This window comes from Oncorhynchus masou, chromosome 31, assembly GCF_036934945.1.
Source record: "Oncorhynchus masou masou isolate Uvic2021 chromosome 31, UVic_Omas_1.1, whole genome shotgun sequence".
Lineage (NCBI taxonomy): Eukaryota > Metazoa > Chordata > Actinopteri > Salmoniformes > Salmonidae > Oncorhynchus > Oncorhynchus masou.
This window is the reverse complement of record NC_088242.1, coordinates 68,055,350-68,343,707: the sequence shown is the minus strand read 5'-3', so window position 1 is coordinate 68,343,707 and position 288,358 is coordinate 68,055,350. Positions and strand designations below refer to the sequence as shown.

Sequence of the window (288,358 nt, the reverse complement as noted above, 5' to 3'; positions counted from 1 at the left end):
GATTGTTTTGAAAATTGACAGATAGTCAGGGGCACACTCCAACACTCAGATATAATTTACAAACGATGTATTTGTTTAGTGAGTCCGCCAGATTAGAGGCAGTAGGGATGACCTTGTGTTCTCTTGATAAGTGTGTGAATTGGACCGTTTTCCTATCCTGCTAAGCATTCAAAATGGAACAAGTACTTTTGGGTATCAATGAAAATATATGGAGTAAAAAGTACATTATTTTCTTTAGGAATGTAGTGAAGTAAAAGTAAAAGTAGTCAAAAATATGAATAGGATAGTAAAGTACAGACACCCAAAATAACTACTTAATTAAGTACTTTACACCACTGAGTAAAAATTGTCAAACATAGAAATAGTAAAGTACAGATAAACACAAAAAAACTACTTAAAGAAGTATTTTAACTTAAGTATTTTACACCACTGAGGGTTACTGCTGGGTAAAACACACACTGGGCGCCAAGGCGTGACATTTTACGGGTACTCTCTCATCTGATAAAACACACAGGCTGCCACACACAAACACACTGACATAGATTACTCAATCCCCAGCGATAGGGCTGTTATCCTGATGTGTAGTTAGTTTGACTATGACAACAAAACACTGTATTACAAAAACACTTAACAGGTGTGGTGCTGCTGCCTCATATATTGACTTGACCTAATTTAAAACCATATAATAAGTCATCCACTGGTTTTGAAAATATTCAGATGTAAAGGGTGTGTATTTGGTACACTCTCACAAATATACAGTACACTATCTGCTAGACTGCGTAACAAAAGTTTTGACAAAGAACAGATTAGAATCAAGGTCATGTGGGATCATGTGACAGGCCTATGTCTCCCAGGTAATCTATAACATGCACACGAACACACACACACACACACACACACACACACACACACACACACACACACACACACACACACACACACACACACACACACACACACACACACACACACACACACACACACACACACACACACATATAATCTATCTATATGGGGTCATCCTTTTTTACGTCCATATCCTATCCTTGAACATTCCTGAACCTTGAACCAAACCTTTACCATTTTAAACCTAGTCCCAAGGATTCCCGAAACTACCTGTGCCACTGCTGCGAATTAGATGTGGGCCACGTAACCACACCCCTAAATCTGTCTCGCTGTCTGGGTGCGCAATCTGTTTGTCCGTGTTCTGTGTGCATGTGCAGTGGGTTGGTAGGCATTTTGTTTAATTCGTTCTGCAGCCTTGTCAGACAACACACGTGCCAGTGTCGATTCGGTTAAATCCAAGATAGCACTCGAGTCAGAGCAGCCGAAGCCAGCGCGGTTTTTTTACTGGATGAAATAAAAACTGTTTCGGGACCACCGCTAGGTGGGAGTGTTGGGGGCGCCGCAGGTGTGTCACGAACCGGGTCGCGAGACTGACGAGTGGTCAGTCTGGTCCAACTTTGCCGAACAAAGCCGTTAAATTCACGGTGGCAGAATCAATGACTGACTGAGTACTCTGGAGCAAGTAGCAGGGAGATCAATCAACATGTTCAAATCGGTCTTCCCGCTGAAGAAGCTGAGACGGAGTCGGAAACATCTGCTGTTCTTAGCCCTGCTGATGCTGGGAGCTTTCGCTGTTTACCAGGAGTTTGTAGCTACTAGTGTGTGGAGGATCACCAATAGCCGTGAGTAGGCTATATTGGCCATCTGAACCGTTGCTATGATGATCAGTGTGTGTGTGTGTGTGTGTGTGTGTTCGTGCGCATTCGGAAGTATTGTTTATATATTGAAAAAAAAAAATGTAATGATCAATTTTAGAATAAGGCTCTACCGTAACAAAATGGGGAAAAAGTCAAGCAGTCTGAATACTTTCCGAATGCATTGTGCATGTGTGTGCAGGGCCGGCTCTAGCCTTTTGGGGGCTCTATGCGAGATTTGGTTTGAGAGGCCCCTACCTTGGGGTAAAACATTTTAGTGTTCCCCCCTCTTGTCGTTGGGGAGAAATGTACGTTTTAAAGAAAATTCTCTGCAATTCTACACATTTTGCCATGGCATTGAGAAAACATTGCAATTGTATAACACATTTCATGCACTTCTAGTCATTTTGCCATTGGGCAGGGATAACACTTGCAGTTTTACAGCTACTTTCCTGCAATTCTGCACATTTCGTAATGAAGAATGCATTTTTTATAACCTTTATTTAACTAGGCAAGTCAGTTAAGAACAAATTCTTAACTGAGCCTGAAATGTTAACTGCCTTGTTCAGTGGCAGAATGACAAATTTTTAGCCTGGGGACCTTGCAACCTTCCGAAGTCCACTTCTAACCACGAGGCACTGTATATATATATGACATTTGAATGAGAAGAATAACAAAATCCAATAGGGGCCCCCTGGACATCCTCTGGCATGTTTATGTCCAGCTGTTGGCTATCCATTAAGCCAGAATGATTTTGCAGTGACATAGTGATCAAACAGATTTTCATTCGAGGTGTAGGTGAGGGTGAAGTCTGATACTAACAATTACAATTATACAGATGATTGTTGGTTAACACTTAAAAAGTAAGCATTTCACATGTTGTATTACTGGTAGTTTGTTACAAATAAAATGTGTTTTAATATTAACAAAAAACTGGTGCACAACAGTATTAATATCCTTGGTTTTTTTTAAGATAAATGTGAATGAAAAAACATCACTTTTTAAATTATGGTTTTAATGGACACATATATATTCCTTGTCCATAATGTAGAGGCCTCTTGGATGTTCATTGAAGAGGTTCAAGGGAGGATATAAAATGGAAGAATCAGACTGGGTCCTGTAAGGTTTTAGAGAAACCATTAATAAACATTAACTGTAGATGATACATGTGATCTACATAACATTATGAGGCAAAGCCGATATCAATTTTGCACATCAGTACCTTTATTCCTCCTTGCAAAACAGCTCCTCATCAGTATACTTGCTGACACACAGTTTTCACACACAAATTCTCGAGGATTCAGTCACCTTGACGCCCATTCTAACATCTATATGTTTATTTTTGATATTCTTAATTTTGCTTTATGTTTTGGATATCCATTTGGAAGACAAATGTGTCCATTCTGTTTTTGCAGAAAGGATTTTTCCATAATGGTCCTGATAAGTGGCTCCAACCATCTTCATCCATTTTAACAAATATGAAAAAATAGATGGTATCATCATAAACACCATAAATGTATGTCATACAAGGGATGAAACTGTTACCTTAAATTGAAATCTTTTGCATTCTTCAGTTAACCTCTTACATCTATGGGGGCACCTTTTCATTTTGGTGTGATGAAAAAACGTTTAAACAACACTTTTTATGGATATCAAATGATATTTTGCCACTCTTCCAAAAGATGCCAGATTTGTGCATATAATTGATAGCATTGGAAAGAAAACACTCTGAGCGTGTCCAGAAATACCAAGATATTCCTCTTGGTGCATCTCTGATCAGTCTTCTCCTTGTAGAGCAAAGTTTAGAGGGACCAAGATTTGAGTGGCATCCAGGAAATGACAAGGATTTTTGAGTGCTCTGGGATGTTTCCATTGTCTTTTATAAATCCGCTGTAAATGCTTCAGGAATGATCTCGCCTGCCTGGTGTGTTCTTGTTCTTCATGATGCCTCCGCTTTTAAGGTGTCTGCAGCATTGTGCAGGTATTTGTAGGAGAGATCATTGGAAGATTGACCATATTAGTCATTTACCAACATTTATCATTCAGGTGTCCGCCTTCTGGAGTCCTGCGCACTGAAATTAAAGGGGCTGAATAATTTTGCAGTCACCTTTTTCAGTTTTTTGTTAAAAAGGGATATCAGATAGGAAATTGTGTCCCAGTTGTTGATTCTTCACAAAAATGCATATCAATGAAGCCTGAAATGTGGCAAAAAAAGTTCACCTTGAGGATTGATTGCAAATATATATGAGCAACCCCAAGTCCAATGGGTTCCTCTGGCATGTTTATGTAGTTAATCCATAAAATGTTTATGTTGCATAGTGATGAAACAGATTTTTTCGGTTAGTTTCGGTATGATTGTTGGTTAAGGACCAGACGCAATGTAGAAAACGGATGATTGATTTCTTGTAAAGTAAGCACACATGACGCATGTTACAAAAAAATGTGTTTTTATTAACAAAAGGTGCACAACAGTATTCATACCTTGGTTTTTGAAAACATGTGAATGAAAAAACATCACTTTTAAAAATGGTTTTCAAATTATTTTATTTATTTGGTTCTGGATGTTTTGAAGAGGTAAGGGAAAAAATGGCTGATGAGACTGAGTCCTGTAAGGTTTTAGAGAAACCATTAATAAACATTAACTGCTAGATGATACATGTGATCTACATAACATTATGACAAATTAGTCAACAGTACCTTTATGTGCCTTCATCAGTATATTTTGAAAATCACGAGATGACAGTGTTTTGTATCTATAGCCTTTAGGATATTCTTACCTCTTTGTTGATTGATATCCATTGAATTTTCCATTTGTTTTAGAAAGGATTTTCAAGAAATAAGTGTCAAACAACACATCCATTTTCACAAATATGAAAAAATAGATGCATCATAAACAATTTATGTCATACAAGGGACAAACGGATCCGGGATGGGGAGTCTCAAGAAGTTAATGGATAGGCCCCCTTTTTTCCTTCCAATTTTCGCCTAAATGACATACCCAAATCTAACTGCCTGTAGCTCAGGGCCTGAAGTAAGGATATACATATTCTTGATACCATTTGAAAGGAAACTTTGAAGTTTGTGGAAATGTAGGAGAATATAACACAATAGATCTGGTAGAAGAAAATACAAAGAAAAAAAAATTCTACCACCATCTTTGAAATGCAGCAAAGGTCCCACGTCTAGCCATCACTCTAGTTGTAATTCTGATAGTGTCCACAAGATGGCAGCAGTGGATGTGCAAAGTTTAAGACGGATAACTTGAAGTATATGAGCAAACTACATGACATTTAGTGTGAAGTCACCCAGGTACATTTGGGCAAATTGTGAAGGAGACATTTGCATTAACATTACATTTTTCTGCAAGAATATTGTCAAATCTGTATACTTGGACTTTGATTTAGCTTTTCCAGTATTAGTAGCCATAAGTTCAACATTTGCAAAACAACCAGTTTTCATAACTTTATAACTCTCCATATTCTTATAATTTTTGTCCAAAAGGAAAAGTCTTGCTGTCGCACAAGGTTAGCAGCTACATTCTGCGACAGATACAGGGTGTCTGTCGCAGAATGGGCTTTACTCCCATAAAGCCCAGCTCATTGGCTATCTAGCTAGCTTTGTTTGACCCTGATTGGTGCTTATTTGACAAAGTTACAGTCGATCAAGTGAAGACCGCCCGCGTCATTGGCTTGCAATGAAGGCGTCGCTCTCTGACCACATTTGGTGTCCTATTGGATATACTACACCCCTAATGATATAGTGAGGTCTGGTTACGCTCTAGGATCTCTGAGGAATAAATACGGATGGGATGTGACTGGTTGAAACAACGTTTATGGTTAGATTTTCACAGATTCCGATCTTTGCAATACAAAATCAATCGTGCATGTTATATGGACCTTTTTAGGCTATGAAAAAGGATTTTATCTAACAAAACAACATTTCATGTTATCTCTGGGCCCCTTTGGATGATAAATCAGAGCAAGATTTCAGAATATAAGTACACATTTAACCTTTAGAGGTGAATTTATCAAACCTATTGCAGTGAAAAAAGTGTTTTGTTAGGAGCTCTCAAACAATAGCATGTCATTATTTTGCAGTAATAGATGTATTAACAAGAATTTAAGCATTCAGCCAATATAAGACACTTATATGTACCAACATTTGTTGTTTCTCTAAAATCTGCGATCATGACAGAAGTAGCTGCATGATTTACAACTGTCCCGTTGACGGGATGCCTATCCCTAAGCAGTTTTAAGTACCTGCACCAGCTGTTGTCTCAAATTCAAATCAAAATGTTTATGTTGAGCAGTTAGGTTCCTGCAAGAACCCTCAAGAACTAAAGAGGATCCTCGATGAACCCCAGCTCCTTTGGGGTTCTTGCAACAACTTTTTGGGGGAATTTTTCAGTGCCAACAGACCTAAGGTTCTAGCAAGGCAGAGGGCCTCGGTTCGAGCCTCGATGTGAGCCTAATCAGAAGGAAGTGGTACTTGCTAATCAAGCGGTGTGACTTCCTTTACATGTAGATGTTAGTCTTTGTGGATGGCTTTTCTTTCCCACCGTACTTTTTCTCCTGCTGTCTACACACACACACACACACACACACATTCGTTTGTAGCAGTGGTAGCCTCATACCTGGGGCTTGAGGGAACAGGGCTTTGGAACCCTGCTGTCAATACACGCACACAGGTGTGTGTTTGTGAAGAAGAGAAAATTAATAATACACCTCCCTCTGGACAAACACACACACAGTGCATTCCTGAGCCCCCTCTTCAGATGGGGCTATTCTCAGGAGCGAGGACATCACCCTCTTAACATATGTATGTTTGTGCAGGTTTTTGTGTGCATAGTGTTAGGACAGATGTTGTAGATTTTTTTATGTGCCCACACACTTAACCAGAGGAGAGGAGAGGAGAGGAGAGTGCAGAGAAGTTGGGAGGAACAGGGAGAGGAGAGAAAGACATACAAACATGAGAAGGGAGATAGGAAGGGATAGAATCTCTTATTCCTTGAGTTAAAAGTATCATTCTTTTTCTGTCCTCAACTACCACTCTAAAATTACCCTGTGTGTGTCTCCACCCTGGTGATAATTACAGACTTCCAGACTACCAGTACTTAAAGTTCTTTCTCCCCATTGCAACCCCCCAAATACACACACGCTAACCCTGTAGCACTGCCTCTATAAATACACACAGGGTAGCCTAATTGTATTGTTTGTTTGTGTGCGCACACACCTGGCTAGTGTTTCTGAGTCCAGAAGGCTGTTGTTGTTTACCAGACCCAATGCCTTTAGCTCAGCGGGTTAACATGACCCTGAATCAAGCAGAGGACACTTGTTGGAACATCAGCAGTAGAGGGTTGTACGGGAAGCAAGGAGTGTGTTCAAGTGTGCATGTGTGTGTGTGCAGTATGTTCAGATTCGTATGTGTCATTTCCATTGTTATGACCAGCTGATTGTGTGTTTAGAGTTTGATCTATGATTTAACTTTGAACTAGAACCAAGGAGATAAAGTGTGTGTGTCTGTGTTTGTTTGTTTCTTGTAAATACTCCTTATTTTAGAGTAGCAGTTTGTTTCCCTTTCTTTCTTAACATTTCTCCCTCTCTCTCTGCTACAGGTTTCAGTCCTACCAGTGAGGGCAGTCCCAGGAGAAGTCCTACCCAAGAAAGAGTGGTAAGGATAGGGGGAGAAGAAGAGAGAGAGAGAGAGTTTGGAGTGGAGGGTAAGGGAGAGTGGGAGACAGAATTTGTCACATACCAGTTTTTCCATACACACCTATCACAAAACCCAGAAAAGTAGTTACCTCATCTGTGTGTTCCAGGTTGGAGGTGATGTGGGGGAGGATTATTCAGAAGCCTGGCGTTCCAGCTACACCCCACAGCCCTGGAGGCCAGAGGTACATTATTCACCAACAGGAACCTTCCACAACCTGCCCAGGCTTGCCCAAAAAGTGTGTGTGTTGGTGTGTCAGTGTAGTATGTGTGAGTTTGTGGGTAGAGCCCGGTAAGTGTATAGAGCCATTGGAAGAGAGTCAGTGCAACAACAACAAAAAAGGGGATCAATGCAAATAGTCTGGGTAGCCATTTGATTAAATGTTCAGCAGTCTAATGGCTTGTGGGTAGAAGTAGTTTAGGAACCTTTTGGTCCCAGACTTGGCGCTCCGGTACCTCTTACCATGTGGTAGCAGAGAGAACAGTCTATGATTTAGGTGGCTAGAGTCTGACCCTTTTTAGGACCTTCCTCTGTCACCTCCTGGTATAGAGGTCCTGGAGGGCAGGGAGTTGGGCCCCAGTGATGTACTTGGCTGTACACACTACTAGAGTTCAACCGATTATGACTTTACAACGCCGATACCGATTATTGGAGGACCAAAAAAAGCTGATACTGATTAATCGGATGATTTTTATATATATTTGTAGTAATGACAATTACAACAATGCTCAATGAACACTTATTTTAACTTAATATAATACATAACATCTATTTAGACTCAAATAAATAATGAAACATGTTCAATTTGGTTTAAATAATGCAAAAACACAGTGTTGGAGAAGAAAGTAAAAGTGCAATATGTGCCATGTAAAAAAGCTAATGTTTAAGTTCCTTGCCCAGAACATGAGAACATATGAAAGCTGGTGGTTCAGTATTCCCAGTTCTTCAATATTCCCAGTTAAGAAGTTTTAGGTTGTATTTATTATAGGAATTATGACACGTCGACTATTTCTCTCTATACGGTTTGTATTTCATATACCTTTGACTATTGGCACTTTAGTATTGCCAGCCTATCTCGAGAGCTGATAGGCTTAAAGTCATAAACAGCGCTGTGCTTCAAGCATTGCTAAGAGCTGCTGGCAAATGCAGTAAAGTCCTGTTTGAATGAATGCTTACGAGCCTGCTGCTGCCTACCACCGCTCAGTCAGACTGCTCTATCAAATCATAGACTAAATTATAATATAATAAACACAGAAATACGAGCCTTTGGTCATTAAAACCTGTTTGGGATAGGGGGCAGCATTTTCACGTTTGGATCAAAAGCGTGCCCAGAGTAAACTGCCTGCTACTCAGTCCCAGTTGCTAATATATGCATATTATTAGTAGATTTGGATAGAAAACACTCTGAAGTTTCTAAAACTGTTTGAATGATGTCGGTGAGTAACAGAATAGGCGAAAACCTGAGAAAAATCTAACCAGGAAGTGGGAAATCTAAGGTTTGTAGTTTTTCAAATCTTGGCCTATCGAAAACAGTGTCTATTGGGTCAAATTGCACTTTCTAAGGCTTCCACTAGATGTCAACAGTCTTTAGAACCTTGTTTGATGCTTCTACTGGGAAGTGGGGGCTCATAAAGGCTCTTTGAGTCAGTGTTCTCGAAGAGTGCCACAAGCTCGTGACGCTCGTTCACGTGAGAGTTAGTTCGCGTTCCATTGCATTTCTGAAGACAAAGGAATTCTCCGGTTGGAACATTATTGAAGATTTATGTTAAAAACATCCTAAAGATTGATTCTATACTTCGGTTGACATGTTTCTACGGACTGTAACGGAACTTTTGAACTTTTCGTCTGCTCATGCGTCATGATGTTGGATTACTGGGATGAACGCGCTAACAACAAGGAGGAATTTGGACATAAATTATGAACTTTATCGAACAAATCAAACATTTATTGTGGAACTGGGATTCCTGGGAGTGCATCAAAGGTAAGTGAGTATTTATAATGCTATTTCTTACTTCTGTTGACTCCAACATGGCGGATATCTCTTTGGCTTGTTTTGTCCTCTGAGCGCCGTACTCAGATTATTGCATGGTGTGCTTTTTCCATAAAGTTTTTTAAAAATCCGACACAGTGGTTGCATTAAGAAGAAGTCTATCTTTAATTCTGTGAATAACACTTGTATGTTTTATCAATGTTTATTATGAGTATTTCTGTAAATTGATGTGGCTCTCTGCAAAATCACCAGATGTTTTGGAAGCAAAACATTACTGAACGTAACGCGCCAAAATAAACTGAGATTTTTGGATATAAATATGCACTTTATCGAACAACACGTATTGTGTAACATGATGTCCTATGAGTGTCATCTGATGAAGATCATCAAAGGTTGTGATTCATTTTATCTATATTTCTGCTTTTTGTGACTCCTAACTTTGGCTTGATAAATGGCTGTTTTTGTTGCTTGGCTCTGACCTAACATAATCATATGTTGTGCTTTCACTGTAAAGCCTTTTTGAAAACACAATGGGTAGATTAACAAGAAGTTTATCTTTCATTTGGTGTATTGCACTTGTTAATGTTATATTATTTCTAAAAATAAATTCAAAAAAATATTTTTAAATTTCGCTCGCTGCCTTTTCAGCGGAATGTTGTCGAGTGGCGTAAGAAGGTCATTAATATGGTCAAATCCAGAAACTATACTTTCGAAAACAAAACGTTTATTCTTTCAGTGAAATACGGAACAATTAGGTATTTTAGACTAGGTCAAGGAGAGGTTGAAAATGTCAGTGAAGACACTTGCCAGCTGGTCAGTGCATGCTCTGAGTATGCGTCCTGGTAAATCCGTCTGGAGCTACGGCCTTGTGAATGTTAAGTTGTTTACAGGTCTTACTCACATCGGCTACGGAGAGCGTGATCACACAGTTATCTGGAACAGCTGGTGCTCTCATGTATGGTTATATGTCGAACGAGTGCAAGATGGCGCTCGCGAGCAAGATGAAACATTATTGCGCGAGCAAACGCTTGAGTCAAGAGAGAGAGAATAAATGTGGTCAAACGAGCAGAGGACAGGCCCCGCGAGTGCAGGCCAGCGTGGTGCGCGCAAATGAAGCTTGAGTGCTTGCGAGTGTGACTTTGAGCGAGCAGAACTGCATTTAAATCGAGAGCAGAGACTTTTGTTCGCCTGAAGAAATACTTACTATATGCCAAGACTCAGAAATTAAATACGCCTCCCCCCATGCAACAATGTTGATGACAACAATGCTGTTTTCACTTTGCTTCTTAATATAAATCCATGAGCGTTCTATAATTACACTATTAGTTTGTTTCTTACATCAGCAAACAGCTAGTTTGTCTTTTCTTAGCAAGTTGTCCTAAATCTTGTGAGACGCTAATTGTTAGCCGCTAATACATGTACGGGGTAAGAGCAAACCTAGCTAGCTAATACAGCCTGATTAATACCAGTGATGGTGTAGACCTAAATCAGCATGTTGTTTGTGCAACAGTATCTTCTAAATCAAAGAGGAATATGCAAAGCAAGAATATGTTAGCGACATGAAGTAGTTAAGAGAGAACATGCAATGTAGCCAAAGCTTATAGGGTCCCCTAGGAAACACTTATCAACACTTTAGTTCTTATCCTGTCACAATAACTCCTTCCTGGCATTTTAATTTGTTGTCATCTCAAACAACACTGTGTTCAAAGTTCCCACTATTATACTCTAACTATATAATTAGAATAGTCATCCTATTTCCATGATTCCAACATTTTTGCTCTAATTCGCAAGCCAAATCGCAATTGCAACATTTGGTTAAAAATAAGTCCTAGATTATTTACCCATATCGTGCAGCCCTACGTGGCAGTGTGGAAATGATCTCAATTGAGCAGTGGTGTATTTAAGTAAACATACTTTCAAGTACTACTTACGTCTTTTACTTTTTTATTTTTGCAACTTTTACTTCTACATTCTTAAAGAAGATATTGTACTTTTTACTCCAAACATTTTCCCTGACACATAAAAGTACTCATTACATTTTGAATGCTTAGCAGGTCCAATTCACGCACTTGTCAAGAGAACATCCCTGGTCATCTACTGCCTCTAATCTGGAGGACTCACTAAACACATTCTTTGTTTGTAAATTACAGTGCCTTGTGAAAGTATTCGCCCCCCTTGAACTTTGACCTTTTGCCACATTTCAGGCTTCAAACATAAAGGTATAAAACTGTATTTTTTTGTGAAGAATCAACAACAAGTGGGACACAATCATGAAGTGGAACGACATTTATTGGATATTTCAAACTTTTTTAACAAATCAAAAACTGAAAAATTGGGCGTGCAAAATTATTCAGCCCCCTTAAGTTAATACTTTGTAGCTCCACCTTTTGCTGCGATTACAGCTGTAAGTCACTTGGGGTATGTCTCTATCAGTTTTGCACATCGAGAGACTGAAATTCTTTCCCATTCCTCCTTGCAAAACAGCTCGAGCTCTGAGGTTGGATGGAGAGCATTTGTGAACAGCAGTTTTCAGTTCTTTCCACAGATTCTCGATTGGATTCAGGTCTGGACTTTGACTTGGCCATTCTAACACCGGGATATGTTTTTTTTAACCATTCCATTGTAGATTTTGCTTTATGTTTTGGATCATTGTCTTGTTGGAAGACAAATCTCCGTCCCAGTCTCAGGTCTTTTGCAGACTCCATCAGGTTTTCTTCCAGAATGGTCCTGTATTTGGCTCCATCCATCTCCCCATCAATTTTAACCATCTTCCCTGTCCCTGCTGAAGAAAAGCAGGCCCAAACCATGATGCTGCCACCACCATGTTTGACAGTGGGGATGATGTGGTCAGGGTGATGAGCTGTGTTGCTTTTACGCCAAACATAACGTTTTGCATTGTTGCCAAAAAGTTCAATTTTGGTTTCATCTGACCAGAGCACCTTCTTCCACATGTTTGGTGTGTCTCCCAGGTGGCTTGTGGCAAACTTTAAACAACACATTTTATGGATATCTTTAAGAAATGGCTTTCTTCTTGCCACTCTTCCATAAAGGCCAGATTTGTGCAATATACGACTGATTTGTTGTCCTATGGACAGAGTCTCCCACCTCAGCTGTAGATCTCTGCAGTTCATCCAGAGTGATCATGGGCCTCTTGGCTGCATCTCTGATCAGTCTTCTCCTTGTATGAGCTGAAAGTTTAGAGGGACGGCCAGGTCTTGGTAGATTTGCAGTGGTCTGATACTCCTTCCATTTCAATATTATCACTTGCACAGTGCTCCTTGGGATGTTTAAAGCTTGGGAAATCTTTTTGTATCCAAATCCGGCTTTAAACTTCTTCACAACAGTATCTCGGACCTGCCTGGTGTGTTCCTTGTTCTTCATGATGCTCTCTGCGCTTTTAACGGACCTCTGAGACTATCACAGTGCAGGTGCATTTATACGGAGACTTGATTACACACAGGTGGATTGTATTTATCATCATTAGTCATTTAGGTCAACATTGGATCATTCAGAGATCCTCACTGAACTTCTGGAGAGAGTTTGCTGCACTGAAAGTAAAGGGGCTGAATAATTTTGCACGCCCAATTATTCAATTTTTGATTTGTTAATCTTGAAACTCCCCATCCCGGATCCGGGATCGTGACTAAAGCCTCAGGCTCATTAGGATAACGCAACGTTAACGATTTCTGAAAATCGCAAATAAAATGAAAATAATGCGCCTACTCTCAAGCTTAGCCTTTTCTTAACAACACTGTCATCTCAGATTTTCAAAATATGCTTTTGAACCATAGCAATTCACTAATTTGTGTAAGAGTAAGCTAGCTAGCATTTTGAGTAGCATTTAGCACGCAACATTTTCACAAAAACCAGATAACCAAATAAATAAAATCATTTACCTTTGAAGAGCTTCGGATGTTTTCAATGAGGAGACTCTCAGTTACATAGCAAATGTGCAGTTTTTCCTGAAAGCGTCTTTGTGTAGGAGAAATCGCTCCGTTTTGTACATCACATTTGGCTACCGAAACGAACCGAAAATTCAGTCACCTACAACGTCAAACTTTTTCCGAATTAACTCCATAATATCGACCGAAACATGGCAAACGTTGTTTGGAATCAATCCTCAAGGTGTTTTTTCACATATCTCTTCATTGATATATCGTTCGTGGAAGCCTGCATTCTTCTCTGAATTCCATGGAAAAATACTTGCAGCTGACTTTTGCGCCCCAGTTTCGGCGCAGGACACCGGGCGGACACCTGGTAAATGTGGTCTCTTATGGTCAATCTTCCAATGATATGCCTACAAATACGTCACAATGCTGCAGACACCTTGGGGAAACGACAGAAAGGGCTGACTCACTCCTCTCGCATTCACAGCCATATAAGGAGACAATGGAAAACGGAGCCTCAAAAATCCTGCTCATTTCCTGGATGCCGTGTCATCTTGGTTTTGCCTGTAGCTCACGTTCTAGGGCACGCACAGAGAATATCTTTGCAGTTCTGGACACGTCAGAGTGTTTTCTTTCCAAAGCTACCAATTATATGCATAGTCGAGCATCTTTTTGTGACAAAATATCTTGTTTAAAACGGGAACGTTTTTCATCCAAAAATGAAATAGCGCCCCCAGAGTTTCAAGAGGTTAAAAAGGTTTGAAATATCCAATAAATGTCGTTTCACTTCATGATTGTGTCCCACTTGTTGTTGATTCTTCACAAAAAATACAGTTTTATATCTTTATGTTTGAAGCCTGAAATATGGCAAAAGGTCGCAAAGTTCAAGGGGGCCGAATACTTTCGCAAGGCACTGTATGTGTGAGTGTTGGAGTGTGCCCCTGGCTATCCGTAAATAAATGAAAATTAAAAAAAATGGTGCCCTCTGGTTTTCTTAATTCAAGGAATTTGCCGTTTTACTTTTGATACTTATGTACATTTTATCAATTCCATTTACTTTTGACACTTGAGTAGAAGTATACAATTATTTGGTTTTAAATATACTTAAGTAGTATTTTACTGGGTGACTTTCACTTTTACTTGAGTATGATAATTTGGGACTTTTTCCACCACTGCAATTGAGTGCAGGAAATGCTGAAATTATAAAAGTGCTCATTAAAATCACTTACAATGTGTTGCCACTCTAGGACCACTCACTACTCATTAAGCAAATGTAGAACACTTATTATTCAAAACCCCAAAATACCGTCTTATTTAAAAATTTATAAAAAATATCGTTCTATAATATTTTGGCCATTTCGTCCAGCCCTAGTCTCACACCAAATTTTCAGTTTGTGCTCCAAAATCCATTTTGCTCTCGCAACTGTTTACTATCATTTTATAACCAGTGGAAATTCTAGCCTGTAGCAGTCTACTGAAACGCAATTGATCTGGTTTTTGGACAAATCACGGCTTGACTGCTCTCTAACCAGATGTTTTACCATAGAGATGAAACGAAGGCTGACCATCATGAAAATGTAAGTATGATAGTTTTTCAGTAGAGAATTAGCTTATCAACTAGCTCGCTAATCAACTATGATTTCAAAATTGAAATAGTAAGTAGTTATTTATTCTCTTATAAAAGCAGGCTATTGACGAGGCAAGCTAGGTTAACGTCAGCTAGCTAGGAAGCTAACTAGCCAAAGTTATCAAGCCAGCTAACATAACTAATGCCAATGTGGTTTTGTTTTCTATACCATCTCTGGCTAAGTCAAGGAGGGGTTTAGAAGGGAGGAAGACTTGGAAGACCAGCATGGGTGGCAGAAGAGGGAGGAGAGGCAGGGTGAGAACAGACAGGGACGACCTTCACTGGGGAAGAGGTCAGTGATTGAGGAGAGGGAGCCAAGAGATGTCAGACTTTGAACCAAATAATAGCCAATATTGTAAACCGCTAATTACATACTTTGAGATACAATCTGATTAAAAAAAGATTTAACTTTTACTCTGTCAGTTTTTGCGCAGTTAACCTCAAACTGTTTCTCTCATTGCTCTTTCCATCCATCTGCAACAAGTCAGTTCGGTGGGAAAATGCCCATATTTTTTTATATTCTCATAACTCTTTTGCCAATTGGATGGAAACCAAGCTACTGCTGAACAGTATGAGAAGTGTAGGTAAGGGGTGAATTGAAAACCTATATAGGAGGATAGCTCTCCTCGAGGTGTGTTGGGCATGAAATGACAGCAGGCTGTCATAGGGTCTGACAAGTGGCGTGGATTGGTACAGGGCAATTCCACATTATTAAGAGTGACGCTGAGACTCAGATTAATTACTTTAAAATGTATGTCATACAAACCAATGATTGCAAGTTGTTCAAAATAGTCCTTGTGCATAGAGTTGTGTGGCTTGTTTCACTTTGAAATCATTTGTTTTTGTTTGACATACATTATAAAGTGAGCTGCCCTACAGCTTGGCTCAGCCCCACATCGTGTTTTATCACTTATTTGGCTAAATGATTATCCACAGTTGCCTCTTGTGATTCAGCCACAGCAGTCTTAACAGTCTTAAAATAGACTGTTACCTTGAATGCAATATTAAGATGTCAAAACATTTTAAACTCCAATATAACTTTTTTTACATCTTATTTTCCTCTCTCACTCGTTCTCTGGACACAGGTCGTGTGTGTGTGTGTGTGTGTGTGTGTGTGTGTGTGTGTGTAGAGAGAGAACACATTTGACCAGGTGGAGTCTGGCTTCTACTTCATCGCCCTGGACTACTACACAACTCAGCACATGTGTTGCTCCACCTTCCCCAGTGCCCTACTTTTGTTTACTTTTTAACAATGTCTATGGATCATAACATTTATGTTGGGACTTCAAATCCACACTAAATGTAATTCTATATCCTGTATTGTTCTGCACTCTAAAGATTATGCTAATGCCTCACTGTAAGAACCTGGAGAAACTGGTTCTGAGGGAGGTGACATGGTCACAAAGAGTGCCTGGGGCACTTTCCAGCTCTACGGCTGTCTGGACAACAGCCAGAGGGTGGTCAGCTCTGCTGCACCTGAGAGCTAAAGGTATGTCACCACACTCCTAACAGTGATGTATGCTCATTTGTGTTTCTTAAAGTGGCGATCAGCAGTTGAAACAATAAAACAATGTACTCCCTACCCATTTTGGCAAAAAGCTGAGGAATGGACCTGGAGAAATTTGACCACTCTCAAATTCATAAACAGAGTTATGGATGCAAGGACTGACCATCACGCCTCCTTCTAAAACCCTATTAGAGGAGACAACCCAAGGTTCCTCGCCTCAGATCCCCTCCAATGGGTTTTGACAAGGATGTGAGTAGAGAGGAAGTTGAGCAGAGATGAATTGGGACAGAGCTCGTCATTGTTTTAGGTGGAAACTTATATTGAATGATATGTTTATTCTGTTTGCACTTATCTTTGTTCTACTTGTGCTCTTTGCTCTGGCTCTGGCTTGCTTATAACATCTGATCTGACTCCCTATGCAATTTTTCTCCTGTATTACTGACTGTGTTCAATACAACTGCAAATGTCATATTGAAATAATTTTAGATTCTGTAATTAATAGACAATGGTAGATCCCAATCAGAAAATGACGGTCTGCTGAGAGGGTCATTGGCTGCAACCTCAAGGTCCTGCACGACTCCAGGGAAAGGAAGGCTGGGGTAAAGATCATTTCCAAAGTTTCCCCTCTGGCAAACGGTTCAGGTCAATCACGACCAAAACCTCCTGAACAGTTTCTTCCCCCGTGCTGTGGGCCTCACTAACCGGTCACCTATTTTTTTTTTTTTACCTTTATTTAACCAGGCAAGTCAGTTAACAAGAAATTCTTATTTTCAATGAACAGTGGGAACAGTGGGTTAACTGCCTGTTCAGGGGCAGAACGACAGATTTGTACCTTGTCAGCTCGGGGGGTTGAACTCACAACCTTTCGTTTACGAGTCCAATGCTCTAACCGCTAGGCTACCCTGCCGCCCCTAGTCCATGATGATCTTCTCATCCATGGATGTCTCACTCTGCACTATTCATTCAGTGACTATGCACCCTGCACTATCATTCCAGAACTGCACATTGCTCTTTGTACTCTGCACATTTCTTACATGCATCATTTATAATGTAGCATATAGTGTTCATAGTGTACATACTGTATGTGGATCTTTGGAAATTCTGCATCTATATATATTTTGTTCTGTATATTCTGTTTATTGTTGCATTTTGTTCTGTATATTCTGTTTATTGTTGCAGCACCATTTCACAGTCAAATTCCTCTACATGCAAATGTATTCTGACATGTTAACCTGAGTTTAGTTGGTTTATCATGTCAGTTGGAGTTTACATTATATTATTTGGGACTGGTTATGTACTGTAGCAGGTAACAGATTATACCCTTTGTCTTCATATAATAAAAAAATCCCGTGTGTGTGTGTGTGTGTCCCCGTGTCCCCTTGGGCTTAATACCCTAAATATTGTCTCTTTCCTGCAAGTAGTGGACTCGTTTTATGGTGTCTGCTAGAACTGTCTGCTTTTTGTTTTACATACAAAGGTTGCTGGCTAACAAATAAGCTAGATAACTTTAGCAAGTATACTGAACAAAAATATAAACGCAACATGCCACAAAGATTTTACTTAGTTACAGTTCATATAAGGAAATCAGTCAATTTAAACAAATTCCTTAGGCCCTAATCTATGGATTTCACATGACTGGGCAAGGGTGCAGCCATGGGATGGCATAGGCACACCAAATGCATTTCTCCCCACAAAAGGCTTTAGTCCATGGATTATCTTGGCACCTGCTTGGCAGCAATCAATCAAATGCATTTCTCCCCACAAAAGGGGCTTTATTACCTGTCAAGCGGATGGATTATCTTGGCACCTGCTTGGCAGCCAGGTACAGCCAATCAAATGTATTTTCCCCCACAAAAGGGGCTTTATTACCTGTCAAGTGGATGGATGATCTTGGCACCTGCTTGGCAGCCAGGTACAGCCAATCAAATGCATTTTCCCCCACAAAAGGGGCTTTATTACCTGTCAAGTGGATGGATTATCTTGGCAAAGGAGAAATGCTCACTATTAAGGATATTAACACATTTGTGCCAAAATTTGAGAAAAATTCACTGCGTATGGAAAATGTTTGGGATTTTATTTTTTTTCCCAGCTCTGGAAACATGGGACCAACACTTCATGTTGCGTGTATTTTTTTGTTCAGTGTAAAGTCTACTCAACTCAAGGTATAGTATACATATTAGAATTAATTTCCCAATTAATTTGGTTGTCAAGCTGCTGGGTTTCTGGCTCAAACCGCTAAACAGACGGCTCGCAATAGCCAATCACAACACTGGACTGGCCAATGGCAGGAATTTGTTAGTTCTTCCTTCACTCCAGTGAAATTTACCAATCTAAGGTTTCTAGACACACACCCGCCCCCATCTCCCTGAAATCCAAACCTAAAAAGGTGCCAAGACATGAGCAATTTGAGAAATATAAATATTCACAAATTCATACAAAATGAAGAGCTGAAATGTCTTGAGTCACTAAGTATTCAACCCCATTATTATGGCAAGCCTAAATAAGTTCAGGAGTAAAACTTAGCTTGACAAGTTGCATGGACTCACTGCAATAATAGTGTTTCACATGTATTTAATTTTTTATCGCTACCTCATCTCTGTAAGGTCTCTCATTCGACCAGAAAGACCAGGGAGGTTCGCAAAGAAAAAGCAGACATTGAATATCCCTTTGAGCATTTTTCCAAAACATGCATCCTGTTTGCAACAAGGCACTAATGTAATACTGCAAAAAAATGTATCAAAGCAATTAACTTTTTGGCCTGAATACAAAAATGTTAATAATAAGTAATACAACATATTACTGAGTACCACTCCATATTTTCAAGCATGGTGGTGTCTGTCATGTTATGGGTATGCTTGTAATCGTTAAGGACAGGTTCAGTCTGCTTTCCACTTAACATTAGAAGATTAATTCACCTTTCAGCAGAACAATAATCTAAAACACAAGCCCAAGCTACAGTTTTGATGTAAATCTACTTGAAAATCTAGGGCAAGGCCTGAAAATGGTTATCTAGCAATGATCAACAACCAATTTGACAGAGCTTGAATCATTTTGAAAAGAATAATGGGCAAATGTTGCACAATCCAGGTGTGGAAAGCTCTTAGAGACTTACCTGCAAAGACAGCTGTAATTGCTTCCGAAGGTGCTTCTACAAAGTATTTACTCATTTTTTAATAAATTTGCATACATTTCTAAAAGCTGTTTTTACTTTGTCATTATGGGGTACTGGCTTCGCCAAAAAATTGACAAAGACTTATTTTGCCAATCAGAGTTGAGCTAAACTGACTTGAGCTCAACTGTTAATGGTCCTGGCGCACCAAAAAAAGTGTCAAGGTAAGCCAGCTTGAATTTGGCTTCACTCCCATCACATCGCTTCAAGATAAATAACTAATTGACAGAAACAACTTGAATTGTGGCATCTCGTTTTGTTGTACTCCGCTGGCTAGATAATATTTGGATTTTATTCTCCATACAGGCCAATGATTATAAAGGTGATTCTGATCCAATCATAAATTCATAGATTGTGCTCATGGATTGAGAGGAGGGGAGTTCAATAGCTAGATGTAGAAGGCTAATGTTAACCAGCTAATGTTGCCCATGAAAGGATGTATGTATGTATTTAAATAGCCCTTCGTACATCAGCTGATATCTCAAAGTGCTATACAGAAACCCAGCCGAAAACCCCAAACAGCAAGCAATGCAGGTGTTGAAGCACGTTGGCTAGGAAAAACTCCCTAGAAAGGCCAAAACCTAGGAAGAAACCTAGAGAGGAAAAAGGCTATGAGGGGTGGCCAGTCCTCTTCTGGCTGTGCCGGGTGGAGATTATAAAAGAACATGGCCAAGATGTTCATGAATGACCAGCATGGTCAAATAATAGGTCTGGGACAGGTAGCACGTCCGGTGAACAGGTCAGGATTCCATAGCCACAGGCAGAACAGTTGAAACTGGAGCAGCATCACGGCCAGGTGGACTGGGGACAGCAAGGAGTCATCATGCGAGGTAGTCCTATGGCTCAGGTCCTCCGAGAGAGAGAAAAAGAGAAAGCATACTTAAATTCACACAGGACACCGGATAAGACAGGAGAAATACTCCAGATATAACAGACTGACCCAAGCCCCCCGACAAACTACTGCAACATAAATACTGGAGGCTGAGACAGGAAGGGTCAGGAGACACATAAAGAGAGCATGGTTTATGTTGTCATTGTTTCACTGTCATGTCCTCTCTCTCTCCAGTATAAGGGACAGGTTAATCTCCATATCTTTGAGGACTGGTGTGGCAGCTCTACAGCTCAGCTCCGCAAGAACCTGCACTACCCACTCTACCCACACGTGAGTCACTCACACACACACTACATGCCCATGTGATTCCCCCAGCAACATATACACGACATGCCATACCTCTGTCTCTCTATCTCTCTCTTTAGTCTAGAACCACTGTAAAGAAGCTGGCTGTTTCTCCTAGATGGACCAACTATGGCCTCAGGATCTTTGGCTATCTCCACCCCTATACTGACGGTACCCTTCCATCCATCCTGGAGTACAAGTTGAAATTCATGTAGGGCATCGAGACAGTTCGGTGGGTGGTAACACCAAGGCTTTTAACAACTGTGTTTGGTGCAGTAAGACAGCCATTCAACTTTACATGCCACAAGGCGACTAAACCACAGAGGTCCAAACACTGAACCCAGAGGAACAACTAATTCAATTCAAAGAATGCTCTGACAAATATTTGTCATCTAACTGTGTGTGTGTGCTCCAGGTGAGTTTGTGTTTGCGGTGAGCTCTGATGATAACTCTGAGTTCTGGCTGAGCCGGGATGACTCTCCACTCAACCTGCAGCTACTGACCTGGATCGGCAAGGTGGGCTCTGTGTGTGTGTGTGTTGGTGTGTACCTGAATACCTGAGATAGCTACAGGGACAGGCATGAGTGTGTTTATTTGGGATTATGGCAGCTCTCTTCCTGTCTTTAAGTACGATGAGCTGTCAAGTGTGGTGTGTTTTTCAGACTGGCATGGAGTGGACGGCACCTGGTGAGTTTGGGAAGTACGCCAGTCAGACATCCAGACCGGTTAGGTGAGTCGACTAAACACTGGGTGCTTTTGTATTAGTGAAGGCTATGATTGGCGGGGGGGGGGAATGAATCTATGTCTAAACACAGGGCTGAGAGTTATTTTAAGCACAGGTTGTTTTTTCTTATTTGTTTTGTGGTGTATTGGAGCTATGGCACTGAGCCAGGATGCACACACAGACCTACCTCTGAGGTGAAGTGTGTGTGTACCTGTGTGTGTGTGTGTCTGTGTGTGTGTACGATGATGGATGGTGCAGGGAGATGTGGGTTTGATCCTGACAAAGGACGCTGTCACAAAAACCATAATCAAGCATGGACCGCAGGCTAGAGAGAGGTTAAATGAAAGAGGGAGGGGAACAGGAAGAGAGGTTAAATGAGGTGATAAGAGGGAAGGAGGTGATAGTCATGAGATGGTAGGCATCTACAACCACCTATCAGAAACTAGCAAGTGTGTGTGTGTGTGTGTGTTCTGCAGGCTGTCAGTTCAGAGGATGTACTTCTTTGAGATCGTCCATAAACAGAACGACAGAGGAACAGACCACATGGAGGTGGCGGTGAGTTTCCCTTCTCTACTCTTTATTCTCTGTGTGTGCATGCAGGCGGTAGTATTAAGTGTGTGTGTGTAATTGTTTTGATACAGTGGCAGCTGAACCAGGAGGGTCTAAGCTTTACAGTCATCAGCTCCAAGTACATATCCCTCTATACCAGTGAGTACACACACACACACACACACACGGACACACACTTCTAACTACCTAACCGTTATCTCAGACGTGTGTATGTGTGTGTGTGTGTACAGATGAGTCCGCTCTGCGAATGAGTGACACCACTCACATACCCCAAACGGCCGCCAGTCACACCCGCACGCCTAGCAACCAGCCTGACAACCAGCTGAGCAGCCAGCCTGTGGCCGACATGCAGAGAGTTGACCCACGGGACACCCTCTACCAGAGTAAGACCTCTCACTCACACACTACAGTCGTTAGATAGAAGAAAAAAAACAACTCTGTGTGTGTAGTCCCTGTCCTAGACAGTAGGTACCTCGGTGGTGTGTTACCTGACTGCTCCTATAAACCAAGCTACATCATCAAAGGCTTCCCTCTGCTGCGATACCAGGGTCTGCAGTTTGTAAGTACTGTAACTACTACAATCCCTATAGTTTACAGAAATGAGTTTGTTTAGTGGGTTGATGTGTTGTTAGCTGGCTATGAGCGGGTCTTTACCATGTTGTTTGTGTGTCTCCAGGTCCACATGTCCTACATCTACCCAAATGACTACACACGGCTCACACAGATGGAGACAGAAAACACCTGCTTCTACCACTACAGTCCCCTACACCTGGACAGGTGAGAAGGGGAGGGAGAGGGAAAGGGAGAGTGATTTTTTTTAATGAAGTAGAGCCGACAGTGAAATGTATGACCTCTATGGGAGAATCTCATCTGCATACTCCTTGCGTCCTCTCTTCTCACCTCCTTAAAACCCATTGGAGGAGAAGGTCAGAGGGGTGGGACCTCTGGCTTTCTCATCCAAGGGGTTTTGAGAAGCAGGCGAGGAGAGAGGATGTGAATTGTATGCAATTGAGATTTTCCCTATGGCTCTGAGGACAGTTTCCCAAAAGCATTTTATGGCTAAATTTATCATAAGAACCTTCGTAGGGGCATCTTTAAATCCGTGAGCTGTTTGCCAAAACCACTGTTACTAAAGTTGCACTAGAAAACGCTTGTTATTTACCAACTGCTTCAGACCAGTCTTAGAACAGCTAAGTGTGTCTTTAGATGTGTTTTTTCCCTACCATGTCACTTTATACACAGAAGATCTCTGCTAGACATAGAATCAAGATGTTTATCTGTCTCTCTGTGACCACTGATAGCTTCACAATGAAGTTGACTTACAAATACAACGTTGTCAATGTCTTTGCAATTGTTACAAACAAGTGAAGGATTAAAAGACGCTTCCAATGAAAACAGAGATGACTGCAGAAAAAGATGAATAGCCTACACAGTATTAGGGATTAACACGGGTAACCGAGATCCCTGGACTGTCCAGGGATCACTTCACATTTCCCTAAACATTTCCCCCCAATGTCACACTAATGCAATTCAACAAAATACACAACATGCGGAGCAGCAGATTGGATAATGTGCTATTACATTTTTTGCCAAATAGGTTGTGGCATGAAAACCTTTAGCCTAACAAGTCGCCATAAATTCGAAGCGGACACATAATTGGCACTACTGGACTGCACACGAGACCCGAATGCAGTATAGAGTTCATCAGAAAATTAGACCCAAGGCCGGTGATCTAGAGCCTAGGCCTAGTCCGACATCACAGAAATTAAATGAGCCCAAACCCGCATTTATCTAGAAAGCAGTAAGCTAAATTTATTTAAACGGGTGTTGAGAACAACGCTGTGGATATGGGCAGCAATGGAGTGAGGAGATGAGGAAACAGCCATTCGGCCTAGAAAAAGCCCAGAGAGAGGAAACCTCACCTTAGCTATGATCAACTGAATGTTGAAAATATTGGAATAAAGTAGGCTAATGCAATTAAAGGCATATATCAAATTCTCTCTTTTACTGAAACTCCCAAAGTCATATACAACCTCTATACTAATTTAAAGCAATAGTCGTGTGTTGTCACCTAGATTATCATTTCAACACCGTTATGATTGGGACAGTGCCATCGCACTGATTTGAGACAAGCGTGGGGGACTCGTCTAGATAAAGCAATCAATGTCAGATCTTTGTTTTCACTGAATCTCTGTTAGGATAATTGGTAGCAGGCTGATTAGGCTGATGAAATGTTAACTAAATTGAGATGAGTGATAATGATCATCTTTATTCTAGTTTGCTCATATATTAGCTGATCATTTTGCTAGCATGTTATACTCACGTAGTAGCTTGTCCTACTCCCTACCAAAAGCCTGTGACTTGTCTGAAAGTCAATCAATAGGATTTTGTTCACAGTCCATTTGAAAGTATTCAGACCCCTTGACTTTTTCCACTTTGTTACTTTACAATCTTATTCTAAAGTGGTTTAAAAAATACCCCTCAACAATCTACACACAATACCCCATAATGACAAACCAAAAACAGGTTTTTAGATATTTTAGCAAATGTAAAAATAAACTGAAATATCACATTTAAATAAGTATTCAGACCCTTTGCTCAGTACTTTGTTGAAGCACCTTTGGGAGTGATATCAGCCTCGAATCTTCTTGGGTATGACGCTACAAGCTTGGCACACCTGTTTTAGGTGAGTTTCTCCCATTCTTCTCTGCAGATCCTCTCAAGCTCTGTCAGGTTGTATGGGGAGTGTCACTGCACAGCTATTTTCAGGTCTCTCCAAAGATGTTCGATCGGCTTTAAGTCCGGGCTCTGACTGGGCCACTCAAGGACATTCAGAGACTTGTCCCGAAGCTATTTTTGCATTGTCTTGGCTGTGTGCTTAGCGTCATTGTCCTGTTGAACGGTGAACCTTCACCCCAGTCTGAGGTCCTGAGCGCTCTGGAGCAGGTTTTCATCAATGTTCTCTCTGTACTTTCCTCTGTTCATCTTTCCCTCGATCCTGACTAGTCTCCCAGTCCCTGACACTGAAAAACATCCCCACAGCATGATGCTGCCACCACCATGCTTCATCGTAGGGATGGTGGCAGGTTTCCTCCAGATGTGACACTTGGAAGTCAGGCCAAAGTGTTCAATCTTGGTTTCATCAGACTAGAGAATTGTGTTGTTTTGGCAAACTCGAAGCAGGCTGTCATGTGCCTTTTATTGAAGAGTGACTTCTGTCTGGCCACTACCATAAAGGCTTAATTGGTGGAGTGCTGCAGAGATGGTTGTTCTTCTGGAAGGTTCTCTCATCTCCAAAGAGGTGCTCTGGAGCTCTGTCAGAATGACCATTGGGTTCTTGGTCACCTCTTTGATCAATAACCGTTTTCCCCGATTGCTCAGTTTGGCCGGGCGGCCATCTCTAGGAAGAGTCTGGGTGGTTCCAATCTTCTTCCATTTAAGAATGATGGAAGCCACTGTGTTTTTGGGGCCCTTCAATGCTGTAGACATTTTTGGTATCCTTCCCCACATCTGTGCCTCGACTCAATCCTGTCTCAGAGACCTAAGGACAATTCCTTTGACCTCATGGCTTGGTTTTTCCTCTGACATGCACTGTCAACTGTGAGACCTTATATAGACAGGTGTGTGCCTTTCCAAATCATGTCCAATCAATTGAATTTACCACAGGTGGACTCCAATCAAGTTGTAGAAACATCTCAAGGAGGATCAATGGAAACAGGATGCAGCTTATTTTCGAGTCTCATAGCAAAAGGGTTTGAATACTTTTGTAAATAAGTTATTTCATTTTTTTGTGCTTTTTTTATATGCAAACATTTCTGAAAAGCAGTTTTGTCATATGGGGTATTTTGTGTAGATTGATGTTTAAAAAATATAATTTTTAAATCAATTTTAGAATAAGGCTGTAACATAACTAAATGTGAAAGAAATCAAGGTGGGTCTGAATACTTTCCGAATGCACTGTATACTTAATAAGCAATAAGGCCCGGGTGGGTGTGGTATACGGCAGATATACCATGACTAAAAGGGCTGTTCTTAGCACAACACAATGCGGAGTGCTTGGACACAGCCCTTAGCCGTTTACACAACGGGTGAGTCTAATCCAGAATGCTGATTGGTTGAAAACGCATTCCAGCCGGTGTCTATTCCACAAATTACCACCGGCTAAATCTATGACATTAAAATGCCTATTTTCTCTGCTCCATCTGACTGTGCAATCCACTGTCTCATCAGCCCAGACAGGGAAGTTATAAACTTGATCTCCACTATAAAAAACTTCTCACATTACTTTTTGCTGTCTGTCTATCCGACATTGGCAACATTGTTTCAATATTCAAATTCGATCTCCAACTGTCCCATAGTAATGAACGTGTTGGGGTCGGGAGTCGGAACGAGAGAAAGGCAGCGTTTTCAGCCAGTCGAAGTCATGAATCAGCTGGCATCATTTTTTATGGATATACATACAAAGAAATGTCAATTGAAAAGGGTAAAACGAAACGAAGTGCAGCTAATTTGCAGTCTTTCCAGCTTCAGTTTGAAGTTATTGTGTTAACTGTGCTGTTGGTTAGCTCCTCTGAATAACGTTAGTGTCCTAACAGAGAGTACATTTTCTATGCCATTTGAAATCGCGCCTCGTTAGTTCATTGTTATGGATGTATCCAAATAAATGTCACTAGAAAACAGCTTAAACAAATGGATCTACTGTTGTCTGCACTGTTTGACGTGACTGGAAGTTAGTTGTAGTTGGCTCGCTAGCAAGTAAGGGATAAGAACGCTGTCAGCCAGTTTTGCAATGGAACATTTGGAACGAACAGCTGGGTCGCGTCTCTGGCAACCGAACCAATAGAACGACCGACCAGCCGGCTTGGGTAGCAACCCTAGATTTGTTTCGGGACTATATCTTCTGGAAGGATGAAATAGTATGAATAAAATCATCAAAATAAAGTTTCAACGCCATACAACACTCCTCCCGTGGCCTCCCAACGGCTCTTAAATGCTAGTAAAACGAAATGGATGCTTTTCAACCGATTGCTGCCCGCACCCGCCCGCCTGGAGAAATGTAACCACTCTCAGATGAATAGACAGAGCTATGGATGCAAGGACTGACTATCCATGATATGAAAGTTATTGTTTTAACCATGTTATGAGGCTGTACAGTGTGTGTTTACATTCGCAATGTTCACAAACATTGGAGTAAAACAAGCTTATATTTTGGGTTCCCATGGAGTGTGACAGTTGAACTAAACTCATGAGGAATTTAAGTTATATTCTTCAAGAATCAATATATATATATATATATATACACAGTTGAAGTCGGAAGTTTACATACAACTCATCCAAATACATTTATACTCAGTTTTTCACAATTCCTGACATTTAATCCTCGTAAAAATTCCCTGTCAGATAGGATCACCACTTTATTTTAAGAATGTGAAATGTCAGAATAATAGTGGAGAATTTTTTTTTTTTAAGCTTTTATTTCTTTCATCACATTCTCAGTGAGTCAGAAGTTTAGGAGACAGAACTCCTCTCCTTCCTGAGCGGTATGACGGCTGTGCTGTCCCATGGTGTTTGTAAAAAATTAACGTGGTACATTCAGGTGTTTGGAAATTGCTCCCAAGGATGAACCAGACTTGTGGAGGTCCACAATTTTTTTTATGAGGTCTTTGCTTATTTCTTTTGATTTTCCCATGATGTCAAGCAAAGAGGCACTGAGTTTGAAGGTCGGCCTTGAAATACATCCACCTCCAATTGACTCAAATGATGTCAATTAGCCTATCCGAAGCTTCTAAAGCCATGACATAATTTTCTGGAATTTTCCAAGCTGTTTTAAGGCACAGTCAATTTAGTGTATGTTAACTTCTGTCCATTGGAATTGTGATACAGTGAATTATAAGGGAAATAATCTGTCTCTAAACAATTGTTGGAAAAGTGACTTGTGTCATGCACCAAGTAGATGTCCTAACCGACTTGCCAAAACTATAGTTTGTTAACAAGAAATTTGTGGAGTGGTTGAAAAACAAGTTATGATTCCAACCTAAGTGTATCTAAACTTCCAACTTCAACTGTATATAACTTATTAATCAAAAGATGGTTGTAGCAACTACAGATTGCCCCTTTTGAGTCTATCAAAAGTGTGCGAGCTTGAGCATGTGTCCATTAGGCCTACGGATATATCTTTTTTTATCAGCATGAATCAGATTGAACAATAAAAGCCCCACTTTTATTCCATAGGCTGTAATCCGCACTATGCAGCTGTTGCAAGAGCACGTTTTTCACTGACTCTCCACTGGTTTCAAAACCAATGATTGATAGGCAGCTTAAACTTCTTGAATTCAACCATTATTGGGTCCACAATAAGAAGACCGATATTAAAGCAGCACAGCCTTTCTTTCGATCCTATCAGTATCAACACTATGCCTTAACGACGAATTTAACATTCTCTCTGCGTGGTTATTTGGGAAACTAATGTTACATCTTTGGCCGTTGTAGGAAAGATGCATCTTTAAAATGCTCGTTAGCCTAAATTCCATCGCTATTGGGAAACCGGGCCCTGGTCTGAGCAGAGGCTTATCCTGAGCAAAGGTCATTACCATTACCAACCAGCAGAGGGCAGGGTGTTATCACTGATGTTATGGATAATGGCGTCTGAGAGAGACAGACAAGAGTGCAATGATGAAATTCTCTCCCTTTCTACTCCCTTCCTTATCTCCACTCTCTAGGTATGGCTTTTCCAGGTACATGCGGCTGGATGAGCCAGAGGGGCAGGAGGGAGAGAACAGAGCCAGAGGTAGGGGAGACACACATACATTTTTCTGCTGTTAAAAAGTATATGAAATGTCATCGGTCAGCGTTAGTTTTATATGAACACTCTTCTCCATCTGTGTGTTGACTGGTAGATATTGGCATCTCGATGAGGAGAAAGATGGTCCCAGAGGAGGGGTTAGATGGCGAGGCTCCTCCAAATGTGGGAGGGGCTAGTGAGACAGACCACACCCCTCCTGACTATGGAGACGATTATGACGATTACGCCAAGAGACGACGACGCAAACTCTTCTCCCTGCCACAGGCCGACAGGGCACCTACACATAGAAACATGTCTGATACTCTCACATACAAGAAGAGGAGTAGGAAGAGGAGAGGATCTAATGCAGCAGCTGTAGTCCAGACCAGAGCAACAGAACTGGATGGGTTAGAGATCCCTCATGGTCCTGGGTCACATAAACCTATACAGAATACACCAGAAGAAAAGCTGAGACCAGCAGACAGACCAGCAGATAGACCAGTTGAACAGCTCAGACCAGCACAAAAAAAAAAGTCCCGAACAGGGGAACAGAAACCAGGAGGGAATCCAGCAGACAGAGAAGATCTGGGTCCAGCAGACCAAAATCAACCCAGACCAAGAGAGGGACCAGCAGAACAGAACTCAACCGGGTTACATTTTTTACCTTCACCACAAAAACTAGACCAGAACATGCCAACAGAGAGAGGCAGACCAGCAGACAGAGAAAAGCTAGCAGACAGACCAGCAGATGGACCAGCAGACAGAGACGGACTAGCAGACAGATCAGCAGACAGAGACAGACCACAAGTTCGGCTACCCCAGCTGCAAGGGAGGCGCCGGCACGTTCAACAGCCTGGTCAGAGGGGTGGGACTAAGATTAAATCACCCCTAGTGAAGTTGTACCGCAAAGCAACTGTGACCAGGAAGAGAGTCCAGGACCTAGAGACAGATATCATCCTCCGAGCACAAACACATATAAAGTCACGACCGCAACCTGACTATGACAACACAGTCCACAGGGCTCTGCCCCCTGGCGAGGTCAGAGAAAGGAACCATCTGGTTGAAGTGATTGACAGAGGGGGGGAGGGTGAGAGAAAGGGGGAGGAGATGGGTGTGAGTGAGTCTTTATGGAGTCTGGGGGAGACTCTGAAGAGGAGGAGGGGCTGGCTTATGACTCCACGCCTCCACTGGTGTTTGACCCTGAGGTGAACTGGGCTCAGACATTCCAGGTGACCCCTGTTAACCTCCAGGCGATGCGTTCTGATTGGATAGACCTAAGCTGTAACGTGTCTGGTAACCTGCTGCTCCGCCCTAGTGATGCTCTGCCTGTCGTCAAGGCCTTCATGGACAAACTAAACCACAGACACAACAGGTCAGTGTGTGTGTGCGTGTGTGTACAGTATGTGTGTGTGGAAGTTTGTGTTAACCCTGTCCCTCTGTCCCTCCCTAGGCAGTTCTCCCTGGTGCGTGTGCTGAATGTTGAGAGGAAAGTGGATGGGGTTCAGGGCAGCAGGTACTTCCTGGAGCTGGAGCTAAGGGACATGACTGGCCAACACCTTCGTCTGTCACACTACATATATGCTCTGATTCGCCATAATCGATCTCGCCCCAGGGGAGTCCTTCGCCCTGCCCCTGAGACGTTGCTATGCAAGCCTCTAGGCTTCCACTGGAACCCGACTGCCACTGTACACTTCATAGTACCAGGTACCACACACACACACACTGTTACTCTCCTAATGTTGTATGGTGACATAAGGATGTATTACTGTGTACGTGCTTGTGTGTTTCAGTAAAGAACCAGGCCCGCTGGGTGCAGCAGCTGATAGTTGACATGGAGGGTCTGTACCAGACCACTGGAGACCCCCACTTCAACCTCATCATCACTGACTACAACAGCACTGACATGGATATAGAGGCAGCACTAAAGGCATCCACGCTGCACAGGTATGCAGAGTGTGCCATAAGCACAAGTCATAAAATGTTAATAACATTGTCAAACAAATCACCTCAAAGGCTCCCGTAGACTACCTGGGCACATTCCTCCACTCTAAAATAACTTCAGCATCCAAACAGTGATGGAAAGAAATCTGTTACAAATCACAAAAAAAGTGGAATGACATTTTGGAATTGAGACACATGGAGCCTAGATTGAGTTTAGGTTGATGCATTCCACTGTTGCCTGTGTCTCGGACATTCATCTATGCCTTGGCAAAATGTCACAACATTCTCATCGCAGAGACAAAACCACACCAGATTTTGTAGCATGTACTACCCCGTTTTCAACTCAATTTACACATTTTTCAAGTGGCTGAGATGCGGTAATGGTAGATGATGGTGTTATAGCCTACAGTTTTGTTGGCATCTTTATTTGATTTATTGTGATAGGCTAATGTTTTAATCGTATGGCTTACTTTTACCCCTGATTCGTGCCTCTGTGTACTAGGTACCAGTACGTGAAGCTGAGTGGAAACTTTGAGCGTTCCGCTGGTCTACAGGCTGGCATCGACCTCATCAATGTGAGTATAACATCCTCAGTGACACCATCACTATGTGATAGACTGGGTGTGTCCAGTTTTGTGTCCTTAGTTTCATGAAATGGGCATGAATATTCTCTCTTCCTCCCCAGGATGAGCACAGTATAGCGTTTCTGTGTGACCTTCACATCCACTTCCCCCCCTCCATCATCGACTCAGTCAGGAAACACTGTGTGGAGGGACACATGGCCTTCGCCCCCATCGTCATGAGACTGGACTGTGGGGCTACGCCCAAGGAGCCCAGAGGTATACGCACACACACATACACATCAGAGGAGGCTGGTGGGAGAAGCTATAGGAGCACAGGCTCATTTTAATGGCTGGTATGGAATAAAAGTAATGGTTATCAAACACATCAAACATATGGAAACCACATGATTGACTCCATTCGATATATTCTATTCTAGCCATTGCAATGAGGCCGTCCTCCTATAGATTCTCTCACCAGCCTCCACTGATATATACACACACACACACACACCTCCACCTCTCTTTATTTCTCTCTCGTCTCTCGCTGTGTTCCAGGTTACTGGGAGGTAAATGGGTTTGGTCTGCTGGGGATCTATAAGTCTGACCTGGATGCAGCAGGAGGCATGAACACACACGACTTCACTGACCGCTGGGGCGGAGAGGACTGGGAGCTGCTGGACAGGTGTGTGTGTGTGTTTGTTTGTTTGTCTGTGTTGGGTTGTTTGGTGCATGTCTGTGTGTGTTTTATTGCTCATGCCTGTCCTAACAATCTGATCATTAATAGCATTTTGTTGCTCTCCCCTGCTCTGTGTCAGGATTCTGCAGTCGGGTCTGGAGGTGGAGCGTATCTACCTGAGGAACTTCCTGCATCACTACCATTCTAAACGTGGCATGTGGAACCGGCGCACTCAACGCAGTGGCACGTAACCCACAACCACACAGCCAAATTGTACAATGATGCAGCCATAACCCACTACGACGCAGCTGTAACTCACGACGACACATCCGTGGCCACAAGGAAATCAAGGAAACTGGCGCACTTTAATGTCCCCACTCCTCGCATCAGCCATTTACAGCTGTCAACTGGTTAACGAGAGGGCAGGACAGAGGAGATTCCTGACATACCATTGGGTGATATCTCCTGTCATTCAAACTGTTTGAGGGTGTGGTGATTATGAAATACAGAACATAGTACTAACTGTCCTGGAAGAAGACACTCCTGAACTAGAGCAGAGGTACTTAAATCTTAACATGGAGGTCCACAGTACTACTGGTTAGCCAGAGAGTCCACTCACCCAAGTCTGAATCAGTACACACACACACACACACACACACACACACACACACACACACACACACACACACACACACACACACACACACACACACACACACACACACACACACATCTTGTTAAATATCAGTGATCATACAGTATTTGTATGTAATCAGGACCGTGCTTATTTATTGACAATGACAGGATGCACCAATGTTACACTTTATTCTACCAGTGTAATACTTTATTTCAGTTTAAAACATGGTTTTATTAATATAATGAATTAAGATGGGGAAAAAGGGATGACTTCTGATGGAAGAGACTATTATTGAGGCATGGGGGGGTTTACTGTACTGGATGGGGATATTTCCCTTAAAGCAATGTGCATCACGAAGCCCTGAATTCACCCGAGTGCTTGCTGTATAGCTCTACTACCTCAGAGCTCTACTACTGACTCTTGGATGTGACATTGTGCCTATTGAATGTGTCCTTCAAAGCGCTGTCCATTTCATTTTTTATGGATTATACTTAAGAGGATCCCGCACCCAAAGGCTGTTGGAGATATTTTAAGCAAGTTAACAATTTTTTATGCAACACTGCACCTTCTCTACAGCTCCTCTAAAATGAGAAAACTTTTGGAATTGGGAAGTACAACCTGAACATGTCAGTTAAATGCAAAATGTTGTTTTCTATTTCACAATAAGATTAGGAGTATCACAGGACCTTGTATATACAGTTGAAGTCGGAAGTTTACATGCACTTAGGTTGGAGTCATTAAAACTAGTTTTTCAACCACTCCACAAATTTCTTGTTAACAAACTATAGTTTTAGCAAGTCGGTTAGGACATCTACTTTGTGCATGACACAAGTAATTTTGCCAACAATTGTTAACAGACAGATTATTTCCCTTATAATTCACTGTATCACAATTCCAGTGGGTCAGAAGTTCACATACACTAAGTTGACTGTGCCTTTAAACAGCTTGGAAAATTCCAAAAAAGGATGTCATGGTTTAGAAGCTTCTGATAAGCTAATTGACATCATTTGAGTTAATTGGAGGTGTTCCTGTGGATGTATTTCAAGGCCTACCTTCAAACTCAGTGCCTCTTTGCTTGACATCATGGGAAAATCAAAAGAAATCAGCCAAGACCTCAGAAAAGACCTGTCACGGTGCTGACTTTTGCCCAATACCTGCAGCAAAAGCCTCTACCCCGTCCTCTGGCTGGACAGAGTACTTTGGGACTTGAGTTACTTCGGTGTAACAAGGGCCTAGCCGTGCGGCCCTACCAACCCTTCTATTTATTCGTAATGGCCCTTCGCGTGAGTTGGGTTTGTTCCTTCGTTCACACTGTCACTGTCATTATCCGGTCTAGTATGAGGCCTCGGATAGATATACTCCTATTTAAATATTCTTAAGCATTATGGATTCCTCCTATATTTCCTTACTTTCAAGTTATCTTTACCTATGTATATATCAATACCTAATAACAACTCCTAGTAGTTATTATGCTCGTCAGCTAGTAGTCACTTGGAAACTAGTATTGGTATATGTTTTGACTCTTAAAAAATATATTATTGTCCACACAATGAAATATTCTTTAGTGCAATCACTTTAACCTATAACCAGGGTCACTTTCTGTTCAGTGAGAGTGTAATAATAATAATAATATATCCCATTTAGCAGACGCTTTTGTCCAAAGCGACTTACAAGTCGGCTGGGGCCACTACTTTTACATATGGGTGGTCCCAGCGGGAATCGAACCCACGACGCTTGGCGTTGCAAGCGCCATGCTCTACCGACTGAGCCACACAGGACCCCAAAGGTGTTTGCTCTCCAGATCGTTAATCTGGCTTAGTTGTCAAAGTTTCAAGCTTTTATTAAGTCACTCTGTTTTTTGTCTTATACACATCATTACAATTCAATGGTTATACAGTTTCTCAATACAACAATAATGCTCAATCAATCCTTAATGCTTTAAGCTATGCCGGATAATATTGCAAAACTTTAAATGCGTTAACACTTCTAACAATATTGACTAAATAGCAAAAATAGTTCAATTACCTTAAATGCTCAGCTCCTTGGTCACTTTCCTGTAATTGGTATTCTCACAGCTATGACGCCAGATTCCGAATTCCAATATCTTAATACACTTACAACTCTGTGTATAGACTCAATATATTGTAACTGGTACTTTGCTGTTTCCTTGTATTGCCAATCACATCTGTACCTGATGTCTCACTGAGTGACTGCCACTTCGTCTGTATTCAAGAGGCGTTTAGACCTCTGTGTTTCGTCAACTCAGTCTCGGGGTCACTAAATTCAACCAAGTATATTCAGATAGTGATCCAATAAGTACTTAGGCACAATAATCCAATTCTCTAATATTGTTCTAGTCTAACAAAAAGCGTATAGTGCAATAGTAAATTTACCTGTGATGATTCTCCATATGAAGTCTGTCTCATATGTTAACGAGGATCATACTGTCTTATGATCTCTGTTCTCTTCATATACCTTTTTACAGGGGAAGTTCCCACTGGGGCTGTAGACCTACGTAACCTTAGGCCTGTGTGTTAAACGGAAGCTTCCTATTATTACCATTTAAGGTCTTGCACTACTGACTCTCACATTGCTGCTTCCGTGTTACTGTTGGCTGATTCTACTTAATCATACCAGCTGGTTGTTTCTACCACTGGAGGTGGCTTAGGTGGTTTGTCAATTGTCAGCTGGGAGAAGTCTATGATAGGTATCTCCTCTGCTTCCCCCTGTTGTCCAGTTTCTGCAGGTGCGGTCCATGGTTCCATGAGGTCCCGTGAATGCCCTGTGTTGTTGTCCCCATTGTTTGATGGAGTGGGCAGATTCTTTTCATCTCTTGTCACAGACCTCCACCATTATGGTTCATCCTTGGGAGAAATTTCCAAACACCTGAAGGTACCACGTTCATCTGTACAAACAATAGTACGCAAGTATAAACACCATGGAACCACACAGCCGTCATACCGCTCAGGAAGGAGACGTGTTCTGTCTCCTAGAGATGAACGTACTTTGGTGCGAGAAGAGCAAATTAATCCCAGAACAACAGCAAAGGACCTTGTGAAGATGCTGGAGGAAACAGGTACAAAAGTATCTATATCCATAGTAAAACAAGTCCTGTATCAACATAACCTGAAAGGCCACTCAGCAAGGAAGAAGTCACTGCTCCAAAACCGCCATAAAAAAGCCAGACTACAGTTTGCAACTGCACATGGGGACAAAGATTGTACTTTTTGGAGAAATGTCCACTGGTCTGATGAAATAAAAATAGAACTGTTGGCCATAATGATCATCGTTATGTTTGGAGGGAAAAGGAGGATGCTTGCAAGCTGAAGAACACCATCACAACCGTGAAGCACGGGGGTGGCAGCACCATGTTGTGGGGGTGCTTTGCTGCAGGATGAACTGGTGCACTTCACAAAATAGATGGCATCATGAGGTTGGAAAATTATGTGGATATATTGAAGCAACATCTCAAGACATCAGTCAGGAAGTTAAAGCTTGGTCGCAAATAGGTCTTCCAAATGGACAATGACCAAAAGCATACTTCCAAAGTTGTAGCAAAATGGCTTAAGGACAACAAAGTCAAGGTATTGGAGTGGCCATCACAAAGCCCTTACCTCAATCCTATAGAAAATTTGTGTGCAGGACTACAAAGGCGTGTGCGAGCAAGACTCAGTTATACCAGCTCTGTCAGGAGGAATGGGCCAAAATTCACCCAATTTATTGTGGGAAGCTCGTGGAAGGCTACCTGAAACGTTTGACCCAAGTTAAACAATTGAAGGCAATGCTACCAAATACTAATTGAGTGTATGTAAACTTCTGAACCACTGGGAATGTGATTAAAGAAATAAAAGCTGAAATAAATAATTCTCTATGGTGTTAATGTCTGTCTGATTGCAACAGGGCCTACACAACAGGGCCTACACACACTCGGCAACGTAACAAAGAACACACAGAGAGGGCGGGACTGAGACAGGTAATGGCGGACTGAACGTTGTTATGTCGAGCACCTCAAGACAAAAACGTAATATTCAATATCGGCAAGTTAGACTAAATATTAGCACTACACAATCTGGTGGGTGATATCCTTCAATCTGGATAATAACACAAAACACGTCTGAAGACGAGAGATGTTTATCGACAAATATTACGAAAACAAGCAACACCCAAACATGATGGAGAGTAAAACAGGGGAACCGATTTCAAAACAAAAATGTGACTCTTCTACAGACACAGATGATTTAATATTTTCACCACCGGTAAAGGTGGAATGGTAAAGGTCGAAACGGATCTGTTAAAATCAATAAATGACAAACTGGGTATACTTGAATTAGTCAGTAAGGATATAAAAGAGTTGAAGGCAAGTCTCGAGATGAGTGACGAAATATCTGCGACATTGGAGAAGGAAACAAATAAGCTACAAGGGACAGTCTATACGATTGAACCCGAAGTGAATGAACTTAAAAAGGAGAACATTGTTCTGACAGAAACCTTGCGAAACATACAGACTAGATCCATGAGAGAATCTGGTACTTACAGGTATGCAAGACAAAGAAGGAGAAGTTCCTGAATCTGTAGTTAGAGAGTTCCTCCTTACAGTGCTTCAGATTCCACGCGGAGCTATCGACAAAATCCAACTGGAACATGTACACCGCTTTGGACAGAGAGGGCAAAGGTATGAACGCCCAATCATTGCCAAATTTGCTTCCTTTAAGGATAAAATAATGGTTAAAGACTTGCTGGGACCAAAATTTGCATGAATGACCAGTTCCCAAAGGAAATTGCAGAACGGAGTAAAGTTCTGTATCCAATTTTCAAGGAAAATAGATTAAAAGGGAAACAAGTTGCTCTCATCGTCGATAAACTATATATTGATAACCAGTTGTTCAGAAACACAAAGACTACTCCATGGCTATTTTAAAAAATGACAAAGTTCTTATAGACGAGGAAAATAATGAAACAATTCTAGCCCGGTTATGGATTGTAACAATACAATAAAAAAAATAGCATTTCTATACATCTTCAAATATAAGTAATTGGAACACACAAGCACTAATTCAACATGGTGAAGATACACTCAGTAAACAGAAGACACAGTATGTGTGGATGGTGTGGCATGTGTTTATTTATTATTATTTTTGTTATGTTTGGGAAAGTGTGGTGTTGAGTGAGAAAGGAAATGGTTGCATATCCCAGAGCCAATTTATTGCTGTGAGCAGGGGTGTGAGAGAGCTTTCAATGTTGTTCAGATGATGGATATACTTTTAATAATGAATTATACGTCTTATTTATTGTCCTATCATGGTTGAACTGTTTTAAAATAAATGATACATTTATTATTGATAAAGCCAGTAACTGATGTGGTGTACTCCTCAATGCCATCGGAAGAATCCCGGAACATGTTTCAGTCTGTGATAGCAAAACAGTCCTGTAGTTTAGCATCGAGACTATTATGGTGGGAGGTTTTATTACGGTCTTAAATACCTCTATGGACCGGAAATGAAATCACACTGCAAACTATCTCCCTCAGGCACTTAAGGAAGTCATGAATGTCATGGATATATTGAAATTAGTGGATATATGGAGACTTAAATACCCTGAACTAGTGAGATATACATGGCGGAGGCTTAATCAAGGTTGTCGTCTTGACTACTTTCTTATGTCATTCACTCTGGCACCAAAAGATTTAAAAGTGTTGATAGGGGACAGAATGTGGTCGGATCATCACATAATTGGCATATATATTACTCTTACAGAATTTCCACGTGGGCGAGGATATTGGGAATTTAATCAAAGCCTACTAGATGATAACTTCTTTAGGACTTACAACAGAAGAATTTATAACTGACTTTTTCAGACATAACATAGGTACAGCCGATCCCCTTATTGTATGGGACACTTTTAAATGTGCCTTTAGAGGCCATGCAATTCAGTACTCCTCTATAAAACAAAAGATATTTAGATCAAAAGAGTCCATATTAACAAAGGAAATTGAAGGACTAACAGTACAGTTAGATAGCAATAAAAACGGTACGGGAAAATGCACCAAATTCTTTTTCAATCTTCAACATAGAAATGCCTCCAAAAATGTTTTATTGAAAGTTGCTATAAATGTTTTTGTTACAGTCCATCTCCACTAACTGAAACTAATTGTATGGATTTTTTTTCCTAATAACAATGTCAAATTAACATCTGTACAGAAAGACTCATGTGAAGGACAAATTGCAGAGGAGGAACTTCTTGATGCAATTAAAGCCTTTAAGTCTGGGAAAACTCTAGGGCTGGATGGCATACCTGTGGAAGTATACCATTTTTTTTGTATATACTGAGATGACCTTTATTAGCATGTTTTAACCACTCCTATATAAATGGTAGATTATCAGACACACAACAAGGTCTGATATCAGTATTACTGAAACAGGACCCAAGTGGTATATATAAAGTTAAAATTAAGAGACCTCTTACACTTCAGTGTTGTGATGCACAAATTCTAGCAAATGCTTGGTGCATAGAATTAAAAAAGTATTGTCAGATATGATTCATCCTAATCATACAGGTTTTTTACATGAACGATACATTGGAGATAATATAAGACAAGTACTGTAAACAATAGAACACTATGAAATGTCAGGGACACCAGGCCTGGTTTTCATAGCTGATTTTGAAAAGGCTTTTGATAAATTACACCTGGAGTTTATATAAATGCCTAGAATATTTCAATTTTGTGGAATCTCTTATAAAATGGGTTAACGTTATGTATAGTAACCCTAGGTGTAAAATAGTAAATAATAGCTACATATCAGAACGTTTTAAACTATCTAGAGGAGTAAAACAAGGTTGTCCACTATATTTATTATTGCCATTGAAATGTTAGCTGTTAAAATTAGATCAAACAATAATATTAAGGGATTAATATAAGCCAGACAAAATTAAAAGGGGCTATTTATATAACGAATATGAATTCGGAGGGCAGAAATGATTAAATATTAAAGCATTAGACCTCTCACTAAATGCATTAGTCATACAAAAGTTATATTTAAATTTACTAGAGAACCAGTTTGGATTTAAGTATATCTTTTGTTTAGTGAGAGGTCTAATGAGAGGTCTTGTTTTTTTGTGTGTTTTCTTTTCACCTTTATTTAACCAGGTAGGCTAGTTGAGAACAAGTTCTCATTTGCAACTGTGACCTGGCCAAAGTAAAGCGTAGCAATTCGACACACACAACATCAGAGTATAAACAAAACATACAGTCAATAATACAGTAGAACAAAAGAAAACAAAAAGTCTATATACAGTGAGTGCAAATGAGGTAAGTTAAGGAAATAAATAGGCCATGATGGCAAAGTAATTACAATATAGCAATTAAACACTGGAATGGTAGATCGGCAGAAGATGAATGTGTAGGTAGAGATACTGGGGTGCAAAGGAGCAAATAAAAAAATAAAAAATACCAGGATGAGGTAGATAGATGGGCTGTTTACAGATGGGCTATGTACAAGTGCAGTGATCTGTAAGCTGCTCTGACAGCTGGTGCTTGAAGCTAGTGAGGGAGATGTGAGTCTCCAGCTTCAGAGATTTTTGCAATTCGTTCCAGTCATGGGCAGCAGAGAACTGGAAGGAAAGACGACCAAAGGAGGAATTGGCTTTGGGGGTGACCAGTGAGATATACCTGCTGGAGCGCGTGCTACGAGTGGGTGCTCCTATGGTGACCAGTGAGCTGAGATAAGGTGGGGCTTTACCTAGCAGAGACTTGTAGATAACCTGTAGTCAGTGGATTTGGCGACGAGTATGAAGCGAGGGCCAACCAACGAGAGCGTACAGGTCGCAATGGTGGGTAGTGTATGGGGTTTTGGTGACAAAACGGATGGCACTGTGATAGACTGCATCCAGTTGGTTGAGTAGAGTGTTGGAGGCTATTTCATAGGATCGGTAGGAGGGTAAGTTTTACGAGGGTATGTTTGGCAGCATGAGTGAAGGATGCTTTGTTGCGATATAGGAAGCTGATTCTAGATTTAATTTTGGATTGGAGATGCTTAATGTGAGTCTGGAAGGAGAGTTTACAGTCTAACCAGACACCCAGGTAGATGTCCACGTAGATTGCAAAGCGGAGAAAGTATGGTGGGATTCGAAATGGCCAGTAATCTGTTTGTTAACTTGGCTTTCGAAGACCTTAGAAAGACAGGGTAGGATAGATATAGGTCTGTAGCTGTTTGGGTCTAGAGTGTCACTCCCTTTGAAGAGAGGGATGACTGCGGCAGCTTTCCAATCTTTGGGAATCTCAGACGATACAAAAGAGAGGTTGAACAGGCTAGTAATAGGGGTTGCAACAATTTCAGCAGATAATTTTAGAAAGAGAGGGTCCAGATTGTCTAGTCAGGCTGATTTGTAGGGGTCCAGATTTTGCAGCTCTTTCAGAACATCAGCCATCTGGATTTGGGTAAAGGAGAAATGGTGGGGGCTTTGGCAGGTTGCTGTGGGGGGTGCGGGGCAGTTGACCGGGGTAGGGGTAGCCAAGTGGAAACCATAGCCAGCCGTAGAGAAATGCTTATTGAAAATCTCAATTATAGTGGATTTATCGGTGGTGACAGTGTTTCCTAGTCTCAGAGCAGTGGGCAGCTTGGAGGAGGTGCTCTTATTCTCCATGGACTTTACAGTGTCCCAGAACGTTTTTGAGTTAGTACTATAGCATGTAAATTTCTGTTTGAAAAAGCTAGCCTTAGCTTTCCTAACTGCCTGTGTATATTTGTTCCTAACTTCCCTGAAAAGTTGCATATCACGGGGGCTATTCGATGCTAATGCAGAATGCCACAGGATGTTTTTGTGCTGGTCAAGGGCAGACAGGTCTGGGGTGAACCAAGGACTATTTATATTCCTAGTTCTACATTTTTTGAGAGGGGCATGCTTATTTAAGATGGTGAGGAAGGCACTTTTAAATAATAGCCAGGCATCATCTACTGACGGGATGAGGTCAATGTCATTCCAGGATACCCCGGCCAGGTCGATTAGAAAGGCCTGCTCACAGAAGTGTTTCAGGGAGCGTTTGACAGTGATGAGGGGTGGTCGTTTGGTCGCAGACCCATTACGGATGCAGACGTTGAGGCAGTGATCGCTGAGATCTTAATTGAAAACAACAGAGGTGTATTTGGAGGGTGAATTAGTTAGGATGACATCTATGAAGGGTGCCTGTGTTTACTGATTTGGGGTTGTACCTGGTAGGTTCATTGATAACTTGTGTGAGATTGAGGGCATCAAGCTTAGTTTGTAGGATGGCTTAGTTTCCAGGATCCAGTTGCAGAGGGAGGTATTTAGTCCCAGGGTTCTTAGCTTAGTGATGAGCTTTGAGGGCTCTATGGTGTTGAACGCTGAGCTGTCGTCAATGAATAGCATTCTCACATACTAGGTGTTCCTTTTGTCCAGGTGGGAAAGGGCAGTGTGGAGTGCAATAGAGATTGCATCATCTGTGGATCTGTTAGGACGGTATGCACATTGGAGTGGGTCTTGGGTTTCTGGGATAATGGTGTTGATGTGAGCCATGACCAGCCTTTCAAAGCACTTCATGACATCTATGAAGGGTGCCTGTGTTTACTGATTTGGGGTTGTACCTGGTAGGTTCATTTATCATTTGTGTGAGATTGAGGGCGTCAAGCTTAGTTTGTAGGATGGCCGGGGTGTTAAGTATGTCCCAGTTTATGTCACCGAGTAGCACGAGCTCAGAAGATAGATGGGGGGCAATCAATTCACATATGGTATCGAGGGCACAGCTGGGGGCAGAGGGAGGTCTATAGCAAGAGGCAACAGTGAGAGACTTGTTTCTGGAAAGGTGAATTTTTAGAAGTAGAAGCTCAAATTGTTTGGGTACAAACTTGGATAGTAATACAGAACTCTGCAGGCTATCTTTGCAGTAGATTGCAACACCGCCCCCTTTGGCAGTTCTATCTTGGCGGAAAACGTTATAGTTAGGAATGGAAATTTCAAGGTCTCTGGTGGTTTTCCTAAACCAGGATTCAGACACGGCTAAGACATCTGGGTTGGCAGAGTGTGCTAAAGCAGTTAGTAAAACAAACTTAGGGAGTAGGCTTCTAATGTTAACATGAGAGGTCTAATGTTCAATGAGAGGTCTAATGCTTTAATAGTTAATAATAGGAAAGTCTCATCCTATGTTCAAGAATGGCCTTTTCCCCTTTATTCAGATTACACCTGCTCACTTTCGGTTGTTTGAAAAGGAAATAATCTCCAAAATATCTTTTTTTTACAAGCCTTAGAAAGTTGGTTGGAATTTCAGTTTAATCCACCTGAAAAGACAGAACAAATAATACAACAAATATTGTGGTTAAACTCATTTACATTACATTTACATTTAAGTCATTTGGCAGACGCTCTTATCCAGAGCGACTTACAAATTGGTGAATTCACCTTATGACATCCAGTGGAACAGCCACTTTACAATAGTGCATCTAAATCATTTAAGGGGGGGTGAGAAGCATTACTTTATCCTATCCTAGGTATTCCTTAAAGAGGTGGGGTTTCAGGTGTCTCCGGAAGGTGGTGATTGACTCCGCTGTCCTGGCGTCGTGAGGGAGTTTGTTCCACCATTGGGGGACCAGAGCAGCGAACAGTTTTGACTGGGCTGAGCGGGAACTGTACTTCCTCAGTGGTAGGGAGGCGAGCAGGCCAGAGGTGGATGAACGCAGTGCCCTTGTTTGGGTGTAGGGCCTGATCAGAGCCTGGAGGTACTGCGTTGCCGTTCCCCTCACAGCTCCGTAGGCAAGCACCATGGTCTTGTAGCGGATGCGAGCTTCAACTGGAAGCCAGTGGAGAGAGCGGAGGAGCGGGGTGACGTGAGAGAACTTGGGAAGGTTGAACACCAGACGGGCTGCGGCGTTCTGGATGAGTTGTAGGGGTTTAATGGCACAGGCAGGGAGCCCAGCCAACAGCGAGTTGCAGTAATCCAGACGGGAGATGACAAGTGCCTGGATTAGGACCTGCGCCGCTTCCTGTGTGAGGCAGGGTCGTACTCTGCGGTTGTTGTAGAGCATGAACCTACAGGAATGGGCCACCGCCTTGATGTTAGTTGAGAACGACAGGGTGTTGTCCAGGATCACGCCAAGGTTCTTAGCGCTCTGGGAGGAGGACACAATGGAGTTGTCAACCGTGATTGAGAAAAAAACATGTTTTTCTACAGATTTGCCTGTTTGATGGTTTGTTGGAAGGCATAGCCATTCCGGGATGTTTCTTCAATGCCGTCGGAAGCATCCCGGAACATATTCCAGTCTGTGCTAGCAAAACAGTCCTGTAGCTTAGCATCTGCTTCATCTGACCACTTTTTTATTGACTATACATTTTTCATCCAAATTCCCTAAATTTATCACTTCTATGATAATAATCGTTAACATTTTTATGAGATAGACACTTTGAAATCCTTCATTCTAGGTTATACAATCTAATTAGTATGGTAATACTATCATCATAATACAGGTTATACTTCTATTAACGGGAGTGAATTCATAAAAAATACACAGCATGTTATTAACATAATTATGCAAACTAAGCAAAAAACACACGTTGCAGCCCATTTGGCAATTTGGGATCCCCAACTTCCAAACAGGGATTCCAACCAAGTTACAGGTGCCCACTCTAGTTGTGGGGAATTATTCTTAGCAACAGTGACAATGTATTTGGCAAGATCAGTCATATTAGAAGAGTGATCTGGGACAAAAGTTCAACATTCATCACCAATGATTGCGCGAGTGTCCCCTTGACCTGCCAAAAGATAGTCAAGAGCCTCTCTGTTTTGCAGAACCAATTTACGCAAATCTTTTAATTCCTCATTCAATTGTTTCAGGACATTTCGAGTAACATTTCCAATTTTCTCTGAGTGTCTAGAGATTTGGTCTAGGGCACATGAAACTCCATACCCAGGGAAAAACACACTAAAGAACCTGGAGGCAGTTGCCTGAGTGTGAGTAATGTCAGCTAGAGACAGGAGGTTCGTAGTCTCTTAAACAGAGCCATCAGATCCTTCTGATTGTTTGGAATGGTTCTCATAGCTATCACCACAAACCCAACAGTGCAAGCATTTGATTCATAGAACATTGTTGGTCATAGTCTTAAAAGGCATTTTTTGGGGCCTCCCGGGTGGCGCAGTGGTAAAGGGTGCCGTACCTGTTCACCAGATGTGCTACCTTGTCCCGGATCTGCTGTTTTCGACTCGCTCTCTCTCTACCGCACCTGCTGTCTCTATCTCTGAATGATCGGCCATGAAAAGCCAACTGACATTTACTCCTGAGGTGCTGACCCGTGGCCCCCTCTAGAACCACTGTGATTATTATTATTTGACCCTGCTGGTCATCTATGAACGTTTAAACATCTTGGCCATGTACTGTTATAATCCACCTGGCACAGCCAGAAGAGGACTGGCCACCCCTCAGAGCCTGGTTCCTCTCTAGGTTTCTTCCTAGGTTCCTGCCTTTCTAGGGAGTGTTTCCTAGCCACCATGCTTTTACATCTGCATTGCTTGCTGTTAGCGGTTTTAGGCTGAGCTTCTGTATAGCACTGGGACTTTGGCTGATGTAAAAAGGGCTTTATAAATACATTTGATTGATTGATTGAGGAGTGTATTGTGTGCTATAGGATGAGTGAGTGAGGGACAACGTTTTTGTGTGTGTGTGAGTGAGAATGTAGTCTACTGAGAAGTGCCTGGGGTATGTTTGGTCAACAGCAGATGTTCCACTGTGCTCTATTTATTCAGTAACCTTTCTGCTACTATGTCAGTTCTCAACACAATGCTGTTGCCTGTTCCTCTCCATGTCCGCCCCCCCCAGCCGCTGCTACACCATAGGTCATTCACATGACAGACTCAACACAACCGTGTGCTTTACCTAGCCTCAGTGCTCTCATTTCCTTATACCCCAACCTAACACAGCCCCAGCCTTCTCTCAAAGTCCTGTATCCCAGCCCAAACTAACCCAGTCACATCCCAGCCCCTACTACCAAGCCACAGTCTAACCCTGTCTAATCTCCAGTGCTTAGACTGACATGCAGATCTCTGGAAACAGAGAAGCATATCTCTGGAAACAGTAATTCATTCTCTCAACACAATGTTTTGACTTCTCTGATACTGTCATGATGTAGCCTCCCCGGTGATTTATCCTTTTCCAGCATCCACAGTGTTTACTGTTTACGGTCATAAATAAAGGCAGTCTCCACAAATGGCATGCAATGGCAGTCAAGTCTGTAACCAGAGGGCCAGTTGAAGCAGATGGGTGTTAAAACCTACACCAGTAGGTGATAACACTCATTCCTGACTAGCTGGACCCAGGTTTGAGTTAAAAGTACACTCTCTGAGTCTTGAGACATTAGCACTGGGGCCCCGAAGGGTTGTGTGAGTTCTCCCGTCTTTTTCACACTGTAAACAAATGAATGCACCAGCGGTAATCCTGATAATTACAATGTCAAGCTTTCAGAAGATACCAACGTTTTTGGTCAGATGTATCAAGATGCTGATACTACTGTGTACAGGTCAGAGATCCAAAAGTTTGTCAAGTGTTGTTATGAGCACCATCTCCTCGTTAATGTAGAGAAAATGGAAGAGATGGCGTTTGACCTCAAATCTGTCGGTGACCATGTGCTTGTGGTTGTCCGCAATGCCAACATAGCACAGGTTAGTTCATACAAGTACCTAGGTGTACATACATGTATGGACAATGTATTTAGCTGGAAGGTCCATGTATAGAGTGTCTGCTCCAGGGTCCTACAACACCTCTAATTCCTACATAGAGTTGAACAGAAAAAATGCCCCTGATCTGCCATGCAGTTACAGACTATCCTGAGATACGGCATCACAGTCTGGTTTGGTCATTTCAAATCAAATTTTATTTGTCACGTGCCGAATACAACTGGTGTAGTTTCTAATTAACAATAACAACAAAATAGTAACACAAGAGTAATAAAATGAAATACACAAGAACGGAGATATATACAGGGAGCACCAGTACCAGATCAATATGCAGAAGTACAAGGTTTTTGAGGTAGATATGTAATGTACATGAAGGCAGGATAAAGTGACTAGGTATCAGGATAGCTAAAAATAAGAGTAAAATAAAGAACAGAGTAGCAGCAGCAAATGATGAGTGTAAAAGTCTGTGAGTGTGTGTGCAATGTGTGTTTGTGTTGTGTGTGTGCTATGCATGTCTGTTATGCGTGTGTGTGCGTGTGTATGTGAATGTCTGAGGGTTTTGTGTGGGAGTGTTAATGTAGTGTGTGTGAGTGAGTGAGTGTGTATATATAGTCTAGTGAGTGTGCGTAAGGTCAGTGAGAGAGAGTCAGTGCAGATAGTTTGGTTACTATTAATTGACTATGTAGCAGTCTGGCTATTTAGAGGTCTTATGGCTTGTGGGTAAGAAGCTGTCTCTAAGCCTGGTACCGTTTGCAGGACGGTAGCATTGTGAACAGTCTATGGCTTGGGCGGCTGGAGTCTTTGGCAATTTTTCAGGCCTTCCTCTGACATCGCCTGATATAGAGGTCCTGGATGTACTGGGCTGTCCGCACCACCCTCTGTAGCGATTTGCGGTCAAGGGAGATGCATTTGCCATACCAAGCTGTGAGGCAGCCAGTCAAGATGCTCTCGATGGTGCAGCTGTATAACTTTTTGAGAATCCGAAGGCCCATGCAAACCTTTTCAGTTTCCTGAGGGGGTAGAGGCCCTGTCGTGCCCTTTCCACGACTATGCGGGTGTGTGTGGACCATTTTAATTCCTTAGTGATGTGGATGCCAAGGAACTTGAAGCTCTCGAACAGCTCCACAACATCTCCGTCGATGTGTATGGGCGTACACTCCCCTCTTTCTCCTATAGCCCACAATCAGCTCCTTTGTCTTAATGAGGTTGAGGGAGAGGTTGTTGTCCTTCTCCCTGTAGGCTGTCTCATCACCATCTGTGATCAGACCTACCACCGTTGTGTCGTCAGCAAACTTGATAATGGTGTTGGAGTCGTGAGTGACCACACAGTTGTGGGTGAACAAGGAGTACAGGAGGGGACTAAGCACACACCCCTGAGGGGCCCACATGTTGAGACTCAGCGTGGTGGATGTGTTGTTGCCTACTCTCACCACCTGGGGCCGGCCCATCAGGGAGTCCAGGTTCCAGTTGCAGAGGGGGGGATTCAGTCCCAGGGTCCCCAGTTGGTGATGAGTTTGGAGGGGACTAGGGTGTTAAATGCTGAGCTGCATACTCTGAACATCATTTTCCCATAGTTATTTCCCCTCTTGTCCAGGTGGGAGAGGGCAGTGTGAAGTTCAATTGACACTGTGTCATCTGTGGATCTGTTGGGGAGGTATGTGAATTGGATTGGGTCTAGGGTGTCTGAGATGATGTGGTTGATGTGTGTCATGCCCAGCCTAGGCTATAGTCTTGTAGGCAGGTTACCTTGGAGCTCTTGGGAACAGGAACAATAGTGATCAGCTTTGAACATGTTGAGATTACAGATTGGGACAAGGAGTACCGACAAGGAGTTCCGTCTGGCCCAGAATACCAAGTCCGACTGAAATCTCAAATTGTATGTATTATGTTGAGTGTGTAATGACCAGTGTCTATTTTTGTATACAGCAGTACTATGTGTCCAAGACAATTTTCCCATTGGGGATATTAAAGTTCATCCTACCTGGTTCCTATCCTATCCCAACCGGGGGGTCACCGGTTTGAATCCCAAGTGTTACATGGGGTAATCTAGTGGGATTTTCTGTATCCTAAATGCCTTGGCAGGAATGAGAAAATAGGTTCCTTGGATGCTATGGATATCTGTGTGCTGACAGAATATAATACCAGCCTATCTCATAACATCCCCCTGGAGACAAACTAACCAGGTGACAAGAACAAGGCTTTATGATTATATTCAGACAAATCCACCTAGCAAACAGTAGGGATACAGACACAGACAGATGCACACAAACACACACCCCATTCTGGGTGCGTTTCTTTGTTCAGGCGATGTGACGCAACAACCAATGGGCGAACTCTGTCGGTTCACACTGGGCTTATAGGCAAAAAGAGTGTCACAGCGGTAAAAGCAGAGGGCACCGCTGACGGAGGTAGAGTCACTGCCTGCATTGGTGAAATTGCTGCGAATTGCGCAGCACTGTCGTTGGTCTCCACCACCTAGCTCATAAGGCAACGCTGCTCAATAGACGGGTTGGTTGTTTAGCAACAAAACTGATACGTGCGCAACTATGGGGCAAAACAGATGGTGTTGGTTTAGATTGTTGACAACATGTAAACTATATTTCGTCTCCAATGCAATGTTTATAGAAAACAATATTTTATTGTATGGTGACCATGAGGTAGTCAGGTGAAGGTGCACAGGACAGTATACAGAATTGCCTGTTTAAAGAAATGTAGCCTATTTATTCATTACTACATTTAGCTAACATAATGGAGTTAATCCAGAGATTCTTACCTTTCCAGATTATCATGGCATTTGTAGTTATTTATGGTAGCCACATTAGCATCTAATTATCATTTCATTTTTGGGGGGTAAATACAGGCAAATTCAGTATATTGAGAAAAGTAATCTTGTCCTGGAGAGATATACACTGTTATCAAAACTTCATGCCAGGGTAAACCTACATGAAACACAGCCCTTATTTGAAGTGTTCTAAAGTCCACTATGGGAAAAATGAATGGTGGAAAAACGATTGGAAACATTTCCCTGTTTGACCTCTGTTTGGATTCATACTGTGGTACTATTTTCCCTTTCTTTACAAAAAAGATGCCTCAAATAGGAAACTCGACTCGAAAGTCAAGAAATAACTGAAAGGTTATGTTAGAAACTGCATGTTAAGGCAAATCCTAAATTGAGAAATAGAGACAAACAAACATTCCGAAACAATGTGATCGAGTAGCTGACAACTTGACTAAAGTGAGTTTAGAGACACTATTAACAGAAATGCGCACTGGCAATGAGAAACTGCCTAAGCAGATGAAGAACTGATATAACTGCTATGACTGACCTGTGCAAATGCGTGGAGTCAGAATCCGGCTTAACCCTGGAGAATATCACAGGAAGAGCTTCAGCAAACCATGGATGAACAAAAACCGCGGGGCTTACTGAAAGACTAAACAGGATGGAGGACTTCATCGCCATTTAAATCTTATGTCGTTCAAATCTTTGTATTGGCCATCAAAGCCAAAAAGTCGGGAGTCGGACCTTTGATGTTTGAGGGCCATCGAATCTACATCAACAATGACATGAGCAGAGAACTCTATAAAACGCAGAGAATTCGACCCCAATAAATAAAAAGCAATGTGGAAAAATGAATCCTGTTCACTTTGGGGTACCCCAGCGCACAACTACAGGTCAAATGGACACGGAAGGAAAGAGACATCACACTGAAATCAGCAAAAGAAGCTACGCAAATCCTGGATAACATGGACAAGGAGAATGGTTGAAATAACAATTATTTAAATGCATAGACTACAGGACAGCCTCTTAACAGATGATGTAGGACATGGGGTACGGGACTATTGAACTGTTTAGCCCACTGAAATGAGGTGAACGATGGACTATTACACCCCAACACATCAGACACAATAGAGAAAGGTACGTGTTGTTAATGCCTTCACTCACACGCTTATTGAAAAGACAATCACAGCACCACACAGAATAACACTTTAATGACCATTTCTGGAGCCTAAATGACAACCCATTAATTGATAGGTTATATCCATGATCTATTTGTTTAAATAAGGAACCGACAAGTGAACAAGACAACATGATGATTGCTATGACCAGGACAATTGTTTCTGAATGCTCCATAAGCTATAAAAGTCCTTCTTCTTCATCTTCTTCCTCCTTCTACGAAATCATGACGGTCCTCAAACAAACATTTAAAGTGCATGCCGCCACCTACTGTGCTGGAATGTACTGTACAATCAATCATGATCTGCTCAATTCTGTACTGCCATGAAAATTCAAAACCAAATAAATCCTGAAAAACTTCATGTTCCTCTCCACACTTGGCACATATTTTCTTTTAAAACACTGCAGTGCATATGGGACAGATTCTCTAACATTGATACTAAGAATTCCTATCTGTACTTTTCCCAGCAAAACTTTCTCAAACCTCAGCATCACTTATAAGCTTTCACTTCTTTGATCCTCTTTCCTACTGATGAACCTTTTGGCCTCCCTTCACATGTTCTTCAATATCACTCTGCCTCCCTTCACATGTTCTTCAATATCATCTGTGGACATAGATATTGGGACCCCAGTGATGGCTCCCATCAACCTTGCAAAAAGCACGAGGTATCTTCTTCCCATTAAGCTTTTCCGTTTGCAGAATCTTCCCTTGCTGATCCTGGCTACCACAAAATATGTGCAATCTACCATTTCTAATGACCCGGGCTAGTTTAACTTCACCTGTCTCTTTCTCTACGACATTAGTTAGTTGGATACGCCGTAAATGAGGCCCTGTGGTCTCATCAAACACCATCACAACATTCCACTACCAACACATTGTAACGTTCGTCGTTGGGAGAAAGAGAGGAGGACCAAGGTGCAGTGGTAAGTGTTCATCTTGTTTTAATACGAAATACTGAACAAAACATTCAATAACAAACGAACAGTGAAAGACAAAAAACACTAAACAGGAAATAAGCACCCACAACTCAAAAGTGAAACCAGGCTACCTAAGTATGGTTCTCAATCAGGGACAACGATTGACAGCTGCCTCTGATTGAGAACCATGCCAGGCCAAACACAGAAATCCCAAATCATAGAAAAACTAACATAGACAACCCACCCAACTCACGCCCTGACCATACTACAACAAAGACATTGCAAAAGAACTTAGGTCAGAACGTGACACACATCAATACTCTTGCTTTCTACTTTGACCCTCTTTTTGCTTTCTACACTTGATGCACCACTGCTTTCAGTATCATGATCTCTCTTCTCCCCATGTGTTTCCACTACAGACCATTCAGATCCTTGACCCTCATCCTCCCGCTCCATATCATCAGAACGGTCACCCATATTGATCACACTCCAGTACAGCTGTTGCTTCTCCAACCTTCTCTCCATTTCTTCCACACTACTTGCCGCCATCTTCGCTATTATGGCCTGAATGGGTGGGAAGAATATATATGACCCACATGTGGAAAAAGACTGGGAGAGATCAAATATCAATATGTGTTATCAATGTGGCAAACATGATATCATCACGTGTTGATGATCCTTTTCTTTTTATTCTCCCATAGAAAGTACAATGAATAATGTTAATGAATTGGTTGAATGAATGTTGAATAAACCTGGGCAATTGCCGAGTTTATAAAAAAGAGACAAACAAGCGGGCTATGTGCGCGAAGCTCATAATTATGCACCTTTTAATCATTATTTCCAATTATAATGAAATTAATTGATTAATTGAATCTCAAAGTGGAATGTACACTTCCTGGATGCCTAGATAATCACATTAATTGAATTCTCAATTAACACAGTGATGACAAGTGCTTTTAATGTTGTTTTTCTCTTGTTATTGACCCTGAAAGGGATAACCTATTCCTTTCCTTTGGTTTGAAAGAAAATAGAAGTAGGCCGATCACACTGGCCTTCACATCCCTTGACTTTTTCCACATTTTGTTGTGTTACAGCCTGAATATAAAATTGATTAAATGAAGATTTTGTGTCACTGATCTAAATATAATACCCCATAATGTCAAAGTGGAATCATGTTTTAATTTTTTTTTTTTTTACAAATGGATTAAAAATGAAAAGCTTAAATGTCTTCAGTCAATATGTATTCAATCACTTTGTTATGGCAAGCCTAAATAAGTTCAGGAGTAAACATTTGCTTAACGAATGGTAGACTATTCCATTCTTGTGGGCCGGCTAATAAGTATTGGCATCTCTGATGGGTCTTTGACCTGGTTTGCTAACTACCGCGCTCAAAGAGTGCAAGTCAGAACATCTGCTGTCTCAGCCACTGCCTGTCACCAACGGTGTACCCCAAGGCTCGATCCTAGGCCCCACTCTCTTCTCAATTTACATCAACAAAATAGCTAAGGCAGTAGGAAGCTCTCTCATCCATTTATATGCAGATGATACAGTCTTATACTCAGCTGGTCCCTCCCCGGATTTAGTGTAAAACGCTCTACAACAAAGCTTTCTTAGTGTCCAACAAGCTTTCTCTGCCCTTAACCTTGTCTGAACACCTCCAAAACAAAGGTCATGTGGTTTGGTAAGAAGAATGCCCATCTCCCCACAGGTGTGAATACTACCTCTAAGGGTTTAGAGCTTGAGGTAATCACCTCATACAAGTACTTTGGAGCATGGCTAGATGGTACACTGTCCTTCTCTCAGCACATATCAAAGCTGCAGGCTAAGGTTCAATCTTGACTTGGTTTCCTCTATCGTAATCACTCCTCTTTCACCTCAGCTGCCAAACCAACCCTGATTCAGCCTACTCACGCTAGATTACAGAGACATAATTTATAGTTTGGCAGGTAAGGGTGTTCTCGAGCGGCTAGATGTTCTTTACCATTCGGCCATCAGATTTGCCACCAATGCTACTTATAGGACACATCACTGCACTCTATATCCTCTGTAAACTGGTCATCTCTGCATACCCGTCACAAGACCCACTGGTTGATGCTTATTTATAAAGCCCTCTTAGGCCTCACTCCCCCCTATCTGAGATACCTACTGCAGCCCTCATTCTCCACATACAACACCCATTCTGCCAGTCACCTTCTGTTAAAGGTCCCCAAAGCACACACATCCCTGGGTCGCTCCTCTTTTCAGTTCGCTGCAGCTAGCGACTGGAACGAGCTGCAACAAACACTCAAACTGGACAGTTTTATCTCCATCTCGTCATTCAAAGACTCAATCATGGACACTCTTACTGACAGTTGTGGCTGCTTCACGTGAGGTACTGTTGTCTCTACCTTCTTGCCATTTGTGCTGTTGTCTGAGCCCAATAATGTTTGTACCATGTTTTGTGCTGCTACCATGTTGTGCTGCTGCCATGTTATGTTGCTACCATGTTGTTGTCATGTTGTGTTGCTTCCATGCTGTGTTGTCATGTTTTGCTGCCATGCGTTGTCATGTTGTTGTCGTACGTCTCCCCTTATGTAGTGTTGTGGTGTCTCTCTTGTCGTGATGTGTGTTTTATCCTATATGTTTATAATTTATTTTTAATCCCAGCTCCCGTCCCCGCTGGAGGCCTTTTGCCTTTTGGTAGGCCGTCATTGTAAATAAGAATTTGTTCTTAACTGACTTGCCTAGTTAAATAAAATTTTAATTAAAATAAAATAAATAAACAAGTCACAATAAGTTGCATGTACTCACTCTGTGTGCAAAAATATTTCTGAACAAGAATTTTGAATGACTATCTCATCTCTGTACCCCACTCATACAATTATCTATAAGGTTCCTCAGTCGAGCAGTGAATTTCAAACACAGATTCAATCAGAAAGACAAGGGAGGTTTTCCAATACCTGGCAAAGAAGGGCACCTATTGGTAGATTGGTAAAAATAAAAAAGCGGACATTGAATAATTAATTTGAGCATGGACAATAACCTAAGACACAAGGCCAAATATACACTGGAGTTGCTTACCAAGAAGACATAGAATGTTCCTGAGTGGCCTCGTTACAATTTTGACTTGAATGTGCTTGAAAATCTATGGCAAGACTTAAAAATGGGTGTCAAGCAATGATCAACAAACAACCTTACAGAGCTTGAAGAATTTTCAAAAGAATAATGTGCAAATATTGTACAATAAAGGTGTGAAAAAGTCTTAGATACTTACCCAGAAAGACTCACAGCTGTAATCGCTGCCAAAGGTGATTATAACATGTATTGATTCAGGAGGTTGAATACTTTTGTAATCAATATATATTACGATTTGTTTTCTTTTAAAATTATTATTATTATTATTATTTTTTTTTTACCAATGTCAGAATTGACATGAAAAGTATTTTGTGTAAATTGTTGCGGGGGAAAAGTAGATTAAATCTATTTAAATCCCACCTTGTAACACAACAAAATGTGGAAAAGGTTAAGGGGTGTGAATACTTTCTGAGGGCACGTGGTGTTATTGCATGGGGTACTCTGGCCCATATACCTAGCAACACTTTCTACTACACCTACTTCATTGGTCCCAATGCAGTACACTGTAGGTCTATAAATTACATACTGGCTTATAGAGGAAAAAGCTTCTATATGCCGAAGTAAAAGTGGGGTTGGGATTACTCAGTAGGGTCTGTAGAATCAAAATATGTTGTTTTTTCATGGGTAACTGGGGTCTAAAAATCCAGCAACACTTTATACTCAACCCATTCCATTCACTGCAATGCAATACACTGTAAGCTTGAATTGTAAATTCATGGGTTGGCATATAGAGAAAAAACTATTCTATGTGCATAGGTAAAAGCGTGGTTGGGAATATTCAGTACTGTCTGTAGAAACCACCTTCAAATGACCTGGTATATATATATATATACATACACTAATTATCAAAGACTCAAAAAACAAACATAAAAAGGCAAACCTTTGAGTCTAAACAAAAATATACTTTATTTAAAATTTTAGTAAGTAATCACTATCAACCAGGCTATAGGTACACAGTCACTACAGTCACCGATTTTATCAAACGTGTCAGTTAAAATTAATGGACAAACACTCTAGGATATGTTCATTAATTTCAGTCCCACATTTGATAAAACACAATCTATGATACATTCATTTGTTTCAAATCACCCATTTGAATAAATGTGTCAGTAAAAAATTAATGGTATGACACACTATGATACATTCAGTCATTTAAATCCCTCATCGAATAAATCCATTAAATTAGTGATGGGCACCTACAGTTGAAGTCAGAATTTTACATACACCTTAGCCAAATACATTTAAACTCTGTTTTCACAATTCCTGACATATAATTCCCTGTCTTAGGTCAGATAGGATCAGCACTTTATTTTAAGAATGTGAAATGTCAGAATAATAGTAGAGAGAATTATTTATTTCAGCTTTTATTTCTTTCATCACATTCCCAGTAGGTCAGAAGTGTACATACACTCAATTAGTATTTGGTAGCATTGCCTTTAATTGTTTAACTTTGGTCAAATTTTTCGGGCAGCCTTCCACAAGCTTCCCACAATAAGTTGGAAGAAGTTTGGCCCATTCCTCCTGACAGAGCTGGTGTAACTGAGTCAGGTTTGTAGGCCTCCTTGCTCGCACACGTTTTTTCAGTTCTGCCCACACATTTTCTATAGGGTTGAGGTCAGGGCTTTGTGATGGCCACTCCAATAAGGACTATGTTGTCCTTAAGCCATTTTGCCACAACTTTGGAAGTATGCTTTGGGTCATTGTCCATTTGGAAGACCCATCAGCGACCAAGCTTTAAATTCCTGACTGATGTCTTGATATGTTGCTTCAATATATCCAGATAATTTTCCATCCTCATGTTGCCATCTATTTTGTGAAGTGCACCAGTCCCTCCTGCAGCAAAGCACCCCCACAACATGATTCTGCCACCCCGTGCTTCACGGTTGGGATGGTGTTCTTCGGCTTGCAAGCCTCCCCCTTTTTCCTCCAAACACAACGATGATCATTATGGCCAACAGTTCTATTTTTGTTTCATCAGACCAGAGGACATTTCTCCAAAAAGTATGATCTTTGTCCTAAGGTGCATTTGCAAACCGTAGTCTGGCTTTTTATTGGCGGTTTTGGAGCAGTGACTTCTTCCTTGCTGAGTGGCCTTTCAGATTATGTCAATATAGGACTTGTTTTACTGTGGATATAGATACTTTTGTACCCGTTTCCACCAGCATCTTAACAAGGTCCATTGCTGTGGTTCTGGGATTGATTTGCACTTCTCGCATCAAAGTACGTTCATCTCTAGGAGACAGAACGCGTCTCCTTCCTGACCGGTATGACAGCTATGTGGTCCCATGGTGTTGTACTTGCGTACTATTGTTTGTATAGATGAATGTTTCACCTTGTACCTTGAAATTGCTCCCAATGATGAACAAGTCTTGTGGAGGTCTACAATTTTTTGTCTGAGGTATTGCCAGATTTCTTTGGATTTCAGGCCTTGAAATACATCCACTTGTACACCTCCAATTGACTCAAATGATGTCAATTAGCCTATCAGAAGCTTCTAAAGTCATGACATAATGTTCTGGAATTTTCCAAGCTCTTTAAAGGCACAGTCAACTTAATGTATGTAAACTTCTGACTCACTGGAATTGTGATGCAGTGAAATGATCTGTCTGTAAACAATTGTTGGAAAAATTACTTGTGTTATGCACAAAGTAGATGTCCTAACCGAATTGCCAAAACTATAGTTTGTTAACAAGACATTTGTGGAGTGGTTGAAAAATGAGTTTTAATGACTCCAACCTAAGTGTATGTAATCTTCCAACTTCAACTGTACATGCAAATATTATTACATTATTAGCAGCTATTACATTATTGGCATTTAATTGCATTATCAGTTGCTACAGGGACCAATTGCGTAGGTGAAGTAGAATGTGTTGCAGAACATATAGACCTCAGTTCCTCATGAAATAACACCATTATATACGGTACACTGAACAAAAATATAAACGCAACATGCAAAGTGTTTCTCCCATGTTTCATGAGCTGAAATAAAAGATCCCAGAAATGTTCCATACGCACAAAAAGCTTATTTCTCTCAAATTTTGTGGAAAATGTGTTTACATACCTGTTAGTGAGAATTTCTCCTTTGCCAAGATAATCAATCCACCTGACAGGTGTGGCATATCAAGAAGCAGACTAAACGGCATGATCATTACACAGGTGCACCTTCTGCTGGGAACAATAAAAGGCCACTCTAAAATGTGCAGTTTTATCACACAACACAATTCCACAGATGTCGCAAGTTGAGTGAATGTGCAATAGGCATGCTGAATGCAGGAATGTGCACCAGAATTCATGTTAATTTCTCTACCATAAGTCGCCTCCAAAGTCGTTTTAGAGAATTTGGCAGTACTTCCAACCGGCCTCATAACAGCAGACCGCACGTAACCACGCCAGCCCAGGACCTCCACATCTGGCTTCTTCACCTGCAGGATCATCTGAGGTCAGCCACCAGGACAGCTGATGAAATTGTGGGTTTGCACAACCAAAGGATTTCTGAACAAACTGTCAAAAACCGTCTTAGGGAAACTCATCTGTGTGCTCGTAGTCCTCACCAGGGTCTTGACCTGAGCACAGTTTGGCGTCGTAAAAGACTCGATGGCCACTGGCGTGCTGGAGAAGTGTGATTTTCATAGATGAATCCTGGTTTCAACTGTACCGAGCAGATGGCAGACAGCGCGTATGGCATCGAACACAATTGCATTTGTGATCTATGGCAATTTCAATGCACAGTGATACTGTGACGAGGTCCTGAGGCCCATTATCGGGCCATTTATCCACCACCATCAACTTATGTTTCAGCATGATATTTCAAGACATCGTGTTGCAAGAATCTGTATACAATTCCTGGAAGCTGAAAATGCCCCCGTTCCTCCATGGCCTGCATATTTGGGATGCTCTGGATTGACGTGTACGATAGAGTGTTCCAGTTCTTGCCAATATCCAGAAACTTTGCACAGCCATTGAAGAGGAGTGGGACAACAATCCATAGGCCACAATCAACAGTCTGATCAATTCAATGTGAAGATGTGTCGCGTGGCATGCGGTGGTCACACCAGATAATGACTGCTTTTCTGATCCATGCCCCTACCATTTTTTAAGGGTATCTCTGACCAACAGATACATAGCTGTATTCCCAGTCATGTAAAATCCATAGATGCGGGCTTAATGAATTTATTTCAATTGACTGATTTCCTTATATGAACTGTAACTCAGTAAATTCTTTGAAATTGTTGCATGTTGCATTTATATTTTTGGTAATTGTAGATTTTACAGACTCTAGTGCCCTCAAACTCCACTCTGGTCTTCGAAGCCAGTTCCACTGTGTTTTTACATTGTTCACTTCTAATCAGGGACTGATTTAGATCTGGAACACCAGGCGTGTGCACAATGGCCGATTTACCATTTAGGCAGAAGATAATTTTAGTTTGTTAAATATATGTTAAATATATATATATATGTAAAGTATTCAGACCCCTTGTCTTTGCCCACATTTTTACATTTACATTTAAGTCATTTAGCAGACGCTCTTTGTTACGTTACAGCCTTATTCTGAAATTGATTAAATAGTTTTTTTCCCTCATCAATCTACACACAACACCCCATAATGACAAAGCAAAAACTGAAATATCACATTTACATAAGTATTCAGACCCTTTACTAAGTACTTTGTTGAAGCACCTTTGGCAGCGATTACAGCCTTGAGTTTTCTTAGGTATGACACTACAAGCTGGGCACACCTGTATTTGAGGAGTTTCTTCCATTCTTCTCTGCAGATCCTCTCAAGATTTGTCAGGTTGGATGGGGAGTGTTGCTGCACAGCTATTTTCAGGTCTCTTCAAAGATGTTCAATCGGGTTCAAGTCAGGCTCTGGCTGGGCCACTCAAGGACATTCAGAGACTTGTCCCGAAGCCACTCCTGCATTGTCTTGGCTGTGTGCTTAGGGTCGTTGTCCTGTTGGAAGGTGAACCATCGCCCCAGTCTGAGGTCCTGAGTGCTCTGTATACGGTTTTCATCAACGATCTCTGTGTACTTTGCTCCGTTCATCTTTGTCTCAATCCTATTCTCCCAGTCCCTGCCGCTGAAAAACATCCCTACAGCATGATACTGTGGCAGTAATAAAGCCTCTCTTGAAAAAGCCAAACCTTGACCCAGAAAATATAAAAAACTATCGGCCTATATCGAATCTTCCATTCCTCTCAAAAATCTTAGAAAAGGCTGTTGCTCAGCAACTCACTGCCTTCCTGAAGACAAACAATGTATATGAAATGCTTCAGTCTGGTTTTAGACCCCATCATAGCACTGAGACGGCACTTGTGAAGGTGGTAAATGACATTTTAATGGCATCGGACCGAGGCTCTGCATCTGTCCTCGTGCTCCTAGACCTTAGTGCTGCTTTTGATACCATCGATCACCACATTCTTTTGGAAAGATTGGAAACCCAAATTGGTCTACACGGACAAGTTCTGGCCTGGTTTAGATCTTATCTGTCGGAAAGATATCAGTTTGTCTCTGTGGATGGTTTGTCCTCTGACAAATCAACTGTAAATTTCGGTGTTCCTCAAGGTTCCGTTTTAGGACCGCTGTTGTTTTCACTATATATTTTACCTCTTGGGGATGTTATTCGAAAACATAATGTTAACTTTCACTGCTATGCGGATGATACACAGCTGTACATTTCAATGAAACATGGTGAAGCCCCAAAATTGCCCTCGCTAGAAGCATGTGTTTCAGACATAAGGAAGTGGATGGCAGCAAAATAAAACAGAGATGCTTGTTCTAGGTCCCAAGAAACAAAGAGATCTTCTGTTGAATCTGACAATTAATCTTAATGGTTGTACAGTCATCTCAAATAAAACTGTGAAGGACCTCGGCGTTACTCTGGACCCTGATCTCTCTTTTGAAGAACATATCAAGACCATTTCAAGGACAGCTTTTTTCCATCTACGTAACATTGCAAAAATCAGAAACTTTCTGTCCAAAAATGATGCAGAAAAATTAATCCATGCTTTTGTCACTTCTAGGTTAGACTACTGCAATGCTCTACTTTCCGGCTACCCGGATAAAGCACTAAATAAACTTCAGTTAGTGCTAAATACGGCTGCTAGAATCCTGACTAGAACCAAAAAATTTGATCATATTACTCCAGTGCTAGCCTCCCTACACTGGCTTCCTGTCAAAGCAAGGGCTGATTTCAAGGTTTTACTGCTAACCTACAAAGCATTGCATGGGCTTGCTCCTACCTATCTCTCTGATTTGGTCCTGCCGTACATACCTACACGTACGCTACGGTCACAAGACGCAGGCCTCCTAATTGTCCCTAGAATTTCTAAGCAAACAGCTGGAGGCAGGGCTTTCTCCTATAGAGCTCCATTTTTATGGAACGGTCTGCCTACCCATGTCAGAGACGCAAACTCGGTCTCAACCTTTAAGTCTTTACTGAAGACTCATCTATTCAGTGGGTCATATGATTGAGTGTAGTCTGGCCCAGGAGTGGGAAGGTGAACGGAAAGGCTCTGGAGCAACGAACCACCCTTGCTGTCTCTGCCTGGCCGGTTCCCCTCTTTCCACTGGGATTCTCTGCCTCTAACCCTATTACAGGGGCTGAGTCACTGGCTTGCTGGGGCTCTCTCATGCCGTCCCTGGAGGGGGTGCGTCACCTGAGTGGGTTGATTCACTGATGTGGTCATCCTGTCTGGGTTGGCGCCCCCCTTGGGTTGTGCCGTGGCGGAGATCTTTGCGGGCTATACTCAGCTTTGTCTCAGGATGGTAAGTTGGTGGTTGAAGATATCCCTCCAGTGGTGTGGGGGCTGTGCTTTGGCAAAGTGGGTGGGGTTATATCCTTCCTGTTTGGCCCTGTCCGGGGGTGTCCTCGGGTGGGGCCACAGTGTCTCCTGACCCCTCCTGTCTCAGCCTCCAGTATTTATGCTGCAGTAGTTTATGTGTCGGGGGCTGGGGTTAGTTTGTTATATCTGGAGTACTTCTCCTGTCCAATTCGGTGTCCTGTGTGAATCTAAGTGTGCGTTCTCTAATTCTCTCCTTCTCTCTCTCGGAGGACCTGAGCCCTAGGACCATGCCCCAGGACTACCTGACATGATGACTCCTTGCTGTCCCCAGTCCACCTGGCCGTGCTGCTGCTCCAGTTTCAACTGGCCTGAGCCCTAGGACCATGCCCCAGGACTACTTGACATGATGACTCCTTGCTGTCCCCAGTCCACCTGGCCGTGCTGCTGCTCCAGTTTCAACTGTTCTGCCTTATTATTATTCGACCATGCTGGTCATTTATGAACATTTGAACATCTTGGCCATGTTCTGTTATAATCTCTACCCGGCACAGCCAGAAGAGGACTGGCCACCCCACATAGCCTGGTTCCTCTCTAGGTTTCTTCCTAGGTTTTGGCTTTTCTAGGGAGTTTTTCCTAGCCACCGTGCTTCTACACCTGCATTGCTTGCTGTTTGGGGTTTTAGGCTGGGTTTCTGTACAGCACTTTGAGATATCAGCTGATGTACGAAGGGCTATATAAATAAATTTGATTTGATTTTGATTTGATACTGCCACCATCATGCTTCACCGTAGGGATGGTGCCCGGTTTCCTCCAGATGTGACGCCTGACAATAGGCCAGATTTCAATCTTGGTTTCATCAGACCAGAGAATCTTGTTTCTCCAAGCGGTCATGTACCTTTTACTGAGGAGTGGCTTCCATCTGGCCACTCTACCATAAAGGCCTGATTGGTGGAGTGCTGTAGAGATGGTTTTCTTCTGGAAGGTTCTCCCATATTCACAGAGGAACTCTAGAGCTCTGTCAGAGTGACCATTGCTCAGTTTGGCTGGGCAGCCAGCTCTAGGAAGAGTCTTGGTGGTTCCGTTCTTCTTCCATTTAAGAATGATGGAAGCTACTGTGTTCTTGGGGACCTTAAATGCCACAGACATTTGTTGGTACCCTTCCCAGATCTGTGCTTTGACACAATCCTGTCTCGGAGCTCATGGCTTGGTTTTTGCTCTGACATGCACTGTCAACTGTGGGACCTTATATAGACAGGTGTGTGCCTTTCCAAATCATGTCCAATCAATTGAATTTTAGCACAGGTGGACTCCAATCAAGTTGTCAATGGATGATCAATGGAAACAGGATGCACCTTTGCTCAATTTCAAGTCTCATGGCAAAGGGTCAGAATACTTACGTAAATAAGGTATTTCTGTTTTCTATTTTTAATACATTTGCTAAAATTTCAAAAAACTGTTTTTACTTCGTCGTTATGGGGTGTTATGTGTAGATTGCTGAGGATTTTATTTATTTAATCAATTTTAGAATAAGGCTGTAACCTAACAAAATGTGGAAAAAGGGAAGGGGTCTGAATACTTTCCGAGGACACTGTATACATATAGTACCAGTCAAAAGTTTGGAAACACCTACTCATTCAAGGATTTTTTCCCCCCACATTGTACAATAACAGTGAAGACATCAAAACTATGAAATAACATATATGGAATCGTGTAGTAACCAAAAAAGTGTCAAAAAAATCAAAATATATTTAATATTTTAGATTCTTCAAAGTAGCCGCCCTTTCCCTTGATGACAGCTTTGCACACTCTTGGCATTCTCTCAACCAGCTTCTTGAGGAATGCTTTTCCAACAGTCTTGAAGGAGTTCCCATATACGCTGAGCAAACGGGTGAATGTGGAGGCCAGGTCATCTGATGTAACACTCCATCACTCTCCTTCTTGATCAAATAGCGCTTACACAACCTGGAGGTGTCTTTTGGGTCATTGTCCTGTTGAAAAACATATGATAGTCCCACTAAGCGCATACCAGATGGGGTGGTGTATCACTGCAGAATGCTGTGGTAGCCATGCTGGATAAGTGTGCCTTTAATTCTAAATAAATCACTGACAGTGTCACCAGCAAAGCACCCCTGCACCATCCCACCTCCTCCTCCATGCTGCACGGTGGGAACCACAAATGTGGAGATCATCCATTCACCTACTCTGCATCTCACAAAGACACGGCAAAAATCTCAAATTCGGACTCCACAGATCAAAGGACAGATTTCCACCAGTCTAATGTCCATTGCTCGTGTTTCTTGGCTCAAGCAAGTCTCTTCTCCTAATTGGTGTCCTTTCGTAGTGGTTTCTTTGCAGCAATTCCACCATGAAGGCCTGATTCACACAGTCTCCTCTGAGCAATGGACATTAGATCTGTGGAAATCTGTCCTTTGGTCTGTCTGCCGTGTCTCCAAAGTCACATTGCTTTCACTCCTCTCTTGAATGGCAAAACCGGTTTGAATGGTCCGCTGGCTCCCAGCAGCAAGATTTTGATTGGATGGTGCAGGAGCAGATGCGTCAAAGTAGTGGCATGGGGTAGTGGGTTTTAGATTAGTTGGAAGTTGGAGTGTAAGGTTAGTTGGAAGTTTTTTTCTAATTATTTTTTTTCTCACCTTTTCCTATTTTGTGTCACAAAGTATTATCTATATATATAATAGTCAAATTGGGGGGGGGGTTAAATTCCAAAGAAGAAGAATAATGATGTCTGTTGTTGCTATGTCCATCACTGTTTTCAGACCAGGAAGGACACACTTTACCTTATGCTAGTTTGCAACATTGCAGAAAAAAAACGTAATTCTGTTTTGTCAGAAGTGTGCTCTACAGACAAAATCGATGGGGGTTTAATCTACGAGTTCCCTGCCATCCTCAACATTGATTAAAATAATCCTCAAACACTGTTACAGATTTGCCTCTGATTGGGGCCTCCAAATCACTAAATGCGCCCCTGTGTGTACAATTAATTATCAGGTAGAACAGACAACTAGTAGGCTGGTTGGTAAGAGTTGAATACCCCTGCCCGAGTGAGTAATCCCAACTCCATTTTTACTTTTGCAATATGAATAGTGGACTTTTATTGTGAAAAATTCCGAAACGCCGTGCCCCGGAACTACTTTTTAGTGTTAATGACGAGACGCTAGCATTTTCCATTCGTACAGTCCGGACGCTAACAGCAATGTGTATTTTTTTATTAGCTTAGCTAATTATCATTTTAACAGAAGTAACCCAGTTGTAGCAGTGAATTGTCATATAGCGTCGAATATTGAATATTAGCTACATCTACCCGGTCTTTGAGAGGATAACCTTCCTGTCATGTTTGGGAGAGAGGCGGAGGTCAGGCGCGCGGGCTGTCAACAATGTCCAGCTGAAAAAACGCTACTGGGTCCCCAACTTTCTTGTAAGTCATAGTCCTGGTAACGACACTCTGACGTCTAATGACATAGCTCGCCAACTTGCTTAATATGTTATCTACCTATGCTGTTTTTAACAGATATCAATTTTGTGGGGCGACCCGGTCGCACAGAAATGGCCATCTACGCATGTCACTGTCAACTGCAATGCCGTAACGCTAGCTAACTTGTAGCTAGCTACTGGTGGGCTGGACACATGAATATGTGTGCGATTTTTTTCCCTGATAAAAACTAGTTCATTGCATCCACCATGGAGCCCAGTTTCATAATATTACCATATGTCCCAGCTGCTTGCCATAGTTTGAAGTAATCATTGAAAAATGTGCATTATTTAGGGAATTTTTCACCCTATTTAGGGCATTGAGTTAATAAAGCTGCATACAAACATGGTCTCTTTTTTGCTTTCTTGAGTCAGGCAGGTGATTTCTGTGGGGGAGCCAGCGGAAAATACTTAGCGAAGGGGTTGGTAATTTTCTAGTTTTCTAGTTGCTCCTTGATTGGCTCAGTGTTCTGTCACTCAATGGGGAAACTACTTCACTTCACTGCAGTTGCCATACCAGGCAGTGATGCGGTCAGGATGCTGTTGATGGTGCAGCTGTAGACATTTTCTGAAGATCTGGGGACTCATGCCAAAATTGTGTCACTTTTCTTGCGTTCAGTGCAAGCAGAGTCAGGGTATATGCAGCACTTTGGGCCGCCTGGCTCGTTTCGAACTGTGTGAAGACCATTTCCTCCTAACAAAGACCGTAATTAATTTCCCTGAAGTTTACATAATTATGACATAACATTGAAGGTTGTGCAATGTAACAGCATTATTTAGACTTAGGGTTGCCGTTTGGTTTTCGAAATGATAGTTTCCGGATTTGACCAAATGAATGACATAAGGCTCGTATTTCCGTGTGTTTTATTATATTATAATTAAGTATATGATTTGATATTTGAGAGAGCAGTCTGACTGAGCGGTGATAGCAGGAGCAGGCTCGTAAGCATTCGTTTAAACAGCACTTTCCTGCGTTTGCCAGCAGCTCTTCGCAATGCTTGAAGCACAGCGCTGTTTGACTTCAAGCCTATCAACTCCTGAGATTAGGCTGGCAATGCTATAAGAACATCCAGTAGTCAAAGCTATATGAAATACAAATGGTATAGAGAAATGGTCGGTCATAATTCCTATAGTAACTACTAGAGGTCGACCGATTATGATTTTTTTAAACTGCGATACCGATTATTGGAGGACAAAAAAAGCCGATACCGATTAATCGGACGATTTAAAAAATAAAATTTAAAAAAAAAAAAAGTTGCACGATTGGATCCCCCGAGCTGACAAGGTAAAAATTTGCCTTGTTCCTATGCCATCATTGAAAATAAGAATGTGTTCTTAACTGACTTGCCTAGTTAAATAAAGATTAAATAAAGGTGTAAAAAAAAAAAATCTGATTGTTATGAACTTGAAATCGGCCCTAATTAATCGGCCATTCCGATTAATCCGTCGACCTCTAGTAACTACAACCTAAAACTTCTTAACTGGGAATATTGAAGACTCATGTTAAAAGGAACCACCAGCTTTCATATGTTCTGAGCAAGGAACTTTAAAAAAACGTTAGCTGTTTTACATGGCAGATATTGCACTTTTACTTTCTTCTCCAACACTGTGTTATTGCATTATTTTAACCAAATTGAACAGGTTCTATATGTTTTATTTATGTATTCTATTACCTTAAGTTAAAATAAGTGTTCATTCAGTATTGTTGTAATTGTCATTATAAAAAAAATATATATATGAGTTGCAGGGTCCTTATCCTAGTGATGCACTTCCTGGGCACTATGGTGTTGAACGCTGAGCTGTAGTCAATTAACAGCATTCTCCCATAGGTGTTCCTTTTGTCCAGGTGGGAAAGGGCAGTGTGGAGTGCAATTGAGATTATGTCATCTGTGGGTCTGTTGGGGTGGAATGAGAATTGGTGTGGGTCTAGCCTATCAGAGAGGGTGCTGTTGATGTAATTCATGACCAGCCTTTCAAAGCACTTCATGGCTACCTACGTGAGTGCTACAGGTTGGTAACCATTTAGGCAGATTACCTTCACTTCCTTGGGCACAGGGACTATGGCGGTCTGCTTGAAAGAAGTAGGTATTACAGACTCGGTCAGGGAGAGGTTAAAAATTTCAGTGAAGACACTTGCCAGTTGGCCAGGACATGCTCGGAGTACACGTCCTGGTAATCTGTGGCCACGTGGCTTTGTGAATGTTGACCTGTTTAAAGGTCTTGATCACATCGACTACTGAGTGCGTTATCACACAGTCGTCCAGAACAGCTGGTACTCTCGTGCATGCTTCAGTGTTGCTTGCCTTGAAGCGAGCATAATAGGCATTTAGCTTGTCTTGTAGGCTCGCGTCACTGGGCAGTTCGCGTCTGGCTTTCCCCTTGTAGTCCATAATAGTTTTCAAGCCCTGCCACATCCGACGAACGTCAGAGCTGGTGTAGTAGGATTCAATCTTAATACTGTATTGACACTCTGCTTGTTTTGTGGTTCGTCTGAGGATTTCTTATAAGCTTCCAGATTGGTGTCTCGCTCCTTGAAAGCGGCAGCTCTAGCCTTTAGCTCATTGCAGATGTTGCCTGTAATCCATGGCTTCTGTTTGGGATATGTACATACAGTCACTGAGGGGACGACGTCGTCATTGCACTTATTGTTGAAGCCGATGACTGAGGTGGTATACTCATCAATGCCATTGGATGAATCCCGGGAACATATTCCAGTCTGTGCTAGCAAAACAGTTCTGTAGCATAGCATCCACGTCATCTGACCACTTCCGTATTGTGAGAGTCACTGGTATTTCCTGTTTTAGCTTGTGAACAGGAATCAGGAGGATAGAATTATGGTTAGATTTGCCAAATGGAGAGCGGGAGAGAGCTTTGTATGCATATCTATGTGTGGAGTAAAGGTGGTCTAGAGTTTTTTTTTTTTCCCCTCTGGTTGTACATGTGAAATGCTGGTAAAACAGATTTAAATTTGCCTGCATTTACAGTCCCCGGCCACTAGGAGCACCTTCTGGATGAGCATTTTCTTGTTTGCTTATGGCCTTATAGAGTTGGTTGAGTGTGGTCTTAGTGCCAGCATCGGTCTGTGGTGGTAATTAGACGGCTACGAATAATATACACTGTTCAAAAAAATAAAGGGAACACTTAAACAACACAATGGAACTCCAAGTCAATCACACTTCTGTGAAATCAAACTGTCCACTTAGGAAGCAACACTGATTGACAATAAATTTCACATGTTGTTGTGCAAATGGAATAGACAACAGGTGGAAATTATAGGCAATTAGCAAGACACCCCCAATAAAGGAATGGTTCTGCAGGTGGTGACCAGACCACTTCTCAGTTCCTATGCTTCCTGGCCGATGTTTTGGTCACTTTTGAATGCTGGCGGTGCTTTCATTCTAGTGGTAGAATGAGAGGGAGTCTACAACCCACACAAGTGGCTCAGGTAGTACAGCTCATCCAGGATGGCACATCAATGCGAGCTGTGGCAAGAAGGTTTGCTGTGTCTGTCAGCGTAGTGTCCAGAGCATGGAGGCGCTACCAGGAGACAGGCCAGTACATCAGGAGACGTGGAGGAGGCCGTAGGAGGGCAACAACCCAGCAGCAGGACTGCTACCTCCGCCTTTGTGCAAGGATGAGCACTGCCAGAGCCCTGCAAAACGACCTCCAGCAGGCCACAAATGTGCATGTGTCTGCTCAAACGGTCAGAAACAGACTCCATGAGGGTGGTACGAGGGCCTGACGTCCACAGGTGGGGGTTGTGCTTACAGCTCAACACTGTGCAGGACGTTTTGGAATTTGCCAGAGAACACCAAGATTGGCAAATTCGCCACTGGCGCCCTGTGCTCTTCACAGATGAAAGCAGGTTCACACTGAGCACATGTGACAGACGTGACAGTCTGGAGACGCCGTGGAGAACGTTCCACCACAGACTGTCCAGGAGTTGGCGGGTGCTTTAGTCCAGGTCTGGGAGGAGATCCATCAGGAGACCATCCACCACCTCATCAGGAGCATGCCCAGGCGTTGTAGGGAGGTCATACAGGCACGTGGAGGCCACAGAACCTAGTGAGCCTCATTTGGACTTGTTTTAAGGACATTACACAAGTTGGATCACCCTGTAATGTGGTTTTCCACTTTAATTTTGAGTGTGACTCCAAATCCAGACCTCCATGGGTTGATACATTTGATTTCAATTGATATTTTTGGTGTGATTTTGTTGTCAGCACATTCAACTATGTAAAGAAAAAAGTATTTATTAAGAATATTTCATTCATTCAGATCTAGGATGTGTTATTTTAGTGTTCCCTTTATTTTTTTGAGCAGTGTAGATAGTGTGGTCTACACCTTATTGTAAGGTACTCTACCTCAGGTGTGCAATACCTCGAGACTTCTTTACTCCTTACTTTTCTATTTTTCGAGTTATTCCTACTCTTTAAATGTCAGCAACCTATGTCACCTGACCATGTGCCCATGTCAGGGCCAAACAGAACTGTCAGCATTATTAGCAGCACACCTGCAGTGTGACCTTAGGTTTGTTAGCTCATTAATGTATTCATCTTTTATCATGGTCTGATGAATACAGGTAAACAGTACATGTGTTGGCATTGTAATAATGGAAAAGATGGAGACCCGTGCACTGTCGTATTATTTTTTCGTTTTAAACTGAGGCTTGAATGCAAAATAAAGATGTTTATTAAAACATCTTGGTGCCCATCAAATCATAATGCATAAATGAAAGGATTTAAACATTTCTTCGACAGTGTGCAGGTCTCCATCTCTTCCAGTATTCTTATTTTGACTCCTACGCACCTGGAACAGACACTTCAGTAATAAGGATCTTAAGAGTGCAGGCGACCTCTTATTTAGGCATTATAATATTGAAATGATTTACCTTGTAATTATTGCATTTGCAGGTTAAGACAAACCTGAATCATGCCGGGGAAGCTGAAAGCTAAGATTGTGGCAGGGCGCCACTTACCTGTCATGGACAGAGCCAGCGACCTCACTGATGCCTTTGTAGAGGTGAGCATCCTGAAAAACATCAGGTCAAAGTAATCCTACAACCATTTTAACACGTACAGTATACACTGTGTTCCAGTGCTGCAGTCCTAGCCTTGTGGTGTTCTTCATTGATGTTCTTACAGGTCAAGTTTGGCAACACAACTTTCAAAACGGACGTCTTCCCCAAGTCACTTAACCCACAGTGGAACTCAGAGTGGTTCAAATTTGAGGTAAAATGTCTGGATATGGCTTCTTGACTTATTCTCTGTGAAATTAGTTGCAGGAGGTATTTGTGAATGGCATTGGATTACAGTGTAAATATGCTACAGTCAACATGATAGTCCTGTATCCTTGTTTCCTCAACTTTGTCACCCTTCCTGTAGGTGGATGATGAGGACTTGCAGGATGAGCCGTTACAAATCACAGTGTTGGACCATGACACTTACAGTGCCAACGATGCAATAGGGAAGGTCTACATTGACATCGACCCTCTGCTCTCCTGCGAGGCTGCTACTGTCATTTCTGGATGGTTACCCATCTACGACACTATACACGGTGCGTTTTTTTTATAGGGTCTTTCTATTTGATTTCAATCACTTTTTGATGTATTTTCCATGGTCAGAAAGTGACTTTTCTTTCACCTCATTGCCAAAACATTCAGAAGATGGAGGTGCTCTAAGTTGACCCATTTTGTTTGCACACCCCACCATACCATGAGGCATCCAGTTCTTCATCACTGGAACAGTTTTACAGATGAGTTTGATATCATTTAAAAGCTTATACATAAAAAAAAAAAGCTTGTATGGAAAGTTTCATTTAAGTCAAGAAGTCATCACAGGGAATTCTACAAGATTATTCCATTTGACTATCTACCATGCTATACACGGAGTCTGTTATATAGTACCCCATCTGACACTAATGATGTCAGTCATATACTTCCCCATCAAAAGGTGCATGGCTGCAGTGGGACTTGTTAGATATAGAGCCAGGCCTCTAAAGGAACACACAGTGTTCTCTGTGTAACAGCCTGTAAATGCATGTTGTTGCTCTCTGCTGCCTTACTAAAAGCTGTTCTTTAACTGTGTCTGTTGGGTCATGATGATGTAGTTCCTGTCTTCCTGGTGTCAGAGGAGACAGTAACGAGTTATTGAAGAGTTGGGGTTTCTAGGGTTAGGTGCTGTCTCTGACTGGTAGTAATGTTTCTGTTGATCTCCTCTCTTGCAGGTATCAGAGGGGAGATTAATGTTCTGGTGAAGGTGGACCTCTTCAATGACCTGAACCGCTTCAGACAGTCCTCTTGTGGTGTCAAATTCTTCTGCAGTGAGTCTGGTTCGCTATGTGGCTGTACTATAGTAGAGATGAGGTCTAGTCACAAGAAATTACGATAATGTGTGTGTTTATGCACGTCTCTGTGTGTTAGCAACGTCCATCCCGAGGTGTTACCGCGTGGCGCTGGTCCATGGCTTTGTTGAGGAGCTGGTGGTGAACGAGGACCCAGAGTACCAGTGGATTGACCGCATCAGAACCCCCAGAGCTTCAAACGAGGCCCGGCAGAGACTCATCTCTCTCATGTCTGGTACATAACACCACTATCAAACACTCTATATATACACTCCCCTATGTTTTTATTTGTTCAGTGAAGTGAAAATGTTTAATTGGTCTCTATACTCCAGCATTTTGAAAATTAGATCAAATGTTTTATGAGGTGTCAGTACAGGAGTGTCACCCTTATATTTGAGGATATTTTCGTGTCTTCAGAAGGTTTTCATACACCTTGGCTTATTCCACATTTTGTTGTTACAGCCTGAATTCAAAATAGATTACATTTATATTTTCTCATCCATCTACACATAATACCCCACAATGCCCAAGTGAAAACGTGTTTTTAGAACTTAGCTAATTTATTTAAAATCCTGTTTCTATTGATCATCCTTGATTATCCTACAACTTGGAGTCCACTTGTGGTAAATTCAATTGATTGGACATGATTTGGAAAGGCACACATCTTCCAGAAGGACAACAGCAGCACTCCACCGATCAGGCCTTTGTGGTAGAGTGGCTAGACGGAAGCCACTCCTCAGCAGAATGCACATGACGGCCTGCTTGGAGTTTGCCAAAAGGCACCTAAACGATTCTCTGGTCTGATGAAACAAAGGTTGAACTCTTTGGCCTGAATGCCAAGCGTTACGTCTGGAGGAAACCTGGCACCATCCCTATGGTGATGCATGGTGGTGGAAGCATTATGCTGCACCATTGAGGTGTACCTTGAAAGCAGGCATAAAGAGGTGTACCTTGAGCTGCACCATTGAGAGCATCTTGATTGGCTGGATCACTAATTGTTATGGCAACTGCACCACCCTCGATCGCATCGCTCTACAGAGGGTGTTGCGGACAGCCCAGTACAGCCCAGGGCCGAGTTCCCTGCCATCCATGACCTCTATATCAAGCGGTGTGAAAGTAAGGCCTGGAAAATCTTTAACGACTTCAGCCACCCAAGTCATAGACTGTTACTCTGCCTCCGCAAGGCAAGCGTTACCGGTGGATCAAGTCTGACACCAAACAGGCTCCTGAACAGGCTCCTGAACATCCCCAAGCCATAAGACTGCTAAAAAGTTAACTAAATGTTTACACTGATTATTGGCGTTGACACTTGTGTGTTAGTGTCTCTATGCAAACTCGCATGACTCTACTCACTCACGCACGCATACGCTCCTGATGCTCTCACATAAGATGCTTGCACATTTATACTGACTCTACACACACTCACGTACAATCATCATATACACTGCTGCTACTCTGTTTATCATATGTCCTGATGCATAGTCACCTTACCCCTATACGTATTACATCAAAACCCAGGGAACATTCAAAGGCCGTTATGAAGGCTACAACCTTCCAACTGTTGTAAGGGATATTACAGGTGCACAAGCAGGACACAGTCCCTACACATTGCATTGGAGCAAAAACAATCTGAGTTTTGTGTGATGTAGGCTAATCTTTGAAGTTGCTTCCATATTGTATCCATTAGTCAGAGTTTCTGAAAAAGAACACTACTACTTTGACTGCCTGTCTGCATCCTGCTTAGCCAATGTTTGCAATGTTGATTAAAACATAACTAGACTGCGCGTCTGTCTTCTTGTGTTCAATATGCTGTCTAGATAGCTGCATGTATCTCCCCACTTGAGTTTTGCATTGAGGCAAAAAACAATCAGCGAGTTTGTACGAACATGTTCATATTTTTTGTGTACAACATGTAGCCCAACTCCCGTCTTGAAAAAGGACCATGGAATTGCACATATGCTTAATAGCCTACTGAAGCATGGAAGTTTGACGGGCTACACCAGACAAAGGCGTTCATTGCCGGTCAAGGACAGGGAAGCGGCAGCGGAGCACTGAGCAGCAGCTACGTTAAAAAAATCCTTTGCAAGAACAGAAATCTCTGTATCCTTAGCCACGGCAAATCAGGTTTCCAGAAAATCCAGAACCTCAGCCACTCCGTTAAATTAAACCTTCTCGTCTTCTGTGTTTGTGTGTAGGTGAGCTGCAGAGGAAGATAGGTCTGAAAGTGTTGGAGATGGGTGGTAATGCGGTGGTGGGGTACCTGCAGTGCTTTGATCTGGAGGGAGAGTCAGGTCTGGTGGTCCGAGCCATCGGCACCGCCTGCACTCTGGACAAACTCAGCCCTGGGACTGCTCCCAACACTACCACACACACCAACACACACACACTCCCCAACACCGCCCCCACATCCAATGCCTGCAACTCTCCTTCCAAGGACAGCAAAGAGTGAGTATTGAGTAATCGCATGAACATGGAGCCTGTGTGTGCATGCAAGAGAAGGAGAGAGAGTATCTGTCTCCTGCCATTGTACTGACTCCTGTTTGTGTTTTTGGGGCTCTCAACATTTTTGGTCTATTTTAGGGCTGGGCGGTATACTGCATTTTACTATAATGGTATTTCAATACTTGTGTTGTTAAATGTGATAGGGAAATCTGGGGCTTGTAATGTCAGTTTTTATAGTTTGCTCCGTTTGCTACTTGAGTTGTCTTTCTCCTATCGTCCAGCTGCGTGCCGCTTTCCAAACCAAGCCCTGACCCCTGTCACACAAGGAAAGAGCAGTTGTTTGACCACTGAGTCACAAACACTTTTTTGCTGTTCAGTCTGCATGGTCAGATAGATGCAACAAGATGTTGGTGACATGCTACTTTCCACAAGCGTTCTATAAGTAAACTATTAGTTTGTGTATCTTACTGTCTGCTAGTTTGTAATTTCTTAGGAAGTTTGCCGCTAATGCTAATCACAAGTTAGTTGGCTAGCTACCTTGCTAAATGTACTCAGAGCAAGCATGTTGTTTGTGCAACGGTGTATTCTAAATTAAAGAAGAATAAGCAAAGCATAAATATGTTAGCTAGCTTGCTACATGAGGTAAGAAACCATGTAATGTAACATTACAATTATGGTCATCTGTCAATAATTCCTCCCTGGCTTATTCATTCGTTCAAACAACTATGTACTCATTGTGCTTCCCACTATATTCCAACTATTTAATTAGAATAATAATTATATTTCCATGATTCCAACAGTTCACCAATTAACTAGGCCTAGATTCTTTGCCCGTATCATGCTGCCTTGCATGGCACAGTGTGGAAATGCTGAAATTAATGTTTTTTAGTTTGAAGTTGGATTTAACAGTATAAAACAGAGTGGAGAAAGCCCCATTGAAATCACTTAATTTGTGTTGCCACCCTAATGTCATTAACCACTCATCAAGCATATAAAGTTATTTTGTTATTCAAAAACATAAAATACAGTCATGCCATAAAATAAATTGGAAAAAATATTGTGATATGATATTTTGGCTGTATTGCCCAGCCCTAGTGTTTGTGTATTATAAGCATGTGACATGGCTACATTCCTTATCTGGGACATACACACAGCCCCCCTCCCTGTACAGCCTCCCTCTCTCTCTCTCTCTCTAGTGACTTCTAGATGAGTTATATGTCTGAGGGCTGTGCATGAGCTTGTTACTGCTAGTGCACGGTCAGAGAGGAATGGAAAAGGGGAGGGAGGGAGGGAGGGAGGGATGGATGAAAGGAGGTAGGGTGGGTGTCCGATGCAAGCATTTTCTTTAGCTACAGCATGTAGGTGCATGTTAAAATGCAAAAGGAGGGGGTAGAGAACCTCATATTTTGTCTTGTCTTTTGTTGTACTCTATTTTTCTTTGCTGCAATGTTGTGGTGTGTTATGTTTCTCTTCTTCTCTACCTTTGCTGCACACGGATTGGCTCTTCTCTTGCTGTGTGCGTTTGGATTCGTCCACTCTGTCCGTCTCTGCGTGGTGAATGGTTCAGGTCTCCCCTGGCCCACGGATGTCGCTCCACCCACAACAGCCCTGTCCACTCAACCTGCAGCTCTCAGAGACTGTCCCACTCCCAGAACTTCTCTGTCTCTGTCCCTACTCTGGTCTTCACTGGTACGGACAGAGAAAAAGAGGGAGAGTGAAGGAGGGAGGGAAAGAGGAAGGCTGATCGTTACTGGTTCAGAGTGAGAGAGAGAGAAGGGGATTGATGGAGAGAAATATTGTCCCAGAACTTCTGTGTTCCTACATGGGTCTTCACTGGTACATAGAGAGGGAGGGAGAGATTATTAAAGAGAGGGAGGGAGACAGAGGTGAAGGGGGGTGGAAAGGGAAAGCCAGAGCAAAGGACAGAGAAACGAGAGATAATTACCACCCCCTTCCTAAAAAAAAAAGTAACAAGGAGAACCCCTTCTTCCTTGCCATTAGATGAGAAGATGGTGACATCCACAGCCCCAAACTCTTCCTGTCGCCCTCAGCCAATCATAGAGCCCCTACAGGCAGAGCCACACCCACTGTTGTACATTAGATACCCACCCAAGCAGATCCATCCCTTCCACCTGTCCTCAGCACCTGTCTTAGTCCAGTTTTAGTTTAGTCAACTTTATTTGTCTCCAAGGCGCAGTCACTCAGAAGCCTGTTGTGCTCAATTCCATTTCAATTCAGTCTATTCTGGAGGTGAATTGAAAATTCCACTACAAGAAACTGCTCATTCCTTTGGTGTTGTGTTGGTATGGCCCATGGTGTGTGTGTTTCTGCCGTGCTTTCCTCCTCAGTTGGATATACAGTATCTGTGTATCTGTTTACCAGTGTTTTCCTTAGGATTTTTTTCAGCAGCGGTGGTAAAGTTTTTTTCTGGATCAAAATGGTGCTTAAATTGTGGGTGTTGTGAAAGTGTGTTAGTGGGTGTGACCAATGGTGCGGTCTCCGACCCAAGATTTTAGAAGCCCTCTTGGCCGCAGAGACAAACTGTTGCCGTTTTAAAGCAGATTTCCTGCAATTCTACACATTTTGCAATGGCTTATGCAGTGTTCTTATGCTGAGTCACTTAAACATTATAACTAAATCAATGGGGGCCCCATGCCATGTAAATTTGGAAATTTAGTTTCTCCCTGACTGTTAGTTCTGAAAGATAATCTTATATATAAAAACATATACTGAACAAAAATATCAACAAGGCCTCCCGAGTGGTGCAGTGGTCTAAGGCACTGCATCACAGTGCTAGCTGTGCCACTAGAGATTCTGGGTTCGAATCCAGGCTCTGTCGCAGCCGGACGTGACCGGGAGACCCATGGGCCGGTGCACAATTGACTAGGGGAGGGTTTGGCCTGCAGGGATGTCCTTGTCCCCTCGCGCACTAGCGACTCCTGTGGCGGACCGGGCGCGGACACGGTCGCCAGGTGCACAGTGTTTCCTCCGACACATTGGTGCGGCTGGCTTCCAGGTTAAGTGGGCGTTGTGTCAAGAAGCAGTGTGGTTGGGTTGTGTTTCGGAAGACGCACGGCTCTCGACATTTGCCTCTCCTGAGTCCGTACGGGAGTTGCAGCGATGAGACAAGACTGTAACTACCAATTGGATACCACACAATTGGGGAGAAAAAGGGCAACAAAACAAATGGGGGGAAAAAATATCAACGCTACATGTAAAGTGTTGGTCCCGTGTTTCATCAGCTGAAATAAAAGATCACAGAAATGTTCCATATGCACAAAAAGCTTATCTCTCACATTTTGTGCACCAATTTGTATACATCCCTGTTAGTGAGCAATTCTCCTTTGCCAAGATAATCCATCCACCTGAAAGGTGTGGAATATCAAGAAAGGCATGCTCATTACACAGGTGAACCTTGAGCTGGGGACAATAAAAGGCCACTCTAAAATGTTTAGTTTTGTCACACAACACAATGCCACAAATGTCTAAAGTTTTGAGGGAGCTTATTATGGCATGTTCACTGCAGGAATGTCCACCAGAGCTGTTGCCAGAGAATTGGATGTTCGTTTTAGAGATTTTGGCAGTACATCCAACTGGCCTCCATAGACCAAGTGAAACTAGCCCAGGACCTCTACATCATGCTTCTTCACCTGAGGGATTGTCTGAGACCAGCCACCTGGACAGTTGATGAAATTGTGGATTTGTACAACTAAAGAATTTCTGCACAAACTGTCAAAAACAGTCTCAGGGAAGCTCATCTGCGTGCTTTTCCTCCTCACCATGGTCTTGACCCAACTGCAGTTCGGCATCGTAACAGACTTCAGTGGGCAAATGATTCAATGGCAACTGGCAACTGAATCCCGGTTTCAACTGTATTGTTGTGTGGGTGAGCGGTTTGCTGATGTGAACAGAATGCCCCATGGTGGCGGTGGGGTTATGGTATGGGCAGGCATTGAGCATGTTTGGGATGCTCTGGATCGACTCGAACGATGGCATGTTCCAGTTTCCGTCAATATACAGCAACTTTGCACAGCCATTGAAGAGGAGTGGGACAACATTCCACAGGCCACAATCAACAACCTGATCAACTCTATGTGAAGGAGATGTCGCACTGCATGAGGCAAATGGTGGTCAAACCAGATACTGACTGGTTTTCTGATCCACGCCCCTACGTTTTTAAAATGTATTTTTTCACCAACAGGTTTATCTATATTCCCATCTAGAAGAAAAAGAAACGCAAACCTATGAAGATGAGGTGCTGGCTAGCGGAATAGAAAACTTGAAAATAAAAGAGAGCCGCACACTCTAGGAGCTCAGATGCAAAAATTTAATTACCAATGTTTCGACAGCCAAGCTGTCTTCATCAGGGTATATCTATATTCCCAGCCATCAAATTTGATTGGTTTCATACACATAGGTTAGCAATGTTTTTTTCTTCCTAAGGGGTGGATTAGCTTAATATTGCAGAAAGAATGTTGCTTCCATCAATGTAATTGTCTGCATCATTTCCAATCTCCCATATATTTTTCTGGTAAATATATATATCCATACACACATGCATACATATACACATATATACATACATACTTTTTTAAAGACTATACCTTTATTATTATTATTACCCGCAAACCCTACCACCGATCCCCCAATTGGAGTAAACTAATAAACACTTCTGCTTTTACCTTCAATTTAAACATCTTATACACATTTTACAGACAGTCTACTTTACAATAGTTCTCTCTTGTTTGTTCTTAGTCCTTCCTCTATTTCCATCCAGTTTGATTTCTATTTGTAACCGTGCTATTTCACAAAATTTCCTAACCTATATACATTTTACAGATCCTGTATGTTTTACAATGTTTATCTTGTTATTAGTCCCACACTTTAGCTCCATTCAACCCCTCCCATCTATCTCTCAACATCAGCTATTTCAGGTTTCTATTTGCCTTATCTGGTTTTAGTCATTTAAGTTTACACTGAAAAGTAAACATATATATATATATATATATATATATATATATATATATATATACACACACACACACACAGAGATTCAAAAGTTTGTACACACCTACCCATTCAAGGGTTTTCCTTTATTTTTTAAACTATTTTCCATATTGTAGAATAATAGTGGAGACATCAAAACAGTGAAATAACACCAATGGAGTCATGTAATCACCAAAAAGTGTTATACAAATCAAAATATATTTTAGAATCTTCAAAGTAGCCACCCTTTGCCTTGATCCAGGCTGTATCACCACCGGCCAGGATTGGGAGCCCCATAGGAGGGCATTCTTTCAACCAGCTTCACCTGGAATGCTTTTCCCACAGTCTTGAAGGAGTTCCCACATATGTTTTCCCTTGTCACTCATTCCAAACCATCTCAATTGGGTTGAGATCGGATGATTGTGGAGGCCAGGTCATCTGATGCAGCACTCCATCACTCCCCTTCTTGGTCAAATTTCCCTTACACAGCCTGGAGGTGTGTTGGGTCATTGTATGTTGAAAACAAATGGAAGTCCCACTAAGCACATACCAGATGGGAAGGCAAATCGCTGCAGAATGCTGTGGTAGCCATGCTGGTTAAGTGTGCCTTGAATTCTAAATAAATCACTGACAGTGTCACCAGCAAAGCACCATCACACCTCCTCCCCCCATGCATTACAGTGGATACACGCATGCGGAGATCTTCCGTTCACCTACTCTGTCTCACCAAGACACGGCGGTTGGAACCCGAAGTCCAAATTTGAGATTTTTCGGACCAGAGGACAGATTTCCACTGATCTCATGTCCATATTACTCGTGTTTCTTGGCCCAACCCAGTCTCTTCTTATTATTGGTGTCCCTTTAATAATCTCAGCAAGAAAAGAAACGTCTCTTTTTCAGGACCCTGTCTTTCAAAGATAATTTGTAAAAATCCATGCATTCCAGGTGACTACCTCATGAGGCTGCTTGAGAGAATGCCAAGTGTTCAAAGCTGTCAAGGCAAGGGGTGGCTACTTTGAAGAGTCTCAAATTCCAAATATATTTTGTTTTGAACTCATTTTTGGTACTACATGATTCCATATGTGCTATTTCATGGTTTTGATGTCTTCATTAGTGTTCTACAATGTAGAAATAGTCAAAATTGAGAAAAACCCTTAATTGAGTAGGTGTGTGCAAACTTTGGACTGGTACAAAATATACAGTGCATTTGGGTTACTTAACTATTCAGACCCCTTGACTCTTTCCACATTTTGTTACGTTACAGCCTTATTTTAAAATAGATTAAATAGTTTCCCCCTCATCAATCTACACACAATACTCCATAATGGCTGAGCAAAAACTTTTTTTAAATGTATTTTTTAATTAAAAAAAAAAACGGAAATATCACATTTACATAAGTATTCAGACGAGAGGTCAACCGATTTATGGTTTTTCAATACCGATATTTCGAAGACCAAAAAAAGCTGATACCGGTTAATCGGGCGATTTTTATTTTATTTTTTATTTTATTTTTATTTTTTTATTTTTTTATTTATTTTTTTATTTTATTTCTTTTATTTATTTAAAAAAATTTTTTTTATATATATTTGTAATGACAATTAATTCAGACCCTTTACTAAGTACTTTGTTGAAGCACCTATTTTAGTCAGATGTTTTGGAGTGGTGGCAATGCTTTAGCAGCAGTGCCCCCCCCGCTGCTAAATTAATCTAAGGGAAACGCTGTGCTTACGCTTCATGTGCTTGGCTTTCTGTTCCGCGGCCAAGTAATTTGCACTCCACACACTTCACATACATCTATCAGCAAAGCATCTCTCCACACCACACCCACACTGACTGATGGGTGTGTGTGTTCTCCTGGCAGGCCCGTGTTCAGTGAGGACCCCCCCCATTCCCTCTCCGGCCCCCCCACGCCTCTCAGAACCCTTCCTTCCTCCTCTCCTCCTCCCTTCTCTCCATCCAAGCCATGCAGTCGCCAGTCCTCCTCCTCAGACACAGACCTCAGTCTGACGCCCAGGATTGGTAAGACTTCACCACCCTCCTCACCCTCTCCTCCCCTCTCTGCACCTTTCCTCATCCCCACTCAGAAACTCACTGTGTTGTTTATTTTGCTATCCCAGTTCATTGTTTTATTGATTTATTTCAAGTAATTTTGTTAGAATCACACTGACAGCAGCTGTTGACCATAGTTCTGGTGTTCACCACATAATAACCCACACTTCCCCTAGGACAGGACATGGCTCCCCTTACTGGTGGAAATACACCCTTTGATCCCCCTTACTTTCTCTCTTCCCCAACTCCCTTCTTCCTAAAGGAGTTTTATTTCCCTTTTTTCCCCCTGTCAGATTTCAAATCATGTGACTCTCCTCCACTGTCTTTCTTTTCTGCTTTTCTTGCTGTCTTCTTGTTTTCTCCTTGTTTTCTGTCTCCCTACCTCCTGCCTCTCTTTCTCTCTCTTCACCTCTTTCTCTGCAGAGAGGTTTGTGTCTAGTCCTGGGGTCTTCCTCTGTCCCAGTTCCCCCACCCTCTCCTTCAATTCCCCGTCCCTTCCTTCCTCTGGGCTAATCCTGTGCAGCATTGGGTCTGCCCTCAGAGCCTACACCCCACCCCCTCTCCCCTCTGTCCAATCAGAGGGGTCTGTGTTGAGAAAGACTGTATCATTCAGTGAAGAGCTGATGCTGGCGGCCTCCGGTAGGACGGTCATGAAGGTCTATAACTGTCTAACACTAACACCCTGCAGGAGTCATGAAGCCCAACAACACCCCTTATAACACTTGTTACAGTTAAATAGCCTTTATTATAGTCTCTGGTAGGGCACAGAGTTCAGAAGTCATGAAGCACTAAAACACCTTTTACAAACTGCATCTACAACCTCTAACAGCCATAAATGTGCTCCTCTTGAACTTTACCCCACTTAACCTTGGGTGAAATGTCCATGCTTTCTGGTCTCTGGCCCCGATACTAACTGCCCTGGAGTGACCCCCTGCCCATGTTTTTCTACCCCAATGTGTGGTTTAAGGCATGTCCAGCCCCCCCACAATCACCCCCATTTGCAAGTTTCTATGGTGGTGTAGTATGCAGTAGTGTACAGAAGGGATAATAAAGCAGCTATGTGAATGTTCTCTATCCTCACAGGTAGATTTATGGGAATGTTGTCATTAGCAAAGGTGTGTAATAAATGCTATGTAGATATTAGCTTAGTAGTCTAAGGGACACTATTCATCTGGAATTTGCATGGTTGTCGAGGTGTTCCAGCTCGCACAAGCTAAGGCTCTTGCAAGGCTACTTACATACTTGTGGTTGTCGACGAATGCCAGCTTTCTGTGATGAAGCGATGTGATTGGTGAAGTGTTGTTCTCTCATCCTATCAGGGATGGGGAGTGGGGGCAGCGTTGGAAAAGAGGCTGGGCCTCTGAAGACCCTCCTCAGACAACATACCCAATCAGCTCTGGAGCAGAGGGTAAGCACACACACCGCACTGCATTTTGCTGTGTGAAAGGGTGAATTGTGAAGAGTTTGTGAGGGTGAAGTATGAGTATGTTAGTGAATAATGTTCTGTCTCTCCATCTTCTTGACCACTCCTTCCTCTCAGGGAGCCTCACCCTCTGGTATATTTGTAAACACCAGGGTATGACACACACACAGTATTTATTCTGGATGCTTCTATCAAACCTCTTTTCTGCCTGAGTTCTGCTCAGGGGTTTTAGTCTTTATTTGGGCTGCTTCTCAACAGTTTACAGTGGTTTCCTCTCCTTACAGTGCATTCGGAAACTATTCAAACACCTTGACTTTTTCCACATTTTGTTACGTTACAGCCTGATTCTGAAATGTATTCTTTTTTACTTCATCAATCTACACACATTTACCCCATAATGACGAAGCAAAAACTGTTTTTTAGAAGAAAAAAATTGCAAACGTATTATTTTTTTTATATTTACATAAGTATTCAGAACCTTTACTCAGTACTTTGTTGAATCACCTTTGGCAGTGATTGTAGCCTCAAGTCTTCTTGGGTATGACACTACAAGCTTGGCACACCTGTATTTGGGAGTTTCTCCCATTGAGAGTCCTTTAGATGTCTTTTGGCAAAGTCCAAGCAGGCTGTCGTGCCTTTTACTGAGGAGTGGCTTCCGTCTGGCCGCTCTACCATAAATTCCTGTTTGGTGGAGTGTAGCATCGATCGTTGTCCTTCTGGAAGGTTCTCCCATCTCCACTGAGGAACTCTGGAGCTCTGTCAGAGTGACCATCCGGTTCTTGTTCACCTACCCCCAATAAATTGATTGGACATGATTTATAAAGGCACACATCTGTCTATATAAGGTCCCACAGTTGACAGTGCATGTCAGAGCAAAAACCAAGCCATGAGGACGTAGGAATTGTCTATAGAGCCCCGAGACAGGATTGTGTCTGCACAGATCTGGTGAAGAGTACCAAAACATTTCCGCAGCATTGAAGGTCCCCAAGAACACAGTGGCCACCATAATTCTTAAGTGGAAGAAGCTTGGAACAACGAAGACTCTTCCTAGAGCTGGCCGCCCGGCCAAACAGAGCAATCGGGGGAGGAGGGCCTTGGACAGGGAGGTGACCAAGAATGCGAAAGTCACTCTGAAAGAGTTCTGGCGTTCCTCGAGGGAGATGGAAAAACCTTTCAGGACAACCATCTCTGCAGCACTCTACCAAATCAGGCCATTATGGTAGAGTGGCCAGATGGAAGACACTCCTCAGTAAAAGGCACATGACATCCCACTTGGAGTTTGCCAAAAGGCATCTAAAGAGTCTCAGACCATGAGAAACAAGATTTGCTGGTCTGATGAAACCAAGATTGAATTCTTTGGCCTGAATTCCAAGCGTCACGTCTGGAGGAAACCTGGCATCATCTCTACGGTGGAACATGGTGATGGGAGTATCATGCTGTGGGGATGTCTTTCAGCGGCAGGGACTGGGAGACTAGTCCGGATCGAGGGAAAGATGAACATAGCAAAATACAGAGAGATCCTTGATGAAAACCTGCTCCAGAGCACTCAGGACCTCAGACTGGGGCGACGGTTCACCTTCCAACAGGACAACAACCCTGAGCACACAGCCAAGACAACACAGGAATGACTTCGGGACAAGTCTGAGTGGCCCAGCCAAAACCCGGACTTGAACCCGATCTAACATCTTTGGAAAGACCTGAAAATAGCTGTGCAGCAATGCTACCCATCCAATCTGACAGAACATGAGAAGATCTGCAGAGAAGAATGGGAGAAACTGCCCAAATACAGTTGTGCCAAGCTTGTAGCGTCATACCCAAGAAGACTCAAGGTGGTAATCACTGCCAAAGGTGCTTCAGCCAAGTACTGAGTAAACGGTCTAAAAACCTGTTTTTGCTTTGTCATTTTGGGGTATTGTGTGTAGATTGATTAGTAAAAAAACTAATTCATTTTAGAATAAGGCTGTAACCTAACAAAATGTGAGAAAATCAAGGGGTCAGAATACTTTCCGAAGGCACTGTATATATGTGTGGACAGAGACTATAAGTCAGTATGGGTTTTTCCTCTTATATCTTATGCCCTTACAACCCTGCATGTTATTGTTTTGAAGAAGACAAGGTTGAGCATGCCAACCCTTAATTCTACTGTTTCCCAAGTAAACAGATGTCCTGGAGACAGGTTTGAACCCTGACTCCTGACTTTTACTGGACCTGACCCTATTTGTATCTTTTCAGGAGTTCCCCATCTTCACATTGACCTGTTTCCCCCCTGGCTTCTTGGTTCACGTCGGGGGCGTGGTCAGCACCCGCTCGGTCAAGCTGCTTGACCGCATACACAACCCCGGTGAGTTCCACAAGAATGCACCATCCTGGCTATAGGAAAACACATGTTGTATTACATGTTGCACTGTAGTTTCCAGGCTAGTTCGATCATGTTTATGACATGACCCGCTCACCCAGTGGGTGAGGGGTGTGTCACACATTGTGAGATCAGTGTGTTAGTCAGCTAGAGTTAATTAGGATTGGGAGGTATCCAGGTTTTCATACAGAATTACTATTACTGTACCAAACCGGGTTTTACGGTATTGCTGGCAGTGCACAGAATGTTTTTTTTTTTTTTCAAAATTAAAAATAAATAATAATAGTAACACTAACAAAGTACTAGCGAATTCCCATAGCGGATGCTAGCTAAATGCTAAGGAGCGCAAGCGAACATAAACTAATGTAAGTAGAAAAAGGGCTTAAAGTCCAGGTAGCAAATAATGGACTTCATCTGATATTTACAGTGTCTTCAGAAAGTATTCATTCTCCTTGACTTATTCCACATGTTGTGTGTTAGCCTGAATTCAGAATTGATAAAAAAAAAAATCTCCCCCATACAATACCCCATAATGACAAAGTGAAAACATGTTTTAAGAAATGTTATTACATTTATTGAAAATTAAATAGAAATATCTACTTTATATAAATATTTGCACCCCTGAAAGTGACAGTGAATTCTCTCTCTCCCCAGTTTCAGCTTGCGTCTAACTCGCGAGATTTAGGATATTTACTAGCCCATACCAGTGTCAAACTTAGCTATGTTATCAACATATGGCAGTACACAAACAAAATCTAGCTCGCTTATTTTGCCAGCTAGAAAAAAATATCCATGAATGTATTCAGAGATGGTGGAGGATAGCTAGCTATAGCAAGCGAAAGTTATCTGCTGCCTTTTCAACAAGAAGCAACTGTGGCCACATTGATCGTAAGATTCAAAAATACACTTTTCCACAGACCAAAATCCACAATTCACCCCGCCAAAGAAAGCATGGCTCTGTGGCTTCTCCGAAATGCCACCCGATCCGCAAACGGATTCATGGCCGAAGAGTCACATTTCAGTTTTGCCCACACTTGGCAGGCTATATAAAAAAAACTGCCACAGAACGACCGAATTACCGCATCTTGCAGCCCCCAGAAACACTTTGAAAACTACTCTTTCCCATAGGCTTGTACTATCTATGGGGCGGCAGGTAGCCTAGTGGTTAGAGCGTTGGGCCAGTAACCGAAAGGTTGCTGGATCGAATCCATGAGCCGGCAAGGTTAAAATTTGTCGTTCCGCCCTTGAAAAAGGCAGTTAACCCACTGTCCCCTGTAAATAAGAATTTGTTCTTAACCTCTTGAAACTCTAGGGGCGCTATATCATTTTTGGATAAAAAGACGTGCCCGTTTTAAGCGCAATATTTTGTCACAAAAAGATGCTCGACTATGCATATAATTGGTAGCTTTGGAAAGAAAACACTGACGTTTCCAGAACTGCAAAGATATTTTCTGTGCGTGCCCTAGAACGTGAGCTACAGGCAAAACCAAGATGAAACGGCATCCAGGAAATGAGCAGGATTTGAGGCTCCGTTTTCCATTGTCTCCTTATGACTGTGAATGCGAGAGGAATGAGTCTGCCCTTTCTGTCGTTTCCCCAAGGTGTCTGCAGCATTGTGACGTATTTGTAGGCATATCATTGGAAGATTGACCATAAGAGACCACATTTACCAGGTGTCCGCCCGGTGTCCTGCGCCGAAATTGGTGCGCAAACCTCAGCTGCAAGTATTTTTCCATGGAATTCAGAGAAGAAAGCAGGCTTCCACGAACGATATATCAATGAAGAGATATGTGAAAAAACACCTTGAGGATTGATTCCAAACAACGTTTGCCATGTTTCGGTCGATATTATGGAGTTAATTCGGAAAAAGTTTGACGTTGTTGGTGACTGAATTTTCGGTTAGTTTCGGTAGCCAAATGTGATGTACAAAACGGAGCGATTTCTCCTACACAAAGATGCTTTCAGGAAAAACTGAACATTTGCTATGTAACTGAGAGTCTCCTCATTGAAAACTTCCGAAGCTCTTCAAAGGTAAATGATTTTATTTATTTGGTTATCTGGTTTTTGTGAAAATGTTGCGTGCTAAATGCTACTCAAAATGCTAAGCTAGCTTAGCATACTCTTACACAAATTAGTGAATAGCGATGGTTCAAAAGCATATTTTGAAAATCTGAGATGAGTGTTGTTAAGAAAAGGCTAAGCTTTAGAGCAGGTGCATTATTTTCATTTTATTTGCGATTTTCAGAAATCGTTAACGTTGCGTTAAGCTAATGAGCCTGAGGCTTTATTCACGATCCCGGATCCGGGATGGGGAGTTTCAAGAGGTTTTAACGGACTTACCAAGTCAGTTCTTAACTGACTTCTAAAGGTTAGAATAAAAATATATGACAGCATCAGCAGTTGGCTACCAACAGCTGGCAGACATTTACATTTGGTTTGTTTTATAAGTGTTATTTAGATGGAAGACATGAGCTAAATGCAGTAGCTCTATAACTAGCTAACGTTGGCATAGAGGTAGCAAGCTATCTAGCTTTTTCATTTACCTGGTTCACTTCCATGCCAGTGATAATGCTTGCAGTCTCTGCTGGCTGTTTGAGATGCGTTAGAAGTCACGTTAATTGTCGGGACAGCATCCACTTTGAGAAGCAACTTCTTTCTGAAGTCCTCTTTCCATTGTTGATAGCAGTGGAAGTTCTCAGGGAAGAAATGTGCCCCACAGATTGATGAGTAGACTCCCAATGCGCCCACCTCATTTTCACAAATTTATCCCACTTTTAAGAAGTTTTTCATTCACCGTATAATGCTGACCGCAGGGCATTGTGGGATTGTTTCCGAAGTTAGAGCTGATTTGGAGAGAACCTTAAACCCAACTTTTAGAATAACGTTAAAATATTCTAATTGATTTAAGAGTTTGAAATTTGGGGATGTTTTCTTGGGGTGCTCTAAGTTACTATTATATGTGTTCCTGGCATTGAGAAATAGGTGCTACACTGCGTTTAATTTTCAAAATCGTACACTATCTTTTTAAGGGTGTGTCTGTCTGTCATACAGGGGAAACACTGCTAGATATGTGGTTAGAGAGGACTTAAACCGGGAGCTGAGCTGTCTGAGTGCAGCTGTATTGACACTCTGGGAAGAATACATTTCGTTAAGCTTTCAGTGTCCGTTGAGTTTTTAGATGGAACGGAAAATATGGCGCTATACAACGTGACGGTCGGGAGTAGCCTACAGTACTAAGAGCATAACATTTCCACACCCTAATTGTATAATTATAGTCTAACCAATACCTAAACAGATTCAGTGAAAATAAAAATCGAATGGATTTTTCAAGACCAGTCCCCATGCTTGCTAAAATAGTTGACCACAGTGACTATTGCGTCAAATCCTATTGCTTCAATATGCTCTTTAAATAAATAAGACCTACACCGCTTTTAACAGCACATTACTCAACACTAGTGAGACTCATGTTGCCGCCAATAATTACATATGGGTCCATCCACAAAGTATCAAAATAGAGGTGTTGGTTAACCTTTTGTGTGTAGGGGCAGTATTTTAGTTTTTTTGGTCAAATGTACCCATTTGAAACGGACTATTTCTCAGCCCCAGAAACTATAATATGCATATAATTGTCATATTAGGATAGAAAACACTAAAGTTTTCAAAACTGTCAAAATATTGTCTGAGTATAACAGAACTGATATTGCAGGCAAAAATCTGAGGAAAATCCAATCAGGAAGTGCCTCTTATTTTGAAACCTCTCTGTTCCTATGCATGCCTATCCTCCATTTTAAAGGGATATCAACCAGATTCCTTTTTCTATGTCTTCCCTAAGGTGTCAACAGTCCTTACAAATATTTTCAGGCTTTAATTTTGAAAAATGAGCGTGAAAGATCACATTGCATAAGTGGGTAGGTGGGGGCTCTGAGTGAGTTTTGCGCTACAGAGTAAGGCGGCCATTGTTTCTCCCAGTCTTTTTGAAAAACCTACACACCCGTTTGATATATTATAGAATATATAATTTAAAAACAACCTCAGGATTGATTATAAAAAAAACGTTTGACATGTTTCTGTGGACATTATGGATATTATTTGGAATATACGTCTGCGTTGTCATGACCGCTCTTTCCTGTGGATTTCTGAACATAACGCGACAAACAGAGGTATTTTGGGTATGAAAATAATCTTTATGGAACAAAAGGAACATTTGTTGTGTAACTTGGAGTCTCGTGAGTGAAAAATCCAAAGATCATCAAAGGTAAACGATTAATTTGATTGCTTTTCTGATTTTCTTGAACTCGCTACTTAAATGCTTAGTGTACAGAATGTTATGTTATTGATAAACTTACACAAACACTTGGATTGCTTTCGCTGTAAAGCATAATTTCAAAATCTGAGACGACTGGTGTATTAACAAAAGGCTCAACTGTGTTTTGCAATATTGCACTTGTGATTTCATGAATATGAATATTTTTTTGTAATATTATTTGACTGTTGCGCTATGCTATTCAGCGGTTGCTGACACAAATGATCCCGCAAAAGGGATGGGTAGCGTCAAGAAGTTAAGGTATGTTGTCCTGCTAACAGCCCATAATGGGCTATTATAATACTGAACATGGTGTCCAGGCCATGATAACCAAAACATTTCTTTATTAAAGACTAAGAATGTTGGTACTTATTTATTTTGATCCAAAGCAGTGGATGAGTGAGTGACTCAGCTTTATGTAGGTGCCGGGCTATAGGACTGTGCCATCAACTTGATTATATATATAACGATATTTTGGAGATTTTGTTTTCAAAAAAACAAAAGCGAGCGATTTGTTATCTGAATAAGGCCATAATAGTATTTGTAAAGGCCAAAACATGTATTTCTGTTTTTAGAGGGAGAGAAACGCTGGGCCAATTGTGTCGCCGCCCTATGGGACTCCCAATCACAGTTGGATGTGATTAATAATTAATAATACTTTTTGTTGTATTTTTTTTGTCTTTACTGGTCGATTAAACTGAAATTGTAACCTATCACGGCCGGATGTGATATAGCCAACCTAACTTAAGTTTTACATTTGACGATAGAATTTTCTCCCTACCCACCTCCTAGGCAAGTCTATTGTCCTGCTACCTGCTAATAGCCATAATGGTGATGCACAACGTGAGCGTGTGTGTTTGAAAGAGTATTCTCCAGTAAGCAACCATTTGTTTACCTTCATTAGCCCACTTTGTTCTAATATTTCTGTCATTCAGTGATATTTATTCCCATAGTAATTCGTTATGGATCCATAAAGAAATAAACATCTGCATTTTGAAAGTATTTATATCGTTATTTTATTAACGAAAGCATAAAGATGCTGAAGAAATACAGTTCTGTACAGTATATGCTTTATCCAACATTTTGCGGTTGCATGAGGTCACCCACACGCAGATTTATGTAGGTGCCAAGGCTATATGACTGTGCCATCAACTTGATTATTTAGCAGACATCACTTGCATATATTCAGTCAACACATATATCTTAAGAATATCATGGAATATAATTGAACATGTTAGTTTCTCCATGCTCGACTCAGAGCAGCGTGAAACGGTGCTGAAATAGTCGTCCACAGCGGGTAGGCTAAAAATAACGATATTTTGGAGATTATTTCATTTTAAAAGAAATTACCTATAGCAGTAGCCATTGCACGGATTGAGGGAGACAATGCCACCCTGACTGATGCTCTGACTCTGCTTGCAGATGTAAGAGAAGAAATCTGTACTGCCCTGCCCACTTCAATATACTGAAATGCATCAAAAAGCTTAGACTTCTGCCTGAAGCCCATACATGCCACAGCTGCCTCCCGGGTGGCGCAGTGGTTAAGGGAGCTGTACTGCAGCGCCAGCTGTGCCACCAGAGACCCTGGGTTCGTCGTAACCAGGCTTGTTATTCAGTGAAATCGGGGCGGCAGGTAGTCTAGTGGTTAGAGCGTTGGGCCAGTAACCGAAAGGTTGCTGGATCGAATCCATGAGCCGGCAAGGTTCAAATTTGTCGTTCTGCCCCTGAACAAGGCAGTTAACCCACTGTTACTAGGCCGTCATTGAAAGTAAGAATTTTTTCTTAACGGACTTGCCTATTTAAAGGTAAAATATATATATATATATATATATTTTAAATAAAATCATCCCATGTGAAGAGTCAAATCATTTAATTGAAGTTCAATTCGTAACTAAATTGTTTTTTAAGATTTCTATTGGAAGGATTTAATCATTTGCAATTATGTCTACTTATGATAAGGTGAAAGGTTCATGTCTCCATATGATATGGTAAATATATCCAATGCAAAAAAACATCTTAAATGGTATTAATATTCATTCCCATTAATTCCCATATATTCCTGTTAATTCCCACGGTAAGTTTTGACCTCTGAATATTACCTAAAATATGCAACTCTAGTTGCAACACTCACTAGCGAGTTCCAAACTGCCTCTGGGAGCAACGTCGGCACAAGAACTGTTCGTCAGGAGCTTCGTGAAATGGGTTACCATGGCCACACGCATGCACACACACACAAGCCTAAGATCACCATCCGCAATGCCAAACTTCGATTGGAGTGGTGTAAAACTCGCCGCCATTGGACTCTGAAGCAGTGGAAATGCCTTCTCTGGAGTGATGAATCATGCTTCACCATCTGACGGACATATCTGGGTTTGGCGGATGCCAGGAGAACGCTACCTGCCCCTATGCATAGTGCCAACTGTAATGTTTGGTGGAGGAGGAATAATACTCTGGGGCTGTTTTTCATGGTACTGGCTAGGCCCCTTAGTTTCGAACTTAGCTTCGAACTTTGTGGCCACAGTTTGCGCATACATAGTAGTATCATCTGCGTATGTGAGTGACCGCCTCGATTCGGTCTTATGTTGTAAAATTTGAAAATGTGTTTTTCACATTGGATTAAAGTAGAGACTCAGCTAGAAAATGGTATTTCATACACTGCAGTTGAAAAACAATGGAAAAGTAACTCTGCTTTGAAAGTTGATAAACTTGAAACCCCATTTTTGCGGAAAAAAAAATATTTGTCTACATTCAGCATTGTTCACACCCTCTTAAGTCTTAGGCCCTCTGATCTCTTAAAAGATTTACATGTGAGGCCATTTGCTAAACATAGTGTTTAGTTTAGTAAACAACCAAAGATTTCAAAACTAAAAGCGGTGAAAGTAGTAACCAACAATAAGGAAAAACTCCTGGTAAAAATACAGTATATAGTCCTTGGCCTATATCCTTATTTGACTTTGGTGCAGGTCATGTTGTTCTTCAAATTAGTCTCTGGTAAACACACACTATATCAAATAAAGAGTTGATTTGCCACATGCACAGGAAACAGAAGGTGTAAACAGTACATTGAAATGGTTACTTACATAGTAGCAATGTCAAAAATAGTGTCCAGATAAAACTATTTTATAATTTTTACATGACGGTTACCTGACCCGCTTGTCTAAATTGATGGGTCATGTGAAGGAAATGTTGTGGCTGGGGTTGGTTACATCTAGTTAAGTGGATGGGTCACTACTGTCTAGACTTGTACACGTTCATGAAATACAATAATGGCCTTAATCACCCCCAGATACACCTGGCTAACTTGATGGGCCATGTAATCATCTGGCTAAGTGTTTTGTTTAGACATGTACTGTAGCTAGCTAGCTAACAATGAACCGGCATAATCCCAACTCATACTACCACCATCCAATACAAACATTGGCATAGCTGTATTATGAATCTGCAGGTTGCTGAAGCTGACCCACAGGTAGGGTTTCTGAGAATGCAAATGGGTTACATCTGTAACGTTCGCTAGCTAGCTAACCATGAACAGGCGTCAGAGCTCAGGCCTATTGAGGACAACAATGAAATAGCAGTATCAAAAGCTTTTGACAGGTCCACAAACAAAGCAGCACATTTAATTTTAGTGTCAAAAGCATGGACAAGATCATTAATACCTAAAATGGTAACAGTAATAGTGCTATACCCAGGCCTAAAGCCTGATTTTATTTACATTCACAATACATTTGTCAGATTAAAAAAAGATCAAATTTGTACATTTTACCAATGATTCAAGAATTGTAGCTAGACAAGGATGCCTTGAAATGGGGTGATAATTATTACAATCACTACTATCCCTGCCCTTATGGAATGGCAGCACGAGCTGATTTCCATGCTTTTGGAATATTTCCTGATACCAGTGTTAAATAAAAAATGGTGTTTATTAAGCCAACAATGATGGGTGCTGCACACTTAAGCAGACCGGGATCCTGTTAGTCAGGCCCTGTGGATTTCTTCTCTATTGCTAGCAAAGCTTCCAGGACATATTTTTCGGTAAATAGCCTAAAAGAAAAGCTTTGACTAATTTCTCTGATCATTCAGCACGTTTCCCCTATCAACATCCAGGCCAATATAATTATGACTAGTTCTTTCCAAAAGCGAGCCCGCTGAAATAAAATGACAGCATTTAAAAAAAAAGTAAATTAATTTGTTGTGGCAGAGAGGAGGAAGTGGAACCCTTCAGGGATTTGACAGTTTTCCACAATTTAGCTGTGTTCCCATTACAATCCGAAAGGGCTGTTGCATAATAATAATGTTTAGCCTTTCTGATTTGTCTTACAAAAGGATTCCTCAGTTTAATAACTTGCCAGTCCAGGCCTAAAGCCTGTGTTCCAGGCATCATTTATTTTATGAATGACTTCTGATATTTCCAGAGTGTACCAGGCATTCGCTCTACTCTTTAAGGGAACATTATTAAGGGACATCAGTAAGGATCATAGCCTTCACCTGGATTTATGTCATGAAAAGAGCAGGTGTTCTTAATTTTTTGTTTACTCCAATGTGTGTGTATTAATGTTTTATTACTCAAACTACCGACGGGCCGGATTGGTCCCCCTCCGTATGTTTGATACCCCTGCCTTAGACTGTAGAGAGATCTGCTAGTGAATGCCTCTTCTCTTTCTCTCCTCTCTTTAGCCTTTACCTCTCTCCCTGCTTATCTAATTCCACAGCATATCTTTGATCATTCTTCTCACAATATCTGCTTTTCTCTCTACCTTGTTCTCGCTTCTTTCTCTCTCTCTCTCTGCTAGACTCTGGTATTGACTCAGTGGTCTGTGTCTTTGCAATTACTGTGGTGCTGTTGTGTTGTAGTTTGTATCTTCTCTTTTTCCTCTCTTTCTGTACTAATGGTGTGTGTTGTTCTGGCCCAGTGTTGGGTAACACGCGCTCTTACAAACTGCTAGACTGGAATAGTGTCGCTGCAGGTACCTCCCTCCTCCTACTGGTCTCACACACTGGAGACATGGCAGCTCACTGAAACACACCCAGCCACCCACCCAGGCACAGAAATATGGGTGTCTGCAAGCATCTAGTTACAGCTCTAAACTAAAGCTCTGTTTCTTTCACTGAGCTGCCATCCTCCTCTCTCCTAGTCTGTGTATGTGTGTGTGCTGAGCATGCGCTAAGCCCCCCCCCCCCCCAGTCCTTCCCCCTTGGTTAGCCCACCATCCCAAGCTGCTACAGCAGTGTGTGACACATTGCATCCCTAAAGTTCTCCCTGCGCTTCAGTAATGCTCCTCTAAGAAACCTGTCCAGGTTAAAACTGAGACAGACTGGGTATGTGCATCATCCCTGGATTCACTGGGCCGTATTCATGCTGGGAGGGGGAAAGAGACAAGAGGATGGAGGGGGGTACAGGAATGGAGGGAGTGTGAGACACAGGGTAGTGTAGTTAGAGACGGGGCTGTGTTGGTTCAAGATCTGTGATGAATGAATATGGCCCTCCTCTGCCCATGCGTGTGGATGTGAGCGTACCTGTGAGACATGCTGCTTCTTTTAGAGAGGACCCTGCTCTGCTCTGGGTCTGTTATGCCTGAGCCATTTATCCATCCATCTCACATCCTTCCTTCCTCCCCGTGTCTCCATTTTCCTCTTTCTCTCTCCCTTCTTCCCTCTATCGTCTATCTCTCTTTGAGCATGTGGCCTCTCCCAGGAGGTACAGAGTGGACCCATGGTTATTATTAAGGACCATGGTTCAGCCTCCACCAGGTGTCCCTCATTTGAGTATGATGAAGGCTCTGAGAAGGGCCTCTTCTCCTCCTTGCCTGGCCTTATGTGAGGCCAGGGTCTTGATCGGGAGCCTCAAAAACTGTAGATAATGTTTTGAAACAGGAAGGCACTTGTCCAATAAGAATACTCCTATTAATTTTTTTTTTTTTACATATATATTGTTTTAGCTTTGGTGTGAACTACTGAACACAATACTTTATGGGAATGAAGTTAAGGAGATGTAGGGGGTTGGGACGCCACCCTACATTCCTGTCTTCCTGTGATTGGCTGGCCTGGAGATGATGCTATGAGATGAGAACAGCCCAGACACTAACTAAACACCTTCATTATGTTCATCATCGTCATCAACATCATGTTCACTGTGTTACGAACTGACAGATGGTTAAGTGGTACCTGCTTGCGATGATGCACTATTTTAACACAATCAGCAAAAAAAGTGTCAGTTGATTCTCTGTTGCTGCTTATGTAATGGTATTCGCTAGTTTCGATACTTCTAGTTTCTGATGGTCAGTAAGTTTCTAAATGTAGCTAGTTTCTAATAGGTTTTAGTTTCTGATAGTCAGCTAATTTCTGGTTGTCGCTAGTTTCTGGTAGACAATCAGTCAGGTATCCAGCCAGTGTGTGTCTGTGTTGCTATGTATGTGTGTCTGTGTATGACATTATGTATGTTTGTGTTGCAGACGAGCCGGAGACGAGGGACGCGTGGTGGGAGGAGATTCGTCAGGAGATCAAGTCTCATGCAAAAGCCCTGGGTTGCCACGCTGTGGTGGGATACAGCGAGAGCACCAGCATCTGGTACACTGCACACACACACAATACAAAGACCAAAGTTGTATTTCAAAGTCTGTTAGTGCATTATAGGCACAGAAAGTTATGTGGATCTAAAGTTATCCACCATCTCTCTCTCTCTCTCCACCCTCTCTTCTCCCTCTCCCCTCCCTCCTGTTCCCACAGTGAGGAGGTGTGTATCCTGTCTGCATCTGGCACAGCGGCCATGTTGAATCCCAGATTCATGCGTGAGGGCTGTCTGGACACCGGCGGCAGCGACCACAGGTTATCACGACAACCACACCCCGGCATGGTGGGGTCGGAGAGGGGCGAGGGGGAAGTTAGCTCAACCTGGCTAGGGTAGGAACACACACACTGCTGGATGGGTGTTAGTGTAGGCGGAAAAAGATTTGAGTGGCCAGGAGGTTTTGGACTAACCTAGTCATTGATTGCTTCTAAATGGAGAGGGGTGTTCTGGATTAATTGAATTTAAAAATGGTGTTCAAGATGCGTGTGTGTATTTCAGGTTTGAGGATGCGTCGCCCCCTAGCTGCGGGTTTGCTCACATCCCGTATGATGAGTTCAACATGCCATTCCCAGCTCAGCTTACATACTGCTACCACTGTAGGAGACAGAAGGTCCCTGATGTGCTCTTCACTACCATAGACCTACCTGCTGAGGCTGAGGTTACTGGGAAGGGCTGCCTCATACAGGCCAGGTAACACACACACTACCAGCATATATCCTGTCTGTGTGGGTTATAAACTCAGCAAAAAGAGAAACGTCAACTGCGTTTATTTTCAGCAAACTTAACGTGTAAATGTTTGTATGAACACAACAAGATTCAACAACTGAGTCAAAAACTGAACAAGTTTCACAGACATGTGACTAACAGAAATTCAATAATGTGTCTGAGAACAAAGGGGGGGGGGGTCAAAATGTAACAGTCAGTATCTGGTGTGGCCACCAGCTGCATTAAGTACTGCACCAGATTTACCATCTCACTGAGATGTTACCCCACTTCCACCAAGGCACCTGCAAGTTCCCAGACATTTCTGGGGGAATGGCCCTAGCCCTCACCCTCCAATCCAACAGGTTCCAGACTTGCTCAATGGGATTGAGATCTGGGCTCTTCACTGGCCATGGCAGAATACTGACATTCCTGTCTTGCAGGAAGGGTACCACATGAGGGAGGAGAATATCTTCCCTGTAATGCACAGTGTTGAGGTTGCCTGCAATGACGACACGCTCAGTCCGATGATGCTGTGACACACCGTCCCAGACCATGATGGACCCTCCACCTCCAAAACGATCACGCTCCAGAGTACAGGCCTCGGTGTAACACTCATTCCTTCGGCGATAAACGCATATCTGACCATCACCCCCGGTGAGACAAAACCGCGACTCGTCAGTGAAGAGCACTTTTTGCCAGTCCTATCTGGTCCAGCGACGGTGGGTTTGTGCCCATATGCGATGTTGTTGCCGGTGATGTCTGGTGAGGACCTGCCTTAAAAGCCCTCAGTCCAGCCTCTCTCAGCCTATTGCGGACAGTCTGAGCACTGATGGAGAGATTGTGCGTTCCTGGTGTAACTCGGGCAGTTGTTGCCATCCTGTACCTGTCCTGCAGGTGTGATGTTCGGATGTATAGATCCTGTGCAGATATTGTTACACGTGGTCTGCCACTGTGAGTATGATCAGCTGTCCCTGTAGCGCTGTCTTATGCGTCTCACAGTACGGACATTGCAATTTATTGCCCTGGTCACATCTGCAGTCCTCATGCCTTCTTGCAGCATGCCTAAGGCACATTCACACAGCTGAGCAGGGACTATGGGGATCTTTATTTTTGTGTTTTTCAGAGTCCGTAGAAAGGCCTCTTTAGTGTCCTAAGTTTTCATAACTATGACCTTAATTGCCTACCGTCTGTAAGCGGTTAATGTCTTAACGACCGTTCTAGAGGTGCATGTTCATTAATTGTTTGGAAAGCATGGGAAACAGTGTTTAAACCCTTTACAATGAAGATCTGTGAAGTTATTTGGATTTTTACAAATTGTCTTTGAAAGACAGGGTGCTGAAAAAGGGACGTTTCTTTTTTTTCTGAGTTTATGTATTTTTGTATGAGGAAGGTGGCCCAGAGAGGTATGTAAAATGATGTTATATTGCAGGTTGTGTCGAACGAAAAAGAAGGCCCAAGGGGAGGTGAATGCTACATCCATCTCTAACCTCCTCCCCTTCATGGAGTATGAGCTCCACACACAGCTGATGAACAAACTCAAACTGCGCTCCATGAATGCTCTGTTTGGACTCCGCATTCAGATCAGTGTGGGAGAAAACATGCTCCTGGGACTAGCTGTAAGTCTGTGTGTATGGTGTGCGTGCGTGCCTACCTGTCTTCTACGAGTTGCGTATCTGACGGGTCTGTGTGTGTGTCGTGTATATCCCTCTCTTTGGCGTGTGTGTGTCCAGTCTGCAACAGGTGTGTACCTGTCAGCGCTGCCAGCTCCAGGTGGTATCCAAATAGCTGGAAAGACCCCCAGTGATCTGAGCTACGACCAACACATCTCCACCATGCAGAAACGCATCGATGACACCATCGCCAAGAACAAGGAGCTCTACAACATACACCCCCCGGTGAGAGGCACGCACACACAGCCATATGTGTGTAGGTGTAATTCTGTGTAAATATGAAAGTGATAGTTATCTCCTGTCTTTTTCTGGTTAAGAAGTTATTTACGTTGGACCCTGAGGCATTCATCGGCCTGAATACGGTACTGAGCATGCCCAATTAGTGATGCATGCCACACTACCCTCTCTATTAATCAACTCTGTATGAGTACAACACCCTCTAGAATTACAGCTCTGTATGAGAACTACAGCCTTTAAATAATTAAACCTCTATATGAGTACAATACTCTAGAATCACAATATGACTAGTCCTACAATTACAGCTGTACGAGTACAGTCCAGAATCACAGATCTACGGAAATGCACACACTCTAAAATCACAACTCTTAAGTACAGTCTAGAATCAGAGCTCTATGATAGTACACTCAAGAACACAGCTAGTATGCTCATGCATTTTCAAGGGGCTATAGTTTTTCTTAACACAAAATACATTAGTGCAACAGATATGGCAGAAAATAGTTTATCAGATGACAACAGCAGTGCAATGCTACTTGGCTAGCATTAACACATGTAAATTAGCTTACAATTCAAAAGCAAGCTATTTTCCTTTAGCAAAAATGATGCATGGCCATCATTTTTCTCATGTTTATCACATAAAGTATGTAGCCAGCTACATTTTCTAATGTTTGCATTTGAACCTATTACTGGAGAAAAACTACACTGGAGGAAAGTACTTGGGAAAAGTAACCTACACCTGTCAGAGCTCTGTCTGGTGATCCAATGACTAGAGCAAAGATATTTCATTCAAGTGGAGAAGTGAAACTAAAGCATGAAATTTGTCCTTTTCAATTGATGATTTGGCGCGAACCATGACTGAAGCAGAATTTACAATAAGAAGCATTTTAGATCTGCATTTCAAAACCGCAGCAAGATATTTTATCTGAACTTTTCTGAGTGGAAAAAAAGATAAATGCTGCGTTAACCCAACCCCTGAAGAGTCTTCTCACTTTTCCTCCCTCCACTAAATTGTTGTGTGTGCTATTAACTAATATAAAAACGTACTTTGTTAGCGCTGCCTTGGGTGTGGGTGAATTGGATGTAGCTACTTATTGTGTGGTTTGGACTGATGCTGTTGCTATGGAACTCAGTGGCTCACAACCTGGACAGGGTTGGTCGGAGCCACAAACACCTATTGTTGTTTTTATTGCTCTTGTTGTAGGAGTGTATAGAGGAGGTGGTGGGGTCTCCTATCCCTGACAGACAGCGGTCCAGCAGACTGTTCAGGTCTACCTCTGAGAGTTCAGATGAGCTGTCCGAACTAGACCTGTCCCACGGCAAGAAGGATGCTTTTGTACTTGAGGTATGGCTGGCTGGGTGTCCTCTAACTGTAGGGTGTGTGTGTGTAATGTAGGGTGGGTGTGTTATGTTGGATGTGTAAATTGTAGTGTGTGGGCATAGTATAGGGTGTGGTGTGTTAATGTATTTCTTCTCCTGTCTTCAGATTGATGACACTGATGCAGTAGAGGACATCCAATCCCTACTTACTGATGCCCCCATACCTGCAGGTGTATATACACACACTGTTCTACTAGAAATTATATTTTCTATTCAACTCTGCTCTTTCACCATGTCCGTCCATATGTCTGTCTCTCTCCAGGGTTCTACAGCTGTAACACGGAGGTCATGCCTGGGATTCACAACTGGACTTCAGGACTACAGGTCAGGCTCGCACACTGAAACACTACAACGACGACTGCTACTACTTATTTTGCGATTTATAATATCTTACTCATTCTCTTCCATTCCTCCCAAGATGTTTACATCTGTCCGGGTCTACAGACTCAGTAATGCCAATCTGACCAACCAGGGCCTCAACAAGATCTTTACTGACCTCTGTGAGAACTTGCTCAAAGTAAGACCATACACACAAGAGGGAAGCACGGGTTAAGCGTTGGTGTTCCTCTTACTTATTCTACTTAAATTTAATATGGAAGTTATATATTAACTGTCTGCTTTTTATTTGTCTGTGTGTGTAGAGTCTATACTTTAAGCTGCGTTCCATGATCCCCTGCTGTCTTTGCCATCTCAACTTCACTGTAGCCGTACCAGAAGAAGAACTCATACAGGTGAGAGGACATACATACCTGAGCACACCTCTCCTATCTTGTCCATCTTAACTTGGTTTTGGTCAGTATCTTTATCTTACATTTGTGTCATTAAATGATAGCAACAAGGTAAAAAGAGTTTCATTCTCTCATTTTCTCACATCCCCTCTCCCCTCCAGGTGGCGGTGACAGCCGTAGCCATGAGTTTTGACAAGGAGACTCAGCAGGCAGCAGACAAGGCTCTCACCAGGGGTCAGTATTCTGAAAGCCTATACAGTGGGGCAGAAAAGTATTTAGTCAGCCACCAATTGTGCACGTTCTCCCACTTAAAAAGATGAGAGGCCTGTAATTTTCATCATAGGTACACTTCAACTATGACAGACAAAATGAGAAAATCACATTGAATTTATTTGCAAATTATGGTGGAAAATAAGTATTTGGTCAATGACAATAGTTTATCTCAATACTTTGTTGGCAATGACAGAGGTCAAATGTTTTCTGTAAGTCTTCACAAGGTTTTCACACACTGTTGCTGGTATTTTGGCCCATTCCTCCATGCAGATCTCCTATAGAGCAGTGAGGTTTTGGGGCTGTTGCTGGGCAACATGGACTTTCAACTCCCTCCAAAGATTTTCTATGGGGTTGAGATCTGGAGACTGGCTAGGCCACTCCAGGACCTTGAAATGCATCTTACGAAGCCACTCCTTCGTTGCCCGGGCGGTGTGTTTGGGATCATTGTCATGCTGAAAGACCCAGCCACGTTTCGTCTTCAATGTCCTTGCTGATGGAAGGAGGTTTTCACTCAAAATCTCACGATACATGGCCCCATTCATTCTTTCCTTTACACGGATCAGTCGTCCTGGTACCTTTGCAGAAAAACAGCCCCAAAGCATGATGTTTCCACCCCCATGCTTCACAGTAGGTATGGTGTTCTTTGGATGCAACTCAGCATTCTTTGTCCTCCAAACATGACGAGTTGAGTTTTTACCAAAAAGTTATATTTTGGTTTCATCTGACCATATGACATTCTCCCAATCTTCTTCTGGATCATCCAAATGCTCTCTAGCAAACTTCAGATGGGCCTGGGCATGTACTGGCTTAAGCAGGGGGACACGTCTGGCACTACTTATACTTATTGTCCACCATAATTTGCCAATACATTCATTAAAAATCCTACAATGTGATTTTCTGGATTTTTTTTTCTCATTTTGTCTGTCATAGTTGAAGTGTACCTATGATGAAAATTACAGGCCTCTCATATTTTTAAGTAGGCGAACTTGCACAATTGGTGGCTGACTAAATACGTTTCTGCCCCACTGTATGTCAAGGCTTAGAGATAAGGTTCTGGAGTTAGGGCGAGCTGGAGAGATAAGACCCTCTACTTGAGTTGGTATATTCAGGTGGGTTGAGGGGTTTGTTTGTTTTCCAGGGAGTGGTGAGAATGAGGAACAGCTCCAGTTTTCTATGGAGCTGTGTGGAGAGTCAACCATCTCCAACAACCAGCCTACAGCCAAACCTTCAGGTACACCACCACACCTTACCCCTTATAACCTCTAATCTTAACCACTAACAACTGCCTAACCTTTAACCTCCAATAACCATCCCTTAGCAGACAAAACATCAGAAATCTCCAAACTGCCTGTAACCTCTCACCCTTGAAGCTCCCTTAACCTCTAGCGACGAGCAATCCCGTATCCGGGAGCGTAATCATAGCCTCAAGCGCATTACCATAACGCAACGTTTCCTATTCATGAAAATCGCAAATGAAATAAATATATTCAAACACAAGCTTAGCCTTTTGTTAACAACACTGTCATCTCAGATTTTCAAAATATGCTTTTCAACCAAAGCTACCCAAGCATTTGTGTAAGAGTATTGATAGCCTAGTATAGCATTAAGCCTAGCATTCAACAGGCAACATTTTCACAAAAACAAGAAAAGCATTCAAATAAAATAATTTACCTTTTGAAGAACTTCGGATGATTTCAATGACGAGACTCTCAGTTAGATAGCAAATGTTCATTTTTTCCAAAAAGATTATTTGTGTTGGCGAAATAGCTCCGTTTGTTCATCACGTTTGGCTAAGAAAAAGACTGGAAAATGCAGTCACTACAACGCCAAACTGTTTTCCAAATTAGCTCCATAATATCGACAGAAACATGGCAAACGTTGTTTAGAATCAATCCTCAAGGTGTTTTTCACATATCTATTCGATAATATATCAGTCTTGACAGTTGGTTTCTCATCAGAAGCGAACGGAAAAATACTGCAGCTGGAGATTACGCAATAATTGCAACGGAGGACACCAAGCGACCACCTGGTAGATGTAGTCTATTATGGTCAATCTTCCAATGATATGCTTACAAATACGTCACAATGCTGTCAACACCTTTGGGGAAGCGACAGAAAGCCTAAGCTCATTCGTGGCCCATTCACAGCCATATAAGGAATCATTGGCATGAGGCGGTTTCAAAAAATGCGGCACTTCCTGATTGGATTTTTATCTGGGTTTCGCCTGTAACATCAGTTCTGTGACACTCACAGACAATATCTTTGCAGTTTTGGAAACGTCAGTGTTTTCTTTCCAAAGCTGTCAATTATATGCATAGTCGATCATCTTTTCGTGACAAAATATCTTGTTTAAAACGGGAACGTTTTTCATCCAAAAATTAAAATAGCGCCCCCTATATCCAAGAAGTTAACCCATAGTGTCCTATTCTGTCTTTTTAATGTGTTAAACGTGAATTTACCACCGGAGACTGTTTCACCAGGTAAATACTGTAACAGTGTGCCCAGGTAAATCTTCTTTCAGGTATTTTAGACCTGTAGCCCTGTCTGTATTTCTAGAAGAGAAACAATCCTGCTTGTCATTGGTCTGGAGAGAGAGGAGGGGTTAAACTAAAATGGCTGCCTTCCACCACCTCCACTTCAACCAAGACTAGGAGATGGGATTTAGGACTAGGGAACAATATGTGGGTATAGGACTAGGGAATAGAGCGTAGTAAAGGAAGCGTCTGTCTGTAAGGTATTGAGATACTGTGTGTTGCTGAGGACTGAAGAGTCAACACACGTGGCGGTGGATCATGTTGTGTGTGTGTGTGTGTCGACAGGTGTTCCTGAGAGTGCCATGGTCCACTCGTCTCGAGGTAGACTCCCCCCCCACACCCCACCCCCTACCTGCTGCCATGGCTACCACGGTCCTGTTTTAAGTTCTCATCCTTACATTTTTTATTTTGTCCCGTGTTCTTTTCTTTATGTGTGTCTGTATTATGTCATGTGTGTATGCGGTTTTCGGTACGTGTGTACGGTGTGTGTGTGTGCATGCACGCACGCATGTATGCGGTGTGGATGTTCTCTCTGTGCATGTGTACGTGTGTGTGTGTGTGTGCATGTATTTTTCTCCAGCTCCCTCGGTTGATTACGGTTCCTTTGCAGACAGATGCAGCACCTGGCTAGAGCTGCTTAGGCTGAAAGCTCACACCATAAGACGAGGATCAGTTAAGACAAGTAGGAGGACACAGTTGCTAGCACACTCTGGTACACACACACACACAAATATACACATCCCTCCCCGCATGCCGCTGTGGGGTGGAGCGTCTCAGATCATGCACCAGCTGATTAGCTAGAGTGTGAAAGTTGAAGCCCCGCCCCTCAGAGGGATAGCCAACCAACAGCCAGTGTATAACCTCTGACTCTGTCGCAATAGTGACTGACATGGAGAAAGTAAACATCAAGGAGTATCTTAAAACATGCTTAAAATGCACTTAAAATGTCTCACTGAAGCTGGTGACTGGGGGAAATGCATTTTGATATTTCTGCACTACGTAAATAAACAGTTTCATAAACTGTGATAATAACTGAGCATAATTAACTGGGTTTAAATGTCACAAAACATTTCAAATCACACGGTATCCCCTTTATAATGCACTACTTTGGATCAGAGCCATATGGCAGATCCCTGTGTAATGCACTAACTGGGGAGAGATTTGAGATGTAGACTTAATGTTGTTCAAATTGTCTGTGAAGGTTCCTGGTCTGATTGAAGGATCATTCACTATGTTACAAGATGGAACATCTTTCACACTCTGGCTTGATTCAATCATTCTGCTTAAGACTGCCTTCTGTTCTGTATCGATCATACACACACACAGGCTAATTCAAACAAACACACATAGGGACTCACACCCACACACGGGTACAGTGCCTTCAGAAAGTATTCATACCCCTTGACTTATTTCAAATTTTGTTACAGCCTGAATTCAAAATGTAATAAATGTATTCTCCCCCCCCCCCCCCCCTCATTCATCTACACACAATGCCCCATAATGACATGGTGAAAACGTGTTTTCAGACATTTTAGCAAATGTATTGAAAATAAAATACAGAAATGTCTCATTTACATAAGTATTCACACCCCTGAGTCAATACTTTGTAGAAGCACCTTTGGTGGTGATTACAGCTTTGAGTCGTCTTGGGTGTGTCTGGATCAGCTTTGCACATCTGAATTTGGGAATTTTTTCCCATTCTTCCTCACAGATTTTTAAACGCTCATAAGTTAGCTGTTCACCGCCGCTCTCCATCTATCTTCAAGTCTCCACAGATTTTCAATGGGATTCAAGTTTGGGCTTTGGCTGAGCCACTCAACGACTTTCACATTCTTGTTCTGAAGCCATTGCGGCGTTGCTTTGGCTGTATGCTTGGGGTCACTGTCCTGTTAGACTGGGGCGAAGATTTACATTCCAAGGTCATTTGCACTCTGAAGCAGGTTCCCAAGGATTTGCCTGTATTTGGCTCCATTCGTTGTTCCTGCTTTTCCATTTCTCAACGATGGAGACCACTGTGCTCTTGGAAACTTTCAACACTCTAGAAATTGTTTTATACCTTTCCCCAGATTTGTGATGAGGCATATATCTGGGAGATCTACGGACAGTTCCTTGGACTTCATGGTATAGTTTCTGCTCTGACATGCCCTGTCAACTGTGGAACCTTATATAGTGTTTGTTTCTAAATCATGTCTAAACAATTGAATTGGCCACAGATGGACTCCAATCTTGTTGTAGTGAAATCTCAAGGATGCACTTGAGCTCAATTTGGAGTGTCATAGCAAAGGGATGTGAATACTTATGCAAATGAGATTTCTGTATATCATTTTCAATAAATTTGCAAATTATGTGGTATTGTGTGTCGATGGGTGATTTTTAATTTTTTTTTTTTAAATATTTAATCAGTTTTGAATCCGGCTATAACAACAAAATGTGGAATAAGTTAAGTGGTATGAACATTTTCTGAAGGCACTGTAAATACATACACACGTGGCTGAGGCCTGGCTAGTGTTGAGGCTGTATGGCTGTTTGTCACTACCTGGCAGCTTACGCTTTCATCATTGTGATTATTCTGTCACCATGCTGCCCTACATGCTCACATTCACACAGCTTATAGTTCACATTCAAATTTCACACACTCTGCATCCATTTTCTTCCAGCTCATAGCCCATCATGTCTGCTATTCTATGTGTCGCCATCTAAAGGCTGAGTCTGTTATTGCCATCATTCCTGTTTTTTTGTTTTTTTTCTCACTCCCTTTCTCTCCCCCCCACCACCCCTCCTCCAGTCTCGTCTTCAGAGCGCTGCAGTCCTCTTCCAGAGGGGCGGTCCCGGTCGCTACGCTCCACCAGGTCGTTGCCGTGCGGTGCCCCTGTTACTGTGGTGAAGATGACTCCTCTGTCCTTCCTTCCCGGGACACGCATTGTGAAATACTTGGGAATCATCAACATGTTCTTCATTAGGGAGACCACATCACTACGAGAGGTACACGTATACACATGTTTGTGTGATAGATTCCTGAAGATGTCATCAGAGATGAATAGAACATTTTTACATTTCTGTGGTGTGCTTAGTCTGTTCCTCTGCTCGCTCATAGCAGTGATATCTCAATGGTTAGCATATTTTGTGTGTGTGTGTGTGTGTGTTAGGAGGGGGGTGTAAGTGGCTTCCTCCATTCCTTCATAGCGGAGGTGTTTGCCATGGTCCGTGCCCATGTAGCAGCTCTGGGCGGAAATGCCTTAGTGTCATACAGCATGAAGGAGTGTGTCTTCATGGAAAACCCCAACAAGAACCAGGTACAGTAACACACTGTTAATTTGCTTTGTTAGTTAAAGAACTGGAGGCCTATAGCATTACAAGATTTTCTCAAAGAACCAACAGGTTAAAGAACCTCATGTCTGTCCTTTCTCCCCCTCTCTCATTCTCTCTCTCTCATTCTCGCTCTCTCGCTCTCCCAGGCTCAGTGTCTGATTAATGTTAGTGGTGATGCTGTTATATTCATCAGAGAATCAGACCAAGATGCCATACCCCCTTTGTTGACCAGCAGACAGACCAGCAGCACTGGGGCTGACGGAACCACTTGACACACAATTGAGTCTAGCCATCCAAATAATCGTGATTTGTGTCTGCCTTAAACAGATGGAACGTCTTAAGGTTAGGTAGGACACCACAAATTACACATGCAAACAAACACGCAGTTGACAAATTGTCTCTCATTGTCCATTGAGATACTCTACAGAAGCCATTTAGAGAGGCAGTCTGTCATTTCTCTCTCTGTTGTTGATATAATAGACATTCCAAAACATGGTGAAGCTTTATGCAGCTAATAGACCTATCCCTCTCCATCCAGTCTCATCAGTCACTAGCCGGCCATGCTAGAGCGGACAAGGTATTCATTAATAGACAGCTCCGTACAGGGTTATAGATGGCCATGGTAGAGAGAACTAAATTGTAGAAATAAGTGTTTTAATTGTCTGTCAGGCGATATTTGGGCTAACACACACGCCCCGTGGACAGCCTCCTGCCATCCTCCTGGCTTTCATGACTGCAGCCTTCCAGGTCTCCATACTACTGAACTCTCCTGTCTTTAACGATCATGTAAATGCTGGAAAACAAACTAATTGCAATGACACATTTTTGTTAATTGTTTAGATGCCACTTATGTTTGTGTAAATGTGCGCTACAATCAGATTTGAGTATTTTTATAATGTAAAATTATATTTGTCAAGTCTAATGAAATTCTGGAAGTTTGATTTATATGGTGTAAGAGAAGTAAGGGTACAGTGATCTGTTCTACTGTTAATGAATATAACCTATCTCTCTTTCGCTGTAGGACTTGAATGTACGTACATACATACATGGACTGTGTTGCTTAGTGTCTGCATGTATCTGTTATTGCCATGACTGTCTGTCTGCTCGTTGCCTGATGATCCGTCCTGCACAATAAACTAAACTAGTCCTGTTGACTAGTCACTTTATTCCTAGTTATATGTACATGTCTGCCTCAATGGCCTCATGTCTCTGCACATCGACTCGGTGCTGGTACCCCATGTATATAGACACCGTTATCGCTACTCATTGTGTATTTATTATTGCGTGTTACTACTTTTCTATTATTTCTGTTTTCTTTCCCTCTGCATTGTTGGGAAGGGCCCGTAACTATTTTACTGTTAGTCTACACCTGTTGTTTACAAGGCATGTGATGAATAAAATGTCATTTGATACAGTGAAAAACAGCTTGCCAGTGCCTGTTCCTGCCTCAATGTCAAAGCAGATAACATTGCTTTGAAATCATTCATTTGTAAACGAGATATGACAAGTTTGGTGTTTGAGGCCGCACGTATAACGTCAAGCTCAGTACCAGAGCTACATGATTTAGGGCTAAGACAGTGCAGTATGAAGATGGGCAGAAACTGCTTCTCCAATATAAATCCCTGATCAAGTTGTAGGCGATGTCCTGGGGAAGTTGGCTAGCTAAGCTCATGCCTATGCGCAGTTCGTCAAATCAGACTCCTTCGATGTATAGTTTTTGACTAAAATTAAACGTGTCAGTGTGTCACTTTCACGGGGTAGGCGTGATAACATGTTCAACTACTGAATACATTGGCTCCAATCGAGGTTGTGCCTTTAGATTGAGAAAATCTACAAATAAGGAAGAAAGTTTCACTTATCTCGTTGACTTCTCTAACCCCAGACCCCAGCCTGGTCTTCTTCGCAAATGTTCCCGGGAGTCTCGTGATGTTGCGCCTCTGGGTTTAGAAACTGTGTGTTTAGGGTGTCTATCCTGCGCATGTGCGGCAGTCTTTTCCTTTCCCCCTGAACGGCGCATATTTTTCTATTTGTACAAAGACAGAGCATAGGCCTATACAATGTCTGAGCCAGGTTTACATAATTGATTTCACACACATATTGCACTTAATTGTGTTTGAGTAATGGTGTGTTTTCATTTAAGAAAATGCAGTAATGTACATATTGATGTGTTTGCTCCAAATTCATATGATCCTACGTTTTGAGTCTGAACAGCATATTATTATAATTAACAGAATTCCATCTGGTTATTGGGACAGACATTAATGTAATTTTGTACATGCAGGACAAATCTAATAAGACAACCACAATCCAGTTTCTCAAAAACGTGAAATCACACACAATGACTGGGCCCTTCTGTAACATGCCATTCACATCATGTTTCCCCTATCCACCTGTTCCGTGTAGCCTGCTGCTGCATGTAACTGTCAAAATAAAGGCAACAGCAACATAAAGCATCTTAATATGGCATTAAGCCGCCAGAACAGCTTCAATGCGCCTTGGCATAGATTCTACAAGTGTCTGAAACCTTCTGTGTGGAAGCACCCCATGCTTGCATTATAATAATTCATAATGCTCATTAAAAACTGTCTGACCGCCAGATTATATGGGATGCCACCAAAGGATATATTCATTTTGGTTGAATAAATCACAATTATAGAAATCAGAATTGAAAATGTTAACTGCGTTAGTGTTCTCAACAAACAGACCGGGTAGCTATTACACTTTCCAAAGTTGATATAACCGAGTGTCGAATTTGACATCCATTGAGCTGGACTCGACCATTACTTCCATGGTAATCATCCCAGTCATTTACTCGCAAAAAGTTATCTAACTAGCTATTATATTAAGGTAAGGATAGTTAGCTATTTCAGTTTGGACTTAAAAGAAAAACGAACATTAAGAAAAACAAAACCCTCCTACCGAACCCTGCACAACTAAGAAATGTTTAAAAAGGAGCCCAGCACTAAACACTACATATCAATCTTTTTCCCTCTTCCACATACCGGTACTGCCATCAACCATACTCTCCGCACGCCAACCAGAACGAGTTCGATGTACAATATCATTGGTACAACCGAGCAAACACCACCTCTTCCTAATCTGACCTTTGAATGTTGGTCAACCAAACTTTATTTGGAGGGCATATAAATCCCGGCACTTGGGCTCGCTGTCCCACCTCTTCTGCCACACATCTATCATAATGGCTGTACTCTTAAATTTAGCCTCATCTACAGTTGAAGTTGGAAGTTTACGTTCACTTAGGTTGGAGTCATTAAAACTCGTTTATCAACCACTCCACAGATTTCTTGTTAACTAACTATAGTTTTGGCAAGTCGCTTAGGACATCTACTTTGTGCACGTCATTTTCCAACAATTGTTTACAGATTATTTCACTTAATTCACTGTATCTATCACTATTCCAGTGGGTCAGAAGTTTACATACACTAAGTTGACTGCCTTTAAACAGCTTGGAAAATTCCAGAAAATGAAAATGTCATGGCTTTAGAAGCTTCTGATAGGCTAATTGAGATAATTTGAGTCAATTGGAGGTGTACCTGTGGATGTATTTCAAGGCCTACCTTCAAACTCAGTGCCTCTGCTTGACATCATGGGAAAATCAAAAGAAATCAGCCAAGACCTCAGACCAAAGATTTGTTGACCTCTACAAGTCTGGTTCATCCTTGGGAGCAATTTCCAAATGCCTGAAGGTACCATGTTCATCTGTACAAACAATAGTACGCAAGTATAAACACCATGGGACCACGCAGCCATCATACCACTCAGGAAGAAGATGAGTTCTGTCTCATAGAGATGAACGTACTTTGGTGTGAAAAGTGCAAATCAATCCCAGAACAACAGCAAAGGATCTTGTGAAGATGCTGGAGGAAACAGGTACAAAAGTACCTTTTCTCCAGAGTAAAACGAGTCCTCTATCGACATAACCTGAAAGGCCACTCAGCAATTTGTATTTATTTATGTCACCTTAATTTAACCAGGTAGGCTAGTTGAGAACAAGTTCTCATTTGCAACTGCGACCTGGCCAAGATAAAGCAAAGCAGTTCAACAACACAGAGTTACACATGGAATAAACAAACATACAATCAATAATACAGTAGAACGATCTATATACAGCATGTGCAAATGAGGTAGGATAGGAAGAAGCAAGCAAGAAGCCACTGCTCCAAAGCCGCCATAAAAAAGCCAGACCAAGGTTTTCAACTGCACATGGGGACAAAGATCATACTTCTTGGAGAAATGCCCTCTGGTCTGATGAAACAAAAATAGAACTGTTTGGCCATAATGACCATTGTTATGTTTGGAGGAAAAAGGGGGAGGCTTGCAAGCCAAAGAACACCATCCCAACCGCGAAGCACGGGGGTGGCAGCATCATGTTGTGGGGGTGCTTTGCTGCAGGAGGGATTGGTGCACTTCACAAAATTGATGGCATCATGAGGATGTAAAATTATGTGGATATATTGAAGCAACATCTCAAGACATCAGTCAGGAAGTTAAAGCTGGGTCCCAAATGGACAATGACCTCAAGCATACTTCCACAGTTGTGGCAAAATGGCTTAAGGACAACAAAGTCAAGGTATTGGAGTGGCCATCACAAAGCCCTGATCTCAATCCTATATAAAATGTGTGGGCAGAAAAAGCGTGTGCGAGAAATGAGCCCTACAAACCTGACTCAGTTACACCAGCTCTGTCAGGAGGAATGTGCCAAAATTCACCCAACTTATTGTGGGAAGCTTGTGGAAGGCTACCCAAAACGTTTGACCCAAGTTAAACAATTTAAAGGCAATGCTACCAAATACTTATTGAGTGTATGTAAACTTCTGACCCACTGGGAATGTACTATTATTCTGACATTTCACATACTTAAAATTAAGTGGTGATCCTATCTGACCTAAGACAGGGAATTTTTACTCTGATTAAATGTCAGGAATTGTGAAAAACTGAGTTTAAATGTATTTGACTGAGGTGTATGTAAACTTCCGACTTCAACTGTGCTAATTTGACTGTGTATCGGGGTTCCCCAATATGATCTTATCCCAATGTAATCAAGGTAAGGAAATTATGTTTTTGTGAAATACTGCAGTGCCTTTCGAAAGTATTCATACCCCTTGACTTATTCCACTGTTTTTTGTGTTACTACCTGAATTCAAAATGGATTAAATAAATATGTTTATCACTCTTCTACGCACAATACCTGATAATGATAAAGTGAAAACATGTTTTTAGAAATATTGGTGAATGTATTGAAAATGAAATACAGGAATAACTAATTGACATAAGTATTCACACCACTGAGTCAATACTTTGTAGGAGCACCTTTTAAGAGTCTTTAAGAGCTTTCCACACCTACATTGTGCGACATTTGCCCATTTTATTATTTTCAAATTCTTCAAGCTCCCCAATTGGTTGTTGATCATTGCTAGACAGCCAATTCTTGTCTTGTCATAGATGGTTAAGTAGATTTAAGTCAGAACTGTAAGGAACATTTACTGTCTTCTTTGGTAAGAAACTCCCGTGTAGATTTGGCCTTGTGTTTTATGTTATTGTCCTGTTGAAAGATGATTCATCTTCCAGTCTCTGGTGGGAAGCAGACTGAACCAGGTTTTCCTCTAGGATTTCGCATGTGCTTAGCGCCAATCCGTTTATTTTCTTTATCCTGAAAAAATCCCCAGTCCTTAACAATTACAAGGATACCCATAACATGATGCAGCTACCACTGTACTTGATAATATGGAGAGTGGTACTCTGTATTATGTTGTATTGGATTCGCCCCAAACATAACACTTCTGTATTCAGGACAAAAAGTGGCAAATTTTTTGCAGTATTACTTTGGTGTAAAATGCAGGTTTTGGAATATTTGTATTCTGTACAGGTTTCCTTCTTTTCACTCTGTCAATTAGGTTAGTATTGTCGAGTAACTACAGTGTTGTTGATCCATCCTCAGTTTTCTCCTATCACAGCCATTCAACTCTAAAGTTACCATTGGCCTCATGGTGAAATCCCTGAGCAGTTTCCTTCTGATCCGGCAACTGAGTTAGGAAGGACGCCTGTATCTGGGTGTATTAATACACCATCCAAAGTGTAAGTAATAACTTCCCCATGATTCCCCAAAGGGATATTCAATGTCTGCTTTTTTTTACCCATCTACCAATAGGTGCACTTCTCTTTTTTTTGTTAAACCTCCCTTTTTTTGTAGTTGAGTCTGTGTTCGTAATTCACTGCTTGACTGAGGGACCTTACATATCATTTTGTATGTGTGGGGTTCAGAGATGAGGTAATCATTCAAAAATCATGTTAAACACTATTATTGCACACAGAGTGAGTCCATGCAACGTATGTTACTTGTTTGACATATTTTTACTCTTGAACTTAGTTTTTCCATAACAAAGGGGTTGAATACTTATTGACTCCAAGACATTTCAGCATATCATTTTTTATTAATTTATAAAAATTTCAAAACACATAATTCCCCTTTGACATTATGGGTTATGGCCTTGTAGAGTTGGTTGAGACCGGTCTTAGTGCCAGCTTCGAATTGTGGTGGAAAATAGACGGCTACGAATAATACAGATGAGAAAGTGCGGGCGACAGTTTATCATAAGGTACTCTACCTCAGGAGAGCAATACCTCAAGACTTCTTTAATATTAGACATCGCGCACCAGCTGTTATTGACAAAAATACACACCCTCCCACCCCTCGTCTTACCAGTGGTAGCGTCTCTGTTCTGCCGGTGCATGGTGCTCTCTGTTCTGCCGGTGCTCTATATTGTCCGTTTCTTTGTTCAGCCACGTCTCGTGAAACATAAGATGTTACAGGTTTAAATGTCCTGTTGGTAGGATAATCTTGATAGTAGGTCATCAATTTTATTTTCCAACGATTGCACGTTAGCAAGGAGAATGGAGGGCATTGGGAGTTTGCTCGCTCGCCTCCAGATTCTCAGAAGGAGCCCCGGTCTTCTTTTTGGGCAGCTTTTCTTCATGCAAAGATGCATCATTATAAAACAAAGTACCTTGCATTGGTTGCTTTGGTTAAAGGGATACTTTGGGATTTTGGCAATGAGGCCCTTTATCTACTTTCCCAGAGTCAGATGAACTCATGGATACTATTTTTATGTCTCTGTGTCCAGTATGAAGGATGTTAGTTAGGTTTGTGAGCCAATGCTAACTAGCTTTAGTGCAATGACTGGGAGTCTGTGGATATCTGCTAGCATGCTAACGCTAGTTAACCATTGCGGTAGTTAGCAACTTCCTTCAAACTGCACCCAGACATAAAAATGGTAACCAAGAGTTTATCTGACTCTGGGGAAGTACTGTAGATAAAGAGCTTCATTGCCAAAATCCCTAATGTACCCTTTTAAGATAGCGACTTCCAAATAATTACTCTCCCTATCAAATTTCTTTCCAATTCAGGCATTGTTTCTTCAGTAAAGTACAATATGCCGCAGGAGGCCTACTGGTCTTGTGGTCCTGTAAGAATATATAAAGGTTCACTGTTGAGTGTTATCATGTTCTATAAATAAATCTTCACTATCCACACAAAACGTTACACTTAGTGTGGCATGAACACAACCAGTCATGATAACTTCATCTGATTTTCAAACATATCACTTCAAAAAGTAGGCAACCTGTGCATGTTCGTCCACTCCAAAATAATCCAAGTAGTGCAATGCATGTATACTCATGCCATTTGATGAATGGAAATATAAATCTGTTGACAAAACACCAGACAGTGTGCCTAATGTCATTCAGCGATTTCCATTGATTAGGCCTACGTTAATTGATGTGTCTTGCTTACAAATGTACCTTTTTTTGTAGCCTGAAATGTCAGGACGCCTGAAATAGGTCTGAAACTGTCATGGGAAAAACAGAAATTTACTAGATTAGGCTACAATGTGTAGGCCTATTACCACAAACTTCAAATAGGCCTACTACCGTAGCCAGTTATGTAGAGGTAAGAAAATAGGTGGCTAAACTGATTGCTGGTCGCAGGGAAAAAATAAACACTCCCTATTCTTCTCCCTATTCTTTCAAACTGAGTTTAGGTTGTTTACCCTCCACAAGGCCTACACCACTGCCTGTAGCCTACCCTCTCAACCGAGGCAATTTTACACACATGAACACATGCAGAACAGGTAGCCTACATTCAATATAATACACAGCAGTGGAGGCTGCTGAGGGGAGGACGGCTCATAATAATGGCTAGAATGGAGTCAATGGAATTGCATCAAACACATGGTTCATATCATTCCATTGACTCCATTCCAGACATTATAATGAGCCGTCCTCCCCTCAGCGGCCTCCACTAATACACAGGTAGGAGTTGAATCGAAACATGTTTACACCCGAGTTCATGAGTTGTCCATAATTCTTGAGTTGAATGCTTGGAGTCTTCACAGAATATGTGTGACATTAAACACAACCTTTTTTTCCTGACAATAATGACAGCGTTATTTGTCTATATTAGGCATTTACCAATTTAATTAGAACATTGAACTTAAACCCTGTACAATTCCTGGATCTTGGAGATCTCGTAAAATGCACTGTATTTCGCCATGAAAACAGTTCTCATGGGCATACAAATCCAATATAATGTAGGCTTCTATTGTTAAATTGAATGCATCTAACCAAAGGAGAACTATAGTCCTACTTTCATTAATATTGGATGGATTAGATGCGCATTTGGGTCTAGCTGTAGGCTAGTTGTCTAGTGATATTGGAAACCATCAGCTTTTCCAGAAAATAAAATAAATACAGATAGAAAATAAATGGTCTACTACTTCAGGCCACAGACAGCACAGAGAACACCAATACCCGCTCGCACCCGAAAAACAAAGCAATGAGCCCTCTAAACAGCTGACTGACAAACAATGCTAAATCTCATGTATTGCAACTAAGACTATTTGTATCAAGGTTGCATGGCAATTTTGGGGGGAAAATTAGCAAGTACAAAATAAAATCTATGAGACCTCAGCTGAGACCTGAAATTCAGCAAACCTGAGTGGACAGTGCCATGGACAGGGAGATTGTTTGTGCAGCCATGCAGAAATAAATAGCTTCGACTATGACAAAGAGGTGTGGGTGTTTTTCCATTTGGTAGCTTTTATATAAATATTTACCACTGTGAAACATTTTACCATTGCATTTTAAAGAAATAGGAGAATGGTTAAATTAGCATTAATTAGAGAACCCTCCAAGGTTAGACTTCAGCTGCATTTAAGGGAGCTAAGGTCTCATTCAGGGGAGCTGAGCGCCCTCTGGCTCCCCTGTAATTCGCACCCTGCTCGCACTGTATCTGCAAGCTGTTGGCTCGAGTGCACGTGCCAATACCAGAGTGGGCACACTCACTATATAACGCAGCATTTGGTTGTGAGAAAACCATCAGTAGAGTTGAAAATGAGATGGAACCCCATTTAACTTGTATTTTTTATTCGGTACATGGGAATTTAAATGCAAAATATATTTTTATTTGAATGATATCATCTCCCACAGCCTTTCATCCCAAACAAGTCAATTTGATGGAAATACATCTCAGGTGGGAAAATGAACATTTTGTTTTTATGTAATTTAAAAATATATATTTGCATGAAAATCTGAAACCAATTGGATGGAAACCTAGCTTGTGTGTGATTTTTGTTTTATGAAGAGAATATCACTAATCATTTCCTCTGTTATTTATATAGTGTGGACCACAATAGAAAATTACAGATCAAAGCTGGCCACTTGAAATGTAAGTCACGACTGTAAAATGAAATGGTCAAGAATGCAATATTAATGGTTTGCAATGGTTTTTACAATTGATTTCATCCTGTCCAACATATGCCTGCAAGCTCACATTGGACCAAAACACAGCATACAGGTATCTGATTCGGTCTAAGGAGAACAGAAACGTGACATGGGGAAATAAAAGGAACAGCTGTATCCTGATCACCCAGAGAAGTTTGAGGAATGGTCACAAATGCTGTGTAGAGAGGGTCTGACTGAACACTGTTACTGGGAGGTAGAGTGGAGGGGGAAGAGGGTTGATATAGGGGTGGCATGTAGAACAATAAGCAGGACAGGGGAAGCTAGTGATTGGACTCAACAACAAGTCCTAGAGTCTGGAGTGCTCTGATGACAGATACTTTCTGGCACAATTATCATAAACCCGTCATACCTGTCCACTCATCCCGCACCAACAGAGTAGGTGTCTATCTGGACTGGCCGGCCGGTACTCTATACTTCTACAGCATCTCCTTTGGCGCACTGACCCACCTGTTCACATTCCACTCATTCACTGAGCCCCTATACCCAGGGTTTGGTCTGGCTCTTTCACTGACCCTGTGCCATGTAAATACTTTTGTCAACTTAGCTATAACAGTGTTAGGATAAAGACCTATCCGTTCTACTATAGTATGCCACTGTGATTTTAGTATTATTTTCTCACCTTGAAATTTGTACAAAAAGTGCTCATAATATCAGGACAGTATGAGGACCATGTGTGAAGCTGTAATGCTTAATATGTAACGTATGGATGAGCAGACGGTCCACCTTCTCTGTTTAAAAATGCATTGTAGTACCATAATATGTTTGTAACAGTTATGGTATACTAGCTATACACAATGTGTTTCACTGAGAATCCAGCAGAATCCGGAAAAGAAACAGACAAATTTAGGTCGTTAGATTTCTCCAGCTTCTTCTGCAGTTGTTCTAATAATGTCTGGATATTTTCTTGCTGAATTAGAAAAACATTAAACATTTTAGACTTATATCAGAGTGGATTGTTTCAAAGCCAAGCTGATTTGGAATGTTTGTATAACAGAGCAGAACAGTATGATATCAGCATGAAGCCTCACTTTCACACAGCTCTCTTTTCCTCCTCACAGGTCCACTGTGTCATCCTCTCTGTTCTCCTCTGGAACCATCTCTCTGCCATGTTCACACCCGGGTTGGGCGTCTCAGCTCTCTGTAAGGAGGTCGAAGATCCCTGCACCTTTTCCCCGTAGATGGTTCCGTTAAACCGCAATACAGCTGGAGGTTGTTGGAGATCAATGTTTAACTTCTGTTCAAACCAGAGTGTCCTATTAAGACATGAGGTGCATTCTTCCCTTGATTCCTTGCATACTCTCTCCTACTCCCTCCATCCCTCAAAATGCAGGCTACAAATTGAAGGGTACTAATAGTAAAGTGAGTTATAAATATATGTGGGTATTAAAACTCTGAACTTGTATTACTGACGGTGGACAGTGGATAATATTTAACATGATAGGCTACAAATGGAAAATAGTGAAAGTCTGGGCATATAATTAAAACATTTGAGAGTGCACAAAGGTTAAACGGCAGGCATCAGTTTGGTAATTAAAACATTTGAGAGTGCACAAAGGTTAAACGGCAGGCATCAGTTTGGTAATTAAAAGGAAAAAATTAAGTAGATATTTTTCCACTTGGAACCTGACAGGTTGCTCAACCTTATTAATGGTTTTCTCGTACATAAAGCTGGTGGAATTAAGTCAAGGTCAGAATACGCATATCCGTAGACACTTCTGCCATCTCCAACCCAAACGAATAGCTGGCTGGTACATCCATTTCCCCATGCTTAAGTTCAAGGTCAGAATGCGCACAGACAGGAAAGTGCATGAAAAAGGAATTAAGTTCCTTTTATGTGCGCATATCTTGGTTCTGAATTGACCCTTTTAAAGACGTGTATGTTCATATAACTTTTAAAGACGTGTATGTTCATGTAACTTTTAAAGATGTGTATGTTCATCTTAACATACATGTGTATGTTCATATAACTTTTAAAGACGTGTATGTTCATGTAACTTTTAAAGACGTGTATGTTCATATAACTTTTAAAGATGTGTATGTTCATGTAACTTTTAAAGACGTGTATGTTCATATAACTTTTAAAGACGTGTATGTTCATATAACTTTTAAAGATGTGTATGTTCATATAACTTTTAAAGATGTGTATGTTTATGTAACTTTTAAAGACGTGTATGTTCATATAACTTTTAAAGATGTGTATGTTCATGTAACTTTTAAAGACGTGTATGTTCATATAACTTTTAAAGATGTGTATGTTCATGTAACTTTTAAAGATGTGTATGTTCATGTAACTTTTAAAGATGTGTATGTTCATGTAACTTTTAAAGATGTGTATGTTCATGTAACTTTTAAAGATGTGTATGTTCATATAACTTTTAAAGACGTGTATGTTCATATAACTTTTAAAGATGTGTATGTTCATATAACTTTTAAAGATGTGTATGTTCATGTAACTTTTAAAGATGTGTATGTTCATGTAACTTTTTTCAGTAACATCTCTTCCCTTATGTTCAATTTAACTTTTTTATCACTCAAATAGGCCTACAGTTTTACTTAATTTTTTCACCATGACCCTTCATATACTCTCTTAGCTACTGGTCTCAAACTTGTAAAACACATAATAAAATAAATCACTACACGGTACAAGAAAAGTGATGTTCTGGGTCAATTTCACCCGCAATTTGACCTTAGTCTATATAACTTTTGAACGGTGTGTCCTAGAAATAAGCTGCTTTCTGCACAGGAATGATATCCCTATGATACTCAAGACGCTGAACAACACTGATCTGGAGTCAAATTGACCTGCAATTTGACTCTTGAACTTTCTGTAAAACACATAATAAAAATAAATAAAATAAATCACTACATGGTACAAGAAAAGTGACATCCATGATGTTCTGGGTCAATTTGACCCCCACAATATGACCTTGACCTTAGTCTATATAACTTTTGACTGGAGTGTCCTAGAAGCAAGCTGCACAGGAATGGTGCAACCACGCCAACCACATAGATATGAGAATGATTTCCCTATGATGTTCAGAGGCTGAGCAACACTGATCTGAATTTCAGCTAAAACTGAGTTTTGACAAATGTTGACTTAAAACGTTGGATCACGGACGATCTGACGGATTTATGACTTTGACATGCATCAAACATTTGGCTCTATTGAAAGGTTGGGGCTATTCACCCAGGGAAAAGAGCATCTGAAAGAAGACATTCTCAGCAACATTTAAGGGCAACTGTGCTTTCTGTGACTGTACCTACTGTATTAACCTGGAACATAACTTGTCTGTAGGGTGTCCTGTATTAAGTCTCGCTATTGTTATTTTACTGCTGCTCTTTAATTACTTGTTCATTTTATTTCTTATTCTTATCCATTTTTTAAATATTTTTTTTAAAACTGCATTGTTAGTTAGGGGTTCATAAGTAAGCATTTCACTGTAAGGTCTACACCTGTTGTATTCGGTGCAAATGACTAAAATTTGATTTGAAGGAGAGCATAATAGTTGACCTACAGTATACATGACCGTTGAAATTCATTTGACCTCAGTTTAATAACATACAAGAACATCATCGTCATAACATATATTATCTATTATACATATCACATGCAAAAGCATAAAGAGCAATACACATCCTCTTCTTACATAGCCCTTTCCTGCAGTCAAACAACCTAGTGGCCTCGTTGGTAGAATGTTATTCATATTTTTTATTATTAATAAACATAATTTAAAAAAATGCAGAAAATCTATGTCAAACAGTTTTGTTATATTTCAGTCTTCTGTGATGTAAGGTATATAAAGTCTATTGGGATGTAAATTCAAAATGTAATACATTTCAACTCTATATCTGACATGGTACAGGTGTCTTCTTCTTTTTAAGCCCGTGTGAGTTGTATACTTTTGTTTCAAAGTACATTTTCTTAAGACTACCAAGTGACCCTGATTTAGCCCACTGCATTAAAAGGTTATCTCACAGTTTATACAACAGAGTCGCTGAGTCTGTCTCTCTAAATTCATTGAAGCTGTGTGTGTGTACATCTGTGAAGTTACATTTGTGTGTGTGTATCAGGTGAGGCTGTACTGTCCCAGAGCAATGATCAGGTCCTGTAGAGGTTGTGTGTGTTCTGCTTCCAGCAGGTCGTGTTGAAGGCTGAAGTGTGTGAGGTGTATGAACAACGTGTTGAGGTGGGGGTGTAGTCCCAGAACCAGGGCCTCTCTGTAGTGACTCCAGTAGATATGAGCCAGAACACGGAACAACAGCAGAAACACCTTCTTGACCAAGAAAACAAAGCCTGCTGGGAACACTGACCCTGGTGAAATGAGATGGATAGGATGTAGAGAGGTGTTGGGGATAACACAGGGAAGGGAAATAGTGAGGAGGCAGAGGATGATGTGTAAGGTAGTGGGGGAGTGGGAATGAAAGGGGAGAAGGGTTGAGTATTTGATTGACTGATAGATCAGTTGGTTTGTTATGTTGTAGTCATTGGTTGATGATCAGTAGGGCAGTGAATGTCTGCAGCACACACACACTGTGTGTGTGCGTGCGTGCGTGCGTACCTGCTCTGGTGGGGAAGACATCTTCATCTGTCAGTAGGTCTTGGATGTAGGACATGGTATAGTCAAAGTAGAGAGGAGCGGAACACCTCAACTTCTTCCCCTGATCGTCTGTCCATGTATACACTCTACACACAGACACATTGAGGGAGCAGAAGGGTATGTCTGCATGAGTGTGAATATTAACGTACGTACGTGTGTGTGTGTGTGTGTGTGTTTGAGTGTGACTTACATGTTATTTGGTCCGCAGGCTGTAGGACAGGTGGTAGGAGTACATAACTCAGAAAGGGTACTGGAGAACAGGTTAATATGCTTAAAGAAAGCTACCGCTGGAGAGGGGGAGAGAGAAACAGTTTAGGTTATAGTAATGCAATATTGGGATTAGGGATATACAAAATTAACCCTAACTCTTTTGGCATAACCCTAAAGTAACCGTATCTTCATGTCCACATCCTGGTTCAACCACAACTCTAATCTTGGCATAACCCTAACTCACTTTATGTTTAACCCGAACACTCCCAAATAAGGCTCCCATTTCTGAATTCCCTGTGTGTGTGTGTGTGTGTGTGTGTGTGCGTGCGTGCGTGCGTGCGTGCGTGCGTGCGTGCGTGCGTGCGTGCGTGTATATATATACTGACTGTTGCTGGCGAGCCACTCAGCCTGGTCCAGTCCGGGTGGCAGGGCGGTGAGGGCGGTTATGTCGGTGTGTGTGATCCTCTCAGAGACATACTGATGCTGCAGATAGGGACGCTCCTCCAACACCAGCTCATTGTTATTATCTCCCCTAAACAATACAACACACACAGTTAAAGTGTGAGTGTGTCTGTCAGTATTTAAGTGTCCATGTTCCACTGCTCCAGCTGCAGTCATCAGATTACATCGTTTGCAGTCTGGACTATATGGTTTACTATATGCTCACACACACAGCTGCTGCTGCAGTCTCTTCCCAGGTAACACATAACATTCTGAAAACCATTTGTGTTTGTCTTGTTATTCTGGAAAATAACTCCAATTGACTCTCAACTAATTCATGCCTTCAGGTTAATACATTTACCACTATATTATTCTAATTGTAGTCTTATAGAGTTATTACTAAAATAACTCATAAATCAGGTCTTCTTAGAAAACCAGTTGGTCCAATAACTAGACTGGTGCCCTGCTAATCATTTCAAAGTAATAAGTGTACACACTACCTTACAGTATGTATTAACTCATTTGTTAGTACAATTAACTGTTTCAGAAAAATCCACAATATTTAGGAGTGACCAAGCTATACAATTTATATGATTAATATTTGGTTGCACTCTCCCATTTCATTTGGTAATAATACATTTTTGACCCCATCTGTCACTTCTTTTTTTTCTTATTCAGGCAGAAAGGGTGTAATCTCACACAGAAATGCTGTGATGTGTTGGCTTCAGTTCTCAGCTCAAACTCCTCTAATCTAGGAGAGAGCTGGACCTGAGTGATACTAAACTGCAGGATGCAGGACTGGAGCTGCTCTCTGCTCAACTGGGGAATCCACACTGTAAACCGAAGACACGGAAGTAATGACATCGCTCAAATATGCCATTAAAACTAATTTGTTAGAAAATATAAATTGATCCTTCATGTAGAGCTGAGATGTTTTTCTCCCATTGCAGGCTGAGAATTGTAAAGTCACAGTGGAAGGCTTTGCTTCTCTGGCTTCAGCTCTGAGGTCAAATCTCTCACACCTGATAGAGCTGAATCTGAGTAACAATGAACTGCAGGATTTAGGAGTACAGCTGCTCTCTGGAAGACAAGGGAGTCCACACTGTAAACTGGAGGTTTTGAGGTGAGATATATCATACAGAACTTTGGGCATATTCTATCTCAGCCAGTGTGTGTCAGCGAGTGTGAATATATACATACTGAAATACACATTCGGTATATATTCATGCATGTTGTAGTACAATGTTTCTTAGAGCTTGGTGAGAGCATGGTTATCCTATGGTTATTTTGCATACAACCTTCCCACAACTTTCTGGGAATGGTGCAGGATAGTCGCTTGGTTGGGAACATTCTCAGCACATTTAAGGAATTTGACAAAAAAATCATTATTTTTGTGGTTATTTCATTACTTTAACCTTAAAGTTTAAACATGGTTAGATTTGTCAATTTTGGTAACGTTCAAGGAATGTTCTCCAACTGGTTTGACATTGGGGAATGTTCTCCAATAGTTCAGAGAACATTAAGAAACAACTTTCTTCTGTGGGAATTTCAGTACTTCAGCGTAACGTTTCCTACAGGTTTCCTCATAGTTCTATTTGTTATTGTTACATAAAACCCACAAAACATTAGTAACGTTCAAAGAATGTTCTAAGAACATTATTAAAAAATATATACATTCCGTTCTCAGTGTCAACAAAACTTTGTCTATTCTCTATCTTGTTCAGGTGTATTGGCCGCACTTTGAAATGGGGTCTGTTTGAATAGACTAAAATGAATAAAGAAAGCTTTGAATTTTTTTTTTTAAATAAACACACTAGCGCCATCCCGGTGGTGCAGTGGACTAGTTCAAAGGATAGAGAATAGAAGATCATAAGTGCGAATATCTCACTGACACCGTGCCACAATAAAATGCCTAAGCAAATTAATTTCAATGTCCTCCTATCTGTGTTCAAAACAGTTAACCTAAGCTAGCAGTGTTATTAAAAGTAATTTAAAAACATTCACATAACCAATCATTTCCATTCTCAGAATGTTCATAAAACAATCTCAGAACCTCCCTGCAAACTAAAAAATGTACTCCCAGAACAAGCAACTTTTTCACTCCCATTCTTAAAAAGTAAAAAAAAACAACATTGTTTTACCGGTCAGGAAGATTCGTTACCAGACCAATGGGAAACCAAAAACATTCTCTGTCACAACTTCCAAGGACCTACAGTGACCAAAAATATAAACGCATGTAAAGTGTTGGTCCCATGTTTCATGAGCTGAAATAAAAGTTCCCAGAAAGGTTCCATACACACAAAAACCTTATTTCTCTCAAATGTTGTGCAAAAATTTGTTTACACCCGTTAGTGAGCTTTTCTCCTTTTCCACAATAATCCATCCACCTGACAGGTGTGGCATATCAAGAAACTGATTAAACAGATGCAACTTGTGCTGGGGACAATACAAGGCCACTCTAAAATGTGCAGTTTTATCACAACAAAATGCCCATAGATGTCTCAAGTTTTGAGGGAGGGTGCAATTAGAATGCTGACTGCAGGAATGTCCACCAGAACTGTTGGCAGATCATTTAATGTTAATTTCTCTACCATAAGCCACCTCCAACGTCCTTTTAGAGAATTTGGCAGTATGTCCAACCGGCTTCACAACTGCAGACCACGTGTAACCACGCCAGCCCAGGACTTTCACATCTGACTTTCCCCACTCCGGGATCATCTGAGAGCTGTCACCCAGACAGCTGATGAATCTGTTGGTTTGCACAACCGAAGAATTTCTGCACAAACTGTCAGAAACCGTCTCAGGGAATCTCATTTGCGTGCTTGTCGTCCTCACCAGGCTTTTGAGCTGATTGCAGTTCGGCATCATAACCGACTTCAGAGGATGGAAAATGTTGTTTATTTGAAGGTTTTTAAATAACTTCCTTAACTTTCACTGAAGAATTAAATTATACTTTTAATTACACTGCTAGCTTAGTTTAAATGCTCACCTTCGATGGCCACTGGCACGCTGGAGAAGTGTGCTCTGCTCTTTCACGGATGAATCCCAGTTTCAACTGCACCGGGCAGATGGCAGACGTCATGACGTTATGTAGGCGAGCGGTCTGCTGATGTCAACATTGTGAACAGTGCCCCATGGTGGCGGGGGTGTTATGGTACGGAAAGGCATAAGCTACGGACAACGAACACAATTGTATTTTATCGATAGCAATTTCAATGCACAGAGATACCGTGACGAGATCCTGAGGCCCATTGTCGTGCCATTCATCCGCTGCCATCACCTTTCAGCATGATAATATACTGCCTCTTGTCGCAAGGATCTGGACACAATTCCTGGAAGCTGAAAATGTCCCAGTTCAGACATGTCACCCATTGAGCATGTTTAGGATGTTCTGGATCAACATATACGACAGTGTGTTCCAGTTCCTGCCATTATCCAGTCCAACATTCCACAAGCCTGATCAACTCTATGCGAAGGAGATGTGTCGCGCTGCATGAGGCAGATACTGACTGGGTTTCTGATCCACACCCATACCTTTTTTTAAGGTATCTGTGACCAACAGATGCAGATCTGTATTCCCAGTCATGTGAAATGCATAGATTAGGGCCTAATCAATTCATGTAAATTGACTGATTTCCTCATATGAACTGTAACACAGTAAAATCTTTGAAAAAGGTGCATGCTGCATTTATATTTTGGTTCAGTGTAAATGTGCTTGCTTGGTTATCTCCGGTGCTCATGGGTGCTAAAGCGATTTAATTATGCACCTGTGTAATGAGGTTAAAGAGCTGTGTGTCTGGTCGTTACGGAAGCATCTGTTCAGCTTAACAAATCAGAGATGAGGAGGGGCGGGCTGAGGAGATGATAAAGTGAGAGGGGTAATACTTTGCTATAATGCATTATAACCACAGACACATTAAATGTATTGTGATATTGGTCAATGTCTCTGTCCTAGAGAGTCTAAACCAGGGACTGGAGCCAGAGAGATTTGACTTCATGCAAAGCAGGTCCAAGTTTTCCACTATACTACACTACACTGTCAATGTTTTCCACTGACTATATCAACACACAGTCAGTGAAGTGAAAGCAACGAAAATACTTTCAACCTTGATATCTGTGTGTGTATTTGAGAATGTGTGTGTGTGCGTGTGACCTTGTTACACTGATAACAGACACATTCTGTTCTCTATGAGGAGTTTCAGTCCCTGCTGGGGTTGCCTTGGTGTGTGTGTCCTATTGGCAAAACAGCATGGCCTTTGTCCACAGGAGAAAGAGAGAGACAGAGAGCAAGTGAACGATGACAGAGGGAGGTTAGGGTTAAAGGGTAAGGTCAGGACAAAGTATGTAGGAATCTTCAGAATTGCTTTTAAACAGCATCTGGGGATGGTGCAGACAGAAGGAAGGTCACATTGGGAATCAATATAGTAAATTAGCGGTGAACATAGCGATCAGGCTGGTTTTACCACGCTGAGGGAACTGTCAACTAAACTTCCTCCCTATTCTACTCTACACAATTGCCCCTTTATTTAGACTACCCTCTCTACCAACCACCTGTACACACACACACACACACACACACACACACACACACACACACACACACACACACACACACACACACACACACACACACACACACACACACACACACACACACACACACACACACACACACGTGAGAGAGCAGGCTCACAGTGGATTCTGTTTACCTATAAACACACCACCTACTTTGGATTCGTGTGTGTGTGTGTGTGTGTGTGTGTGTGTATGTGTGTGTTAACGTTTCACTGCACTCTGTGGACGAAGCAAACAGTAAACCAAGCATAACTGTCTGTTTAAAAAGCCACACAAGCAACCTATATATTCATGACATTTTTTAAAGCACACACCATCTCTTCTTAAACACTTTTTGAACCACAATCCCATCACAATCCCATCATTCCTGCTTTTTGCCTCAGAAAAGGAATCTATATCCCCGTTGTTATCAGACAAATATGTGCCACACACACACACACACACACACACACACACACACACGTCCTTATAAAGAGAACATTCCTCAGTTTACCATGTCCAGCAGCCGTCTCTTTTTCCCAGTATCTACGTCTCTCGCTCTATCCCCAATTTTCTCTCTCCACCTCAGTTCAGATCTTTTGAGTTCTAACTAACTGTTCAACCTACTGCCAGCCCTACTCACAAACCCAGTCTAATCTGAACTAGCATAGAACAATGAGAGGGAAGGGGGGGAATGGATAGATTGAGAGAGAGGAAGTGGAGAGATACTTACAGTTTGTTGACGTCAGAGGGCTGGGGTACTATTTGTGTATCCGCGGCAGAGGGGTGACTCTGGCAGCCCCCCATGGCTGGGAGCTAAGACCTCGGAGTAGCCAGCGACAACCCTTTCCATCCGGGGCCGGGCTGTTACACACACAACATAACACACTCACACATGCTCTCACAGTCACTCATACAAAACACACTAACGTAGGCACACTTTACTACACACTAACACACAGACCTCCTCGAGCAAAGTTCCAAATATGAATTATATTCACAAGTGTAAAATCCACTGTGTACAGAAAAGTCCTCTTCTCCCTCCTCGTGTTAGTGTGTGTCTGTTCTTTGTCTGTGTCCCACGCCCCTAGACTCCTCCTCTGTGAGGTGGACAGGCAGGTTTCTCCACAAACATATTTACTGAGCCAAGAGCTCTCGACTCCTCCCCCTCCATCTCTACTCCACCCCTCCCTCCATCTCCCTGCACTAGGTAGCCTCGTGGTTAGAGCGTTGGGCCAGAAACTGAAAGGTTGCTGGATCGAATCCCTGAGCTGACAAGGTAAAAATCTGTCATTACGCACCCTGAACAAGGCAGTTAACCCACTGTTCCCCGGTAGGCCGTCATTGTAAATAATAATTTGTTCTTAACTGACATGCCTAGTTAAATAAAGATTCAATTTAAACATTTAAAAATCTCTACTCCACCCACCTGTCCATCTCTACTCCACCCCCTCCCTCTCTACATCTCTAATCCACCCCCTCCCCCTATCCATCTCGAATCCTTCGTCTCTACTCCACCCGCTCTCCATCTCTGATCCACCCCCTCACTTCCATCTCTACTCCACCCCACCTCCGTCCCTCTCTACTCCACCCCTTCCATCTCCACTCCAACCCCCTTCCTCCCTACTCCACCCCCTCCCTCCCTCCATCTCTACTCCACCCCCATCCCTCCTCCAACTCTACTCCACCTCCATCTCTACTCCACCCCTCCCTCCATCTCTACTCCAACCCCCCATTTCTACTCCACCCCCTCCCTCCCGCTCTACTCCAACCCCTCACTCCACTCCCTCCATCTCTACTCCAGCCCCTCCCTCCTTCTATACTCCACACCCTGCCTCCATCTCTCTACTCCACTGCTCCCTCCTTTCCTCCCTCTCTACTCCACCCACTCCATCTCTACTCCACACCTCCCCCCTCTACTCCAACCCCTCACTCCACTCCCTCCATCTCTACTCCACACCCCCTCCCTCCATCTCTACTCCACCCCTCCCTCCATCTCTACTCCAACCCCTCCCTCCACTCCCTCCATCTCTACTCCACCCCCTCCCTCCATCTCTACTCCAACCCCTCCCTCCACGCCCTCCGTCTCTATTCTACCCCCCCTCCCTCCATCTCTACTCCACACCCCCTCCCTCCATCTCTACTCTACCCCTCCCTCCCCCCATCTCTACTCCACCCCCTCGCTCCATCTTTACTCCACCCCCTCCCTCCATCTCTACTCCACCCCCCATCCCTCCATCCCCTCCCTCCATCTCTACTCCACCCCCTCCCTCTCTACTCCATCCCCTCCCTCCACTCCCTCCATCTCTACTCCACCTCTCCCTCCCTCCATCTCGACTCCACCCCTCCCTCCCTCCCTCCATCTCTAATCCCCTTGGGTTGTGCTGTGGCGGAGATCTTTGTGGGCTATACTCAGCCTTGTCTCAGGATGGTAAGTTGGTGGTTGAAGATATCCCTCTAGTGATGTGGGGGCTGTGCTTTGGTAAAGTGGGTGGGGTTATATCCTCCCTGTTTGGCCCTGCCTGGGGGTGTCCTCGGATGGGGCCACAGTGTCTCCTGACCCCTCCTGTCTCAGCCTCCAGTATTTATGCTGCAGTAGTTTGTGTCGGGGGGCTAGGGTCAGTTTGTTATATCTGGAGTACTTCTCCTGTCCTATTTGTTGTCCTGTGTGAATCTAAGTGTGCGTTCTCTAATTCTCTCTTTCTTTCTCTCTCTCGGAGGACCTGAGCCCTAGGACCATGCCCCAGGACTACCTGACATGATGACTCCTTGCTGTCCCCAGTCCACCTGACCGTGCTGCTGCTCCAGTTTCAACTGTTCTGCCTTATTATTATTCGACCATGCTGGTCATTTATGAACATTTGAACATCTTGGCCATGTTCTGTTATAATCTCCACCCGACACAGCCAGAAGAGGACTGGCCACCCCACATAGCCTGGTTCCTCTATAGGTTTCTTCCAAGGGAGTTTTTCCTAGCCACCGTGCTTCTACACCTGCATTGCTTGCTGTTTGGGGTTTTAGGCTGGGTTTCTGTACAGCACTTTGAGATATCAGCTGATGTAGGAAGGGCTATTTAAATAAATTTGATTTGATTCCACCCCCCCTCACTCCATCTCTATTCCAACCCCCTCCCTACCCCATCTCTATTCCAACCCCCTCCCTACCCCATCTCTATTCCAACCTCCTCCCTACCCCATCTCTATTCCAACCCCCTCCCACCCCATCTCTATTCCAACCCCCTCCCACCCCATCTCTATTCCAACCCCCTCCCTACCCCATCTCTATTCCAACCCCCTCCCACCCCATCTCTATTCCAACCCCCTCCCACCCCATCTCTACTCCACCCCCTCGCTCCATCTCTACTCCACCCCTCGCTCCATCTCTACTCCACCCCTCGCTCCATCTCTACTCCACCCCCCCCACCCTCTACTCCAACCCCTCACTCCACTCCCTCCATCTCTACTCCACCCCCTCTCTCCATCTCTACTCCACCCCCCCCACCCTCTACTCCAACCCCTCACTCCACCCTCCATCTCTACTCCACCCCTCTCTCCATCTCTACTCCACCCCCCTACCCTCTACTCCAACCCCTCACTCCACTCCCTCCATCTCTACTCCACCCCCTCGCTCCATCTCTACTCCACCCCCTCGCTCCATCTCTACTCCACCCCTCCCTCCCCCATCTCTACTCCACCCCCTCGCTCCATCTCTACTCCACCTCTACTCCACCCCCTCGCTCCATCTCTACTCCACCCCTCCCTCCCCCATCTCTACTCCACCCCCGATCTCTACTCCACCCCCTCGCTCCATCTCTACTCCACCTCCTCGCTCCATCTCTACTCCACCCCTCCCTCCCCCATCTCTACTCCACCCCTCCCCCTCTACTCCAACCCCTCCTCCACTCCCACCAGCTTTACTCCACCCCCTCACTCCACTCCCTCCATCTCTACTCCAGCCCCTCCCTCCTTCTCTACTCCATACCCTCCCCCATCTCTACTCCATCCCCTCCCCCTATCTCTACTCCATCCCCTCCCTACTCCAACCCCCCCCCTCCCTCCCTCTCTACCCCAACCCCCCCTCCCTCCCTCTCTACTCCAACCCCTCACTACACTCCCTCCATCTCTACTCCAGACCCTCCCTCCTTCTCTACTCCACACCCTCCATCTCTCTACTCCACCCCTCCCTCCTTTCCTCCCTCTCTACTCCACCCACACCATCTCTATTCCAACCCTCCCTCCCTCTCTACTCCAACCCCTCCCTCCACCTCTATTCCACCCCCCTCCCTCCATCTCTACTCCACACCCCCTCCCTCCACCTCTATTCCACCCCCCTCCCTCCATCTCTACTCCACACCCCCTCCCTCCATCTCTACTCCACACCCCCTCCCTCCATCTCTACTCCACCCCCTCGCTCCACTCCCTCCATCTCTACTCCACCCCCTCGCTCCACTCCCTCCATCTCTACTCCACCCCCTCGCTCCATCTCTACTCCACCCCATCCCTCCATCTCTACTCCACCCCATCCCTCCATCTCTACTCCACCCCATCCCTCCATCTCTACTCCACCCCCTCCCTCCATCTCTACTCCACCCCCTCCCTCCATCTTTACTCCACCCCCTCCCTCCATCTCTACTCCACCCCCTCCCTCCATCTCTACTCCACCCCCTCCCTCCATCTCTACTCCACCCCCTCCATCCATCTTTACTCCACCCCCTCCATTCATCCATCTCTACTCCATCTCAACTCCAGCCCCTCCATCCTTCTCTACTCCACACCCTCCCTCCATCTCTACTCCACCCCTCCCTCCATCTTTACTCCACCCCCTCCATCCATCCATCCATCTCAACTCCAGCCCCTCCATCCTTCTCTACTCCACACCCTTCCTCCATCTCTCTACTCCACCCCCTCCCTCCATCTCTCTACTCCACCCCTCCCTCCATCTCTCTACTCCACCCCCTCCCTCCATCTCTCTACTCCACCCCTCCCTCCTTTCCTCCCTCTACTCCAACCCCTCCGTCCATCTCTACTCCATCCCCTCCCTCCATCTCTCTACTCCCTCCATCCATCCCTCTACTCCACCCCCTCCCACCCTCCATCTCTACTCCACCCCCTCCCTCCATCTCTACTCCACCCCCTCCCTCCATCTCTACTCCACCCCTCCCTCCATCTCTACTCCACCCCTCCCTCCATCTCTACTCCACCCCCTCGCTCCATCTCTACTCCACCCCTCCCTCCCCCATCTCTACTCCACCCCCTCGCTCCATCTCTACTCCACCTCTACTCCACCCCCTCGCTCCATCTCTACTCCACCCCTCCCTCCCCCATCTCTACTCCACCCCCCCGATCTCTACTCCACCCCCTCGCTCCATCTCTACTCCACCTCCTCGCTCCATCTCTACTCCACCCCTCCCTCCCCCATCTCTACTCCACCCCTCCCCCCTCTACTCCAACCCCTCACTCCACTCCCACCAGCTTTACTCCACCCCCTCACTCCACTCCCTCCATCTCTACTCCAGCCCCTCCCTCCTTCTCTACTCCATACCCTCCCCCCATCTCTACTCCATCCCCTCCCCCTATCTCTACTCCATCCCCTCCCTACTCCAACCCCCCTCCCTCCCTCTCTACCCCAACCCCCCTCCCTCCCTCTCTACTCCAACCCCTCACTACACTCCCTCCATCTCAACTCCAGACCCTCCCTCCTTCTCTACTCCACACCCTCCATCTCTCTACTCCACCCCTCCCTCCTTTCCTCCCTCTCTACTCCACCCACACCATCTCTATTCCAACCCTCCCTCCCTCTCTACTCCAACCCCTCCCTCCACCTCTATTCCACCCCCCTCCCTCCATCTCTACTCCACACCCCCTCCCTCCACCTCTATTCCACCCCCCCTCCCTCCATCTCTACTCCACACCCCCTCCCTCCATCTCTACTCCACACCCCCTCCCTCCATCTCTACTCCACCCCCTCGCTCCACTCCCTCCATCTCTACTCCACCCCCTCGCTCCACTCCCTCCATCTCTACTCCACCCCCTCGCTCCATCTCTACTCCACACCATCCCTCCATCTCTACTCCACCCCATCCCTCCATCTCTACTCCACCCCATCCCTCCATCTCTACTCCACCCCCTCCCTCCATCTCTACTCCACCCCCTCCCTCCATCTTTACTCCACCCCCTCCCTCCATCTCTACTCCACCCCCTCCCTCCATCTCTACTCCACCCCCTCCCTCCATCTCTACTCCACCCCCTCCCTCCATCTCTACTCCACCCCTCCATCCATCTTTACTCCACCCCCTCCATTCATCCATCTCTACTCCATCTCAACTCCAGCCCCTCCATCCTTCTCTACTCCACACCCTCCCTCCATCTCTACTCCACCCCTCCCTCCATCTTTACTCCACCCCCTCCATCCATCCATCCATCTCAACTCCAGCCCCTCCATCCTTCTCTACTCCACACCCTTCCTCCATCTCTCTACTCCACCCCCTCCCTCCATCTCTCTACTCCACCCCCTCCCTCCATCTCTCTACTCCACCCCCTCCCTCCATCTCTCTACTCCACCCCTCCCTCCTTTCCTCCCTCTACTCCAACCCCTCCGTCCATCTCTACTCCATCCCCTCCCTCCATCCCTCTACTCCCTCCATCCATCCCTCTACTCCACCCCCTCCCACCCTCCATCTCTACTCCACCCCCTCCCTCCATCTCTACTCCATCCCCTCCCTCCATCTCTACTCCACCCCTCCCTCCATCTCTACTCCACCCCTCCCTCCATCTCTACTCCACCCCCTCCCTCCATCTCTCTACTCCACCCCCTCCCTCCATCTCTCTACTCCACCCCTCCCTCCTTTCCTCCCTCTACTCCAACCCCTCCGTCCATCTCTACTCCATCCCCTCCCTCCATCTCTCTACTCCCTCCATCCATCCCTCTCTATTCCACCCCCTCCCACCCTCCCTCCATCTCTACTCCACCCCCCTCCCTCCCTCCCTAAATCTCTACTCTACCCCCTCCCTCCCTCCCTAAATCTCTACTCCCCCTCCCTCCTCCCTCCCTCCATCTCTACCCCCTCCCTCCCTCCCTCCCTCCATCTCTACCCCCTCCCTCCCTCCTCTACCCCCCTCCCTCCCTCCCTCTCTACTCCACCCCCCTCCCTCCCTCCCTAAATCTCTACTCTACCCCCCTCCCTCCCTCCCTAAATCTCTACTCCCCTCCCTCCCTCCCTCCCTCCATCTCTACCCCCCTCCCTCCCTCCATCTCTACCCCCTCCCTCCCTCCTCTACCCCCCCCTCCCTCCCTCCCTCCTCTACCCCCTCCATCTCTACATCATACCCCTTCCTCTTTAGTCCCCCTCACCTCTCCACACATTCAGGGCTACATATGCTTGCTCACTAAGACCAGTCGCACACAACAGAGCAGAACAAAGCTGAGTGTGAGAAACAGAGAGGAGTAACAGAAAGAGAGACAGGCTATTTGTTTGTTTTAGACAGTGTGTAGTTGTGAAACGATGTGTGTTTAGAGTAGCAGGGTCTGTACCGTGTGTCACATATTACAGAGAGAGACTGAGGGACAAGGGAGACTTATTAGAAAGAATACAGGAGTTTGTTTTTTGTGAATGACTGTGTGGAAGTAGTTAGGTTATATTTACCCTTTCTAACCTAAATAATAGCTCTTCCTCCAACCAGTAACTACAAAGTAGGTGTTTATGTAACTAGAGGGGGGGATTATTGTAGATGGTTTGTGTGTGTGTGTGTGGCTGCAAATTGAACCCAACCCCCCTCAACCCCTTTACCTAAAGGTAAACATACTGTATTTGTGTTGGCTGCTGTGTGTGTCATTTCAGCACATGACTCAATGACATTGAGAGCCCAGTGTTGATGGTTGACATATTTATTAGTTTGATATCTGACTTTACAGGCTAGGTTTGACAACAGTAACACACACAATTACATATACAGAAAAGGAACCGCCAGCATCAGAACCCTTTATAAAAGGCCTCTGACTACAGAGAGCACGCACACATATGGGTCACATGCAGTGTGTGGTGTTGTATGGGTCAGATGCAGTGTGTGGTGTGGTATGAGTCAGATGCAGTGTGTGGTGTGGTATGAGTCAGATGCAGTGTGTGGTGTGGTATGAGTCAGATGCAGTGTGTGGTGTGGTATGGGTCAGATGCAGTGTGGTATGGGTCAGGTGCAGTGTGGTATGGGCCAAATGCAGTGTGTGGTGTGGTATGGGTCAGGTGCAGTGTGTGGTGTTGTATGGGTCAGGTGCAGTGTGTGGTGTGGGTCTGATGCAGTGTGTGGTGTGGTATGGGTCAGGTGCAGTGTGTGGTGTTGTATGGGTCAGGTGCAGTGTGTGGTGTGGTATGGGTCAGGTGCAGTGTGTGGTGTGGTATGGGTCAGGTGCAGTGTGTGGTGTGGTATGGGTCAGGTGCAGTGTGTGGTGTGGTATGGGTCAGGTGCAGTGTGTGGTGTGGTATGAGTCAGATGCGGTGTGGTATGGGTCAGATGCAGTGTGTGGTGTGGTATGGGTCAGATGCAGTGTGTGGTGTGGTATGAGTCAGATGCAGTGTGTGGTGTGGTATGAGTCAGATGCAGTGTGTGGTGTGGTATGGGTCAGATGCAGTGTGGTATGGGTCAGGTGCAGTGTGGTATGGGCCAAATGCAGTGTGTGGTGTGGTATGGGTCAGGTGCAGTGTTGTATGGGTCAGGTGCAGTGTGTGGTGTGGGTCTGATGCAGTGTGTGGTGTGGGTCAGGTGCAGTGTGTGGTGTTGTATGGGTCAGGTGCAGTGTGTGGTGTGGTATGGGTCAGGTGCAGTGTGTGGTGTGGTATGGGTCAGGTGCAGTGTGTGGTGTGGTATGGGTCAGGTGCAGTGTGTGGTGTGGTATGAGTCAGATGCAGTGTGTGGTGTGGTATGGGTCAGATGCAGTGTGTGGTGTGGTATGAGTCAGATGCAGTGTGTGGTGTGGTATGAGTCAGATGCAGTGTGTGGTGTGGTATGGGTCAGATGCAGTGTGTGGTGTGGTATGAGTCAGATGCAGTGTGTGGTGTGGTATGGGTCAGATGCAGTGTGTGGTGTGGTATGAGTCAGATGCAGTGTGTGGTGTTGTATGGGTCAGATGCAGTGTGTGGTGTTGTATGGGTCAGATGCAGTGTGTGGTGTTGTATGGGTCAGATGAAGTGTGTGGTGTTGTATGGGTCAGATGCAGTGTGTGGTGTGGTATGAGTCAGATGCAGTGTGTGGTGTGGTATGAGTCAGATGCAGTGTGTGGTGTGGTATGAGTCAGATGCAGTGTGTGGTGTGGTATGGGTCAGATGCAGTGTGTGGTGTGCTATGAGTCAGATGCAGTGTGTGGTGTGGTATGAGTCAGATGCAGTGTGTGGTGTGGTATGGGTCAGATGCAGTGTGTGGTGTGGTATGAGTCAGATGCAGTGTGTGGTGTTGTATGGGTCAGATGCAGTGTGTGGTGTTGTATGGGTCAGATGAAGTGTGTGGTGTTGTATGGGTCAGATGCAGTGTGTGGTGTGGTATGAGTCAGATGCAGTGTGTGGTGTGGTATGAGTCAGATGCAGTGTGTGGTGTGGTATGAGTCAGATGCAGTGTGTGGTGTGGTATGGGTCAGATGCAGTGTGTGGTGTGGTATGAGTCAGATGCAGTGTGTGGTGTGGTATGAGTCAGATGCAGTGTGTGGTGTGGTATGGGTCAGATGCAGTGTGTGGTGTGCTATGAGTCAGATGCAGTGTGTGGTGTGGTATGAGTCAGATGCAGTGTGTGGTGTGGTATGGGTCAGATGCAGTGTGTGGTGTGGTATGGGTCAGATGCAGTGTGTGGTGTGGTATGAGTCAGATGCAGTGTGTGGTGTTGTATGGGTCAGATGCAGTGTGTGGTGTTGTATGGGTCAGATGCAGTGTGTGGTGTTGTATGGGTCAGATGCAGTGTGTGGTGTTGTATGGGTCAGATGAAGTGTGTGGTGTTGTATGGGTCAGATGAAGTGTGTGGTGTTGTATGGGTCAGATGCAGTGTGTGGTGTGGTATGGGTCAGATGCAGTGTGTGGTGTGCTATGAGTCAGATGCAGTGTGTGGTGTGGTATGAGTCAGATGCAGTGTGTGGTGTGGTATGGGTCAGATGCAGTGTGTGGTGTGCTATGAGTCAGATGCAGTGTGTGGTGTGGTATGAGTCAGATGCAGTGTGTGGTGTGGTATGGGTCAGATGCAGTGTGTGGTGTGCTATGAGTCAGATGCAGTGTGTGGTGTGGTATGAGTCAGATGCAGTGTGTGGTGTGGTATGGGTCAGATGCAGTGTGTGGTGTGGTATGGGTCAGATGCAGTGTGTGGTGTGGTATGAGTCAGATGCAGTGTGTGGTGTTGTATGGGTCAGATGAAGTGTGTGGTGTTGTATGGGTCAGATGAAGTGTGTGGTGTTGTATGGGTCAGATGCAGTGTGTGGTGTGGTATGGGTCAGATGCAGTGTGTGGTGTGCTATGAGTCAGATGCAGTGTGTGGTGTGGTATGAGTCAGATGCAGTGTGTGATGTGGTATGGGTCAGATGCAGTGTGTGGTGTGCTATGAGTCAGATGCAGTGTGTGGTGTGGTATGAGTCAGATGCAGTGTGTGGTGTGGTATGGGTCAGATGCAGTGTGTGGTGTGCTATGAGTCAGATGCAGTGTGTGGTGTGGTATGAGTCAGATGCAGTGTGTGGTGTGGTATGGGTCAGATGCAGTGTGTGGTGTGGTATGGGTCAGATGCAGTGTGTGGTGTGGTATGGGTCAGATGCAGTGTGTGGTGTTGTATGGGTCAGATGCAGTGTGTGGTGTGCTATGAGTCAGATGCAGTGTGTGGTGTGCTATGAGTCAGATGCAGTGTGTGGTGTGGTATGAGTCAGATGCAGTGTGTGGTGTGGTATGAGTCAGATGCAGTGTGTGGTGTGCTATGAGTCAGATGCAGTGTGTGGTGTGCTATGAGTCAGATGCAGTGTGTGGTGTGGTATGAGTCAGATGCAGTGTGTGGTGTGGTATGAGTCAGATGCAGTGTGTGGTGTGGTATGAGTCAGATGCAGTGTGTGGTGTTGGGGTGAAGATATGACGTAACTCTGTACACAACTCTGGTTAGTTTTATCAGGGTGGATCCCTCTCCCTGTCCCAAATCTAGCCAATGTCATTAGTCTCTAGCCCACTTTGGCATCACAATACGTGGATCAAATCGTCATATCACACAAATATTATTAAGATTTTGTAATAACTAACTGATTCCTTTAAGTCAAACCTCTTCCTTAGCTGTGAGTAAAATACCTTGATGGTTCTGACCACCATCAAAGTGCTTTAAACATAAAACCACACAACAACAGAAACTAACTTCACCAAGTCATACCTGAATGACATGCTCTAAATGAGAGAGACCGCTTTAGATACTGATAAGGTGATATAGCATGAGGAATTGGATATGGAAGACATTTCCAATACATTAAACATATACATACATGTACCCACACACACACCCAGGAGGAAGCATGTATCAGAGTCTGATGCTGGGGTAAAAACCATAACAACACAGATGTCATTATTGCCTCATTTCACCATTATAAACACACACACACACACACACACACACAGCAACCTGCTAAACATCCCCTTTCCGATACATCTGAATTGATACCAAAAATAGATACGTGTTTATATATATATACTGTTTACATTATAATACGTTTACATTATACCACAACCTAATAAAAGGTTCAAAGGTCACAATATTACATTTACACAGCTCTGTGGAGGGGTGATATGGAAGGGTTTGAGTGCTTGTCTGCGCAAACTCTGTGTTTGTGTGTAAACACTCATACAGTGGAGTGTGTATGCCTCAAGCTTTGTGTGTGTGTGAATAATCACACTGTATGTGTGTGTACTCATGCTGTGTGTGACGTCACACAGGTGTGCTTTCATCACATCCACAGAACTGCTCTTTTAACCTGAGAATATATATTCCAAATCTCCCACACACAGAGAGGGAGAACAGACGGAATAGTCCACACAGAGAGGGAGAACAGACGGAATAGTCCACACAGAGAGGGAGAACAGACGGAATAGTCCACACAGAGAGGGAGAACAGACGGAATAGTCCACACAGAGAGGGAGAACAGACGGAATAGTCCACACAGAGAGGGAGAACAGACGGAATAGTCCACACAGAGAGGGAGAACAGACGGAATAGTCCACACAGAGAGGGAGAACAGACGGAATAGTCCACACAGAGAGGGAGAACAGACGGAATAGTCCACACAGAGAGGGAGAACAGACGGAATAGTCCACACAGAGAGGGAGAACAGACGGAATAGTCCACACAGAGAGGGAGAACAGACGGAATAGTCCACACAGAGAGGGAGAACAGACGGAATTGTCCACACAGAGAGGGAGAACAGACGGAATAGTCCACACAGAGAGGGAGAACAGACGGAATAGTCCACACAGAGAGGGAGAACAGACGGAATAGTCCACACAGAGAGGGAGAAAGATAGTGGAGAATTTTCATAATCAGGCTGGATTTTCTATGCTGAAATGATTGAGTCAAAAAAAAAAAAAAAAAAACAGGAACACACTTTGTCTTTGAAGATCTTACAGTCAGTACTGACTACTCATTCCCCTCCTCAGACTACTCTGCGCTGATGATGTGACTACAGCGGGAATGGAGCGTCTTCTCTACTTAAAGTGCAAAAAACAAAAAACTGGCTGAGCCAAGAACTAACAACAAGACTACATAAAGCTGGATCTCACACACACACACACACACACACACACACACACACACACACACACACACACACACACACACACACACACACACACGTCGCAGTGTGGTGATAGGTGTCTTGGAGAGACTACAGCAGTAGGGCAGGGACAAACATCACATGAATCGGTTTATAAACTTGTGTTTAGGAGCTGTTTGGCTTCCGGAATGGCTTTTCTCTTCTGCTTTTTGACTCTCTCAGCCACCGTAGATGTCCTAGACACAGACCTATGACAGGGCAGCACTGCTCACGATACAAGACGTTGCATGGCATGGAGTGTTGTTGGGAAGTGGAGTGTGTATGTGTGTGTCGTAGTACCGTAGTACTAGGCCGGTCCGTTTGCCAAGGATGGTGTGTCTCTGTGGGGAGAGTGGAGGGGGTGGTGTCAGCGAAGAAGCAGGTACACAAGACAGAGACACAGATACACACTTACTTTGTGACGGTGGCAGGCCGAATTTTGAGGGGAGCAGCAGTGGCATTGAGAGGGTCTCCTCCACCCATCACCCTCTCTTTCTCCTTCATCTTCTCTTTCTCTCTCATGTCATCCTCACTGTAAGAGTAGAAAGACATAGGTAAGAACATACTGGCAGTGTCTCAAATCACACCCTCTTCCCTGTATAGGGCACTATTATTGGCCAGAACTCTACAGTGCATTCTGAAAGTATTCAGACCCTTTGACTTTTCCACATTTTGTTACGATACAGCCTTATTCTAAAATGTTTTCAATTGTTTTATCCCCTCAATCTACATACAATATCCTGTAATGACAGAGGAAAAACATTTAAAAGAAAAAACATTTTTGCAAATTTATAAAAATCTTGGGTATAACGCTACAAGCTTGGCACACCTGTATTTGGGGAGTTTCTCCCATTCTCTGCAGATCCTCTCAAGCTCTGTCAGGTTGGAAGGGGAGCGTCGCTGCACAGCTATTTTCAGGTCTCTCCAGAGATGTTCGATCGGGTTCAATTCCGGACTCTGGCTGGGCCACTCAAGGACATTCAGAGACTTGTCCCGAAGCCCCTACTGCATTGTCTTGGCTGTGTGCTTAGTGTCGTTGTCCTGTTGGAAGGTGAACCTTCACCCCAGTCTGAGTTGCTGAAAGCTCTGGAGCAGGTTTTCATCAAGGATCTCGCTGTACTTTGCTCTGTTCATCTTTGTCTCCCAGTCTTTGCAGCTGAAAAAATAATCTTGTTTCTCATGGTCTGAGAGTCTTTAGGTGCCTTTTAGCAAACACAAGCAGGTTGTCATGTGCCTTTTACTGAGGAGTGGCTTCCGTCTGGCCACTCTACCATAAAGGCCTGAATGGTGGAGTGCTGCAGAGATGGTTGTCCTTCTGGAAGGTTCTCCCATCTCCACAGAGGAACTTCGGAGCTCTGTCAGAGTGACCATCGGGTTCTTGGTCACCTCCCTGACCAAGGCCCTTCTCCCCCGATTGCTCAGTTTGGCCGGGCACCCAGCTCTAGGAAGAGTCTTGTTGGTTCCAAACTTCTTCCATGATCCGGGTTTGTGACTAAAGCCTCAGGCTCATTAGCATAACGCAACGTTAACGATTTCTGAAAATCGCAAATAAAATGAAAATAATGCGTCTGCTCTCAAGCTTAGCCTTTTCTTAACAACACTGTCATCTCAGATTTTCAAAATATGCTTTTGAACCATAGAAATTGACTAATTTGTGTAAGAGTATGCAAAGCAGGCATAGCATTTTGAGTAGCATTTAGCACGCAACATTTTCACAAAAACCAGATAACCAAATAAATAAAATCATTTACCTTTGAAGAGCTTCTGATGTTTTCAATGAGGAGACTCTCAGTTACATACCAAATGCGCAGTTTTTCCTGAAAGCGTCGGTGTGTAGGAGAAATCGTTCCGTTTTCTACATTGCGTCTGGCTACCGAAACGAACCGAAAATTCAGTCACCTACAACGTAAAACTTTTTCCGGATTAACTACATAATATCGACCGAAACATGGCAAACGTTGTTTGGAATCAATCCTCAAGGTGTTTTTTCACATATCTCTTCATTGATATGCAGTTCGTGGAAACTTGCTTTCCTCTCTGTATCCCATGGAAAAATACTGGCAGGTGACTTTTGCGCACCAATTTCGGCGCAGGACACCGGGCGGACACCTGGTAAATGTGGTCAATCTTCCAATGATCTGCCTACAAATACGTCACAATGCTGCAGACACCTTGGGGAAACGACAGAAAGGGCAGGCTCATTCCTCTCGCATTCACAGCCATATAAGGAGACAATGGAAAACAGAGCCTCAAAAATCCTGCTCATTTCCTGGATGCCGTCTCATCTTGGTTTTGCCTGAAGCTCACGTTCTAGGGCACGCACAGAAAATATCTCGGTAGTTCTGGACACGTCAGAGTGTTTTCTTTCGAATGCTATCAATTATATGCATAGTCGAGCATCTTTTTGTGACAAAATATCTTGTTTAAAACGGGAATGTTTTTCATCCAAAAATGAAATAGCGCCCCCAGAGCATCAACAGGTTAAGAATGATGGAGACCACTGTGTACTTGGGGACCTTCAATGCTGCAGGAATATTTTGGTACACTTTCCCAGATCTGTGCCTCGACACAATCCTGTATCTGAGCTCTACGGACAATTCCTTCGACTTCATGTCTTGGTTTTTGCTCTGACATGCACTGTCAACTGTGGGACCTTATATAGACAGATGTGTGCCTTTCCAAAATCATGTCCAATCAATTTAATTTACCACAGTTGGACTCCAATCAAGTTGTAGAAACATCAAGGATGATCAAAGGAAACAGGATGCACCTGAGCTCAATTTCAAGTCTCATAGCAAAGGGTCTGAAAATTAATGTAAATAAGGTATTTCTAAAAACCTGTTTTCGCCTTGTCATTACGGGGTATTGTGTGTAGATGGATTAAATAAACAATTTCTTCATCAATTTTAGAATAAGGCTGTAACGTAACAAAATGTGGAAAGTGAAGGGGTCTGAATACTTTGAATGCACTGTATGTTGCAGCCCTATGTGGTTCTGACCAAAAGTAGTGCACTCTAGGATTTTCGAGCGCTTTTGGATTTGCCTCTAGTAGACCCATCAGAACTCAGCATAGACCTAGAGTAGAGAGGCATAGTCATAGGATCAAAGAGGACTGTAGGGATGCCCAGCCAAAGGTCAGAGGTAAAAATATACAGTTTTCATGCAGCTGAACACAAAGCTCAATACCTTGGTTTGACGTTATCAACAGCAGAACTGCAGTCCATTCACTGCTAATAGGGTGGCAGGTAGCCTAGCGATTTGAGCATTGGGCCAGTAACCGAAAGGTCGCTGGCTCGAATACATGAGCCAACAAGGTGAAAATCTGTTAATGTTCCCTGAACTTCTTTGGGACAGGGGGGCAATATTGAGTAGCTTGGATAAAAAGGTGCCCAGAGTAAACTGCCTGATACTCTGTCCTAAAAGCTAGAATATGCATATAATTAGTAGATTTCAATAGGAAAACACTCTGAAGTTTCTAAAACTGTTTGAATGATGTCTGTGAGTATAACAGAACTAATATGGCAGGCAAAAACCTGAGAAAAAAAACAACCAGGAAGTGGGAAATCTGAGGTTCGTAGTGTTTCAACTCTTTGCCTATCCAAGATACAGTGGAAATGGGGTCATGTTACACTTCCTAAGGCTTCTAATAGATGTCAACAGTCTATAGAACCTTGTTTGATGCTTCTACGATAAAGGAGGGGGGGAATGAGAGGGGATTGAGTCAGAGGTCACGAGCATTCACATGGGAGGTAGCTTACATTTCATAGCATTTCTGAAGACAAAGGAATTTTCCAGTTAGAATATTATTGAAGATTTATGATAAAAACATCCTAAAGATTGATTCTATACTTAGTTTGAAATGTTTCTACGGACTGTAATATGACTTTTCGTCTGAACTTTCGCCTGGACCTGCCAGCGCATCGTCAGTTTGGATTGTGTACTAAACGAGCAAACAAAAGGAGGTGCTTGGACATAAATTATGGACTTTATTAATTAAGGAACAAATCAAAAATGTATTGTGAAACTGGGATTCCTGGGAGTGCATTGAAGATCAAAGGTAAGTGAACATTTATAATGCTATTTCTGAATTCTGTTGACTCCACAACATGACGGATATCTCTTTGGGTTGATTGGGCTCTGAGCGCTGTACTCAGATTATTGTATGGTGTGCTTTTTCAGTAAAGCTTTTTTGAAATCTGACACAGCAGTTGCATTAAGGAGAAGTTTATCTAAAGTTCCATGCATAACACATGTATTTTCATCAGCATTTATAATGAGCATTTCTGTAAATTGAAGTGGCTCTCTGCAAAATCACTAGATGTTTTGGAAGCAAAGCATTACTGAACGTGACGCGCCAATATAAACTGAGATTTTTGGATACAAATATGAACTTTATTGAACAAAACATACATGTATTGTGTAACATGAAGTCCTATGAGTGTCATCTGATGAAGATCATCAAAGGTTAGTGATTAATTTTATCTCTATTTGGCTGGTGTTTTTCTGTGGCTATGTACTGACCTAACATAATCGTTTGGTGTGCTTTCGTAAATCCTTTTTGAAATCTGACATGTTGGCTGGATTCAAAAAAAGTGTAGCGTTAATTTGGTGTATTGCATGTGTGATTTCCTGAAAGTTTAATTTTTATCGTAATTTATTTGAATTTGGCGCTCAGCATTTTCACTGGATATTGGACGCTAGCTTCCCACATATCCCAGAGAGGTTAAGCAAGGCATTTGCTCCAGGGGCGCGGTACTATTATGCCTGACACTTTAAAACAATACATTTCACTGCACCTATCTGGTATATGAGACAATAAAAACCTGTCTTTTTTTGTTAGCAGATGTCATCTGTGGCTATGTTTCCATTGGGTTTTGCTCTGCAAAGTGTTATACACTCTGTAACACTCCCATGGCAATACAACTCCACAGGCAACACACTCAATGGCTAGAGACCTCATACACTACATACCCTCTGACTGCAGGATGAAAAACTCTGAGGAGAGGAAATTCAGAAGTGGAGGAGAGAATTTGGAAGGGAATGTGGGAGTGGAGGGAAGAGAAGAGGAGTGGAAGAGGGCGAGACAAGAAATTAAGAGAAGATGAGTAAGAAGAGGAGGAAGGACAGATTTGGAAAGTGAGAGGGAGGGAAGGAGAGAGGAAAAGAGAGAAGGTAAGATGAGAGGAGTGGTGTGGTGAGGACACTGGACAGTAAGGCAGGGAGAGGAATATACTGCACGACTGAGAAGAGAATGTGTGTGTGTGTGTGTGTGTGTGTGTGTGTGTACCTGGTGAAGACAACTCTCTCGGTGTTGGCGTCCATCCTAAGTCTGATGGTTTCCCGTCCAGCGGTTGTGACAACTGTCTCTGTAGTGACCATTTCCTTGGATACCGTCTCCATAGTAACAGATTCAGTCTTGTCCTCTTCATCACTTTCTGAGCCTCCTGATGAAGAGCTGTCTGATGCTACAAGGGGAGCCTTCCTCGCCACACACACACTCCACACACAAGCTGCAGAGAAAACACACACACTTTGCAAATTGAACACACACGATTATACACACGCCATGCAGGGAGAACACACAAAGACTTACAGTTCTTGTCTTGACTGGGTTTTGTTTTGTCTGACCCACAGATCTCGGAGTCTACTGGAGAAGTGCACCTCGGACCTGTCTCTGAACTGAACACACACACACACACACACACATATATAAACTTATACATGAGCAGCAGAAAGTTCATAAAGACAGACTGAAATGTGGCTACACTCACCAGCAGAAGGGCTGAAAATCAGTGAACTTGGCCCAGCCCTTCTCTGCAGTTATGGGTTGGGGGGCGGGGCTGCCCCATGCATCCACGCCCACTTCTGACTTGGGGGCAGGGCTGTCCCATGAGTCGACGCCCACTTTGGACTTGGGGGTGGGGCTACCCCATGGGTCTACGCCCACTCCTGATTTAGAGGCGGGGCTACCCCACGGGTCTAAGCCCACTCCAGGTGTGGGGGCAGGGCTACCCCATAGGTCTACGCCCACTCCAGACTTGGGGGTGGGGTTAGCCCATGGATCTACGCCCACTCCAGGAGAGGGGGCCTTAGAGTTCACCTCCCCAAAACTAGCCGCCCAGCCAGGGCCTGAGGAATAAATACAACTCAGAGCTGAGGACCAGACGCACACTAACAAAACAAGAAGAACCAGAAACATACGCATCGACTACCACAGCAACACACAACCAATGAAAATGATAAATACATACAACCACAAAAACACCCCATGAACAAAAACACATTATATACCCACACACAAGCAGACCTGTGTTCAAATAGTCATCCTTACTCTGTGCAGTCTCAGTCTGGCTGATGTTCTTGCTGTGTTCTGTCTGACCTGTGACCTCAATAGGCACCTCCCACTCCTCCGTTTCAGAACCTGTTGAGCTACCAGCAGTATCGCTCACCCCATCACTCTGAGCCACTCCAACAGACGTCCGTGACCCCCCAAACCTGAGAGAGCAAGACAGAGAGCGTTGTATGTGTACCTGGTCCTGGTGTGTTGTATTCTGGTCCAAGACCTGGTGTGTTGTATTCTGGTCCTGGTGCGTCGTATTCTGGTCCAAGACCTGGTGTGTCGTATTCTGGTCCTGGTGTGTCGTATTCTGGTCCTGGACCAGGTGTGTCGTATTCTGGTCCTGGTGTGTCGTATTCTGGTCCTGGACCAGGTGTGTCGTATTCTGGACCAGGTGTGTCGTATTCTGGTCCTGGTGTGTCGTATTCTGGTCCTGGTGTGTCGTATTGTTAATCTAAGTGTGTGAATGTGTGTGTGTTTGTATACCTGGTCCTAGACTTAGTGTGTGTAGTATAGTTGATCTCTCTCTCCTCCCAGATATCTTCCTCTTCGTTGTCATCAAACGACTGGATCTTCTCCTTAGTGCAGGCCTCAAATGCTGCAGTCTTAGCCTGCACATGCATGCACACACACCACAACATATGCATATAGATCCCTGCATAACTGTACCTGTTGACCAGTCTACGTAATGACTCAAGACAGTGGATTTCAAATGGATGCACCTAGGAGAGAGGCTATGGACTCTGTCACTCACAGTGTCCTCTGTGTCCACGTTGAAGTTAATCTCTGCGATCCGGTCAAAGGTGGCACTGCCGCACACAACATACACACAATCACAATCAAGTCAGAACCACTTAGAGGACTTACTTGATGCTGTGTGTGTGTGTGTGTCTTACTTGATGTTGTCGCCGTGTTCTGAGAACTCGTCGTCATTGAAGCCGAACTGATCCACAAAGTTAGCAGTGATCTGCTGGATCTGGTAGTCTGAGAATGTCTGAAAGACAGCACACATAGAAAACAGAACTGGATTATGGTAACTACCATGACAGAGTAGGAGCAGTAGATGACTATCTGGAAATACATGTAAATGCATGTGTGTGTGTGTACTTGTTGCAGTGACAGCTCTTTGGGGAAGGGACTCTGTCGATCATCGTCTTCACTGGAGGAGCGCAGGTTGTGAGACACCTGGAACACACAAGGCCAGGGGTTTTATGTGTGTGTGTGTGTGTGTGTGTGTGTGTGTGTGTGTGTGTGTGTGTGTGTGTGTGTGTGTGTGTGTGTGTATACCAGGTCTACAGTGTTCTTCCTGTTGATCTCTGTCAGGGCCTGGTCTACAAAGGTCTCCCAGCGCCCCTTGCAATCCACAAGCAGCTCTGCAACACACAGTCACAGTAGAGACAGCTTCACACACAGACAGTTATTATACAATAGGTTTGTTATGTCCGTAACCCTAAGTAACCCACACAGCCCTACCTGTAATAAGGCTGCTGATCTGGCTGTGTATTGGTCCTTTCTCCATGCTACAGACAACAGTGTTGGCGATCCTAGTCAGGTGACCCATGTAGCCTCTCCTCATGCCCCCCTCCGCCCTGAGAACACACACGTTCATGCCAATATGTAACACACACAATTATATTTATGAACGTTAACACACTATACTAGTGATACACCAATCACAGATGACAAAACAGGTTAAAAAACAGCTGATTTGCTATCTGTTTAACAGTTTTAAATATCTTACTGCATCTTATCATTCTCCTCCCAGGCCTCCAATATCCTCGGAACCAGACGACAGTCCTGAAACAACTGCAGATGGGGAGGGGGGGGGGGAGAGTTACTGAGACACACAGGCAGGCAAAGACAGAGAGAGACAGACAGACAGACAGACACGTACATGGGTCACCAGTGGGTTGTGTGTGGAGATGTCGGGAGGAACAGAGGGCAGTGGGAGTGTAGGGCCAGGCGAGGCCTGCTTCTCCTGGGGCTCCTGCTGAAGCCTGGGATTTTCCTGGTTAACCAGGGGTCTCTGCTCCTGGGCAGAGTGGCTGAGGATGGCTGCCACACACAGCTCCACTTGGAAGTGCAGGAAGTTGTTCCAGGTGTACTTAAAGAACAGGTCCTGCAACACACAACAAAAACAGCTTAACGGATAAAAGAGGTAAAGGTGTATACAAACCAGGACATGGTGTGTGTGTGTACTGACCAGTAGAATGTTTATGGTGTTGAGTCTGCAGAGCTCCAGTGTGACAGTGTTGTTATAAATGGTGTTGTTACAACAAATGTAATAACTGGTGTTAGTGGTCTGTAGCAGAGAGGCCATCAGTCTGGCCACATGGAGACGACAGTTACCCAGTGGCACCTCCAACACACCTAGACTGGTAAGCATGGGGGTCACCTACAAACACACAAACACGTCAATGAGTTTTATGATGTGTTAAATAGTTGACATTACAACTCTGAAACTATACATGGCATAACAGTGCAAGACTGTATGGGTGACTAAGTCAGAGAATACAGGATGTGTGTCTGTTGAAGGTGTGTGTTTGCGTGCGTGTGCAAGTTTACCCTGGGCGGATCCAGCAGTAGTTGGTGGTAGTGTGTGAGGTGGGGTTGGATGGCCTGCAGGATGCTACTGTTGACACACCTCTCATGTCCCTGAACACACACATCCAACATACCCTCCACCCTGGAACACACACACAGGTAAGGTAGGTATCTTTAGGGAAGTATCTAGATCAGTCACAACTTTTCCATTTACACCCCCTACCCATGGGCAGTTGCTACTGAGAAATGTCTTCCTGTCATAAGAGGAAATGTGTGCGTGCAGTGAAAGCAAAAAGAGGCTGTGACCACATTCCTATACATCCCAACTCCGCCACGGCTCGTTGGCCAAAGCCTATTGGGAAATGAAAGGAGTTTTTGGATAAACTCTGAAAATAAGCTATGTGGTAAACATAGGCTTAAAAGGGTAGGAAGCATGAGTTTTTGCTCACCAATGTAACAACATGGTGTGGTCAAAGACTTAGTAACTTAGTTATAGGTAACCAGATCGTGACTACAAGTACAAACATGGTTTTGTTTTTGGGTCATTACATATTTAATACATTATTTCCGGATATCTTCTAAACAACCCACAATGCACTATTTCTCAATATCACATGGAACATCTACTCTGTGCTGCCTAGTTCGTATGCTAGCTCGGCAGCTTGCTCAAGCTGGCTAACGTTAGCCACTAGCTATGCTCGCATGTAATTACATTCCAGACCAAGTGTTGGCGGGGGTGAGCTACAATCCACTGATCAAGAGGAGGTGTGATGTACAAATGGGGCACCTGCGGCATCTCCGTGCTCTTTACGAACTTTGTGGCCGTTATCTAGTGGGAACCCATTAGCATGGCAGGCTCTGGTGCCTTCTTGCCGTAGGCTCAAAACAAAATAGAAAAATCATACCTGCTTGCTCTAATTGTGTAGTACCCATTCTTTAATCTGTTCTCCGGTTTGTTTTGTCAACTTTCAGCATGTTCTCTGTGAAGTAGGTTTCGAGAGTTTTGTAATTTTTCCCACCTTGGCTTCGTGCTATCACGCTAGTTAACTGACTCCTGGAATCTATCTATTTTATATTTTTCTCACTATATAGCTATTTGATTTCCCTGACTCTCCCTCGGCCCAGCGAAACGCCCGCCTACCACTCGCTTTGGTAGCCAACTCAGCTTGCACTCTTAAAAGTTTTACCATCGGATGGGCCCAACACTTCAATCTGTAGGTCTCTGCTCGCTCTTTGCTTTTAATCTGCGGTTATGTTTAAGTTGTGTTAGTTGTGGTTGGCTATGCTAGTTGGCTAAATAGCTAACATTAGCTGGCTAGCTAACATTAGCTGGCTGGCTAGCTTGCTCACCAAGATAACTGCATATAGCTAACATTCTTTGAAAACTGGTTAGATGGCTTTATGCATTTCCAAAACTTAAATTTACTTTAATGTAGCTGTACGCTAGCTTTTGATAACAACAGGCTGACTATTGCAGCGCTAATGTACCGATAGCAGGCTGGTAGGGCAAACGTTAGCAAACTAGTAGGGCTAAAGTTAGCAGGCTAGTTGGCTAGCAAGTTGATTGGTAACAATTAATTATTTGCTTGTAAATTGGCAGAAAATTACATTCAATCCAGTAGTCATGAGTGCAAATTCTTTGGTTTAATTTGAAGTTGTACATTTTAAGTTATTTCTGTTGGAGTTTACATTATAGGGAATAGGCTGGCTTGCCGCGTCCTCCATAACAGACTGACTACACCACTCGCGTTGCGTGCGAGAGCGGAGCAAAAATACATTTGGAAATCTATATTATTCAATTACTGCACCCACACTGCTCGTGCTCGCCAACGAGCGTCTGCGTTACCATGGGCTAAAATAGAAGTCAGTTCTATTTGTGACACAGATTGCGCTGCTCGTCCTGCCTCTCCCATTGGTTTATAGAAGCAAGTACCCACGTGCCATCTCCTCATTGGTTATACCCACGTGGGTGACTGAAAGAGGTCAGTGGTGGTAATGCACCTAATATATGAAAGTTGCCAATCACAATATAGCGTCAAGAGAAGTAAAAGCCTAGAAGGAGGAGAAATGACAAGAAACGATTTGGTTGACTGTTTTATGTGTGGATTAATTGTCGAAGTAGAGGACCTTGTGCATTTTAGGTAAAATAACAACTCAATGTTTATATTCCAGGACAAATAAGGCAGAAAAAGCAAGCTAGCTAAATAGGAGAAATTAGCTAGCAAGTGCAAGCTAGCTAAATTGCCATATATGTTTAATGCTTTTCGACCTGTCCCCAAATTAATGTAATTGGTTCAGTTTGTTTTGATATTTTAACCTGCGTGTCGTGATCGCGTTTGGTGTGGGGGGACAAAATACATTTATGCACGATGGCACATGCGCACAGCCGATTTGGGTTCCGTGTAATACATCACATCCCCAGAAAACATTTTCCGTCATGACTTCGGCAATCTTCGGAATTATGATTGTTTTTTTGTGAATTTTGAAGCATTTATGTAATCAAAACAAGTACGTAAAGGCTTCATAATTCATTAACTGACTGATATACAGGTCGCAATGGTGGGTAGTATATGGGGCTTTGGTGACAAAACGGATGGCACTGTGATAGACTGCATCCAATTTGTTGAGTTGGGTATTGGAGGCTATTTTGTAAATGACATCGCCGAAGTTGAGGATTGGTAGGATGGTCAGTTTTACAAGGGTATGTTTGGCAGCATGAGTGAAGGATGCTTTGTTGTGAAATAGGAAGCCAATTCTAGATTTAATTTTGGATTGGAGATGCTTAATGTGAGTCTGGTAGGAGAGTTTACAGTCTAACCAGACACCTAGGTATTTGTAGTTGTCCACGAATTCTAGGTCAGAGCCGTCCAGAGTAGTGATGTTGGACAGGCGGGCAGGTGCAGACAGCGATCAGTTGAAGAGCATGCATTTAGTTTTACTTGTATTTAAGAGCAATTGGAGGCCATGGAAGGAGAGTTGTATGGCATTGAAGCTTGCCTGGAGGGTTGTTAACAGTGTCCAAAGAAGGGCCAGAAATATACAGAATGGTGTTGTTTGCGTAGCGGTGGATCAGAGACTAGCGGTGGAAGAGCGACATCATTGATGTATACAGAGAAGAGAGTCGGTCCAATAATTTAACCCTGTGGCACCGCCATAGAGACTGCCAGAGGTCCGGACAACAGATCCTCCGATTTGACGCACTGAACTCTATCTGAGAAGTAGTTGGTGAACCAAGCGAGGCAATCATTTGAGAAACCAAGGCTGTCGAGTCTGCCGATGTGGTGATTGATAGAGTCGAAAGCCTTGGCCAGATCAATGAATACGGCTGCCCTGTAATGTTTCTTATCGATGGCGGCTAAGATATTGTTTAGTACCTTGAGTGTGGCTGAGGTGCACCCATGACAATCTCTGAAACCAGATTGCATAGCAGAGAGGGTATAGTGAGATTCAAAATGGTCGGTAATCTGTTTGTTGACTTGGCTTTCGAAGACCTTAGAAAGGCAGGGTAGGATAGATATAGGTCTGTAGCAGTTTGGGTCAAGAGTGTCCCCCCCCCTTTGAAGAGGGGGATGACCGCAGCTGTTTTCCAATCTTTGTGAATCTCAGACGACACGAAAGAGAGGTTAAACAGGCTAGTAATAGGGGTGGCAACTATTTCGGGCAGATAATTTTTAGAAAGAAAGGGTCCAGATTGTCTACCCCGGCTGATTTGTAGGGGTCCAGATTTTGCAGCTCTTTCAGAACATCAGCTGGATTTGGGAGAAGGAGAAATGGGGAAGACTTTGGCGAGTTGCTGTGGGGGATGCAGTACTGTTGACCGGGGTAGGGGTAGCCAGGTGGAAAGCATGGTGAGCCATGGAAAAATACTTATTGAAAATCTCAATTATAGTGTATTTATCAGTGGTGACAGTGTTTCCCATCTTCACTGCAGTGGGCAGCTGGGAGGAGGTACTCTTATTCTCCATGGACTTTACAGTGTCCCAGAACTTTTTTGGGAGCAAATTTCTGCATGAAAAAGCTAGCCTTGGCTTTTCTAACTGCCTGTGTATATTGGTTTCTAGCTTTCCTGAAAAGCTGCATATCATAGGGAGCTGTTCGATGCTAATGCAGAACGCCATAGGATGTTTTTGTGTTGGGCAGTCAGGGCAGTCAGGTCTGGGGAGAACCAAGGGCTATATCTGTTCCTGGTTCTAAATTTCTTGAATGGGGCATGCTTATTTAAGATGGTTAGGAAGGCATTTAAAAAAAAGAAAAACAGGCATCCTCTACTGACGGGATGAGATCAATATCCTTCCAGGATACCCTGGCCAGGTCGATTAGAAAGGCCTGCTTGCTGAAGTGTTTCAGGGAGCGTTTGACAGTGATGAGTGGAGATCGTTTGACCGCTGATCCATTACAGATGCAGGCAATGAGGCAGTGATCGCTGAGATCTTGGTTGAAGACAGCAGAGGTGTATTTAGAGGGCAAGTTGGTTAGGATGATATCTATGAGGGTGCCCGTGTTTAAGGCTTTTGGAAGGTACCTGGTAGGTTCATTGATAATTTGTGTGAGATTGAGGGCATCAAGCTTAGATTGTAGGATGGCTGGGGTGTTAAGCATGTTCCAGTTTAGGTCGCCTAGCAGCACGCTCTGAAGATAGATGGGGGGCAATCGGTTCACATATGGTGTCCAGAGCACAGCTGGGGGCAGAGGGTGGTCTATAGCAGGTGGCAACGGTGAGAGACTTGTTTTTAGAGAGGTGGATTTTTAAAAGTGGAAGTTCAAATTGTATGGGTACAGACCTGGATAGTAGGACAGAACTCTGCAGGCTATCTGCAACACCGCCCCCTTTGGCAGTTCTATCTTGTCTGAAAATGTTGTAGTTAGGGATGAAAATTTCTGAATTTTTGGTGGTCTTCCTAAGCCAGGATTCAGACACTGCTAGAACATCTGGGTTGGCAGAGTGTGCTAAAGCAGTGAATAAAACAAACTTAGGGAGGAGGCTTCTAATGTTAACGTGCATGAAACCAAGGCTATTACGGTTACCGAAGTCATCAAAAGAGAGTGCATGGGGAATAGGAGTGGAGCTAGGCACTACAGGGCCTGGATTAACCTCTACATCACCAGAGGAAAAGAGGAGGAGTAGGAGGATAAGGGTACGGCTTAAAGCAATGAGAATTGGTTGTCGATAACATCTGGAACAGAGAGTAAAAGGAGGTTTCTGGGGACGAGGTATAATGTATGGTAGGATGTGAATACAGTGGAGGTGAACCTAGGTATTGAGTGATGATGAGAGAGATATTGTCTCTAGAAACATCATTGAAACCAGGAGATGTCATCACATGTGTGGGTGGTGGCACTAATAGGTTGGATAAGGTATAGTGAGCAGGACTAGAGGCTGTACAGTGAAATAAGCCAATAAACACTAACCAGAACAGCAATGGACAAGGCATATTGATATTAAGGAGAGGCATGCTTAGTCGGGTGATCAAAAGGGTCCAGTGAGTTGTGAGGTTGGTTGGGGTCACGGCGATTCAGACAGCTAGCCGGGCCATCAGTAGCAAGCTAGCATAGGATGGAGGTCTGTTTTTAGCCACCTCGTGCTTTTCCGTCGGTAGGATTAGTGGGGTTCCGGGTGGTAGAGGTGATCAATCCAATTCGCAAAAAAATAGATATAGTTATAGAGGCCCAATAAGAAGAAAAAAATGTCCGATAGATCTATTCAGATAGTAGCCGATAAGACAGCTAACGATAAGCGGGCCGCAGATAAGCGTTCAGGTAACGTCGCGACGGAGGAGCTAGCTGGATAACTCCCTCGGGCAGATAACGTTGGTAGTCCAGTTGTGAAGGCCCAGTGGGGCTCCGCGTTGGCAGTAAAACGGGTCCGGATAGGTGATTGTAGCCCAGGAGTGGCTGATGGAACTCTTCAGCTGGCTAGCTCTGGAATAATTTATGTTTGCTCCGGGATCGACGTAAGCCGATAGTCACACGGATAGCAGCTAGCTAGCTGCGCGATCCAGGTGTAAATGTCCAGAGCTTGCGGTTGAAATCCGGGGACATGGACAGAAAATAGGTCCGGTATATTCCGGTCCGAGCCGCGCTTTTCCAAACTGGCGATAGATTTTCGAGCTAAAGGATAGCTGATGACCACAAACTGTGGTTAGCTGAATACTATTGATTAGCCAGTAAAGAAGCTAACTAGCTTCTGACTAGCTTCTGGTTAGCTTCTGGCTAGCTTCTGGCTACCATCATTAGTTCTCTCACGTCACCCCGCTCCTCCGCTCTCTCCACTGGCTTCCAGTTGAAGCTCGCATCCGCTACAAGACCATGGTGCTTGCCTACGGAGCTGTGAGGGGAACGGCACCGCAGTACCTCCAGGCTCTGATCAGGCCCTACACCCAAGCAAGGGCACTGCGTTCATCCACCTCTGGCCTGCTCGCCTCCCTACCACTGAGGAAGTACAGTTCCCGCTCAGCCCAGTCAAAACTGTTCGCTGCTCTGGCCCCCAATGGTGGAACAAACTCCCTCACGACGCCAGGACAGCGGAGTCAATCACCACCTTCCGGAGACACCTGAAACCCCACCTCTTCAAGGAATACCTAGGATAGGATAAGTAATCCTTCTCACCCCCCCCCCCTTAGTGATTTAGATGCACTATTGTAAAGTGGCTGTTCCACTGGATGTCAGAAGGTGAATTCACCAATTTGTAAGTCGCTCTGGATAAGAGCGTCTGCTAAATGACTTAAATGATATTATCTCATAGAACAAAACGTATAAGATTTCCTAAGCCTGGGTTAACTCAGACCTTACTTTCTGCATATATCCCAAAACTCCATTAATTTCCCCCATAGGAATGAACCAGAAACAGAGGTAGAAGATGCTAACTCATTTCGCTTTTTTAGTACTGCAAGCACTAGGCTTTTTAAGTATGCAAGAATAGAACACCCACCCTGGCCTCCTGATTTCCAGTAAGGTTAGAAGGATTTGAGTTCCACAGATGATACAGCTCTCTGTCCTCTCTCCCACAAACATGTTGTCCAGCAGCTGACCCACACACTCCTGCCTGGAGCACACAAGGCATAGGATATTACAGGTGTGTGTGTGTGTGTGTGTGTGTGTGTGTGTGTGACTTACGACTCCAGCACGGCAAGCAGAGGGTCAGCCTCAGAGTTCTCTTGGAGCTGATTGGCCTGGTCTCTGCTGAGACGGATGATGTCACACACAGTCTGGGATGCATTTGACTGTTTCTGAAACACACACACACACGGCTGTCGTTACCCCTGACAGCACTCTCTAGTCATCAGTAGAGTGGGTGTGTGTGTGTGTTGGCCTTACCTCCTCATCTTTCCCAGGGTGGATGAGCTCTATAAGCCTCTGGGCCAGCTGCTCTTCATTTAACCACTGCAGAGGGAACGCAAACGCACACTATTACAGACTTTACCACACACTGAGGGTGTGTGGATGTGTGTGTGTGTGTGTGTGTGTGTGTGTGTCGTACGTTGAGTGTGTCCTGTCTGAGAGGAGCAGGCTCTACACAGCTGATGAGGCGTAGCAGGAGGTCCATCATGGCTGATGTGTTGATGTGATTCAGGACCAGACCCAGGAAACCCTCCTTTCCCCGCAGAAAGGAGATCACCTACAGAGACCACAACACAACCACCTGTCAACCAGATCATCTAAAGACCAAAATAAATAATCATACAACAATGTAGGCTACAACAACATCATACAACAAAATGATTACAACCAATATTATCTACCCAAGTAGGGCACTATAAAAATCAAATCAGTTTAGTTTTTCCCAGGTTTCCATTTTTCACTCTCAAAATCAACCTTTTTTAGAGAAAAACAACAAAATTGGATGTTCTAAGTCCATAACAATGCTTAAAACACATTGTAGGACAATAGTTCCCAAAATCATATAACCTGTAGGACTAGGCTACATATACAGTACCAGTCAAAAGTTTGGACATGATTACTCATTCAAGGGTTTTCCTTTATTTTTACATTGTAGAATAATAGTGAAGACATCAAAACTATGAAATAACACAAATGGAATCATGTAGTAACCAGAAAAGTATTAAACAAATCAAAATATATTTTCAGATAGCCACCCTTGCTTTGATGACAACTTTGCCAAGAGTGTTTGAAGAATCTCAAATATAAAATATAATTTGATTTGTTTAACACTTTTTTGGTTACTACATGATTCCATTTGTTTTTTCATAGTTTTGATGTCTTCACTATTGATCTACAATGTAGAAAATAATACAAATAAAGAAAAACACTGGAATGTGTCCAAACTTTTGACGGGTACTATATAGATATAAAAAATGTTAAGCAATGATGAATAAGCATTATTTCGCAATATGATTTTTTCTTCTCCCAGGCAATTGGATGGTACCAATTCTATTTATCGGCTTATCAAATACATTATTATTATTTTCTTTACGGCCAGCGGAAGTCCTGGTGCGTGCACACACACGTCGTTTCAGAAAGTTGCAGGAAAATACAAATAACTGATGCATTTTCTAATTAGATCAATACATTTAGTTGATTTCCTACTAAGTGCACTACATTTTGAATATTGTTGAATTCTGTTTTAATGTCTGGATTCCATGCGCATTTTCCACAACACAGATTTTTTAGGGCTCTACACTAAAGAGAGGAAACCTTCCTTCTTCTGCAGAAAATGAATCACCGCCACAATGAAACTACAACACAACCAGAATAAAATGATCAACTGTGTGAGAGAGTTGGTGTTACTGTACCTGTTCGGTCTTGCGTGTGATGAGGTTTCCGATGGTCTTGCTGAAGAAGGACGCAAGAAGGGGGTTGAGGGGAGGGGGCTGCTCCAGGAAAGAGTACAGGGTATCCAGCAGGAGCTTCTCTCCACCCAGCTTATCATTTATCACCCCCACATCACTTGTCAGCAGCTCACACGCTATGTTAGGGTGCCTGGAACACACACACACTCAGCAAAGTATCCCACTGACTGACTGACTGATAGACAGTGTGTGTGTCTCTCTACTCCTCTTGACCTCCAAAGTTTTCTGAGCAAAAATGTAAAAAAAAAAAAAAATAGAATTTTAATTGTTGGCCATAAAAGACTAAAAACACCAGGAAATCAGCTCCAAGTGAGTTAATTTTGGAAATCAGTTCTCAAGTATTCCCACGCATAATAGAGAGATGTGATCATTTACAAAAGTAAGCAAGGTTTGAAATGATTATGTTTTAGTCAAATATTATCTCTGTTTGGGCTTCTTGCGGTCAATTTGCCATCTATAAATTATTTGTAATTAAGTTCCCGGCCCCCCAACCACCCGCTCGAGAAACAATTCGGCCCGCGGCTGAATCTAGTTGATGATCCCAAGTCCACTCACTTAAAACGTCTTGTTTCTTCCAGGCCAGCAGGGGGCTCTGTGGTGATGAGGTGCAGCAGCTCCTGCATGCAGGTGTCCTGGGACAGGAAGACAAGCAGCCTTGGGCCCAGAGAGGAGTGAAGAGACACTCATTAGCATGACACCATTTCCTATTTGAAATGCTAATAAACGGTTTCTATGGCAGATGTTAATGCTGAAGGATAACCTGCGGTTCTGGGCCTTGCACTCCTGTAGTACGTCCTCCTCCTCCATGAGCTCAGTGAGTGTGACATCATCCTTCTCCAGCAGGGCCTCCAGCTGGGACGACATGTGCAGGTCAAACTTCCAGAACATGGCTGCAGCTGCAAGGAGAAAGAGTGAATAGAAAGTCATCCTCACCAACTGTGTATCAAAGGTTTTGCAACTTTACATTGTTGCTGGGTCTGGAGTGTGATGAGGTTCGTTCCCCACGGTCTTACTCAAGAAGGATGCAAGGAGAGGGCTTGAATGGGGGGGGGTTACCAAGGTAATGTGTGTCCTTGGTCAGACCTCTTCAGTCATTTGTCTCAAAGACCCAGGAAGGAATGGTCATCTGCATCGACGATTACACACAGCCAGATACACCCCCCCTCAGTTTACAGAGGAAGCACATTAAACCTATAGTGAAACAGATATAGGTTAGATTGCACCTTTAAATGAGAATGTGTGTGAGTGTTTACCTAATTAATGTGTGTCCTTGGTCAGACCTCTTCAGTCATTTGTCTCATAGAGCCATGAAGGAATGGTCATCTGCATGGACGATTACACACTCACACCATTGGCGCACACACACTGATAAACGGTATGCACACCGAAAAGGTGATATAAATGGAGAACGAATCAGTGGGTTCCAGCACATACACACATCTCTGACTCTCCTAATCTTCAAGATTAGGACGCTGTGCTGCGTAGCAAGGTGGCTAGCTTGCTGCCGCCAATGACTGTCAAATATGTCTGACCATATTAGCTAGTAGGATGTTGTTAGCTAGATAGCTAATTAGACTGCGTATATTGCTAGCCAGGCAGATTATTGCAATCTTGCCATGGCACAACTACGACAAGCACCTACCTTGTCATTTAGCTCCAGGGCGTCAGTGTCAGTCTGCTAAAGTAGCTGGTTGAGCAGTTTGTTTATATTCCAAGCCAGTGAACTGGAGCTGCACGCCCCATCAACCAAATCTGTCAGTAATCTGGCGAGTGTTTCTTTGACAGCTCACCAGAGGCTGCCTGACCCTTCCACCCGTGTATAGTACAATCAATCCCAGCGCCAGTAAATTAATTGTCGCTTTTACCCTCAAGATTGCAGCAAGACAGACAAGGATGCTGTCATATTTTTTAATCAAAATGGCGGACACTGTTACGGGAACGCGCAAAATTAAAAGGTAGCTACGGGCACTTGTGGTTTATCGTTGTGGTAAAGAGTAGAGATTGTCCTGAATATTACAATTGCCCAAAATATGGGTGGCACCATTAAACCATAGCTTTCGCACTGCTATATGTATGCCCCCGCCCTAACGGATTATTGGCAATAGGAGATTATTAAAAATGATAACTGGGTCACAGTCAGGAGGATACTTCCAAAATTGACAAGCAGACGTTATCCAAAGCTGTTAGCCTCGAGATAATGCTATACAGATACATATGTATGTCCTCATCATCTCTGCTATCTCTCTGGAGCATATCAGCTGACTGACAGCGCGCTGACCCAAATTGACGCATTGCGTATGACGTTTCCACCCGGCTTGTCTTCTCTCGTTTCCTTTCATCCGCAGGTCTTTCTCTGTGTGTAGCCCTAGATAGATAGCATTATGGCCAACGTTGTGGATACCAAGCTATACGACATCCTCGGAGTCTCACCCTCCGCTTCTGAAAACGAGCTAAAGAAGGTATGTGACAGGTGTTGTTATTGTTTTAAAAAAGAACACCGCCACAGTGCCTACACAGACATTTTGGTGAATAATTAGACAGCAAAACTGGGTTGGTGTGGCCTTGCCAACACTGTTCGGATGCTAAGCTAACTAGCCTTGCGAGTTAGACAGCGGATATTTCTGGAGAAAATAACTTATATAATGAAAATCTAGCTATGTCTTTCTCTGATTGACAACTCGATCTAATGTAGCTAGACAGTTAGTTAGCTGTTAGGGATTTGGTGAGATAGTTTTCCATGTATAAAATATAACGTTAGGCCTTACTTAATGCATAGAAAAGTAACATTCGTTATCCCAGACAGTCAGATCGTTGCTAGACGAGGCGCTGCAGATTGCTTCTCGAAGTTAGCTGCAGATTGCTTCTCGAAGTTAGCTGCAGTTGCTAGCTGGCTTAACGTTAGCGTGAGGAAACAAATCCGTCAGCGTAGAACCATAGAGGTACTAGTTAGGTTATGTGTTAGCTAGCTGGTTAGTACATACGATCAGAATTTCTGGTTAGACTATTAGCTAGCTGGAAGATTTTCAGGTTCACAAAGTGTTGGTCTTGCGGCAGCAGCAGTGTAAAGCTACGCAGTTAGAAAAATGTTGGCCCAGAGACAGTAACTGATGTACTTGTCTCTTTTGTGTGCAGGCATACCGCAAGTTGGCCAAAGAGTACCACCCTGATAAGAACCCAGATGCCGGGGACAAGGTAAGAGACAGGTGGTTATACACACAACATGTGACACAGCACACAACGAATCACAACACGCTAATCGCGCCACATCACGATCACCAGCCACGTTAGTACCATTACACAGGCCTATCTGTATTGAGCAGTAACTAAGATGTGTATTAATTGACTTTGGTATTAGTCAAATGGCCTCCTCTCGAGAGCAGGAGTGCACCTGGCTAGTCAGTAGAGGCTCCTTCTCTCTCTTGGTCTCATCTGCTTCATATACAGTACTGACTTGAGATAAATGGCAGGTGAAAGCTAATTCCCAACCAGCATGTTCTGCATCTCTCAACTGACCTGTGTAACATCAGTGCAGATGAAGGAGGAGAGGAAAGTAAACCACGTTAGACTATTGCATTGGGAGAGGAGTATCTGTGAGACAACTGCATGTGGTGATTGTTCATGCAGATTTAAAGTAAACAGTGGGAAATGTCACTTGAAGTTGTAGAATGTCAGTGGGAGGTAGATATGATACATGTCCCTAATAGTTCACCCCTTTTCTCCCAGTTTAAGGAGATCAGTTTTGCTTATGAGGTGCTGACCAATCCAGAGAAGAAGGAGCTGTATGATCGCTATGGAGAGCAGGGGCTGCGGGAGGGAGGTGGTGGAGGGGCTGGCATGGACGACATCTTCTCCCACATCTTTGGTGGGGGGCTGTTTGGCTTTATGGGGGGGCAGGGACGTGGAGGGGGAGGACGCAACGGGGGACGCAGGAGAGGAGAGGACATGGTGCACCCCCTCAAGTGAGTAACAGTTACTCTCCCTTCACTTCTCTAGTCTTCCATCCAGACATTGTTGGTTATGCCTTACCTAACCCTGCCTACCTTTCTAACACAGAGTATCACTGGAAGACCTCTACAATGGTAAAACAACCAAACTACAGCTCAGCAAGAATGTCCTGTGTGCTTCCTGCAATGGGTGAGTTTACACACTTTTAAAGAATGTATTTCATGTGAAAATCAATGTTAGTAGTTGCTGAGCTACTCCACTTTTTGAAATAAATCACATCTTTAACATGAGCTATATTGTTTAATGTGATACTTTACTCTCCTCACTTTGGTCTGTCTCCAGTGCGGGGGGTAAGGCGGGGGCGGTGCAGAAGTGTGTGGCCTGCAGAGGGAGAGGCATGAGGATCATGATCAGACAGCTGGCTCCTGGCATGGTCCAACAGATGCAGTCAGTCTGCACAGACTGCAACGGAGAGGGTAGGAAAACACACACACATTCACATAGTCTGCAATTTTATGAATACACTTTTGAAACACATTTTTTGATAGGAAACTAATCCATTTGATGTTTTTGTATAGGGGAGGTGATCAGTGAGAAGGACCGTTGTAAGAAGTGTGAGGGTCGTAAGGTGAACAAGGAGACCAAGCTGTTGGAGGTCCATGTTGATAAAGGCATGAAACACGGCCAGAAGATCAGCTTCACAGGAGAGGCTGACCAGGCCCCAGGCACTGAGCCTGGAGACATACTACTTGTCCTACAGGAAAAGGAGCATGAGGTAATATACACACTCTCACACACACATTGTAGCAGAGAGTACTTGAAGACTTAAACAAACTACTGGAAACCTCTTCAAGTGAAGTGTTTGGAAATTCCTTAGATTCCTCCATGAAGATGGCCCTCAATTCACATCTTCTGAGTTTGAGACATTCCTGAAACTCTCGCCCACTTGTCATTCAGAGCAGTTGGGTCAAAGTGCTGAGAAAGTGTTGTGTGTGTTTGTTCTGAAGGGGTTCCGTCGTGACGGCCATGACCTTCACATGACGCAGCGTATCGGCCTGGTGGAGGCTCTGTGTGGCTTCCAACTGGCAGTCACACACCTCGACGGACGCCAGCTCGCTGTCAAATATCCCCCCGGCAAGGTTATAGAGCCAGGTAAAACGCACACATCACCTCAAGTATATATCTATTTGGTCCAACCTGTATCATTAAGTTGATGATTGTGTGTTTGTCAGGTTGTATCCGGGTGGTGAAGGGAGAGGGGATGCCTCAGTACAGGAACCCATTTGAGAAGGGAGATCTGTTCATCAAGTTTGACGTCCAGTTCCCTGAAAACAACTGGATCAGTCCTGAGAAACTCTCTGTAAGTACCTCTAAGAACCAACTGGTCTGCCTAAGGTGTCCAACCACTTAGTTCACAGTCCAGGACATCACACATTGTCTCAACCATCACTTTGTCTACATGATTGTACTGAGCAGGGTTCCTGTTAGGAAAATGTGGCGCCGCCGGACATTTTACTGGCAGCATTTTAATTTATCGTACATTTGAGAAATGTACCAGTCCCATATGCATTGGGTGCATAACCTAATTAGGCCGTCCACCCATAGTGCTCAGAATGACAGAAATCACATTTCGATTATGGTAATTCATCTTAACAGAACAAGTCGAGGATGCAACTACGTGCATCCTTTTTACCGATTTCTGTTGCACAATAAGACAAGTAATGACCAGCAAAATCATTAGTCTGTCAATTTACTATCCCCCATAGAAGAACAATTTACTTTTTCTATTGGTCAGCTTGTCATTCTGTGCGAGAAAGAAATAGCCTATCCCAAACAGACTCTGGGACAGTTGTGGGACGATAGATCCCAAATTCATACAACCAGTAGGTCTAGGCCACATTTTATTTGAGCAATGAGGCTGATGCAACAGTTCAGAATGTTTAGCTTAACATTTTTATAAACTATTATTTCTTCACATTATGAGCGCAGCAATGCTCACATGGCAGTAGGCTACGCGTGAGTGTTCATTCCATAATGCAATTAGCGGGAAAACATTTGTCATGAGATATAAATTAACATATCTTTTAGAGGTTTTGAGAGGGGAGATCTTTTGGCTACTGGACAATGAAAAAGATGATTTGAAAACCAGTAGAACATGATTGAAATAGGCTACCGGTTTCAATGTTATATGGAAGTCTTTATAAAATAATTACCTCCACGTTTGGTCATATTTTGGCTAGGGATAGACCTTTTATGGACTGTTGGAGTGAATTTATCTATATGACAACACTGCGCACAATGCCTAATTTATCATAAGCATGTTTTTTTTTTATATCACCTTTATTTAACCAGGTAGGCTAGTTGAGAACAAGTTCTCATTTACAATTGCGACCTGGCCAAGATAAAGCTAAGCAGTTCGACACATACAACAACACAGAGTTACACATGGAGTAAAACAAACACAGTCAATAATACAGCAGAAACAAGTCTATATACAATGTGAGCAAATGAGGTGAGATAAGGGAGGTAATGGCAAAAAAAAGGCCATGGTGGCGAAGTAAATACAATATAGCAAGTAAAACACTGGAATGGTAGATTTGCAGTGGAAGAATGTGCAAAGAAGAAATAAAAATAATGGGGTGCAAAGAAGGTAAATAAAATAAATACAGTAGCGAAAGAGGTAGTTGTTTGGGCTAAATTATAGATGGGCTATGTACAGGTGCAGTAATCTGTGAGCTGCTCTGACAGCTGGTGCTTAAAGCTAGTGAGGGAGAAAAGTGTTTCCAGTTTCAGTGCTTTTTGTAGTTCGTTCCAGTCATTGGCAGCAGAGAACTGGAAGGAGAGGCGGCCAATGAAAGAATTGGTTTTGGGGGTGACCAGAGAGATATACCTGCTGGAGCGCGTGCTACAGGTGGGTGATGCTATGGTGACCAGCGAGCTGAGATAAGGAGGGACTTTACCTAGCAGGGTCTTGTAGATGACCTGGAGCCAGTGGGTTTGGTGTGGAGTATGAAGCGAGGGCCAGCCAACGAGGGCGTACAGGTCGCAATGGTGGGTAGTATATGGGGCTTTGGTGACAAAACGGATGGCACTGTGATAGACTGCATCCAATTTGTTGAGTTGGGTATTGGAGGCTATTTTGTAAATGACATCGCCGAAGTTGAGGATTGGTAGGATGGTCAGTTTTACAAGGGTATGTTTGGCAGCATGAGTGAAGGATGCTTTGTTGTGAAATAGGAAGCCAATTCTAGATTTAATTTTGGATTGGAGATGCTTAATGTGAGTCTGGTAGGAGAGTTTACAGTCTAACCAGACACCTAGGTATTTGTAGTTGTCCACGAATTCTAGGTCAGAGCCGTCCAGAGTAGTGATGTTGGACAGGCGGGCAGGTGCAGACAGCGATCAGTTGAAGAGCATGCATTTAGTTTTACTTGTATTTAAGAGCAATTGGAGGCCATGGAAGGAGAGTTGTATGGCATTGAAGCTTGCCTGGAGGGTTGTTAACAGTGTCCAAAGAAGGGCCAGAAATATACAGAATGGTGTTGTTTGCGTAGCGGTGGATCAGAGACTAGCGGTGGAAGAGCGACATCATTGATGTATACAGAGAAGAGAGTCGGTCCAATAATTTAACCCTGTGGCACCGCCATAGAGACTGCCAGAGGTCCGGACAACAGATCCTCCGATTTGACGCACTGAACTCTATCTGAGAAGTAGTTGGTGAACCAAGCGAGGCAATCATTTGAGAAACCAAGGCTGTCGAGTCTGCCGATGTGGTGATTGATAGAGTCGAAAGCCTTGGCCAGATCAATGAATACGGCTGCCCTGTAATGTTTCTTATCGATGGCGGCTAAGATATTGTTTAGTACCTTGAGTGTGGCTGAGGTGCACCCATGACAATCTCTGAAACCAGATTGCATAGCAGAGAGGGTATAGTGAGATTCAAAATGGTCGGTAATCTGTTTGTTGACTTGGCTTTCGAAGACCTTAGAAAGGCAGGGTAGGATAGATATAGGTCTGTAGCAGTTTGGGTCAAGAGTGTCCCCCCCCTTTGAAGAGGGGGATGACCGCAGCTGTTTTCCAATCTTTGTGAATCTCAGACGACACGAAAGAGAGGTTAAACAGGCTAGTAATAGGGGTGGCAACTATTTCGGGCAGATAATTTTTAGAAAGAAAGGGTCCAGATTGTCTACCCCGGCTGATTTGTAGGGGTCCAGATTTTGCAGCTCTTTCAGAACATCAGCTGGATTTGGGAGAAGGAGAAATGGGGAAGACTTTGGCGAGTTGCTGTGGGGGATGCAGTACTGTTGACCGGGGTAGGGGTAGCCAGGTGGAAAGCATGGTGAGCCATGGAAAAATACTTATTGAAAATCTCAATTATAGTGTATTTATCAGTGGTGACAGTGTTTCCCATCTTCACTGCAGTGGGCAGCTGGGAGGAGGTACTCTTATTCTCCATGGACTTTACAGTGTCCCAGAACTTTTTTGGAAGCAAATTTCTGCATGAAAAAGCTAGCCTTGGCTTTTCTAACTGCCTGTGTATATTGGTTTCTAGCTTTCCTGAAAAGCTGCATATCATAGGGAGCTGTTCGATGCTAATGCAGAACGCCATAGGATGTTTTTGTGTTGGGCAGTCAGGGCAGTCAGGTCTGGGGAGAACCAAGGGCTATATCTGTTCCTGGTTCTAAATTTCTTGAATGGGGCATGCTTATTTAAGATGGTTAGGAAGGCATTTAAAAAAAAAAGAAAAACAGGCATCCTCTACTGACGGGATGAGATCAATATCCTTCCAGGATACCCTGGCCAGGTCGATTAGAAAGGCCTGCTTGCTGAAGTGTTTCAGGGAGCGTTTGACAGTGATGAGTGGAGATCGTTTGACCGCTGATCCATTACAGATGCAGGCAATGAGGCAGTGATCGCTGAGATCTTGGTTGAAGACAGCAGAGGTGTATTTAGAGGGCAAGTTGGTTAGGATGATATCTATGAGGGTGCCCGTGTTTAAGGCTTTTGGAAGGTACCTGGTAGGTTCATTGATAATTTGTGTGAGATTGAGGGCATCAAGCTTAGATTGTAGGATGGCTGGGGTGTTAAGCATGTTCCAGTTTAGGTCGCCTAGCAGCACGCTCTGAAGATAGATGGGGGCAATCGGTTCACATATGGTGTCCAGAGCACAGCTGGGGGCAGAGGGTGGTCTATAGCAGGTGGCAACGGTGAGAGACTTGTTTTTAGAGAGGTGGATTTTTAAAAGTGGAAGTTCAAATTGTATGGGTACAGACCTGGATAGTAGGACAGAACTCTGCAGGCTATCTGCAACACCGCCCCCTTTGGCAGTTCTATCTTGTCTGAAAATGTTGTAGTTAGGGATGAAAATTTCTGAATTTTTGGTGGTCTTCCTAAGCCAGGATTCAGACACTGCTAGAACATCTGGGTTGGCAGAGTGTGCTAAAGCAGTGAATAAAACAAACTTAGGGAGGAGGCTTCTAATGTTAACGTGCATGAAACCAAGGCTATTACGGTTACCGAAGTCATCAAAAGAGAGTGCATGGGGAATAGGAGTGGAGCTAGGCACTACAGGGCCTGGATTAACCTCTACATCACCAGAGGAAAAGAGGAGGAGTAGGAGGATAAGGGTACGGCTTAAAGCAATGAGAATTGGTTGTCGATAACATCTGGAACAGAGAGTAAAAGGAGGTTTCTGGGGACGAGGTATAATGAATGGTAGGATGTGAATACAGTGGAGGTGAACCTAGGTATTGAGTGATGATGAGAGAGATATTGTCTCTAGAAACATCATTGAAACCAGGAGATGTCATCACATGTGTGGGTGGTGGCACTAATAGGTTGGATAAGGTATAGTGAGCAGGACTAGAGGCTGTACAGTGAAATAAGCCAATAAACACTAACCAGAACAGCAATGGACAAGGCATATTGATATTAAGGAGAGGCATGCTTAGTCGGGTGATCAAAAGGGTCCAGTGAGTTGTGAGGTTGGTTGGGGTCACGGCGATTCAGACAGCTAGCCGGGCCATCAGTAGCAAGCTAGCATAGGATGGAGGTCTGTTTTTAGCCACCTCGTGCTTTTCCGTCGGTAGGATTAGTGGGGTTCCGTGTGGTAGAGGTGATCAATCCAATTCGCAAAAAAATAGATATAGTTATAGAGGCCCAATAAGAAGAAAAAAAATGTCCGATAGATCTATTCAGATAGTAGCCGATAAGACAGCTAACGATAAGCGGGCCGCAGATAAGCGTTCAGGTAACGTCGCGACGGAGGAGCTAGCTGGATAACTCCCTCGGGCAGATAACGTTGGTAGTCCAGTTGTGAAGGCCCAGTGGGGCTCCGCGTTGGCAGTAAAACGGGTCCGGATAGGTGATTGTAGCCCAGGAGTGGCTGATGGAACTCTTCAGCTGGCTAGCTCTGGAATAATTTATGTTTGCTCCGGGATCGACGTAAGCCGATAGTCACACGGATAGCAGCTAGCTAGCTGCGCGATCCAGGTGTAAATGTCCAGAGCTTGCGGTTGAAATCCGGGGACATGGACAGAAAATAGGTCCGGTATATTCCGGTCCGAGCCGCTTTTCCAAACTGGCGATAGATTTTCGAGCTAAAGGATAGCTGATGACCACAAACTGTGGTTAGCTGAATACTATTGATTAGCCAGTAAAGAAGCTAACTAGCTTCTGACTAGCTTCTGGTTAGCTTCTGGCTAGCTTCTGGCTACCATCATTAGTTCTCTCACGTCACCCCGCTCCTCCGCTCTCTCCACTGGCTTCCAGTTGAAGCTCGCATCCGCTACAAGACCATGGTGCTTGCCTACGGAGCTGTGAGGGGAACGGCACCGCAGTACCTCCAGGCTCTGATCAGGCCCTACACCCAAGCAAGGGCACTGCGTTCATCCACCTCTGGCCTGCTCGCCTCCCTACCACTGAGGAAGTACAGTTCCCGCTCAGCCCAGTCAAAACTGTTCGCTGCTCTGGCCCCCCAATGGTGGAACAAACTCCCTCACGACGCCAGGACAGCGGAGTCAATCACCACCTTCCGGAGACACCTGAAACCCCACCTCTTCAAGGAATACCTAGGATAGGATAAGTAATCCTTCTCACCCCCCCCCTTAATGATTTAGATGCACTATTGTAAAGTGGCTGTTCCACTGGATGTCAGAAGGTGAATTCACCAATTTGTAAGTCGCTCTGGATAAGAGCGTCTGCTAAATGACTTAAATGTAAAATGTAAATGCATTATAGATAAAGAATCCTAATTGCTAAATTGTCTCATATTCAGTCAATAAAGAAACGCTGCCATTTAGGTAATTTATTGAAACTGTCATATCAATGAATAAATCAATTGTGATCCAATTACGATCTTGTTTCATTGCTGCAACTCCCCAACGGGAGAGGCAACGGTCAAGTCATGCGTCCTGCGAAACATGATCAGCCAAACCACGCTTCTTTAACTTCTTGATACTACCCATCCCGTATCCGGGATCGTGAATACAGCCTCAGGCTCATTAGCATAATGCAACGTTAACGATTTCTGAAAATCGCAAATGAAATGAAAATGATATGCCTGCTCTCAAGCTTAGCCTTTTCTTAACAACACTGTCATCTCAGATTTTCAAAATATGCTTTTGAACCATAGCAAATCAAGCATTTGTGTAAGAGTATTGCAAGCTAGCTTAGCATTTTGCGTAGCATTTAGCACGCAACATTTTCACAAAAAACAGATAACCAAATAAATAAATCATTTACCTTTGAAGAGCTTCGGATGTTTTCAATGAGGAGACTCTCAGTTACATAGCAAATGTTCAGTTTTTCCTGAAAGAATCTTTGTGTAGGAGAAATCGCTCCGTTTTGTACATCACATTTGGCTACCGAAACGAACCGAAAATTCAGTCACCAAAACGTCAAACTTTTTCCAAATTAACTCCATAATATCGACCGAAACATGGCAAACGTTGTTTAGAATCAATCCTCAAGGTGTTTTTTCACATATCTCTTCATTGATATGCCGTTTGTGGAAGCCTGCTTTCGTCTCAGAATCCCATGGAAAAATACCAGCAGCTGAAAATGACGCACCAACGGAGGACACCGGGCGGACACCTGGCAAATGTAGTCTCTTATGGTCAATCTTCCAATGATATGCCTACAAATACGTCACAATGTTGCAGACACCTTGGGGAAACGATAGATAGGGCAGGCTCATTCCTGTCGCATCCACAGCCATATAAGGAGACAATGGAAAACAGAGCCTCAAAAATCCTGCTCATTTCCTGGTTGCCGTTTCATCTTGGTTTTGCCTGTAGCTCCTGTTCTGGGTCACTCACAGACAATATCTTTGCAGTTCTGGAAAATTCTGAGTGTTTTCTTTCCAAAGCTATCAATTATATGCATAGTCGAGCATCTTTTTGTGACAAAATATCTTGTTTAAAACGGGAACGTTTTTCATCCAAAAATGAAATAGCGCCCCCCGAGTTTCAAGAGGTTAACACCTTCCCGCTTAACCCGGAAGCCAGCTGCACCAATGTGTCAGAGGAAACACTTTTGAACTGACAACCGAGGTCAGCCTGCAGGCGTCCGCCCCACCACAAGGAGTCGCTAGAGTGTGATGAGCCAAGTAAAGCCCAGTCCAAACCCTCCCCAAACCCGGACGATGCTGGGCCAATTGTGTGCCGCCTCATGTGCCTCCCGGTCACTGCCGGCTGTGACACAGCTGTAGTGACGCATCAGCACTTAGACCACTGCGCCACTTGGAAGGCCTATAGGCGATTACCCCCCCCCAAAGAAAATCCGTATTACAACATGTGTTGTGATAATTGTGTTGTTTGCTCTCTAACCTGTTAACCTGTGTGCCTTGCATATGCCTAGACAAAACAGTCTATCACTCTAGTCATACAGTACACAGTTTTATTTTTTTGTTGGCTACCAAGCTAAAATGCTTGCTCACTAGACTAACTTCCATTCTTGGGCAATGTTAGCTACATTAGCCTTCTACATCTAGCTACATGTTGAACTTCTATCCTCTCAGGCCAGGGGCACAACAATGTATGAATTAATGGTTGGATCAGAATAGCTGTTATAATCATTGGCCAGTACATAAACATCAGCAAAACCACAAGTCCAAATCCCTATCTCCAGTATGGCTAATTTAGGAACGGGACAATTTTAACTAGCCAGCCACCAGAGGGCAACAACACAAGGAGATGCAGCAACTGAAGTTTTTCTGTCAATGATGTGTGCTCTCAATGCGATTTGATCGGAGTGACGCCAACATTTAAGCTAGTTTCCCCTGACACTTTTTTTTGGGGTGCTCCTGTACCATTCACAATTGAGCTTGCTCAGTTTAGCTCAACGCTGATTGGCAAGTTTTTGTATACTTTTTTTTTTATCAAGGGAGGCCAGATGCTCGCTGACTTCCTTGCCTTCAATGCTATGGTTGTCATGTATTCATTATCTTTGGTTAAATGTTTGTAGTTTGCATGTTTCAGTAATTATTAACATGGTTAAATAGTTGTAAATCTCTGCTTGATTTAGCTTTTGGTATATTTGGCATTTTATACATATTCTGTATTTCCAAGGAAGAAAGCAATAATTAATTAACACACTACTGTAAATAAATTGATACTACCTGTTATAAAACAGAAATTGCTCTCCGTAAATAAATAGTGAGAAATTCTGTCTGAAGCCATTAGGTTATGGCTTTCCTAGCCCTATAATAATGATACAAGTTATATCCCCTTTAAAAGGGTTTATTTTCAACCTCTGGGGTATAACATGTTGGACAAAGTAGTATAGAAGAGTCTGACCCCTAACTTGAGTTCAGTCTTCGCCAATGAGAATCAAGAAGGGCGTAGCAATGTCCTTCATGACTGTGAAAGGCCTCGATTCTAGGCCGTAGAAAGTCCTACATCCATCTCATTAGATCAGAACAGGATGGATCAACAGTGATTCATATTACTGGTCTGCATCCTAAAAAAGGATAGTTGTGTTTTGCTGCATAACAATCTTACGTTATTTGTCTGCCCATATGATGTGGATCACAGAGGAGTTTCTTCTGAATAACTGGTCAGGGCATAGGACTTTCCATTCAGCTTCAGGCAACTTTGATGTAGTAAGGCTTGATCACACCTGTAGTAACTACTTCTATCCGTCACTCCCATTGTTGCTTATCCATTGTTCACTAGATATATCAATGTAATTAAACCCAACACAATGTTGAAAAACCGAATGCTTCCCACCTCTAGATCACATAACTAGATGTGAGCTGGAGGTGATCCAAACGCTGCCACCAATATAGGGGAATAAAGTGAAAGCTGCAATAGGGACTCTAACCAGGGCTCATAGTGGAAAAGTGAGCTCTAATGGCCATTGCCATGAAAGTCTAGCCAACAATGCTTGCATATGCCTTGTTACAATAGCCTAAGTATATAACATGATTGACACGACTGTAATAATCATTATGAAACTGCCTTGGAAGTGCCATAAGTGTAAGCCAACATAATTAATTATTTTACATTAACCTGTTTAATTGATCATAGTCCAGATTCGTTATAGTTGCAAATACCACAGTTTCACCAGGGGATTTGTTTTACAGGTCTTCTTTCCCAACATGTATATATTAATCAAATCTGACAAATACAGCTTTTTACTCCAATCTGGCAACCCTCAAACTCTGACACAGCACCAGTATCCCAAAGTATTAACTGAAAACTTGCAAAGAAAACAGCATTGGCATTAACGTAAGGCTGCTATTATAAGTACTTCAATGACAACATGGTTGATTAACAATATTGGGTTGTAAACATGTGATATATAGTCGGTGTAAAACACCATTGCCCAATATGCATTGCTCCAATAATTTTCAAAAGATTGTTCCGAAGTTTGCCCTCAAATGTATTTTCCTTTGAATGAAGTCGCACAAAATCTGTCTTCACACGAATTAAGCCGCACAAAAACGCACAATCTGCTGAAATACTTTTTGTAGAAATATGCACAAATTGCGTGTGAGATTGCGTTGCTACGGGACACCCAAGTGAGCGCCCACTTTTTTTCTTTTTTTTCTTTTTTTCTTTTTGATTTCAAAAATTACACGGAACCCAAACTGGCTGCGCGCGTGCGCCATCGTGCAAACATTTATTTTGTCCCCCCACACCAAACGCGATCACGACACGCAGATTAAAATATCAAAACAAACTGAACCAATTATATTAATTTGGGGACAGGTCAAAAAGCATTAAACATTTATGGCTAGTTAGCTTGCACTTGCTAGCTAATTTGTCAATTTTAGCTGGCTTGCTGTTGCTAGCTAATTTGTCCTGGGATATAAACATTGAGTTGTTATTTTACATGAAGTGCACAAGGTCCTCTACTCTGACATAAAACGGTCAACTGACTCTTTTCTAGTCATCACTCTTCTTTCCATGCTTTTTCTTCTCTGGACTTAATATTGCGATTGATAACTTTCATAAATTAGGTACATTACCGCTACTGACCTCGTTCGTCTTTCAGTCACCCACGTGGGTATAACCAATGAGGAGATGGCACGTGGGTACCTGCTTCTATAAACCAATGAGGAGATGGGAGAGGCAGGACTTGCAGCGTGATCTGCGTCAGAAATAGAACTGACTTCTATTTTAGCCTTTGGCAATGCAGACGCTCGTTGGCGCGCGGGAGCAGTGTGGGTGCAATAATTGAATAACATAGATTTCTACATTTATTTTGCAACGCTCACAGTGTAGTCATCCTGTTAGCTTCCTCTAGCCTTATGGACATGTGGCATAAACACAACCAGTCATGATGTTTTCATCTGATTGTCAAATAATCACTTAACAAAGGTGATTCAGTCTATAACACAACAAAATGTGGAAAAGGTTAGCATGTGAGTACTTTCTGAAGGCACTGTATATGCATTTGAATGGGAAGTGCACTTCAATTACCAGTTGATAAATAAAAATAGCCACCATTAAAAATATGTACTATCAAAACAGTTATCACGTGAATTCATTTAGAATTGTTGTGCAATGATTGGGCTTATAAAAGCGTGTTTCACTCCAGCAGGAGCTGTTGCTGCAGCTCTTGTCCAGTCTGACCAATTTTCTGCATAAACTTGGCTCTGTATCTGTATGCTGTGCGTGTGTAAATAATCATCTTGAAACTAACAAAAATACACCTGCCAATTTAATTACACTAAATTATGCAAATTAACCTATAAGCAGATTACATTTTTGTATCATCCAAAAGACTGCTATTACTGACTAACCTGGTACTGAGATATGCAGAATATGTGTTTTGCCTGTATTTTTAGGAGTTGGAGGATCTGCTGCCTGGGCGTGCGGAGGTTCCAGTTATCTCATCGGAGGCGGAAGAGGTTGACCTCCAGGACTGTGAGGTCAGAGGTCAGGGGTCAGCGGGGGCCAGGAGAGAGGCCTACAACGACAGCTCTGATGAGGAGGGTGGACCACATGGCCCAGGGGTACAGTGTGCCCACCAGTAGACTGAATACATACACACCCTTCTCTCACTGGTCTGTGTGCCCATCTGTTGAGTACTCTGAGGGAAGGGCACCCCTCCACTGCCCCACCCCCAGGTCCCATCAGGACCCTCAATCCTCTTCATTCCTCCATCAGCCAATCAGTGTGTGTGTTTGAGTGTGGTCAGCAGGCTGTGATGGATGTTTAGTGGCCATTTGACATCTTAGGTTTGTAGGTTCTACATCTGTCTGGAAACGTTGTCATTTGGGAACCTTGTGTACAAAATGAAAATATTGTCTAGTGAAATTATTAATTTATCTTCTAACAGGCTTCAGTGTCGTAGTCTAGTCTTAGTCACACACCAGCGCATGCTGAAAACACATTTAACACAGACCTACCATAGCCCCTGGTCTACATGGCGGCCTGCTGAGCCACACAGAAAGCTATTGTATTGCTTCCTGTAAGCTCAAACGTCTCCCATCGCTGAGGCACCTCGAGACTACCTGGTCAGGTTTCTCTCCACCAATAAAATAGCTTGAATCTTTAGGCTTATTTACCTTTGTCAGAAAACAACATGTTTCTCTTCTGTGTGAGGATTGTGCTTTTGCGCATGCGTGCGTGTGACCACAGAGCTTGTGTCTTGAGTAGCATACTCTAAACTGAGTGTGTGCGTGTGTGATTTAGGAGCTGGGTGTGTGTGAGCTGCTGTAGAATGTTCTGGCTTCTCTGCTCATAGCGGTGTGTGTTCTGTGTGTATCGCCAATGTGAGTGGAGACCTCGTTTTATGTTCAATTAAAGATAAAAACAATTGAATGTGTTGAACTTCTCTCCCACCTTGACCATGTAACATTTAGCCCCTAACCTCTGACCTGTGCATTATACACAACTTTCCATGCCAGTACAACTGTCACACATGCCATCTCAACTTCCATTCCCTTAGCTCTGTAAATACCAACCCCAGCCCCTGTGCACGGTCACATCTCAATACTCTACAGTTGCCTCCTTCCCTCCTATCCAAATTCCTGTTCTTCATCTGCACTGATGGAACAAAACAGCATGGTCATGGTCAGTTGGCACAAATGTTTTGGAACACTACCTGGAAAAACAATAATTTCCTGTTTGAACATTTTGCATTAGTGTGCACTATTGAACATGATCCAGGTGAAAGCAGCATGGTTTACTAGGCCACACATGGATTTCCTTTCTCATGTCGTTCTGTCAGATCAGTACAGATGGAGTGGATAGGAGGCTACTTTAAACTGTAGAGATGTAGTCATCTGACTGTCACTGTATATACGCTATATAGGCCACTGGAGGGACACGCTACAGGCAGGGGCTTTATTTAGTAAATGATGTTATTATTGTTGATGATGCTCATGTTTGTTAGGATGACAATTAAACTGTATAATAAACTATCACCATCAGCTCTGTTTTTGTGTTCATCCACTTATCAGGCTACAGTATTAGCCAATGACAGAAGAAGCCAGAAATGGCTAATGTGGCTTGTAAACAGGGTGGGTAGTAGTGTAGTGACTGACAGATTGAGGGGGGATCAGCCGGGGCGGGACTTGAACCAGCAAATACCAGCAGATTTCTAGTGAGACAGCTGTGTAGTAATAGCATAATTAGCTTGCGCTGGTGGCTAGCCTGAGTGAGTCAGAGGGTCGTCTGTCTCTGCACTGTGGAGTCTCACTGGACCCAGCAGCTCCTTGAAGCCTGCTGTATTCCTGGGAGGAGGGAGAGCAAAAGGGAAAGAGGGGGAATAAAGAACGAGTGAAAGGTGGAACTTGTCACCAGTCTGGTTTGTTACCTGTATCTCTTACATAGTGTGTGTGTTACCTGTCTCGTTTGGACTGCATGACATAGGAGCGTTCTCTCCTCAGCTGCTCCAGTCTTTCTCTGACCACTGTCTTCTGCTGGCTCTTATCCGCCTGACAGAAACATACAGTCCAGAATCACACACCCACTCCAATGCCTGACAATGGGGTATATTACATGTGGTTGTGTGTGTGTTTGTCACCTGGGGCAGGTTATGTGTGAGGTGTCGGAGTCTGTCAGTCTGTCTGAGGCCCATCAGGTCTTCCTGGGACTTCTTGTTCTGAATGATTGACAGCCGCTCCTGGACCTGACACACAGGAAGTAGTCACATGCCTTAGTGACATCTATAAAATAAATCTTTGTTCTGTGCCTTTCTTCCTAAAACCCACCCTCAGTACATCGCTCTCGCTCTCTCACACACCCTCAGTAGTTGTCCCTGTCTATTCCATTCCTTCTTTCTCTCTCCCTTCACTTGATCACCCCCCCCCCTCTATCTCACTCTTAGTAGTTGTCTCACCCTCAGTAATTGTCTCTCTCTGTCTCGCTGTTGTTTCTGCTCCACCTTCCTCTGCAGGTCCACCAAGCTGCGCATTGTTTTCTCTCTCCATCATAGAGACTGGCTCCAATGTCCTCTCTCTCTCCATCACACTCCCCAATGTTTTCTCTCCCTCCATCGATCTGTCTCCCTCTAGAGTAGTGTGTGGGGTGTTGAGGGTCTCCTGGGCTGATTTAAGGGGTGCAGGTCTACTCAGGGCCCAGAGGTCTGTCATGTCCTCCCTCTCCCCTCCCAAAGAGCGCAGGTAAGCACTTCCATTGGCTCCCAAAGCAGTGAGGTCATCAGTATGTTCCTCATCGACAGGTGGACTTCCGTGCCTTTTCTCAGCCTCCTGCTGGGCTCTGCCCCATGTTGGAGGCTCCTCAGTGTGTGTGATAGGGGTGTGTGTGGGCACATTAGAAAGTGTTTCTGTCTTCTCTGACTGCTCCATCACCAACTCCTGCAACACACACAGTCATCACAGTTATAATCTGAACCTTCGTGATCCAGCTGGAACATTGGCGAGCCAAACAGAATCGTAAGAGTGCCACATGGAATCTGAGAGCCAGACGGAATCTTAGAGAGACTAACATAGACTACCTGGCCTGTGATGGGGTGCTGATCTGAAGGCGGTAAGAGCTGTTCAACCTCAGAGCTGTACTGGAACAGAGACGAGTCCAACACCTTCACCTTGTCTGTGTCTCTGGTTGTGTCGTTGTAGTGTATGTGTCCAGGTGCGTCATAGGGTGTGTACCCGGGGGTGTTGTGTGTGTCACAGTGCACACTCACCTCACCCACTTCCTCTTGTTGCTCTGTTGCAGTAGACATGATCTACAGAACCATAACACAAAGAATACACAGTTCAGATCTCTGTGACAGTGTTTCTGATCCTAGATCTGTGTGTGAGGCGGACCTGGGCCAAATATAGTTCATATACAGTGCATTCGGAAAGTATTCAGACCCGTTGACTTTTTCCACATTTTGTTATGTTACAGCTCTATTCTAAAATGGATTCAATAGTTTTTCCCCCTCATTAATCTATACACAATACCCCATAATGAAAAATCAAAAACAGGTTTTCTATACATTTTTGCAAATTTATTACAAATGAAAAAAATGATGTAAAAATGATGTATCATGACGTCTGACGAGTATACACTTCGCTGACTTTTCTTAGCAGATGTACAATCGTTGCAAATTAAATTATGGGGAGATTCAGGCCCAGGAGTGAACATTAATTGTACATTCGCAAAGCCAACTGAAAACGAGGGCTGAGGGGCTTACGTTGCAAACTTGCTTGGCTAACCATTTGGACCGCCCTCCAAGATGGCCGACGGGGATTCCCCCGAGGACATAAGGTGGGTAAGTGGATGAGGATGTTTCTTTTAAGTGTTTGGACTGCGTCTCGTGTGTTGCAAAATCCCACTGATTTCGCCATGGTTTCACTGCTTTTTCCCATTCCAAGCTGCTTTCGGACACTGTCCTCTACTGGACACTGTACTTTCAAATAGAGTTATGATTTTGTATATAAAGTTTCACCTGACTAGTGGCATAGCAAGTTTAGTAGGGGACTGTGTGGAACAGGGACGTGAAAGGTATAAGGTTGAATCTCGTTGAAGGCACACTAGTTTGAAAATGGTTTTGTCTGCACTGTTGTTCAATTATTATTTTTATTTAGTGTAGTATAAGCTTATGTCTTAAGCATCCTAAATAATGCAATAGATACCGTTTTTGAAATATAGTCAACTTGTAGGTGAAAAGGGGAAGCATAATGTAAGATGCAAACCATTATAGGTTACTAAAGGCAACGATTTACCGGTGCGCCACCGTATTATAATGAAATGGATTAAAAAATATATTTTGTAAACGATCACACACTTATTTATTGTTGACCAGCAGATGTCTCTAATGTGCATTGTGAATAGATAACGAAGCACCGACAAAATAACCGTTTTTCAGCACAATTTGGTGAGAGCACCGAAGCTTTCAGAACGCCTCGGCTTCTGATTACAATTTATTTCCCTGTCCACCATCTTACTCCTACCTCATGGCCACACGGCTAAATGTATGGATTAGAATGACCTAACACATTTAAACTGGAACAAACATTTCAATAAGGGGTGCAAAAAACATCTAACTAACTTCATTGGATTTGTTTAGAAAAAAGTATCTGTGTCGCATAAGATTAATCAATCAATCAATGTACATGCACAAACATAGATATTGAAACAATGTATTTTTTTTATCTACCGGCTATAGAGCATGCTGGGAAATATAATAATGATGGGTGTGGTTTTGGTTCAATGTGATGTGTATAGTTTCTGGCTCCTGTATTAGGGTAAATCCAGCACCTCAAAATAAGGCCTTATGAAATACATGTGGTATTGTGCTATATATGCAACAAACATGTCTCTGTCACTAACAAATACAGTCATGGGTGGTAACTCTACAACTTACTCAAAAGGCAAGGCACTCTGGGAAATATATAAATAAGACTTTACACTAAACAGTGTGTTAATTTTAACACTGTTTCAGTGCCTATATGGGTCCACAGACTCCACACTTTCAGTGTTGATTTAACAATCGTATAATTTGCTCTGTAAGCATCCAACTTGCTGTTTGCAATGTTTGCAATTGGCTTTGAATTACTCTGAAGTATTTTTGATATCATAAAATTAATTGCAGCTTTCGACAGATTCAGTGGCATGTTGATAGAGTCATACAGTAGTTGAGCGTCACAACTTATTTGACTTGATTATGTACACATGGGGCAATGGACATTCAGGAGAATGGTTAGTTACAGAATGTTCAGATAGAAATGTATTGTGTAGATCCAATATGACTTTCAGATATTTTTATCTTCAACATGCAGTTCCAGATACAGCCCTGCCATTAGTTGAAGGGAATCAACCCAATAGTTTCAGAAAAGTAGTCACTTCCTGAGATCTGTATTCAGATATTTTAACATTGTTATTTTAACATTTTGAAAATGTTGTTGCTTTCTCAGATCTGTATTCAAATAATTTTGAAAAGTAGTTATTCTTTGGGATCTATTTGTTACTTTCCATTAAGCATAGTTAAAACTATGCCAGGTCTGGTGTGTGTTAGTGTTTCTGATCCTAGATCTGTGTGAGGTGGTGTTTATGATCTTAGATCTGTGTGTGAGGTAATGTAGCATATCTTACTGTTCCTGTCTGCTGCTCAGTGTCTCCATCCGGTGGTTTGCTCCAGGCCAGAGTGATGAGAGAACCCTGCTTCTCATAGCTCTGAGGAGTCTTTCTGTGGCTGCCCTCCCTCGCCTCTTGTCCCTCACACACCTCTCGCTCTGCAGAGAATCCATTGGAGGCAGAGGGTGTGTGGTGTGTGTCGAGGGAGTGTATGGTGTCTGAAACACACAGGATCTCCAGATAGGGCAGGTCCTCCGGGGCCAGGGCCGTCCCACAGCCTGGAGACACACATGCACACAATATGTGATGTGTCTTTTTTAATGATTGGTGTGTCTGTGTATTACCTGTGCAGAGGTCCCCTGTGTGTTGGTGTTCTGGGTCACCTCTGGTCAGGTCTGTGGGCGGGGAGGCTGAGGAGATGTTCTGGACTGAGATTGAGTCAGAAGGCCCCAGGCAGGGGTCAACAACAGTCAGTAGTGTGTTGGGGTCCGAGGTCAGGCAGGAGTTAGAGGTGAGGAGTGTTAGCAAGCAGGAGAGTCGAGGCTCTCTGAGTTCAGACTCATGCTCTTCTATCAGGGACAGCAGGCACTGTTCACCCTGGACACAGACGCAATGCACGCACGCACGCAGACACACACACACACACACACACACACACACACACACACACACACACACACACACACACACACACACACACACACACACACACACACACACACACACACACACACACACACACACACACACACACTTCAAATGGTGGACCAAATAGATCTGCCAGTGTAGCCACAATGGAAAGTTGCTTTGATTTTAACAGTGTTGTGACTGACCCTGTCCAGTAGAGTTGACAGCACTGCAGAGACCTGGGCCTCCTGGAGATCCATTAGCTCAACCAGCAGGACCAGAGCACAGCCTCCCCACTGGGACTGGTTCTGTAGGGAGGTTTGGGACCTGGGCTGGGCAGGGCCCTGTGCTGGCAGGGTTTGGGGCTGAAGACAGGACTGGAGCTGGGCATGTGTTTGGGCCTGAGTCAGTAGGAAGGTGTGTGTGTGTCTCAGCCTGCTCATACACCCCGCTCTCAGCGCCCCCTCCCTTTGCTGGACCCACTCTGCTAACACAACACCTCACAGATCACAGTCACACAACTGGTTACTGGACATCACTGATTACATTACAGATAATAGGAGAGATCCAGATAGATACAAGCAGTCATTTAGCTATATTTGATATACAGACTGACCCTCTATAGGTGACTTCTGCTCTCCTGGTCCCTGAAGCTTGTCTGGGGAGTCCCCGTGCAGCAGCCTCAGCAGACACTTTCTCTCCCGCTCCTGATTCAGTACCAGACACCTCAGCACCACCTGGTCAGAGGCCAGAGGTCAAACTCCAGTGGGCGGGAGGGAGGCATATAACAGTAAAACAAAGAGGCAACAGCAGTGTTACTGACAGATACTAGACATAACCTGTTGTTGAAAGACAGAGGATTCCTCTTCTTCCTCCTCCTCCTTCTCCTTCTCCTGCAGCCAGAGCTGGGCCTGATCTCTCTTGCAGGACCCTATAATCCTGGGCCTGGAAACAAGGCATATGTAGGAAATCATTTACACATTAAAGTCAGAGACTTATTCCCATTGTGGTTGTCATGAAGGCCTCACCATGTCTCCCAGTCCTGTCTGGCTGCCAGCAGTGCACCATGGGACAGTGTCTCCCTCTGAGCTCTGATGGTGGCCAGGCTGGCATACAGACCCATCAACTGCAGGGTTTCCCTGTCCAGTCTGCAAGGGCAGAAGGACATGATCTGACAGTCAATGTTGTAATTGGCTTATTGCAGGACCTGGAAAATGTTGTGCTTGCCTCTCGTCAGGGCTGTTATTGTGGAATTGGTGTGTGTGTCTGTATGTGTTTGTACCTCTTGGCCAGGGCAGTGAGAGTGTTTGTCTCATGCTCAAGGCTGGTGTGTATTTCAGTGAGGAGAGAGATGGCCGACCAAGACTGCTCCCTGGGTTTCACCCAATCAGGACAGCCCCTCAGGGACACACCCTCACTGCACCTGTCAATCATATCATCACCTGGTCAGAGGCATAGCCATCTGCTTCACATATACCTGCTCATCCTCAGGTTTGCCAATCAATTAGATCACTCCTCAATATAAACTCAGTGTGGATCTTTGTTATGCACAGCCTAAAACTATCCTAAGTTTGTGTGTTACCTGTATATCCTGAAGGCTCCAGGTAGGTCAGACAGACTCAGCATGTCATCTGACTCCTGAGTCTCCTCCCATAGCAAACCTAGCTCCGCCTCCCTCTCCTCACGCTCCCATGGCAACAGTGCCTTCCAGGCAACTAGCCCTGTAATATCATAAACATGATGATATGTACTGAGTATACAAATGTGGTGTGTGCGTGTGTGTCTCACCATGGTGTTCCTGCAGCATCTCTGTGAAGAGTATGTGTGTGACGGCATCATACTTCACTTCTACCAGTAGGAGTAGCTCTGACAGAGAGACACACCCCAATGCCTGACTTCTCACCCCTGACCCCCGACCACCACTTAAAGACGGCAGGGCTCCACACACACCCTCCTGCACCAGTCTGGGGACAGACACACACACACACACACATAAATGAGAGGGGGGCAGACAGATAAGGGGAGAGAAAGAGAGCGGGAGGGAGACAGAGAGAGTCTTACAAACTAACAGCTTACCTGGCCCAGCGCTGTCTAACTGCTCTCCTCAGTCTCCACCCACACACTCCTCCCTCTTTTCTCTCCTTTCCCTTTTCTTTCTCTGTGGGTATGTTATGTGTGTCTCTGTTGTACTGCGCTTGACTGGTGGTGTGGTACAGGTCTTGGTTGAGGTGTATGGTGTGCGTGTCTCTTGTATGTGTGTCTGTGGTGTGTGTGTCTGTGTGGTACAGGTCTCTGAGTTTTCCTGTGTTGAGCAACTGAAGGTCCCAGTAGATCTGTAGAATCAGGGTTCAGAAACAAACCTCATTCAAAGTTTTTTAAGCTCAAACATTAAGAATTTGAATTATATTAGAACACAGGTGTAATACACAGACACACACATACACACAGAGCTGTGATAGCTACTATACCTCGTCTCTCCTTTCTCTCTCTCTTTCCATCTCAAGGAGAACTTCTAAAACCTTTCCATCACTGCAGGACCAACTCTCATCATCCCCTTCAACCTAAGTGAGGCAGGGGAAGAGGTTTAAACAATACAGCTTGGCAATAGTAGCACATAGCCTGTCAAACCTATATCATTTTTGTCTGGGTACCAGTCAATTTCGCTAACATTCCACTCCTTTCCACTGGTCACATACTGGTTGAATCAACATTGTTTCCATGTAATTTCAATGAAATGACAATTGACCAACGTAGAATAGATGTTGTTTTGACAGTCTGTGCCCAGCGTGTTGTCACTTCTTTAATTTGCTAAAGACAGGAGTGGCAAGGAGTGGAATGTAATAGCTGAACAGAGACGTCAACCAAACTAATTGAATTTAGAGAGGATAAACAGAGTGTTCGTGTGTACTTCTAACATCATTATAGCAGTGTGTCTGTTTGTGTGTACATCTAACTTCATTATAGCTGTGTGTCTGTTTGTGTGTACTTCTAACTTCATTATAGCTGTGTGTCTGTTTGTGTGTACTTCTAACTTCATTATAGCTGTGTGTCTGTTTGTGTGTACTTCTAACATCATTATAGCTGTGTGTCTGTTTGTGTGTACTTCTAACATCATTATAGCTGTGTGTCTGTTTGTGTGTGTCACCTTCTTTATAGCTGTGTGTCTGTTTGTGTGTGTCACCTTCTTTATAGCTGTGTGTTTTTCTGTGTGTGTCACCTTCTTTATAGCTGTGTGTGCATCCTCCAAGCCGGTGTGTAGATGGAACACCTTGTGGAACAGAACACACACTTCCTGAGGAGAAAGCTGTCCTCCAAGAGAACGACCTAAAGACTGGTACAGACCAGCCACACACTGCTCCATCACACCCTGGAGAGATCACACACACACAGTACACCTCACACATTACACAAACAATATACTAATAAGACAGTACTGAAGAAAATAAATATTATCAGCCAGCCATAGTGTCTTACCTGCTCCATGTTTACGCTGTAGACTGATGAATTATACACACTATCGCCATTATTACGCCAGTCGCCCCGACAACAGTCGGATTAGGTTACCAGGCAACAATACCGAAAGTTGTCTGCCAGCCTAAGTCAGACAGGTGACACCTGACCATGTTACTGGTCTCACCTTGGAGCAATTAGTTCCCCTGGCCTGTATAAAGTATTAAAACACGCACAGAAACCACACATTGAACAGTCATCTTTATTTGTTGTGAAATGGCAGAGGGAATGTGACCAATATTGCCAGTCTGTGTCCGGCATAACACATGTTACATACACATTAAGTAACAAAGTAAAATCATGTGTTCAAACATATTCCAATAATTCCCTGTGGATACAACAGGGTTTCTACAGTAAAAGCTCCTGGTTATGTAGTGGAGTAACAACATGTTAATAACAGTGTTTATCCACCTTTTTATTTCCCCACTACATCCCTGCAGAGCATCATAGTGTGCCAGCAGCCCTATCAAATCAAATAGCAGATGTTATTGTGTGTGTAGCGAAATGCTTGCTTCTAGCTCCAACAGTGCAGTAATATCTACCAAGTAATATCTAACATTTTTCACAATACACACAGTACACACAAATCTAATTAAAGGAATGTAATTAAGAATACATACATTTATAGACCAGCAATGTCAGAGTGGCATAGAATAAGAAACTCTAGAATAGAATATAGTATATACTGTACATATGAGATGAGTAATGCAAAATATGTAAAAATAAATAAATACATTGTGACTAGTGTTCCATTATTAAAGTGGCCAGTACCAGCTTTGATGCACCTGTACTGACCTCGCCTTCTGGAATATAACGTGGTGAACAGGTAGTGGCTCGGGTGGTTGTTGTCCTTGATTATCTTTTTGGCCTTCCTGTGACATCGGGTGCTGTATGTGTCTTGGTGGGCAAGTAGTTTGCCCCCGGTGATGCGTTGGGCAGACCAAACCACCCTCTGGAGAGCCCTGTGGTTGCTGGTGGTGCAGTTGCCATACCAGACGGTGATACAGCCCGACAGGATGCTCTCAATTGTGCATTTGTAAAAGTTTGTGAGGGTTTTAGGTGCTAAGCCAAATTTCTTCAGCCTCCTGAGGTTGACGAGGCGCTGCTGCACCTTCTTCACCACACTGTCTATGTGGGTGGACCATTTCAGTCTGTCAGTGATGTGTACGCTGAGAAACTTGAAGCTTTTCACCTTCTCCACTGCGGTCCCGTCGATGTGGATAGGGGGTTGCTCTCTTTTCTGTTTCCTGAAGTCCACGATCAGCTCCCTTGTTATGTTGATGTTGAGTGAGAGGTTATTTATCTGGCACCATACTCCCAGAGCTCTGACCTCCTCTTTGTAGGCTGTCTCGTCATTGGTAATCAAGCCTACTACTGTTGTGTCGTCTGCAAACTTGATGATTGAGTTTGAGGCGTGCGTGGCTGCAGTCATGGGTGAACAGGGAGTGCAGGAGGGGGCTGAGCACGCACCCTTGTGGGGCCCCAGTGTTGAGGATCAATGAAGTGGAGGTGTTGTTTCCTACCTTCACCACCTGGGGGCGGCCCGTCAGGAAGTCCAGGACCCAGTTGCACAGCAGGGCAGGGTTCAGACTCAGGGCCTCAAGCTTAATGATGAGCTTGGAGGGTACTATGGTGTTGAATGCTGAGCTATAGTCAATGAACAGCATTCTTACATAGGTATTCCTCTTGTCCTGATGGGATAAGGCAGTGTGCAGTGCAATAGCATCGTATGTGGATCTATTGGGGCGGTAAGCAAATTGATGTGGGTCTAGGGCAGGGGTGTCAAAGTCAAATGGACGGAGGGCCAAATAAAAAATTTAGCTACAAGCCGAGGGCCGGACTGTTCGAATGTTCATTGAAAAATTTTTAAATGTACTAGTGAACAGGTAGTGGCGCATATAGTCTAGTGAACCTAATTGAACCTACTGAAAACCTAACAAATATATTCCAATATGATCAGATAAATAAAGCAATATTTTCTTATGGCTCTGTCAGTAATCTTTAATTTTCAACAGACACAAAAGACAAATTTCCTTTATATAAAAATCCCCATAACATGAACATTAAATGAAAGAAACCGGTATTCAAGGCACCATCAGTAGCCTATATTTTCTATTTTAAAAAGTGGGCTAAATTTACTTCAAAGAAACAGCCAAGGAATATGCAATGAAATCTTTTCCCTTTTTCACAAGCTGTCTTTTAGATTGATGGACAACTGGTCTACTCTGGCAATGGTGTTTCTGCTCAGACTCACATTTAAAAAGAGTTGCCTTTTTTCTGGGCAAACTTCTCCACAAACTTTAATCATGCAGTTTTTGATGAAATCCCCCTCCGTAAATGGCCGGGCTGATTTAGCGATCTCTTCTGCCAAAATAAAACTGGCCTTGACAGCAGCCTGGCCTTGTGATTTGGCTTTTTTGAACAGAGCCTGTCGAGATTTGAGGCCTCGTTTTAATTCCTCTGCCTTTTGTAGCCTTTGTTCCATGTCCATATTCTTGTTTTTGTCCGCGTGTTTCGTTTCATAATGTCGTCTCAGATTATACTCTTTCAGTACCGCCACACTTTCTCCACACAGAAGACACAGTTTTCCAGCTACCTCCGTGAACATATACTCCGAACCCACCTTGTTTGAAACCCCGGTTCTCAGTGTCCACCTTCCGTTTTGCCATTTTTGATGGGTATCTGAAAGTTAATTTTACTGTGATGCTGACGACTGCTGTGCCAATAAATATTGAAATGAAGCAGCCTACTGCTCGGTGCGCCCGTTGCATTGTGGGAAATGTAGTATTGGTGCGTGAAAAGATCTGAGCTGCCGGTCAATGCTGCGGTCTGCAAAGGTTCTAATAATAAATCAAGATCATCCCAGGGGCCGTAAAGAACCTTCTCGTATGTGGCCCTATTGGGGCCTACTCTGACATATGTGGTCTAGGGTGTCAGGTAAGGGAGAGGTGATATGATCCTTGACTAGTCTCTCAAAGCACATGATGACAGAAGTGAGTGCTACGGGTTGATAGTTAGTTCAGTTACCTTTGCTTTCTTGGGTACAGGAACAATGGTGGCCAACTTGAAGCATGTGGGGACAGCAGACTGGGATAGGGAGAGATTGAATATGTCCGTCAACCTCCTGAGTGCTACAGAGGCAGGCAGTGGTCACATCACAAACACTTGCAGTACAGTCCTAAAATACAGAGCATTCATTACAAGGTTGATAAAAATTCATCCATCTTCACAGAATCATAATAAATCAACAACAAGGTAAGGGAGTGAATGAGGTTCCTCCTTCATTCACACTGGCAGAGCTGGGAGAGGTCCTTAGAAATGTAGGTATATGTCTGTGCATTAGGATTTGCCGTGTATGATCTTGAGGCATGTCTTTGGCGGTACACAGTGGTTGTTTGGTTGTTGTGTAGTACCAGTCCATCAGGACATTGGCATCTGGGTACACAGGGTTTAAAAACGTGTCTCTCTATCACTCCTAGTGGTACTTCACCGTTAACACATGTCACTGGACATGGGGGAACACACACATCAAATATGAAACCACGCTCCACTGGACAGACCACCGCTAGAGAGAGAGAGCGAGAAAGAGAGACAGGAAGGGGGAGATGAGGAGGGTATACATGGATGATGTTGGAAAATAATGTTGGAAAACAATGTGTTATAATGTGGTTTTGTTTGTGTGTGTATTTACCACACAGTGAGGAGCTCCTCCAGTACAGTCTAGCCCCTGCCTCTCTGCACTGCGTTGCGTAGGCCTCCAGGGCATCACACAGAAACTTGTCAATATTGGCTCCGCAGCCAATGTGCGTTTAACCCAAGTCTGGTGTATGTGTGTGTGTGACCTGCAGCGTGCGTTAGCTGACTTCCTGGCCTGCTGTCTTACAGGGGTCAACATCCTCCCCAGGCCTACAGGACGACTGCTGTTATCCCTGCCCACCTACAGAGGGAGATATAAATAGGTCTGTCTGTCTGTCTGTCTGTCTACGAGCTGTGGTTAACACTACAAGACAGACACAGACCTTCCAGCTGTTTCCGAAGGCGGCCTCTGATTGGCTGACTTTTCCTGCAGGGGTTCGCAGGTCACTCTGGAGGTAGTTGTTGAAGTTGCCACAGAGACCTGTCATGACGTTGCCCTCTTTGGGTACAGCAAGCCCCCCTACACCCAGGCTGCTGTGGTCAGAGAGGTCGTAAATTCCTGGAGGAGATTATCTCCTCATGGCCACAGTATAGAGACAGAGTGAATTTTCATAGAGAACAAAGGAATTTATTCCACCTCACAGAACTTGAGGTCCGAACAACAGTTATGTTCTGGAGAAGGTATAAAAGATCGGTGAAGAATCCAGCTACGAACTGGTCCGTTTGGTACAATTTTGTGAAACTCATGGGAGCCAAAACTGACACATTACCATAACGCTGTTTATATAATAGCCTCAGATATGAGGCTTACATCTAGTTGTTGTATAAGATGAATGAGTGAGGATGATACTGTTTGTGAAATTGTGTAATGTGATTTTGGACTGTTAAATGAAGGAAACTCCAATTCCCTTTGGAGTTTAACTAAATCAGAGGACCATGAGGACCATGAGGACCATGAGCACAGTTATGGTCGGGCATCCTGGGACAGGCCCTTTTCTGCAATTCCGAATATAACCACCACCTTGAGAATTTCTCAACAGACCATGTTGCTCTCAATTACGAGAGGAGAAAGGTTGCAGACCAGCTTACCTCGATAACGAGAGGGCCAAGGTTTGAGACCAGACTGCTGAATATTTTCACCATCCCACATGGTTAAACTCTTAGACTAGCGATACCGACAGAATAAGAACAAGTCTTTGATATTCATTACTAGTCTGCAGCTAGGAATTCGGTATCATTGAACGCGAAGACCGACAACCGCCGAAACATCTATCCATAACGACATGAATGAATGTCACTCTGAACTATCCATTCCAACCACGACAGAGAGGGCGGACAAACTCTCCAACAGAAGCAAACTTTTCAACAGAGACCCCGACGACACACTGAGCGTAAATATATATATATATTGATTGCAATTGTTCCCGAATGAGTGTCGTTCATGTGCAAAGGATTAGCATTTCAATTGTTATAATTATCAACTCTGTAGTGACTTCTCAGCTGACCCCCACTCCTACTAATTACAGAGAATCTTTGATAAAAACTAAAAGTCTAAATTTAATGATAGTAAAAACACGACAGGTCACAGGTGTGACCTTTATACGACCCTGGAACACCTCCCTCCAAGTAGGACCGCCCACTCCACAACACCTGAGGGGGAGGGGAGTTCAGACATGTAAGAGTGAACACGGTAAGTGTTAAGACAGCTAAGAGTAAATAGATACAGTGGTTCCAGTACCTTTATTCCTATAATGTTGAGTAGGATGGCATTTGTCTGGCGCTCCAGGTAGATGTATATTTCCTTGAGGAATGGCAGGGTGATTACCTGGAATAAAAAAAAACACCTCACGTCGGATTGGCTCTTACCTCTAATACACACACTCTGATTGGCTCTCTGCTAGAACATCCACAACCAACAATTTTCTCACCTTAACAACCCAGTCCTGGAGTAGCTGCGCCACCACATCTCCTATGAAGACAGTCACCTCTTTGGTCCAGGACACTCCCTTTTGACCATGGTCGTCATTGGTCGCATGGACACTGGATACATACAGACAGGTGTACATAAATTACTTCAAATCAACCAAATACCAAACCTTGCTAAGTATACATTTTGTTAATATAAAAAACCTTACTGCATACCTGGAGTCCCCTCTGTCACAGTCCTGGGCCAGTACGTAGGTGCAGGTGGGAATCCCCGAACGCTACACAGGTAGCTGGCCGTGGAATGCAGTGGGGACAACACACACCTGGGATCACATCGGAAGTCTTGTCCTGTCACACACAAGTGAAACGGAACACTGAGAGACCAGACGGAACACTAAAAGACCAGACAGAAGACAGAGAGACCAGACGGAATATTGAGAGACCAGACGGAACACTGAACAGTGGTTGCACTGGCAGGTGAAGCAGGGTTCATCAGAGTTGCTGTGCAGTTACTGAGGGGCTATACACACATGCATGTTACTGGAAGCCTTAAAGTGAGAGAGAGAGTGCATGTGTACTCAAATCAAATCAAATTTTATTTGTCACATACATATGGTTAGCAGATGTTAATGCGAGTGTAGCGAAATGCTTGTGCTTCCAGTTCCGACAATGCAGTAAAACTTTAGGGGAAACTAATTTCTTCTACACAGTGTAAGGGGATAAAGAATATGTACATAAATATATGAATGAGTGATGGTGCAGAGCAGCATAGGCAAGATACAGTAGATGGTATCGAGTACAGTATATACATATGAGATGAGTATGTAAACAAGGTGGCATAGTTAAAGTGGCTAGTGATATATGTATTACATAAGGATGCAGTAGATGATAGAGTACAGTATATACTGTACTCTTGAACTTTGCGACCTTGAACTTTGCGACCTTCTGCCACATTTCAGGCTTCAAACATAAAGATATAAAACTGTATTTTTGTTGTGAAGAATCAACAACAAGTGGGACACAATCATGAAGTGGAACGACATTTATTGGATATTTCAAACTTTTTTAACAAATCAAAAACTGAAAAATTGGGCGTGCAAAATTATTCAGCCCCCTTAAGTTAATACTTTGTAGCGCCACCTTTTGCTGCGATTACAGCTGTAAGTCACTTGGGGTATGTCTATCAGTTTTGCACATCGAGAGACTGAAATTTTTTCCCATGCAAAACAGCTCGCGCTCAGTGAGGTTGGATGGAGAGCATTTGTGAACAGCAGTTTTCAGTTCTTTCCACAGATTCTCGATTGGATTCAGGTCTGGACTTTGATTTGGCCATTCTAACACCTGGATATGTTTATTTTTGAACCATTCCATTGTAGATTTTGCTTTATGTTTTGGATCATTGTCTTGTTGGAAGACAATTCTCCGTCCCAGTCTCAGGTCTTTTGCAGACTCCATCAGGTTTTCTTCCAGAATGGTCCTGTATTTGGCTCCATCCATCTTCCCATCAATTTTAACCATCTTCCCTGTCCCTGCTGAAGAAAAGCAGGCCCAAACCATGATGCTGCCACCACCATGTTTGACAGTGGGTATGGTGTGTTCAGGGTGATGAGCTGTGTTGCTTTTACGCCAAACATAACGTTTTGCATTGTTGCCAAAAAGTTCAATTTTGGTTTCATCTGACCAGAGCACCTTCTTCCACATGTTTGGTGTGTCTCCCACTTGGCTTGTGGCAAACTTTAAACGACACTTTTTATGGATATCTTTAAGAAATGGCTTTCTTCTTGCCACTCTTCCATAAAGGCCAGATTTGTGCAATATACGACTGATTGTTGTCCTATGGAAAGAGTCTCCCACCTCAGCTGTAGATCTCTGCAGTTCATCCAGAGTGATCATGGGCCTCTTGGCTGCATCTCTGATCAGTCTTCTCCTTGTATGAGCTGAAAGTTTAGAGGGACGGCCAGGTCTTGGTAGATTTTCAGTGGTCTGATACTCCTTCCATTTCAAAATTATTGCTTGCACAGTGCTCCTTGGGATGTTTAAAGCTTGGGAAATCTTTTTGTATCCAAATCCGGCTTTAAACTTCTTCACAACAGTATCTCGGACCTGCCTGGTGTGTTCCTTGTTCTTCATGATGCTCTCTGCGCTTTTAACGGACCTCTGAGACTATCACAGTGCAGGTGCATTTATACAAAGACTTGATTACACACAGGTGGATTGTATTTATCATCATTAGTCATTTAGGTCAACATTGGATCATTCAGAGATCCTCACTGAACTTCTGGAGAGAGTTTGCTGCACTGACAGTAAAGGGGCTGAATAATTTTGCACGCCCAATTTTTCAGTTTTTGATTTGTTAAAAAAGTTTGAAATATCCAATAAATGTCGTTCCACTTCATGATTGTGTCCCACTTGTTGTTGATTCTTCACAAAAATACAGTTTTATATCTTTATGTTTGAAGCCTAAAATGTGGCAAAAGGTCGCAAAGTTCAAGGGGGCCGAATACTTTTGCAAGGCACTGTATGAGATGAATAATGTAGGGTATGTAAACATTATATTAGGTAGCATTGTTTAAAGTGGCTAGTGATATATTTTACATCCTTCCCATCAATTTCCATTATTGAAGTGGCTGGAGTTGAGTCAGTGTGTTGGCAGCAGCCACTCAATGTTAGTGGTTGCTGTTTAACCTCTTACACCTATGGTGGCGCTATTTCATTTTTGGAAGAAAAACGTTCCCGTTTTAAACAAGATATTTTGTCACAAAAAGATGCTCGACTATGCATATAATTGCTACTGTTCGAAAGAAAACACTGACGTGTCCAGAAATACAAATATCTTCTCTGTGCGTGCCCTTTAACGTGAGCTTCAGGCAAAACCAAGATGACTTGGCATCCAGGAAATGACAAGGATTTTTGAGGCTCTGTCTTTCATGATCTCCTTATATGGCTGTGAACGCAAGAGGAATGAGTCTGCCCTTTCTGTCGTTTCCCCAAGGTGTCTGCAGCATTGTGACGTATTTGTAGGCAGATCATTGGAAGATTGACCATAAGAGACCACATTTACCACGTGTCCGCCCGGTGTCCTGCGCCGAAATTGGTGCGCAAAAGTCACCTGCCAGTATTTTTCCATGGGGCACAGAGAGAGAAGCAAGCTTTCACTAGGGTGTCAGGTAGGGTGGAGGTGATATGGTCCTTGACTAGTCTCTCAAAGCACTTCATGATGACGGAAGTGAGTGCTACAGGGCGGTAGTCGTTTAGCTCAGTTACCTTAGCTTTCTTGGGAACAGGAACAATGGTGGCCCTCTTGACAATCCTGTTGGGAGTTCAAGTGCGTTTGAGATAGAAGCTGTTTTTCAGCGGGGTGAACAGGCAGTGGCTCGGGTGGGTGTTGTCCTTGATGATCTTTATGGCCTTCCTGTAACATCGGGTGGTGTAGGTGTCCTGGAGGGCAGGTATGTGGGAACAGCAGACTGGTATAGGGATTGATTGAATATGTCCGTAAACACACCAGACAGCTGGTCTGCGCATGCTCTGAGCTCAGTTACCTTAGGGAACGCGGCTGGGGATGCCGTCTGGGCCTGCAGCCTTGCGAGTGTTAACATGTTTAAATGTTTTACTCACCTCGGCTGCAGTGAAGGAGAGACCGCATGTTTCCGTTGCAGGCCGTGTCAGTGGCACTGTATTGTCCTCAAAGCGGGCAAAAAAGTTATTTAGTCTGCCTGGGAGCAAGACATCCTGGTCCGTGACTGTGCTGGATTTCGTCTTATAGTCCGTGATTGACTGTAGACCCTGCCACATACCTCTTGTTTCTGAGCCGTTGAATTGAGATTCTACTTTGTCTCTGTACTGACACTTAGCTTGTTTGATAGCCTTACGGAGGGAATAGCTGCACTGTTTGTAATCGGTCATATTACCAGTCACCTTGCCCTGATTAAAAGCATTGGTTCGCACTTTCAGTTTCACGCGAATGCTGCCATCAATCCACGGTTTCTGGTTAGGGAATGTTTTAATCGCTGCTATGGGAACGACATCTTCAACGCACGTTCTAATGAACTCGCACACGAATCAGCGTATTCGTCAATGTTGTTGCCTGACGCAATACGAAACATGTCCCAGTCCACGTGATGGAAGCAGTCTTGGAGTGTGGAATCAGCTTGGTCGGACCAGCGTTGGACAGACCTCAGCGTTGGGGCTCCTTGTTTCAGTTTCTGCCTGTAGGCAGGGATCAGCAAAATGGAGTCGTGGTCAGCTTTCCCGAAAGGGGGGCGGGGCAGGGCCTTATATGCGTCGCGGAAGTTAGAATAACAGTGATCCAAGGTTTTGCCAGCCCTGGTGGCGCAATCGATATGCTGATACATTTTAGGGAGTCTTGTTTTCAGATTAGCCTTGTTAAAATCCCCAGCTACAATGAATGCAGCCTCAGGATGTATGGATTCCAGTTTGCAAAGTCAAATATAGTTCGTTCAGAGCCATCGATGTGTCTGCTTGGGGGGGGAATATATACGGCTGTGATTATAATCGAAGAGAATTCTCTTGGTAGATAATGCGGGCTACATTTAATTGTGAGGAATTCTAAATCAGGTGAACAGAAGGATTTGAGTTCCTGTATGTTTCTGTGATCACACCACGTCTCGTTAGCCATAAGGCATACGCCCCCACCACTCTTCTTACCAGAAAGGTGTTTGTTTCTGTTGGCGCGATGCGTGGAGAAACCGAAAGTATCTCTCCAGTGAGCCATGTTTCCGTGAAGCAAAGAACGTTACAGTCTCTGATGTCCCTCTGGAATGCTACCCTTGCTCGGATTTCATCAACCTTGTTGTCAAGAGACTGGACATTGGCGAGAAGAATGCTAGGAAGTGGGGCACGATGTGCCCGTCTACGTAGTCTGACCAGAAGACCGCCTCGTTTCCCTCGTTTACGAAGTTGTTTTATTGAGTCGCCGGCTGGGATCCATTCCGTTGTCCTGGTTGAAAGGCAGAACACAGGATCCGCTTCGTGAAAGTCATATTCTTGGTCCTACTGATGGTGAGTTGACTCTGATCTTATATTCAGTAGTTCTTCTCGACTGTATGTAATGAAACCTAAGATGACCTGGGGTACTAATGTAAGAAATAACACGTAAAAAAAAAAACTGCATAGTTTCCTAGGAACGCGAAGCGAGGCGGCCATACTACCTATGTAGGTGTGTGTACTGAGGTACAGTAGGTGTGTAAACTGGGGGATCTGTGTGTGCATGACTGTATGTTCTGTCAGTAAATAATCAGATCTATCCAGAAACAGAGTACTCCTTTGTCTTTCTTTTCCTAGATAGTCACCCATAAAAGGGTCCTGAGTGAGATTTTTTCGAGGGATTTTCTATCACCTCAGTTGAACACCTGATTCCCTTTTTGTTCAAACTGGGCTGATGTAGGTTTGGGTATACTTTCTTTCCATTGTACAAACAGGTATTAAATACTGTATTAAGCACTGAATAACGTGTGTGCATTTTGTGTATGTGACAGTGTGTGTGTGCTACTTGGCAAGTACACCATCTCACCATCACATGCTAGGCAGCACTCGCTCTGTATTGGGTAAGGACAGCTGACAGCAGGGCAGCGTTTCCTCGCACAGAGGACTGAACCCATCGCGACACGCATACACTTCACACGGGCCGGACACATCATCCCAAGATTCCCTGTTGGCCCACACCCAACCCCCATATGGACAGCCTGAAACACTCAGAGATGTAGGATCTTAATTTGATCATCCTGTTGCAGGAAAACAAATTAAGTCACACAATCAAAAGCTTGACACACAGGTCCATGTATGCACGCATGTAAATAAACAGGTGCACACACATTTGAGGTTTAGAAATGGTTCTGAAGTTTGCAATTTCCACATAGAAATTTCATACTTGATTTTCCCTTTCGAAAAATGTATCAACCTCTACATAAATGTCCATCAATTATAATCCATATAATAATTCACATTTCCTGTTGCTGTAGGATTATTTTTCTGCTGTAGTAAAATGACTCAAATTAAGATCCGACGGAAAGTATTCAGACCCCTTTCCTTTTTCCACAATTTGTTACATTACAGCCTTATTCTAAAATGCATTAGATAAAAACATTTCCTCAGAAATCTACACACAATACCCCATAATGACAAAGGGGCGGCAGGGTAGCCTAGTGGTTAGAGCGTTGGACTAGTAACCGGAAGGTTGCGAGTTCAAACCCCCGAGCTGACAAGGTACAAATCTGTCGTTCTGCCCCTGAACAGGCAGTTAACCCACTGTTCCCAGGCCGTCATTGAAAATAAGAATTTGTTCTTAACTGACTTGCCTGGTTAAATAAAGGTAAAAAAAAAAAAAAGCAAAATCAGGTATTTAGAATTAAAAAAAAAACATTTATTAAAAATTAAAAACAGAAATACCTTATTTACATAGGTATTCAGACCCTTTGCTATGAGAGTCGAAATTGAGCTCAGATGCATCCTGTTTCTATTGTTCATACTTGAGTTGTTTCTACAACTTAATTGGAGTCCACCTGTGGTAAATTCAATTGGACAAGATTTTGAAAAGGCACACACCTGCCTATATACAGTGGGGCAAAAAAGTATTTAGTCAGCCACCAATTGTGCAAGTTCTCCCCACTTAAAAAGATGAGAGAGTCCTGTAATTTTCATCATAGGTACACTTCAACTATGACAGACAAAATTAGATTTTTTTTTCTCCAGAAAATCACATTGTAGGATTTTTTATGAATTTATTTGCAAGTTATGGTGGAAAATAAGTATTTGGTCACCGACAAACAAGCAAGATTTCTGGCTCTCACAGACCTGTAACTCCATCTTTAAGAGGCTCCTCTGTCCTCCACTCGTTACCTGTATTAATGGCACCTGTTTGAACTTGTTATCAGTATTAAAGACACCTGTCCACAACCTCAAACAGTCATACTCCAAACTCCACTATGGCCAAGACCAAAGAGCTGTCAAAGGACACCAGAAACAAAATTGTAGACCTGCACCAGGCTGGCAAGACTGAATCTGCAATAGGTAAGCTGCTTGGTTTGAAGAAATCAAGTGCGGGAGCAATTATTAGGAAATGGAAGACATACAAGACCACTGATAATCTCCCTCGATCTGGGGCTCCACGCAAGATCTCACCCCGTGGGATCAAAATGATCACAAGAACGGTGAGCAAAAATCCCAGAACCACACGGGGGGACCTAGTGAATGACCTGTAGAGAGCTGGGACCAAAGTAACAAAGCCTACTATCAGTAACACACTACGCCGCCAGGGACTCAAATCCTGCAGTGCCAGACGTGTCCCCCTGCTTAAGCCAGTACATGTCCAGGCCCGTCTGAAGTTTGCTAGAGAGCATTTGGATGATCTAGAAGAAGATTGGGAGAATGTCATATGGTCAGATGAAACCAAAATAGAACTTTTTGTTAAAAACTCAACTCGTCGTGTTTGGAAGACAAAGAATGCTGAGTTGCATCCAAAGAACACCATACCTACTGCGAAGCATGGGGGTGGAAACATCATGCTTTGGGGCTATTTTTCTGCAAAGGGACCAGGACGACTGATCCGTGTAAAGGACAGAATGAATGGGGCCATGTATCGTGAGATTTTGAGTGAAAACCTCCTTCCATCAGCAAGGGCATTGAAGGTGAAACGTGGCTGGGTCTTTCAGCATGACAATGATCCCAAGCACACCGCCTGGGCAACAAAGGAGTGGCTTCGTAAGAAGCATTTCAAGGTCCTGGAGTGGCCTAGCCAGTCTCCAGATCTCAACCCCATAGAAAATCTTTGGAGGGAGTTGAAAGTCAGTGTTGCTCAGCAACAGCCCCAAAACATCACTGCTCTAGAGGAGATCTGCATGGAGGAATGGGCTCTGAGCCCTCTCCTGTTCACCCACGACTGCGTGGCCACGCACGCCTCTAACTCAACCATCAAGTTTGCGGACGACACAACAGTGGTAGGCTTGACAACGGCGAGACAGCCTACAGGGAGGAGGTGAAGGCCCTCGGAGTGTGGTGTCAGGAAAATAACCTCACACTCAACGTCAACAAAACTAAGGAGATGATTGTGGACTTCAGGAAACAGCAGAGGGAACACCACCCTATTCACAACGATGGGACAGTAGTGGAGAGGGTAGTAAGTTTTAAGTTCCTCGGCGTACACATCACAGACAAACTGAATTGGTCCACCCACACAGACAGCATCGTAAAGAAGGCGCAGCAGCGCCTCTTCAACCTCAGGAGGCTGAAGAAATTTGGCTTGTCACCAAAAGCACTCACAAACTTCTACAGATGCACAATCGAGAGCATCCTGTCGAGCTGTATCACCGCCTGGTATGGCAACTGCTCCGCCCACAACCATAAGGTTAGTGAGGTCTGCACAACGCATCACCGGGGGCAAACTACCTGCCCTCCAGGACACCTACACCACCCGATGTCACAGAAAGGCCATAAAGATCATCAAGGACAACAACCACCCGAGCCACTGCCTGTTCACCCCGCTATCATCCAGAAGGCGAGGTCAGTACAGGTGCATCAAAGCTGGAAGAGAGAGACTGAAAAACAGCTTCTATCTCAAGGCCATCAGACTGTTAAACAGCCACCACAAACATTGAGTGGCTGCTGCCAACACACTGACTCAACTCCAGCCACTTTAATAATGGGAATTGATGGGAATTGATGTAAAATATATCACTAGCCACTTTAAACATTGCTACTTAATATAATGTTTACATACCCTACATTATTCATCTCATATGTATACGTATATACTGTACTCTATATCATCTACTGCATCTTTATGTAATACATGTATCACTAGCCACTTTAAACAATGCCACTTTGTTTACATACTCATCTCATATGTATATACTGTACTGCATCTTGCCTATGCCGCTCTGTACCATCACTCATTCATATATCTTTATGTACATATTCTTTATCCCTTTACACTTGTGTGTATAAGGTAGTAGTTTTGGAATTGTTAGTTAGATTACTCGTTGGTTATTACTGCATTGTCGGAACTAGAAGCACAAGCATTATGCTACACTCGCATTAACATCTGCTAACCATGTGTATGTGACAAATAAATTTGATTTGATCTGATTTGAAAAGCTTGTGAAGACTTACAGAAAACATTTGACCTCTGTCATTGCCAACAAAGGTTATATAACAAAGTATTGAGATAAACTTTTGTTATTGACCAAATACTTATTTTCCACCATAATTTGCAAATTAATTAATAAAAAATCCTACAATGTGATTTTCTGGATTTTTTTTCTCATTTTGTCTGTCATAGTTGAAGTGTACCTATGATGAAAATTACAGGTCACATCTTTTTAAGTGGGAGAATTTGCACAATTGGTGGCTGACTAAATACGTTTTTGCCCCACTTACTGTAAGTTCCGACAGTTGACAGTGCATGTCAGAGAAAAAAACAACCATGAGGTCGAAGGAATTGTCTGTAGATCTCCGATACAGGATTGTGTTGAGGCAAAGATCTGGGGAAGGGCACCAAAATATTTATGCAGCATTGACGGTCCCCAAGAACACAGTGTCTTCCATCATTCTTAAATGGAAGACTTTTGGAACCATAAAGACTCTTCCTAGTGCTGATCGCCCAGCCAAACTGAGCAATCGGGGGAGAAGGGCCAAGGTCAGGGAAGTCACGAAGAACCCGATGGTCACTCTGAACGAGCTTTAGAGTTCCTCTGTGGAAATGGGACAACCTTCCTTAAGGACAATCATCTCTGCAGCACTCCACCAATAAAGGCCTTTATGGTAGAATGGCCAGATGGAAGCCACTCCTTTGTAAAAGGCACATCCGCTTGGAGTATGCCAAAGGGCACCTAAAGACTCTCAGTGTCACACCTGCTCTCGCTCCCCCTCCCTGGCACTCGAAGGCGCTAAGCTCCCCAGCATTACACACTCCTGCCACCATCATTACGCACACCTGCCTTCCCCTCATCACGAGGGGAATTGGACTCTGGACCCAATCTCCTCTGTCATTACCTCCCCTATATCTGTCTTGTTCCCCGCTCTGTTCCCTGCTTCTGCATTGATTGCCACTGTGCTGACGCTGTTCCTGTCCTGCTACCTGTCTGTTCCTCATTAAATGTTTAACTCCTCGTACTTGCTTCTCATCTCCAGCGTCGGGCCTTACTCTCAGACCATGAGAAACAAGATTCTCTAGTCAGGATCGAGGCAAAGATGAACAGAGCAAAGTACAGAGAGATCCTTGATGAAAACCTGCTCCCGAGCGCTCAGGACCTCAGACTGGGGCGAAGGTTTACCTTCCAATAGAATAAAAAACCTAAGCACACAGCCAAGACAATGCATGAGTGGCTTCAGGATAAGTCTCTGAATGTCGTTGAGTGGCCCAGCAAGAGCCCGGACTTGAACATCTCTGGAGAGACCTGAAAATAGCTATGCAGCAACTCTCCCTATCCAACCTGACAGAGCTTGAGAGGATCTGCTGAGAATTGTGTGCTGCACACACTCACCGGGCAGGGGAACACTTTGCCATCCTCATACACATTGTTCTCAAAGGAACAGTCTGGAAGAAACACACAGGCAAAAACACACGTGTTATACCTATGCATCTAGGGCAGCACTCTCTGTGCGGTGTGTGTGTGTTGGAACAGTTCAGGGGGGGACCGGCTCTCCTCACACACTGCACTGTGTTGTCCTGGGAGTGAGCGGTAGGACAAGGCTGGTCGGGGTGTGTAAAGTTTTGTCTGCTATAGACACACTGGTTGAAGGTACAGCGCTCACACTCTGCACAGCACCAACCTTACCTTGGTGGGGTGTGTGCAGGCGGTGGGGGGACAGTGTGTGTGTGTACACACCACTGCTCCATTTAGACAGGAACAGTTGGAGCAGCCTGTCTTTATCTCTGTAGGTATAGAATGTTATCATTGTTGCAAAAATAATCACTTGTGTGTGTGTGGTACCTTTGCAGATGGGGACTTGAGCATCTCTGGAGAGACCTGAAAATAGCTATGCAGCAACTCTCCCTATCCAACCTGACAGAGTTTGAGAGGATCTGCTGAGAATTGTATGCTGTATATATGTGTGTATATTCCTGAGTGCGTGTGTGTGGTGTGTGTGTGTACTGTTACAGTTGTTTCGGCAACAGGTCCCTGGGAGGGGTGTGGTGGAGTGATGTCAGGGGCATTCTGAGCTGTGTCAGTCGACCCTCCCTGACACACACACACATTCCGGTAGAGTACCTTATGATATCCACATCGAGCTAAAGGCTAGAGCTGCCAATTTCAAGGAGTGGGACACTAATCCGGATGCTTTAAGATAGAATCCTACTACACCGGCTCTGATGCTCGTAGGATGTGGCAAGGCATGAAAACTATTCTGGACTACAGAGGTTAACACAGCCACGAGCTGCCCAGTGACGTGAGCCTTCCAGATGAGCTCTCGGTAGCCGATGTGAGCAAGACTTTTAAACAGGCCAACATTCACAAAGGAATGGGCCAGATGGATTACCAGGACGTGTACCCAAAGCATGCACGGACCAACTGGCAAGTGTCTTCACTGACATTTTCAACCTCTCCCTGACCGAGTCTGTAATACCTAAATGTTTCAAGCAGACCACCACAGTCCCTGTGCCCAAGGAAACGAAGGTAACCTGCCAAAATTATTACCGCCCCGTAGCACTCACGGTAGCCATGAAGTGCTTTGAAAGGCTGGTCATGGCTTACATCAATAGCATCATCCTGGATACCCTAGACCCACTCCAATTCGCATACCGCTCACACAGATCCACAGATGATGCAATCTCAATCACACTCCACACTTCCCTTTCCCACCTGGATAAAAGGAACACCTATGTGAGAATGCTGTTCATTGACTACAGCTCAGTGTTCAACACCGTAGTGCCCACAAAGCACAACACTAAGCTAAGGACCCTGGGACTAAACACCTCCCTCTGCAACTGGACCCTGGACTTCCTGATGGGCCGCCCCCAAGTGGTAAGGGTAGGCAACAACATGTCTGCCACACTGATCCTCAACACTAGGGTCCATCAGGGGTGCGTGCTTAGTCCCCTACTGTACTCTTTGTTCACCCACGACTGTGTGTCCAAACATGACTCCAACACCATCATTAAGTTTGCTGACGACACAACAGTGGTAGGCCTGATTATCGACAATGACGAGACAGCCTATAGGGAGGAGGTCAGATAACTGGCAGTGTGGTGCCAGGACAGCAACTTCTCCCTCAATGTGAGCAAGACAAAGGAGCTGATCGTGGACTACAGGAAAAGGAGGTCTGAACAGGCCCCCGCTAACATCGACGGGGCTGCAGTGGAGTGGGTCAAGAGTTTCAAGTTCCTTGATGTCCACATCACCAATGAATTATCATGGTCCAATCACACCAAGACAGTCATGAAGAGGGCATGGCAACACCTTTTCTCCCTAAGGAGACTGAAAAGATTTGTCATGGGTCCCCAGATCCTCAAAAAGTTCTACAGCTGCACCATCGAGAGCATCCTGACCGGTCGCATCACCGCCTGGTATGGCAACAGCTTGGTATCTGAACGTAAGGCACTACAGAGGGTACTGCATATGGCCCAGTACATCTCAGGGGCCAAGCATCCTGCCATCCAGGACCTATATACTAGGCCGTGCCAGAGGAATGCCCCAAATATTGTTAAAGACTCCAGTCATCCAAGTCATACTGTTCTCTATGCTACCGCATGGCAAGTGGACTGGAATTGTCCTTAACAACTTCTACTCCCAAGCCATAAGACTGCTGAACAATTAATCAAATGGCCACCTGGACTATTTACATTGACACCCCCCTTGTATGTTGACTCCATATTGACGTTGAGGTTTTAATTTTTGGCGGTCTTTTCTTAGCGGATGTACAATTGTCGCAAATTGAATTATGGGGAGTTTCAGGCCCCGGAGTGAACATAATTGTACACTCGCAAACTCGACTAAAAAACGAGGTCTGAGGAACTTATGTTGCCAATTTCCCTTGCTTGGCTAATCATTTGGACCACCCTCCAAGATGATGAAGGGGATTCCCCCAAGAGCATAAGGCAAGGGTTAGTGGACGAGGATGTGTCTTTTATGAGTTTGAACCGCAGCCATGGTGAAGAGAAACATATCACATGACACCTTTTAAGCCTATAGGAGAAAGAGAAACATCAAATGACACCTCAACCAATAAGATATCACAGTCTGACATCAGAATTAGTTCATCTATGTTTCTCAAACATCAAATTTCAAAGTGTTTCAGGAAAGGTTTAGGCATGAACTCTGAATGGTTAAGGTAAGGGTTAAGGTTTGGGATAGGCTCAGATTTTTTTTTTTTTAAATAGCTTTCTATCAGTAGATTCGAAGGTGCAATCTTTAGCGCCAGAGGCAGATCATTACATATAAGAGATAAATGGGCAACACTGCAACAGAGTTCAATCTTTAACATTTTCAAAATTGTATTTTAACCCCAGTACAGTGGGACTCATATCTTCACTGAAATTAGTGTAAACTTGACACCTTTAAAGTTAAATGTACACCCTTGATTTAGCTGTGCAGACACAAAGGTCCTGTTATCAGTTGTACCCCTCGAAGGACCAGCATCTGATCTACCTGAAAGCTGTGAGTCTACCTGACCAACCAGGCAGCCACAACCACATACTAGACAGGACCTCCATGAGCCAACTAGCTTTAAGCCGGTCTTCAGCTCTGATGTGGGTTTGCCCACAAAATGAGGTGGAAACTGAGCTGCACTTCCTAACCTCCTGCCAAATGTATGACGATACTAGGGACACATATTTCTCTCAGATTACACAGACCCACAAACAATTCGAAAACAAATCCAATGTTGATAAACTCCCATATCTATTATATGAAATATCACAGTGTGCCATCACAGAAGCAAGATTTGTGACCAGTGAAGAACAAACACCATTGTAAATACAACCTATATGCATTTATGCATTTATTTATTTTCCCTTTTGTACTTTAACTATCGTTACAACACTGTGCATAGCCTTAATATGACATTTGAAAGGTCTCTATCCCTTTGAAACTTGTTTACTGTTAAATTCTTATTGTTTATTTCACATTGTTTATTATCTATTTTACTTGCTTTGGCAATGTAAACATACAGTATGTTTCCCATGCCAATAAAGCCCTTTGAATTGAATTGAGAGAGAGAGAAATAGAAAGAGGCTTTACTCTCTGCCTCTCTCTCTCTGGGCCTGGTGTGTGTGTGTGTGTGTGTGTGTGTGTGTGTGTGTGTGTGTGTGTGTGTGTGTGTGTGTGTGTGTGTGTGTGTGTGTGTGTGTGTGTGTGTGTGTGTGTGTGTGTGTGTGTGTGTGTGTGTGTGTGTGTGTGTGTGTGTGTGTGTGTGTGTGTGTGTGTGTAGAGAAGTGGGACATGGGTGTCATGCTTAAAATCCTATGTTTGATTGGTAATCCCTTGTCAAGCCTGATTAGCGAAGAGCATGTTCTCTCTAAAGCTTGAACATCTGACACACTCGCACACTGGCTCAAACAACACCCTTACAAGACGTGTGTCCCTTGCCTCCACTGTGACTAGATCATCAATAGGCTTAATCAGCCACATCTTTATATCCACACCACAACCCGGACCTGTAATGCCTGATGGAAACCATATTCAACCACCAGGGATCCCAGAGGTGTGTGTGGAGGAAGTCAAACAGGACAGTCAGGTGAGATTTGACTCCTGTCTTTAACCTCCATGCTGTTCTAGTATGATCTTTCTAGGCACCTCGATTGGCTAGTGCTCTCGAAGTACCCTGTTTGTTTATCGGACTGTCACCAGGTAAATCCATCCCCCTTGAGCCGACAGTTATCCTCAGGAAATGCCTTTTAAGCTGCTGTCTGTCTGGTGTGTGAGAGAGAGTTCAAGTACTGTGTGTGTTTGTGTCCGTGTTTCTTTCTGTACGTTTGGTGGTGTCTGCTTGTGTATCTGTGTTTATGTTTCTTCGTGTGTGCTTATTGCTGTGAAGACACGCTCCCTGGGTCAGCTTGGAAGGCTGTGTATGTATATGTGTTCCTACAGTCCGCCCAGCAGATATGTTGTATTCTCTAGGCATTAAGAACACAACCCACAGATGATCTAACACCGAAAGGTCAGTCAGCACAAGTAAAGGTGGAGTGTCTGTATGTGTATATGTGTGTGGGGGGTGGGGCTTGTATTATTATCCTTGTGGGTACCGGAAAACCCCAAAAGTCCCCCCAAGGATAGTAAAGCAAGGAATATGATTTATGCGTGCGTGCTTGCGTGCATGCGTCTGTGTGTGTGCAGGGTAATACTTTTGAGTTCATCAAAATCAAATCAAATTTGTTTTGTCACATGCACCGAATTCAACAGGTGTAGAGTAGACCTTACTGTGAAATGGTTACTTACGAGCCCTTAAACAACAATGCAGTTCAAGAAATATAGTTTATAAAATAATTACTAAATAAAATAAAGTAAAACATGTAAATAAAAAGTAACACAATAAAATGAGATACAGGGGGTACCGGTACAGGTTAGTCGAGGTAATTTGTACATGTAGGTAGGGGTAAAGTGACTATGCATAGAGTGTGAGTGTGTGTGTGTGTGTGTGTGTGTGTGTGTGTGTGTGTGTGTGTGTGTGTGTGTGTGTGTGTGTGTGTGTGTGTGTGTGTGTGTGTGTGTGTGTGTGTGTGTGTGTGTGTGTGTGTGTGTGTGTGTGTGTGTGTGTGCATGATTTCAAATTTACTCATGGATGCTTTATTTGTCGGAATTGAGATGGAATGGAGTGATCCTAAACCCTGACAGGAACCAGAACTAGGCCCCATGGAAGGAGGTTTGTTGGCAGCACAGCCAAAAGACACAATTCATTGTTTAGACTCCAGGAATGGATATGTGTCTTTAAATACTATACAGATCTGACAATGTTGTTTATCCTGACCTGATTTGTCACCTTACGTGACTCTCAATCACTTACCGGGCAATAACACATTCACATCTAGAAGGTACTGCTGTGTCAGTAGAGAGAGGGAGGGTTATAGGAAGGGTGAAGGGTGGTTGTCTGTCTCAGAGTCAAGCAGGGGAGGGGTTCAGGGAGGACTGAGGTGGGGAGAGCAGGGGTTAGAGGTGAGGTGGTTTGTCAGATAGGGAAAGCTGAACAAAATCCCACTTACTTGTGTGTGTGTGTCTGTGTTGTATGTGCGTGCATGCAAGTGTGTATAAGTGTGTTCAAGTCCTGACCCTTAGAGCTTATCTCCATCCAACTAAACATTAATTACAGCTTCAGTAAAGACCTTAACTTGATCAGTTAAGCAGGACCAGGAATTACAATGTGCCCAATGCTAACATTTGCCACTGAATAAAGTGTCATGTGAAAAGGTGAGGGATACTGATGGCACAAGCCCACAGTCAATCAAGCAATGTCAACACAGAAAGCTAGATAGTTAGCCTAGCATCGTTTAGTCACAGTGACCACCATGATAGAACAGACATCAAGCTAACCATAGTTAACCAAGCATTCTTCAGTTACAGCCTTGTTAATACAGACAGCTGGCTAGCCATAGTTAGCTTAGCTTTGCCCAGTGGCCACTGTGTCAGTTAATTGTAGCTTTCCTAGCACTGCTCAATGACAGCTTGCCTATGTAAATACAGACATATAGCTTGCCATAGTTAGCCTAGCATCACTCACTTAAGTTACACCAATGACAATAAAGACAGCTGTCTAGTCGTAGTTAGCTTAGCATTGCTCAGTGACAGACATGTTAATACTGCTAGCTAGCCACAGATAGTCTAGCATTGATCCTTGGCAAAACTATTTGTTGTTCAACAACAAAATGGCTCTTATCTTACCACACTTATCGTTCTCTGTTCCAGGCCAGGGGTTGTGGTGTGAGAGGCTGGGACTGGGCCTGGAGCATGGGGCTGTGCTAAGGAAGGTTCTAGATCCAAGGCAAGGGGCTGTGATTAAGACCTGGTGTTGGATTGAGGCTGTAATGATGCAGCCACAGAGGCCTTGTCTGTCCAGGTGGAGGGTCCTGCTCTGGTCCACACTACTCCTCCTCAGTCCCCTCAGAGTCACAGGTAAGACCCATCACCACAACTGTATTATTATCTTACCCTGACTGTCTCATAGAAAAAGGAAAAAACACAAGTAGTGAGGGAGGACAGTTTTCTGTTGAATGTTGTGTGTGTGTTTGTGAACAAGTAGAACTATTGAACGAGACCCTGTTGGACTGTCAGTGTTCCACGTCGTAACTAAAGATGCGTTCCAGAGGTTTTGTATATACTTTTTAGCTATTAGTACAGAAAGTAGCACCCACAAGCCAAAACGGGTCTCAAATATTGTGCACATTTTGTACAACACCATTCATTTCGTATGATATGTTAAAAATGTAAATTTGTGCAATATGTTACGAATTTGTAAGTACTTTAATTTAGACAGAGTTTCCAATGAAGCTGTGTGTAAAAGTGAGCTGTTTTGGCTCGTGCAGGGCATCCCTATACAATTGTAGAAGATGGCTTGCCTTGGGAGGCCGGGAGTGGTGACCAAACTGTGAGACGAGAAAATTGTAAGTAATTGTAGTGTACCGGTATATGTTTATGGCAAATACACCCATCACCACGTTTCCATAAGCTTCTTCCTTCCCTGCTGAAGAAAAACTGAAAACGCGCACACACGCGCACACAGGCCCTAGGGGCCCAAGGTTTCAAAGGGATAGAGACCTTCTTCCCCTCGTCAATCTACACACAATACGCCAAAGCAAAAGGACAAAGCAAAAACAGGTTTGCATTTTTTTCTTCACATTTATTAAAAATAAAAAACAGAAATTATTTACATAGGAATTCAGATACTTTGCTATGAGAGTCGAAATTGAGCTCATGTGCATCCTGTTTCCATTGATCATCCTTGAGATGTTTTGTAACGCTCGTCGTCGTAAGCAAGAGTGGACCAAATCGCAGCATGGAAAGTGTTCATGATCTTTATTGTCAAGAATCACTCAAACAAAAATAACGAATACAAAAAAAGCGACCGGTTCCGTCAGGCACAGCTACTAAATGGAAAACAACACCCCACAAAACCCAAATGGAAAATTACAACTTATATGATCCCCAATCAGAGACAACGATAGACAGCTGCCTCTGATTGGGAACCACACTAGGCAAAAACAACAAAGAAATAGACAACATAGAATGCCCACCCCAAATCACACCCTGACCTAACCAAATAGAGAAAATAAACAGCTCTCGAAGGTCAGGGCCCAACAACATTTCTTCAACTTCATTGGAGTCCACCTGTGGTAAATTTAAATTGATTGGACATTATTTGGAAAGGCACACACCTGTCTATATAAGTTCCCACAGTTGACAGTGTATGTCAGAGCAAAAATCAAGCCATGAGGTCAAAGGAATTGTCTGTAAAACTCTGAGACAGGATTGTGTCGAGGCACAGATCTGGGGAAGTGTACTAAAAAATGAACACAGTGGCCTCCTTCATTTCTAAATGGAAGAAGTTTGGAACCACAAAGACGCTTCCAAGAGCTGGCCGCCCGGCCAAACTGAGCAGTCGGGGTAGAAGGGCTTTGGTCAGGGAAGTGACCAAGAACCCGATGGTCACTCTGACAGAGCTCCAGAGATCCTCTGTGGAGATGGGAGAACATTTCAGAAGGACAACCATCTCTGCAGCACTCCAACAATCAGGCCTTTATGGTAGAGTGGCCAGACGGATGCCACTCTTCAATAAAAGGCACATGACTGCCTGCTTGGAGTTTGCCAAAAGGCACTTAAACGAATCTCAGACAATGAGAAGCAAGATTCTCTAGTCTGATGAAACCAAGATTGAACCAAGCATCATGTCTGGAGGAAACCTGGCACCATTCCTACCGTGAAGCACGGTGGTCGCAGCATCATGTTGTGGGATGTTTTTTGGCGGTAGGGACTGGGAGACTAGTCAGGATCAAGGGTAACATGAACGGAGACTAGTCAGGATCAAGGGTAACATGAACGGAGCAAAGTACAGAGAGATCCTTGATGAAAACCTGCTCCAGCGCGCTCAAGACCTCAGACTGGGGAGAAGGTTCACCTTCCTACAGGACAACGACCCTAAGCACACTGCCAAGACAACGCTTGGGGACAAGTCTCTGAATTTTATTGAGCAGTCCAGCCAGAGCCCGGACTTAAACCCGATCAAACATCTCTGTAGAGACTTGAAAATACCTGTGATATTTCAGCATTTATTATTTCATAAATTAATATAAATTTGCTAAAATCTGTTTTTGCTTTGTCCTAATTGAGTATTGTGTGTCGTTTTTCTAGGGAAAAAAACAGGTGAATCAATTTTAGAATACGGATGTAATGGCTGTAAATGTGGAAAAGGTCAAGGGGTCTGAATACTTTCCGAAGGCACTGTACATGTGTGTGTATGCCTATTGGTTTTCAAATCAACTTTCTTTCATTGTCTAGCAGCCAAAGGAATTAACCTAGTCATATTAGCAACCAATGATAGTTGTTGCATCTCCCCTCTTTCAGAATTTCTAAAGATATTTTTATCTCTGTACATGAAACCTCTTGCATGAGCTGTGCGCATTTTAGAACAGTGTTTTGCAGCCAATTGCATTTTGGAACATTTGCAAGTATGCCTACCACTGTGTACATATTGCTGCGCTTAAAATGTGAAGAAATTATAGTTTATCAACATTTTAAGCTAAACATTCTGATCTGTTCCATCAGCCTTATTAATTGATACGCTGTATACCTCCACTACACCACACTACTTTGATAAGCATTGTGAGTAACCGCAATACTCACAAAAAAGGTGGGTATAAGGCGTATACTGGGTATACCCTCCACTCCACATCTGCTGGTCAGACCAGCTTGACCAGCATGGACCAGCTTGAAATTTACAAGCAGTCTGTGTTGTTTTTTTTCAGCAGGGTTGGCACACCTTCTTGTAGGCTGTTCTGTTATTGCTTTGCCAGAATTCATGTATTTATTGATATAATCCATTAGCTGAAATAACCTTTAAATATCTCCTGAAAAGGTGTTTGTTGTCAGCAGAAATTGTACTCCCTGCATGGCTTATATCCCAAAGGCTCAGCACTTTGTCTGATTGGCTACTGTGCTAATCATAGACTTGTCTGACTGGCAGGGAACCCATGTCTGGAGGGCCAGGATGTGTTTTCCACGGTTCGAGAGAACAGCATGATGGGAGAACTTATCATTGAGCTTAACACAGAGCTGACAGCCAATGATGTTGTCTGGAGCCTAACTGGGGAGGATGCTCATTGGTTCTTCCTCGAAGGGCGGAGCATCAGACTCAAGGCCCCATTGGACAGAGTTCTGGACCGGGAGGTAATCTTAAAAATGTTATTGCAATTTTGTCACAATGATGACAGGATTTGGTCTTGGTTTGGAACATGACTCAAACAACAACACACAGCAGGGTCATATGCAGATTCAGGTTGACCTTTATTATCATGAATCCTGGATGTAGAACTGAGCGATTTCTGCCAGATAGGCCAGCTTCAAAGTCAAAATTGGCTAAATTGTTAACATTTATGAAAACAAAAAGTAGCTTTTTGGTCTTAATTTAAGGTTAGGGTTAAGCATTAGGATTAGCAGTGTGGTTAAGGTTAGAGTTAAAATTAGCAGTGCCAGATTAAGAAATCATAGGTGGTAGTTTCCATTTAAATCAGGACTGACAGCCATTGCTAGTGTACCCATGAGTGCACCTATGAGTGTAACAGTCATATTGCCAGGGTAATAGGTTCCAAAACCCTTCTCTGGATTATATGTCTATTTGACCACAATGCAACAAGCTGTATATCTGGCGTGCATGCTGCCCAAATTGCGGCATTCCCGACTGTAGGCATACTGGTAACTGACGAAATAAAGGAAACACTTGAGTAAATGAAGAACACGAAGATTACGTTATGGTGTGGGGTGCATTTTCCTTGCATGGTTTAGGTCCACTTGTAGAATCGATGTCAAGGAGCAGTAAAGCTGTTCTTTTGAACATTGAGAGCGGGCTCCTATGGTTGGAATAACCATTTTTGTGTGTATTTGTGTGTGTGTGTTTCAGGTTCAGGGCCCAGTCCTGATGGCAGCGTTGACCTGCTTTGAGGAGGACATTGTGCAGGTAGAGACTCTTCATTTCTGGAAATATATTTGTCCCTTGTACCACAGTGATTTTATTATGGTTCCCAAACTTCTAAATGTGTGTGTGTGTTTCAGAGTGAGTACAGGATCATGGTAGAGATTCTGAATGAGAATGATAACACTCCTGAGTTTGTGGAGAGCACCATTCAGCCTCGCAGCATCAGTGAGGTAAGTAGACTACACATGTATGCGCACACACACACACACACACACACACACACACACACACACACACACACACACACACACACACACACACACACTGAAACAGACTATTGCGTGCTGTCTAGCTGGCTGAGGTGAATACAGTGGTGTTTACAGTCCAGGCCACAGATGCAGATGATGACACCATCATGTACTCCATCGACCAGACCTCGGTACAGTATTAATAACATTTTATACATAAATATACACCAGGTCTCCTTACTGCATCAATAATGTTGTGCATTTAAATGAGTGTGTACAGTATTTGTGGGTGGTCTCTGTTCCAGCCTGATGCTGCATACTTCAGAGTGGATCTCCCTAACAGTGGAGAGGTGATACTGGCCAAGCCTCTGGACTACGAGACCAAAACACAACTAGAGATTACCATATCCGCTTTGGTATACTAATAGACCTACTGCTACTGAAAGAGTTTGGCTGCTCCTACAATCTGAGTGATATATTTTGTGAATAATGCACACCAATCTATGACTGGAACTGTTCCACCAACCAGTCCGTTTCAGTCTGATACGGTCTGTGTGTGTGTATGTGTCTATTTATGTATGTGTAGGAGATTAACACTGCAGAGAAGTTCAACACCAGTGCCATCCTGATCGTGAATATCTTGGACAGAGACGACCAGTACCCACATTTCCTGCCATGCACGCCCATCTCCAATGACCAATCAAATCGTGTCTGCACCAATCCCATCTACATGGTTAACATCACAGAAGGCGAACAGGTTAGTGACCAGGGTTCGGGTGGTAGGTGTCAGTGGTTAGCGGTTAGGGACTGATGTATTGTGTTAATGTTGTCTGTTATAGGACATTATTCTGGACTTCTCTCCCGGGCCAATCAATGCTGTGGATGGAGACAGAGGCCTCAGCACACCTCTCAGCTACAGCATCCTGTCAGGTAACACACACACACACACATCGTTTAGCTTTACAATGAAATGCAGAATAATATTTGGGAGCTGATAACATAGATATGTTGTCAGGGGCTGATAGCGGGCATTTCGTGATGGATGAGCTGACAGGGGAGATGCGTCTGACAAGAGGAGTAGAGAACAGACTACAGACACCCACACTACACCTCCAAGTCATGGTGAGACACACACACACTTATGCAGACTTACACTCAGTGGACAGTTTATAAGGTACACCACCCCGCTCACAAAAATGGTTTGCAGATAGTGAGTCACATGGCTATGGCTTGCTATATAAAGCAGGCAGACAGGGATCGAGGCATTCAGGTACTGTTTGATTGAACATTAGAATGGGCAAAACGAGTGACCTAAGCGACTTTGAGGGTGGTATGAACATCGGTTCCAGGCGCACTGGATCCAGTATCTCAGAAACGGCCGGCCTCCTGGGTTTTTCACGCATGACAGTGTCTAGGGTTTACCAAGAATTGTGCGACAAACAAAAACCATCCAGTATCCAGTTAGTGGTAGTCCTGTGGGTGAAAACAACTCGTTGATGAGAGGTCGAAGGAGAATGGCAAGAAGCATTCAAGCTAACAAGTGGGCCACAAACAGGCAAATAACAGCGCAGTAAAACAGTGGTGAACAGAACGGCATCTTGGAACGCACAACTCATTGGTCCTTGTCACGGATGGGCTATTGCAGCAGCCGACCACACCAGAAGAAGGGGCTCCAGTAGGCACGCAATCACCAACACTGGACAATTGAGGAGTGGAAAAACATTGCCTGGTCCGATGAATCTAGATTCCTGTTGTGTCATGCTGATGGCAGAGTCCATGGCCCCATCCTGCCTGGTGTCAACGGTACAGGCTGGTGGCAGTGGTGTAATGGTGTGGGGAATGTTTTCCTGGCACACGTTAGGTCCTTTGATTCCAATTGAGCAATGTTTCCATGTCCTGAAGAATTCAGGATGTTCTGGAGATAAGAGGGTCCGACCCGGTACTTCATGGGTCTACCTAATAAACTGTCCACTGAGTGTATAAACGAGTATGGAGATTGAACGTTTTGTTCATTATTAATGGAAATTTCTCCCCCTCCTCAGGCATACCAGAGGAATGATCCTAGGAAGTACTCAGTTGCCACAGTGGTGGTCCGTGTTGTTGCTGTCAACCACTTTCCTCCTCAGTTCAGCTGGCCTGAATACCGTGGCTTTGTCATCGAAGGCGACAGCCCTGCCTCACTGGTCAACACTTACGGCAACACTGTGCTGCTGATACAGACACAGGACAGGGACTTCTCTGATGTATGCACACACTCACACACACACACACACACACACACACACACACACACACACACACACACACACACACACACACACACACACACACACACACACACACACACACACATACACACAGATAGACATGCATAATATAATATTCTGTAACTTCAACTCTCTCTTCTCTCAATCGGTAGGGCATCAATCCCAATATGCACTACTCCTTGAGGTCCTCGTCCAATCACACACAGTTCTACCACATCACACAGGAGGGGCTTCTGATTGCTAGAACCAATCAGCTATGGCCATCACAGACACACACTCTGAAGGTGGGCTTTGATTGGACAGAAGAGTAGTACCAGAGAACAACCTAATTACTCTCTATTGAGGATGGACAGGCTGCTTTGATGAAGCTGATGTTGATGATGATGATATCCTGCAGGTAGTGGCTGTGGATTTGGAGTCAGGTGAAATGGACACGGCTCTCATAAAGGTGGAGGTGCTGTTTGAAGGACAAACAGGTAACACACACACATAATGGGAATCTGTGTGGTCATACTTGCTCTGCAGTTCATCATCAGTGTCTGTATGTACAAAACATGACATAGACTGACCAGTTGTATCCAGGTGAAGGCTATGACCTGTTATTGATGTCACTTGTTAAATCCACTTCAATCAGTGTAGATGAAGGGGACCTCTACAGGATCATTTTACACACCCCTGTGGGGTGGTTGAGTTAACATAGGCTAATGCGATTAGCATGAGGTTGTAAGAAACAAGAACATTTCCCAGGACATAGAACTTAAAAACAATTCTTGTTAACAAGAATTAAATTTTAAGTTAACTTAAATTCTTGTTAACTTAAATTATTGTTAACTTAAATTATTGTTAATCTAACTTCACAGTCCAATTTACAGTAGCTATTACAGTGAAATAATACCGTGCTATTGTTTGAGAAGAGTGCACAATTATGAACTTGAAAATGTATTCATAAACCAATTAGGCACATTTGTGCAGTCTTGATACAACATTTGAACAGAAATGCAATGCTTCATTGGATCAGTCTAACACTTTGCACATACACTTCTGCCATCTAGTGGCCAAAATCTAAATTGTGCCTGAGCTGGAGTAATACATTATGGCCTTTCTCTTCGATTTCAAAGATGATGGTACAAAAAAATACAAAAAACGCATGTTTTTTTCTTTGTATTATCTTTTACCAGAACTAATGTGTTATATTCTCCAACATTCATTTCACATTTCCACAAACTTCAAAGAGTTTCCTTTGAAATGGTATCAAGAATATGCATATCCTTGCTTCAGGTCCTGAGCTACAGGCAGTTCGATTCGGGTATGTAATTTTAGGTGAAAATTGAAATAAAGGGTTCTATCCTTAGAAGGATTTTTAAGCCTTTAGGCAATTGAGACATGGATTGTGTATGTGTGACATTCTGAGGGTGAACTGACAAGATTAACTATTTTAGTGCTTTTGAACGGGGTATTGCATTAGGTGCCAGGCGCACCAGTTTGAGTGTGTCAAGAACTGCAGCTCTGCTGGGTTTTTCACGCTCAACAGTTTCCTGTGTGTATCAAGAATGGTCCACCACCCAAAGGACATCCAGCCAACTTGACACAGCTGTAGGAAGCATTGGAGTCAACATGGGCCAGCATCCCTGTGGAATGTTTTCAATACCTTGTAGAGTCCATGCCCAGACTAATTGAGTCTGTTCTGAAGGAAAAAGGGGGTGCAACTCAATATTAGTAATGTTTTCTAAGGTTTTGTACGTTCAGTGTATGATAAACAGAGTAGCAGCAGCGTATATGACTCAATGTGAGTGGGTGTGCCTGTGTCTAGAGTCAGTATAAATGGTGTTCCTAATGTTTTGTACACTTAGTGTATATCTGTGTGTGTGTGTGTGTGTGTGTGTGTGGGTGTGTGGGTGCAGTCCCTCAGGGCCAATTGGGGGATGGGCTTCTTCCTGGTAGCTGTGCAGTGGGCAAGGCTATGGGTATGGTCATCCTGGGGCTAACTCTGTTAGGCTGCACTCTGTATGCACTGCAGCATGTACTCCAGACATACAGAGGACTGAAGGACCCAGAGGACAGGGGCTGTATAGCCCAGGGGAAGCACCCCAACGTGGTGAGATACACTGACACCTCACCCTGACCCCTAACCTTTTAACTTTTAAGCTCTAACATTTACACATTCTGGTCCTGTGCTCTGACCTGTGTGTCTCTCTGTCTCCTCTCCCCTCTCCCCTGCTGGTTTAGAGATTACAATGCTTCCAGCTGGTGAGTCTCTCCTCCTCTCAGCCCCTGTGTGTGTGTGTGTGTGTGTGTGTGTGTGTGTGTGTGTGTGTGTGTGTGTGTGTGTGTGTGTGTGTGTGTGTGTGTGTGTGTGTGTGTGTGTGTGTGTGTGTGTGTGTGTGTGTGTGTGTGTGTGTGTCATACAGGGCATAGTGTAGCCATCTTGTTGTGTGTGTGTTTTTTTCTCCCCAGGTGAGTCACAGTAGTCCAATGCCAGTACTGGATGAGGTGAAATTTAAAAAAGAGGGTCTGAGCAGGTCCACCTCCAAGCTACTGGGCAGTCAGAGCATCTACAGTCCTGCAGACTTCAACACTTCTCCACTCAATGCTTTACCTATAGCTATACCCTCAATGACCTACATCCAGCCTATACTACCCAGCACCACTCCTGCAGACCCCAGTCATTGCCCTGCTTCACCCAACTCCTCCCATACACCTGCTACAACCACCACACCTGAACTACTCACAACATCCACTCAACCCTTGGACAACTCTAGCTTTAACACACCCACACTCCCCACACCTACCCCAAATCTGATGGATGAACCTTTATCTACAGACAGATTTTCACATACACACCCCTTCCCTATTGCAGAAGAGGTAGGTACACCCACTCAGGTAGAAGAGACTCCTAAAGACACCTACCCACCTACCTCACTTACCCAACAGCAGGTACACACACCTTTACCTCCTCCCATTCCTATCAACTCACCCCCCCATGCCACCCCACCTCCTACCTCAATTACCACACCTCTCCCTCTTTCACCTGCTGCAGACCCAATACACACTCCAGAGTGTACAGGAGATACTCACACACCTTTACTTACTCCACCCTGTCCAGAGCAGGACAGCGTTGGGACACCCCCACCTAAACCCACTACAGGGCAGGCACACATACCTGTACTGACTACGCCCACCCCAGAGCAGGTAGGACCACCAGGGTACCCTGAGAAGTGCAAACTCTCCACACACAGCCCTGAGATAGCCTCCATTGGGGATGATGACTGCTTCCTGGGGGATGAGGAGGCCATCAGGACCAGTGATGATGATGAGGATGAAGAGCTGGTGAGACTCTGTTTTCGCGTACAGCCCACATTCCTGATAACAGACTATGACAATGACATCACTACTGAGATCCCACCCAGCAGTGGAGAGGACGAGGGGACTGAGAATGGCGAAGGAGTGGAGAGCGATGGAATTAAAGGAGGGAGACGAGGGAGGGGTCGAGAGAGGCAGTGATTATATGGAAGGAAAGGGGGGTCATTTGGAGAGCGAAGCAGAGAGCTTGAAACAGGGGACTCAATCATTTCAACCCTGTAATACAGAGCAGGAAGTATCAGTGGGCCAATCAAAGGAGAGATAGACAGTAACCCAGCAACACTCTCGAACTAAAAGTATCTTTGGTGAGTTGCTGAGGCCAAAGATGTCGGAAAACTCTGAAGCACGCCCACATAAACACACACAGAAACACACACACATACAGTACACTGATGACATCGGAACATCCTAGACTTGCCTCAACCAAGTGTAAATGAAACACAACACAACAGGCCATGTGTCTGAGATATAGGCTACACTTCACTTGTAACATAGGCCTAGGACTTGAGTCTGTTGTGTTGCTGTGTTGTTGTTCTTATTGTGTTGAATGGACTCCTGCACACGGTGTGTAGGCCTACTTACAAATAAATATGTATTGTGCATCTGTTTATTGTCAACCCCTATAACCATTTTTATTTAGTTAGAACTAAAACACCCCTGTGATCCTTAATGAAAAAAAACAGCACAGACCAGCATACATTTCAAGCTGTTCCATGCTAGACTATGCTGGTCTATGCTGGTCAGTGCTTGTTGGATCATGGTCAAGCTGGTATGACCAGCATGATCCAGCTGGTCAAGCTGGTCTGACCTGGTTGGTCTGGTCTAGTTGGTTCTGCTGGGCAACCAGCCTTCGTTGTGTTTTCGCTGGTGACGAGCCTTTGTTGTGTTTTCCCTGGTGACCAGCCCTTGTTGTGTATTCGATGGCAGCCCAGCTATCGTTGTGTTTTCGCTGGTGACCACTTTATTGTATTTTCGCTGGTGACCAGATTTTGTTGTGTTTTATTTGCTGGTGACCAGGCATCACTGTGTATTGGACACTGGTGACAAGCATAAACTAAAGCATAACCAGTATCAAGTCACATTATGATGGTTTACAAAGTGATGTTTAATTCAAATTGGAATCCATCCAGAGTGGATTCCCACAATCCCACAATGAGAATGAATACAAGGGTTAGAAAGCTGAACAAATCAGACCACACTCTTAGAAAAAAAGGCTGCTATCTAGAAGCTTAATTAAAGGGTTCGTTGGCTATCCCTATAGGAGAACCCTTTGAAGAACCCTTTTGCGTTGCATGTAGAACCCTTTCTACAGAGGGCTCTACATGGAACCCAAAAGGGTTCTACCTGGAACCCAAAATGGTTATCCTATGAGGACAGCCAAAGAACCCTTTTGGAACCCTTTTTTCTAAAAGAGTACCTAAACCAGGGGTTCTCAAACTTGAGAAAAAGTGCATAGGTACGTGTTGCCCAGCAACAGCCCCAAAACATCACCGCTCTAGAGGAGATCTGCATGGAGAAATGGGCCAAAATACCAGCAACAGTGTGTGAAAACCTTGTGAAGAATTACAGAAAACGTTTGACCTCTGTCATTGCCAACAAAGAGTACATAACAAAGTATTGAGATAAACTTTTGTTATTGACCAAATACTTATTTTCCACCATAATTTGCAAATAAATTCATTAAAAATCCTACAATGTGATTTTTTTGATTTTTTTTCTAATTTTGTCTGTCATAGTTGAAGTGTACCTATGATGAAAATTACAGGCCTCTCTCATCTTTTTAAGTGGGAGAACTTGCACAATTGGTGGCTGACTAAATACTTTTTTGCCCCACTGTAAATGGGATCATCAGATCATGATATTTTGTTCTTTCACACTGAGGCTTGGTGATTATCGAGGCCGTGAGTGTTGGAAAGATTTTTCAAATACTGAGTAACTATCATTCGCAATGGCTTCATTGACTTGTGTGAGGCAATGAAAAATGACTGAGCTCGGCTTATGGGTGTATGTGGTGAGTTAAGACAATCCGACATCGCCAAATGGGCACTTTAGTACATATGCATGCATTCTGGAGAGAGACGCACCATGTCTTTGCCACGCACCCCTCCCCTACTTCTTGATGCAACATTTTAAATTGTACGCAAGACACATTATCTAAACACATACAGTGCATTCGGAAAGTATTCATACCCCTTGACTTTTTCCATATTTTGTTATGTTACAGCCTCAGGCTAAAATGTATTACATTTTTTTCCTAATCAATCTACACACAATACCCCATAATGACAAAGTGAAAACAAGTTTCTAGAAATGTTTTTAAAAAAGTACTAAAAATTAAAAAACAGAAATACCTTATTTACATAATTATTCAGACCCTTTGATTTGAGACTTAAAATTGAGATCAGGTGCATCCTGTTTCCATTAATCATACTTGAGGTTTTTCTACAACTTGATTGGAGTCCACCCGTGGTAAATTCAATTGATTGGACATGATTTGGAAAGGCACACACCTGTCTATATAAGGTCCCACAGTTGACAGTGTATGTCACAAAAAAACTAAGCCATGAGGTCAAAGGAATTGTCCATAGAGCTCAGGGGCAGGATTGTGTTGAGGCACAGATCTGGGGAAGGGTACCCAAAAAATAGTGCAGTATTGAACATTTGAACATCTTGGCCATCTTGGCCATCTTGGCAGCATCATGCTGTTGGGATGTTTTTCAACAGCAGGGACTGGGAGACTAGTCAGGATCGAGGGAAAGATCAACGGAGCAAAGTATAGAGTGATTCTTGATGAAAACCTGCTCCAGAGCGCTCTGGCCCTCCGACTGGGGCGTAGGTTCACCTTCCAACAGGATAACGACCCTAAGCACACAGCCAAGACAACACAGGAGTGGCTTCGGGACAAATCTCTGAATGTCCTTGAGTGGCCCTGCCAGAGTCCGGACTTAAACCCGATTGACCATCTCTGGAGGGACTTGAAAATAGCTGTGCAGCGACGCTCCCCATCCAACCTGACTGAGCTTAAAACTTCTTAGGGCTGAAATCCCATTAACAGGATGATATGACAACAGCCAGTGAAAGTGCTGGGCGCCAAATTCAAAACAACAGAAATCTCATAATTAAAATTCCTCAAACATACATTTATCTTATACCATTTTAAAGGTCATCTTGTTGTTAATCCCACCACAGTGTCCGATTTCAAATAGGCTTTACAGCGAATGCACCACAAATGATTATGTTAGGTCACCTAAAAGCCACAGAAAAACACAGCCATTTTTCCAGCCAAAGAGAGGAGTCACAAAAATCAGAAATAGAGATAAAATGATTCACTAGCCTTTGATGATCTTCATCAGATGACACTCATAGGACTTCATGTTACACAATACATGTATGTTTTGTTTGATAAAGTATTTACATATATAAAAAATCGGAGTTTACATTGGCGCGTTACGTTCACTAGTTCCAAAAACATCCAGTGGTTTTGCATAGCCACATCGATTCAACAGAAATATTCATCATAAATGTAGATGAAAATACAAGTTATACACATTCAATTATATATATACCTCTCCTTAATGCAACCACTGTGTCAGATTTCAAATTTTTTTTACGGAAAAAGCAAATCATGCAATAATCTGAGACGGCACTCAGAAAAATAATAAAATTATCCGCCATGTTGGAGTCAACAGAAACCAGAAATCCTATTACAAATATTCTCTTACCTTTGATGATCTTCAGCAGAATGCACTCCCAGGAATCCTAGTTCCACAATAAATGCTTGATTTGATCGATAATGTCCATTATTTATGTCCAAGTAGCAACTTTTGTTAGGGCTTAGGTATAGAAATACAAAATGCTCGTGCAGGTCCCACATAACTTCGGACAAAAAACTTCAAAAAGTCATATTACATGTTGAATAAACATTTCAAACTAAGTATAGAATCAATCTTTAGGATGTTTTTATCAAAAATCTTCAATAAGGTTCCAACCGGAGAATTCCTTTGTGTATAGAGAAGCCAGGTCGATATCATGTGAAATGTGCATGACCAGGAAATGGCTCTCTGCCAGTAACCTGACTCATTCAGCTCTTATTCAGCCCCACAACACAGTGGAAACCTCATTCAAGTTTCTAGAGACGGTTGACATCTAGTAGAAGCCCTAGGAAGTGCAACTTTATCCATATCCCACTGTGAATTCAATAGGGGCTGGGTTGAAAATCGACCAACCTCAGATTTCTCACTTCCTGTTTGGATTTCTTCTCAGGTTTTTGCCTGCCATATGAGTTCTGTTATACTCACAGATATCATTCAAACAGTTTTAGAAACTTCAGAGTGTTTTCTATCCAATACTAATAATAATATGCACATATTAGTAACTGGGACTGAGGAGCAGGCCGTTTATTCTGGGCACCTTTCATCCAAGCTACTCAATACTGCCCATGCAACGACAAGAAGTTAATTAAGAGGATCTGCAGAGAAGAATGGGAGAAACTCCCCAAATACAGGTGTGCCATGCTTGTAGCGTCATACCCAAGAAGACTCAATGTTGTAATCACTGCCAAGGGTGTTTCAACAAAGTACTTAAAAAACTGAAAATATTTTACCTTTATTTAACTAGAAAATAACAAATTCTCATTTACAATAACGGCCTACCAAAAGGTAAAAGGCCTACCGCAGGGACAGGGGCTGGGATTAAAAACAAAAATACATTTATAAAAATAAGGACAAAACACACACCACGACAAGAGAGACAACGCCACACTACATAAAGAGAGATCTAAGACAACAACATAGCATGACAGCAACACATGACAACACAGCATGGTAGCAACACAACATGACAACAACATGGGAGCAACACAACATGGCAGCAGCACAACATGGTAGTAGCAAAAAACAGAGTACAAACATTATTGGGCACAGACAACAGCACAAAGGGCAAGAAGGTAGAGACAACAATACATCATGCAAAAGCAGCCACAACTGTCAGTAACAGTGTCCAAGATTGATTCTTTGAATGAAGAGATTGAGCTAAAACTTATATTTATATTTTTTCTTCTAAACTTTGGGCAAAAATGTAATGGGGTTTTGAAAAAAAAAATTGAATAGGGTTTTCAAGCTTCTCAATATTGCGGGTAAATGCTACCAGTAGATGCCAATGTTTCAAATAGGCCTAGCTGGTGCATCAGTATCACTACTTATCACTAGCTAATAAGGACGAAATCCGAGCACGAGCACGTAGCGTGACTGGGTCAAGCTAGAGGAGCTTATGAAGTTGCTGGAGCCGTTTGCAATCCATTTACTGACCTGTAACATGGCCAAGCTAGAGCAGCTTGTGAAGTTGTTGGAACCGTTCACAATCCACACTGACCAACTTCAAACGGACAGCAAGTCACTGTCTGATGTGGTGTCGTGCCTTCTCAACCTTGAGGCACACTTGCAGTCAACTACTGTTGCAAAACAGTTGGCACAGGTCTTCCTGAATTCAATGCGAAAGCGCTTCGCATGCACACTGAATCCTCTGGCATCCAACTTAAATCCAAGCACTGCAGCTGCTTGCCTGATGGGCCCAAGTGTGTCTCTGGTACTTTGCTCAACAGACATGGAGCCACTGATGAGGGAAGCAGTCTTTTGTACTTCAGCAAATACGAGAGTACAGCCGTGGAGCTGCAGGACCCCAGAAAGATGCCAGCACCTTGAATCAGATATATGGAAACGGGTTACAAGGTTAAGATTAGTATGCAAGATACTTATAATTCACAGCAGACAGCATCTCATTGTGTAGAGACCAAGGTCTGTCCCTGGAGTCATCTCTCCCTGGTACCTTATAGAACAGAAACATTAACTCATGCTCTGGAACGCAGTATCACCAAAAGACATCGTAAATCTTCCAGAGGCCCATCCTCAGTACAACACACACAGATGAGCATTCTAACAACCCCTTATTCGGTTGAATAAAACAACAATTTGATGCAATAACAGCATTAAAACATAATCCTTTAATTTCTGTTCTGACAAGATAAACCAGAAAATCTTGTTTGGTTGAACAGAAACACACACACCACACACAGGCTGGAGTGAAATGGTAGATTTGTGAAGAAGTGTTGTAATTGCTTTTTCTGTTGTTGCAGCTATTTTTATTAACCATATTTGATGGGGTTAGTCAGCGATACATGTTTAATATTACATGAACAAAACATGTCAAACTACAGGTTGGAAAGCAAATGGATCCTGCTGAAAAGAGAAGACTATTCTATCTGTAAACTATCAAGTTATCAACTTCCAAATAGGCCTATTGAGTGAACAGCATTGTTTTACCCAGCGAGAGAATAGCTTTTGATATGAGCGCATCAGGGGGCACCAGTGAGTGAGCTGAGCGTCATTGGGTGAGTCAGTGAAACAGGAAAAAAATGTAGGACTATAATTTCCTTCTCATATTGTACAATATGAATGTCTCCACACACCTACAGTAGGTCTAGGCTGTTGATAGATTCTAGACAAGTTTGTTAGTATTCATCTCAGATGGTCAGTTTGTCAGTGTCAAAGTAACCTGTCATTTCGATCATTTGAGAATTTTCAGCTGAAGTCTCATCATCTAAAATGATGTAGAATTGGATGAAATGCATTTATAATGGTCACATTTCCCCCGAAACCTAGAGTACAAAACAAATCCCCATGTGTGCACTTCTGCAATCACCTCTACTCTACTGATCTATACCAGTAAGCAAAAACAATGATAATACATGCAATGCTTTATTATAAAGGATATTTTTTATCATGCCTTCTGCTACCTCAGAGCACCCTTGGTCACCCCCCTCTTGGGCTCACTTGAGGTGGCCATTATGGCATGAAGGCCAGATTGGGCTCACTTGAGGTGGCCATGATGGTATGAAGGCCAGATTGGGAACTTAGCCGGGACACCGAGGTTAAAACCCCTGCTCTTATGATAAGTGCCATGGGATCTTTAGTGACCACAGAGTCAGGACACCTGTTTAACATCCCATCTGAAAATCAGCACCCTACACAGGGAAATGTCCCAAATCACTGCCCTGGGTGATTGGGATATTATTTTAGACCTGAGGAAAAGGAGCCTCCTACTGGCCCTCCAACAGGGACTGTTTTTTTTTCACTTTAACTAGGCAAGTCAGTTAAGAACAAATTCTTATTTACAACAACAGGCTAGGAACAGTGGGTTAACTGCCTTGTTCAGTGGAAACCTCTCGGTTTCTGGCCCAACACTAATCACTAGGCTACCCGCCGCCCCATAAATTAACCAGGACTAACCCTGCTTAGCTTCAGAAGCAAACCAGCAGTGGGATGCAGGGTGGTATGCTGCTGGCATACTTACCTGCAATTGTATTTGCTAAAGCCTGTTTTGGCTAAACGCTGTTCGCTGACAGATTAGCCGTGCATTCCCGACTGTAGGGAAGCCTCGTGATTGGGCTACACACAATCCACATCTAGACAATGTTTTATCATCTGTGGCTAAATTATAAGCCTACTCCTGGTGTAGTATTCAGAATTATTTAATTTCTTTTTGATCAGACAGTAGTAATTCTATAACTTTGGCAAATGTATTTCAATTGATCAGGGGCAGCACCTCCAGAACCGTTCATGTGGCTATTATTCTATTAGGAAATCAATTATGAAGTGCAAGGCTGGAGAGATGAGAGTTGCAAGCTCATGTCTATCAGCAGCACAAGCTCACACTGAAGTCATGCAAATATGTACAAAAACCATTTCAGCAGATTTTGTGTGTTTTTGTGGCTCAATTAATGTGAAAAGATTCACATTTTTGTACGACTTCATTTGTTAGAAAAAAAAAATATTTTGGGGGGGGATAAAATTCTAAACAATCTATTGAAAGTTATTGAAGCAATGCATGATGGGCAATGGTGTTCTACACTGCCTTATTTTTGTGTCTCACATTTATTTATATAAAAAACAAACGTGTTAACAACCAAATATTATTCATCAACCAAGTCGTCACTAAAATAATTATAATATAATAGTAGCCTTAAGATTTAAAAATATATATGTATATTAATTCCAATACTATTTTCTATGCTTGTTTATGCTTAATACTTTGGGATACTGGTGCACTTCTCTGAAAGGCTCTTTTTTGAGTAGACAACAGTAGGCCTACACAATTTTCTTCATAATGCATGTAATGCAAGGCTCCAGTTTTATTTTATTTTTTTCATATAGAAGGCAATGTTGAATTCTATGAGGGTTGCCATATTCGAGAAAATATTGCTAAAAAAACAAAACAATAATTGATGGTATTGATGAAGATGTTTGATTGGGGAATAGGGATACATTTTTATGATGGGACATGTTAATACCCACCATAATACACACACACACACACACACACACACACACACACACACACACACACACACACACACACACACACACACACACACACACACACATATAAATTGACTCTACCTGTTATAAAACAGAAAGGGTGAAAAATTCTGAAGCCATTTGGTTATGGGTTTCACAGCCCTATAATGAGAATAGTTATCACGTTTCAGGTTGTGCCGGCTCAGCGCTCCTGGTCTCCAGTACACCTCTTCGGACCAGGATATCCTGCGCCGGCTCTACGTACTGCATCGCCAGTACGCCTTCACAGCCCAGTGCATCCTGTGCCAGCGCCACTGCACTTGTCGAGCTAAAGTGAGCATCCAGCTATGACGCATTGTGCCAGCTCTACGCATCAGGCCTCCAGTGCGCCTCCACAGTCTAGTACGTCCTGTGCGTCCTCCCCGCACTCGCCCTGAGGTGTGTGTCACCAGCCCGGTGCCACCTGTACCGGTACCACGCATCAGTCCTCCAGTGCGCCTCCACAGTCCAGAGCTTCCGGCGACAGTTCCCAGTCCAGAGCTGCCGGCGACAGTTCCCAGTCCTGTATATATATATCCATTGATTCTTGAAGAATATAATTATAAACGCCTCATTAGCTTAGCTCTACTGTCACACTCCATGAGAACCCAAAATATAAGCTTGTTTTTCTCCAATGTTTAGAAACATCATAAATGTAAACAAACATTGTATAGCCTCATAACATGGTTAAAACAATAATTTTTATATCATGGGATGGTCAGTCCATAGCTCTGTCTATTAATCTGAGAGCGGTTACATGTCTCATCTGCCCATCCCTCAGCTTTTTAACAAAACAGAGGCGGGGTGGCCGTTTTGTTATTGTTTCATCTGTGGATTTGCCCTTTAAACAGCTGCATATTATCAAGATATCAAAGTGTCACCAACAAAAATGTAAACAATAGGCCTATAGCAAACGCAGCATTTTGCATTCATCTATTACATGTACAGTAGTGCTCGAAGCATGCCATTCCATGAGCGCAGCACTTATTTATCAACACGAATCAATGAGCCCAATCAGCCTCAAACAACAAAATCATAAACAACAGAGTAGGGCTGGCTAATAAGTCCTTAGTATTAGGGTCCTGCTCAGGTAAAACAATTTGGCTAATCTATACTTCCATATTTCCAAGTCCTATTCTTGAAGATCAAGGGGTATAACATTTATTGGAATGACTGGAATTCTGATAGAATTTAGTTATTAATGTAAAGATGTAATTTAGTCATATTATTATATGTAGTATACGGCGATTGGTTAGAAGAAGCCTACATAACCAACCCATAAAGTAGAATGTAACACCCATATAGGGCCAGCTATGTAAGCTTAACATTGATTTATCCTGCAATAGATGTCGTTCTATTGGCAACATAATTTGTTGTCTTCTTCCAATGCCTCTAAAGGGAAAAGTAATCTGAATGTAATCAGATTATGTTACTGAGTTTGGGTAATCCAAAAGAAACGTTACTGATTACAATTTTGGACAGGTAACCAGAAACTGTAACGGATTACATTTAGAAAGTAACCTACCAACCCTGGTTACAGTATCATCACCTTTCCTAAATAAATATTGGATTAAAGTGGAAAGCGCACTTGAGTACACACTGTGCGAAAAAAGCATTGCACCAACCTCTCATTCAATATCACTTTTAATGGATGAAGCACTGGAAGCTATCAAATCATTCTGAATTGACATCTCAGAGAATTGACATCCCAGAAAAGACAGTAGAAACATCCATATGCTCAACAAGTAAAGCATCGTAATGTGCAATTACCTCTGCAAGCTCTATGTAACTAGTTGCCCTTGCTAGCCAAACTTTCCCTCTCATTGTGCCCTTAGGTAAAAGCCAACTATTGCATGCCCAAAAATGTGGTAGTATTGTTATGCTGTTTGAGAACATCCATTTCCATTTCCTTTTTTGTTGTGTTGCACAGTTTGAACACTCAGACTTTTGTCCATTACATGATCCATGCAGCTTTTTCCCAGAAGCGTGACTCTGATGTGGGCAATGAAAGGGGTTCTTCAACAAAAAATCCACTACATCGTTGTTAGAAAACTGCACTCTGTTAATTAGCTATCTACTTGCTACTGAAGTTAGCAATGCAAATTTAAGTAAATTACACGAACTCTACACAAAAATGTAGTTCTGTAACCAAGAAAACAATATATCATATAACATTCCATCTCTTGTAGTTTGAAGCAACTAATTTAAATGGAATAATATCCTAAAAATGGCCCAACTATCACTATTCACTATCAAAATCTCAATCTATCCAATATTGTTACCAACCAAGCTTCTAAATCACACATGCGTACTACTTGGTTCATACTCTGATCCTTTGATTGGATGGACAACATGTTAGTTCATAATGCAAAAGCTTTGATTGGTTGGAGGATGTCCTCTGGAAGTCGTCCTAATTACCATGTAGGTCTATGGAAGGGGAAAGGAGCATGAATCTCCTTGGTTTTGTATTGAAGCCAATGTAGCCAGAGGAGGACAGAAAATAGCTCTCTCTGGCTACACCTTGGTGCTAGAGGATGCTGTAGAGAATACTGTAGATCAAAACAGTGTATTTTAATCAGGTATTTTGGGACTTGAATATATTTAGTATGGTTTTATCTAAAAAAATAACATTTTAACGTTTCATTATTTGTAATATTTCTGAAATGCACTGAGTATGGTTCTCCTTCCCTTCCTACTCTGACTGAGACTACAAGAGAAAGCGACAGAAGGAGACGCTGGCCCTTTAACAACAACCAAAGAAGTAGGCTATGACATACATGTTTGTTTGTATGTATGTATAATGTATAATGTGTGATGGAGAATTCTCTTTCGGGATGATGTTAAAGCAGCCAGTCCACCAGTATCAGTGCTCGCTGTCCATTCATCCGTTTGTTAATTTAGCCTATGTTGTCTATTTATTTATAAAACTAGATTATCTATTTCATTACTATCACGCGCTCTGTCGTTGTCTAGAGAGATTACGTTATTTCATTGCCTATACATTACGTAATGCAACGGTGGCTGGGGAATCCCAATACTGATTGATATTAAATAGGCTACAGAATGTTCATACATTCAAGCATAGAGTTTTTAACTTCTTCTGTTAATAGCCGAATCTGTTCATAATATAGTTTACGTCTGTCATATTATGTGGCTTTTTAAATACAGGTTGTGGTGTTACGTTAAATGAAGAAACGATAGAGTGAGAGACATTCAGAGAAAGAACAGGACACGACAGACCAACAGCCGTTTGGTCTCGCTCTGGGGGTCGACCGCTACACGTGCAGGAGAAGCGGCAGAGCAGCGGCAGAGAAAGAGTGAGCGGAGAACGGATTCCTCTTTGTGTACTCCATAATTATAATTCTTATTAGTAGGCTAGTAATCCTACAATTGTCGTTTGGTGGGTTCGTCATTAATAACAGTTTAAACTATAGGGAGAGTAGAGGAGAACTGTGCCACTGTCGTCGCTATGGCCGCTCTATCAGGAGGAGAAATGTGCGTCAAATACCTGATGTTCGCTTTCAACCTCATCTTCTGGGTGAGTCATTACTTATGCTATTAAAGGGACTGTGTGTGTGTGTGTGTGTGTGTGTGTGTGTGTGTGTGTGTGTGTGTGTGTGTGTGTGTGTGTGTGTGTGTGTGTGTGTGTTGTTTTGGCTGGCAGACAACAGCAGGTTTAGATTCATATAAATTATAGCCTCTTTGTAAGGGTTTATTCCACACATGTAGGGTAGAGGTAGTGTCGAGCCAGAGGAGGAAGATTCCCCAGTGAATCTGTCTGGTTCCTCTCCAGGTTTCTTTAATCTTCAATTAAAGTTATATGTGCATTGTAAAGGGGTTGGCGATAATTTGACAGTAGCTTACAGGCATTTTGTGGCAAGTATAATTCTGTATTTCATATTACAGTACACCTACCGTAATTATAAATATGGTTTCAAAGCAAGTACTGAAACTATTATACTGTAAAAGTAAATACTACCGTAATCGGAATAAATTAATATATGAATGGATGAATTAATGAAATTCATTGAGGGGAGGAGTTTTTGTATTTCACAGTATTTTACTGTAATTACAAGGGATTGGTGCAAGCAGTTTGGCTGTTAGGTAATGTTTTTACAAAAAGTGTTAATAAGCCAGATACAACAATACCATGCTCCCACTTGTGGGAAAAAGGTTTTGGGCAGTCCAAAAAATATGATACGGTACTGTATTATGTGGGGTGTAATTACAGTACCATTCGAAATACAGCAATTATTTTCCTGCCCACAAACTTTCCCCACAATGCACCATCATTTACATTATTTAAACCATTTCAGAGTATTTTTACTGTTGGTAATACAAAAAATGACATATAATTTACCATTTTCAGTTAGTGTGTGTGTTTGTGTGTGTGCATGTGTGTATCTGTCTGAGGGGGGTTGTCAGTATCTGCTTGGGGAAAGTGGAACAGTGATTTAGCTGGCCATGACTGGACTAAGAAGTGGCCTCTTGTTGGTGAACAATGAAATAATCTCACACACAAACACACACTGGCCAAATAATCCCTGGTGGCTGAGTGACCCAGTGTGCACAGCATTTCAATAACTCAGTGTTTGTATGTGTGTGTGTGATATTGTGTGTTTGTGTGTTGTATTTTGTGTTGTGTCTTGGTGGGGTGTGTGACGGCGTGTGACGCGTATAGCCCCAATGCAGATGAAAGAACAGAGCTCCCCTTGTTGCATGATTCAGAACATGTGTCCTTGATTGTAGGTAGCTACAGTATCTATGGGTGGGTGTGTGTGTGTTAGATTCTGCAGCTGGTGAGGGTGTATTAGCAGTAGTGTAGTTGTGTAGTGCAAGCAGCATGATTAGATTAAACAAATTAACTCAATCACTTACAGAATAGACCAACTCAATCATTCACAGAGTAAACCAATTCAATCATTCACAGAGTAGAACTCAGGTTATCTGTGCTATCCTCCCTCCCCCAGCCCACCTCCTCTACCTTTCTGATCAGGTGACTCCAGGGCGTGACAGTTACTCCCTACTGCATTCTCTTTGTATCGGTCTATGCTCTCTTCATCTCTCCTCTTGCTTTATCCCTGTCACACTCTGCGATACTGTCTAGGGAAATAGGAGAGAAGTGTTAATGAGTTAGTTATTGCTCTGTTACACACAGAGATCACGTTAGCAACATGGAGGTGTTTGAAAGGATCAGGTGTGTGAAGTACCTCATGTTTATCTTCAACTTCTTCTTCTGGGTAGGTCTACTTTAGTTAGATTGTGTGCGTGTGTGAGTGCGTTTGTGTGTGTGTGGTGAATGTTCCCTTCTTCTTTAACTAGGCCATTTTCCCCGAACTGAGAACAAGGCATGAGTAATCTACCCCGACTCACTGAGCTTATCTGGCCTCGTTAGGTTTGGTCTGATCAGACATGTTGTCCCCACTGCAGAACACGCACACACACACACCATGGAGCAGAACACCATTCTACATCAAGGTTCTTTGCTAAAGTGAATAATTAATTAGACTGACGAGGCGGTTTGAGGAATGTGTGTCTGTGTCTGTGTCTGTGGTGGCGGCTCTGGTGGTAAGTCTGTAGCAGAATTTATACTGTATGAAGGAATCAGGCCGATGACCTCCTCTTCTTCTTTCCTCTGTGTGTTAGCTTACCCCCAAGTCACACACATGCATAACCCTGTTTCTCAACATGTCCCTACCTGCTCTCTCACCTGGTTTTCCATGCCCTGGGATAGGTGTGTGTGTATGATAGCTAATATTTTGTGTCTGTATGTGGTAGCTTGCAGGTACAGGAGTTCTGGCTATAGGGTTGTGGTTGAGGTTTGACCCAAAGACCAGAGGACTGTTTGAAGGAACAGAATCTCCCTATGTCTTCTTCACAGGTAATGCAAATACTCACATGCAAGCACGCATGCACTCACACATATACTGAACACAAATATAAACACAACATGCAACATTTTGAAAGATTTTAATGAGTTACAGTTCATATAAGGAAATGAGTCAATTGAAATAAATTCATGAGGCCCGAATCTATGGATTTCACATGACTGGGCAGGGGTGCAGCCATGGGGTACCCAGGCCCCGCCAAACATAATGAGTTTATTACAGACAGAAATACTCCTCTTGATATACCACACCTGTCAGGGGGATGGATTATCATGGCAAAGGACAAATGCGCACAAACAGGGATGTAAACAAATTTGTGCAAACACATAGAGAATAAGCTTTTTGTGCATATGGAAAATGTATGGGATTTGTTTTATTTCAGCTCAGGAAACATGGGACCAACACTTTACATGTTTTGTTTATATATTTTTTCTCAGTACATAGTCAAATATCTCTGCAGAGTCTCTGATGTTGTTGGTGGTTGCGTGTGCGTGTGTAGGTGTGTATATCCTGATAATAGCAGGGTTGTTGATGATGGTGGTGGGGTTCCTGGGATGCTGTGGTGCGATTCAGGAGTCTCCCTGTATGCTGGGGCTGGTGAGTTATACCTCCTCTCCTCTTTTTCTTTCCCTTTGGTATTCAGTTGGTCTGTTATGGGGCTGGTAGTCAGATACTATGTATCTCTTTGTTTCAGTATAAAACTGTTTACAGAACAGATTCAAGGCTCACTGAGTGAGTGAGTGAGTGAGTGAGTGAGTGAGTGAGTGTCAGTCAGTCAGTCAGTCAGTCAGTCAGTCTGTCTCTGTCTGTCTGTGTCTGTCTGTCTGTCTGTCTGTCTGTCTGTCTGTCTGTCTGTCTGTCCTCATAGACTATGTGTAAAATAGTACATTTAAAACGGGACACTAAAATTTGTATGATACGTTACGGTTGGTATGGTTACATAAGACAGGTGGTTACTTAAGGCAAAAACGAAAGTAGGGTTGTTGGTTGGGGTGGATGGGTGGCAGTATAAAGCAAACGTCTAGCAACCCAAAGGTTGTGAGTTTGAATCTCCTCATGGACAACTTTGGCATTTTAGCTAATGAGGAACTTTTCAACTACTTACACATTTTTAGATACTTTGCAACTACTTAACATGTTATCTAACCCTTCCCCTAACCCTACCCGTAATCATTTTAGCTAACCCTTACCCTAAACTCTAACCCCTAGCTTAGCTAATGATAGCCACTAGCTAACTTTAGCAACCTAACTACCTAGCTAGAATTTCATAAATTTAGCAAATTCGTAACATATTGTACGTTTTACAATTTCGTAACATATAATACAAATTGTAATTCGTAACGTTTCATACGAAATGGGTGATGGACATCCACAAATTATTACATACGATACGCAACATATCATACTAAATTGAGTGTCTCTGATTTACATACAGGATAATATGAACTGCACTGAGACCAGGTTGGTCCCTCTCTCTCTGTATCTCTCTGTCTCTCTCAATTTCTCTCTCTCGTGTGTGTGTGTGTGTCCTAAGTCCCTTCTGACCGGGGAGTGCTTTGTGTCAAAGGGCACTTGTCAAATGAAATACACAGCGGTTCATGTGCATATTGGTCTCTTGCAGTTCTTCTTCTTCCTCCTCATCATATTTGCCATTGAGGTCGCCGCTGGAATCTGGTGTTTTTCCAACCAAAGCAAGGTCCCAAAACATATTACATCCCCTTTTCTGTGTTACATTAAAGCCCTTCCCCTGCTATTATCTGTGTGACATTAAATGCCTTTCCTTTCTTTGTGTCACATTGCAACCCTTCCCCTACAGGTGGTTGATGACATCACTCAATTCTACATGGAGACATATCAGAACTACCAGAACACTCGACAGGACACACTGAGAGAGACACTCCGTCTCATACAGACTGGGGTAATCATGTATTTCATTCGTGTGCAGCCATGTTTAGGGGGTTGGGAGCAGAGACAATACATATTTCCAGATAAAAACAGATGGACACCTAAATTACCATTCAACCTTATTTGTTACAGTTGGACTGCTGTGGTACAGGTTCTGTTGTGGACTCTGCCAAAGACACCTGTCCCCCAAGAGACGGGCTGGATAGCCTCATCACCAAGGTAACCCCCTGCTCTGTGATTGTTTGTGTTCAGGTGTTCCTTTTTCTGTATCTCTACAGTCCCTCCTTCTGTATCTTTACAGCCACTCCTGATTTGGCCTCGTTTTTGAGCTTGGTCATTAATAAATGCAGCGGCTATTACTGAAGCAAAACGAGAGTTGTCTTGAGGGGGTGGTTTAATGCAGGCATCTCTTGTGTATGTGATCACACGTGGCAAGTGTTTGTACAGTCACTCTGCCAAAACAGTACACAGTTACAGTCACTCACCCTTCTAGATAACTTGAAGCAGTCTTAACAGTTCTTGCATCTTGAAGTCGCCTAGGCTAGCTAGTGCTAGCCAAGTTCTTTCGCCAATTAGCTTCAGCCGGTTGGTGTGTGACCGTGGTAAAGTTGGTTTGACATTGGGTAGCCTATCTCTGAGGCTAGTTAGGGACTGTCAATAAATTACACAATGTAAATGGGACAGTATTTTAGTTCTCTCAATAAATGCTTTCAATATTTGTAAATACATGTTTTACATTTATAGTTGGTTTGAGGTTTTTAAAATATAGACATTTGGAGCTATTGACATTGTCCTATGTACATTGTGTATTTGACTGATGGTCCCTAACTAGCCCCATAGGGATAATGTCAAATCAAATTGAGCAAGGGCATTGGGCCAGCTGTTGGCAGGATTAAAATAAACTCAACCCAAGGAAATCTGTTACAGTACCCTTCATTCTGTGACAGACATTTTTTCCTATCATCTTTCACATTTCAGTTTTGGACAAGACTGACCCAAATTATAACTTTTAAAATTTGTAGTAAATTTTGTCACTCAAATAAATGTTTTTGACTCACATAGATGCCACATTTTCAAAATGAAAAGTAGCTTTTTAGGGGCATTCGCTCTTTATTATGTGTGTGTGTGTGTGTGTGTGTGTGTGTGTGTTGCAGAGCTGTCCTGATGCTATAGATGAATTGTTTGACTCCAAGCTACACATCATAGGAGGAGTGGGCATCGCCACTGGAGTTATCATGGTGAGACACACACACACAGTACAACGGAAGACCATTTTATCCAACTACGCTCCATTACAGATAGATAGGTTGACAGAGAGACTTCCCTACAGTAAAGAACTCTTAATTTACTCTGCATTTCCCATTATATTCCACAGATGTTTGGGATGATCTTCAGCATGCTGCTCTGCTGTGCCATCAGGAAGTCACGAGAGATTGTCTGAGGATGTCATCGTTACCATGACGGTGGCCGTTAATGTTGCATGATGTCATTCCTAGTCACATGAATTCTGTCAACCAATAGAGAGGCTGTGTGTTGAGAACGGTCGGCCTGAGCGCTAGCAGCCGTTCAGGTCCACTGGCCAACCAACTGCCATTTAGTTAGAGCCGCTAACCTCTGTAACAAGGATCTGCTACACATGGTTCACCTGGCATTAAGTGCGCAAGCTTTGCAAAATAAATATAAACATGCATGTTATTCAGTAATTTCATCCAAACTGCTTGCACGTATCAACTGGCGTCTGTGTATCCAGGCACTAAAATAGAACTTGGTTCTATTTTAGATGCTTGATGCTGCAAGATCCGCCTCTCCAATCTATTCATTAGTTTTTACGAGCATACGAACCCACGTGGGTGATTAAAATATGAGGTCCACACTCCAGTCCAGTTGGTGGCAGTAATGCACATTGAAGTTGGTTGCCAACCGCCATTTAAAATCCACAGAAGAAGAAGGACAATGAATGAGGAAAGATTAATCAAAGAAAACTAACTAAGAACTAACTAGGTTTTCCTTTATATGAGTGGATTAATTGTCGAAGTAGAGAACACATGACTTTGTATGACTCAAAATGGGTAAAAATTCTACAAAGATCCAGCTAATAAAAATACCATATGCATTTCAGAAACAGCAATCTAGCTAAATGTCAATGAATGTTTCATGTGTGTTTCGACATGTCCCATAATTACTATAGTTGGTCGACAGTTGGTTTTGGTATTTTAACGCGTCTGGTAGGGATAGACAAAATCAATGTTGAGCCGGTTTGGTCAGCATGTAATCACAGCGCTGCACAATTCACCTTGGCTGTGTTTGCACAATTCTGATCTTTTTATCACTCATTTGTTTTTTAACCAATCAGATCAGCTCTGAAAAAGATCTAATGTCATGAAGGGATCTAGATTAGCTAATCTGCACAGTGCTTTTCTCAGGCTGATCCTCTTGAACACAGTGAATCTGCCCAGTGCACAGGTTGACCCTCCTAAACCATCATGATGATAACATCAACAACATGCATGCCAGTCTTTCCTGGTTGACTACAACTCATCCTCTCCGTCTCTTTCTCTACCCAATTTGAAAATGCCTTGAAGTCTCTGACTGTTTTTATCTAGGTGAGTTGTAGTCAGTTTTACAGCATATCTAGGTGTCTTCTAGATAAGAAACTTTTATAACACCCTTGCCATCTTACACAAAACAAATTAGCCAAATAAAATGTAACATCTGATCTTCATTCTGTGTGTATTCTGATCATCCTGTGTGTATGTAATGAGTAAGAGAGGAAAACATGTCTGTCAGACTCCACAGCTTCCTGCCACTGTGGAAAAGAACAACCTGAAAAAAACTCTCTCTCTCTCTCTCCACAGCAAAGACCTTGAAGTTGTCATAAAAGGCATGTAAGCTTTATTTTAGGGAATGTTACAGTTTTTCTCAATTGCTAAAACACCATTTCTGAAACCTTGCTCCATTTCCTGAAAACATTAAACACAAAACCTCATCTTCAAGCACTATTTACATAACCTCTGACCCCTCTTGCAAAGTGAAACATTCGCCTCAAAACAGTTTTACCTGTGTTCATAATCAAACACTGCTCTCAAATCATAAACAAAGTGATCAAAATGATATACACTCTCAAGCAGTCAGTTAACAATACACCGAAAAATAGAAAACACATTCTTCAAAATATACAATTCTCAGGGAGAAGTACATTTTTAATCTAAAAAAATATTCATATTTTTCCAGCATTGTCTTATGATGAACGAACACATGTTCTATCATAGTAGCTCAAAATTTATCAGAAATTACTACTCTGCTTTGCTCTTTGCAATTTTGTTTTCTGTTCTTCCTCCTCCTTGTACCCCTATTTTTACAGTACTGTACTCTGCATCTCACAAACTTGTCCTTTGTCTCTGTGATACTGTAATTCTTGTTCTTTGTTGATATGAACCTGCAACCAGTCAATCTATTGAGCAGTTAATAAATGGAAAGCACAATGTTCAGGGCCATACGATTTGTCCATAGTACAGTATACAGCCTACAATGCACTGTACTACAGTATCCATTCTCAAGAGTTTCTCGTTCCCACCTTCAACAACCTGTTTGCTCTCTGAACTGGCTTATATTGGTTGTGTTGCATCATTTGAAACAGGTTGAATCAATTTTGAGTGGTTGTGTTCAATCAATGACATATGTTCTCTATTTGTATTTGATTGTTGCCACTTGTGTTTACCAGTATGGATGACATGTGCATTAGAGTGCAGAATGTGTTTTGAGAATGAGAATGTGTTTAGAGTTTTGCCGAAATGTCTGAGATCTGTAAATTGTGTTTTACCATGTGAAATGGTGTAAGGTATTGACAACAGACTGCATAATTAGCTAAATGAGTCCAGGCAACTGAGAACTTTGTTCAGCCAATGGGTTTTAGTGTTTTAGCAATTGAGAAGAACTGTAACCGAATGTAGACCTGTTATTATTAGTGTCATTCTATGAAAATGGTGGCTTTTTGAAGAGCCAACTTTTACACATTTTTGGACTAGTAACCACAAGGTTGTGAGTTCAAACCCCCAAGCTGACAAGGTACAAATCTGTCATTCTGCCCCTGAACAGGCAGCTAACCCACTGTTCCTAGGCCATCATTGAAAATAAGAATGTGTTCTTAATTGACTTGTCTGGTTAAATAAAGGTAAAATGAAAAAAAGAGCTGTTTATACCATGTCAGTGTGAAAAGTATGGAATTAGCTAGGGAAACTGACAGATCAATAACATTACATTGCTATACTGACTAATAAAAACTCACATTGCGCTGTAAAAAAACATCTGAATATCAGTCTTCAAATCATTTGACTGCTGGTTTCATCGCTAAAATCAGTGAGCTAGCTAGCTAACGTTAGCCATCCTGGCTAGCTATAATTGTACAACAGCTGACGAAAACTATCCAAGTTAATTTACTTCCATTGAAATGGGACTAAAAGGCTTCAAAACATTTCATACACACAACAGCTGTTAGAAACAGGAAATAAAAACTTTTTTCTGTTAAGTCAAACAGCGTTTACATTGCCAGCGACACAAGTCAAATAAAGATTAGCCAGTTTCTGAGCAACACACACATAGACAGCAGCTGCAGACAGCAACACTGTGCCTTTTCAGAAGCTTTGCATTCACACAGACTGTCTGCACACTCTGTGGTGTCCCCACGGTCCTAAATTCAGCTGCTGAAACTGCCAAACAGCCTACCTGACCGCTCTGAGGCATCCACATGGTCCACACCGTCCCCAGAGAAAGTTGTGCCCCTGGACTTCAGGCTGTTTTGAAAACCCTTTTCACAACAGATACATAACTGACCTCTCATGGACACTGCCTCATGCTGCATGTGGTCTCAATAAAATGTATACACTCATCTTTATGTATGTCTCTATTGGGATAGAATTGACCTATTCAATTGTCATGTATTTAGGAACAGAATAGTAATGCACTTTTAATTGAAAGATGAAATAAATACTTTTTATTGTGCTAATGTCAAGTCAACAATAGTGAAATAATATCTTCTTTAGCTTTTTTTTCCAATTGTGCACATACTGTATGTTGCAATATCACAATCACAGCAACACTTAAAGACATAATCAAAATGTGTCCAGATGGCTGAGAAGGATAAGGATCATGTAGGCAAGGCGTGGACAGGAGTACAGTATAGATCTTATATAACAGAGATTACTATGATTTGTGAATGTCTGTTCTAATGTTATTATGACAGCTAATAAGGCTTAGAGATCCTGGGCCGGCACACAGCAGTGTGTGTGTGTATGAAATGGAGCTCGCCTCTCTCCGAGATGTCACCACAAAGGTAAGACACGATACAGAGAAGGGTATTGTTTTAAATTAATGTACATAAAATGAATCAGAAAGATATTATTATTATCAGTCAATTAGTTATTATTATCAGTCAATTAATTAATGGCACTTTAATGCAAGTAAAGTTGTATGGTGTGGTGCTGAACAAAAATATATTGTTATTATCATCCAATTAGATTTATTAAATAATTGCACCTTATTTTAACCCTATTCTCAACCAGCTGGTAGAGCATGTTTGACAATTACTTATTTTTTGGGGACAAAATATCTTCACTTGAACTTGATTGGTCAACTACCCCAGCCCTCCTGTATCAATTTACATAATTTGTATCCTTTTTGGTTGCTAAATGGCAGGATTTAATTTGTTGAGAATTATATTGCAATATTCTGTTAGTAGAGACCTTGAAGAGTATGAATATGAAAATAAATAGTTAAAATGTAAAAAGGCTAAAAAGCAATACTTTAAAAATTAATGTGCTCAACCAGGCGATTGATATGTCAGTAGAAACGTATGGTGGACTAAGAATAGGGTGCATTTATTTTGGTGAAAATATGATTGAATTGGCAACATAAATAGGTTAAACCACATTGTATGACCCATTGGGTCAATTAATCAATATTCAGACTTAAAGGGGCACTCCACTCAAACTATCTTTTAGATTAATGTTTTTTTGTCTACCTGTTGACAATCACAAAATATTTTGCATGTCAGCAGTCAAGTTTTTAAGATATTGGATTTTCAAGAATCATAGTCTAAAAAAAACAACTATCGGAAGTTCTTATTTGAGTTTTTAGTAATAGGAATATAAGGTTAAATATGTTTTAAACAAGAGTCAGTTAAAGGGTTTTAAGCAATCAATCAATTAAGCTATCTTGGTACGATGCTGGTCAATCTAGTCACTAGAATGTTTATAATACTGTGATAGAGAGACATATCTGCAACATTTATTGACTATATTTTCTTTACTTTTCCAATTGTACCAGCTACTGGACTCTTCATTTACCACACAGTCCCATAGGTAAAGTTCGCCAGTTCTGTAACCCTGTCAGTAACTTTAGACCTAGCCACCTGCATACTGTTTATACAGTAGGATACTTCCAAATTAACCAACTTGTTGTTCTTGAGGGCATATTGACTTCACATCTCTGCATGAGGCTGAGCTAAGTCTGTGAACTACTCCTGGTACTTGCACCGCACCTGTTTCTCCCCTCCCACTGGACCAAGAGGCTATCTTGTCCCTCTAGAAGTCAACAAATGACTTCAGGTGTCTGCATAAGGCCAGCCACCACATTACACTACACACTATAACCCTGCACTTCATCATATAATATTGTCCACTGGACCAAGTAGCTAGCTTGTCCTCCATAGGGTTCAACAATTGACTTCAGTTCTAAGGTTTAAACTGACTCTGTGAACAACCCCCACTACGGTACATACTATCCACTATGCCCACGGTGCCGGTGCCTCGTCCAGCCTACTCCCAGGCCAGAGAAAATCTGGTGAAGGCCATCCCACCCAAGATCATTTGCCTACTGGCCTGCGGAGGATGGGACTGCCGCTATGAAGGACCAGCCTGCTGGAGGCCCAGTCAACAAGCTGTACAGGGACTCTTCTCACACTGGTGAGGAGGGGGGAGAGAGAGGGAAGGAGGGAAAGAGATACAGAAGAGAAAGAGGTGGGGAGGGAGAGATCTGCATGGGAAGGGAGTGATGATTGCAAGTTCACTTCTGTTCTGTTCGCAGGGTAACAGATGACATTGTGGCCATGGCACGACCCTCCACTCACCTCATCAAGAAATACAACATCATAGAGCAGTTCCAACGGTAAATAGTCATGTATATGTGCATGTCTGCATGTCTGCCAACGTGTGTTCGCGTGTCCATCCTCTTTCTCCTCTAACTGATCCGGTTCTCTCTGACCAGGCTGAACATCAAGTCCATCATCAACATGCAGCTGCCTGGGGAGCATGCTCACTGTGGCCCTCCACTGGAGCCAGACACTGGATTTACTTACTCCCCACAAACCTTTATGGAGAATAATAGTAAGACTATACTGTACTTATACCTAGAGTATACACACACTTTACTTTAGGATTGTCTCTGTCGTAAATGAAATATGTGTTCTTGTCTTTCCTTCTGTGTGTGTGTGTGTGTGTGCTTGTGGTGCAGTCTTCTTCTTCAACTTTGGCATGCCGGACTTCGGTGTGTCGTCTCTCGTGGGGATGATGGATGGAGTAAAGGTGTTAGCCTTCGCTGTGAAAGAAGGGAAGGTGGCGGTGCACTGTCACGCAGGTTTGGGGAGGACAGGTGTGTGTATATTTTTGGAGAATCCGGTTCTCAGTACATCAATTGTCTTCATTGTTCACTTAATTTAGAATATACATTGACTGCAATCAGAAACATATTGTCCATAAACGATCCTGCAAAAATTGGCACACCTCATGTCATTGTTGACAGGTGTCCTGATAGCCTGCTACCTGGTCTACACTCTGCGTGTGAGCCCCAGTGAGGCTGTCCACTACGTGCGTATCAAACGTCCCTGTTCCATCCAGACCCGAGACCAGATCAGCCTGGTGTTTGACTTTGCTCGTCTACTGGGCCCTCAGCTGGCCCAGTTCCCTGACCTCAGCCTGCGTCACGGGGCCCAGTTCACCCTGCTGCAGTACCTGCATCGTCAGGCCCTCCTCCTCCATGGCCAGGAGGCCCGCACCCTCAGGCACACTCCCAAGGTGTCTGTTTTGTATAATTATTTTGGCAACACTATCTTTCTTTTAGGTAATAAGTAATGTAGGGTGGAGTGGGGTAAGTTGTCAAGTAGGGTAGAGTGGGGTATGATTTTTAGTAGGGTAGAGTGGGGTAAGGTGTCATGAAGGGTAGAGTGGGGTAAGTTGTCAAGTAGGGTAGAGTGGGGTAAGTTGTCAGGTAGGGTAGAGTGGGGTAAGTTGTCATGTAGGGGAGAGTGGGGTAAGTTGTCATGTAGGGGAGAGTGGGGTAATGTGTCATGTAAGGGAGAGTGGGGTAAGTTGAGCTAAACCTTGCTTCTAGGAAATCATATACAAAATGAATAATTTTACAAAATTGAAGCAATAAGTCATCATTTCATGGAGTCTGTGAAGGAAGAAACCACGTGGAAAAAGTGGAAAGCAAGTTGGGTAAAAAAAGAAAGAAAGGATTTTCACCAAGTCAAATGAATTCATTGTGTTAGAGCAGTGGTTACCAAACGTTTTTTCGTCCCTTACCCCTTCAAACATTCAACCTCCAGCTGCATACCCCCTTTAACACCAGGGTCAGCACACTCTCAAATGTTGTTTTTTACCATCATTGTATGCCTGCCAAACACACACACTATATGATACATTTCAAATCAAATCAAATTTTATTTGTCACATACACATGGTTAGCAGATGTTAATGCGAGTGTAGCGAAATGCTTGTGCTTCTAGTTCCGACAATGCAGTAATAACCAACAAGTAATCTAACTAACAATTCCTAATCTACTGTTTTATACACAGTGTAAGGGGATAAAGAATATGTACATAAGTATATATGAATGAGTGATGGTACAGAGCAGCATAGGCAAGATACAGTAGATTGTATCGAGTACAGTATATACATGTGAGATGAGTATGTAAACAAAGTGGCATAGTTAAAGTGGCTAGTGATACATGTATTACATAAGGATGCAATCGATGATATAGAGTACAGTATATACGTATGCATATGAGATGAATAATGTAGGGTAAGTAACATTATATAAGGTAGCATTGTTTAAAGTGGCTAGTGATATATTTACATCATTTCCCATCAATTCCCATTATTAAAGTGGCTGGAGTTGAGTTAGTGTCAGTGTGTAGGCAGCAGCCACTCAATGTTAGTGGTGGCTGTTTAACAGTCTGATGGCCTTGAGATAGAAGCTGTTTTTCAGTCTCTCGGTCCCAGCTTTGATGCACCTGTACTGACCTCGCCTTCTGGATGATAGCGGGGTGAACAGGCAGTGGCTCGGGTGGTAGATGTCCTTGATGATCTTTATGGCCTTCCTGTAACATCGGGTGGTGTAGGTGTCCTGGAGGGCAGGTAGTTTGCCCCCGATGATGCGTTGTGCAGACCTCACTACCCTCTGGAGAGCCTTACGGTTGAGGGCGGAGCAGTTGCCGTACCAGGCGGTAATACAGCCCGCCAGGATGCTCTCGATTGTGCATCTGTAGAAGTTTGTGAGTGCTTTTGGTGACAAGCCGAATTTCTTCAGCCTCCTGAGGTTGAAGAGGCGCTGCTGCGCCTTCTTCACGATGCTGTCTGTGTGAGTGGACCAATTCAGTTTGTCTGTGATGTGTATGCCGAGGAACTTAAAACTTGCTACTCTCTCCACTACTGTTCCATCGATGTGGATAGGGGGTGTTCCCTCTGCTGTTTCCTGAAGTCCACAATCATCTCCTTAGTTTTGTTGACGTTGAGTGTGAGGTTATTTTCCTGACACCACACTCCGAGGGCCCTCACCTCCTCCCTGTAGGCCGTCTCGTCGTTGTTGGGAATCAAGCCTACCACTGTTGTGTCGTCCGCAAACTTGATGATTGAGTTGGAGGCGTGCGTGGCCACGCAGTCGTGGGTGAACAGGGAGTACAGGAGTGGGCTCAGAACGCACCCTTGTGGGGCCCCAGTGTTGAGGATCAGCGGGGAGGAGATGTTGTTACCTACCCTCACCACCTGGGGGCGGCCCGTCAGGAAGTCCAGTACCCAGTTGCACAGGGCGGGGTCGAGACCCAGGGTCTCGAGCTTGATGACGAGCTTGGAGGGTACTATGGTGTTGAATGCCGAGCTGTAGTCGATGAACAGCATTCTCACATAGGTATTCCTCTTGTCCAGATGGGTTAGGGCAGTGTGCAGTGTGGTTGAGATTGCATCGTCTGTGGACCTATTTGAGCGGTAAGCAAATTGGAGTGGGTCTAGGGTGTCAGGTAGGGTGGAGGTGATATGGTCCTTGACTAGTCTCTCAAAGCACTTCATGATGACGGAAGTGAGTGCTACGGGGCGGTAGTCGTTTAGCTCAGTTACCTTAGCTTTCTTGGGAACAGGAACGATGGTGGCCCTCTTGAAGCATGTGGGAACAACAGACTGGTATAGGGATTGATTGAATATGTCCGTAAACACACCAGCCAGCTGGTCTGCGCATGCTCTGAGGGCGCGGCTGGGGATGCCGTCTGGGCCTGCAGCCTTGCGGGGTTAACACGTTTAAATGTTTTACTCACCTCGGCTGCAGTGAAGGAGAGACCGCATTTTTCCGTTGCAGGCAGTGTCAGTGGCACTGTATTGTCCTCAAAGCGGGCAAAAAAGTTATTTAGTCTGCCTGGGAGCAAGACATCCTGGTCCGTGACTGGGCTGGATTTCTTCCTGTAGTCCGTGATTGACTGTAGACCCTGCCACATGCCTCTTGTGTCTGAGCCGTTGAATTGGGATTCTACTTTGTCTCTGTACTGATGCTTAGCTTGTTTGATAGCCTTACGGAGGGAATAGCTGCATTGTTTGTATTCAGTCATGTTACCAGACACCTTGCCCTGATTGAAAGCAGTGGTTCGCGCTTTCAGTTTCACACGAATGCTGCCATCAATCCAAGGTTTCTGGTTAGGGAATGTTTTAATCGTTGCTATGGGAACGACATCTTCAACGCACGTTCTAATGAACTCGCACACCGAATCAGCGTATTCGTCAATGTTGTTATTTGACGCAATACGAAACATGTCCCAGTCCACGTGATGGAAGCAGTCTTGGAGTGTGGAGTCAGCTTGGTCGGACCAGCGTTGGACAGACCTCAGCGTGGGAGCTTCTTTTTTAGCTTTTGTCTGTAGGCAGGTATCAGCAAAATGGAGTCGTGGTCAGCTTTTCCGAAAGGGGGCGGGGCAGGGCCTTATATGCGTCGCGGAAGTTAGAGTAACAGTGATCCAAGGTTTTTCCGCCCCTGGTTGCTCAATCGATATGCTGATAAAATTTAGGGAGTCTTGTTTTCAGATTAGCCTTGTTAAAATCCCCAACAACGATGAATGCAGCCTCCGGATAAATGGTTTCCAGTTTGCAAAGAGTTAAATAAAGTTAGTTCAGAGCCATCGATGTGTCTGCTTGGGGGGGATATATACGGCTGTGATTATAATCGAAGAGAATTCTCTTGGTAGGTAATGCGGTCTACATTTGATTGTGAGGAATTCTAAATCAGGTGAACAGAAGGATTTGAGTTCCTGTATGTTTCTTTCATCGCACCATGCCTCGTTAGCCATAAGGCATACACCCCCACCCCTCTTCTTACCAGAAAGGTGTTTGTTTCTGTCGGCGCGATGCGTGGAGAAACCCGTTGGCTGCACCGCATCGGATAGCGTCTCTCCAGTGAGCCATGTTTCCGTGAAGCACAGAACGTTACAGTCTCTGATGTCCCTCTGGAATGCTACCCTTGCTCGGATTTCATCAACCTTGTTGTCAAGAGTCTGGACATTGGCAAGAAGAATGCTAGGAAGTGGGGCACGATGTGCCCGTCTCCGTAGTCTGACCAGAAGACCGCTCCTTTTCCCTCTTTTTCGGAGTCGTTTTTTGGGGTCGCTGCATGCGATCCATTCCGTTGTCCTGTTTATAAGGCAGAACACAGGATCCGCGTCGCGAAAAACATATTCTTGGTCGTACTGATGGTGAGTTGACGCTGATCTTATATACAGTAGTTCTTCTCGGCTGTATGTAATGAAACCTAAGATGACCTGGGGTACTAATGTAAGAAATAACGTAAAAAAAACAAAAAACTGCATAGTTTCCTAGGAACGCGAAGCGAGGCGGCCATCTCTGTCGGCATTTATTATTAAACATAAGAATGAGTGTGAGTTTTTGTCACAACCCGGCTCGTGGGAAGTGACAAAGAACACAAATAATATAATAATAATCAATAATTTTGCTCTTTATTTAGCCATCTTAAAACCTTATCTGTTCATCAAAAATTGTGAATAACTCACCACAGATTAATGAGAAGGTTGTGCTTGAAAAGATGCAATGTTGGGTTGTATTGGAGAGAGTCTCAGTTAAAAAAAAAATTCACACAGTCTGTGCCTGTATTTACTTTTCATGCTAGTGAGGGCTGAGAATCCACTCTCACATAGGTACGTGGTTGCAAAGGGCATCAGTGTCTTAACAGCACGATTTGCCAAGGCAGGATACTCTGAGCTCAGCCCTATCCAGATTAAATTCTGATCACATTTGTTTCTCACAGAACCGCTTGTTGCAATTTCGATGAGGCTCTCTTTTTCAGATATTGGTAAGTGGACTGGAGGCGGGGCATGAAAGGGATAATGAATCCAGTTGTTTGTGTCATCCGTTTTGAGAAAGTACCTGTGTAATTGCTCACCCAGCTCACTCAGGTGCTTCGCTATATCGCTATATATACATTTGACATTGTCCATAAGCTTGAGTTCATTTGCACACAAAAAATAATATAATGATGGAAAGATCTGTCTGTTGTCCTTGTTAATGCAGACAGAGAAGAGCTCCAACTTCTTAATCATAGCCTCAATTTTGTCCCGCACATTGAATATAGTTGGAGAGAGTCCCTGTAATCCTAGATTCAGATCATTCAGGAGAGAAAAAAACATCACCCAGATAAGCCAGTCGTGTGAGAAACGTATGCAAGCAGTCAGACAAGTGAAAATTATGGTCAGTAAAGAAAACTTTGTATCTCAATTTTAAAAAACAATACTTTTCCCCTTGATAACCAGCGCACTTCTGTATGTTGTAGAAGTGTTACATGGTCGCTGCCAATATCATTGCATAATGCAGAAAAAACACGAAAGTTGCTTTAACAAAGCTAACTATTTTCACTCTAGTGTCCAAAACATCTTTCAAGTGGTCAGGCATTCCCTTGGCAGCAAGAGCCTCTCGGTGGATGCTGCAGTGTACCCAAGAGGCGTCAGGAGCAACTGCTTGCATGCGCGTTACCACTCCACTATGTCTCCCTGTCATGGCTTTTGCTCCATCAGTACCGATACCAATACATCTTGACCACCAAAGTCCATTTGATGTCACAAAGCGGTCCAGTACTTTAAAAATACCCTCTCCTGTTGTCCTGGTTTCCAGTGGTTTGTAGAAGAGGATGTCTTCATTAATTGACCCCCAATAAATGTAACAGACATGATGCTTGTATCTAAACCAAAGTATATAATTTTAAGATTGTTCTGTACAACTTTATCATCCAAAGTAAGTCTGCTGCTCTTGTGTTTTAAAATTGCCACTTTCAATTCTCTCTTCCACAGCAGGTGTTTTGATATCAAATATCCCTGCACTCAAATTTAGTGGGACATGGTTGATTCTCTGCTTTGACATCACCTTTCTCTCCATGATTCTTACAGACACTTTCAATGCCCTTGTCATCCACATGCATGTCCTTTCTTTTTCACTTTCGATGGTCACTGTCATTAGGCACTGGCTGCTGGTGGGTGGGACATTACTGTTAGGAGAACTCCCACAGTCATCCATACTAGTGAGGTTTGACATGTGGGGACATGCTTCACTGCTGGGGTCTGGGTTCTATGTAGAGTCAGATATAAGGTCCTAAACCTAGCATGAAAGTACATCAATGTAGCTGTGTGGGTTTAATATCGTCAAAATGTTTGCCTTGGGGAGAGATGAGCCAATGGCAAATGTAAGTGTTTTCTTCCCAGGCATAATGCAAGGCATTACAGCTGGGATATGAGTTAACAACAAAGCTTGGCCTAAAGTAGTGTTTGTTGGGTGTTAAGCCTGTGTTAAAAGATGCTTAAAATTATTAAAAGACAAAAAGCGTTTGTGATTGTATTGAATATAAAGATTAAAAGGTAGTGTTAATATCTCATTCAGTACAGAAATGTGTAGGCGGCTGAATTTACCCTGTCCCGCGGCTCCATTTCTTTAGGGGGGACAAGCTATATTTTCAAAACCTGTAATATTTACATGAATTCTGATTTTTTTTCGCCCCAGGGATACACAACATCCTGAAATATTAGTAGACATCAATGTTAGAAGAAATACTATATGTACCTTGACGGAGTGATACTGAATGAAGAAAATGACTTACCCCACTCTCCTCTACCTCTTTTGTGGTTGTCTGGGGGGTCTGGCTTTGGATCCAAGAGACAGATCACTCCCCATTTACTCTGCTCTCTCTCCATCTTCCACTCTCTCCAGTATCCCATGGGTTCCTGTATCTGTTTCTAAAAGCTATCTGTTTTCATGATGATCATCATCTAGGTGGTGTACCTGTTGTGTGGCCGTCTTACTGCCCTGGCGTTGGGCCTGCCTGCCTCTCTGGAGGTGCATGCTGAGCTGGAGAGAAGGGCAGAACTGCGGGCCCTGGGCAGGGCTGTGAGGGAAACCCTGGTGGCCAAGCAGTACCTTCCCCTGCACCGTGAGGTCCATATGGGGTCCTGGGGAGGGTCAGGTTCTGTGTCCTCCTGGGACGAACCAGAGGGCTTTCTGGAGAGGAAGAGACAGGTACTGCTGGATAAACGCAGCTACAGTGACTCAGACCTCAGCAAGATCACTGTAAAACAGGTAAGGGTTAACATCAGGGTTAGACTGGGCATACATGTCTTCTAAAATCTAATGTGAGCAACCCCTGGACGTGGGTGCTCACATTACAGGATGATTTCCTAGTTCAGCCTGCCCCACATACCGAACACAACAGGTGTACAAGCCCTTAATAACCAAGGGAAAATAAGTGTTAATTAAGTAAAAAATAGATAAGTAAAATAAATAAATAATAATAATAATAATTAAACAGCAGCAGTAAAATAACAACAGCGAGGCGATATACAGGGGGTACAGATACAGAGTCAATTTGCGGGGGCATAGGTTAGTCGAGGTAATTGAGGTAATATGTAGATGTAGGTAGTGTTAAAGTGACTATGCATAGATAATAAACATAGAGCAGCAGCAGAAAAAATTGAGGGGGGGGGTAGACAATGCAAATAGTCTGGGTAGGCATTTGATTACCTGTTCAGGAGTCTTATGGCTTGGGGGTAGAAGCTGTTAAGAAGCCTTTTGGACCTAGACTAGGTGCTCCGGTACCGTTTGCCATGAGGTAGAAGAGAGCACAGTCTATGACTAGGATGACTGGAGTCTTCAGCAATTTTTAGGGCCTTCCTCTGATACCACCTGTTATAGAGGTCCTGGATGGCAGGAAGCTGGCCCCAGTGTGTACTAGGCCGTACGCACTACCCTCTGTAGTGCCTTGCGGTCAGAGGCTGAGCAGTTGCCATACCAGGCAGTGATGCAACCAGTCAGGATGCTCTCGATGGTGCAGCTGTAGACCTTTTTTAGGATCTGAGGACCCATGCCAAATCAGTCGTGCCCTCTTCACGACTGTCTTGGTGTGTTTGGACCATGATAGTTTGTTGGTGATGTGGACACCAAGGAACTTGAAGCTCTCAACGTGCTCCACTACAGCTCCGTTAATTAGAATGGGGGCGTGCTTGATCCTCCTTTTCCTGTAGTCCACAATCATCTCCTTTGTCTTGATCACATTGAAGGAGAGGTTGCTATCCTGGCACCACATGGCCAGGTCTCCTCCCTATTGGCTGTCTCATCATTTTCGGGCCTACCACTGTTGTGTCATCGGCAAACTTAATGATGGTGTTGGAATCGTAGCTATGCATTCATGAGTGAACAGGGACGATATGTTGGGGCGGTATGCAAATTAAAGTGGGTCTAGGGTTTCTGGGATAATGGTGTTGATGTGAGCCATGACCAGCCTTTCAAAGCACTTCATAGCTACAGACGTGAGTGCTATGGGCCGGTAGTCATATAGGCAGGTTACCTTAGTGTTCTTGGGCAAGCGGAATATGGTGATCTGCTTGAAACATGTTGGTACTACAGACTCAGCCAGGAACAGGTTGAAAATGTCAGTGAAGACACTTGCCAGTTGGTCAGCACATGTTCAAAGTACATGTTCTGGTAATCCATCTGGCCCTGTGGCCTTGTGAATGTTGACCTGTTTAAAGGTCTTACTCACATCACTTATGGAGAGCGTGATCACACAGTCGTCCGGAACAGCTGATGCTCTCATGCATGGATCAGTGTTGCAAGCCTCGAAGCGAGCATAGAAGTAATTTAGCTTGTCTGGTAGGCTCGTGTCACCCACTCAAACTATGTGAGTACTGACGTACTGATCATAGCCCAAGTTCAAAGGATTTCAATACAATTTGTTTAGGCAAAAGCGAATTTGTGGCTAAATTGAGTAGTGTATCCCCGGCATTACTGGTTACAGGTGGAACATTCTTGAACATTAGTTTAGAAAAATCTGCATTGGTACTGCCAACATTCAGAGCCTTGATATTAACCATATTGCTTTATTTTCTTACAGGATCTTGAGTTGGGCTCATACTGTACTGTACTAGATAGGAGTAAGAGAGACTGTTCTGGTTTAGAGCAGATTAGACCTGACGTGAGACCTATGAGTCCAGTCCTGCCCACCCCTACAGCTGGCCTCTGTTCCAGTCCTGAGGACTCACAAAGACTCAACCTCCCAGTAGGCAGTGGGGCAACCAACAGTAACTGTTCTTCGAAGAGTATAAAGTGCACTGCCAAGAGGGCGCCAGCGTTTCACAAATTCAACTCTTACATTGAGGTGAGTATCAGACTGTGTTACTGGGGGCATACTAGTAAAAGTGTCTCTTTTTTTATATAAAACACATTTCTTAATACACTATTTCCTGTGCTCTGAAGGTACGTAAAAACCAGCGTAAGTCCGGACAGGCCTCAGTGGCTCGGGCAGTTGCCAAGGAGATGGCAGATCTAAACCCCCCTGGAGAGACAGTTCTACAGAGGACAGCACTGCTACAGGTAATAAACTGTTAAAGCAAGTTATCACAAGTTGAGGTTTAGTGTAGTCTGGAAGTTACTAAGCTACATTGAAGCTTATTCTGCAGATCTCAAGATTTGGGCCCTCCTGAATTGACTTAAATGAAATGGAAATTACCATAACTATGATTACAACATATTGGAATGGGATACCTTAATCTGTCATGTGTTGCCTACCAGTAACCGGAATCCTGACTGCACTCTGTTTTGTTGACTGACAGGAGGAGCTGAACAGCAGTGAGTGTGCCTGGGCCCTACTGGTCACAGAGTCTGATCCGCACGTACTCAGCTGTCTATTGTGGACCTGGCTGGAGAAACTCAAGGTCAGAGGGCTCAGATAAAGATCTCTCTCCCTTTATACTCTCACTCTCTTACACTCTCCTGCTTTTTATACTCTTTTTATTTCTCTCCAGGAGCCTGTTCTGAGTGCAGATGACGTAGAGAGGTTGACCTCAGTATCTCAACACGTGAACCATCTCAGTATGCTAACGAAGGTGAGACCCACCAGTCAGACCATTGATACACGTTTAATCGTGTCATGGCTTACTTCGGGGTCTTCAACCTCCTCAGCAACTATTGTGTATGTGTATGTGTGTGTGTGCATGTTGTCCCAGCAGCCCCAGCGCCACACCATGTCCTGTTTGCTGGGTTGTGTGGGTCAGGTGACCAGTCTGTGTCCTCAGAGAGAGGAGGCCGTGCTACGACGCCTGATACAAGCACTCACCAGGGTGAGTCTGTGGGTGTGTGCGTGAGTGTGTGTGGCAGTCATAGTTCAAATAGTCTAACTATTGTTCTCTGTTTTCAATAGCACCCTCAGGAGGAGATGGAGAGCTATAAAGTCCTGATGAGAATCCTCAAGTCCAGCAACAGACAAACACTCCATAACCATAACTCCCTCACACAGACCTCAGACTACACAAACACCTGCTCAAGAAGAGGAAACAATTGATTGATTGGTTGATGGGTTTATTGGTTGTACAAACTTAACTTCATAACCATTTGTATGAAGGGTCAAATATTTGTTCAATTTCTAGTGTTTTCTTTTCTATGACTAGGTGCAGTAAGCTCTTTACTGTTTAGTGGTGCTTGGATGGGTGTAGATTCTATGAAGCATGGCCACGATCCTGATATTGGAGTATATTCTCTCCGCACATTACACAATACAAATATTTGTACCATTGACCTCACCTCGGCGTGTATTATTGTTCAAATCTTACATACACACTGAACAACAATATAAATGTGAAGTGTTGGTCCCATATTTCATGAGCTGAAATAAAAGATCCTAGAAAGGTTCCATATGCTTGTTTCTCTCAAATTCTGTGCACAAATTTGTTTACATTCCTGTTAGTGAGCATTTCTCCTTTGCCAAGATAATCCATCCACATGACAGGTGGCGTATCAAGAAGCTGATTAAATATCATGATCATTACACAGGTGCACCTTGTGTGGGGGACAACAAAAGGCCACCCTAAAATGTGCAGTTTTGTTACACAACACAATGCCACAGATGTCGAAGGGTTTTGAGGGAGTGTGCAATTGTCATGCTGACTGCAAGAATGTCCACCAGAGCTGTTTCCAGAGAGTTGAATGTTCATTTCTCTACTATAAGCCGCCTCCAACGTCGTTTTAGAGAATTTGGCAGTACGTCCAACCAGACCTCACAACTGCAGACCATGTGTAACCATGCCAGCCCAGGACTTCCACATGCGGCCTCTTCATCTGCAGGATCGTCTGAGACCAGCCACCCGGACAGCTGATAAAACTGTGGGTTTGCACAACTGAAGAATTTCTGCACAAACTGTCAGAAATGGTCTCAGGGAAGCTCATTTGCATGCTTGTTGTCCAGGGTCTTGACCTGACTGCAGTTCGGCATCATAATTGACTTCAGCGGGCAAACGCTCAGCTTCAATGGCCACTGGCAGGCTGGACAAGTGTGCTCTTCATGGAAGAATTTGTATGGCTTCGTGTGGGCGAGCGGTTTGCTGATGTCAACATTGTGAACAGAGTGCTCCATTGTGCAGTAGGGGTTATGGTATGGGCATGCATAAGCTATGGAAAATGAAAACAATTGCATTTTCCCAATGACAATTTGAATGCAGAGATACTTTGACAAGATCCTGAGGCCCATTGTCATTCCATTCATCCACCGCCATCCTCTCATGTTTTAGCATGATTATGCACGGCCCCATGTTGCAAGGATCTGTACACAATTCCTGGAAGCTGAAAATGTCCCAGTTCTCCCATGTTATGCATACTCACCAGACATGTCAACTATTGAGCATGTTTAGGATGCTCTGGATCGACGTGTATGACAGCGTGTTCCAGTTCCCGCCAATATCCAGCAACTTCGCACAGCTATTGGAGAGGAGTGGGACAACATCCCACAGGCCACAATCAACAGCCTGATCAACTCTATGCGAATTAAGATGTATTGCACTGCATGAGGTAAATGGTGGTCACACCAGATATTGTGGGTGGTTTTCTGATCCACGCCCCTACCTTCTTTTTTTAAAGGTATCTGTGACCAACAGATACATATCTGTATTCCTGTGAAATCCATTGATTAAGGCCTAATGCATTTATTTAAATTGATTGATATCCTTACATGAAAAATAACTCAAAATCTTTGAAGTTGTTGCATGTTATATATTGTCACGATGGTATGAAGAGATTCGGGAGACAGGCGCAGGAATGCGTAATAGTATTATTATGGCGTGCTGTGTAAAGGCACGAGGACAAAGACCAAACAAACACATAACAAAAACACAGGGTTGAAACCCAAACAAAAGAGTGAGGAGTACCTCGAATAAATAACACTAGTGCACAATGATTATCACACGCACCAACGGACATTGGAACAATAATCGGCAGCACCATGGTGAACAAAGGGCCCATATATACAAATACAATCCGTGGGAATAGGGGCCAGATGAGTGCAATGAAAGTTCCAAAGGGATCTGTGACAGTACCCCCCATCCGTTGGTGCGTGTGAGTACCTGTGCTGTGTGTTTTGGCTTTCATGCCATTGTGGATGGCATTTTCACCAAGTCAAAATGATTTATTGTGTTAGAGGTTTCATGATGCTTGTATCGAAGAAAGAAAGATACACGAGACAGCAAAGAAACTCTTTCATATGGTTCAAGTTTCAGTTCAACCCACAGAACACTTAGAGCAAAACCGCATCTTGATACTCTTTTTCCTTTCCATCATCCATCTATCTGAAATTACAGAATGGGTTGGATGACGGAAGGTAAGTGGATGCTACACACCAGGACTGTTTTGCTAGCACAGACTGGAATATGTTACAGGATTCATTAAAAAAATACATTTAACCTTTATTTAACTAGGCAAGTCTGTGATTCATCCAATGGCATTGAGGAGTATACCACCTCAGTCACCGGCTTCATCAATAAGTGCATCGATGGCGATGTCACCACAGTGACTGTACGTACATTTCCCAACCAGAAGCCATGGATAACAGGCAACATCTGCACCGAGGTAAAGGCTAGAGCTACCGCTTTCAAGGAGCGGGACACTAAGCCGGATGGTTGTAAGAAATCCCGCTATGCCCTCAGACAAACCATCAAACAGGCAAAAGTCAATACAGGACTAAGATTGAATCCTACAACTGCTCTGACGCTCGTCGGATGTTGCAGGGCTTGAAAAATATTACAGACTACAAAGGGAAACCCTGCCACGAGCTGCACAGTGACGCAAGTCTACCAGATGAGCTGAATGCCTTTTATGCTCACTTCAAGGCAAGCAACACTGAAGCATGCATAAGAACAACAGCTGTTCAGCACGACTGTGTGATCACTCTCTCCGTATCCGATGTGAGCAAGACCTTTAAACAGGTCAACAGTCATGAGGCCGTGGGGCCAGACGGATTGCCAGGATGTGTACTCAAAGCATACGCAGACCAACTGGAAAGTGTCTTCACTGACATTTTCAACCTCTCCCGGACCAAGTCTGTAATACCTACATGTTTCAAGCAGACCACCATTAGTCCCGGTGCCCAAGAAAGCATTGGTAACCTACCTATATGATTACTGTCCCATAGCACTCACGTCGGTATTAATGAAGCGCTTCAAAAGGCTGGTCATGGCGCACATAAACACCATCATGCCGGAAACCATAGACCCACTCCAATGCGCATACCGCCCCAACAGATCTATAGATGAGGCAATCTCATCCGCACTCCACACTGCCCTTTCCCACCTGGACAAAAGGAACACGTGAGAATGTTACTCATTGACAACAGCTTAGCATTCAACACCATATTGCCCACAAAGCTCATCACTAAGCTAAGGACCCTGGGACTAAACACCTACCTCTGCAACTGGATTGGCAACAACACATCTGCCACTCTGATCCTCAAAACTGGGGCCCCTCAGGGGTGTGCATTTAGATCCCTCCTGTTCTTCCTGTTCACCCATGACTGAGTAGCCAAGAACAACTTTGCTGACGACACAATAGTGGTAGGCCTGATCACTGATGAGTCAGCCTATAGGGACGTCAGAGACCTGGCATTGTGGTGCCAGGCAAACAACCTCTCCCTCAATGTGAGCAAGACAACGGAGCTGATCCTGGACTATAGGAAAGGGAAGGCTGCCCTTGCCCCCATTACCATTGACGGGGCTGAAGTGGAGTCGGTCAAGAGTTTCAAGCTCCTTGGTGTCCACATCACCAACGAGCTATCATGGTCCAAACACACCAAGACAGTTGTGAAGAGGGCACGACAAAACCCTTTCCCCTCAGGAGAATGAAACAATTTGGCATGGGTCCCCAGATCTTCAAAAGGTTCTACAGCTGCACCATCGAGAGCATCCTGACCGGTTGCATCACCGCCTGGTTTGGCAACTGCTCGGCATCTTACCAGGCGCTACAGAGGGTAGTGCGTACAGCCCAGTACATTACTGGGGCCAAGCTTCCTGAAATCCACGACATATATACTACATTTTCAAAGACTCCAGTCACCCTAGTCATGGACTCTTCTCTCTGCTACCGCAGGGCAAGCGGTACCGGAGCGCCAAGTCTAAGATGTAAAGGCTACTTAACAGCTTCTACCCCGAAGCCATAAGACTGCTGAATAATTTATCAAATGACCAGCCGGACTATTTACATTGATCCCCACCCCTTTTTGTTTTTACACTGCTGCTGCGTGCTGTTTATTATCTATGCATAGTCACTTTACGAATTACCTCGACTAACCTGTACCCCTGCACATTGACTTTGTACCGGTACCCCCTGTATATAGCCTCGTTATTGTTATGTATTTGTCTTGTGTTACTTGTTTTATAATTTGAGTTTGTTTATTTAGTAAATATATTCTTAACTCTATTTCTTGAACTGCATTGCTGGTTAAGGGCTTGTAAGTAAGTAAGCATTTCACGGTAAGGTCTACCTGTTGAATTTGGCGCACGTGACAAATAACATTTGATTTGATAAGAGTACACTATAACGTACTGTATTTCTCCCAAGACCTAATTATTTCAGATTCTTCTTCTTACTATGTACACTACCGGTCAACAGTTTTAGAACACCTATTCATTCAAGGGTTTTTCTTTATTTTAACTTTTTTCTACATTGTAGAATAATAGTGAAGATATCAACATTATGGAATCATGTAGTAAACAAAAAAGTGTTAAACAAATCAAAATATATTTTATATTTGAGATTCTTCAAATAGCCACCCTTTGCCTTGATGACAGCTTTGCACACTCTTGGCATTCTCTCAACTAGCTTCACCTGGAATGCTTTTCTATCAGTCTTAAAGTAGTTCCCACTTATGCTGAGCACTTTTTGGCTGCTTTTCCTTCACTCTGCGGTCCGACTCTTCGTATTCAATTTGATCGATTATTAACGTTTAAAAATACCTGAAGTTGTATTACAAAAGTAGTAGTGACGTTGCGCAATTTGGAAGCTGTGTTTTCTGGATCAAACGCGCCAAATAAATGGACATTTTGGATATATATCGACGGAATTAATCGAACAAAAGGACCATTTGTGATGTTTATGGAACATATTGGAGTGCCAACAAAAGAAGCTCGTCAAAGGTAAGGCATGAACTATATTTTATTTCTGAGTTTTGTGTTGCGCCTGCAGGGTTGAAATATGCTACTCTCTCTTTGTTTACTGTTGTGCTATCATCAGATAATAGCATCTTATGCTTTCGCCGAAAAGCCTTATTGAAATCTGACATGTTGGCTGGATTAACAACGAGTGTAGCTTTAATTTGGTATCTTACATGTGTGATTTAATGAAAGTTTAATTTTTATAGTATTTTATTTGAATTTGCACTCTACATTTTCCCTGACTATTGGCCAAGTCAAATCAAATCAAATCAAATGTATTTATATAGCCCTTCGTACATCAGCTGATATCTCAAAGTGCTGTACAGAAACCCAGCCTAAAACCCCAAACAGCAAGCAATGCAGGTGTAGAAGCACGGTGGTTAGGAAAAGCTCCCTAGAAAGGCCAAAACCTAGGAAGAAACCTAGAGAGGAACCAGGCGTGGGGTGGCCAGTCCTCTTCTGGCTGTGCCGGGTAGAGATTATAACAGAACATGGTCAAGATGTTCAAATGTTCATAAATGACCAGTATGGTCGAATAATAATAAGGCAGAACAGTTTAAACTGGAGCAGCAGCACGGCCAGGTGGACTGGGACAGCAAGGAGTCATCATGTCAGGTAGTCCTGGGGCATGGTCCTAGGGCTCAGGTCCTCAGAGAGAGAGAAGGAGAGAATTAGAGAACGCACACTTAGATTCACACAGGACACCGAATTGGACAGGAGAAGTACTCCAGATATAACAAACTGACCCCAGCCCCCCGAGACATAAACTACTGCAGCATAAATACTGGAGGCTGAGACAGGGGGGGTCAGGAGACACTGTGGCCCCATCCGAGGACACCCCCGGACAGGGCCAAACAGGAAGGATATAACCCCACCCACTTTGCCAAAGCACAGCCCCCACACCACTAGAGGGATATCTTCAACCACCAACTTACCATCCTGAGACAAAGCTGAGTATAGCCCGCAAAGATCTCCGCCATGGCACAACCCAAGGGGGGGTGCAAACCCAGACAGGATGACCACATCAGTGAATCAACCCACTCAGGTGACGCATGAGAGAGCCCCAGAAAGCCAGTGACTCAGCCACCGTAATAGGGTTAGAGGCAGAGAATCCCAGTGGAAAGAGGGGAACCGCCCAGGCAGAGACAGCAAGGGTGGTTCGTTGCTCCAGAGCCTTTCCGTTCACCTTCCCACTCCTGGGCCAGACTACACTCAATCATATGACCCACTGAAGAGATGAGTCTTCAGTAAAGACTTAAAGGTTGAGACCGAGTTTGCGTCTCTGACATGGGAAGGCAGACCGTTCCATAAAAATGGAGCTCTATAGGAGAAAGCCCTGCCTCCAGCTGTTTGCTTAGAAATTCTAGGGACAATTAAGAGGCCTGTGTCTTGTGACCGTAGCGTACGTGTAGGTATGTACGGCAGGACCAAATCAGAGAGATAGGTAGGAGCAAGCCCATGTAATGCTTTGTAGGTTAGCAGTAAAACCTTGAAATCAGCCCTTGCTTTGACAGGAAGCCAGTGTAGGGAGGCTAGCACTGGAGTAATATGATCAAATTTTTTGGTTCTAGTCAGGATTCTAGCAGCCATATTTAGCACTAACTGAAGTTTATTTAGTGCTTTATCCGGGTAGCCGGAAAGTAGAGCATTGCAGTAGTCTAACCTAGAAGTGACAAAAGCATGGATTAATTTTTCTGCATCATTTTTGGACAGAAAGTTTCTGATTTTTGCAATGTTACATAGATGGAAAAAAGCTGTCCTTGAAATGGTCTTGATATGTTCTTCAAAAGAGATCAGGGTCCAGAGTAACGCCGAGGTCCTTCACAGTTTTATTTGAGACGACTGTACAACCATTAAGATTAATTGTCAGATTCAACAGAAGATCTCTGCAAGCGTCCCCCCCTATCCCAGAGTGGTTAATTAATTTCTCGTGTTTCTTGGCACAAGCAAGTCTCTTCTTATTATTGGTGTCATTTAGTAGTGGTTCCTTTGCATCAATTCGACAACCAAGGCCTGAGTCTCCTCTGAATAGTTGATGTTAAGATGTCTGTTACTTGAACTCTGTGAAACATTTATTTGGGCTGCAATTTCTGAGGCTGGTAACTCTAATGAATTTATCCTCTGCAATCAATCAATAAATTAAATATATTTATAAAGCCCTTCTTACATCAGCTGATGTCACAAAGTGCTGTACAGAAACCCAGCATAAAACCCCAAACAGCAAGCAATGCAGGTGTAGAAGCACGGTGGCTAGGAAAAACTCCCTAGAAAGGCCAAAACTTAGGAAGAAACCTAGAGGAACCAGGCTATGAGCGGTGGCCAGTCCTCTTCTGGCTGTGCCGGGTGGAGATTATAACAGTTCAAATGTTCATAGATGACCAGCAGGGTCAAATAATAATAATCACAGTGGTTGTCGAGGGTGCGACAGGTCAGCACCTCAGGAGTAAATGTCAGTTGGCTTTTCATAGCCAATCTTTCAGAGTATCTCTACCACTCCTGTTGTCTCTAGAGAGTTGAAAACAGCAGGTTTGGGACAGGTAGCACGTCCGGTGAACAGGTCAGGGTCCCATAGCCGCAGGCAGAACAGTTGAAACTGGAGCAGCAGCACGGCCAGGTGGACTGGGGACAGCAAGTAGTCATCAGGCCAGGTAGTCCTGAGGCATGGTCCTTGGGAGAGATAGAAAGCAAGAAAGAGAGAGAGAACTAGGGAGGGCATTCTTAAATTCAGACAGGACAACGAATAAGACAAGAGAAATACTCCAGACATAACAGACTGACCCTAGCTCCCGACACATAAACTACTGCAGCATAAATACTGGAAGCTGAGACAGGAGGGGTCGGGAGACACTGTGGCCCCGTCCGACGATGCCCCCGGACAGGACCAAACAGGCAGGATATAACCACACCCAGTTTGCCAAAGCACAGCCCCACACCACTGGAGGGATATCTTTACCCACCAACCCACCATCCTGAGACAAGGCCGAGTATAGCCCACAAAGATCACAACCCAAGGGGGGGCGCCAACCCGGACAGGAAGATCATGTCAGTGACTCAACCCTCAAGTGACGCACCCCTCCTAGGGACGGAATGAATGAAAGAGCACCAGCAAGCCAGTGACTCAGCCCCTGTAATAGGGTTAGAGGCAGAGAATCCCAGTGGAGAGAGGGGAACCGGCCAGGCAGAGACAGCAAGGGCGGTTCGTTGCTCCAGAGCCTTTCCATTCATCTTCACACTCCTGGGACAGACTACACTTAGGACCTACTGAAGAGATGAGTCTTCAATAAAGACTTAAAGGTTGAGACCGAGTCTGCGTCTCCCACATGGGTAGGCAGACCATTCCATAAAAATGGAGCTCTATAGGAGAAAGTCCTGCCTCCAGCTGTTTGCTTAGGAATTCTAAGAACAGTAAGGAGGCTTGCGTCTTGTGACCGTAGCGTACGTGTAGGTATGTACGGCAGGACCAAATCTCCAAAATAGGTAGGAGCAAGCCCATGTAATGCTTTGTAGGTTAGCAGTAAAACCTTGAAATCAGCCCTTGCCTAAACAGGAAGCCAGTGTAGAGAGGCTAGCACTGGAGTAATATGATCACATTTTGGGGTTTTAGTCAAGATTCTAGCAGCCATGTTTAGCACTAACTGAAGTTTATTTAGTGCTTTATCCAGGTAGCCGGAAAGTAGAGCATTGCAGTAATCTAACCTAGAAGTGACAAAAGCATGGATACATTTTTCGGCATCATTTTTGGACAGAAAGTCTCTGATTTTTGCAATGTTACATAGGTGTAAAAAAGCTGTCAGTCAAAAGAGAGATCAGGGTCCAGAGTAACACTTAGCTCCTTCACAGTTTTATTTGAGACGACTGTACAACCATCAAGATTAATTGTCAGATTCAACAGAATATCTCTTTGTTTCTTGGGACCTAGAACTAGCATCTCTGTTTTGTCCGAGTTTAAAAGTAGAAAAGCAGAGGTAGTGGTGGTCCTGTGGTGGTCCTCATGAGAGCCAGTTTCATCATAGCGCTTGATGATTTTTGCGACTGCACTTGAAGAAACGTTCAAAGTTCCGTATTGACTGACCATGACTTAAAATAATGATGTACTTTCATTATTCATCATTCTTGACATAGCCCTGTTTGGTAAAAGACCAAGACCATACTATCTTCTGTATACCTCCCTACCTTGTCACAACACAACTGATTGGCTCAAACACATTAAGAAGGAAAGAAATTTCACAAATGAACTTTTATGATAGCACACCTGTTAATTCAAATGCATTCCAGGTGACTACCTCATGTAGCTGGTTGAGAGAATGCCAAGAGTGTGCAAAGCTGTCATCAAGGCAAAGGGTGGCTATTTGAAGAATCTCAAATATAAAATATATTTGGATGTGTTTAACACTTTTTTTGTTTACTACATGATTCCATATGTTATTTCATGGTTTTATGTAATCACTATTATTCTTCAATGTAGAAAATAGTAAAAATAAAGAAAAACCCTTGAATGAGTACGTGTTGTAAAACGACCGGTAGTGTGTGTTTGATAGATACTGTCCTCACAGCAAAGATAAAACATGTGGCTTTCACACTAAATGTAAAAAAGTTGCTTTGCAATTGTTGTCCCATGGATCAGGAGCACAAAGAGGGTTCTGTGTGGCCAGGAAACTCTATGAATTAATGGGGGCTCATGTTTGAGTGACAGCTGGAGATGTGTGTGAAACTGTGCTGTTGGAGACTTTGCCAATGCTAATGGCTATGGATTGGACTGACTCCCATCATAGGGCTTTCACCTGCCCTGCCGGGTCAAATCAGTGGGGAAGAAGACAAGGAAAGGAGATGAGGAAAGGAAAGAGACTTAGAAGATATCTATAATGGGACCACTGGGGCTTATCCCTGACCGGGAACAAGCTCTATATCCTTTGTGTACGTTGTGCGGTGAGGACCAAAGTGCACGTTGTCGTGGAAAATTGCGAGATTATGTTATAGTGCTTGTAAGATTATACTATAATCATTGTATTGCCTTAGAATGGTTGTTTTATTCGACAGAATAGAATCTGTCGACTATTGTGTGTTCAGTGTTCCACTGAGGATGGGCCTCTATGAGATAGCACTGACAGAGGAGATTTACGATGTATTTGGCCAATAAAGCCTAAAGAGCATTCCAGATAGTGAGGTAATATTTTTGTACTATGAAGTACCAGGAACGAGATTAGAACCTCGTCTTAGAAACCAAACTGAATGATAATTTATAGCTAATGCTATCTGGCTATGGGATACTCCTTTCTCAAGTAAAGGTCTTTCTTTGTGAACTGTTCCTAAGATCTGTGGTTCGTCATGAAAGTTGAGAGGGGTGTATCTTTGCTATAAAAGATCTCAGTTGCCATTATGTTGGGACTCTCAACAATGAATTATAGATAGTGAATTGTTGAAAGTCACAGAGCTATGGTAAAGCTCACATTATTAAAGATGAAGTTTAAGTATAACTCTGACTGGTGTGTGGTTTGTAACTCTCCTCATTTGGTAATACAGGAAATTGCTACGACAACGTGTCAGTGTATTATTTCAGGGACATCTTAGGGTAGGGGTTCTAAATCCAGACGCAGGCTGATTTTCGTCAGAGTGGATGGTCGGGGGGAGGGAAAATAATTATAACAATTTGTACACTACATATTAACCATAACTAAGCCCCAAAGATAGGTTGTATTTGATTACATTGAGACACAATCACGTCTCTTTTTTTATTTGTGGGAATACTTGGGGAATCAATTTCCTAAATGAAACTATTTGCTGAATTATTGGTGGTTTTCTTTTCTTTTTAACCAAACATTTTAATCACAATGTTTTTGGGCTAAAAACCTTGGTGGGCCAAAATAAATCCCATGGGTTGCTGTCCTCTGTTTTAGGGTGTCTCAGTAATCTACAGTGGTTTATGTGCAGGGGTAGAAATATCTACCAGCTGTTGTGTGTATGAAAATGTTTTGTAGCCTTTGTTTTGTCCCATTTCAAAAGAAGTAATTTTGATGAGGTACCATTGTACGATTAGCTGGCAAAGATAGACAAAAGTTGGCTAACGTTAGCTAGCTAGCTCACTAACTTTAGCTATTATTTTTGCCTCAATCACACTAGACCTGAATCGAATCATGATACCAGCATCCAAACAAGACCAATATTCTGATATTTTTTTCAGCGCAATATGAGTTTTTATTAGTTAGTATAGCAATGTAACGTTATTGATCTGTCAGTTTCCCTAGCTAATTCCCCACTTTTCACACTGACATGGTATAAACAGCTCTACGGGCTTCACTGTCATGGTTCACAGTCAGAACACAACACTATGCTCATCATGTTTTAGCAGGATTAGATGGTGACAGTTGTCCCAGCAGGGTCAGACAGCCAGGAAAGACCAGCCTACAGAGCTCAGGTGAATTTTTCAGTATATTATAACAATCAGTGAATGGATACAAAGTTCCATCTTGAGCTGATGTGTAAGTTACAGTCTGGGATCTGTTAAACCATCGATTATTTGGAAAATATAATTTATAAATGTACACCAATTGAATTCTTTGTCATGCCTCATCTGAGCAGCTCAGGCAGCCAGAGAAGACCAGTGTGTGACGTAGCTGATGTTACGGTTTTCTTCCGTCGAAGGAGAGTCGGACCAAAATGCAGCGTGGTATTTTTGATACGTTTAATGACGATGAAAAAATGAACAATACAAAAACCGGAACGTGAAAACCTATACAGCCTATCTGGTGACAACAAACAGAGACAGGAACAATCACCCACGAAACACTCAAAGAATATGGCTGCCTAAATATGGTTCCCAATCAGAGACAACGATAAACACCTGCCTCTGATTGAGAACCACTCCAGACAGCCATAGACTATGCTAGATACCCCCACTAAACCACAAACCCAATACCTAACAAAACCCCAAGACAAAACACACCACAATAAACCCATGTCACACCCTGGCCTGACCAAATAAATGCAGACAAACACAATATATTTCGACCAGGGCGTGACAGCTGAGGTAAATTTTTGCAGATAAAACACTGGACAAGCAAGAAGCTTCAAAGGTTGAAACTATTTTAAGGCAGTCTGACAAACCTCTAAAGTTGATTTCAAAACTGTATCAAGGGTTGATAGAGGCTTTTCCCGGTGACACAAAAAATGTAAATCCAAAATGTGAGGAAGACTTGGGAGACACTATTGATGATGATGATGAATGGATAAAGATATGTTAAAATGCCTAGTCATGCTCATTTAATCTCAGACATAACTTAATGCAGTTTTAGACCATTCATAGAATGCACAATATGTCAGTGAAACTGAATTTCCTGCACACAGAAATGTAATTATTCTGCTGGAGGTATAAAAAACAAAAGGAGACATACTGTATTTGCAAATGATATGGTCTAGTGAAGGCTGTCTGAATACTCGCAAAGAGTATATTATTTTATCTCTGCACGTCTACAGATTCCCCCTTCTCCCTGTTTTTGTTTGCTTGGAAATTTTGATACTGGAGACTGTTATCAGAAGAAGCTGTGTAACCTAGCATTTATAGCAGGTAAGAAATGCATTGCCATTAATTGGATAGCTGGTTATCCTCCCACAATGTGGGTGCAGAGTTGCGTAACTGGGTGGAAGCTGGCTAGTGATGGCTGTTTTTCAGTCTCTCGGTCCCAGCTTTGATGCATCTGTACTAATCTCACCTTCTGGATGATAGAGGGGTGAACAGGCCGTGGCTCGGGTGGTTGACGTCCTTGATGATCTTTTGGCCTTCCTGCGACGTCGGGTGCTGTAGGTGTCCTGGAGGGAAGGTAGTTTGCCCCGGTGATGCGTTGGGCAGACTGCACCACACTCTAGAGAGCCCTGCGGGTTGCGGGTGGTGCAGTTTCCATACCATGTGGTCATACAGCCTGACAGGATGCTCTCAATTGTGCATTTGTAAAGGTTTTTGAGGGTCTTAGGGGCCAAGCCAACTTCTTTCAGCCTCCTGAGTTTGAAGAGGCACTGTTGCGCCTTCTTCACCACATTGTGTGTGTGGGTGGACCATTTCAGATCGTCAGTGATGTGTATGCCGAGAAACTTGAAGATTTACACATTCTCCACTGCGGTCCCATTGATGTGGATAGGGGCGTGCTCCCTCTGCTTTTTCCTGAAGTCCACGATCAGCTCCTTTGTTTTGTTGACATTGAGTGGGAAGTTATTTTCCTGGCACCACTCTCCCAGGGCCCTTACCTCCTCCCTGTAGGCTGTCTCTTCATTGTTGGTAATCAGGCCTACTACTGTGTGTCATTTGTAAACTTGATGATTGATTTGAAGGCGTGCGTGGCCACGTAGTCATGGGTGAACAGGGAGTACAGGAAGGTGCTGAGCATGGACCCTTGTGGGGCCCCAGTGTTGAGGATCAGCAAAGTGAAGGTGTTGCTTCCTACCTTCACCACCTGGGGGCAGCCCATCAGGACCAGTTGCAGTCCAGGACCCAGTTGCACAGGGCGGAGTTCAGACCCAGGGCACCAAGCTTAATGATGCTTAATTTACCTTTGCTTTCTTGGGTACAGTAACAATGGTGGACATCTTGAAGCAAGTCGGGACCACAGCCTGGGATAGGGAGAGATTGAAAATGTCTGTAAACAATACAGCCAGCTGCTCTGCACATGCTCTGAGGATGTGGCTAGGGATGCCGTCTGGGCCTGCAGACATGCGAGGGTTAACATGCTTAAATGTCTTACTCACCTCGGCCATGGAGAAGGCGAGCCCACAGTCCTTGGTAGCGGGCCACGTCGGTGGCATTGTGTTATCCTCAAAGCGGTTAAAGATGGTGTTTAGCTTGTCCGGAAGCAAGACATCACTGTCCGTGACCACGACGTGGCTAGTTTTCCCTTTGTAGTCTGTGATTGTCTGTAGACCCTGCCACATATGTCTCATGTCTGAGCCGTGGAATTGCAACTCCACTTTGTCTCTGTACTGACATTTTGCCTGTTTGATTCGTCCTGAGCTCCTCTACTTTATTATCCAGAGACTGAACATTAGAGAGTAACATACCCAGAAGCGGTAGATGGTGTGCATGCCTCCTGAGTCAGACTAGAAGTCCACTTCGAATACCTCTTCTCCAGTGATGGTTTTGGAGCAGCTTCTGGAATAAGTTATATTGCCATGGGGGGGGGGTACGAAAAAATTATCCAATTCGGGAAAGTCGTATTCCTGGTCGTAATGCTGGTGAGTGTCAAAACAGATAACAAGATTATGTTATAATGCTTTTATTGCATCAAATGGTTGTCTTGTGCAACAGAATAATGTGCTGTTAGAATGCTCATCTGTGTGTTTTCTACTGAGGATGAGCCTCTGGAAGATTTACAAAGTTTTTGGGAGATACCACATTCCAGAGCATGAGTTAATGTATCTGTACTATAAGGTACCCGGGAGAGAATGACATACTGTCTGGTGTGAAATATAAGCATCTTTCATACTAATCTTAACCTTGTGACCCATTCCATACATCTATTGTTTGTCATGTAACCTGAAGGGGGTGTATCTTGGCTATAAAAGACATTTGTACTTTTGTCTCGGGGCTCTCAACAAATTATCTGAGGGTGATTCGTCAACCAGCCATCATTAACGTAGAGCACTCAATCGATTCACTATATATGTATGTGTTGTATTGACCTGCTCCCTTATTAATAGGGTGAATAAAGATTTAGTTTAAGTATAATTCTGACTTGTGTGATAAGTTTGTCTCTTCTCAATTGATAGTAAAGAAATTAACACGAGTTACCGCCGCTCTGATATCAAAAGTAATTTACAGCTGTATGTAATAACACAAACAAATTCTGGCCTAATAATATAAGAAATAACACACAAAAAAACTATATACAGCAGAGTTGCTTCAAAGCTGGAAGCAGAGCTGCCATGTCTGTCGGCGCCATCTTATTGAAATGTCAAGATATTTATCACTAGATTTGATTTATTACAAGATTAAGGATATACTGTGTCTGTGCAACTTCCAAAAAGTCTGGATGCCTTATATTATATATATTAAGGCATACATTAACATCAGATCACCGACCATTTTAAATCCCACCGTTCCTTCTCCACTATGCAATCTGGTTTCCGAGCTGGTTATGGATGCACCTCAGCCACGCGCAAGGTCCTAAACGATATCATAACCACCATTGATAAAAGACAGTACTGTGCAGCAGTCTTCATCAACCTGGCCAAGGCTTTCAACTCTGTCAATCATAGCATTCTTATCGGCGGACTGTACACATCAATGATGTCGCTCTTGCTGCTGGTTATTCTCTGATCCACCTCTACGCAGACGAGACCATTCTCTATTCTCTGGCCCTTCTTTGGACACTGTGTTAACAAACCTCCAAATGAGCTTCAATGCCATACAACACTCCTTCCGTGGTCCCGAACTGCTTTTAAATGCAAGTAAAACTAAATGCATGCTCTTCAACCAATTACTGCACACACCTGCCCGCCCGACCAACATCACTACTCTGGACAGTTCTGACTTAGAATATGTGGACATCTACAAATACCTAGGTGTCTGGTTAGACTGTAAACTCTCCTTCCAGACTCACATTAAGTATCTCCAATCCAAATTTAAATCTAAAATTGGCTTATTTCTCAACAAAGCCTCCTTCACTCATGCTACCAAACATACCCTCGTAAAACTGACTATCCTGCCAATCCTTGACTTCGCCGATATAATTTACAAAATAGCCTCCAACACTCTACTCAGAAAACTGGATGTAGTCTATCACAGTGCCATCCGTTTTGTCACCAATGCCCCATATACTACCCACCACTGCGACCTGTATGCTCTCGTTGGCTGGCCCTTCCTACATATTTGTCGCCAAACCCACTGGCTCCAGGTCATCTATAAGTCTTTGCTAGGTAAAGCCCCGCCTTATCTCAGCTCACTAGTCACCATAGCAATACCCACCCATAGTATGTGCTCCAGCAGGTATATTTCACTTGTCTTCCCCAAAGCCAACACTTACTTTGGCCGGCTTTCCTTCCAGTTCTCTGCTGCGGTCATATATCTCCCTCTAACGTTAAGCATCAGCTGTCAGACCAGCTTACTGTTCACTGTACCTGTACACAGCCAATCTGTAAATAGCACACCCAACTACCTCATCCCCATATTGTTACTTATCGTCTTGCTCTTTTGCACCCTGGTATCTCTACTTGCACTTCATCATCTGCACATCTATCACTCCAGTGTTAATGCTAAATTGTAATTATTTCACCACTATGGCCTATTTATTGCCTTACCTCCCTATTCTTCTACATTTGCACACACTGTACATAGATTTTTCTTTTGTGTTATTGACTGTACATTTGTTTATGTGTAACTCTTTAACTTGGCCAGGTGGCAGTTGTAAATGAGAACTTGTTCTCAACTGGCCTACCTGGTTAAATAAAGGTGAAATAAAAATTAAATAAATCAATACAATCTCAGCATAAATACTGGAGGCTGAGACAATAAAAATATGGAATACAGTACGACTGTCACGACTTCCGCTGAAGTCGGTCCCTCTCCTTGTTCGGGCGTGGGTTCGGCGGTCGACGTCACCGGTCTTCTAGCCATCGCCGATCCACCTTTCATTTTCCATTTGTTTTGTCTTGTTTTCCCACACATCTGGTATTCATTCCCTCATTACATGTTGTGTATTTAACCCTCTGTTCCCCCCATGTCTGTGTGTGTATTGTTTATTTGTCAGGTTGGCACTCTTCCGGCTGGTTTGCGCCGGGTTATATTTTACACCCGTGCTTTTTGACAGCCTGTACTTTGTTATTTTTGTACTTAGTGCTGCCTCAGTAAAGTGCCTTGTCCACTCATCTCTGCTCTCCTGCGCCTGACTTCCAATGCACCATAGACCCACACCTTGACAACGACAAAAGGAGTTTGTATTGAAAACATGCCTACGTCATGGGAGATACCTATTTAAGCAATTCCTAGCTGCTGGGATGGTCAGTCCTGGCCCTGGGGGTCTGCTGTACTGTTGGTTGACACTCTGGCCTTAGCCTAATACACCTGAAACCAATAATGAATGTTACACTAAGATCCTAAAGCTGAGTGGGGTGTGTTGAGTTAGAGTGCTGCAGGGCCATGGACCCCTAGGGACAGGATGGGGTGACCCAGCTATATTGTGTGCAGGTAAACAGAGCTCTACAGTACTGTACAGGCCTATGACATGAATTATATGGAGGGTGTACTGTTTCTGTGTGTTTTCCAAACCTTTCCTTGTAACATAAACAAAAAATATGGGAAGGAAGTTGTGTTTGAGAGAGTTATTTGATTAGACTGGTGGGGGTTGGGCGTTTAGGCGGCTCGAACTGGCTGGGCGGTCTAGCTGAAATTTGATATAGAGGATGTCTTAAAGACAATTAAAAGTCTTTACTTTATTTGTGGGAGGTGTTTATTTGTTAGGCAATAAGCCTAACAAATAAACACCTCCCACAAATAAAGTAAAGACTTTTAAAGGTGCAACACAATATTGATTATTGAATTATCATTGATTTAGCTCAGTCTTACCAATCACTTAAACATATTTAATAATGATCTCTTATCTAGCTTCATGACTGGGCATTTTTGTTGACTTTATGTTGTTCTGAAAGGAGATGGCTAGAAGGACCATGAGTCATTTAGGATTGTTTAGAAATGTAAGAAATTAGCTTTAGATGCCGCCAAAAATGGGAGGTCCCCAGACCCCCCCACCAAATTATGTTCCCCACACTTCTAAAACCAAAGTTGCGTCCCTACATACAATACAACAGTGATGTGTAATCTGACAGCCGGAGAACAGACTAATAAAAGAAAAGAACAGAGGAAGACACCATGGTAATTCCACATACATGTAATTAGATTGTTGTATCGTATGAGTGCTGTATGGTTACACATACAGTACATAGTCAGTGTACATTTTTCACAAATCATTGCAAAGTATTGTTGGCCTATTGTCCTGCAATTGTGTAGTAACAGAAAGCAATTTCACACTTAATATATGTTGTGGCTTTAAAGCTAATTTCATGTAATTCTACTCATTGTGCTATGAGGCAGACAGAACAATTTGCAGTTTAAAATCACATTTCCTACAATTTTACACATTTTCTTATGGTCATATGTTATATGAGTGAGAGTGACAAACAAAATCATTGGGGGCCCTCTGGAGGTCAGGACACCTGGGCACATGCCCTGTATGTCTGGTCAGTAATTGGGCTAGGATTACTACAAGGTGTAGATACTGTAACTGGCTAGACTAAACATTAGCTGACATGGGCACATCGAGTGACTGTCAGTAACTGACATTACAAGAGAAAAACTGCTGCACTACCAAATGTAGGAATATATTTTTGAATACTTTCTTTTGCTTTAGGGTGCCCTAGCGGTTTGGGGCCATAAGTGACCGCTTGTCACTTATGCCCAGGGCCGGCAAATCTTTGGAACTGTTGTAGAATGTTAGAAACTATGATTACACGCCAGATCTACTGGAATGAATTGGCAGACTTGTGAGTAACTGCTGCCCTCTTCTGGTCTATTCACAGATGTCAAGTATCATAACAAACCAAGTTCCTCATACATCAAATCAAATCAAATTGTATATGTCACATACATGTGTTTAGCAGATGTTATTGCGGGTGTAGCGAAATGCTTGTGTTTCTAGCTCCAACAGTGCAGTAATATCTAACAATTTCACGACAATACACACAAATCTAAAGTAAAGAAATGGAATAATAAAGAATATATAAATATTTGGCTGAGCAATGTCAGAGCAGCATAGGCTAAGATACAGTAGAATAGGATAGAATACAGTATATACATAATAATAATTGAAAATATGTAAACATTATTAAAGTGGTCAGTGATGATTTCAAGTCTATATAGGGCAGCAGCCTCTAATGTGCTAGTGATGGCTATTTAACAGTCTGATGGCCTTGAGATAGAAGCTGTTTTTCAGTCTCTCGGTCCCAGCTTTGACAGGACAACGACCCTAAGCACACAGCCAAGACAACACATGAGTGGCTTTGGGACAAGTCTCTGAATGTCCTTGAAGGGCCCAGCCAGACCCTGGACTTGAACCAAATCAAACATCTCTGGAGAGACCTGAAAATAGCTGTGCAGCGACGCTCCTCATCCAACCTCACAGAGCTTGAGAGGATCTGCAGAGAAGAATGGTAAAAACTCTCCAAATACAGGTGTGCCAAGCTTGTAGCGTCATATCCAAGAAGACTTGAGGCTGTAATCGCTGCCAAAGGTGCTTCAACAAAGTACTGAGTAAAGGGTCCGAATACTAATGTAAATGTGATGTAAGTTTTTTATTTTTAATACATTTGCAAAAATTGTGGAAAAGGGGAAGGGGTCTGAATACTTTTCAAATGCACTGTACCTACTGTATTGATTTCCAGTCATTGCGCTAAAGCTAGTTAGCATTGGCTCACGAAACTAACTTCCTTTCTACTGGAAACAGGCATAAAAAGGGTGTCCACTAGTTCATCTGACATTGGGGAAGTAGATAAAAGGCCTCATCGCCTAAATCTGGAAGTATACCTTTAATGGCAGAGAAAACTGAGGATGGATCAACAACATTGTAGTTACTCCACAATACTAATCTAAATAACAGAGTGAAAAGAAGGAAGCTTGTACAGAATACAAATATTCCAAAACATGCATCCTGTTTGCAATAAGGCACTAAAATAAAACTGGAAAAAATGTGTTAAAAAAATGTATACAAAGTTATGTTTGGGGCAAATCCAACACAACACATCACTGAGTACCACTCTTATATTATTGTATGTTCAATCATGGTGGTCACTGGAAAACCTGGTTCAGTGACAGATCTTGAATACTTTTTACAAGAATAATGTGCTAATATTGTACAATCCAGGTGTGCAAAGCCCTTAGAGGCTTACCCAGAAAGACTCACAGCTGTAATCGCTGCCAAATGTGATTCTAACATGTATTCACCCAGGGGTGTTAATAATGATGTAATGAGATATTTCTGTACAGTTTCAAAAAACATGTTTTCACTTTATTATTACGGGGTTATTGTGTGTAGATGGGTGAGAAAAACATCAGTTTAATCCATTTTGAATTTAGGCTGTAACACAACAAAATATGGAATAAGTCAAGGGGTATGAATACTTTCTGAAGGCATTGTAAGTATTACGATAATATCATATCGTGAGGTCCCTGGCAATTCCCAGCACTATATACTGTACAGAACAGTAGAGTAAAGAAAAGTACAGTACACGACAGCATCAAAGATCTGATGAAGAAGCAAAAAAAGTATGTTTGTAATTCATTCTTCAATTCACTTGCCATCAAAGCTAATAGAGAGCATACTGAAGAAAAAAAGTCTGGTGGAGAGGGTGTCATCAAGAAATACTTCAAAACTAAAAACCTGACTGTCTGCACCAGACGAAAGATGATCAACATTCTTGTTTCAGCGATGAGACTTATGGGTAAGTTTAAAGGAAAGATTCATAATGAGGATTGTTGAGCATTACTTGCTCCCATATCTGCTGAATGTTAAAAATGACTTCTATATCAGTATCTCAGTCACATAATTGGTTAGGCTACTGCTGACCACCCACTGCTATTGGTAGAAGAATTCTCTTGTATTAAACTCGATGGGCATGATACTGATACAAAAATCACTCCTGATATTTAGCTGACTGGGGACCAATTCTGCTTGTGGAGATTCTGATTGCCGCCTAAACATAACATTATATTGTCAGGACATCACCACCGCGCAGTGTGAGGAAAAACGTTTGCATCATCTCCTTGTTCCCATACCTGAAGGATCCCTACACCACAAATGGATATGTAAGTATAGATTTCAACTGTTAAAGCACATCTGTGTTTAATTCGTCTGGTATGGTGTCTGAGCAAATGGGACTTGGTTATTTGTTTTTTCTTTCAAGATTAGTAAGATTAGTCATTTTCTTAAGGAACATTATTATGACCCTAATGGTGGAGAAGGGTACCTCTCGTATGGAATCAAAACCATTCAGAGGATTTTTGCTTCATCTGAGAAACGGCCCACTCAACTATACTATGGAGGACCAACTGCTGAGAGGGAGTCCAGTCCATCCACTTTGGCTACCCTGAGTGAAGACCGGTTTCTCTTGTGAAGCATTCTTCTGATGTAGAAACAGAAGATGAAATTGACCTTTGAGTACAGGAAGAAGATGACCCACGACCCGAGTAAATGCTCTACCCTCCTAACCAAATTTCCACGCTTTCTGGATGTGAAGAGCTTTTAAGACTTAAAAAAAAACAGTTTTAAGTTGTATAAATTGCTAGATGCCAGTAAATTTAAACAAAAACAACACTTCTGTAATAGTAGTTCAATTAATGTATAGGCTGGTGATTTACTCAACTCTGAGGTTAAAATTGAATGTTTTGTGAGAAAGAAATTGACTTGCACAAAACAAATGTTTTGTTCTTTGTCTTATTTGTTTCAGATTGAATTGGATTTTGTGCTGCTGTTTGGAGAGGGGACATCAGCCAAGTTTTTGGAGAGGTGGCCAACTACATTCAAGCAAAATATCATCATGCTAAGCAAGACCCTAAGCAAGGCCACTCAGGGAGCTGAACTTCAGGAGCTGATCCAGATAGCAGAATTTGCAGTTGATGAGGGAGCTGACACGAATGCTGATTGTTAGATGATCATAATTTATATTTCAAGTAACTCTGAAATGTTAGTGTCACTGATGATGGAATTTACCATTTTAAATCAGGATCTCTTCTTTGTTTAGGATGGAACGGTGACCTTTCCTCCATCCTTCTCCTGCTCCATTTGATTATTCCTTCATCACAAGGCCACAAAAGACAAGGCATGATGTCTGAATCCCAAGCTGAACAGCATCTTGTGATATTCCAAAAGGTTTGTATTGGTATTCTTATTCATGGACAGTGCTGCAGTCGTTATGATGAACTAATGATGGTGTTCATTTTTGTTGTCTTTAGGCAGGAACCAGTATCCAGGAGCACCTTGACGCGATTGACCAGAGCCGCCAACCATATCTTCTTGCATTCGGGACCAGGAAGAGCAGCTTTCATGCTTACTTCATCATCTTGGTGCCTTCGAAGAGCTTTAAGACTCACTTTGTTTTTGGTACTGCTTACAGTACAATGCTGCGCAACATGTACACCTTCATACAGACAACTGTGTACAACATAGACATTGGGTAGGTTAAGGTGACTCCAATGGTTTCTGAGCTCAGAGCTAGACTCCTGCACTAATGCCAATTTAAGTTATGATGATATGTTTTGTTTGCCAAGCTTGTCATGGAAGTACCAACTTGCTCGTGAGGCATCTCAAGTTGATGCATGGAATGTTCCCTGTTAGAACTCTTAGACTAAAATGTGGTCAAGCAGATTAATGTTGAGTATTTGGTACATTTTCAGGCTTTAGGAAGCATTTGAACACGGCACTATCAAATTTTGTTACACTAACTTGGATGATAATACAGCAGTTGATAATCAGCCAAGTCATGCTGATTTTCCTTCAAGTTCTAGTTGTAAGCATGTGGTACCAATATCTAACAAGAACACACTTGATATGTGTGCGTCTGCTATTGCACAACTGCAGGTGTAGGTCAGACTATAAATAGTTTTGTAACTTCCATGGAAGAAACAGTTCAAGAGAGAGAGTCAAGCTAAAGCGACCGGTCTTACATGTAAATGAAGAGACATCCTCTCTTTTCTAAAGAGAAAAATGCATTGCAAATTCAACTATTTTATGATGACTTTGACACTGCTAATCCATTGGGATCAAAAAAGGGTATTCACGAGTTGGGAGGTATATAAACGCTGCAAAAAAAGAAACGTCCCTTTTTCAGCACCCTGTCTTTCAAAGACAATTTGTAAAAATCAAAAAAACTTCACAGATCTTCATTGTAAAGGGTTTAAACACCATTTCCCATGCTTGTTCAATGAACAATTAATGAACATGCACCTGTGGAATGGTCGTTAAGACACTAACAGCTTAGAGATGGTAGGCAATTAAGGTTACAGTTATGAAAACTTAGGACACTAAAGAGGCCTGTCCGTACTGTGAGACGCCTAAGACAGCGCTACAGGGAGACAGGACGGACAGCTGATCGTCCTCGCAGTGGCAGACCATGTGTAACAACACCTGCACAGGGATCGGTACATCTGAACATCACACCTGCGGGACAGGTACAGGATGGCAACAACAACTGCCCGAGTTCCACCAGGAATGCACAATCCCTCCATCAGTCCGCAATAGGCTGAGAGGCTGGACTGAGGGCTTGTAGGGCTGTTATAAGGCAGGTCCTCACCAGACATACTGGCAACAACGCCACCTATGGTCACAAACTCACCGTCGCTGGACCAGACAGGACTGGCAAAAAGTGTTCTTCGGTGTTGCGGTTATGTCACACCAGGGATGATGGTTGGATTCGCAATTATCGTCGAAGGAATGAGCGTGACACCGAGGCCTGTACTCTGGAGCTGGATCGATTTGGAGGTGGAGGGTCTGTCATGGTCTGGGACGGTGTCACAACATCAGACTGAGCTTGTTGTCATTGCAGGCAATCTCAACACTGTGTGTTACAGGGAAGGCATCCTCCTCCCTCATGTGGTACCCTTCCTGCAGGCTCATCCTGACATTACCCTCCAACATGACAATGCCATCAGCCATACTGCTCGTTCTGTACGTGATTTCCTGCAAGACAGGAATGTCAGTGTTCTGCCATGTCCAGCGAAGAGCCCGGATCTCAATCCCATTGAGCACGTCTGGGACCTGTTGGATTGGAGTGTGATGGCTAGGGCCATTCCCCCCAGAAATGTCCGGGAACTTGCAGGTGCCTTGGTGGAAGAGTGGGGTAACGTCTAACAGCAAGAACTGTCAAATCTGGTGCAGTCCATGAGGAGGAGATGCACTGCAGTACTCAATGTAGCTAGCTTCATTGTCTCAGTTGTTGAATCTTATGTTCATAAATAAATGCAGTTGACAGTGAGAGGATGTTTCTTTTTTTGCTGAGTTTTTCTTTGAATAATTTTACCCCAAAGTTTAATTACATTTTGGTAAATATTCCCTTATGTGCACTCTTCCATATCAGGACCTTAAAAGGCATGGATTTGATTCCATTCTTAAGCCAATAGTAAGTGATTTGAAAGTGCTTGAGACTGAGGGTATTGAAGTTCCCTTCTGCAGTGGTCGTATACTCTCTGTATATATCAATAAATCAATAAATATATCAATATATCAATGCTCTTGCTGCAGGCGATTCCCTGATCCACCTCTACGCAGACGACACCATTCTATATACTTCCGGCCCGTCCTTGAACACTGTGCTATCTAACCTCCAAACAAGCTTGAATGCCATACAACACTCCTTCCGTGGCCTCCAACTGCTCTTAAACGCTAGTAAAACCAAATGTATGCTTTTCAACCGTTCGCTGCCTGCACCTGCATGCCTGACTAATCCAGAATCGGCTTTCTATTCCGCAACAAAGCCTCCTTCACTCATGCCGCCAAACTTACCCTAGTAAAACTGACTATCCTACCGATCCTCGACTTCGGCGACGTCATCTACAAAATAGCTTCCAACACTCTACTCAGCAAACTGGATGCAGTTTATCACAGTGCAATCCGTTGTCACTAAAGCACCTTATACCACCCACCACTGCGACTTGTATGCTCTAGTCGGCTGGCCCTTGCTACATATTCGTCGCCAGACCCACTGGTTCCAGGTCATCTACAAGTCCATGCTAGGTAAAGCTCCGCCTTATCTCAGTTCACTGGTCACGATGGCAACACCCACCCGTAGCACGCGCTCCAGCAGGTGTATCTCACTGATCATCCCTAAAGCCAACACCTCATTTGGCTGCCTTTCGTTCCAGTTTTCTGCTGCCTGTGACTGGAACGAATTGCAGAAATCGCTGAAGTTGGAGACTTTTATCTCCCTCACCAACTTCAAACATCTGATATCTGAGCAGCTAACCGATCGCTGCAGCTGTACATAGTCTCATCGGTAAATAGCCCACCCAATTTTACCTACCTCATCTCCATACTGTTTTTATTTATTTACTTTTCTGCTCTTTTGCACATCAATATCTCTACCTGTACATGACCATCTGATCATTTATCACTCCAGTGTTAATCTGCAAAATTGTAATTATTTGCCTACCTCCTCATGCCTTTTGCACACAATGTATATAGACCTTTTTTTTTCTACTGTGTTATTGACTTGTTTATTGTTTACTCAATGTGTAACTCTGTGTCTGTTCACACTGCTATGCTTTATCTTGGCCAGGTCGCAGTTGCAAATGAGAACTTGTTCTCAACTAGCCTACCTGGTTAAATAAAGGTGAAATAAAAAAATACATGGCAGTAATTGTCCAAGTAACTGGAGATAATCTTGGTAAACATTGCCTGTTTTGGTTTTGTGGAATCATTTAGTGCTCGTCCTTGTTGCCGTTTTTGCCTCACTGAGAAAGTGGATTTTCAAACTGTGTTCTCTGGGGATGACCCAAGAGTGATTTATGAACAAAACACATGTACTCAGACCATTGTCAAATGCTTCTTAAAGCCTTTGAAATATTTTGCTGGCCTATAAATCATTTTGCAGGCCTTTAAAATATTTTGCATGACTTCTACCAAATTTTGCAGGCCTTTGAAATATTATGCAGCATTTCAATAAACTAGCAGGCCGACATATTTTGCTGCCTTTTACCAAAATTTGCAGGACTCTGAAATATGTTCTAGCATTTTACTAAACTTCATAGGCCTTAAATATTTTGAAGCCTTTTACCAAATTTAGCAGCCTATTATTTTTGAAAGGTTGTTTGCCTATTTTAGGGCCACAGTAGTAGAGGGCTGTAGTACCTGCGGTTCCCGACAGAGATCATTGCGGCATGGTTGGCATTTTTCATGCTGCAGTTGGGAGCGGGCAATTTTGCGATTCAAATATATTGTTGTCCCATAGATTATTTGAAAATGTTCGTCTTTCTGCTTTGTATGCGTTAGCCTACCTGTTGTATTAAAAGCACATCTTTGTCAAATTATTCACACAATCAGAATTCGCTGCTTCAAGTTAAAGTAAGTAGCCTACCTCTCCTCGTTGGGCGTGCGAGATCAAGTGCCCTAGTATATGTGTGGTCTCAATGAAATAGAGTAGGCTGCCTATGCATGGGCGGAGAAGCACGGGGCAGTTAGCTTTCCTAGGACATTTACTTCCTACATATGATTAGGCTATAGTTCACTACATTGCCTAGAAATAAGTATTGGTCACGCATATTTGGATACTGGATGCTGATTGGCTAAAACAGCATTTAGCTGTGTGTGAGACCGTATAACATGACTATGACTGTTTAGGTTTGTCACCTTGATATCGTTGCGCCTTTTCACGTCGATAAAATGGCAACATCAACAATAGTTCGACATGCCGATGTAGAAAATAAGCCTTTCGATCAACTTGATAGATACCGAAACAAACTAAATGGGCACTTGCCTGCTTCACTGACTGGTGTGCAGAACATGGGATACATTGTGAGTTTGGGAATACAACTAAAACGGAACCGAACGTTATTCTATGATACTTTCATGGTTTTGTGAGAAACATGTATGGCGAATAATATAGGATTAGCAGCTAACGTTACACTGGACTCTGAGCTGGTTTGAACCGACATATCAACGACCCCCTTAGTCTGGAATGGAGTAGACAGAAGGACACCAAATTCACAACGAGCAACAAACAATGTGTCTGTCGGCATAATGAAAAAGTTGAAGAAAGAGGGGCTCAACAAAGCTGCCCACCAGTGAACTGATACATATGTAAGTTAACTGTTAACGCTAGCTAGTTAAATCATTCTAACGTACCCTGACAATATAACCGGTAGTGTTGTAGGCCTAACTATTAGTTCACGTTATTTTGCATTATATGTTTCAGGTACACAAAAGACGAGCCGATGGGAGTGACCACCCTCACCCCTGCAAAATAGCTGTCCCGTCGCAGATTTAAACAAACCACTGCCTCCGAACCACCGTGATTCAGAAACGGTCGGATGATCAATGGCGACCCGTAATTCAGGACAGGTGGGGCAGCACCACCTGTTTTGAGCGACACACTTTTTTTAGGGGGTGCGGGGCTTGCCTGTTTTGCTTGTTATTTTGGCATTAATATGTTATATCAGTTTGCAAACAATGTAACAATAAAACTGTATTTGAGTTAATAAAGCCTGCATACAAACATGATATATTGCTTTCTTGCGTAAGGCAGCTCAAAAATGCAGGCGTTTCAGCCTCGCGCAGTGCTTTCTGTGGTGGTGTGATTGGCAGTAGAAAATACGTGAACGTCTTAATCGAAATTACGGGTTGCTTCTCATCAGCGTGTAGTCTTATACTCTTATACCATAATTTGTACATCTCAATTGTCAGTAGAAACCACATTTGTTTCAGCAAGTCTGCCATATCAGCTATGCCTTTTTTAAAGGCATTAAATGAGGCTGAATGAACTGTTTCGCTGCCAGATAAGGCTCAGCTGAAAGCCAGGTTTAGCAGTAGGAATGTGTTGGGACTCTGCTGTTGGGACAGCTTTATGTAGGCCCTACCAGTTTGTGGGCACTGTTTGTCACCGTTATAATACAATTCATGTGTTGTGTAGTGGCTTTGCCATCCAGATATACATGCTAAAATCGCCTGTGCGGTTGCTTGACTATAGGCGCGAGGAATACTTTGTCAAGAGGACACAGATTCGCAATCTCTCTTCAAAAATACTGGAGGCCAAATCTGGAAGCATTATTCTCAGACAGCACAGCAAGCAGCTCCCCCAGCTAACAGCTTCCATTTCCAGCAGCGTGGAGCCAACAACAAACGATAACATAGGACCATTTTTTTCATTTGTACACAATAAATAGCAACATTCAGATCGACATGAATAAATCATTTGAATGTGTTGGTCACTTTAGAAGTGGCGTTAATGCTCGTTTTTTTTCCTACATTTAATGTAAGCTTGCTAGCTAGCCTGTGATTGTTGCATAGTAATGAGACTTTTGTCCGGACTACTTTTTCTGGCGGAATTGATTTATTAAAGCAACATTTTCAATTTAGATGTGTAGTTCCTTGCCATACTGTGTTGGCAACCGGTTTATAAAGGTACCTCGGGTGTTAATGGTATATGGCCTATATACCACGGCTAAGGGATGCATCCAGGCACTCCCTTAGCTGTGGTAAATAGGCCATATGCCTTATTGCTTCACAATGTAGCCCAGTAATACCGAAATAAAATCGTATAGAAAATCATCGCTATTTTGACTGCCTGTATGTGTCTTGCTTGTGTTTGATATTCTTGCCTAAATATACTGTTACAATAAAGTTTGTACGAACATTATCATGTATTTTGTGTAGGCTACAACATGAGAAAAAATCACGCTTGAGCCATGGAATGCATATATCGAACATGTTGACCATATATTTAGTGTACAACATGAAGTTTCCCCCTCCGTGTCAATAAGGGGAAGAGGTAGCTGAGCAGTGGGTGCACTGAGCACCTACTTGGGCACCCAGCTAGCACCAGGACTCAGGCCACACTCGGTTGGGTGAAGGCATGATCAGCTGAGAGTCAGCATTGAGTGTCGTCAACTGGACCAACACCATGCCGACTTTGAGGGGGTGGATGGGTAATATTAATAATTAATATGAATGTATTAATATGACTTTGCATTGGTACACTTCTGATGGGATTCTGGCAAGATACCGACTCCAGAGTGGCGCAGTGGTCTAAGGCACTGCATCTCAGTGCTAGAGGCGTCACTACAGACCCTGGTTCCAGGCTGTATCATAACGGCCTTGATTGGGAGTCCCATACGGCAGCGCACAATTGGCCCAGCTTCTTCAGGGTTAGGGTTTGTCCGTCATTGTAAATACAATTTGTTCTTAACTGACTTACCTAGGTAAATAAACAATACAAAAAAAAGTTATGGAAGACAGAATCAACCCGATTCTGGGCAGTCATTCAATATGGCACCCGGATTCGACTGATTAAATCAGTTCTGGCTCGCCAGAATAGGGCCACGATTGGGCCAAGTACTTGTTTCTAGCTAGGCAATAGCTACATAAGAATCACCCACGTGCAGAAATATATGTATAATTAGCCAAATCGGGTTCCAGAAAATCCGAAACCGCAGCCACATTGTTCACCAAAACTCTTACCTAATGTAGCAGGAGCCAACAGTGTTGAAAAATAAAATAATAATAATATGAAATTAAGAATGTGTTATTAAGACTGAATAATCAAGTCTTGTAAAATAATTTACATCACAAGACAGAACAATACTCTATTGCCAACAGAATATAGAATAGAATATATTGATGTAGCTATTCTATTTTCTCAATCCTATTAATATTTTCAATTGTTATTTAAGTGATAATGCCCGAGAAGCCGCTGTTTAAAGAATATATTGGCACTGGTGTTGTTAGGCCGGAGACGAAGCCGGCGTCTCGGGCATTATCATTTAAGTGTTGACCCTCCAGTCCAGAATATAGCAGAGAACTGGATTGTTGCGACCATCAGGTGGCGCAAAGGCATAGATGTGACGAATTTGTAAGAATTAAGTCATTTATTTATTTACATAGCCAAAAAACGGACAGCCCTCTGAGGACAACCCATTTAAAAGATGACTGTGATGAAAAACAATAATTAGTTCCCCAGTTATTATTTGAAGAGCTTTTACAGAGTGAATGTTTGATGGAACTATAAAAGATCTTGAAGGCGAATTTTAACGGAGCATTATTAGGGCAGACGGTCAGTGATCTTCTGTGTGCGGATGCACTGCGCGCTTCGCTTTCTGATGAGGCATCCCCGGCTCTTCAACACACAGATCCTGTAAAGATGGAGTTTAGCGAGAGGAAAAGAAGAAGGAAATCTCAGAGCTTCAAACTGGTCCACGAGCAAGAGCAAGGTAGGGGATACGGGAGACTGCGTGTATGTCTGTCTGTGAACGTCTGGCGCTGTGAGCAAGTCAGTGCTACACTGTAAACAATAGGATAGAGATGGCTACGTCAGTACATAGGTATGTACCTGTTATGCATGTATAACTCACTCGTCACGGTTTACAAAAAATAAATAGGTGAGTGAGTATTTAAAAAAGGAAATTCAACCAACGCAACGAACTAAGAAAATCCAGAGAGCATTTAGGCAGTGGATCAGTGATTTTGTACAGAATATGATTATAATATTCTTTTATGTGTTTTACTCTTGTATTTGTCTAGCCTTTAGGGCACTTTTATGTGAACTAGTGAGAATAATCTTTCTGAGAGCTGAGAGTGTTTTTAGTGAGAAAGATTTCGTCATACAATACCACCCACAGGTGGTGGATTCTGGGCTGAATGGGAGGAGGGTGGAGAATCATTGGTTTACATCACAGCCCACATAATTACCATAGCATAGTGTATGATGTGGGCCTAGACAGAGGAATGCAATGTTTTCATACATACACTGAGTGAACAAAACATTAGGAACACCTGCTCTTTCCATGATAGACTGACCAGGGGAATCCAGGTGAAATCTATGATTCCTTATTGATGTTACTTGTTAAATCCACTTCATTCAGTGTAGATGAAGGGGAGGAGACAGGTTAAAGAAGGAAGTTTAATCCTTGAGACATTTAAGACATGGATTTTGTATGTGTGCCATTCAGAGGGTTAATGGGCAAGACAAAAGATTGAAGTGTCTTTGAAAGGAGTATAGGTGCCAGGCACACCGGTTTGAGTGTGTCAAGAATTGCAATGCAGCTGGCTTTTTCACAATCAACAGTTTCCTGTGTGTATCAAGAATGGTCCCCCACCCAAAGGACATCCAGCCAACTTGAGACTACTGTGGGAAGCATTGGAGTCAACATGGGCCAGCATCCCTGTGGAACACTTTCCACACCTTGTAGTCCATGACCCGATGAATTAAGGCTGTTCTGAGGGGAAAAGGTGGTGCAGCTCAATATTAGGAAGGTGTTCCTAATGTTTTGTACATTCATTGTATGTCAACCCTCATATGTATATTATCATCAGTCATACAAACATAATTTTATTTATTTTAATGTCATTATTTTGGATTTACACCAAACTACCCTGATTGTACCCTAGATATTACAGATCTCTGGTGTTTTTATTTTCACAGATTTTGACGCAAGGAGTTTTGACAATGCCGTCAATATACATGTCAATGGAGCACCAAAAGAGACTGCCATGCCAGAAGGTATGATATTCATGCTCTTTATTTTAGTCAGGAAAAATACACACACACACACACACACACACACACACACACACACACACACACACACACACACACACACACACACACACACACACACACACACACACACACACACACACACACACACACACACACACACACACACACACACACACACATCCTCTCTTTCTATCTCCTCTCTTTCCTCCCCAGCCTGGTTGGGTGATGAGGGTGTGGAGATTAAGAGACAGATCACAGGCATGATGCGTTTGCTGAGTGACAAGGCCGGCCGGATGTACCAGCGTGTGGGGGCAGAGGGAAACAGCCTCAAACAGGAGCCCCAGGAGGAGCACCTGAGCTGGGCGCAGCCGGCTGCTTTGCCCCCAGACCTGGAGGACCCCCAGACCAGTGTCTGGAGCTCAGCAGGGGAAACAGAGCCCAGTCCCATGTCTATACCCAATCCAGTCCCCAACGGCCAGGGGTCTGGCCAATACGGCACACGCTCCAAGACCCAGAGGATGCTCAACACAACCACCAAAGGCACAGTCAAAACTAATGGTAATGGGGGGGGGGGGGGGGTCTCTTTATGAGGTCTAGAGAGCAGAAGGCCTATCTTCCATCCAGACAATGTCTGCAGAACCAGACAGCCACATCATTATACAGAGCAGTGACATCATAAAGAGGCCTCTATCAGTCCCTGTCTGGTAAGGCAGACAGACAGCGGAGAAGCTTGTGTCATTTAAACAGTCAGACAGAGGCATGGTGTGTCAGAGCTGCCTGGGCAAAATGTTTGTCCCATGTAATGACACGTGTGTGTATATGTGTGTGTCTGTGTGTTCCCGTGCAGATGTGGCTCCTGCAGTGGTAGAGGCTCCCTGCTGTATGTGTAACTGTAAAAGCACCTTACAGGCCATTCTACAGGAGCTACGCACCATGAGGAGGCTAATGCAGACACAGAAAGGTTCCCAGGAGAAGCAGGAGCACAGGGCCCCTCCCTGCCCCCCTTGCCCTGTCCCTACAGCTCCGCGTCGCAGACCCCGCAAGAGACGTCCTGTCCACAAGGTTGCTCCACTGAGCGCACCCAGCAAGAGGGCAGCTGTTCCCCCTCTCCCCCCCTCATCCCCTGCCTGTGTACCCCTGGAGTCCGGGGGAAGGAGGGAGAGGGGGAGCAGAGAGCTGGAGAGACCTGTGCACACCCCTGCCCCACCCTCTACCTCCACCTCACCCGAGCTCTCCATTCAAACCCTGTCCATGCAGAACAAGCCCATCCCTGGTGACGACACACACAATCCTAACTATAGACAACCCAAAGCTCCTCAATCCTCAGAGGTATGGTGCAGCGTGTGTGTGTGTGTGTGTGGGGGGGGTAGTGTACTATCAGTCTGTCTGTCTCTGTTGTGAGAAGAATATGCCTCTCTTTCTCTCTCTCTCTCTCCCCCAGAGTGAGGTGCGTCTAGCGGAGGACTATGAGGTGTTTATTCCCAAGGCCCAGCTGGACTCAATCCTGGTCAACTACACACGCTCTGGAAGCCTGCTCTTCAGGAAGTTGGTGGGTCTTATTAACCTTATCACTGGCTTTATTCACTTTATTTATGTTGATTGACACACCATCTTGGTCACAGGTGTGCGCCTTCTTTGACGACACCACGCTAGCTAACTCACTGCCCAACGGCAAGAGGAAGAGAGGTCTGAACGACCAAAGGAAAGGACTGGACCAGAACATTGTGGGAGCCATTAAAGGTAGGAAAGAAACACACGGTGAGAGTGGAGTGGAGTGGAGAGAGATCGGGCATGGAGCGAGAGAGATGTAATATCTACTTGTTTTGTTGGGTTTTCTGTAAATCTCCCGTGCTGTGTCTAGTGTTTACAGAGAAGTACTGCACAGCTCACAGAATAGAGAAGCTGCCAGGCCCTCGAGATTGGGTCCAGATACTACAGGACCAGATCAAACTTGCCCGCAGACGACTAAAGAGAGGTAGGTGTGTGTGTGTGTGTGTTTGTGTTTGTGTGTGGGTTCAGAATGTATCTTACTGAAACTCTGTTGTTTTGTGGACTCAGCAGAGGCTACAGACCCTCAGGACATCTTCAACAGACCGCGCACAGGTACACACATATGCACACACATGACAACAGTCGCTGCACCTGCCATTACCCCTTCCCCTCCTTCGCTCACCCATCCGTCCCTGGTTTATACACCTTGGGTGTAATGGCTCTGTCTTTGGCCGGTATGTTTAAGTGAGGCGATCCCCCTGACATTTGACATTCACTTCTCAGACTCCCAAAATGTCAGCTAATTTGTTTCACATGGTGCTACTCTCTCTCCTGCTCCTCTCTATTTCATCTTACTCTTTCACACACACACACACACACACACACACACACACACACACACACACACACACACACACACACACACACACACACACACACACACACACACACACACACACACACACACACACACACACACACACACACACACACACACACTCCCCTTCTCTCTCCTCTGTTTCCTATGCTCTTTCACCAATCCCTCTACTCTATTTCTCATGTCTCCCATCTTTATCTCTCTCGCACTTTTTCTTTCTTCTTATTTCCCTCGCTCCCTCTCTGTTTCTGTCTTCCCTCCCTCTCTGTCGACCCTGCTCTTTTCTCCCTCTCTCTGTCGGTAGTTCTCTATTACCTCATTGTGTATCAGTCCAGAAGTTCTGTAACATTAGGGTGGGGGATGTGGACACTGTCCAGAGGATGTACTGAACTGTGTTAGATTGGACTGAGCTCACCCCCTTTAACAGCAGCTCTCATATGAGAACAGCAGTACACTGGAGACTAGCAAACTCTCTACATTAACAGTAGTCAGTGGTGTAAAGTACTTAAGTAAAAATACTTGAAAGTACTACTTAAGTAGTTTTTTGGGGGTATCTGTACTTTACTTTTACTTCACTACATCCCTAAAGAAAATAATGTAGTTTTTACTGCAGACATTTCCCTGACACCCAAAAGTACTCTTTACATTTTGAATGCTTAACAGGACAGGAAAATGGTCCAATTCACACACTTATCAAGAAAACATCCCTGTTCATCCCTGCTGCCTCTGATTTGGCGGACTCACTAAACACAAATGCTGCATTTGTAAATTATGTCTGAGTGTTGGAGTGGGCCTTTGGCTATCCTTTTGATACTTAAGTATATTTTAAAATTAATACTTTCAGACTTTTACTCAAGTAGAATTTTACTGGGTGACTCACTTTTACTTGAGTCATTTTCTATTTAGGTATCTTTACTTTTACTCAAGTATGACAATAGGGTACTTTTTCCACCACTGACAGTAGTATCGTAGTAAATGCTGAACATCTGTATGTTTGCTTCACACAAAACTGTGATACAGCCTGAAATCAAACCAGGGTTTGTAGTGATGCCTCTAGCACTGAGATGCAGTGCCTTAGACCACTGAGCCACTCGGGAGCCTAGTTAAATAAAGGTTAAATAAATAAATACATTTTTTAATGTGAATTGATAACTATGGTGATATCATATTCTTGCAATAGAATCTCTTCAGCTGTCTGGAGAGAAGGAGGAGAGGGAGTTTCTAACAACAGGTAACACCACACACACACACACACACACACACACACACACACACACACACACACACTCTCTCTCAGGTTATAATTAGATAATTTAATTACATTTGATATAACACTGTTTTAATTGAAAATGTGTCCTGTAGGCTGTGACTACAACAAGCCAGCATGTTTGGTTAAGGTGGGGAAGAATGTGACTGATTGATTCCGGTGCTGTGAATCAACAACTTGCAATGAAGATACAACGCACTGTACTTTATGTCTTTGTTGCTCCACTAACTTGATGCGTTGTGCCACTTTAGAAAGTCCATTTTGGAAGATGTATTGTTCTTTTACAGCTATGTCAAAATTGTATTGTGGTTGTAGAGAAAGAATCAGAACAGTGACCAAAATAAGTTGGTTAGTGAAATGTAGTTAGTTTCCATGGACTGCTTTGTTTTACATATGCACACCACATGCACACACACAGACGCACACAGAAATACACACACACACACCAGTCTGATCAGTATAGTCTAGCTGGTTCTGCTGGCTGACCACCAAAGTCTAGCTAGTTATGCTGGACGACCAGCATGGTCTAGCTGGTCTGACCAGCATGGGCTAGCTGGTTATGCTGACAGACCAGCCTTCATTGTGTTTTCACTGGTGACCTACCTGCATTGTGTTTTTGCTGGTGACCAGCCTTCGCTGTGTTTTCGCTGACAGACCAGCATCTGTTGTGTTTATGCTGGTGACCAGCCTTCATTGTGTTTTCGCTGGTGACAAGCCTTCGTTGTGTTTTTCGCTGGTGACCAGCCTTTGCTGGGTTTTGGACAGTGGTGATCATTGAAAAACATGCTAGCAGATACCCAGAGACATAAAAATGGTATCCACAAGTTCATCTGACTCTGGGGAAGTAGATAAAGGAAGTAGCTCATTGCCAAAATTTTCACGTATCCCTTTTCACGTATCTTGTTCGAAACAAGATTCATGTTAGAAATTAGAGGATCATCCAGAAAGGAGGTCATGTGGGAAACACTCCCAGCAACAAGCAAATGTGCCTCCCCACCATAGACCAGGGTTCAAATCCAACTCCACCCTTAATGCTATGTGTCTGTCTAAGTAATGCAAAAAATACTAAATGTAGAGTGGAATTTCACTCTCCATAAAATTAACACGTTTTTTTTTTAAACGAACACTCAGTGTAAAATAACCCCTTGGTGTTAATAACCAGAGTTGAGCGTGATTGTATCATTTCTAGTCTGTAGTAAAACATTGACACTCAAAACCACACCTATCATATTTCCCAGCATGCTTTATTGCAGGTATATATTTTTGAATTTACTCTGGCCTTGGCATGTGCGCTCTAGCCAAACGCTTGCAGATACAGTGCAGGTAGGCTGTGCGGTGGTCTACATGATGAGATTATTAAGAATAAGAGCGAGAATATATTTTTGGGTCAAATGGCAGTCAAGCATCAATCATCATGTCACCTGAATAATACCCTCAATATTTATTGTAAAGGTGCATCAATATCACTGTTCACTTTCACCACCCTGTGAAGTTCATCATAACCTTTTTGATCTGTAGCCTAATAAACTGCATGGTTTCCCGAGTCATATTGGGAGGACTACACACCATATCATCTCATGACTCCAAGTTTACTTCGAAATGATGGTTATCATATCAGTATTTGCGCATGAAGGCGATTCCAACACAACTCCTTGCATAGTTAATTTTACCAACACAAAAAGATTCCACCATGTCGAACGAACAAATGATCTGTCAGCATTTATAAAATTGTACTGAAGCTACCTGTTTCCATCACAGCTGACGTGATTATTTTTTTTAATAAGGTATGACTTTACCCACATTAAAACTGGATGGAAATGTGGTAACTGACAGTCACTCAATTAGCCCATGTCAACCAACATTTTTTAGACTGCTAAATTAGTCTAGCCAGCTACCTAAACTTAGTAATCATGGTTGAATTACATGATTTTGTTTATCACTTTCCCTCAGATATCATATTAAAAACTGCAAACATTTCTCTCCATCCTAGGGAAAAATGTGAAGATTTGCTGTTAGCTGTTAAATTGTAAAATATTTTATATGCCCAATGGAAAAATATGTAGAGTGGCAAAAAATTATTTCAGGAAATTAACTTCAGTTTTTTTTCTCCTGTCCAGCGGGGACACTGTTAGGGCTGGCTTTGACTGCATATGTGGGTATGGATGTGGTTACGCAGACCCGCAAGCCACTGTGGGCCCCTCATGATGAGTTCAGATTTTTTGTGGCCCCCATCCCGACCCAAAGTTGCCCATCCCTGGTTTAGGTAGTTTTGTCCAATTCTCCCTACCTTGGCAGTCATTCTAAATGCAGGTTGAAAATTCCAATTGCTGGGTATTACATATCACTTTGCAAGCCAGCATAATGTGACATGCCTGTTGTGGCCTGCAAACCAGGAGTTTCAGACTACTGTGTTAGGGTAAAACTAGGCTGTTGAGGTATAGCCTTATGATACCGTATGTAATGTATTGTCATGAAGGGTAACATTTTAAGGATTCTATATTCACTTAGGCACTCACTTGGTGAAAGCTACTGGTTTGATAAGAATTAAATGCAAAACCATGTTTCTGTCACTAGCCAACACAGTCACGGTGACTCACGGGTGGTAATTGCAATGTTCACTAACTGGCACTCTGGGATATATGCAGATATTTGCCCATATTTGCATATATCCCAGTGTGCTAAATGCATTAACTCCAGTAAATGTAAATTGCACAATTATAATACAATTCAAGTTTGACCATTTTTTAAATTCCAATTCCATTCATTGGGATGTTTTTATTTTCCAAGGATGGTTTTGTTCTTCAATTCCAATTCAATTCATATTCAGACAGTCTAAATCCAATCCAATTCCATTCCAAGGTTCATGTTCAATTCCAATTCAGACAATCAAAATTCTTATTTAAATCAAATTAAGTTGTTTGAAGATTGCTGCAATTCCAAGTAAATTCTGTACTTCCTGCGTGAATTCGAGAATTGAATTTGAAATACAATTGGAATTGACCCCAACACTGCTGGTCACCAGCGAAAACACAACGAAGGCTGGTCACTAGTCTGTGCTGGTCTATGCTGTTTTTTTCAGCAGGGTTGTTGTCTCTTTATGACTGTTTATCTGAAAACAAAGGTGGATAACTTCCTGGTAACTCTTTGTTTTGCACTTGTAAAGTCCCTCAGTCCTACAAAATAAAAACAACATCTCTTCCAGGTGACATCTTTGAACTTATGAACCTCAAATGTACGGATTGCGCCTTTTAAAATAGTTATGGTTTTGTATACCATGTAGACTGTAATGTGTTGTCTTAATGGCATTCTAACCTGCCACTCACTATGCACCTCAGTGCCATTTATGTTATTAATGTGACCAATAGGACAGTACTGTTTTTATTTGTGTTCACTGTGCCACCTGCCAACACCTTCATGTAAGGCTCCTTTGTGTACATGTACAGTTGACTGTGTATAATACATATTAAACTAAATATGATCTGATGGTACTGTGTTTTAGTTGATGATGAGTGCTGCTTTGAGAGCAAACACTAAATGATAGCTCCTTTGATTATATAAGTATCGTGCTAGAATTATGAACATGAGTTCAAGTGAGATTGTCAGAACTGATAACGAGCAAGTACAAGGTGTTGGGGTGAAATTATGGTTTGAGTTAAAGGGCAATTCCACCACTTTCCAACCTAATTTTCATTATCTCCCGCACAATACCAATACAAAGTTAAAAAGTTCTACCCGATGACATCATCGAATGTTTAAACATTTTTAAAACAGTGATTTTCTCCACCTAGTGTTTGCCAGAAGCCCAACACCATTCTGGTTCTGTTGGAACATATCAAATGCCTCCTCTCCTTACCACAGACAGGTGGAAACATCTTGGGTGCGTTTGAGTGGTAAGGCGAAAGCAACTGACTGTAGACAAAAGTTGCGGAATGAAGTCGGGAAAGGTGTATCTGCAACATCCGAAAGTCGGACACTGAGGTAGTTTTCCAACAGCAAGGCTCTTTGTAATGTCGAAATAAACATGGCTCCAACCCTTACATCACACACTCACAAACTGAAATCATATGTGTGTACATTGTACAATCAATCAGTGAGAGAGCATCAAATATCACATTCATTTGTACATATCCACTGTATACAGGAATCACGGCAAAGTTGTTTCCTGTTTCAGTCATGTCTTTGGACACATTCGCGTGGGTCAAACAAAAACACCGTAATGATTGGTTGGCAATAGTCTCCCGCAATGCAGGTGATGGCTGCAGGATGAAGTTGGTAACAACTGCAGAAACTTGCAGTCGACTGCAGTCCAAAGTTCCGTTCCTCTCAGACGTTGCTGACGCCTGCCAGATCTTAAAACACCTTCATATGTTACGTATTAGCTAACCACATCATATGTTATAGCAATATTGTGCCCAACTGCGGTTGATGTGGTATGCAACATCTGAGCCGGGGAACACCACCAAAACCTTAAATAACCTTTG

General features: G+C 43.1%; 9 protein-coding genes and 3 long non-coding RNA genes across 30 annotated transcripts; 9 read left to right on the top strand and 3 right to left on the bottom strand.

Moving 5' to 3' along the window:
* Window positions 1–1,178: 1,178 nt before the first annotated feature.
* Window positions 1,179–38,039, top strand: LOC135524322 (beta-1,4-N-acetylgalactosaminyltransferase 3-like). Its single transcript, XM_064951778.1, is given in 21 exon segments — window positions 1,179–1,688; window positions 7,315–7,370; window positions 7,519–7,593; window positions 20,656–20,751; window positions 20,847–20,937; window positions 21,182–21,282; window positions 21,429–21,496; window positions 21,967–22,045; window positions 22,132–22,198; window positions 22,291–22,443; window positions 22,510–22,619; window positions 22,737–22,837; window positions 28,780–28,847; window positions 28,957–29,979; window positions 29,982–30,213; window positions 30,292–30,545; window positions 30,632–30,785; window positions 31,285–31,357; window positions 31,468–31,621; window positions 31,901–32,027; window positions 32,161–38,039. Coding segments are annotated over 21 exon segments (3,333 nt in total). The 5' UTR covers window positions 1,179–1,549; the 3' UTR covers window positions 32,273–38,039.
* On the top strand, window positions 13,366–17,778 carry LOC135524340 (uncharacterized). Its single transcript, XR_010452930.1, has 2 exons — window positions 13,366–16,669; window positions 16,923–17,778. It is a non-coding gene; the product is annotated as an uncharacterized LOC135524340 (long non-coding RNA).
* Window positions 38,040–64,253: 26,214 nt separating the features above from the next.
* On the top strand, window positions 64,254–107,306 carry LOC135524321 (C2 domain-containing protein 5-like). 10 transcript variants are annotated; one of them, XM_064951773.1, is made up of 28 exons: window positions 64,254–64,532; window positions 69,499–69,607; window positions 69,730–69,816; window positions 69,970–70,141; window positions 70,811–70,906; window positions 71,007–71,162; window positions 73,123–73,372; window positions 80,217–80,374; window positions 81,724–81,812; window positions 84,060–84,168; window positions 94,936–95,050; window positions 95,210–95,308; window positions 95,550–95,741; window positions 97,186–97,372; window positions 97,487–97,651; window positions 97,744–97,788; window positions 98,865–99,005; window positions 99,147–99,210; window positions 99,303–99,364; window positions 99,459–99,557; window positions 99,682–99,771; window positions 99,930–100,002; window positions 101,180–101,272; window positions 102,861–102,896; window positions 103,156–103,287; window positions 105,361–105,557; window positions 105,722–105,868; window positions 106,031–107,306. In XM_064951773.1, the coding sequence occupies exons 2-28, from the start codon at window positions 69,518–69,520 to the stop codon at window positions 106,154–106,156; spliced, it is 3,270 nt and encodes a 1,089-aa protein (XP_064807845.1). In that variant the 5' UTR covers window positions 64,254–64,532; window positions 69,499–69,517; the 3' UTR covers window positions 106,157–107,306. The 10 variants fall into 10 exon arrangements, with proteins under 10 accessions (XP_064807845.1, XP_064807840.1, XP_064807844.1 ...); XM_064951768.1 differs by having other exon boundaries at window positions 95,210–95,383; window positions 97,747–97,788; XM_064951772.1 differs by having other exon boundaries at window positions 95,210–95,383; window positions 103,186–103,257.
* An 11,932-nt stretch (window positions 107,307–119,238) lies between these two features.
* On the bottom strand, window positions 119,239–158,188 carry LOC135524320 (serine/threonine-protein phosphatase 6 regulatory subunit 2-like). Of its 6 annotated transcripts, none has more exons than XM_064951765.1 (28): window positions 157,632–158,161; window positions 157,243–157,312; window positions 156,750–156,885; window positions 156,545–156,643; window positions 155,933–156,119; window positions 154,660–154,797; window positions 154,497–154,562; window positions 154,296–154,408; window positions 154,111–154,224; window positions 147,204–147,324; window positions 146,842–147,033; window positions 146,533–146,757; window positions 146,380–146,444; window positions 146,112–146,227; window positions 145,926–146,011; window positions 145,746–145,823; window positions 145,535–145,632; window positions 145,393–145,447; window positions 145,125–145,249; window positions 144,633–144,796; window positions 144,073–144,430; window positions 143,895–143,980; window positions 143,589–143,811; window positions 138,717–138,833; window positions 120,898–121,043; window positions 120,492–120,588; window positions 120,263–120,387; window positions 119,239–120,015 (listed from the first exon to the last, which is right to left on the bottom strand). In XM_064951765.1, exons 3-28 carry the CDS (start codon window positions 156,875–156,877, stop codon window positions 119,771–119,773), a joined length of 3,567 nt encoding a protein of 1,188 aa, XP_064807837.1. In that variant the 5' UTR covers window positions 156,878–156,885; window positions 157,243–157,312; window positions 157,632–158,161; the 3' UTR covers window positions 119,239–119,770. The 6 variants fall into 6 exon arrangements, with proteins under 6 accessions (XP_064807837.1, XP_064807832.1, XP_064807833.1 ...); XM_064951760.1 differs by lacking the exon at window positions 157,243–157,312 and adding an exon at window positions 157,003–157,180; XM_064951761.1 differs by lacking the exon at window positions 157,243–157,312 and adding an exon at window positions 157,046–157,180.
* A 108-nt stretch (window positions 158,189–158,296) lies between these two features.
* Window positions 158,297–173,813, top strand: LOC135524332 (dnaJ homolog subfamily A member 2-like). The gene is made up of 9 exons (XM_064951789.1): window positions 158,297–158,448; window positions 159,122–159,181; window positions 159,713–159,948; window positions 160,043–160,123; window positions 160,277–160,410; window positions 160,513–160,709; window positions 160,942–161,086; window positions 161,167–161,294; window positions 172,230–173,813. Exons 1-9 carry the CDS (start codon window positions 158,371–158,373, stop codon window positions 172,416–172,418), a joined length of 1,248 nt encoding a protein of 415 aa, XP_064807861.1. The 5' UTR covers window positions 158,297–158,370; the 3' UTR covers window positions 172,419–173,813.
* Window positions 173,812–179,045, bottom strand: LOC135524329 (uncharacterized). Its single transcript, XM_064951786.1, has 8 exons — window positions 178,749–179,045; window positions 178,260–178,512; window positions 177,934–178,193; window positions 175,349–175,579; window positions 174,731–175,208; window positions 174,416–174,520; window positions 174,235–174,326; window positions 173,812–174,122 (listed from the first exon to the last, which is right to left on the bottom strand). Exons 1-6 carry the CDS (start codon window positions 178,983–178,985, stop codon window positions 174,450–174,452), a joined length of 1,530 nt encoding a protein of 509 aa, XP_064807858.1. The 5' UTR covers window positions 178,986–179,045; the 3' UTR covers window positions 173,812–174,122; window positions 174,235–174,326; window positions 174,416–174,449.
* LOC135524337 (cadherin-related family member 5-like) lies at window positions 176,067–216,246 on the top strand. The gene is given in 19 exon segments (XM_064951794.1): window positions 176,067–176,106; window positions 202,173–202,305; window positions 204,468–204,674; window positions 205,085–205,162; window positions 207,739–207,941; window positions 208,672–208,728; window positions 208,824–208,916; window positions 209,039–209,125; window positions 209,240–209,350; window positions 209,521–209,691; window positions 209,774–209,864; window positions 209,950–210,056; window positions 210,977–211,177; window positions 211,354–211,485; window positions 211,599–211,677; window positions 213,103–213,296; window positions 213,428–213,448; window positions 213,656–214,656; window positions 214,658–216,246. Coding segments are annotated over 17 exon segments (2,883 nt in total). The 5' UTR covers window positions 176,067–176,106; window positions 202,173–202,305; window positions 204,468–204,586; the 3' UTR covers window positions 214,827–216,246.
* LOC135524341 (uncharacterized) lies at window positions 180,390–181,099 on the bottom strand. The gene is made up of 3 exons (XR_010452931.1): window positions 181,011–181,099; window positions 180,619–180,875; window positions 180,390–180,506 (listed from the first exon to the last, which is right to left on the bottom strand). It is a non-coding gene; the product is annotated as an uncharacterized LOC135524341 (long non-coding RNA).
* Window positions 216,247–226,146: 9,900 nt separating the features above from the next.
* On the top strand, window positions 226,147–235,211 carry LOC135524318 (CD9 antigen-like). Of its 2 annotated transcripts, none has more exons than XM_064951757.1 (8): window positions 226,147–226,489; window positions 228,730–228,832; window positions 229,339–229,436; window positions 230,461–230,535; window positions 230,656–230,757; window positions 230,877–230,963; window positions 231,899–231,982; window positions 232,120–235,211. In XM_064951757.1, exons 1-8 carry the CDS (start codon window positions 226,421–226,423, stop codon window positions 232,183–232,185), a joined length of 684 nt encoding a protein of 227 aa, XP_064807829.1. In that variant the 5' UTR covers window positions 226,147–226,420; the 3' UTR covers window positions 232,186–235,211. The 2 variants fall into 2 exon arrangements, with proteins under 2 accessions (XP_064807829.1, XP_064807830.1); XM_064951758.1 differs by lacking the exon at window positions 226,147–226,489 and adding an exon at window positions 227,992–228,191.
* Window positions 235,212–237,527: 2,316 nt separating this feature from the next.
* Window positions 237,528–249,120, top strand: zgc:77752 (uncharacterized protein LOC393862 homolog). The gene is made up of 11 exons (XM_064952789.1): window positions 237,528–237,703; window positions 237,825–237,905; window positions 238,005–238,123; window positions 238,251–238,388; window positions 238,539–238,810; window positions 245,324–245,626; window positions 247,799–247,915; window positions 248,155–248,256; window positions 248,347–248,427; window positions 248,551–248,661; window positions 248,742–249,120. Exons 1-11 carry the CDS (start codon window positions 237,528–237,530, stop codon window positions 248,880–248,882), a joined length of 1,641 nt encoding a protein of 546 aa, XP_064808861.1. The 3' UTR covers window positions 248,883–249,120.
* Window positions 249,121–275,214: 26,094 nt separating this feature from the next.
* Window positions 275,215–276,248, top strand: LOC135525268 (uncharacterized). Its single transcript, XR_010453108.1, has 2 exons — window positions 275,215–275,828; window positions 275,944–276,248. It is a non-coding gene; the product is annotated as an uncharacterized LOC135525268 (long non-coding RNA).
* A 2,386-nt stretch (window positions 276,249–278,634) lies between these two features.
* Window positions 278,635–287,360, top strand: bend7 (BEN domain containing 7). 4 transcript variants are annotated; one of them, XM_064951755.1, is made up of 10 exons: window positions 278,635–278,953; window positions 280,165–280,242; window positions 280,456–280,800; window positions 281,090–281,571; window positions 281,684–281,791; window positions 281,865–281,982; window positions 282,104–282,217; window positions 282,301–282,345; window positions 283,791–283,841; window positions 283,973–287,360. In XM_064951755.1, exons 1-10 carry the CDS (start codon window positions 278,884–278,886, stop codon window positions 284,029–284,031), a joined length of 1,470 nt encoding a protein of 489 aa, XP_064807827.1. In that variant the 5' UTR covers window positions 278,635–278,883; the 3' UTR covers window positions 284,032–287,360. The 4 variants fall into 4 exon arrangements, with proteins under 4 accessions (XP_064807827.1, XP_064807825.1, XP_064807824.1 ...); XM_064951753.1 differs by having other exon boundaries at window positions 282,304–282,345; window positions 283,791–287,360; XM_064951752.1 differs by having other exon boundaries at window positions 283,791–287,360.
* The last annotated feature ends 998 nt before the right edge of the window (window positions 287,361–288,358 follow it).

Bases quoted from the DNA above. Each gene is read 5' to 3' on its own strand.
- zgc:77752 (XM_064952789.1), top strand. From the start codon at position 237,528: ATGCCCACGGTGCCGGTGCCTCGTCCAGCCTACTCCCAGGCCAGAGAA. The intron at 237,704-237,824 runs GTGAGGAGGGGG...TTCTGTTCGCAG, and splicing joins CAGGGACTCTTCTCACACTG to GGTAACAGATGACATTGTGG. The intron at 238,124-238,250 runs GTAAGACTATAC...CTTGTGGTGCAG, and splicing joins AACCTTTATGGAGAATAATA to TCTTCTTCTTCAACTTTGGC.
- LOC135524320 (XM_064951765.1), bottom strand. From the start codon at position 156,877: ATGTTCTGGAAGTTTGACCTGCACATGTCGTCCCAGCTGGAGGCCCTG. The intron at 146,758-146,841 runs GTCAGTACACAC...TGTGTGTTGCAG, and splicing joins ACACCATAAACATTCTACTG to GACCTGTTCTTTAAGTACAC. The intron at 143,981-144,072 runs GTGAGTGTAGCC...GTGTGTGTTCAG, and splicing joins GATTTTCAGCCCTTCTGCTG to TTCAGAGACAGGTCCGAGGT.
- bend7 (XM_064951752.1), top strand. From the start codon at position 278,884: ATGGAGTTTAGCGAGAGGAAAAGAAGAAGGAAATCTCAGAGCTTCAAA. The intron at 278,954-280,164 runs GTAGGGGATACG...TTATTTTCACAG, and splicing joins GGTCCACGAGCAAGAGCAAG to ATTTTGACGCAAGGAGTTTT. The intron at 282,346-283,790 runs GTACACACATAT...TTCTTGCAATAG, and splicing joins CTTCAACAGACCGCGCACAG to AATCTCTTCAGCTGTCTGGA.
- LOC135524332 (XM_064951789.1), top strand. From the start codon at position 158,371: ATGGCCAACGTTGTGGATACCAAGCTATACGACATCCTCGGAGTCTCA. The intron at 159,182-159,712 runs GTAAGAGACAGG...CTTTTCTCCCAG, and splicing joins ACCCAGATGCCGGGGACAAG to TTTAAGGAGATCAGTTTTGC. The intron at 159,949-160,042 runs GTGAGTAACAGT...TTTCTAACACAG, and splicing joins GACATGGTGCACCCCCTCAA to AGTATCACTGGAAGACCTCT.
- LOC135524321 (XM_064951767.1), top strand. From the start codon at position 69,518: ATGCCGGGGAAGCTGAAAGCTAAGATTGTGGCAGGGCGCCACTTACCT. The intron at 97,373-97,486 runs GTAAGTCTGTGT...GTGTGTGTCCAG, and splicing joins ACATGCTCCTGGGACTAGCT to TCTGCAACAGGTGTGTACCT. The intron at 99,365-99,458 runs GTCAGGCTCGCA...ATTCCTCCCAAG, and splicing joins ACTGGACTTCAGGACTACAG to ATGTTTACATCTGTCCGGGT.
- LOC135524329 (XM_064951786.1), bottom strand. From the start codon at position 178,985: ATGAGCAGGCTGAGACACACACACACCTTCCTACTGACTCAGGCCCAA. The intron at 178,513-178,748 runs GTCAGTCACAAC...GTCTGTGTCCAG, and splicing joins TGTCAACTCTACTGGACAGG to GGTGAACAGTGCCTGCTGTC. The intron at 175,580-177,933 runs GTAAGATATGCT...ATGGTTCTGTAG, and splicing joins CTGAGCAGCAGACAGGAACA to ATCATGTCTACTGCAACAGA.
- LOC135524318 (XM_064951757.1), top strand. From the start codon at position 226,421: ATGGCCGCTCTATCAGGAGGAGAAATGTGCGTCAAATACCTGATGTTC. The intron at 229,437-230,460 runs GTGAGTTATACC...GGTCTCTTGCAG, and splicing joins CTCCCTGTATGCTGGGGCTG to TTCTTCTTCTTCCTCCTCAT. The intron at 230,758-230,876 runs GTAATCATGTAT...TATTTGTTACAG, and splicing joins TCCGTCTCATACAGACTGGG to TTGGACTGCTGTGGTACAGG.